Consider the following 234,025-nt stretch of genomic DNA (forward strand, 5'->3'; position numbering starts at 1 on the left):
ATACTAAATCATGTGTGTTTGAAAAATTATTTCCTAACTTAATTCTACATAGTTGATATGCGGAACAAATAATTTGTAATGAAATTGCAAAGTCAAATTTTCTAAAGTGTACATGGAATAAAGTTTGGAATAAAGTTTTGCACATTTTCTAAAGTGTAGCTTTGGATGGAACGAAGAGTATCAATGCATCGTTGTAGAGCGAGAGTTGTTTGATAGTTGGGTAAAGGTATTAATTTCACAGTACAATTTTATGTACTTTTATAATCCCAATCATAATCTAATATGTCTAAATTATGTTTGTATAGAGTCATCCTGGAGCCAAAAGTCTTCTACACAAATCATTTCCACATTATGATGATCTGTCCTATGTCTTCGGCAAAGATCGGGCAACATGAGCATGTTCAGAGACCTTTGCTGATGTGGGATGTAATGTGCATTACAATTTTAATGATGGTGTTCCCTTGGGTGATTCACATGATCAAGACATCCCGACAATGTATAGCCAATGACTTGATATGTCACCAGATGAGATGTTAGAAATACGTGCAGGTTGATCAGATGAAAGAAGAAATTATTGAAGTGAAAGTAAGAGAAAAAAGAGTGGCCAACAATATGAAGGGATAGATGTGATAAGTAATGCAATGGAAGTTAGAAATGACAATTAAAAGCAATTGCAAATTGACTTAAAGAAAAGTGTGTAACAGAGGTTGAATTGCGTGCTAAAGTCGTGAAAGAACTGCAAGATATCCCTGAACTATGGAATCGAGACAAGGTAAAGCTTATGCAAATCATATTCCATAGGGTGGATGCCATAGAGGTAAAACTTAAATTGGAGTATTGCAAGGTTCTCTTAAAAGATAATGTTGGACCAGTTGTCGATTTGATGACTTTCTACTTTTATTTTGTGAACTTGTTATCTTGGTTTGGTTTGTATTGTCCTAAGTTTAATTACAAGTGTTATATGAAACTTTATATATTTATATTTCACTAAGCACATATTTGAGCTTTCGACTTCATAAATTAAAACAAAATAAATTGAGAGCCACTCTTTTCAGTGGTCTTTTGTACTTGGGAGCTTTCCTCTAAAATCACTCTCTTTATATAACCAACTTCTTGCATGTTTTGGTTGGGTAGAATTTTTTTTATAAAAAATTTAGCTTTTTTCTTTCTTTCTCTATTATTATTATTACTAATTTGTAATGTTGTGGTGAAGGTGTGGGGATCTGCCAAAAGTCTAAAATGGAGTTTATTGTAAAAAAAATGGATAAATGTGATTAAAGTGGAATTTTTGTTTTCTTCATAAACCTTGTTTCTGTGTTTCTTTGTGGGATAGTTATAGTTAAAGACAATATGTTCTTTTTTCTCTATTTCTACAAATTTCTATTTACTATCAATTTTCTACATCAAATTATTGACTAAATTATACCATCAAGAGACTAAAGTATAATAATAACACATCCATTCATATATCTTTTACCATGATATTGAAAGGTAAGCTCTCTTAATTATGTTTTTGAAAGGTAAGATTTCATCTGCTTAGTAATTATTTTAATTTCTTTTTTTAAAAAAATTAAACTTACTTTCTTCCATTTTTTTACTATGTTTTGTTGATCTTTTAAGCATAAGAATATTGTGTTTGTAGGAATTAGTCAAAATTCCAAAATTTTAGTTGTCAAATTTTGAGTTGGTTTTTCTATAAAAAAAAAAACATGGATATCGAAGTACTTGATTTAGAAGTGAAAGATGTATTTTCACCTTCACTCTCAACTCTGTTCACTCACTGTGAGGGGTTGCTTAGCATTTAAGAAATTTTTGGCATGTCAACCCTGCAAATCATGGTACAAGTAGAATTGAACGCTCATTGGCATAGACATCAAAAGATACAGTAAAAGAAAAAAACTCAATCATACAACAAAAAACAAACTTACATATGAGCTTAAGCAACCAGAAAGGTATAGGTCAAGAATTGAAGAAAAAAAAATCAATTATGTTTAATAAGGGAGAAACAAAATCCAACTTGTACCAATATTTGAAAAATCAAATGAAACAAATGGAGTAAAAAGAGTTAAAGAGAACAACATTATCCCAAATTAGGGAGGAAAAAGAAAACAAAAGTCCTTACAGCGATCCTCCCTAATCAACAAAAATACATTTTATAAAGACCATTAAAGGTTTCAATAGCCACATGATAGAGGTATGAGAGATTGAGGGTCTCTAAAAGGTTCAATCCTTGGTGGTCTCCAATCCAAGGTCAAACGTGACATAGAGACAATAGACTTTTTAGAGAGGTTTTGAGAGGTCATTAATATAACACCTTTGTGAGGGACTCGACCACTAACACGTTCTGTACTAGTCTATTTGGCCTAATTATCTCTTGTAGTAGTTTGGACTCCTTTGGTTGGCTTTTCATTTTCTATGTCCCAGTGCATTCATTTTCCTCCGTGAAACTCTTGTTTCTCATTTCTGGAATTTAAATACACGACGGGTACTATACATAGAAAGGTAATAAAAAGAATTTGGCCATCCTGTACAAATAATTTAGCTCGCATCATAACATAAGCGGTCAAATTCTGGTTGCAACATGTTTATTGCTCTAATGATTTCAAGATACCTACTATTGATGAATGCATAAAGTATTCATAAAATGCACGAGACGAAGTGTATCAATGGAATGCACGCCAAGCCAAACATAATGTCGAACCTAGTTGTGCATCAATGATCCACGACTTCAATAAAATGTTCTTGTTTGCTGGCTAAAAGTAAGATTAAGGTAATAATCACATAAACATAACTTGTAATACAGGACCTTGTGATTTAATATGACTTTCCACAATGTATCAAACTCCCAGCCCCTAAGAAAAGGCCAAATATGGCAGTACTTCCAAGTGTTGTTGTTTTATCCAATATATCTAATTTTCAATAGTCCTAACACCTGCAACAACAGATACAAGTTTAGTCAATAAATTCATTCTCATCTATCATCATCAAAAACTGTTTCAAGTCTTTTTTTTTTCTTTTTTGTAAACCTTTGGGCTTTTAAAACTAAAAACTTAACATAATAAGAATGGAATAATTGAACCAAACGTAGAAATATTCAGGAATACGAATAATTTCCTATAATCTATGAGTTTTCCTCTCCTCAAAGTCATTTAGAATGACATGAAGAAGAATATAAAAATATGAGAAAAGATTATGAAATTTGTTTCGACAAGGACAAAATCTGTAGTATTTTATTTTTCACTTCAAAGTTGGTTTGAGTGCGAATTTCGATCCCATGCTAATAAAACATAACTTTGGTAATCTCCCATGATAATAGAATTCCTAGCAAGGCAAGTGCCGAAATCTCATATTAGTTTCAAGATGCTTAGATAAAACACTAGTTAACTGGAAAAAGATTAACTATTCATTGATAATTTGATGAGAAACTTTAGATTGTCATAACAGAGTTAGAGAGCCATGGTTGAATTTATGGGAGATAGTATTACCTTAAATCTAATGGCCTCATACCATAAACAGCACCTAGAAAAAGAAAAAGAAATCTGTTAGTTCTAGAATCCTCAGCCAACACATACTACATACTTCAAAATTCAGATCAAAACATAGAAAGAAAAATATATAGAGAGAGAACTTTGATCTAATATTGATGTCATCAAGATTGTTGCACTAGCTAGTTCATAATGCTCGACACTCATGGGGAGTTTGATACTTAAAACTGGAATTTATCACATCCAAACAACCAAAAAGGTTTATTAGCATGGGAAGTTGTACTAAATAACAAGGAAAGCAACTGATATAAATTCCAACATCCATGATTCATGACTTTGAGGTGGTTTCGTTCGTTACAGTTTAGGTTGGTTTCTACACAACCAACACCATCAATATTATTACTATCAACTCCACCTCACGGTAAACGAAGAAACTTCCAAGAATGTCAAGTTTTCTAGAGTGGCATAATTAGAAGCAAGGACTTTGCGTTAGGGAGTTAACATTATAGATTATATCAGATATGCTTCCTATAAAAAATGATTATATATAGGGACAATCTTCCTTTGTGTTTGGACTGCACCCATGCATTTATAGCACGGGAGCATTTAAGGAATTAGATCACATCGCATCCTTTAGAGATGGCAGTTTGCTACCTTGATTTCCAACTTTTGTCGAGCCCTTTAGAGTTAGTTTGGTTTGAAATAGCGATTGTAGTCTTATGTGATCAAGGTTGTGAAATATCTCACTAGATTTTTTTTTAATGGAACATGTGACCAGAAGAGAGTAAGGGTTTTGAGAGGTCTTGGGAGGAGTTGAGACCATTGATGGTTTAAGGCATTTTTAGTTAAAAACATTACTTTATCTCTCGTATATCTAAGACAAGCCAAGCTTATTTTCATAAAGCCCGTTAGAGAAGAAGTGGGGGAAGAAATTTGAAATGAGAGAGAGAGAAGGGGGAGGAGGGAAAAAGTAGAAAGGAGTTAGAGAAGAAAAGGCCATTTAAGAAACATTTGAATTATTTTGTCATAAAGCCCATTTAAAACGCAAAAAAAAAAAAAAAAAATTAGAACTAAAACAAATATTTTTTTAAAAAAAAATTAGACTAAAAAAAATCAAATTTCAAAGAGAAAAACTTAGGTAAAAAAATTGTCTAATAAGAACCGTTAACTAAAAGGGTAACCCGTAAAGCAACAAAATTTTCAGTAAAGTTAGCAAAAAAAAATTTGTTTTTCAAATAATTATAATCCAAAATTTTCAAAAAATGTGAAATTTCATTTAACAAGACAAGAAATTGTGAAACATTATTTTCTAATTTGGCCATGGATGAAAGTATTGAAACTTTTGTATAAAGAAGGTTTCGATACAAAAAAAAAGTAAAATAACAACTTACTTTGTCTACTCTAATTTGAGAGAGGAGTCCACGTTAGAAAAAAAGGGTCCTACGGCTACGAAACTTTTGCTTATTGTTTTTCTCTCTCCGCAAAAGGGAGCTCATGTTCAGCATATCATTTCAATGGCAGCTGGTAGAATATGGAATTTCCTTGGAAGAAACCCCAAGTGTTCCCCATCAGATTGAACATATATGCTGCCGCTGCAAGAAACTTCTTCCACTTCGATCAAACGAACGCTGCTTGAACAACAAAACAATAAACTGATGATAGTTGCATTGCAGACGAACAAGCTCAGAAGCAGAAATAGGAAGTTTTGATTGAGAAAAGGGCATCATTGCCAAAACAATGAATTTTAATGAGGTGGAGCTGAAATGTGAAATCATGCTCAATCATATGTTCAACCATGGATGAGTTACATTGATATCGATTAATTGAGTTCATCAACGTTGACAAAGATTTAACAAGGAAAAAAGGATAATCATATAACTTTCTAATTTTGGTTGAGGATACATCAGAATGCCAGAAGTAAGAAGGTTTAACAATATTAATTTTCTTAGGGCTTCTCTGCGAGGTAAATAAAGCATCTCCATATAAGTTTGAGTGTAAGTTTTTCTCAAGCAAAAACTTGACAGAAATGAAAATCACAATGCTCCATGCAAATCCAGTTCAATTATAGTTTCTTCACCTCTGCTTCCACAAGTCTCGAACATAAAACAGACCGTTGGAGAGAGAAAATTGAAATACAAAATGGAAAATCTAGGCACATTATAATTTTTAAAGAGATGACTAACCTTCTTGATGTTACGTTTTTCACCGTCAAATATGTCCCATTGTATATTTTGTGTAAATTCAGAATAAAGTCATACCACTTGAAATCCTGAAGAATTACTACCTGCAAAGAAAAGCATCACATAGTTAAGAAGACAAGGAAGGAAAAAGTGATCAAATAAAATCCCACAGAAACGAATTATACCTCTAGACTCCTGTTGGAAGGATCGGCATTTGCACAATTTTCATACCACGCCAAAGTATTTAGCATTTCCAATGCATAGAGCAGTTACTTGTGGATACAGCTCCCATTCACCGTCATCAACCTGTGAGTTGGGTATAGTTGCATTCCCCCTTCTGGATTGCATAGCACACACCTGAAGACTCTGTTTGTGTTTCACTAAAGCCATCACATATGCCCACAGTCCCATCTTCAGTAGTAGAATTGCCCACATCTTCTTTTCTTTCAGCTCTGAGAAAATACAAGACACAAAGGTCTCAAAAACCAAGTTACAAAGGCAAAATTGAATTGTGTTCGAACATAATAGTCTTTCTCGAAAAAACACTAAAGCTTGCATTATGCTAAGATCCACTTAGAATACAGGGATATTTAATGGCTAGTTTTTAAAGAAATAACCTACTGCCTTTATTTCCAAACCTGGTTTTTCTAAAATGAAAAAGGAAAACTATATTGGGTGGCAAATTAGTTTAGGTATTTTGCAAAAATGTCTTTAAGGTTTGTGATTTTGAAAATATAGCAAAAATAATCAAATCCAGGCTTTTATATGGGTGGGCTGGACTTTATTTGATCATTTTCACAAATAATAAAGTTATAACTTGTTTTACCATTTTTGCAAATGTCCCATGAAAGAAGTTAATGCTCAAGGATAGCATTTATTTGTGAATACTGGTTTTCAAGCATTGCAAACGGTGTGATTTGAGTTTTATAATTAACACTATTACTCAAACGAACCTATTTTGAAAGAAATTATAAATTATATTGTTCTAGGAAGCAATTCATCAGTAGAGACTAAAAGAATATAAAAAAAATATTTCTCTTATAGTGAAAATAAACTCTTTCATAACGACTTCGTTGAATGGTCTCACTATATTTCCAGGCAGCGACCGTTCTTGTTAAACACTTCAATTCAGCATGGTCTTTCCATAAGAAGATCAAGGAGACAACGGCAAAAATTACCTTTTTGACCACTGGTTAGATAAAGCACCAATTGGAGAAGTTTCTGAATGGTCTTGACCAACAAGCGAACAGTCTGGCGGGAAAATCTGGTACCATTAAGGATTAAACCAAATGCAAAGGAAACCAAAAGTTTAAACATAAAAAACATCAATCCTAATAGAAGGATACACCAATGGGTCTAGAATTCTATCAGGATATGCATGTACGTGAACATATATAATTGAAAAGCAACAAAATCGCAAAGGTACCTGGCTGACACACTCATATATCCATTCAGCTGTAATGCATTGTTTCCCCCATTTACAAGCAGCCTCATACTTTGTCCCATCGGTGAACTTGCATATTAGATGGGTTACCTTCTTTGTCAGCTTCTCCACAAACTTGGCCCCAAGTACAAAACACAGATTTCTTAACAATACTCTGTCTTTGTCATCATATTGTGAAACACAAAACCGTATGTTTTCAAATCCAGGCAAAGGGACACAGCAAGGAAGAGGAGAATAGAAAATGTGCCCATTGGTATCCCACAAACATCCATCCTTCATAACGAGTTTATTTGAAATAGTCAGTAAACAAATAAAAACAAGATAAATATTCAATTCTCATTTCAAATATCAGTTTAAGATATTGAACATAATTAGGCTACGAAATTAATAATAATATAAAATTAAAATTAAAAATCATCAGTAGTATCAAATTTCATCAATAATGGCAGTTTCTACGCCAGCTATCCATTCAAAATTGGCTTCAAAGCCGTAATTTAACGCATTTAACAGAAGTGTGCATCAATACTTTCTCAATTCCAGAGAAAAATATATAAGAAGCATCTATTTGTTTGGCACAGGGATGGAGTGCAAACCTTTGGAGTTCAAGGGACAGTCATAGAAAGACTTCTTCAAATGTTGAACTCCAATTAATTTTGTCAATAAAGAAACCTCTCACACAATGATAGCACTCATATTTCCAAAATGTAGACAGAGTGAAGAAAAAAGAGAACAACCAAATATGTTTTCCAAGATAGACCACCCTTTTCTTTTCAGACCAACCTTAATGGATAGTCTGAGAAGGTAAATTTATGTTACCACCTTCCCCTAAACATCAAAAGGTCAAAATGATAGAACTGATTGAATCTCCATTTTCCAATTTAATAGTATCCACCATTTATGCCAATTGTTCTATACAGATGCAGAGTTAGGGAAACAAGTAGCAGAGCAGAAGCAGAATGAGTCATCGACCAGCCGCATCTGGTGGCCCAAAGGGAAAAAATAAGGATGTGACCATTTGATTGTGTGATGCCAGTTGAGGACAAGATCACGGCCATCACCTCATCAGACCAACAAAGCTGGGGTGGCAGAGACACTTGATGACTCAGTCACTATCACTCAGGACAAGAACAAGATCAACATCAACTCCAATAGCTACTTCTCCAAGAGGAATCTTAAATACTTGGCTAAGAAGAATTTCAAGAAACACAACATTAGAGATTGGCTTTGAGTTATTGCTTCAAACAAGGAGATGAATGTGTACGAATTGAGATACTTTAACATTGCCAAGAACAACGGGCGAGGGAGAAGACTGAGGTTCAAGTCCTATATTTTGGTACCGCCATTTGAGGTAGGATCAGTTGTAGCAGCCCTTTTCATCTAAAGGCTGTTTTAATTTATATTCCCATACCTTGTCTGCTTTTCCTATACATCAGCAAGAGTTCTCGAGTCCAACTCTAATTTACTTTTGATGATTTATTAACTATAAATCTTGCTCACATATTCCCCTTCTTTTGGTTGGTTTGAGGATACCTTTTTTTACACTGGGAGGACAGTTGTTGTAATCTTAGAAAACTGATGTGCGTTTGGTTTTGGAAAAAACAGTATCCATCCTTCATATTATAAGAGCGTGGCTCAACACAAAACTAAAGTCCCTCAAAATTCAAAGCTCCAACCCAAACACAATCCAAACTTGCAGTGGCTAAATGAAACAAAATATGCTATTCAACCTTGTGTGGACTTTTATGTCCAAAAAGGGAAACACAAACAAAACCCAATAGTAGAGCTCTAAAACGGAAATCACAAATAAGACAATTAATTATCGCTTACCTCTAAACATGATCGAACCCGATGACTTGACACATAAGTACTATGAACGTCTGTACTCCTTGGTATCCCACCATGACATTCAACAGTGAAGTGCACTTTCTGCTTCATGTGATCTTCAACAACCTCGCCTCCCCCTTGATTTATCCATTCAACAATTTCAGCTCTCTAGTAGGAGAATTTCAAATATGATCTCAAAATATACATAAAAAATATTTGGGATTATGGAAGTCAAAAGTTGATGCATGTTTGTTAGTGTTCAAAAATAAAATGTAAAAAAAATTTGAAGGCATATTCCTCAAATGAAAAATGAAAATCGTAATTATTTCACATGCTAAATGACATTTGGCACTATCTTAAATTTTTTAGGAAAATTACTCCCCAAGTTTTGGTTTTGAAGAACACGTGTGTTTGGTTCTTGAGTTTTAAAAATGTACATTTTTAGTCTCCAGGTTTAGAAAAATAGACCCATTTGGTCATGCACCTTTTTAGTCTCTAAGTTTATAAAAATTGGTTTAGAAAGTCCCCAATATAACTTTATACATTTTTAAGGTAGAATAACTTCTTCTAAAAATTGGTTTTGAGAGTCTCCAGTATAACATTAAGCACTCAAGGATTAAAAGAGTACATTTTGAAAACTCAAGGACCAATAAACCTATTTCTATAAAATTGGGGACTAAAAAGGTAATTTTTCCATTTTTTTTATATCATTCTCTTAACAGGATCGGAGTGTTAAAGAAACAGTAGATCTAGAATCCTATCTGCACCATTGACTTGCTTTTAAAATCATGGAGTTGGAGCAGTAATGAACTACTCTTTACTCAAGTCAATTGATATTGAATACAGGGCTTCTACTTTGTTATTTTTTTAAAAAATGGATGCTATTTACCACAATAATACATCTAAAACCTAAAGTGCATAGTGTACATTAATCATGCTGTTTGAAATAAGAGGAAAGAATCTTTACAACATACCCGATCTTCTGGAAAGGAACTAGAAAAACAAAATATTTTCCCCTTAAATACACATGATGACTTCCCATTTGAAACCATGAAATCACGCCCCATCTTTTCTCAACTCTTGTTTGTACCATTTGCTACACATTGTTGGCTTTTCTGGGATAATTTCATTTTCCTGTCTCCATTCACTTTTGTTTCACTTTTTTCTTCAATTCTTTCCACTGCTATTGACGTCTTTCCAATGCTAACATGAATATTTCCTTCTGACACATTTGATGGCACGATTGGATGAACATTTGGAACTTTATTTTGATCCATAACAATGGTGCTCATTTTACTAGATGCTGCAAAGTAAACAGCCAGAAAATTTAGAACAAGACAAACAGGCTAGGGATCTCCAAACAAATATTAGTCATGCATCCAAATGAAATGTGCAGTTATTCTGCATGATGGTAGTTTAAGGTTGCTATTCAAAAGACAGATAGCTTAGAATACGAGTCCTGCATATCAAACCTTTAGGAATAAGTTCATCATATGCCATGTGTCTACCAAGAATAGGGATCTCCTTCTTCTGACGGTCACACTCTTCAAGCCAGTTGGATCTAACCACATGAACAACTCCTGAAGTAGCAATATCTCTAACCTCCTTTTTCTCCCTGCCATTTGAAATATGATAAAACTAATTTTCAATTGGGTGGATAGACCATTCAAATGAAATCAAAAAGCTCACAGCACAGGCGAGCTCACAAATTCAAGCAATAAAGTTCACAAAACCTATGTTGCGATTAAAGTAAAAGGATAATTACATTTCTGACGAATCTCCAACTATTATGTGTGTTAATTTGTCATTGAAAACCATGTATCGGGAGCCTCCACCTCTGAGAATCATATTTACAATCTTCCGCATCTCAGAAGCTTCAAACCCAACAACTTTTATTCTACATGCTGACAAATATAGGTCGTTTTCTTCAGACTAAAAGTCATTTGCAAGACAATTAACAGTGTTTTCTTCATTCCTTCCCATCGTGACTGGCACTTCAACATCAACCTCATTTATAAAATTAGAAGCATCTGAAAACATAGACGTGCTCTGTGAAAGAGTAACTTTAACATCCATGTCTGAAAACCCAGGACCAGCAACTGCTGTGAATTTTGAATCGGTAAGAAATGAGGACGGTACAGCTTCCAAGTTCCCAATATCCTTTTCTTGGCTATTGTGAGCAGTCAAGCAACCCCTTGTCAATTTATTTGAAGTTCCAGAAACGCTACCAACAGGGTACAGCTCCTCATTAAAACATCCTATCAATTAAAAATGAGAATAAAAGGATTTGAAACAAGTTAGAAACTAATAAAATTATTAGACAAATAACTGCCAACAATTCAAATATCATATCGGTTTTCAAATATACAACCCGAACTACTACCTTTTCTGGCCATGGACTGATCAAACCATTTCCGAGTAACAATATTGATACGGCCCCACGTTCGTGCAACCTTGTACTTGTCACCTTCAGGAGCTTACTTAACCATTAAAGAAAACCTCTTATTCAAACAAGAATATTTAATACCAATAAGTAAACATTCTATGCAACTATTTAGAAATGGATTGTCTATGCAAGTAGCATGCTTGCAATAGCCATACAGATAAACGTTTGTGAGTGTGGTTAGTCATTCCCATCACTTAACCTAACCTAGAAACTAGAGAGATTGTCAAGGGAAAAAAAGTGATCAATTTTGTTCTTAGATGAAAAGATATAACATCTCTAGAGGCGGAAGACAAACCTTATGCAACTCAGTTCTGGTTAGCCTTCCTACATACTTTTGATGTTTGAATGTTTTATTTTGGAAGGAAAGATGGGGGTTGGTTAATCAGTTTCTGGAAGTGGAAGGGCTGTATTTTCTGGAGAGCAGAATTTCAGAAGTTGTTCAGTTACTTTAATCTTAGAAAGTGTTTTCCATTATCGTAAACTACTTTTGATGTTTGAATGTTTTATTTTGTACATGGTTATTGTCTGTAATAGTACTTGTTTGTTCTGTGTTTTCAAGACTAGTTTGAGTATTGTATTCTGTAATAGTTTGGTTGCTTAATGAACAAATAAGAACCATTACCTGGTGTTCTATCAGCTTCTCAATCAAGCATTCACATCTCAATAAGGTATTATACATGCAATCAAACAATCACAACATACATACCATTTACTCAAAACGACCTAAAACATGCTCAAAACGTGTCTAGGTTTCACTTGAACTTTCAAAACGACCTAAAACAGCTTACGTGTAGGTTCGTAACTCATAACCTACGAAAAAAGTTCAAATATTGTGAAAAAAGCACTACAAGACCCAAAATGGCAACCAAGTGTGTAAGTGCAACAAAATTAATTCAAACCAACCTAAAACATGCTCAAAACGTGTCTAGGTATTACTTGAGTTTTCAAAACGACCTAGGAAATCCTAAGTGTAAGTTCGTAACTCATAATCTACCAAGAAGGTTGAAAAAAGCATTTCAAGACCAAAAATGACAACCATGTGTGTAAGTGCAACAAACTCAATCTAACCTAAAATGAATTCAAAACGTGCGTGTACATCACTTGAATTTTCAAAACGACCAAGCAATGCTTAAGTGTAAGTTTGTAACTCACAACCTACCAAAATTTCCAAATGTGTGAAAAAAGTACTTCAAGACCCAACATGTCAATCAAATGTGTTTTAAACTTAGTTTCAAACCAACCTAAAACGAGTTCAAAACGTGTCTAAGTTTCACTTGAACTTTCAAAACGACCTAAAACAGCTTACATGTAGATTCATAACTCATAATTTATGAAAAAAGTTCAAATAGTGTGAAAAAAGCACTACAAGACCCAAAATGGCAACCAAGTGTCTAAGTGCAACAAACTTAGTTCAAACCAACCTAAAACGTGCTCAAAACGTGTCTAGGTATTACTTGAGTTTTCAAAACGACCTAGCAAATCCTAAGTGTAAGTTCGTAACTCATAATCTACCAAAAAGGTTGAAAAAAGCATTTCAAGACCAAAAATGACAACCAAGTGCAACAAACTCAATCTAACCTAAAATGTATTCAAAACGTGTGTAAGTATCACTTGAATTTTCAAAACGACCCAGAAATGGTTAAGTGTAAGTTTGTAACTCACAACCTACCAAAATTTCAAAAAGTATGAAAAAAGTACTTCAAGACCCAACATGTCAATCAAATGTGTGTAAAACTTAGTTTCAAAACCAACCTAAAACGAGTTCAAAACGTGTCTAAGTTTCACTTGAACTTTCAAAACGACCTAACAAATATTCAATACAAGTTCATAAGTCATAACCTAGCAAAAAGTTCCAAATTTTTTAAAAAGACACTCCAAAACCCAAAATGTCAAGTGTGTAAGTGCAACGAACTTAGTTCTATACAAACCTAACAAGTATTGAAAACACGTATAAGTTTTCAAACACCTTAACAACGCTTAAGTGTAAGTTTATAACTCATAACTTACCAAAAATTTCAAAAAGTGTGAAAAAAAATCTTTCAAGACTCAAAATGGCAACCATGGCTGTATGTAAAACTAACTTAGTTTGTAACAACCTAAAAGGTGTTAAAAAATGTTTAAGTATCACTCGAACTTTAAAAACGACCTAATAATGCTTTAGTGTTACTTCATAACTCATAACCTACCAAAAAGTTCAAAAAATGTAGAAAAAGCACTCCAAAATCCAAAATGGAAACCAAGTGTGTAAGTGCAACAAACTTAGTCTCAACTTTAAAATTAGTGCGAGTTGGGAAATGTATTAACTCAAGCATGATGTAAAAACTTGAAACGACTTAAATATTTATTCACCATCACATAAAAACAGTAATTAAATATAGATAACATGTGTAAATAAAGGGAGAATCACCTTTCTAGCAGTAGCTTTACAGTAAGACCAAACACCATCCTCCTACTTGTAAATCTGCTCGATTGTCTACTTTGTTCTACACTCGTCATTTCACCGTCTCAGGCCATCCATTGAATTGGCCACCCAGCCTTGGCATACAAGAGTGTGTCTCAGCCTGTTAACAAATACCACTAAAACTAAGCAAGACGAAGAAAAAAGTTTTCAAAAAATTACCTAACTTTTAGGTCTTCATGTGACCTTTAAGTACTTCTGTCTTCTCCTTCACTCTTTGACAGATTGCTGAAATTATGTGTTTCTGCAATGTTTACCAGAACATGAAAGATTCATTACGAAAATAAATACCATGAATACAAACCATGAAGAAATAGTAAAACAGTCAATACAAGAAGAAAAAAGTTCACTTGAAAACGACCTAAAACAGTATCACTTGAAAAAAATGTGTCTAAGTATCACTTGAACTTTCAAAACGACCTAAAACAGCTTACGTGTAGGTTCGTAACTCATAACCTACGAAAAAAGTTCCAACAGTGTGAAAAAATGACTACAAGACCCAAAATGGCTACCAAGTGTGTAAGTGTAACAAACTTAGTTCAAACCAACCTAAAACGTGCTCAAAACGTGTCTAGGTATTACTTGAGTTTTCAAAACGACCTTAGCAAATCCTAAATGTAGGTTCGTAACTCATAATCTACCAAAAAGGTTGAAAAAAGAATTTCAAGAGCAAAAATGACAACCAAGTGCAACAAACTCAATCTAACCTAAAATGTATTCAAAACGTGTGTGTATCACTTCAACTTTCAAAACGACCAAACAATGCTTAAGTGTAAGTTTGTAACTCACAACCTACCAAAATTTCAAAAAGTGTAAAAAAAGCACTTCAAGACCCAAAACGGCAACGAAGTATGTAAGTGCAACGGACTTAGTTTCAAGCCATCCTAAAAAGAGTGCAAAACGTGTCTAAGATTTCAAACCGACCAAACAATACTCAAGCGTAAGTTCGTAACTCACAACCTAAAAAAATTTCAAAAAGTGTGAAAAAAAGTACTTCAAGACCCAACATTTCAATCAAATGTGTAAGTGCAACAAACTTAGTTTCAAACCAACGCAAAATGTGTTTAAAACGACCTAACAATCCTTAAGTGTAAATTCGTAACTCACAAACTAACAAAAAGTTCAAAATGCGTAAAAAATGCACTTTGAGACCTAAAATGGCAACCAAGTATGCGAGTGAAACAAACTTAGTTTTAAACAAATCTAAAAAAATTTCAAACCGTGTTTAAGTATCACTTGAACTTTCAGAACGACCTAATAATGTTTATTTGTAAGTTTGTCACTCATAACCTACCAAAAAGTTCAAGAAGTATGGAAAAAAAGGAAACACTACAGGACCCAAAATGGCAACCAAGTGCGCAAGTGCAACAAACTTAGTTCCAAACCAACCTAAAAAGTGGTCAAGGCGTGTCTAAGTATCACTTGGACTTTCAAAACAACTAAACAAAGTTTAAGTGTAAATTGGTAACCCATAGCCTACCAAAAAGTTCAAAAAGTGTGAAAAGGGCACTTCAAGACCGAAAATGGCAACCAATTGGATAAGGTCAACAAACTTAGTTTCAAACCAACCTAAACCGAGTTAAAAACGTGTCTAAGTATCACTTGAACTTTCAAAATGTCCTAAAACAGCTTACGTGTAGGTTCGTAACTCATGCCCTACGAAAAAAGTTCAAATATTGTGAAAAAAGCACTACAAGCCCCTAAATGGCAACCAGGTGTGTAATTGCAGCAAACTTAGTTCAAACCAACCTAAAACGTGCTCAAAACGTGTCTAGGTATTACTTGAGTTTTCAAAACGACCTAGCAAATCCTAAGTCGGTTTTTTCACATATACCTACACACTATATGTCTATATTCTTAATGCCAGAAAAGATGATTCATAAAGTGATTAATTGGAAGGTGGTGTCTTGTTCGCAAGAGGATGGTGGACTCAGCGTCGATGGTGCAACGTTAAAAAAATGCAACCTTCTTGCTAAATGGGGATGGAGATTTATAAATGAAAAGAATTCCCTTTGGGCTAAAGTGGTGAAGAGTATCCATGGAGAAAGTTAATTTGGATGGCATACTAAAGGAATTGTCACTTGCAGTCTCCATAGTCCCTGGATTAGCATTTCGAGATGCTAGCTTCAAGTGGATTCCTAGGCATTGTTCAAGTTCGGTGATGGTTGAAGAATAGCATTTTGGAATGATTTTTGGGCAGATGTTGTTTCTTTTCAAGATCATTTAGATTGTCTTTGAACTCTAATAATAGAGATGTAAAGGAGTTTTGGGACTCTTCCACTACTTCATGGGCTCTAAATTTCAGGAGACTTCTAAAAGTTGAAGAAATATATGAATTTCAAGTCTCCCAAAATAAAAGAACCTAGAAATCAGAATCAAATGGGAAGTTTTTGGTTCATTCATTAGTCAACCATCTCTCCATTGCCTCCCCAATTGAAAAACATTTATACTCGACAATTTGGAAGACAAAAATCCCTAGAAGAGTGAATATCACGCTTTGGAGAAAGCGAAATGGACTATGAACTGTGCAGAAGTTTTGCAAATGAAACCTTCCTCTCACAGTTTATCTCATCATATTTGTATGAGAAAGGGAGGTTTCATTTGCAAAACTTCTGCACAGTTCATAGTCCATTTCGCATTCTCCAAAGCGTGATATTCACTCTTCTAGGGCTTTCTGTCTTCCAAATTGTCGAGTACTTTGTTTTCAAGACTGTGTTAGAACCTGTTTTCTGTAAATGTTTGGCTGATTAATAAATTAGTAGAACACACTATTTGGTGTTCTATCATTTTGGTATCGGAGAAATCGAATCTATGAAGTTCTATATCATGGCTCAAAAGCGAATTGAGGAAAAGTTGGAAATGGTAGATCAAGAAATATCCGGCATTCGAGCAGAATTACATGATCTGCCAACAATCAAGGAAAACATGTCATCTTTGGCGAAGAGTATTGAGAGGTTAGGAGTACAGGCTGAGAAGCAACAACAGCAACCAGAAACACTGTTGAAATATATTGAAGGAATGATCAAAGGGAAGACAACGATGGAAGAAGTACTAGAAGGACCATCAAGTGAGTTGACAGCATGGTTGATGTCAGTGATTGGACGATGATGGGAGGAAAATCTGAGGAAAAACATACCAAGTTGGAGGGTGAAGATTCTGCAGGCGACCAAAGCAAATTTAAAAAAATTGAAATGCCAGTTTTTGTGGGAAATGATCCTGATTCTTGGTTTTTTAGGGCTGAGAGATACTTTCAGATACACAAACTGAGTGAGTCAGAGAAAATGACTGTGTCCATTATTAGTTTTGATGGAGCAGCTTTGAATTGGTATAGATCTCATGAAGATCGTGAACCGTTTGTTAATTGGGACGATTTAAAGAAGAGACTTATTGTTTGATTTCGATCGAGTCGTGAGGGATTAATTCTGGGAAGATTTTTAAAGATCAAGAAAGAAATTACAGTGGAAGAATATTGGAATTTATTTGATAAATCAGTAGCACCATTGCCTTTTCTACAAAAGGCTGTCTTAGAAGAAACATTTATGAATGGTTTGAAACCATGGATTAAGGTAGACATGGAATGTTGGGAACCTATGGGGCTTGCTCAAATGATGAAGTTGGCCCAAAAGATTGAGAACCGAGAAGTGATAATGGGAGAATCAAGTTTCAAACGTGCAGCGGATGGAAAATTCCAGGTTTCTGCTTGGTCAGTAGTAGTATCGATAGATTGCGACGCGACCAATAATTTTATATCTGAAAAGTTAGTAACTCAATTGTTGTTGCAGTCGCAGGAAACTTCTGATTATGGGGTTATTTTGGGGTCTGAATCTGCTGTAAAAGGGAAGGGAATTTGTAAACAAGTGGAACTGCTATTGGGTGAATGGAAGGTTGTGGATAATTTTCTGCCATTGGAATTGGGGGGGGGGGGGGGGGATGTCATTCTTGATATGCAATGGCTACATACATTAGGAGTAACTGAAGTAGATTGGCGAAAACTTACCTTGACATTCATACAAAATGGGAAGAAGGTTGTATTAAGGGGAGATCCGAGTCTTACGAAGGCTAGGGTGAGTTTGAAGCACATGATGAAGACATGGACAGAACTTGATTAGGGATTTGTGATTGAGTGTAGATCTTTGGAAGGTGGAATGGCATTTGCAGCGTTGTATGGGGTTGATGAAGTGTCTACCATTCATGAGTCTATTCCAGCCGTGTTAGCTAAGTATGAAGATGTTTTTGATTGGCCTGGAGAGTTGCCACCACAACGTACCATTGAAGATCATATACATCTTAAGAAGGGGACTAATCCAGTCAATGTTCGACCTTATAGATATGCATACCAGCAAAAGGATGAGATGGAAAGATTAGTTGATGAAATGATGGCATCTGGCATAAAAACCTAGTACTAGTCCATATTCGAGCCTGGTCTTGTTGGTGAAAAAAAATGGTAGTTGGCGGTTTTGTGTAGATTATCGTGCGTTGAATAGTGTGACCGTTCCAGACAAGTTTTCTATTCCAGTAGTAGAGGAATTTTTTGATGACTTAATGGGGCTAATATATTTTCGAAGATTGATCTCAAGGTGGGATATCATCAAATTAGAATGTGTAAAAAGGATGTGGAGAAAACAGCTTTTAGAACTCACGAGGGGCATTATGAGTTTCTTGTCATGCCTTTTAGGCTCACCAATGCACCATCAACATTTCAAGCTTTGATGAATAGTATCTTTAAACCTTACCTACGCAGGTTTGTCTTAGTCTTTTTTGATGATATTTTAATTTACAGCAGAAGTTTGGATGAAAATCTTCAACATTTAGAATGGGTGTTAGAGGTGCTGCGAGAGAATAAATTATATGCTAATATGCACAAGTGTGGGTTTGCCAAAATGAAAGTGGAGTATCTTGGCCATATAATTTCGGGCAAGGGTGTAGAGGTCGATCCCGAGAAAATTAGATCTATCAAAGAATGGCCCGTGCCCACAAATGTCCGTGAAGTTCGTGGATTTCTTGGGTTGACAGGATATTATCGAAGATTTGTAATGAATTAGGCTGCTCCTTTGACTCAATTATTGAAGAAAGGAGCTTATGAATGGACTGTTGTAGCTGCTGAAACTTTTGAGAATTTAAAGATGGCTATGATGACTCTCCCAATCTTAGCACTGCCAGATTTTTCCTTACCATTTGAAATAGAGACCGATGCTTCTGGATACGGGGTAGATGCTGTCTTAATTCAAAATCATCGGCCAATTGCTTATTTTAGCCTGACATTAGCTATGAGGGGTCGTGCTAAACCAGTTTATGAACGGGAATTTATGGCTGTAGTTTTGGCTGTGCAATGTTGTAGACCTTATCTTTTGGGCAGGAGGTTTGTAGTGAAAATTGATCAACGATCATTGAAACTTTTATTGGAACAAAGGGTTATCCAACCTCGACATCAGAGGTGGATTGCTAGGCTTCTTGGCTACAATTTTGATGTCGTGTATAAACCGGGACTAGAAAACAAAGCAGCAGATGCCTTGTCTCGTGTTCCCCAACTTAATCAACTTACTGTGGAGATCAGTTAAATTGGCAGTCCCCAACACTGAAGTTGACCCTAAATTAGTCCAAGAAATTAATGGGATGGATCTGAATGTCTTGTTCAATGATGAAGATATTCTCCCTATTAAAATTCCCCTGGATTTGCCTAATGATTTAGTGTCTATAGTCGGTGATTGTGGAATCATTATGGCTTAAATTAGATGTGCAACTGCCTTTTCCTCCTCCCAGTCATTATGAAGGTTGTCTCCTGGAGCACTAGGAGTTTGAACGACCCCTCTAAACGTGCACTTAAAAAATTCATCAACTATTGTAGTCCTAATGTAGTCATGATTCAAGAATCTAAGAAGGATACCTTGAACTCAATGCTAAGTTTGACTGCTCCCTTCGGAGTGACAAGTCTCGTTTTTCCCCTAGTGTGGAACGGGGAGGATTCCTCCTATTTTCAAAGCCCTCATCAAACTCAATGCTATGTCTAGAACGCTAAGAGTAGGTGGTCTGCTTTTGGTTAGGCCAAAAGTGAAGTTTCCCTTCATTTTTTTATGGGATTTTTCTGATGTATAATGCATATGTTCTTTGTTTTTTTTAGCTCTTAATTGTCTCGCTGTCTTAAGTTTTACATTTGCAAGTCTCTCTTTTCTTTCTTTGGTACGCACACAATAACCGATGGGGTAACCTTTCTATGGTTCTACACTTAGTTTCTAAGTTTGACTGCTCCCTTCGAAGTGACAACAAGATTTGTTAATGCCCACCCTTTCTAAAGGGATTTAGTTCATTGTGGCTAGACAAGAGGCTCCAAACTCATGTTTGACAAGACAAATTTGTTAAAACCATCTCAATTTCTAAAGAGTACCTCCTATCCTTTTTTAACTCTATCTAGGCTAGGTTTGGACTAAGCGCATCATAGGTAAGTCATGGCAAAGAAACAAAGGAAGACAAAGCTAGAAAAGTATCCATGCACTTATTTATTATATGCATGCAATCAAGCATTCACAACACACGTACCATTTTCTCAATCATGCATTCACATCTCCATAAGATATCGCTAAAAATGGGCTTAAACCAAAAAACACTGGCAGCTTATTCTCAAATTTCAGCACATATACTCATCAACATTCAGAATTTTACATCACAAACCCAAGCTCAGTGATCAAGGGTTGCTAGTCATGCTTTTTATGCAAGATCTAAGTAATCTAAGAAGGTATAGTGCTCATTATTGTAAGGAAATTTTTTTTAGAAATTTTGAAATTTGGGCAAAATTTGAACCTCCAAGTTTAGACTAAACATGCAAGCAATTGCCCACCCCCACTTAAAAAATTGCAAACTTTTGAAAATCAAAATAAAGGGAGAAAAATAAGGGAGAACTTTGGACTCCCCTGGAAGGATCGACATCCTTGGCTTTGGTTTGAAGCTTGCATGGATAAACCTCTTCATTCCTTTTTCATTGATTATTCATCCTTGTTCCTGAAAATCAAAGAAAGTTCTCTCAATTTCATTTATTACTAAAATTAGGATAATTATATTAACTGTATTTTTAACACTTTTGGTAGTTTATGTTTTGGGTGTATTTTCAATGGTATTTTTATATAAAGTACAAAGTTTATGGGTATTCTGTATAATTTAGCCTTGAAATTTCTCAGACATGCATCAAATCAAAATTTCAAAACCATCGGTATACTTATGGAACCTCTTTAACAAAAAAAAAAAAAAAAATCAAACCCATGAAGTCTAACTAACCGAACACAATTAGATTTCTAGTAGCAGTAATTTACCACAGAAACATAAATTAATAGTTAGAAAATAATTGCATGGCATTTCTATAAATTTATCACATGATCTTTCTTCTTCCTTTTTTTCTTTCCTTTTTTTGATAGAACTCTAACTAAGTTAGTTAGGCTTCTACATGTAGCAGTTAATTAAAATAGAGACAGAAACTATAGATTAACAAACAATTGGAAGGCCTCTCGATCAATTTAATACACAATAAGTTCATACTTGTGTCGTTTTGGAAGTATGAAAAACGAAAAATCGCTATTTTCCCTAAACGAGAAACCTCTTCATTCCTTTTTCGTTGATTATTCATCCTTGTTCTTCAAACCTCAAGCCTTAAAATTGAGGCAGTAGAGGAAATTCTCTCAATTTACTTCAAAGGAAGGATCATGTTCTCTCCTACAAAGGGTGTGTTTCTAATTTTCATAACTTTATGACTTAATATGGCAATGTTGTATAATGCAAATCCATAATAGAAGAAACACCATTTGCAGCACAACCAAGAAAAATGAAGATTGAATATAATGTAATGCAATAAAATTAAAATACTAAAGAATCTTGTGGTCCCTTCCTTTTCTTCTTTGTTTTTGATAAAGTAACTGCATTTATCACACAAACAATTAGATAGAAGACTTAAAACCCTAATCTGCATCGGACTAAGTTGATATTTTTCCTCTTTCTTTGTAAGTTAAAAACCACATGAGTTTGACACTGATTACTACCACCACAAGTCATTTAACTTCTTCAACTGCCTCATACTTTTCACACGAAACTGCGTCATACAAATTAACCCATAATAAAGCTACCCAAATTCCAAACCCCATCCGATTGGTTTCTGAAATCAGTAACTCTCATGGAAGGAAAAACTTGGACAGACTGATGCATAAATTGAGAAATGAAAGTTTGAAAAAGATTCTTACATCTTTGTCTATTAGAAAAAAAATCGATTTCTTGCAGTAGAATCGTTGTTCCCTACCATTCTCAAAACAGCCTGAATAGCCATGTTAAGAACACCGAGCCCAACACTGAAGTTGAAAGAGGAGAAAAAACAGCATGTTGAAACAAATGAAGGTTAAACCAAAAGGATTGAACTATAGTTTCCAAAGTTTTCATTTCTCTTATATTCACGTAATAGTAATAGTAATAGTAATTCCTCATTCAAACAACCACTTTTGTTTCAACAAAGAGGACAAGGCTTACGATCCCTAAATAGTTAGCAGTATTGCTATTTGGAGAAAATGTTAAAGTTAAACAGCTGACAATACCTTCCAGCCCCTACCACTACTATCTTTTGGTTAACAAAATCACTCAATGGCTGCCCTTGAGCTCTCACATTTCCCAATAGTCCAGCGAGAGCAACACCAGCAGTTCCCTTTATGAAATGAAATAAACGAAAATGAATGTCCTTTTAAGTAATTATCAACTGCATGAATACAACATGAACTACTCACTTGTATGTCATCGTTGAACATGCAGAACCTCTTACGATAACGTTGTAATGTTTCAAAAGCCCATTTCATTTGAAAGTCCTCAAACTGGCATCATTCAAAATCAAATTGCGAGATTACGATACTGATTACTGGCAGTGAACACAGTTAAAAATTTGATATCTTAACCAATAAACCTGAACAATAGCTTTAGGCCAACATGTATCCACGACTTCCATAAATTCATCAACAATAGATAGATACTCTTCTCCCTCCAATCTAGGTATTCCTATTCCCTGAACTCCAAGGTCACCGAGGCCAAGAATACGACTTCCATCTGTCAAGACAATCACGTCAACCTGTAGTTGGAAGAAGAAAATACAATGAACTTCAAATATGGTGTTGCCGGAAATTAAAAGGGATTTTCATTTTTATTTTGCTCAAAATCAATGCTCTTGAGCTTTTAATGTCCCGAGAAATGTGAAAGTTTCCCAATATATCGTGTATGGAATTTTAAACTTTTCAAAGAAAACAAGGGTGATCAACATACAAAAGCCTCCTGTGGATAGAAAATTAATCAAACGAAAATTCGATTGTTCTGTAGCAGTTTGACTTTGTTGTCAAGAAAATTAAGAGTGATAAGAAGGCGAAGGAGTGACTTTGAGTGGTGGCAATTAGACAGCCAAGCAACTACACTCAAAGTTGCAGGTCAAATAGGCAGCAGGAAGAAACAAAGAAGAAGAAGAAGAAGAAAAGTTTTCGATCTATCAAACGTGATCAACATACAATAGAAAGTCATTTAAATTATCCAAATATCTTTTGAAGTAATTTTAACAATTTCAAAATAACTCTTAATCATGCTCTAAATATGGAATGAATTATCTATTCAACTACAAATACAAAAGTTTTCCTAAATCACTCTAACTAATTATACAAATTCCACAACACATAGATCACACGCTTCCCAAGAACCCACAAAATTATTCAATGCGGCATTTCACCAAACAGCTGGTGGATGGGGACAACAAAAACAAGTGTTTAACAAAATTATCTTAGAAACAAACACATTAATATTACCTGAAGATGGAACTCCAATTGAACAGCCTTGAAAAAGTGATGGAAAAACAAACAGAACATAAAGATTGTGGGACTCCTCAACTCCAATAAATCCTGCAATGGAAAAATGGGTTAGAAGAAGGTGGAAAAGCATAGTAGAGGATGATGATAATGAAAATGGGTAGTAATGTTTTTCGGTAGCTATCTTTTTCTTCTCTTTTTTTTTTCATGTAGTTGATGGTTGTTCTTGATTGTCTTTATCTTTTTTTTTTTTTTCCTTTTTTGCTTTTGGGAAAAAACAGTTTGTTGAATAAGAGGTGATGATGCTGGTGAGGGAATTTATTAAAGTAATGAATACTTTTTGGAGGACTTAAACAAGTAAAAGGACGAAATGTATAATTAGTTAGAGGAGGACTTAAACAAGTAAAAGAACCAAATGAAGCAAGCTCAAGCAACAAATTTTCTGTTAAGTAAGCATAAATATTAACTAGAGACTTAAATAAAATATTTCACCACCACCACCACAACAACAACAAAAAACCCAAATATATCGCCATTGACAACAGAAACAGATCAATATAAGCACAATACATTACATGGAAAATATGGAGATAAACGACATGAAGGTTTCCCTTTCACTTACAAAGAGAATCATTAAGTAACTTCTCGTTGTTAGTACCAATATCTAGCATTACTGGAAGAATCTGTCAATTAAACAAGAGTAAACTTAATGAAATTCAAAAAGTGGGGTTAAGAAAAGTTGCTAAAAAAATGTCAACATTAAATGATATTAGTATTCTTAGATAATCTACAAATTTCATGAAGAAAAGACTGCAGACTTGAGAGTTACCCCCACAATCAGGAATACTTGCTGGAACGGGAAAAAGATATCGGCAAATTCTAAACACGGCACACTAAAACTCTCACTCTCCTGGTTCATGCCTAAAATCACATGTACATGTCAATGCTGATAGTGCCTCTTTCACTGAAACAAACCAAATTTCAGTACCAACTAAGATTCAGAAAATAAGGTATTTAAGATGCAGAAAATAAGGTATTTAAGATGCAGGAAATAAGATAGTTAAAATGCAGGAAATAAGGTAGTTAAGATGCAGAAAATAAGGAAACACCCCACATCACTACAGTGCATAACAAATCTATCACATAAGCACAAAGATAAATACCGAGTGTATTAGTTGAAACTTAGCAAAAACAAAAAGGACATAAGCTTATTCTCAAAATTCAGAATCTCACGTCACAAACCCGAGCTTAGTGCTCAAGGGTTGACAGTCATGCCTTTTATGCAAGATCTAAGAAGTTATGATGCTCGTTATTGTAATGAAAAACTTTTGAAAAATTTTGAAATTTGGGCAAAATTTGAAATCCCCCAAGTTTAGACTAAACAAGCGAGCTATTATCCACCCTTCGCTTAAAAAATTTCTTGGAAGTAGCCCAACATGAGAAGATAAAACAATCTGAATGCAGGCAATCCTATAAACAATTAAAACAATAGCCACAACTGATTGAAATCAAGTTGGATAAACAACCATTGGATGAAGGGAGGGCGTTGAGCTTGTCTAAGAAAAACATACTCTTTGAGGGTTTATGCCAGCAGCAGCAACATACATATCCAGCTTTCCTGTAGGTATTCCTATACCCTGTAGGTTCTCACCTGCAATTTGATGTACTCCTTTTCTTTCTTCTTCATCTCATGTATTTGTTGAGTTCTTACTTGCTTTGCACACAAACAGAAAACAACATTAGTACTAAAATTATTACATAGAAACTAGTATCTATCTCACAGCATCCAACTACCATAACCTGATTGCCAATAACCCTTCTCTGGAGTTCAACATTTTCCTACTGTAGCTTGTCAATTTGAGCTTTAAAAGCAGCCTTACCTTTGGCTTCCTGTGGAAAAGAACTTCCTTGTTCAATGTTAAATAGAGAGAAATCATGGAATTTAGACAAGTCTCGAGATTGTACTATTCGTGTAACTGTTGCAATCTCCCTATCTTTAACTTGTACTACCGACTTTAGCCTCTCAACTTTGGTCTCCAACCTTGATATATCTTAATGTAGCCTGCCACAAGAAAATAAAGGTGACTGAATACAGGGAACCATGGTTGTGTGAAGGAATATTAAAAAGCTTTGCAACATCATTACCCTGAAATGAACTACATTTATTCCATATCTTAAACCAATCTCCCATAACAAGAAATGAACCAAAATTAGAAACAGTAGCTCTTTCAACACTACCGAAAGACATAATCTCACGAAGACACTTGGCAATAAAATCGAATCTTTAACGCATCACCATTCTCATCAAATGTTAAACAAATCTCCTCTTGATTCCAATTATTTGATAAGCGAGAAACAAAATAGATCATATTAAGTAACACAAATTCACGAAAAATCAAACATAATAGATCATTAAATTGAAATGTGACGGTAGACTTGACTAAGCCTGATCCTCTTAGCTCAGAAGACAAGGACGGGTCGTGTTATGAGAAATGTCAAGGTAGACTAAATCTCATGTAAGTCACTAGTCAAATAAACCAACAGCTAAAACAAAGCAAAACAATAACAAAAACCCACAAAGATGTTGTAACGACAGTAAGACGTATTGGTTATGATAAACATATACTACTATGAGTTAGGAAGATCATGGATCCAGCCAAAATTATAGATGAATCAGTGATAATCAAAAGTTGAAATCAGTGATATCGAATATTTCTTTAACCCAATATGTTTAAGGTTGCATTTTGTTGTTTCCACACACATCTTGTGACTATGATCAAAGCATTGAAAGTGCAAGAATATAAGTTATAGAATAGATAGATTCAAATATATTAGCAATATTTTTTGCGGTACATCAGAGATTTAGAAGTAAGAAATTATATGAATGATAAATCAAAATAGTTCAGAGACATGGCACCTTTTCCTCACGTAGCTCCACTAAAACAAAGTGGTAAAGGGGAGAAAGCTAAAATGTGGCAAATGCCTTCTTCGCTAAAATGTGGCAAATGCCTTCTTCTTTCAAACATGAAGAGATTGATCACAAAGTCAAGTTGAAAGCTAAAAAAACTTAAGCCTCTATTTGGCAACAATTTTGTTTCACAAAATTATGCTTATGAAAATTACTTATGACTAAACTTCTTTGAACAATTGATAAAAATGTTCTTGAAAACTACTTTTTCTTTCCTAGTCTTTGAACAGAAGAAAACAAACAAAACTAAAAGCAAAATTATTAGAAAATGTGCCTAAATGGACAAATAGTCAGTAGGAAGAAGAGGATTACAATATATTAGGTTAAAATGTTGAACTATGATGCTAACTAGAAGAGAGCAGACCACCTAACACTGATCCAAACCACAAGGTATGAACCTTAAAATTGGTGAACGTGTATCCACTTTAAAGGTTTAAGTAATGACTTCACTCTCATTATCGATTGATGTCATTGGATTGATTTTTCTCCCAAGTCCCTTGGGTTTTCTGGAGTTCCCCACCCTTGCTTTTCATCTAATCTTAGTGAAGAGTTCTCTTTTGGCTCATCTGAAACAAATGCCACCATCGTACTTTCAAAGATAAGGAATCCGACTTCACTCACTTTTCGATCATCTTTTGTATACAACCTTCACTTGGTGTAAATTCACCCCACACTTTCATTATTACAATCTTACTTCTCTTATATCACAATGGAATAATCTTTGTAATCTCTCGCAGCATATGTGCTCTTTTGTAATTTCATCCCATCAATGAAATTATTTATATGTTTCTGATAAAAGAAATGTCTCCTCAAAAAGAATAATAATAACAATAATGTTTGATCAAAGAATCCTTTGGACAAGTCTTGGCACATTGGGAAATCAAGCCCTTGGCATTAAACGCCGAGATCATGATATGGGAATTCCAAAATGTACAAAAATACAAATATTGCTCATGCTCATGAGATTGAATAAGCAACTTATACTCTCTGACTGCAGAAATCCTTAACTCTTAAAAGAAAACAGGAGGCATTGGAAGATGAGTATTTATTACCACTTCCAAATTCCAGTGTAGTGCTCATATACTGTTAACAGCGGTGCCTAAATCCTTGGGGTATTCGGTAGACCGTCATCGGATGAGATTGTAATGTAATGTAATCAATAACCAATGGTTGGATTCAGCGTTTTAGAGCCGATTTGTAATTAAACTCATACATTTCAGCTCTCCAAAGAGAGTCTTTGAATTCAACATAACATTTCTAGTTTCAATTACTAACCTATTGGTGGAGAGCAAGTGCCATAGGTTAAGAGTTAGTATTCCAATCCTGACTACTCCTGACATTACCACGAAGTGTAGACTACATACCTGTAACTCATTATTACTTATCGCACCCGGCAGCCCAAAATCTAAACTCTGTAAGCTTTATCTCATCTAACAATGCCACCCAAAAATCATGCACCAAAATCAACCAGAAATAGAGGTTCAAAATATAATGGAACGGCAGATAAAAACAATACAATAGTAAAAACCACGCACCTTTTACAAACTCTTCCCAAAGAGACAGGCTCAGTTAATCATCTTCGTCGCTCTCGTCACTGAAATAACTTGCTTTCTTCTCTTTTTTCTTCTCTACAATGTTCTCACCGCCAGTCAGGAGTCTCTGGTCTGCATCTCCGTCCACCACCGAGGCCCAATTGTCATCCTCAAACCCTTCTCCAACATCCGATCCCCAATCCTCCTCGTGCCTAGCACCAACTCCACCCCTTCTTACCCGCTTCGGTTCTGGTCGCTCCCTTGGCCCCAATTGATTTTTAGGGCATTCATAAGACAAATGCCCATCAATTGCGCCGCACTCGTAGCACCTACTCTTATCCTTATAAACCCTCTTCCTTATAAACTCAGCGGCACGACCATTATCAGTCGCTATAGCAGCCTTAAGAACACGGCCATTCAAAATCTTCCCGTGCATCTGTTTCGCGGCCTTCACCGCGTCATCCTGAGAAATAAACTGGACGAAGGCAACGCCGCGAGACTTGCGAGTCTGTCGATCTTTCAACACCGTAACACGAGCGATCTTACCAAAGTTGGAGAAGAGAGTGTGGAGGTCGGAATTAGTGAGTGAATAGTCGAAATTGGAAACATAGAGAGTAGACTTCGAAGGAACCAAACCTCCAGAACCACCGCCAGACTTAGTGGAAGAGTGTGAGTGTGAGTGCGATTGCGATGAGAAGTGCGACTGTGAAGACGACGGCAGCGACGGGTCAGAAGAGGGGGCGGAGGGATACCGGTAATAGAAGGTTTCGTCCTCGTCGCTGTCGCTAGTAGGGCTATTGGTTTTCTTTCCCTTGGGCGCCATTTTTTCACCCGAGTGCCGTAAACAAAACCTATAGAATGAAAATATAGACTTAAGGTTTAGGAAATCGACCAAATCTAGGAACGAGACAATTACTACGAGCGGTTTGTTTTATTTAATATTAAATAATAAATAGATTTGGTTAATTTCGATTGTTTGAATTGATTTTTTTTAAAGTCAATGCTCACTCCTAAGTTTCACTAACTTTTTGCAATATCACTCTCTATAAATAAATTGTTTCTTCATCTTTAGAGAGACATCATATTCATATAAACAAATTCTTTTAGGAGAAGTTTGGTGCATAGTATTATAGTTTAAGTTGTTATAGTCGTGTTTAGGGTACATAATATTATAATATTAGTTATTATAATTTGTGTTTATGTGTAAATTATTATAGTACGAGTTATTATATTATGTGTTTGAGTATAAATTATTATAATCCGACAAAATTGAGAATCAAAGTGACCATTCTTATTTTGAAAAAGAAAAAAAATCCAAAAGAAGTCAAAAGGAATAGAGAAAATTGTTCAGTCAAATGTTAGTTTACTTTTATTACAAAAAAATTATTTATCTTTTGGGTTTAGGCTAATCTTCAATGATCATGGTCGGCCAATCTCCCACCATCATCTCTAGTGACTCCATCGACGAACTTCCGATAATCAACTTCGACGACCGTTGTCATCGATTAGTCTTGAAGATTTTTTATAAAAATATTTTTTAGTATATATAACAAACAAAAGAAATTTGTACGTATAAATATTTTTTAAAATATATATTTTAAAACACGATTGTGTTTTTATTTTAAGAAGTTTTTAGAAAAAATGTTAAACAAAAATGAGATTTTTTAGGTTATTCAAGAAAATACTTTTAGTTTAGTTATAATAATATTTTATAAAATGCACTTTTTCATACTTTTTTTTCTTTGTAATATTCTCCTAAAGATAATGTTTGACCAATCCATGACTTGATTTGGACTATTATTCGATAGTAAACAATGTTGGTATGTTGCTTTTTATTTTATGTTCATGTGTTGTTTGAGTTCGGTTTAAATTTTGTGATTATGGTCACTACGTTTGTATTGTTGCATTATATATTTAAACTTGGTTAACCATATTCTCACTGTTCACACGAGATTTCGAATAAATGTATTTCGTGGAATTGAACTTTATATATTGATGAATATTGTGCATACAACCTCTAGTATTTACTCATTTGATGCTTTCTCTCGAATACAAGTTAAAACTTATAACTTTTTGATCTTCGATCTTTAGGATATTGTAGTTGCAAGTTGATTTGAACTTCGATCTTATGGAACCCAAGGAAAGTTTAATCTTCCAACTTTCAGAAGTTGTTGATCTCCAGGTTGATATGAACTTTGACGTCTTGAGAGCTTGTAGAAGTTTGAATCTTCAATTCTTCAGTACTTCAGAGGTTCAATTCTTTATTCAACCAAAGACCCCTTTTAAAATGAATGGCAATGGTCTCTATTTATAGAGAAATTTCATGGGCTTTAGGTGAACTTGGGCTCATTTGCTTGCTAGACTTGGACTTGGGCCCATTTGATTGTTGGGCTTGGACTTGAGCCCATTTGTGAGTTGAGTTTGAACTTGGGCCCATCTGCTTATTCGACTTGGGCTTGAGCCCATTTTTTCTGTTGGATATGAATTGAGTTGGGTTGAGTAAACTTAATTATCCAAACTCAAACAAAAGTATAATCATCATCATATTTATTGTGATGATGTGGCGTAATTTAATTGGTCAAAATTTCTTGCTCAACAAATGTCTCCTTTTAGAGATTTGTGCACGTTTATATGATGGGTGAATCTTGAAAACGATAAGCTGAAATAAGTGAATTTGTTCTTGGATTTGGTTCTAGTTAATATGTCAATTTAATCATACTATGCATTTGGACATAAGTGTGATTAAAATGTTATACGAAGTTTGGTCAATTTATATGGTGGAGCACACCAAGCTTGATCGAAGACAAAAATGGAGATGGAGATCCGATCGGCTGTAACACATCGAAGACGAAAATAGAGATGGAGATCCGATCGGCTGCGACACATCGAAGACGAAAATGGAGATGGAGATCTGATCGACTGCAACACACCGAAGACAAAAATGTAAATATAGATCCAATCGACTGCGGCACATCAAAGACAGAAATGGAGATGGAGATTCGACCGACGGCAGCACATGAAAGACCGAGATGGAGATGAAGATCCACATATCGAAGATGGAGATGGAGATCCGATCGGCTGCAACACATCGAAGATGGAGATCCAATTGACTGCGACACATCGAAGACGAAAATGGAGATGGAGATTCGACCAACTGGAGCACATGGAAGACGAAGATGGAGATGAAAATTCGTACATCGAAGATGGAGATGGAGATTTTGATGACTGCGACACGTCGAAGATGCAGATGGTGACGACTGCGGCACATCAAAGATGATGACGACCGCATCGAAGATGCAGATGATGATGGCTGCGACACATCAGAGATGCAGATGATGATGACTGTAACACATGGAGATGGAGATTCTGATGGCTGCGACACATCGAAAATGTAGATGGTGACGGCTGCGACACATCGAAGATAATGACGGCCACATCGAAGATGCAGATGATGACAACTGCAACACATCAAAGATGCAGATGGTGATGACTGCAATACATGGAGATGAAGATTCTAACGGCTGCGACACGTCGAAGATTCTGATGGTGACAGCCACATCGAAGATACAGATGATGACGCCTGCAACACATTGAAGATGCAGATGATGACGGTTGCAACACATCAGAGATGCAGATGATGATGACTGCAACACATGCAGATGGAGATTCTGACGACTGCGACACGTCGAAGATGCAGATGGTAATGGTTGCGACACGTCGAAGATGCAGATGGTGACAACAGCGACATATCGAAGATGCAGATGATGTCGGCAGTGACACATCAGAGATGTAGATGATGACGGTTGCAACACATCGAGGATGCAGATGATAACGACTGCAACACCTAGGAGATGAAAATGATGATCTTCTCGTCTGCAACACGTGGAAGAAGATGATGATGAATCCTTTTGGCTACAGCACGTGGGAGAAGATGAAGATGAAGATGAATCCTTTTGACTATAACACGTGGGAGAAGATGAAAATGAATCCTCTCGGCTGTAATACGTGGGAGAAGAGGAATCCTCTCGGCTGCAACACATGGAAAAGATGAAGATGAATCCTCTCGGCTGCAACACATGGAGAAGATGAAGATAAATCCTTCCGACTGCAACACATGGAGAAGGTGAAGATGAATCCTCTCGGCTGCAACACATGGAGAAGGTGAAGATAAAGATCCTTTCAGCTGCAACACTTGAGAGAAGATGAAGATGAATATCTTTTCAGCTGCAACACTTGCGAGAAAAGGTAGAGCTCGCTACTTTGACTTTGCCCCATTTGTCCCATTTCTTTTCTGTTGTAACTGTTCATGAATTTCATTTTCTATTGAGATTACATCATCACGATGAAGCATAATTTTTTTTTTTCGTGCGACTGAACTTAAAGTAATCTTTAAGCTGCCTACGTATCCTTTTTATAACACAGAGATCAAGTCATAACGTAGTTCAATTGAGTTGTTGTTTTTTTTTTTTTTTTTTTGTTATTCACCTTTTAAGCTCTTGTGGACTAAGAGCATCATGCAATTTAGGCTTTTGCGATAAGGAGCTTTACACATTTAACAAATATTTTCGTAAAAAATTTGTTCACCTTCTTCATTTGTAGAATTGGTGAATATAATAATTTTTGGCTTCACGATCAAGGGACCTTCTGTGTTTATGTCAACAAATAACTTCCTCTTCATGCGTGATGAGACACAACTGCGTATCTTCGCCATTATTTTCTTCATGAAGTGATTTTACCTTCAAAGTTTTCATCTCTTTTTCATGTTGATCACTTGTCATTTTAGTCTATCAAAAACAGATGTTGAAGGTTGATATTTCTTTGATGTGGAGATACTTAGCCTTTTGAAAGCTAAAGTTTGAGTGGAAGTAGATGTTAAACATTGGTTTTCTTCTTCTTTCATGGTCATACTCAATCTTTGAAAAATTGAAGATTGAGTAATTGAAGGCTTGATACGATCAAAGACAAAAGTCCTTTGCTTAATTTCATTTGAATTGTCGATTTCTTCAGAAGATGCAATAATTGTTGTCGACTTCTGTTATACTGACAACATGACATGCAAGGACTTCTAATACTTTCTTTGGATGATCATCAAGGAAGCTTCTTGGGAGAAATTCTTTCAAAGTTATCGACCGTCGATGTCGGATGAAGTCCTCGTCTTTTCCTTTGATAGGCTTAGACTTCCACATCTTATTTCTTTTCTCATTTTTACGAGAGTTGCTTCCTTTTCCATGCTTCTGATGGAAGTGCGACTTCGTTTGTACGAAAATTGATTGTCTCCCCTTTTTACGAGTCATGACTATCCATCCTTCGCAATCATCTTCAATAGGCTTTTCTTTGTTTTGAGATTTCTTTGTCACGATCCTTTGTTGGAATCGAACATGTACAGGTTCAAAAGTCCCAAACTGGACCAAGTTTTTCCATTAATCATAAAGGTGTGTTGATGGCGGAACACTTGAAGTCATCTCAATTGCAACATGATTTGTCTGAGCTACTTCATCCATATCTAACTCGATCTTCTTTTCACGAGCCAACTTTATAATCAGCTCCTTCAACACGAAACACTTTCCAACAGGATGACTAATGACCCGATGGTACTTGCAGTAGTTAGGATCATCTACTTTCTCTGCTTGTTTCGGTCGTTTGCATTCTGGCAGTTGAATAAGTTGCTTCTCTAACAGCTGCTCTAACATGTCTGCAACATCAGAGTCAGGAAATGGATAAAAATTTTCTTGTCTTTCTTTAAGGGCGTCGCTTTTCCTCTCTATCATGCTTTCCTTCAAATTTTGTTTCTTTTCTTTTAGAGAAAGATTTCAAAGGGGTTGCATGAACAACCATAGACTCATTTATGACACTATCTGTAATCTTTTTAGTGTCATCAATTTAATTCTTGTCACTCCTCATTTTTTGAACCAAAAAATCTTTTGCTCCTCTACGAGTGATACTTAGTTCCATATCATGGGCACGAGTCGCCAACTCTTCAAACGTGCGTGGTTTTATCCCCTGCAAAATATAGAGAAGTTCCCAATGCATGCCTTGGGTGCACATCTCGACTACAGACATTTCTATGAGCTTGTCTTTGCAATCCAGGCTTAGAGCTCTCCATCGGTTTATGTAGTTGATGACTGGCTCCCTCTTTCGCTATTTGCTATTTGTCAACTCCATCATGCTGACGATACGCTGGGTGCTGTAAAAGCGATTGAGAAAGTCCCCCTCAAGTTACTCCCAACTATCAATGGATTCATGTTCCAGGTCGATGTACCATTTGAAGGCGTTTCCTTTCAGAGTTCGAACGAACTGCTTTATCAACAAATCTCCTCTCGTACTAGGAGTTTCACATGTTTCAATGAAGTGAGCAACGTGTTGTCTTGGGTTACCCTTTCCATCAAACTGTTGGAACTTGGGTGGTTGGTATCCATTCGGCATTATGAGATTGTCGATCCTCTTCGTATATGGTTTGGAATATAGAGAGAGAGTTTGAGCAAGTCCATCATATTGAGTTTTGATGGAGTTTGCAATCATCTCCTGCAATTGCTGAATAGATATTGATGCAATTGAGGTTGAATTTTGTGGTTGACTTTCTTGCATAATTGTCTTCCTTTTGTCAGTATTTTTGATAGTATGTGTATGACTTGATTCAGCATCATGACGTTCGATGTGATTCTTGAGAGATGCAATCTCATTATCCTTTTCTTCAACGACCTTCATGAGCCTGTTGATCTTCTTTTTAAGCTCAGTCATTATGTCTTCACTTGTATCCACGTCAGTCACCATAATCGACATGATATTTGGATGAGGCATCTTCTCATTCGAGCGTTCACAGGAGGAAATTTGTTCGTCAATCACAGGATTTTCTTCGACTATAATTCCACCTTTTGGTGGCTTGGACAGTTGCTCCCAAATGTTCTTTGCGGCCTCAAAGGATGGCATTTCCTCAGATGATTGAGTCTCCCTTGAGCGGCTGTGAGTATTTGGCTGCTTGCCGATGTCATTTGTTCGTCAATCGACATGATTTCTTTAGATGTTCTTCAAAAGAGAAAGAGATGAAAGGTAGAGATTGTCTCACTGGACGTGTCAAACTGTTCACACGAGATTTTGAAGAAATGTATTTCGTGGAGTTGAACTTTATATATTAAAGAATATTGTGAATACAACCTCTAGTATTTACTCTTTTGATGTTTTTTCTCGAATACAAGTTAAAACTTAGAACTTTTTTATTTTCGATCTTCAGGATGTTGTAGTTGCACGTTGATTTGAACTTCGATCTTCTGGAATCCAAGAAAAGTTTAATTTTCCAAGTCTTCAATCTTTCAGAAGTTGTTGATCTCGAAGTTGATACAAACTTGCACGTCTTGAGAGCTTGTAGAAGTTTGAATCTTCAATTCTTCAGAGCTTCAATTCTTCTTTCAACCAAAGACCCCTTTTAAAATGAATGACAGTGGTCTCTATTTATAGACATTTCATGGGCTTTAGGTGAAATTGGGGTCATTTGCTTATTGGGCTTGGATTTGAGCCCATTTGCGAGATGAGTTTGGACTTGGGCCCATTTGATTCTTGGACTTGGGCTTGAGCCCATTTGTTTTGTTGGATCTGAATTGGGTTGGGTTGAGTAACTTAATTATCCAAACTCAAACAAAAGTATAATCATCATTATTTACTGTGATGATGTGACGTAATTTAATTGGTCAAAATTTCTTGCTCAACACTCACATTTTTGTATTGTTTTCCATTCTAAATTAATTCATCTATGATTTATAGAGATTTATCTCTTACATAATTTAAAGCATAGTATTAGAATAATGTTGAAAATCATTTTATCTATTTGTTAAACTTGTTAATAATCCTATATGAAATTTTCAAAAAATTGATATTTTATATATTGAATATATGTAAAAAAGAATAGAAAAAAACTGTCACAAATAATAAATTCGACAAAATATTTACTAGATTATATTAATAATAGATATTGATAAGCCCTTATATGTTTAGTGACATTGATCGATCTATCGAATATCAAATTTTAAAATACTTTATAAATATTTTAATTAATTTGGCTATTTTTAATAGTAATAATAATAAAAAAAAAACAATATAACACAAACAATTATACTTATATTGTACTCCAAAATTACAAGTTCCTAAACATAAATTAGAGTTAGTTGGAGTTTGGTTTAGAGATAAAATTTAAAACGGGAAAAAGAAAGAAGAAGAAAAAAGAAAGAAATGAAAAGAAGTAAGCCTGATGTCACATGTGAAGCTTTGACCCCAAAAATCACCCGCAAAATTGCGCCAATACGTGCCACGACTCCTTTAGCATGGCCCAGGAGTAGCCCAACGTGGTCCCGAGACAGCCCAAGGGTGACCAGGACATATGCCCACAACATTGGCAGGCACCTCTCGAGGACAGCTCACAGGCCCCGCACGCGTGCCACGAAAAGGGTTGCTTGCAAAGAGTACAACTAATGCTCGAGCGGGGATTCAACTGGTATGCCTCCCCTATAATACATTTTGAACATTTTCAGCTCTGGCAGGCTTGCATATGAAAATGCCGAAACGTCACACCCAAGCTTTATGACCTAGAATGAAAAGCAAACACCTATGGTGGGATTTTAATTTCCATATTAATCAATTAACATGCATACAATACAATATAACCTTTATATCATACATTTTAATGCATGAACATGTTAACCTATGGTGGGATTTTAAATCTATATGACATTCAAAATGCACATACAAATTTAAAGTAATTTAATCATACATCACATGCATAAATAAAAAAAAACACCCTAAAATGGACTGATTTTTGGCTCCTAAATTAAGCTAAGTACTAAATTATTACATAATTACTTTGGTGTAGTACAGAACCACTCCCAAAAACTTTGAACCGGCTGAAAAACCAACCGAAACCGCTTGAACCGGCCCAGGCGCACACGGGTCGGGCGAAGGCAGGCACGCGGGCGCGAGGCAGACGCATGCGGACACAGGCGGGCGCGCGGGCGCAGGAGGGCGTGCGGGCATGCGGGCGCGCGGGCGCGTGCGGGTCGCGAAGCGGGTCAAGGCGGGTTTTCGGGTCTGTGACCTTCTTTTCTTCATTTTTTTTCAATTCTCTCACCCGGTTGAACCAGTTACAGCCTAACTTCAACTCTAATGACTTTTTTTCTTTTTTTAAAAAATTACAAACACTTTGCAACAATAAAAATAAGCCATTAACAAGGCTAATTACAATAATTAGAACAAAAACACTTAATCTAGAGCCAAAATCATAATATATCCATTTTAGTTCAAACCAAAATTTATCTAATAAATATGAACCCACCACATGCAATTGGGTAAAAATGAAGCATGCTCTGATACCACATGATAGAACTAAGTCATGCACAGCGGAAAAAGAATCGAATTTCTACCCTAATTGCCACAATTAACATGTAACCATAAACTAATCAAATTAGGGTTTTAAGAAATATTACCTTTGAAGCTTTCAAAAGGTTTGATATCTTCTTACCAATTCTAACCGAGACCACCACTAGTACTCAACTGCTATCCTCTAGACAAAGAACCGGGTTGTGGGACCCAATTTTGGTGTAGAAAGTAATGGAGATAAAATGAGATTGGAAGCTTTCTTTTTTCTTTTGTTGAGATGATGAAAATGATAAAAGAGGCAAAAGTTTTTTCAACATTTGAAAACACCTCTATTTATAACCTAATTACATGAAAAAATGCATGCAATTCATTTGCCAAATCTCAACACCTAATGTTCCACTAACAATTAGTGGAACTTAGTGGGCTAGGTGTCTATATCTCATATAGCCACATATCCCACTAAGAGTTAGTGGGATTATCCAACAAAATGTTGGATTTTCCCACTAACTTAGTCCAAGGGTAAAATGGTCATTAGATATTTCTAGTCAAAAGTCAAACTTTGACTTTTCTTAGTCAAAAGTCAATATTTTGACTTTTTACCATTTTGTCCGTCTTGACTAATTCCAACCTCCCGAGCATGAATCCGCATTCATTTTTCCAAAATTTAAATCACATTTGAATATAAGGCCGGTCAAAGTTTGACTTTTCAAAGTCAAAAGTCAACATTTTGACTTTTTACTATTTTTGACCAATTCTATCAATTTCGAGCTTCTTAGTATGAATCCGCATTCATACTTATAGTATGTAAAACATAAAGCTCTATTTCTAATTAGAAGACCGACGACTATATCACTATATTTGTCGGTTTCCCTTTCTTCTCCCAATTCGAACAATTCGACTTATTTCATCACACTGTTCTAAGTTTAATCCATATGAGCTAGCAGAGGAACCTAATGGACCTATAGATCATGGGCTCCAACGATTCAAGATTAACTAGCTAAACTCTTTTAAACCGAGTTAATCAACATTCGTTAACTAACGGGTCATTCCACTAAAGTCCCGTAGTTGCACTCCCCTCACTATAGATATATTTGTGTCCATTTGATAAAACCATAATCAGTAAGTTAATCCTTCACAGGTTGCTCGTAACCTTGGCTAGGTCAAAATACCGTTTTACCCCCAAGATTACATCTTGCTCCTTAAGTCCCACTAATCCACTATTGAACAATTGGTTTAAGGTTCAATCCTATAAACTTAATCCCTCTCGGTCCAATGAGAGGGTGGGGCCCCTTGTTCAAGACTTGGATTCAGTGCTTAAGAGAACAACCTATCTACTAACCCTAAAGCGGGTAGGAGTGAATTCCATCTTGTACCCTATGTTCCCAGCTATCCACCCGATCTTACCCCTGAAATGGGAGGCTTATTGGGCCAACGCTGATGAGCTGCCCTCACCTATGCAGATCTAAGGATAATCTCGTGTGAACAGGAGTTCATAGTTAACTCAGGATTAAGTCTAAGTTACCTAGGTCATCAATAATTGAGATAGTCAGTTTTAAACAGTAAACGGTGTTATAACGTAAAAAAGACTAATTCATGGTTCAGTCTTATGTAAACATTTTACATAGGATGCCCCCACTTTCATGTCTCTACATGAACGATTAGGATCACCTCGTTTGTACTACAAAGTGGGCCGCATCCATAGTTTCTCTAAATAAGGCGCCCAACCTTTATTTCATATACTATAGACTATTTAGGCTATATACTCGAACTTGATCCACGTTTATGTTTACACATAAAGTTCAAGTTTATTCAAAAATAGCCTTGGAACTTGATTTATTGGATTTAAGATTATGCCAATACACCCGAACACAAGAACGTAGAAATTTCTTGATTGTCGAATGGACGTGGAGAAGTTTCTTGATTGGATCAAGAACGTAGAAATTTTTTTCGACTATGCCAATACACCCGAACATAAGAAGGTCCGATTAGTTGCTCTCAAACTTCAAGGTGGCGCAAGCGCTTGGTGGGATCAATTACAAAACAATAGACGATTATTCGGTAAACAATCTAAAGATTAACTGAATATCTTATAAAAAGATGTTGTCGTAGGCTTAGTGGTGACAGGTGAGAAAGTAAGTTGTGTCTTTTATGACTCTTAAACGTTGAAGTCAACCAATGAGTTCCAAATCCAACCATAGTTTATGAAGTTCAATCCAAATTTTATAAATTTTCTTTAAATTTGAAAATGCAGAAAGTGATTAGTTGTCAAATAAGTCTAAAAAGATTGGAAGCAAGGACTGAATTCACGAGCTCAAGCCAAAAAATAATTAAATGCAACAAGTGAAGAGATCACAAGTGGAGAATGACTCTCGTTCTATGAAGCTATAATAATATATTTATAGATATAATTGATCTAATTTTTACCCCATAAGTTTTTATCTAATAAATACAATTGGTTATTTTTCTAGGCTCCACCTTTTAAGTGGTACATTGGTTTGAATCTTGACAGTAAAGCTCTTTCCTATGAGGCTATTTTCTTGATCTAATTGTGTTTGCCCCTATTTGATGTTGTTGGTGTCATTTGTTTCAAAATCATCCCCTAAAGAAACAAAATCCTAACTAAATATTTTGAATAGATAGCAAAACCAGCCAACATAGTCGGATACCCCCAATCCGACACCAAAGAACTATTGGTAAGTTGCAAGGGCTCTTGGAGCATGAAACCATATGAACGAACATAGATGATTTTTGCCCCCAATTTTCATGGTACAACCTTGAGGAAAGGACAAGGTTCATGTGAACCCAAGATATTGCACATGTAATAATTAAGTTAGGAATGTTTTGAGGAGATTGTTAGTAAACGTGGAAAAAAAATATTACATGCTTCTTCAGTTGGGCTTTTCTCTTTTGGACATTTCTTCCTTGATATCACAATATTTAATTGCATATATTCTCAAATTTGATACATCAACTACTAATGATGCCGCTTGTAAAAAAAAAAAAAAACGATGCCCAACTTCGGTGAACATTCTAGGGAGGAGGTTAGATATATTCGATATTATATTAGTAAGTGTTTCAGCTATATATACATATATCTAAGTATAGATAGAATTGACAATCAGACACACTAATTAGATTTGCACCAATTATTCAAATTGGAAATTATTTTAAAGGGTGTGGAATTCCTACTTCCACATCGCATTTAAACCTCTAATTGTCCTTCTATTTGTAGCAATTTGGCTTCAACCATTTTCCATTTGTTGTTGTTTGGATGTACTTTCAAAGATGCTCACACCAATCCCTACTTCAAACTCATCCCTTATGTGATACTCCTTCACCTGTACAAGTTTGGAATATGATGTTCTTTTTTCTATTCTTCTCAAACTCATCTCAATTTTTTGTTTTGGTTACCTTTATACTAAGGCAGTAACGAATATTCGACAAACTTGATGTACGAATAGGGGACGGAAGCAATAATGCCATCAGAAAATTCAAAAGAAATAGTCTCACCAGACCGTACAAATTCCCTTTGTATTATTAGATTTTTCAAGTCATTAGCTAATATATGCAAGAACATGACAATCATCTCTTCTACATCTGTAACTTATGTTCCAACTAATCTAGCAGTCGTCCTAAGTAAATGGCATAAAATGGCAAAACATATTCTATTCATTATTGTACTTTGACAACAGGAAAGATCATACTCATGAATTAGTCGAAAATTATGATAATTGTCTACTATCAAATGATGTATGTTCTATCATCTTATGATCATCCAATAATAATTAAAGTGTCATAAGTAACTCATGTTTGGAAGTTGTAAATACGGTAAGTATCATAACTAGTTATTGTGGATCCATTATGTGGTGACAACTGATGACCTTACACATCAAAGACAGATCGCAAGACGACAAACAAGAAAAAATATGTTTATTTTACTTGGCCATTTGCTTATAATAATATTGCTATGGGAATTTATTAGTAAATTTATAAATTTAGCAGTAATATAATCTAATTTAGCCAAACTTCTTAAACACTCTATAGTTTGTGTGTTATTCATGGTTTTTATACCAAATTATAATAGCCCAAGAATAGAATAGTTTGTGTAATCAAAGTAAGTTTATGTGTGGTTGATCTAAAGAATTACATTGCCTAAACCTATGAATTACCCTTTTAAAAAAGGTAGACTCTATAATGTGTGATAAAAAATGTGTAGTAAAGTTTTCTAATTAATTTTTTTTTTTTGTAATTAATCATCGTTGAAAAAAATAGTTTGTGTGTTATACTTTCAAATGACAATTTTAGTTCAAATACTTAAATTAATTTTAAATTTATCACATAGTCTAATTGTTCAAATTTGAAAGTAAATTATTGAATTGAAAGTGTTATTCTCATTTTCAAATATTTGAAAAACACCCCCTAAAATGCATTACAAATTATTTTTAATATTTGTTTTTCTAACGACCATATTTGTAATTCATTACTTTCCTAGAATGATTTCGCATTTATTATTTGTAACTTATTATTATCCACGGAAATTGTGCAATACTAAATCATGTGTGTTTGAAAATTATTTCCTAACTTAATTCTACATAGTTGATATGCGGAACAAATAATTTGTAATGAAATTGCAAAGTCAAATTTTCTAAAGTGTACATGGAATAAAGTTTGGAATAAAGTTTTGCACATTTTCTAAAGTGTAGCTTTGGATGGAACGAAGATTATCAATGCATCGTTGTAGAGCGAGAGTTGTTTGATAGTTGGGTCAAGGTATTAATTTCACAGTACAATTTTATGTACTTTTATAATCCCAATCATCATCTAATATGTCTTAATTATGTTTGTATAGAGTCATCCTGGAGCCAAAAGCCTTCTACACAAATCATTTCCACATTATGATGATCTGTCCTATGTCTTCGGCAAAGATCGGGAAACATGAGCATGTTCAGAGACCTTTGCTGATGTGGGATGTAATGTGCATTACAATTTTAATGATGGTGTTCCCTTGGGTGATTCACATGATCAAGACATCCCGACAATGTATAGCCAATGACTTGATATGTCACCAGATGAGATGTTAGAAATACGTGCAGGTTGATCAGATGAAAGAAGAAATTATTGAAGTGAAAGTAAGAGAAAAAAGAGTGGCCAACAATATGAAGGGATAGATGTGATAAGTAATGCAATGGAAGTTAGAAATGACAATTAAAAGCAATTGCAAATTGACTTAAAGAAAAGTGTGTAACAGAGGTTGAATTGCGTGCTAAAGTCGTGAAAGAACTGCAAGATATCCCTGAACTATGGAATCGAGACAAGGTAAAGCTTATGCAAATCATATTCCATAGGGTGGATGCCATAGAGGTAAAACTTAAATTGGAGTATTGCAAGGTTCTCTTAAAAGATAATGTTGGACCAGTTGTCGATTTGATGACTTTCTACTTTTATTTTGTGAACTTGTTATCTTGGTTTGGTTTGTATTGTCCTAAGTTTAATTACAAGTGTTATATGAAACTTTATATATTTATATTTCACTAAGCACATATTTGAGCTTTCGACTTCATAAATTAAAACAAAATAAATTGAGAGCCACTCTTTTCAGTGGTCTTTTGTACTTGGGAGCTTTCCTCTAAAATCACTCTCTTTATATAACCAACTTCTTGCATGTTTTGGTTGGGTAGAATTTTTTTTATAAAAAATTTAGCTTTTTTCTTTCTTTCTCTATTATTATTATTACTAATTTGTAATGTTGTGGTGAAGGTGTGGGGATCTGCCAAAAGTCTAAAATGGAGTTTATTGTAAAAAAAATGGATAAATGTGATTAAAGTGGAATTTTTGTTTTCTTCATAAACCTTGTTTCTGTGTTTCTTTGTGGGATAGTTATAGTTAAAGACAATATGTTCTTTTTTCTCTATTTCTACAAATTTCTATTTACTATCAATTTTCTACATCAAATTATTGACTAAATTATACCATCAAGAGACTAAAGTATAATAATAACACATCCATTCATATATCTTTTACCATGATATTGAAAGGTAAGCTCTCTTAATTATGTTTTTGAAAGGTAAGATTTCATCTGCTTAGTAATTATTTTAATTTCTTTTTTTTTTTAAATTAAACTTACTTTCTTCCATTTTTTTACTATGTTTTGTTGATCTTTTAAGCATAAGAATATTGTGTTTGTAGGAATTAGTCAAAATTCCAAAATTTTAGTTGTCAAATTTTGAGTTGGTTTTTCTATAAAAAAAAAAAAACATGGATATCGAAGTACTTGATTTAGAAGTGAAAGATGTATTTTCACCTTCACTCTCAACTCTTTCACTCACTGTGAGGGGTTGCTTAGCATTTAAGAAATTTTTGCATGTCAACCCTGCAAATCATGGTACAAGTAGAATTGAACGCTCATTGGCATAGACATCAAAAGTACAGTAAAAGAAAAACTCAATCATACAACAAAAAACAAACTTACATATGAGCTTAAGCAACCAGAAAGGTATAGGTCAAGAATTGAAGAAAAAAAAATCAATTATGTTTAATAAGGGAGAAACAAAATCCAACTTGTACCAATATTTGAAAAATCAAATGAAACAAATGGAGTAAAAAGAGTTAAAGAGAACAACATTATCCCAAATTAGGGAGGAAAAAGAAAACAAAAGTCCTTACAGCGATCCTCCCTAATCAACAAAAATACATTTTATAAAGACCATTAAAGGTTTCAATAGCCACATGATAGAGGTATGAGAGATTGAGGGTCTCTAAAAGGTTCAATCCTTGGTGGTCTCCAATCCAAGGTCAAACGTGACGTAGAGACAATAGACTTTTTAGAGAGGTTTTGAGAGGTCATTAATATAACACCTTTGTGAGGGACTCGACCACTAACACGTTCTGTACTAGTCTATTTGGCCTAATTATCTCTTGTAGTAGTTTGGACTCCTTTGGTTGGCTTTTCATTTTCTATGTCCCAGTGCATTCATTTTCTCCGTGAAACTCTTGTTTCTCATTTCTGGAATTTAAATACACGACGGGTACTATACATAGAAAGGTAATAAAAAGAATTTGGCCATCCTGTACAAATAATTTAGCTCGCATCATAACATAAGCGGTCAAATTCTGGTTGCAACATGTTTATTGCTCTAATGATTTCAAGATACCTACTATTGATGAATGCATAAAGTATTCATAAAATGCACGAGACGAAGTGTATCAATGGAATGCACGCCAAGCCAAACATAATGTCGAACCTAGTTGTGCATCAATGATCCACGACTTCAATAAATGTTCTTGTTTGCTGGCTAAAAGTAAGATTAAGGTAATAATCACATAAACATAACTTGTAATACAGGACCTTGTGATTTAATATGACTTTCCACAATGTATCAAACTCCCAGCCCCTAAGAAAAGGCCAAATATGGCAGTACTTCCAAGTGTTGTTTTTTATCCAATATATCTAATTTTCAATAGTCCTAACACCTGCAACAACAGATACAAGTTTAGTCAATAATTCATTCTCATCTATCATCATCAAAAACTGTTTCAAGTCTTTTTTTTTTCTTTTCTTGTAAACCTTTGGGCTTTTAAAACTAAAACTTAACATAATAAGAATGGAATAATTGAACCAAACGTAGAAATATTCAGGAATACGAATAATTTCCTATAATCTATGAGTTTTCCTCTCCTCAAAGTCATTTAGAATGACATGAAGAAGAATATAAAAATATGAGAAAAGATTATGAAATTTGTTTCGACAAGGACAAAATCTGTAGTATTTTATTTTTCACTTCAAAGTTGGTTGAGTGCGAATTTTGATCCCATGCTAATAAAACATAACTTTGGTAATCTCCCATGATAATAGAATTCCTAGCAAGGCAGTGCCGAAATCTCATATTAGTTTCAAGATGCTTAGATAAAACACTAGTTAACTGGAAAAAGATTAACTATTCATGATAATTTGATGAGAAACTTTAGATTGTCATAACAGAGTTAGAGAGCCATGGTTGAATTTATGGGAGATAGTATTACCTTAAATCTAATGGCCTCATACCATAAACAGCACCTAGAAAAAGAAAAAGAAATCTGTTAGTTCTAGAATCCTCAGCCAACACATACTACATACTTCAAAATTCAGATCAAAACATAGAAAGAAAAATATATAGAGAGAGAACTTTGATCTAATATTGATGTCATCAAGATTGTTGCACTAGCTAGTTCATAATGCTCGACACTCATGGGGAGTTTGATACTTAAAACTGGAATTTATCACATCCAAACAACCAAAAAGGTTTATTAGCATGGGAAGTTGTACTAATAACAAGGAAAGCAACTGATTAAATTCCAACATCCATGATTCATGACTTTGAGGTGGTCTCGTTCGTTACAGTTTAGGTTGGTTTCTACACAACCAACACCATCAATATTATTACTATCAACTCCACCTCACGGTAAACGAAGAAACTTCCAAGAATGTCAAGTTTCTAGAGTGGCATAATTAGAAGCAAGGACTTTGCATTAGGGAGTTAACATTATAGATTATATCAGATATGCTTCCTATAAAAAATGATTATATATAGGGACAATCTTCCTTTGTGTTTGGACTGCACCCATGCATTTATAGCACGAGAGCATTTAAGGAATTAGATCACATCGCATCCTTTAGAGATGGCAGTTTGCTACCTTGATTTCCAACTTTTGTCGAGCCCTTTAGAGTTAGTTTGGTTTGAAATAGAGATTGTAGTCTTATGTGATCAAGGTTGTGAAATATCTCACTAGATTTTTTTTTAATGGAACATGTGACTAGAAGAGAGTAAGGGTTTTGAGAGGTCTTGGGAGGAGTTGAGACCATTGATGGTTTAAGGCATTTTTAGTTAAAAACATTACTTTATCTCTCGTATATCTAAGACAAGCCAAGCTTATTTTCTTCTTAAAACATACTATAATTAGTCAAACAAAAAATTGTTAATACTCAAATACAGTTTTTATTTGACAATTAATTGTGTTAATTACAACAATAACTATAAAAATTGGTTATCCTCCTGGTTTGTTTAAAAATCAAATCAAGAGTTTAACTAAATGAAATGCACTACAATGATAATTATGCTATTATCAACAATACACAAACCTTGGATATTGAGTGATGAGGATCTCGAAGATTGACCAGTAGATTATCACTTTTCAAATCAAAGTGCACAATATTCTTTTTGTGTAGGTGTTCCATTCCAAAAGCCGCATTCATAGCAATCAAGAGGTGCTTCCGCTTTTCACGACTCCTGCATCAATTGTATTTTATGCTTAATATAAGGGTGAAGATACATTATACTGCAACTAACTTCTAACAAATTAAATTAAACATATGAAAAGTGAGAACAATTGTTACTTTTCATTCTTCAACAAAGCATTTATGAGCGAACCATTAGCCATAAATTCTGTTACTTCTAAAAATCTTCTCACTGGTACAATATAAAACAATAAAAAGGACTTGAGTCAAGGAACAAAAAGAAAAATACACAAATAACAAAAGAAAAGAATAGCCAATTAAACAGCAAACAAATGAGAACAATTGTTACTTTTCATTCTTCAACAAAGCACTTATGAGCGAACCATTGGCCATATGTTCTGTTATTGTGGCCATAGATCTCCCAAGCCCATCATGCACGACACCATAAAAAGTACCACATTTGGGTGGTGCAAATCAGCAAACTTAATTGCTTCATTCTAAAAATCTGCTCATTGGTACAGTATAAAACAATAAAAAGGATCTGAGTCAATGAACAAAAAGAAAATACATGAATAACAAAAGAAAAGAAAAGCCAATTACTTAAAATGAACAACCTTGCGATCTTGTTTAGAAGGCTTCCCAACAAAACACCTATCATCGACTCATTTTCAAGCAACATTAGTTCCCCTCCATTTTCCATGATAAAAAGTGCCAAAGGTGCCAAACCCCAATTCTCTTAATTCTTCAAGGTCACTATTGTTTATTACCCGAAGGAAAGAAGAAAAAGAAAAAGAAAAGGATGTTCGGATGGACAATTTAAACATAAAGTGCAACCTTAAGGTTGAAAATGGAAAACTAAGTATTACCTGCAAGCAGCCAAGGCCTTTTGACAGTGGAAAACCAAGATTTGCTTTACCTGAAAGTCTTGTCCTGCCATCGTGGGCAAACATGAAACAAGAATAATTATGGCAAAAAACGTGACATATTCCCGTTGAATAGCCAAATGAATGATGTGTATGTTGCATCTTGTTTTGGAGAATGTTCAACATTGTATTGGTGTCTTATTTACACTTTGTATAAATTAGTCAGATGTCTTGAATGGTGCTTTTGCATTGTTTTGTTTGCATTCCACTCTCAGATAATGGAAGACAATAAAAATAATCCTCTTGTTTTACTTGTGTTTTAGTATGCTTCCTTTTATCCATTGTTTGGAACTTTCCTTCAAATGGTTGAGCTTCCGGTGTCAAAGTACCATCACATTTGTTGTAATTTATTGAGGCTCTTTAGTTATTTTATTACTCTAGTTGAATGGCATAACTTTCGGTTAAATTTACATTCAAATCTAATCTTACTTTAACCACCAGTATATGTATGTATATGTGTAAACAAAATCTTGTAATATTGTGTTATCTTATTAACTATGTTGCGAAGTTTATGTAACATTTCACTAGATTGTACTTTTTTTAAAAATAGGATTTTTTTTCATAATTTTTCAAACACAACTAATATCTACTTGGACTCCTTGTAAATGGAGTGTATTCTTGATTAACTTAAATACTTAAATTTGTTTACAACACATATCAATTACTAAAATTTCATAATATCAAAATTCAACATATCCATAAGTTAAAAAACATATTTTGTAATAATACTCGAAATTTGGGATGGGTAGTCTGGGTTGTTAGTGTTGTCAGTGTTAGAATACCCCTAGTGGTTTGTGTAAAAAAAGTCTCCTTTTAAAAGTTGAAAGATGCCCTTAAACTTTCGAAAACGGTTCAAAAATACCATTGTCTTTGGTTTTAAATGAAAGTTGCTAAAGTTTTGTTTAAAAAATAATCATCAACTATTGAAAAGTTTTGTTTAAAAAATATTGATGAATTATTGAAAGTTCCATAAGTATCCATTTAAGCTTAAAAAAAATTCAAAAAAATGTTCATCAATCCAATTCATACACCTATTTTTTTACACTTATAATAAAAAGCCCATAAAAAGTAGAGAACTTGTGTAGAGAACTCTTCACTCTTGCCTGAAGCTACAATAGCCCGTAGAAAGTAGGAGAGTTAAGCTTGTTAGGTTAGAATGCGTTGGGTTCGCTTGGGATCAAAACTTGCATCAAAACTTTTCACTCACGGTCGAAGCCACAATAGCTGGTAGAAAGTAGGAGAGTTAAGCCTATTAAGTCATAATGCATCGGGTTCCTTCAGAATCAAACTTTCGTAGGAAACTCTTCACTCTCGACCGAAGCCACAATAACACGTAGAAAGTAGGAAAGATAAGGTGGTTAGGTCGGAATGCATCGGGTTCCTTCCATATTAGTATTTGCGTAGGGAACTCTTCACTCTTGGCGAAAGCAACAATTTTCTGAAGAAAGTAGGTGAGTTGAAGCGATTAGATCAGAATGGGATGGGTTCCTTCGGGATCAATACTTGCGTAGGGAACTTTTAAGTCTTGGGGGAAGCAAAAATAGTTCGTAGAAAGTCGAAGAGTTAAGCCAATTAGGTTAGAATGCGTCGAGTTCCTTCAGGATTAAAATTTTCGTAGGGAACTCTTCACTCTTGGCCGAAGCAACAATAGCCCGTTGGAAGTAGAAAAGTTAAGCAAGTTGGGTCAAAATGCGCTTGGTTCTTTTATATATTACATGTTTATACCTTTTCAATTCAATACCTCTTTACTTTTCACTTGTCAATGTGTTATTAGTAGTTTAATTTAGCGATAAGTTATTGATAAGAAGTTCAGTTTATAATTCTCGTCGCATTAGTTAGGCTATGCTCATCGCTTAGCCAACGTCAATCGCCAACTACTCGAGAGGGCAAGTAGCAAGGATAAGGCTAATACGTGCAAGGGGGAGTTTCGCGACGAACTCCACCTTAGTGAGATAACTTCCATCATTTGTATACCGAGAGATGAAAAAGTGTGAACATTAGGCACCGAGAGGTTGTTGTCCTTAATTGCGATGCTCTATACGTTTTATAAGTGAAATCTTCTAGATATATCTCTCCTAAGCACACTTAATCATATGGATTCTGAGAGGTGACCATATGTGACGTTTAATGACTCTGAGAGGAGCACTTCTTAATTATAAGTTAGTTGAGCGAGATATATCCTATTAAAGTTGTCGTGTTACTTAATCGCATTATAACACAAAGACATTCCTTTGCTCTTTCTTGCATACAAGTTAGTTCCCATTTCTATTTTGTCATCCATATTCCCTTTTATAGAATCTCTAAGCGTAGATATCTAGTGGTAGTTTGTTCTTGTATTTCTTTTATACCATTCGTTATTCTTTAATTCTTTTATACTGCCTAGATGATAAGTAATACCTAAAATTAATATCTTGAATCAATTCCTTATGTTCGACCCGGGATCACCCCGGTAAACCTACCATTTCACTTGCACTTGGACAAGTAGTAAGAAAACTTGTACTCAAGAGGACTTAGTTGCCACACGATATGAAGGTCTAGTGAGCAATTCACATGCAGTTAACATGCTTAGTGATATATCGCCTAGATTGAGTATAATTTTCATTCACCATTTACTAACACTAAGTCCTGATTGTTGAAGAGAAACAACACCTCAATAACCGGAGCGATCGACTTCTATCTTTAGTTATTCGATCTTGAACCTTAATTGCACCGAGAGATGGCCTGGGATGAAACAAATTTACCTTTATTTTATTCAGTCTCGAGCATACATTGTCCTAAGATGCTACATTATGAAAGACTTCTGCCTTTAGTTATTCGATCTCAGGCCTTAATTGCACTGAAATGGCTCGGGATGAAAGAATTCTGTCTTTATTTTATTTAATCTTGGGCATACATTACATTGAGATGCTCCGAAATGAAATTTTTTTGCCTTTAGTTATTCGATCTCGACCTTAATTGCATCGAGATGACCCGTTATTAATAAATCACAACGAAGATATAAATCGCAAGGACGTCTATGGAATTTGTGAAAAAATAATCTCGCATCATGGACTTTTCTTATTTTGTTATACGAACCATAAATATTTTGGATTTTTCTACATTTATGTAAATTACTCTTAAATTAATCTAATTAATATTTAATTGGAAATCACCGCCACTTGGATATAGGAATACGGGAGCATCCCACATTCTCTAAATAACACCCACATATGGAAGTTATTATCTTAATTTAAATTAATGATCACAAATAGCAAAAAAGTTAAAACTATTTACAAAATATAGCAAAAAATTGAAACTATTTACAAAAAGACTCAAATGTGCTATAGAGAATTTAATTATTATGCTAATTAGTTTCAATTTAATTAGTATATTTGAAAATTCCACTTAAATTTGATTAACACTAAAATAATTAGTTAATATATATAATAATTATTTAAATCACATTTAATTAATATTTCATTTAAATCACATTTAAATGAATATCTCTCACATAACCAATAGTTTGAATTTAATTAAATAGAATTAAACTAAATTATTAATTAATTCTTCAATTATTTAATTTCTAAATTAAATATTTTATATTTGATTTAATATAGATTTGAATCATACTCATATATGAATTTCTCTCATAACCTATTGTTTGAATTTGTATCATATACGTATTAAATTTTAATCTATAGTTTTATTACAAATTTAATTCATATTAAATTAATATTTGAACTCATTCAAATATTTATTATTTCATAAATTAATTTTAAATCATATACAAAATTAAATTTATATAATAAAGTTCAATTAAAAGATAAATTTTATATTATAATATATCACCATACATTATACTAATTTTCAAAGTAAATATGAACATTTCAAATTACAGTCAATATGTAATAACCTTAATACCCTTTACATACTAGGAAGGGACCTAATAAATTTACATTTCAAAGTGAAATCAATTTATTTACTTTAGTTGTCGTATTATCCTTAAGAGCACCTCATGCCTCCATATCAATAATCATTTTATCTCATTGCAACAATCACCCATATAAATATTGAATCAACATATGGTTCTGTACCTAATGATGAAAAACTTGGCACTGAGCCAAGTATCTCCCCCAATAATCGTAAAGCTGATTCATCCTTTCCTTGTGTGATGCCATAAATTTTCTTCCTCACACTAGTAGCATAAAAGGTTGAAAAGAACTTTTCCAAATATTGTCTCTACATCTTTCACTTCTTCGTGTTACGAGAAGGGAAAAGCTCTCATGTTCGTCTCCTCAAGGGTTATAATGTGAGGACTCATTCCATTGCAAACAATATGGGGCTCGACTATCGAGAATAATATGGGGCTCGACTATCGAGAATATAACGACTGAACCCTAAGTGGAAGTCCATAAGTTCACTTTAGCAGTTAGCTAAATGAAAATCTACTTATAATATGGAGCAAGCACTAGAAGAAATTTGCTCTTTATTGTCAGTTTAGAACCGACATTAATGGCCTTTGGTGTCAGTTCGGAATTGACATCTATGCTAGCGTTATTAAAGGCCTTTAATGTCATTTTTGCTTTGATGTCAGTTTAAAAATGACATCAAATGCATCATTGATGGCCACTGATGTCGGTTTTAAATCAACATTTTTTATGGCGTAATTGTTGACCTTTACTGTTGGTTTTCCTTTAATGTCGTTTTTAAACCGACATCAAAGCCTTGTTTGTTTTTTTAATTTATTTATTTTAATTATTTTTCATGGTGTCGAAATCGACATTATTTGTTACGAATTACGACATGAAATGTTCGTCATCGAATATTAAAAAAGTATAAAAAATAATTGTTGCATGATTGCTAGCTGTCTACCACTCCATGGCAAACCTTATATATTACTTCCATATTTCACCTGCAAGGCAGAAGATCAACACCTACAAAACAAGCATACACTTCCACACATCCAATGGCAAACTAATACTATTTCTAGCTATATAGAATTCAAACCTACAAAACCAGCACATACACTTCCACACTTCGATGCAAACTAATAATATTTCTAGCTGCAGAATTCAACACCTAAAAACCCAACATATATACATTTTTCCACACTTCCATAGCAAACCAATATTTCCATTTCACCTACAAGGAAGAAGATCAACACCTACAAAACAAGCATACATTTCTACACATCCAATGGCAAACTAATACTATTTCTAGCTATAGAATTCAACATGTAAGAAACCTACAAAACCAACACATACATTTCCACACTTCCATGGCAAACCAATATTTCCATTTCACCTACAAGGAAGATCAACCCCTACAGAACCAGCATACACTTCCACACATCCAATGGCAAACTAATACTATTTCTAGCTATAGAATTCAACATGGTAAGAGGCCACAAAACCAGCACATACACTTCCACACTTCCATGGAAAACTACAAAAATACACTTTCCACACTTTCATAATACTACAAAAATACACATATCAATCAAGTAAATAATATGTAAAGTATTAAAGTATGTGTACAACAAATTCCTCCACTAATACACACTTTCCACATAGTACTACAACAAATACACTCTAAAGTCAACACCTAAAACACTACAATACAACACTTATTCATAAACTACTACAAGCAGAAAACCTCAAAATTAAAGTATGTACAACAAGTAGTACTAGAATCTCGTAGCTTATATATTAAAACAATTAGTATTAGTACTAGTAACTTATATACTACAAAAAAAGTGTAAAAGCTTACACAAATCGGCTAACAAAGCTTGCATATTTTGTTCGAATCTCGTCAATCTCCTCTTGCGTATATGCACTTTTTTGTATTAAACTACGTAAAAAGAAAGGTATGAAAAGAATAAGTTTAGATAATTTATGTAATTTGTAACATATAAAAAGTGAAAGTAGAAACTTACAAGGCTAGTGATGGGAGTACTAGAAATATGCACGATTTCATGTATATACTTTTGGACATAATACCCACACCCAACCGAATCCAATTGACGAGGACACTGCATGTATATAAATTACATACAAATTATTCTTATGTTTCATTGAAAATAATTATGTGTCAATGCAAATTACCTTTATAGGTTTCCATTTCGGATTTGACCGATAATGTTGTAAATCATGCTTAGCTTGCCATGTTTTTAATCCTCTATACATTTGGAAACATTAGAATTAGAAGACAATGAAGTCAAATAAGAAGTAAATCATAAGTCACATTTATGACTCCATGGATGTCTTCGTTAACTTTACTTTGAAGAGAGTCCAAAACATAAACACAGTTCTCTCGAAGATCGATGACATGCAACATCCAATGAAAACTACAATAAACATCTTCAATGTGAGTATACATTTAACCTCAATGAAAAACATAATAATGTGTTAATCTTATTTATTTACCCAGTATTATACGGAATTAGAACTATTTGTTCCAAGGTAGCCGCTTCTAACTGGTTGGCAAAATTTCTGGATCGGAGATCACGATCCTTGATATGTGATGTTATTTTTGCTTGGTCATAACAAAAAACTTGCTTCCACAATCACATTCATCCCAAAGATATCTAAGTAAAAGCAACCTTAGTTAAAAAGGAACAAAATAACTATAGCTATAGTATTGGACATAAAGATGAGTAAAAGATGTTTACTTACGTAATGTATGCTAGGATGCACATATAGCCTATTTCTACCATGCCGCAATAATGGAGCAAGTCCTAACGAGCTAAATAAATGAATTTGTTTTTACCGAATATTAGCTCGTTCATTAGGATGCGAACCATATCTACATCCTTCATATTGTTCACGACATGTCCATATAAGAGCTTAATGGTTCCATTAACATTTATGTAATTTGAAGAATACAGAACATCATTTGGGGTTGAATGCTCCAAGCACAAACAAAATAATATCAAAACCTAAAATACAATCACAAATAAATATCAAAGCTTCAATAGCACATAAACAAGTCAACGAGGTCATTCAACAATATTACCTAATGCTTGATTTAAAGTCTCTATCTTGCCCTTCACTGGAATAGGTAAACTACAATCTCCTCCTATGAGCAAGTCCACCAAGATTTTAACATTGGGACCACCATTGCTATCATCAAGTACGGTTGCTATTGCAACAATATTATTAATTGTTCCTATAGCCAATTTGCACGGTGTTTACTTTACAAGTATTAAAAGCATCATTAAGAACAATTTATCCTATAAACATTAAAATTTTAAAAGTGACAACAAAGTTAATTACCTTCACTTCTTCGTTCATAGGTGTGTTGCCCAAATCCTCATCGGCATAGAGATCTATGTTAACACTTCTGATGGACGATCTCAAGTGATTATGACCCTTTTTGTAACTTTTGCTTTTTGAGTCATCTTCTACAACTTGAGAACTTGCAATTTTCTCTTTCCCTTTCACTGTCTTGAAATATAGTGATTGAGAGACAAAACCATCCATGCCACGTACACGTCCACCATGCTCCTTAGAGCCCAATGACTCAGTCAATATGTCCTCATCTCTATGTGTTTCAGCTAATGCATCTCATAGAACAATACAAGTATTCATCATTAACTAAGTTAACAAAAGATTAAATATTGTATATAAGTAAATCGCAAGCAAACTTACGATTCGAGAGACACAATCTCGAGTAGCATCATCAAAATAATCATTGTTTTTTCCTTTTCTTGCACACGCACACGCACACACCCACACACACACGTGCACACACACGAACACACGCATGAACGCATGCACACATCCACAGACACATGCACGCAAACACGCACGTCCATCCATACGGGCACATGCGCACTCACACACACGCACACCCACCTACACGGGCACATGCGCGTACAAGCACACACACGCGCACAAATGCGCATGCACACACGCGCGCTCACATGCACATGCACACACACGCTCACATGCGCACTTGCACACACGCACCGACACACATGCACGCACGCGCACCCACACGGGCACATGTGCACTCATACACACAAGCACACGTACACCCACCCACATTGGCACACGTGCACTCGCACACGCACATGCATACATCCACACACAAGCACGCCCATGCGCATGCACGCACACGAACACACGCATGAACGCACACACACATCCAGACACGCACGCGCACACACACACACATACATGTACGAACATACGCACACCCACCCACACAAACATATGCGCACTTGCACACATGCACACACACACCCACACACATGCACGCACACGCACATGCACACTCATGCACACGGACACATACGCACTAACACACACGAGCACACACACACCCACACTTTCACACGCACACACAAGCACACGCACGCGCACACGCATACGTACACACCCACATACATGCGCACATGCGCATGCACACACATCTACACACACATACACACATGCACACAAGCACACACACATACGCACACGCACATCAACCCACACGGGCAAACGTGCACTCGCACATATGCGCACACACACGCACACACGTACATATGCACAAAGATGTGAAAATGAATTAAATTTAAAAAACAATTACATTAATTGTGTTGAGAATGACTTTTAAACTATATTCATTTAACTTAATAACATTAATTAAATTATAATTTCTATTAATATTGATTTAAGAGTGTCATTAGTGTAATTATATCAATATAATGCGATCTTATCCAATTTTACCAACAAAAAACAAGTCAAATATGGACTAGTAAATCCACACTCTTTGTCATAAGAGATATAATAACGTTTTTATGGGCCATTTTAAAAAATGACAAAACAACTTTTTCTTTTGAATTTTAGCAAATAGGATTTTTTATCTGAAAAAGATACATCAACCCATAATAACACTACAACAAATCTGGGTTGTAGTGTCAGGTGAAAAAAATGAAAAATTGTCTTTATTGTCGTTTTTGAAAAGGTGGATCAAACCGACATTAATGATAAGGGTTTAATGTCGTTTTTAAATCGACATTAATGATTTTATTTTTTTAATTTTTTGTATTTTGTAAACACTGACATTAATGACCCCTCATTTTTAATTTCTTTTTAAAAAATTGTTAGGTTTTAAAAACTAAAATTTTCCTCTCTTTCTTACTTTTCTCTTTCTTACTTTTCTCTTTCTTACTCTACTCTTTCCCTATCAATTTTTCTTTTCTTTCTCTCCAAGTTGGTTTCTAATTTTCTTCTCTTCTCAATCTGTGACCCTAGATCGCGAACGGCAACCAATCTTCATCGTGCTTCCGCTGCAAAAATCCTTGGGTTTCTTCATTTGATTGTTAACTTGTGACTGCTAGGTAGCATTATTGATTATTAATTGTCTTTATTTTTTCAAATGTGCAGCCTTATTCATACTATCTTTTGTTAGAAAAATGAAAGAAGAGAAGACATAGAAATGAGCTTGGTAACTACCATTCTTGTAGGTGGATTTGCCAAAATGGAAAATGTAGAGTAAGTAATTTTGGTATAGCTATTTGGAGTGTTATGTGAAGCACAATATCTTCATAATGTAATGCGTTTTGGTTTTCGATTGAGATCAATCTTGGTAATTAATTGTTTTGAATTGTGTTTTATTTTATCTTTTAGTAGTAAATGTTTTTGTTTTCTTTAGTTTAGTTTGAGTATTAGTCTGTTTTGATATATTTGTAGGTTGCATCTATTTATCCATATATTTATCTTTGATCAATACCTAGCTAGTGGAGTCTCTTCTTTTTATGGGCTTCCTTATATTCCATGTTCTTTTACTATATATTTGAGATTTTCACCTTCCATAAATGAAATAAATTAACTATTTTCATTTGAAAAGAAAAACGATCCAATAGGAGTTTGTAAGATTATTTATCATCTCCATTGTTTAACTTTCTCTATAAAAACAATGTTGCTATTGATGGGTAAATTTATACAATTAAGAGTAAGAAGCCTATAGACTAGCATTGCTAAATTGAACATTCAAAATTTGCTTTGAAGTAAGAGTCGAGGATGGTATAATTATTCTTTAGTTGTATTCCTCTTTTTCTTATAGATCTTTGAAGAACCAAATTAGGTTATTTTCTTCTTCTTAATGAGTTGTTTGATCAAAGCTTATTTTCTTCTTTATTTTTGCAGCACTTTTGGGTTGCCATTTCAATTGTCTTCTTTGTTGCTGCTACATTATTTACTCTACTGAAACTTTGTGGTAATTTTTAATTTTCCACATTTAGATTGCAGTCTGTTTAGTTTGATTTTAAATAATATGTACTAATTTTGCAAATTCTAGATTTAATCTTCCCCAGGTTGTAAAGTATATTTTGGTCTTAGATAGCCAGCCAAGCTAAGCTAAGTAGATGGAAGCAATTGTTGAAGTTGAAGATTGTGAAAGCGTTTAAGGTTTCTTATTTAAGTCTTGTATTAGGATCTAGTTTCATGTATTATTATAGAATGTATATACAAACGCAATATTAAGATTTCATTTTCTATATACAAATGTAAAAGAAAAATATTGTAGTTCCTAAAATAATATTAATTTTATTGATTTGTTGGTGTGAGAAAAAAATATTTATTTACACGTATCTAATGTCAGTTTATAAAAAATGAACAATAATGCAATAATTATATATTTTTTTTGTAAAAATAGATCCAAAAAACAAGACTTTAATGTCGGTTTAAAAACGATATCAAAGGCAAACCGACACTAAAGGTCAACAATAGCACCATAAAAAATGTCGGTTTTAAACCAACATCAATGACCATACCGACATTACTGATGCATTTGATATCGTTTTTAAACCGACATCAAAGCAAAAACGACATTAAAGGCCTTTAATAACGCTAGCATAGATGTCAGTTCCGAACTGACACCAAAGATCATTAATGTCGTTCCGAACTGACACCAAAGATCATTAATGTCGATTTTAAACCGATATTGAATGGCAAATTTCTTCTAGTGTAACCAAATTTATATAATTTGAGAATCAACATTTTAATAATTTTATTCAATCTTACTAACTTCAAAATAACCAAATTGAATTTGAATTTCAAAATAACAAAATTATAATTTAATAGTATTTGAGAATCTCAACGATAGATTTTGTATCAAAATAACCTTAATTGAATTTCAAAATTAAAAAATATCAACTTGTTCGATATATTTATCTCAAAATAATATTAATGACTTGAATATCAAGATAATTAAATTATTATTTTAAAATTGAAAGAAACTCAACATTAAGAAATATCAACTTGTTCGTATACAAGCACACGCGCACACGAGCACACACAGACACACACACACGTGCACATGCGCACACACGGACACGCTAGCGTACACGCACACTCACCCACACGCACACGCGCACGCACACATATGCACAAAGATGTGTAAATGAATTAAGATTAAAAAACAATTACAATAATTATGTTTAGGAGTAAAAATCATGTTCATTTGACTTAAAAACATTAATTAAATTATAATTTCTATCAATATTGGTTTAAGAGTGTCATTATTTCAATATAATGCGGTTTTATGCAATTTTACCAACAAAAAATAAGTCGAATATGGACCTGTAGATCCACACTCTTTGTCCTAAGAGATATAACAACTTTTCTATGGGTTATTTTAAAAAATGGAAAAACTATTTTTTCTTTTGAATTTTAGCAAATAACATTTTTTGCACGTGCATGGTATTTTACAAAATATCCACCTTCTCCAACTGTAATTATTTAGTTTCTACGTTGTAATTAATTTATGTCATTTATCAGCTTTTAATTAATTTTTACTTGAAAAATATACATCAATCCATATTGCAACTTTTTTTTTAATATCTTGGGACTCAACTAATTGATTCAATATTTTAATAACTTTATTCAATCTTACTAATTTCAAAATAACCCAATTGAATTTAAATTTCAAAATAACCAAATTATTATTTTTCAGAATTTGAGAATCTCAACATAGATTTTGTATCAAAATAACCTTAATTGAATTCAAAATTAAAAAATATCAACTTGTTCGCTATTTTTATCTCAAAATAACATTAATGGCTTAAACATCAAGATAACGAAATTATTATTTTAAAATTGGAAGAATCTCATCACTAAAAAAATCAACATGTTCGCACATGCACAGACGATCATCACAACCCATAACTTTAAATTCTTCAAAAACAACAAAATTAAATCAAGACAGAAAAACAGAACAAGAACTCTAACCAACAATCACAAAAAAATCAACCTTAACTCTTGATCCTTGCCATCCATTGGGAGGTTCAACATTGGACATGATAGAGAATAATCGGTTCCCAACCGCAAGTTTCGGCATCGGAAAATATTTTCATAGGGAAATGAAAATTTTGGAAGTGGGTAGTGAAGAAAAATAAGGTTGAAATGATTTTGTTTGTAGAGTGGGCAAAGTTCTGGCCGGTGAGGAGAAAAGGGAACACATGGGGTTCGACTTACGGGGATTTTTCTTAATGATTGTTGGAAGAACAAAAAGATTATGAAGAGATTTAAGGGAAACAAAAAGAATGGAAAAATGTTAAATCCCAAAAGACTAAATGGTCAATTGAATGTTTAGGGAAGTTTGATCCGCCTGTTTTAGCAGTTTTCTTGCTTCTTTATGGAACTGTTGTAGAAAGAGTAGAACGAGGACATAGTTCACTTTTTTTCCTCTTTACAAAGTAACCAATGACTTAAAAGAAAGACATTGCACACTAAATGCCCATTAGAAAACAATATACATCGAAAAGAACAAAAAATATGCAAAAATTCAAAATGAAAGTGCAAGCAGAACAAAACGGACTTGATTCACCATGAACAGATAGAACAAGCTCCAAAACGGATTTTGAGTAGAATTTCGTCTCAGATTTGCAGTCTCCAGGTTTTCCAAAACGTTCCTAAGAAAGAATCAGCACAACCCACAACTTTAAATTCTTCAAAAACAATGAAATTAACTCAAAGCAGAAAAAAAAAGACAAAAACTCTAACCAACGATAACAAAAAAATAAACCTTAACCTTTGATCCTTGCAATCCATTTGGGGGTTCAGCACTGGACTTGATCGAGAACAATCAGCTCCCAGCCGCAGGTTTCTGCATGGACGAAGATTTTTCGAGGAGGGAAATCAAATTTTTGGAAATGGGTAGTAAAGAAAAATAAGGTTGAAAAGATTTTGTTTGGAGAGTGGGCAAAATTCTAGCTGGTGAGGAGAAAAGAAAAGACATGGGGTTCAGATTCGAGGGATTTTTCTTAATGATTGTTGGAAGAACAAAGAGATTGTGAGGAGATTTAAGGGTCATGACACAAATATTAAATCAAAAATGAAGAAATGGCCAATTGAATTTTAAAGAAAGTTTCACCTCCCTGTTTGCAGTTTTTTGCTTACTTACGGAAATGTTGTAGAAAGAGTACACGATGAAATAATTCACTTTGTATTTCTCTTTATAAAGTAACCAATGACTTAAAACAAACACATTGCACAACGAATCACCAACATAAAATAATATGCAATAGAAAAGAAAGACCCAACTAATGTGAAACTAGAAGACACACATGTCCTCTATTAAGGTAGAGTCGAGGTAATGTAGAAAAATTGATTGCCGAACAACCAATTTTTCTTAAATCACCTCAAAATTACCTTATAAACTATACCATTACTTTTTTCTGATATTCCAAACCACTTGCCAACTGAAATTTGCTTTTGACAGTATACAGTGCATTTCCTGAAATTGAATGCTCAATCAAGAAATTGGAAATGAAATTGGAAGTAGAAAAAAAATGGAAGGAAGAAAAATACCCAAAAAGTTCTTTGTATCATTATGAACCGAACGAACAAGCCCCAAAAAAGATGGGCAGTGGGATTCCCACTCAGATAAACTGCCTCCATGCTCACCAAAACATTCCTAACAAAGGATTCAGCTCCCTATCAACGATCATCACAACCCATATCTTTTAAATTCTTCAAAAACAATGCAATGAAATTAGAGCAGAAAAAAACAGAACAACAACTCTAAACAACGACAACTAAAAAATAAACCTTAACCCTTGATCCTTGCAATCCATTAGAACCGGCACTCGACAAGATCGAGAACAATCGATTCCCAGCTGCAGGTTTCAACATCGACAAAGAATTTCCGAGGGAAATGAAAATTTTGGAAATGGGTAGTGAAGTAAAATAAGGTTGAAACGATTTTGTTTGGAGAGTGAGAAAAATTATGGCCGGTTGGGAGAAAAGGGAAGACATGGAGTTCGATTTCTAGGGATTTTTCTTAATGATTGTTGGAAGAACAAAGAGATTGTGAGGAGATTTAAGGGTATCGTCACGAATGGCAGAATGTTAAATCACAAAAGACTATTGTTTTCTTGCTTCTTTATGGAAATGTTGTAGAAAGAGTAGAACGATGACATGGTTCACTTTGTTTTTCTATTTACAAAATAACCATTGACTTAAAAGGAAAGAATTTGCACCACAAATGACCATTAGAAAACAATATACATAAGAAAGAATAAAAAATACGCAGAAATTGAAAATGAAATTGAAAGTTGAAAATAAATGGAAGGAAGAAAAATACTCCAAAAGTTCCAAATGCATTACGATCAAGAGAAATTTGTATCAACATGAACTGATCGAATAAGCTCCAAAATGATTTTGCAGTGGGATTCCGACTCAGATAAGCAGTCTCCAGTCTTGCCAAAACGTTCCTAACAAAGGATCATCACGCCCATAACTTTAAATTCTTAAAAAACAATGGAATTGACTCAAAGCAGAACAAAACGAAAGAAAAACTCTAACCAACGATAAGAAGAAAATAAACCTTCACCCTTGATCCTTCCAATCCATTTGGGGGTTCAGCACTGGACATGATCGAGAACAATCAGTTTCCAGCTGCAGGTTTAGGCATGGACGAATATCTTCCAAGAAGGGAAACGAATTTTAGCGAAGTTTGATCTACCTGTTAGCAGTGTTCTTGTTTTTGTACGGAAATGTTGTAGAAAGAGTAGAACGATGAAATAAATCACTTTGTTTTTCTCTTTACAAAGTAACCAATGACTTAAGAAGAAGACATTGCACAACAAATGACCAATAGAAAATGATACGCAATAGAAAAGAATAAAAAAGAAAACAATATGCATTTTTGTTTTCAAATTCTTGGTCAAATCGCAATTCAGAAATGAAATTTGGTTCATTATCGACGATAATATGGTGAACTAAATAACATAAGTTTCAGAGTCATGGGAGAATAATAGCCTTGCTAATTGCTCAAACTCTGAATGTGAAGGCTTTTCCCATGTGAAGGAACCCAAAGAACCAGCCAAAGCAGCATGCTTCTTCCCAATGCAAGAACATTCAGTGTATCTTCTGATTATGTCCTGAATGCAGTAGGAAAAATGATATGAAGTTGTAATTCAAGCTAAGGTTTTGTTGCATAAACCAAAAACTTCGATGGATAAAACACAAAATGCATCCTGTTCCTACCTTATGCCTACTACATTGCTAACAATACACTTACTGCACTCTCAGAGAAGGAACCAGAAATGGTTCTTGATGATCTGTTAAAATCTTTTGATGAAAATGTAACTAGTGCAAAGAGCGTTGATGATTCTAAAACAGAGGCACCTCATGCTAACTCGGATGTGCAATGCTTCTCTGAAGATGAAAAAGTAAATGAAGTTTCGAAAGATGATGATTCTGTGGAGATTTCTGCTGAGAAAATCAATGAATCTGACAAATCTTCTCTGCCTACTGAAGACTTGGATGTTACTGAAGTTCACAAATCGAGCATTGCAGAAGAATTTGGTATGGAATTTGAATCTCAACAAAATGAGTCTACCTGTGAATTGAAACATAAAATTGAAGAAGATGTTGAAGAAGAAAACACACGTGAATAACTCTGCTGAAGAACTGTCTCTTCCCCACGAAAATGTGGAAGAAGAAACTGAAGTTGATGGAGATGATGCCTTGAGCAGTGATGAAGAATCTTTGGAAGTGAAAGACGATCAAGATGAAAATGATCAGATCCCACAACCGGAAATGTAGCATCAGATGCTGACATTGAAGGAGACAAGAAGGAAACAAAAATGGAGAAAAGTTCCGTTCAAGCTGAAGAAGATGATACAATTATCAATAAGTCCACGGAGGAGTTCCCCAAGAATGTTTCTGATGATTTGGTTGATGTCAAGATCCAATGGAAAATGGAAGAAGAAACTCTTCCTAAAGACATAAGTGTCGAAGCTATCGACTCACAACCAGAAATCCCAAATGCCATTGTTCAATGTGAGGAAGCTTTGGTGGAAATCACTATCACATCCTCCAACAACAATGCAGTTCAATCATTGGCAAACCAATTCCCTAGGCCAACAATAGAAGCCAAATCTCCCGTTGAAGAACAAACCATTAGTTTGCTAATGGACAACCCAGATGCTGAGGAAGAAGAAGCTGAAAAAGAACAGAACAAAGCAAAGTTCATTCAGTTAGTGGTGAAGAATGATAATACTAGCCTAAGGCAGCTGAGGAAGTTGTTCAAGGAAAAACTCCAACTTAACCATAAGAAGATGGAAAATAATAACATCAACACAAAAGTTGTTGGAGGTGGCGTGAAAGTGAGAACTGCTTTACAACCAGTGCCGGAAAACAGAATGACCGTGCATTAAAAGTCTAGAAAGAGAGAGCATTGTGCATGGTTCAAACTGTGGTTTGCCTCATGTTATTGATTTTGTGTTTGTTTTATTCTTTCCATGATGTATTTTGAGAGGATGGAAAAATGAGGTATATATATGTATACGTGTAAACAAAATCTTGTAATATTGTGTTATCTTATTAACTATGTTGTGAAGTTTATGTAACATTTCACTTGATTGTACTTTTTTTTAAAATAGGTCTTTTTTTTCATAATTTTTCAAACACAACTAATATCTACTTGGACTCCTTGTACTCCTTGTAAACGGAGTGTATTCTTGATTAACTTAAACACTTAAATTTTTTTACCACACATATCAATTACTAAAATTTCATAATATCAAAATTCAACATATCCATAAGTTAAAAAACATATTTGGTAATAATACTCGAAATTTGGGATGGGTAGTCTGGGTTGTTAGTGTTGTTAGTGTTGTCAGTGTTAGAATACCCCTAGTGGTTTGTGTCAAAAATGTCTCCTTTTAAAAGTTGAAAGATGCCCTTAAACTTTCGAAAACGGTTCAAAAATACCATTGTCTTTGGTTTTAGATGAAAGTCGCTAAAGTTTTGTTTAAAAAATAATCATCAACTATTGAAAAGTTCTGTTTAAAAAATATTGATGAATTATTGAAAGTTCCATAAATATCCTTTTAAGCTTAAAAAAAATTCAAAAAAGTGTTCATCAATCCAATTCATACACCTATTTCTTTACACTTATAATAAAAAGCCCATAGAAAGTAGAGAACTTGTGTAGAGAACTTTTCACTCTTGCCTGAAGCTACAATAGCCCGTAGAAAGTAGGAGAGTTAAGCTTGTTAGGTTAGAATGCGTCGGGTTCGTTTGGGATCAAAACTTGCATCAGAACTCTTCACTCACGGTCGAAGCTACAATAGCTGGTAGAAAGTAGGAGAGGTAAGCCTATTAAGTCATAATGCATTGGGTTCTTTCAGGATCAAACTTTTGTAGGAAACTCTTCACTCTCGACCGAAGCCACAATAACTTGTAGAAAGTAGGAAAGATAAGTTGGTCAGGTCGAAATGCGTCGGGTTCCTTCTGTATTAGTATTTGCGTAGGGAACTCTTCACTCTTGGTGAAAGCAACAATTTCCTGTAGAAAGAAGGTGAGTTGAAGCGATTAAATCATAATGCGATGGGTTCCTTCGGGATCAATACTTGCGTAGGGAACTCTTAACTCTTGGTGGAAGCAAAAATAGCCCGTAGAAAGTCGAAGAGTTAAGCCAATTAGTTTAGAATGTGTCGAGTTCCTTCGGGTTCAAAATTTTCGTAGGGAACTCTTCACTCTTGGTCGAAGCAACAATGGCCGGTTGAAAGTAGAAGAGTTAAGCCAGTTAGGTCAGAATGCATGTTTGGTTCTTTAGATATCCGAACTTGCACAAGGAAATCTTTGGGATCAGAACTTGTGTCGGGAACTCTTGACTCTCGATTGAAGCCACAATAGCTCGTAGAAAGTAGGAGAATTAAGCCGGTTAGGTTAAAATGCATCGGGTTCTTTGGGATCATAACTTCTTCGACAACTCTTCACTCTCGGCCGAAGCCACAATAGCCCGTAGAAAGTACGGGAGTTAAGCCATTTATGTTAGAATGCATCGGGTTCCTCGAGAATCAGAACTTGCGTAGGAAACTCTTAACTCTTAGTCAAAGCAACAATAACGCATAGAAAGTCGGGGAGTTAAGCCGGTTAGGTCGGTATGCATCGGTTTCTTCGGAATCAAAATTTGCTTAGGGAACTCTTCACTTTTGGCTGAAGCAACAATAGCCCGTAGAAAGTAGGAGAGTTAAGCTGGTTAGGTCGGAATGCGTCGGGTTCACTTCGTATCAAAATTTTCGTAGGGAACTCTTCCCTCCTGGCCAAAGAAATAATTTCATATAGAAAGTAGGAGAGTTAAAGCGGTTAGATCAGAATGTGTCGGGTTCCTTCGGGATCCATACTTGCGTAAGGAACCCTTAACTCTTGGCTGAAGCAAAAAGAGCCTGTACAAAGTCGGATAGTTAAGCCAATTAGGTCAGAAATGCGTCGATTTCCTTCAGGATCAAAATTTTCGTAGGGAACTCTTCACTCTTGGCTGAAGCTTCAATAACCCGTTGGAAGTAAAAGAGTTAAGCCAGTTAGGTGAGAATGCGTTTAGATCTTTCGATATAAGAACTTGCGTAGGGAAATCTTCACTTATGGTCGAAGCAACAATAGCCCGTAGGAGGTAGGAGAATTAACTCGGATAGGTCAGACTGCATCAAGTTCCTTTAGGATCAGAACTTGTGTCGGGAACTCTTCACTCTCAGTTGAAGCCACAATAGCCCATAGTAAGTAGGAGAGTTAAGCCGAATATGTTAAAATGCATCGGGTTCCTTCCTGACCAGAAATTTCATGGAACTCTTCACTCTCGGCTAAAGCCACAATAGCCTGTAGAAAGTAGGAGAGTTAAGCCAGTTAGGTCAAAATGCATTTGGTTCCTTCGATATTAGAACTTGCATAAGGAACTCTTAACTCTTGGTCGAAGCAACAATAGCCCATAAAAAGGTTGAGAGTTAAGCCGGTTAGGTCGGAATGCGTCGGGTTCCTTCAGAATCAAAATTTGCGTAGGGAATGCTTTCTTGGCCGAAGCAACAATAACTTGTAGAAAGTAGGAGAGTTAAGCTGGTTAGGTCAAAATGTGTCAGGTTCCTTCAATATCAGAATTTGCATAGGGAACTCTTCCCTCTTGGCCGAAGCAATACTATAGAAAGTATGAGAGTTAAAGTGGTTAAATCATAATTCATTGGGTTCCATCGAGACCAATACTTTCGTAGGGAACCCTTAACTCTTGGTGGAAGCAAAAATAGCCTGTAGAAAGTAAGAGAATTAAGACGGTTAGGTCAGAATGCATCGAGTTCCTTTGAAATCAGAATTTTCGTAGGGAACTCTTTACTATTGGCCGAAGCAACAATAGCCCGTTGGAAGTAGAAAAGTTAAGCCAGTTGGGTCAGAATGCATTTGGTTCTTTCGATATCAGAACTTGCATAGGAAAATCTTCACTCATGGTCAAAGCAATAATAGCTCGTAGAAAGTAATAGAGTTAAGCTGGTTAGGTTAGAATGCATCGAGTTCCTTTGGTATCATAACTTGTGTCAGGAACTTTTCCCTCTTAGCTGAAGCCACAATAGCGCATAGAAAGTATGAGAGCTAAGCAAAATAGGTTAAAATGCGTCGGGTTCCTTCCAGATCAGAACTTGTGTTGGGAACTTTTCACCCTCGGTTGAAGCCACAATAGACCATAGAAAGTAGGAGAGTTAAGCCGAATAGGTTAAAATGCATCTAGTTCCCTCGAGATCAGTACTTTCATCAACAACTCTTCACTCTCGACTAAACCCACAATAGCCCGTAGAAAGTAGGAGAGTTAAATCGGTTAGGTCAGAATGCGTCGGGTTCCTTTAGGATCAGAACTTGCTTAGAGAACTCTTCACTCTTTGTCGAAGCCACAATAGCCCGTAGAAAGTAGGGGAGTTAAGACGGTTGGGTCAGAATGCATCGGGTTCCTTCAGAATAAGAACTTGCATATAGAACTCTTAACTCTTGGTCGAGGCAACAATAGGTCGTTGGAAGTAGAAGAGTTAAGCTAGTTCGGTCAAAATGCATTCGGTTCTTTCGATATTAGAACTTGCGTAGGAAAATCTTCACTCATGGTCGAAGCAACAATAGCCCATAAAAAGTAGAAGAGTTAAGCATATTAGGTCAGAATGTATAGAGTTCCTTTGAGATCAGAACTTGTGTCCGGAACTCTTCACTCACGGCCGAAGCCACAATAGCCCATAAAAAGTAAGAGAGTTAAGCCGATCAGGTTAGAATGCGTCTGGTTCCTTCGTGATCAGAACTTGTTGGTGAACTCTTCACTCTCGACCAAGCAACAATAGCCTGTAGAATGTAGGAGAATTAAGTCGGATAGCTCAGAGTGCGTAGGGTTCCGTCCGGATCAAAACTTTCATAATGAAATCTTCACTTATGGTTGAAGCAACAATAACATGTAGAAAGTAGGAGAGTTAACCCGATTAGGTTAGAATGCGTCGAGTTGCTTTGGGATTAGAACTTGTGTGAGGAACTCTTCACTCTCGGCCGAAGCCACAGTAGCCCGTAGAAAGTAAAAGAGTTAAGCTGGTTTGATTAAAATGAATCGGGTTCTTTTAGAATCAGAACTTGTTCGTGAACTCTTCACTCTCGGCTGAACCTACAGTAGCCCGTAAAATGTAGGAGAGTTAAGCCGAAAAGCTCAAAGTGTGTCAGGTTCCTTCCGAATCAGAACTTTTATCGGGAACTCTTCACTCTCGGCTAAAGCCACAATACCCCATAGAAAGTACGAGAGTTAAGTCGGTTAGGCAAAAATGCATCGGGTTCCTTCGTGATCAAAACTAGCGTAGAGAACTTTTCACTCTTTGGTCGAAGCCATAATAACCCGTAGCATGTAGGAGAGTTAAGCTGGTTAGTTCAGAATGTGTTGGGTTCCTTCGAGATCAGAACTTGTGTGGAGAACTCTTCAATCTTTGTCGAAGCCATAATAACCCATAGAAAGTAGGAGAGTTAAATCGATTAGGTCAGAGTGCATCGGGTTCCTTCGAGACATGAACGTGCATTAGGTACTCTTCACTCTTGGATGAAGCAATAACAGCCCATAGAAAGTTAGAGAGATAAGTCGATTAGGTCGCAATGCATCGGGTTCCTACGGGATCAAAACTTGCGTAGGGAACTTTTCACTTTTGGTTGTAGTAACTATAGCCGGTAGAAAGTAGGAGAGTTAAGCGGGTTAGGTCAAAATCCATCGGGTTCCTTTGAGTTCAGAACTTGCGTAAAGAACTTTTCACTTCGCCGAAGCCACAATAGGCCGTAGAAAGTAGGAAAGTCAAGCCGGTTAGGTCAGAATGCATCGGGTTCCTAAATTGCATAAGGAACTCTTCACTCTTGGTTGAAGCAACAATAGCCTGTAGAAAGTTGGATAGTTAAGCTAGTTAGGTCAGAATACGTCAGGTTCCTTCAGAATCAAAGCTTGCGTAGAGAACTCTTCACTCTTGGCTGAAGCAACAATAACCGGTAGAAAGTAGGAGAGTTAAGCTGGTTAGGTTGGAATGTATCAAGTTCTTTACGTATCAGAATTCACATAGGGAACTTTTTACTCTTGGCCAAAGCATCAATTTCTGTAGAAAGTAGGAGAGTTAAAGTGGTTAGGTCAGAATGCGTCGGGTTCCTTCGGGATCGATAGTTGTATAGGTAACTCTTCACTCTTGGCCGAAGCAACAATAGCTAGTTGAAAGTAGAAGAGTTAAGCCAATTAGGTCAGAATGCGTTGGGTTCCTTCGATATCAGAACTTGCGTAGGAAAATATTCACTCACGGCCGAAGCAACAATAGCCTGTAGAATGTAGGAGAGTTAAGCCGATTAGGTCAAAATTCGTTGGGTTCTACGATATTCAACTTTTCCTTCCTTACACTTCTTTTTTTCTTGTTCATTTTATTGATATAATTTTTACCACAACTCATCAGATAGGAATTGATAACCATTTTCTTTTTTAGAACTGTTTTCTTTTTATTTTAAAAATTAAACATATATACAATGCTTGCACTTTTAAGATTAGTGGCGATTTAAGAAGAATGATGATGGTTCATTCGTGACTTTCATTTGTGGTTCTAGGCCTCTAAATTTTTTTTCAATTACAATACTATGACGTCAAATAACTGTCGCGAAAAGTATTATCCGAAAAGTTTCGCCTTTTCCCGCGCGTTTTTTTTCCTTTTGTGATAATTTTTTTTCCTCCCTCCATTTTGTGATATAAACAACTGTCGTAGTAGATAATTTTTGTTGTAGTGTTACTACATTTGGAACTTGACAAAAACCTGTGTGCTAGATGATCCCTTATATGACTAAATTTCTTTTTCCTAGTGTTTTTATTCACTTATAAAGTCATTTCAAACACAATACTATACATTTGATTTGTGAACTTTAGTCACTATGGTTTCTTTACCTATGCATTGCCAAATCAAGCACTATACCATAAAACTTCTAGGACTAACTTATGAATTGATCAATTAAAATGACATGATTTGCACTATAGACGCCTTTTGCACACCACTTAGGTTGGTTTAGCACTATAGTTCTTGTCTTATTTACCATTTTTGGTCGTTAATTCCTTCTTTGTTTTTCAATTTTTGGTAGTTTATGAGTTAAGAAAGCTCATACTTAAGCATTGTTTGATAGTCTTTACAGCCTAAGCACCTCTTGGACACTACATAGGTTGGTTGGCACTATAGTTGATGCACTTGCACACTTGGTTTCCATTTAAGGTCCTTAAGTCCTTTTTGGTCACTTTTTGGTAGGTTATGTGTTGGAAATTGATAAGAAACCCCTAGGCATTGGATCTAAGAATCATGTTAAACAACAAGACTCAAAGAACACAACCCCACTAGCCGCAAAACCAATTTGATTTCAACCCCTAAGATAGGCTACATACAAATTGCTTAGATGATCTAAGAAACCAAGGATCGAACAAAATTAGAAACTCCCATCAATCCTTAATCTTCAAAACACTCCACAAGTAAGGTAGATCAACTCTCACTTGAATGCTTCAAATGTTTGTGCATTCTATCACAACAGACAAGAACAAAATTCTACATTCTAGAATTTTCAGATTTCTTTCATCCCAAATTCTTCTTTTTAAATGTGGAAAAATTACAACCCTATTTATACTAATTAAAATATGAAATGAAAGGTCAAAACATTTAATTTGATAACCTTTCAACTAACATAATAACTAAAAACACATAAACATTATTTCTTAAACATTTAAATTTATGACTTTTGAGTTGCCCAAAATAACTCTTCAACTTCCAAGCATTGCATCTCCTTAACTTCTTCATTTGATTCAATCATGATTTCTTGATCCATATCAGGAATGCTCACAGTTAAACATTCTTGGTTTGTCTTTAAACCTTAGGCACCTTTTGGACACTACTTGGGTTGGTCTGGCACTATAGTTGTTGCTTTTGTGCACTTATTTTCATTTTGGGTCGTTAAGTCCTTTTTCTGACATTTTGGTAGATTTTGAGTTGAGAAAGCTCACACTTAAGCATTCTTTGGTTGTGTTTATATAATAGGCACGTTTTTTAAACTACTTAGGTTTGTTTGGCACTATAATTATTGCACATGCGCACTTGGTTGCCATTTCGGGTCGTTAAGTTATTTTTCAGGTATTTTGGTAGGATATGAGTCGACAAAGCTCACACTTACAAGTTCTTGGGTTGCATTTACAGCTTAGGCACTTTTTGGACACTACTTAGGTATGTTTCGCACTATAGTTGTTTCACTTAGGCACTTGGTTGCCAATTGGGGTCGTTAAGTCTTTTTTTTTTACATTTTTGTTTGTTATGAGTCGAGAAAGCTCACACTTAAATATTATTTGGTTGCGTTTATAGCTTACGCAACTTTTGGATACTACTTAGGTATGTTTGACATTTTATTTGTTGCTCTTGGGCACATGCTTGCCATTTCGAGTCGTTAAATCATTTTTTCTGACTTATCGGTAGGTTATGAGTCGGGAAAGCTCACACTTAAGCATTCTTTGGTTGTCTTTAAACCTTAGTCACCTTTTAGACACTAATTAGGTTGTTTTAACAGTATATTTGTTTAACTTACGCACTTGGTTGAAATTTTTGTTCATCAAGCCCTTTTTTGTGATTTTTTGGTAGCTTATGAGTTAAGAAAGCTCACACTTAAGCATTCAATGGTTGCCTTTACAACTTAACACCGTTTGGATAGTAGTTAGGTTGGTTTGACACTATAGTTATTGAATTTGGGCACTTGGTTGCCATTTCGGGTTGTTAAGTCATTTTTTTCTCATTTATTCGTAGCTTATGAGTTGGAAAAGCTCACAGTTAAGCATTGTTTGGTTGATTTTAAGCCTTATGCACCTTTTGGACACTAGTTAGGTTAGTTTGGCACTATATTTGTTGCACTTGGGCACTTGGTTGCAATTCGAGTCGTTAAGTCCTTTTTTCTAACATTTTGGTAGGTTATAAGTAGAGAAAGTTCACACTGAAGCATTCTTTGATTGCATTTACAACGTAGGCACCTTTTGGACACTACCTAGGTTGGTTTGGCATTATAGCTGTTGCACTTGGACACTTGATTTCCACTTCAGGTCGTTAAGTCCTTTTTCTCACATTTTTTAAAGTTATGATTTGGAAAATCTCACACTTAAGCATTTTTTTTGCTGTCTTTAAACCTTAGGAACCTTTTGGACATTAATAAGGTTTCTTTGGCACCATAGTTGTTGCACTTTGGCACTTGGTTGCAATTTCGGGTTGTTAAGTCCTTTTTTCTAACTTTTGTTAGGTTATGAGTCGGGAAAGCTAACACTTAAGCATTCTTTTGTTTCCTTTACAGCTTACGCACCTTGGTTTGGCACTATAGTTGTTGTACCTTGGCATTTGATTGTCATTCCGGGTTGTTAAATTCTTTTTTCTAACTTTTTAGTTGGTTATGAGTCTAGAAAGCTCACATTTAAGCATTCTTTGGTTTTCTTTAAAGCTTAGGCACCTTTTGGACACTACTTAGGTTTATTTGGCACTATAGTAGTTGCATTTGGGCACTTGGTTGCGATTTTAGGTTGTTCAGACCTTTTTTTCTCACTTTTTGGTAGCTTATGCATTGGAAAAGCTCACAGTTAAGCATCGTTTGGTTGTCTTTAAATCTTAGGCACATTTTGGACACTAGTTAGGTTTGTTTGGCACTATAGTGTTGCATCTGGACACTTGGATGCAATTTGTGTCGTTAAGTCCTTTTTTCTAATATTTGAGTAGGTTATGAGTAGAGAAAGCTAACACTTAAACATTCTTTGTGTTGGAATTTATGTCCTAAAACAGAACAAGAATTCTAACCAACGATAACAAAAAAATCCACCTTAACCCTTGATCCATGCCGTCCATTGGGAGGTACAGCACTGGACATGATTGAGAACTATCGGTTCCCAGCCGCAAGTTTCGACATCGACAAAGATTTTCCAAGGGAAATGAAAATTTTGGAAATGGGTAGTGAAGAAAAATAAGGTTGAAAGGATATTGTTTGGAGAGTGGACAAAATTATGACCGATGTGGAGAAAAGGGAACATATGGGGTTCGGTTTACAGGGACTTTTCTTAAGGATTGTTGGAATAACAAAGAGATTGTGAGGAGATTTAAGGGCAACGACAAGAATGGCAGAATGTTAAATCCCAAAAGACTAAATGGCCAATTGAATGTTTAAGTAGATTGATTTGCCTGATAGCTGTTTTCTTGCTTCTTTACGGAAATGGGGTAGAAAGAGTAGAACGATGACATAGTTCACTTTGTTTTTCTCTTTACAAAGTAGCCAATGACTTAAAAGAAAGACATTGCACAACAAGACCATTAGAAAATAATATACATAAGAAAGAATACAACGTAAGCAAAAATTGGAAGTAGAAAAGAAATGGAAGAAAAATACCCCAAAACTTCAAAATGCAATATGATCATAACAAATTTGTATCATCATGAACAGATCGAACAAACTCCAAAACAGATTTTGCAGTGGGCTTCCGACTCAAATAAACAGCCTCCATGCCCTTGGAAAATGAGACTGATGCCAAGCCTTCCTCAGCCAAGGCTATGGAGATTGAATCTGCAAATGTTGCTTCACCTTCACTTAGAGAAAGTGTTCCTGATCGGTGTAACAATAAGTCTGGACAGGGAAATAAGATTGGACAGGCAAAAAGGAAAGGCAACACAGTTAAAGAGGGGGCGGCATCATCTGCAGAAGTTTCAAAAAAATCATTGGATGGAATGGATGACTCAGGAGCAAAGCTCGATTCAGATGCTGAAGAGAAGGTTCCTGCTGGAGTTTCTGATGATGCTAAGGCTGCAGCTGAAGATGCAGGAGAAAGGGAAAGTGACACTACAAGTGATTTTGAAACTAAGACATTGAAGCAGTCTGTTAGGAAGGGTGATGGAACCAGCAAGAGTGGGGGGAGTTCTTTAAAACAATCAGAGGTCAAGAGAAAGAAGGGATCAGCTAAATCTATTTCTGGAAAAAACGTGAAAAGATTGTCAGGTGATGATGATAAAAAGGAAACCACACCTATGCTGAAACCAGCCTCCAAAAATTGGAAGTAAATCAAAGGATCAAGGCACTCTTGAAATTGGAAGTAAACTTGGTAGCACAGGTCCAAAAATCGCTGGCAAGTCGAAGAATGATGATGCCGAATCCAACAAGACTAGCAAATCTAAGGACGATGAGACATCCACACCTGTCGCTGTTGCAAAGTCCAACAAGCAAGATGTATCGAAGACGGGGAAGTCCAAACAAGAAACCCCAAAAACTCCTGTTTCAAAAGGCAAGTCTACCAAAACAGGCGATAAGTCTAATAATACCAATCTTTCCACCAAGGTTAAGTTCACATCTTCAAAAGCAAAAGAAAAAGAAAGTGGAGATGTGAAGCTGTGAGACCCCCAATCATACATACGTATGTTAGGAAGGGTAAGAAGGGAAACTCACCAACATGTAAGGAGAGAGAATGAGTGGGAAATAAAAGAATGTGCAGGTGGGTCCCACTGGGTAGGAATTTGAGGGTGAGTATAAATAGAATGATTGAGAAATAGGGATAGGTATCTTTTTGGTTATCTTTTAGAAAAGGGAGGCGGCAGCAGCCGATAGGAGAGGGGTATCCTTCTTGTGAAGGGTGCAGGTTTGTTCTTATTGTTCATTGTTCTTGTTTTCATTCCTTATTGTAGCTGTAACTTTGGGCTATATATATAAATAAAGGATCACAGGGTGCTGTCTCTGTTTAGCCATAGTTGGGTATTTTATTAAAAAGGGTGTAGAATCCTAACATTTGGTATCAGAGCCCGACAAAAAGAGAAAAAAAAACTGGGGGTGGTGACGCGTCGCATGGCACAAAGACAAATGGTGGAACGAATGGAAGGAACCGAGAAGGAGCTGCTGAGCATGAAAGAAATGCTACTGGAAATGAAGAAATCTATGGAAAGACTGACAGAGGAACTAAGAGAGAATCATAGCTATAAGAAAAGAGATGAATCCGGAACATCTGATGGATCCAGCATGAAGTTGAAAGGAAAAGTAGAAGAATCGGAAGTCTGTAATGAGGTAAATGGAAGCAATGTGGATCGAAGTAAGTACGCAAAGTTAGAAATGCCTATGTTCTTAGGTGAAAATCCAGAATCCTGGGTATATAGAGCAGAACATTTCTTTGAGATGAACAACCTGCCAGAAAACGAGAAGATCAGAGTGGCGGTGGTCAGTTTTGGGCAAGAGGAAGTGGACTGGTACAGGTGGACGCATAATAGGAAGAAAGTAGAGTCATGGGAAGATTTGAAAGGGAGGATGTTTGATTTCTTCAAGGACTCGGGACAAACAAGTCTAGTGGCACGCTTGATTAGGATTCAACAAGATGGATCCTACAGTGAGTATGTGAAGAAATTTGTCACATATTCAGCTCCCCTCCCTCACATGGAGGAAAGTGTGTTACGAGATGCTTTTCTGACCGGTCTGGAACCCAATCTTCAGGCAGAAGTCGTTAGTCGTTTCCCTCGAACATTGGAAGATTGTATGAGGGAGGCTCAACTAGTCAATGATCGGAATGTAGCAATGAAATTGACTAAGACCGAGGGCAGGACAGTGGACCAAAGAAAAAAGAAGAGTATGCAGGAAAAATCCAAGATGGAACAGACAAAGGCTACATGAGGAGGACAGATTTCCCCATAAAACAAGTAACTATACCTATTAAGGGTAGTTATCAAAAAAGTGAACCTCCTATCAAACGACTTTCAGACGCAGAATTCAGGTCCAGATTGGATAAGGGCCTATGTTTTAAATGCAATGAGAAATATACACCAGGGCACAGATGTAGAGTGAAGGAAAAAAGGGAGCTGATGTTATTTATCATGAATGAAGAGGAGAGCAAGGAAGAGGAAGGCAAGATGGAAGAGGAACCAGGGGAAACAGTGGAATTAAACCATCTGGATTTTGCTGAAGGGGAGGAAATAGAATTGAAGACAATCCATGGGATGGCATCGAAGGGAACGATGAAGCTGAAGGGAAATATAAAGGGCAAATGAGTGATAGTGCTGATTGATAGTGGAGCAACCCATAATTTTATACATAACCGGACAGTAAAGGAAAAGAACTTATATCTGGAAAAAGGTAACCCGTTTGCAGTTACAATTGGAGATGGCACCAAGTGTACAGGCAAGGGTGTTTGCAAGAGAGTGGAATTGGAACTACAAGGGGTGGTGGTGGTGGCTGATTTTTTTGCTATTGAGTTGGGAAATGTGGATGTAATATTGGGTATGCAGTGGCTGGATACAACAGGCACCATGAAGATTAGGCAAACAGAAAATTATCTTGAAAGGAGACCCATCCCTCATCCAAGCAGAATGTTCCCTGAAAACCATTGAGAAAACGTGGGAAAATGAAGATCAGGGTTTTCTGTTGGAATTCCAAAAGTATGAAGTAGACACGGAGGTGGAAGCGGAGCAGGAAATGAAAGGGGACGAGGAAGAGATTCCAATGATTAAAAATCTGTTACAACAGTATGCAGACATCTTTGAGGATCCAAAGAAACTACCCCCTAAGAGAGAAATAGATCACCGTATATTGGTTTTACCGAACCAAAGGCCCATCAATGTCAGACCATATAAATATGGTTATGTACAGAAGGAGGAAATTGAGAAATTGGTGGTGGAAATGCTGCAAGCAGGTGTGATACGTCCCAGTCATAGCCCTTACTCCATCCCTGTTTTATTGGTCAAAAAGAAAGATGGAGGGTGGCGCTTTTGTGTAGATTACCGGAAACTCAACCAAGTAACCATATCGGACAAATTTCCTATCCCAGTGATAGAAGAACTGCTGGATGAATTACATGGAGCCACGGTTTTCTCAAAACTAGATCTGAAGTCCGGTTACCATCAAATAAGGATGCAGAAGGAAGATGTTGAGAAGACCGCGTTCAGAACACATGAGGGTCACTATGAATTTCTGGTAATGCCCTTCGGTCTTACAAACGCACCAGCCACCTTCCAGTCCTTGATGAATCAGGTATTCAAACCTTTTTTAAGAAGGTGTGTATTGGTATTCTTCGATGATATACTTGTATATAGCAAGGATATATCAGAACATGAGAAACATCTAGGGATGGTATTTGCAGTGTTGAGGGATAACCATCTATTTGCAAATAAGAAGAAGTGTGTCATAGCTCACTCCAAAATCCAATATTTGGGGCATATAACTTCGAGTAAAGGAGTACAGGCTGATGAGGAGAAGATCAAAGACATGGTGAAATGGCCTCAGCCGAAAGATGTCACGGGTCTGAGAGGATTTCTGGGATTATCGGGCTATTATCGTAGGTTTGTGAAAGGATACGGAGAAATTGCAGCCCCCTTGACCAGATTGTTGCAAAAGAATTCTTTTGCGTGGGATGAACAAGCAACCGAGGCTTTTGAAAAATTAAAGATGGCCATGACTACTATCCCGATGCTAGCACTGCCGAATTGGGATCTACCTTTTTTAATCGAAACAGATGCTTCAGGGACAGGATTGGGAGCTGTACTTTCACAGAATGGTCACCCCATAGCCTTCTTCAGCCAGAAATTGTCGACACGAGCCCAGGCCAAGTCCATTTACGAAAGAGAACTGATGCCTGTAGTATTATCAGTGCAGAAATGGCGTCATTATCTATTAGGAAGGAAGTTTACAATTATCTCAGATCAAAAGGCATTGAAATTTCTCCTTGAGCAGAGGGAAGTACAACCCCAATTTCAGAAATGGCTGACCAAACTGCTGGGATACGATTTTGAAATATTATACCAACCTGGATTACAAAACAAAGCAGCAGATGCCCTTCCTAGGATGGAATATCCGCTGGAAGTAAACTCCTTGACGACAACTGGCATTGTAGACATGGAAGTGATAGACAAGGAAGTCAACCAAGATGAGGAATTACAGAAAACCATTAAAGAATTGAAACAGAATCCAGAGGGAATTAGCAAATTTAGCTGGGAGAATGGGAAACTGTTCTACAAGAAGAGAGTAGTATTATCAAAGAAGTCGTCAGTGATTCCCACATTGCTGCATACATTCCATGACTCCATCTTAGGAGGACACTCGGGATTCTTGAGGACATATAAAAGGATGAGCGGAGAGCTGTACTGGGAGGGAATGAAGGCTGATATTAAGAAATATGTGGAACAGTGTGAGATTTGTCAAAGAAACAAATATGAGGCGACGAAACCAGCAGGGGTATTACATCCACTTCCTGCTCCGGAAGCCATACTAGAAGAATGGTCAATGGATTTCATAGAAGGGTTACCGAAGGCAGGGGGAATGAATGTGATAATGGTGGTGGTAGACAGATTGAGCAAGTATGCTTATTTCATCACTATGAAGCACCCTTTCACAACTAAACAAGTGGCGACGACATTCATTGAAAAGATCATCAGCAAGCATGGGGTTCCAAAATCCATAGTATCCGACAGGGATAAAGTTTTCATTAGTCATTTTTGGAAGGAGTTATTTACAACTATGGGAACTAAACTGAAAAGAAGCACGGCATTCCACCCACAAACAGATGGGCAAACGGAAAGGGTAAACCAATGTCTGGAGACATACTTGAGATGCTTTTGCAATGAGCAACCTCAAAGGTGGCATAAGTTCATTCCATGGGCTGAACTGTGGTATAACACTACTTTCCATTCATCCATACGTTCCAACCCTTTCAAGATCGTATATGGAAGGCAACCACCCCCGATTCTATCCTACGGAACCCGAAAAACTCAGAATGATGAGGTAGAAATAATGCTCAAGGAGAGAGATCTGGCATTGAACGCCTTGAAGGAGAACCTTCAGTTAGCCCAAAACCGCATGAAGAAATGGGCAGACACCAAAAGAAGGGAATTGAAGTTCAAGGTGGGTGATGAAGTATACCTAAAGCTCAGACCTTATAGGCAGAGATCCTTAGCTCGGAAAAGGTGTGAAAAGCTGGCGCCAAAATTCTACGGGCCTTACACAATCATTGAAGAGATAGGAGAGGTGGCCTATAGATTGAAACTTCCACCAGAGGCGAGTATTCATGATGTGTTCCACATCTCACAGTTGAAGCTCAAGTTAGGTAAGCAGAAGGTTGTGCAGCAACAGCAACCTATGTTGACAACAGATTTCGAATTACAACTATGGCCAGAACAGGTATTGGGAATTCGCTGGAACAAAGAATTGGGAGCTAACGAATGGCTAGTCAAGTGGAAGAATTTACCAGAAACTGAAGCCACATGGGAAGCTGTCTATCAAATGAATCAACAGTTTCCCACATTCCACCTTGAGGACAAGGTGAATTTGGAACCGAGGGGTGTTGTGAGACCCCCAATCATACATACGTATGTTAGGAAGGGTAAGAAGGGAAACTCACCAACATGTAAGGAGAGAGAATGAGTGGGAAATAAAAGAATGTGCAGGTGGGTCCCACTGGGTAGGAATTTGAGGGTGAGTATAAATAGAATGATTGAGAAATAGGGATAGGTATCTTTTTGGTTATCTTTTAGAAAAGGGAGGCGGCAGCAGCCGATAGGAGAGGGGTATCCTTCTTGTGAAGGGTGCAGGTTTGTTCTTATTGTTCATTGTTCTTGTTTTCATTCCTTATTGTAGCTGTAACTTTGGGCTATATATATAAATAAAGGATCACAGGGTGCTGTCTCTGTTTAGCCATAGTTGGGTATTTTATTAAAAAGGGTGTAGAATCCTAACAGAAGCATTCATCAACTTCTGGGAAAACAATGGAGAACTCAAAGGGAAAGTCACTAAATTCATCCAATGATCAGGGCAGTGAATCCAAGTCAGGAAAGAAAAGAAGAAGAGAGTCAAAAGGTTGATAACCACGTCTATTCCAAAAAGGTTGGAGTTGTCTATTCTTGGCTCAGTTTGCACCACATATTTGCAAATTCTACTATGAGTAGTTCTTGGCAAACTTGATCTCTGGATCTGATGATGTCTCTCATTGGCACATTTTCGAGATTGTCGTATATTCTTAGTTAGGTAGGTTAGCAGCAATTATAGGAGTGTGGCAGTTCTCTTTGTAGTTGTTTGGCGCTATTCATGTCATCTGTGGGAGGTAAATGACCAATAAAAAATAATACGCAATAAAAGAGAATCAGAAAGAAAACAATATGCATTTTTGTTTTCAAATTCTTGGTGAAATCACAATTCAGAAATGAAATTTGGTTCATTCTCCACGATAATATGGTGACCTAAATAACATAAGTTTCAGAGTCATGGGAGATTAAAAGCCTTGCTAATTGCTCAAACTCTGAATGCAAAGGCTTTTCCCATGTGAAGGAACCCAGAGAACCAACCAAAGCAGCATGCTTAATCCCAATGCAAGAACATTCAGTGTATCTTCTGATTATGTCCTGAATGCAGTAGGAAAAATGATATGAAGTTGTAATTCAAGCTAAGGTTTTGTTGCATAAACCAAAAACTTAAATGGATAAAACACAAAATGCATCCTATTCCCACCTTATGCCTACTACATCGCTAACAATACACTTACTGCAGCACCCAGATACAGCTTGTAGCCAAATTTCAGAAGGAAAAAATATATTCAGATTTCTTCATATCGAGAATTCGGTAAAACGCACCTGAGTTTATTTACTCAACTAATCCACAACAATTTGTGATATGAACACTCTTGGCAGAGGTCCATTGACCCCATCACCATCGGCAGCAGCATTAGAAATGAGCTGTTTCCACCAACATATTACTACATTGAACCAAGCAAGGAAGGACCAAAAACAGTGTAAATGGGACGTATGGTTACTCCATTTTCCCTGTTGTTGGGTCCAAAACTACCCATCGCTCATTCCATTTCCTCAACTGCAAACATTGTAATAGAGAAAATCAGATTTGCTACAATGAAGGCTCATTGCCATAAAAAAATGCTGTCTAAGAACAGAAACGCAGAAAATAGAAGGCTGATCAAATGTGACCACAATTCTGCATATGCGCACTACAAAACAGTCTGAGAATACTATCACATCGACGGCCATATTCATAAACACAAATATGCCGACAGTTAGATCACGAACATGGGCATTTCTCACATTTCTAATCTCCTTGAAATCACAAATCCCGACGTCCTAATCTTAATAAGTACTTCTAGGTGATTTAATTAAGTCTTCAAATATCACTAAAACAGTCAGAACGATTTAAATGGAAGACCTAAAGACAGCGCAATTAAGCAGTAACCATCAATTCAAAACAAAAGGAAAGACAGAAAGAGTTGCAATGCGTTAGTTTACTGTTTCAGATCGCTTTAGAAGGGGACCCTGCAACAAATTCCGACCAGACCCAGAGGCCAGCTGCCGCTTGATCTTCTCCAAGCTGTCCCCGGCATCTTCCGCTCTCTCCACCAACAACAATCATAAATTAAAAACATGTCGAGCCAACAAAGATACACACCAGCAAACTTTTGAACATAGGACCCTCCTAAACCATCTACTCACTTTTGAACATTGGACCTCCTCAACTATCTACTCACTTTTGAACATACAACCTTGATAGAACACTGATGTACTGTTCCCTATTATATTGACATTTGAAACTCAAAGTTACAATAAAAAGAAAATTACAGAGAAATTACAAACAACAAGCAAAGAAACCCTCCTAATCCAAAACACAAATAAACACAATTCAAAATACTACAATTAAAACCAGAACAAGATCGTGAGCCCTCTGCTTCCCCTATCTCTCATGGAGTATTGCAGGCCCTTCCTTTTACTAAAAACTGCCTGCCCTTTCCCACCTCCCTCTCATCCATTTAACTTCCAGTTTTAGATAACTGTCATCTTTTTTAAGTAACTGTTGTTGGTTCCTAACGTGCCTTATTTTTCTTTCTTCTATTATAGGTAAACAACAATGGTGGCCTAACAGCCTCCTAAACTATCCACTCTAGACCATGTTAAATCACCAATTCATCCAAAAACTTACGAGGTAAATGTAATACTATATCTTCAACTTAAATATGCTTTTGACCATAACCAGTGGGTTTGCTGAAATTGAATGATCAATCCATAAAATAAAAATGAAGTTGGAAGTAGAAGAAATGGGAGGAAGAAAAATACCCCAAAAGTTCTAAAAGCGATATGATCTCAACAAATTGTATCATGATGAACAGATCGAACAAGCCCCAAAACAGATTTTGCAGTGGGATTCCGACTCGGTAAACTGACTCCATGCTCACCAAAACATTCCTAATAAAGGATTCAGCTTGCTATCAACATGCATCACAACCCATAACGTTAAATTCTTCAAAACCAATGCAATTAAATCAAAGCAGAAAAAAACAGAACAAGAACTCAAACCAACGATAACAAAAGAATAAACCTTAACCGTTGATCCTTGCAGTCCATTGGGAGGTTCAGCACCGGGGACATGATCGACAACAATCGATTCCCAGCTGCAGGTTTCGGTATCGACAAAGAATTTCCAAGGAAATGAAAATTTTGGAAATGGGTAGTCAAGAAAAATAAGGTTGAGAGGATTTTGTGTGGAGAGTGGGAAAAACTCCGGCTAGTGGGGAGAAAAGGGAAGACATGGGGTTCGGTTTACAGGGATTTTTCTTAATGATTGTTGGAAGAACAAAGAGGTTGTGAGGATATTTAAGGGAACCAAAAGAATGGCAGAATGTTTGATCTGGCTTGCTTCTTTATGGAAATGTCGTAGAAACAGTAGAACGATGACATAGTTCCCTTTGTTTTTCTATTCACCAAAAAACCAATGACTTAAAAGAAAGACATTGCACCACATATGAGCATTAGAAAACAATATACATAAGAAAGAATAAAAAATATGCAGAAATTGAAAACGAAATTGGAAGTAGAAAAAAAAAATGGAACGAAGAACAATACCCCAAAATTTCCAAATGCATTATGATTATAAAAAATTTGTATCAACATGAATTGATCGAATAAGCTCCAAAATGGATATTGCAGTGGGATTCCGACTCAGATAGGCAGTGTACAGTCTTGCCAAAACGTTCCTAAGAAAGGATCATCAAAACCCATAACTTTAAATTCTTCAAAAATAATGGAATTAAGTCAAGGCAGTACAATACAAAACAAAAACTCTAACCAACGATAAGAAAGAAATAAACCTTCACCCGTGATCCTTGCAGTCCATTCGGGGGTTCAGCACTGGACTTGATCGAGAACAATCAGTTCCAAGATGCAGGTTTCGACATAGACGATGATTTTCCAAAAAGCGAAATGAATTTTTTGGAAATAGGTTGTAAAGAAAAATAGGGTTGGAAAGATTTTGTTTCGAGAGTGGGCAAAATTCTGGCCGGCGTGGAGAAAAGGAAAGTCATGGGGCTCCGATTCTAGGGATCTTTTTCAATGATTGTTGGAAGAACAAAGAGTTTGTGAGGAGATTTAAGGGCAACGACAAGAATGGCACAATGTTAAATCCCAAAAGACTAAATGGCCAATTGAATGTTTAAGCAGATTGATATGCCTGTTAGGTGTTTTCTTGCTTCTTTATAGAAATGGGGTAGAAAGAGTAGAACGATAACATAGTTCACTTTGTTCTTCTCTGTACAAAGTAGCCAATGACTTAAAAGAAAGACATTGCTCAACGTGTGACCATTAAAAAATAATATACATACGAAAGAATAAAAAATAAGCAGAAATTGGAAGTAGAAAAGAACCAAAGAAAAATACCCAAAACTTCAAAATGCAATATGATCATAACAGATTGGTATCATCACGAACAGATCGGACAAACTCCAAAACAGATTTTGCAGTGGGCGTCCAACTAAAATAAACAGCATCCATGCTCGCCAAAACGTTCCCAAGAAAGGATTCAGCTCCCTACAAAAAACAATGTAACTAACTCAAGGTAAAAAAAAAAAAACAGAACAAGAACACTAACCAACTTTTAAGGAATCAGTTCCCTGCCAACATGCATCACATCCCATAACTTTAATTTCTTCAAATACAAAGGATTTAACTCAAAGTAAAAAAAAAACAGAACACGAACTCTAACCAACAAAAATAGAAAAACCAACCTTAACCCTTGATCCTTGCAGTCCATCGGGAGGTTCAGCACTGGACATGATCGAGAACGGTTCCCAGCCACAGGTTTGGCCATCAACAAAGATTTTCAGAGGGAAATGAAATTTTTGGAAATGGGTAGTGAACAAAAGTAAGGCTGAAATGATTTTGTTTGGAGAGTGGGCAAAATTCTGGCGAGTGAGGAGAAAAGGGAATACATGGGGTTCGGTTTACAGGGATTTTTCTTAACGATTGTTGGAAGAACAAAGAGATGTGAGGAGATTTAAGGGTAACGACACAAATGCAGAATGTTAAATCCAGAAAGGCGAAATGGCCAATTGAATATTTAAGAAAGTTTGATCTGCCTGCTAGCTGTTTTCTTGCTTCTTTATGGAAATGTTGCAGAAAGAGTAGAACGATGACATAGTGCATAATGTGTTTCTCTTTACAAAGTAACCAATGACTTACAAGAAAGACACCACACAACAAATGACCATTGGAAAACAATATACATATGAAAAACTAAAAAATTTGCAGAAATTGAAAATGAAATTGGAAGTAGAAAAGAAATGGAAGAAAAATACCCTAAAAGTTGCAAGTGCAATAGGATCATAACAGATTGGTATCATCACGAACAGATCGAACAAACTCCAAAACAGATTCTTGGAGGCTGGTTCTTTTCTTTGGGGTCCCTCTCCTTTTCGGTTTTGTAACAGCTGGTTGGTGTCTAGTGATTCTAATCAGATTATTGTTGAAACAGTGAGCAACTCTAACTTCCAGAGATGGGCTGGTTTCATTCTTCATGAGCAGTTGAGATCAGTTAAATTGGCAGTAAAAGCTTGGAATATTGCTGCGCAAGCTAAGGTAAAAAAAAAACAGAGAAATCCTTGATGTCAAAATTAGAAAAATATGATTCTGTGGCTGAGTTGATTGGATTAAATCAAGAAGAGTTGAATTCTAGAGCTGCTTTGCAAGCGGAATTACTTAGTATTTATCAAAACGAAGAGCGTAATTTTATTCAGAAGAGTAAACTCAATTGGCTTTCTTCGGGTGATGAGAATACGGGCTTCTTCCACCGGTTTCTAAATGCGAAAAAAAGAAGGAACCTCATAACTGAATTAAAAAATGATGATGGGGTTGTCTCGACTTCATTCCGCGACATTGAAAGGCTTATGCTGAAATTTTTTGAGTCACTTTATACCAGAATTCCGGGGGACAGATTCATCCCTATTAACAGTAATTGGTCTTGTGTTTCCTCAATTCAGAATGAGGCTCTTGTTACCCAATTTTCAGTGGAGGAGATCTTTAAGGCAGTAAAGGCACTTGGCAACAATAAAGCTCCGAGCCCGGATGGCTTCACAGTGAAGTTCCTAATCACCCAATGGTCTATTTTCAAGGATATCTTCAAATCACTAATGTCTGATTTCCACAGAAATGGAAGATTAAATGCTTGCATCCAAGAAAACTTCATTTGTTTAGTGCAGAAAAAAGACAATGTGACTCTAGTCAAGGATTTCCGTCCAATCAGCCTTACTACGTTAGCATACAAGGTTGTTGCAAAGGTTTTATCTGAACGTCTAAAACAAGTTATGGATGCAATTATAAGCTCCACTCAAAGCGCCTTTATTGAAGGTAGGCAAATTCTTGACCCAATATTAATTGCTAACGAGGCCGTGGAAGATTATAGGGAAAAACGGAAAAAAGGATGAATTTTAAAACTTGACTTGGAAAAAGCCTTCGATAGGGTGAATTGGAACTTTTTAGACAAAAATTTATCTTTGAAAAAGTTTAGTTCAAAATGGATATCATTGATAATGGGCTGCCTAAAAAATCCAAAGTATTCAGTCTTCATCAATGGTAAGCCTAGAGGCCGGATAATAGCATCTAGAGGTATCCGCCAAGGGGACCCCCTCTCCCCCTTTTTATTCCTCCTAGTAAGTGAGGTTTTAGGAGAAATCATAAACAAGCTTCATATTAACAGCCAGTTTGAAGGTTTCCTTGTTGGCAAAGACTTGATCCACCTCCCTTTGCTTCAATTTGTCGATGATACTCTTCTCTTTTTATTCCAGCTTCCGATTATATATTTAGGTCTCCCTTTGGGAGGCTACCCTCGACAAAAGTCTTTTTGGCAACCAGTCATTGATCGAATTCACAAGAAACTTGAAAGGTGGAAAAGATATAACATCTCTAGAGGCGGAGGACAAACCTTATGCAACTCAGTTCTGGTTAGCCTTCCTATATACTACCTACTTTATTTTCTGTACCTGAAAATGTGGCTGCCTCTTTGTTAAAGTGAGTTTTCGGAGTGAAGGAAAAGGTCTGCAATACTCCTTGAAAGACAGGGGAAGCAGAAGATTGGTGTTCTATATTCTGGTTTGCTTATTAGTATTTTGTTGTTCGGAATTTTGGATTAGGAGGTTTTCTTTGTTTGATGTTTGTGAATTATATGTAACGTGACTCATTTTCTGAGGTTCACGGTTTGCTTATGTTGTAAGTTGTGTTTGAATTGTCAATATAATAGAAACACTACATCAGTGTTCTATCGTGATGTCATCCTTGGAATGCAATGGCTGCACACGTTGGGGTAACTGAAGTGGATTGGCGGAAACTCACTTTAACTTTCATACAAAATGAAAAGAATGTTGTTATAAGGGGTGACCCGAGTTTGACAAAGACTAGAGTGAGTCTGTAACACATGATGGAGACATGGACACCATCTGATTACGGTTTCTTGACAAAATGTCGAGCTATGGAGGGAGGAATGACATTTACCGAACTATATGGAATTGATGATGTTCCTACATTTCAAGAGTTACTACCAGCAGACAATTTTGGCTATCCTAAAAATCCAGCAACAAAGAAGTGGGAAGTGCTTGTTAGTTGGAAAGGAATACCACCTCATGAGGCTACATGGGAGAATTGTTATGATTTTACACAAAAGCTTCCTCATTTCCCACCTTGAGAACAAGGTGTCTTTGGAGAGGGAGAGTAATGATAGACCACCAATTGCAATACAATATAGCAGAAGAAAGACAAGTCGAATTGCACGTGCACAGGTGATGGAATTGGAGGAAGTTTTTAAGAATTGGGCTGCCCTGAAAGAACGAATGCTTGTACAGTTTCGATCAATTCGAGAAGGAACTTTGGTTGGAAGATTTTTCTCAATCAAACAGAAAACGAATGTAGAAGAATATCGTAACCGATTTGATCGCTATTTAGCTCTAGTAGAATTTCTTCAAACGGTATAGTGATACCTGGAATTTTTCTAAAAGCTCTGATAGTTAGGGAACTCAACACATTCTACCTGACCGAACCAAGTTGGCTCTTTGTTTTTTTATGGGATTTTTCTAATGTATATTGCATGTGTTGTTTGTTTTTTTATAGCTCTTGATTGTCTCACCTTTTTACGTTTTACATTTGCAAGTCTCTCTTTTGTTTCTTTGGTATGCAATGTGGTAACAAGGTCTTGCTAGAACCGGTGGGCTAACCTTTCTATGGTTCTAAACTTAGTTTCTAAGTTTGACTGCTCCCTTCGGAGTGACAACAAGCCTCGTTTTCCCCCTACTATGGAACGGGGAGGATTCCTCCTCTTTTCAAAGCCCTCGTCAAACTCAATGCTAAGTTTGACTGCTCCCTTCGGAGTGACAACAAGCCTTGTTTTCCCCCTAATGTGGATCGGGGAGGATTCCTCCTCTTTTCAAAGCCCTCATCAAGCTCGATGCTAAGTTTAGACGCTAAGAGTAGGTGGTTTGGTTTTGGTTAGGCCAAAAGTAAAGTTTTCTGCTAAAAGCTCTGATAGTTAGGGAACTCAACACATTCTACTTGACCGAACCAAGTTGGCTCTTTGTTTTTTTATGGGATTTTTCTAATGTATATTACATGTGTTGTTTGTTTTTTTATAGCTCTTGATTGTCTCACCTTTTTACGTTTTGCATTTGCAAGTCTCTCTTTTGTTTCTTTGGTATGCAATGTGGTAACAAGGTCTTGCTAGAACCGGTGGGCTAACCTTTCTATGGTTCTAAACTTAGTTTCTAAGTTTGACTGCTCCCTTCGGAGTGACAACAAGCCTCGTTTTCCCCCTACTATGGAACGGGGAGGATTCCTCCTCTTTTCAAAGCCCTCGTCAAACTCAATGCTAAGTTTGACTGCTCCCTTCGGAGTGACAACAAGCCTTGTTTTCCCCCTAATGTGGATCGGGGAGGATTCCTCCTCTTTTCAAAGCCCTCATCAAGCTCGATGCTAAGTTTAGAGTGCTAAGAGTAGGTGGTTTGGTTTTGGTTAGGCCAAAAGTAAAGTTTTCTGCTAAAAGCTCTGATAGTTAGGGAACTCAACACATTCTACTTGACCGAACCAAGTTGGCTCTTTGTTTTTTTATGGGATTTTTCTAATGTATATTACATGTGTTGTTTGTTTTTTTATAGCTCTTGATTGTCTCACCTTTTTACGTTTTGCATTTGCAAGTCTCTCTTTTGTTTCTTTGGTATGCAATGTGGTAACAAGGTCTTGCTAGAACCGGTGGGCTAACCTTTCTATGGTTCTAAACTTAGTTTCTAAGTTTGATTGCTCCCTTCGGAGTGACAACAAGCCTCGTTTTCCCCCTACTATGGAACGGGAGGATTCCTCCTCTTTTCAAAGCCCTCGTCAAACTCAATGCTAGGTTTGACTGCTCGCTTCGGAGTGACAACAAGCCTTGTTTTCCCCCTAATGTGGATCGGGGAGGATTCCTCCTCTTTTCAAAGCCCTCATCAAGCTCGATGCTAAGTTTAGAACGCTAAGAGTAGGTGGTTTGGTTTTGGTTAGGCCAAAAGTAAAGTTTTCTGCTAAAAGCTCTGATAGTTAGGGAACTCAACACATTCTACTTGACCGAACCAAGTTGGCTCTTTGTTTTTTTATGGGATTTTTCTAATGTATATTACATGTGTTGTTTGTTTTTTTATAGCTCTTGATTGTCTCACCTTTTTACGTTTTGCATTTGCAAGTCTCTCTTTTGTTTCTTTGGTATGCAATGTGGTAACAAGGTCTTGCTAGAACCGGTGGGCTAACCTTTCTATGGTTCTAAACTTAGTTTCTAAGTTTGACTGCTCCCTTCGGAGTGACAACAAGCCTCGTTTTCCCCCTACTATGGAACGGGGAGGATTCCTCCTCTTTTCAAAGCCCTCGTCAAACTCAATGCTAGGTTTGACTGCTCCCTTCGGAGTGACAACAAGCCTTGTTTTCCCCCTAATGTGGATCGGGGAGGATTCCTCCTCTTTTCAAAGCCCTCATCAAGCTCGATGCTAAGTTTAGAACGCTAAGAGTAGGTGGTTTGGTTTTGGTTAGGCCAAAAGTAAAGTTTTCTGCTAAAAGCTCTGATAGTTAGGGAACTCAACACATTCTACTTGACCGAACCAAGTTGGCTCTTTGTTTTTTTATGGGATTTTTCTAATGTATATTACATGTGTTGTTTGTTTTTTATAGCTCTTGATTGTCTCACCTTTTTACGTTTTGCATTTGCAAGTCTCTCTTTTCTTTCTTTGGTATGCAATGTGGTAACTAGGCCTTGCTAGAATCGGTGGGCTAACCTTTCTATGGTTCTACATTTAGTTACTAATTAAGTTTGATTGCTCCCTTCGAAGTGACAATAAGTTTTGTTAATGTCGACCCTTTTCTAAAGGGATTTAGTTCACTGTGGCTAGACAAGAGGCTTCTAACTCATGTTTGACAAGACAAACTTGTTAAAACCATCCCAGTTTCTAAAGAGTGCCTCCTATCCTTTGTTACTCTATCTAGGCTAGGTTTGGACTAAGTGCGTCATAGGTAAGTCACGACAAAGCAACAAAGGAAGACAAAGCTAGAAAAGTATCCATGCACTTATTTATTATACATGCAATCAAGCATTCACAACACACACACCATTTTCTCAATCATGCATTCACATCTCAATAAGAAATAGCTAAAAGGAGCTTAAAACAAAAAAGACAGCAGCTTATGCTCAAATTTCAGCACATATACTCATCAAAATTCAGAATTTCACATCATAAACCCGAGCTCAGTGCTCAAGGGTTGCCAATCATGCTTTTTATGCAAGATCTAATTAAGCTAAGAAGGTATAATGCTCATTATTGTATGGAAAGAATTCTGAAAAATTTTGAAATTTGGGCAAAATTTGAACCCCCAAGTTTACACTAAACATGCAAGCTAAGCAAGCTATTACCCACACCCACTCAAAAAATTGCTTTTTCTGTCCTAAAAGCTTTTGAAAATCAAAGTAAATGGAGAAAAATAAGGGGGGAACTTTGGACTCCCTGGAAGGATCGACATCCTTGACTTTTGTTTGAAGCTTGCATGGATAAACCTTTTCATTCCTTTTTCATGGATAAACATAAAAATTGATTTTTTTCTTTTATAACAGGCTGACTGACCTACAGGCTGGGGTGAACTGGCTGGCAAGGAGGAAGTGACATGCTACCACTAGGTTGTGTTAGGTGTGAACAATGGACAATGGTGGCTAGAAGTGAGGGAAGGGCTTTGTCAAAGGGTCGTGCAGGGCTGAACTCCAACTGTCCAATATTAGTTTGTTCGCTTACTTTCTTTGTTTCACCCATATCAATGTCTGCAAAAATTCCCACAATATATAGAAATGGTAATAAAGATCCTTAAGTTCTTTGAGAAAAATCATAAATATAGCCACAAAATTTCTCCAATTATTTGTTACTTAAAAAAGTATAGAAATTGTCAACCAAGCTCAACTAACGCCTGTATGTATGTACTTAGAACCAAGAGGTCTCGGGTTTAAATCCCTCTACCCCGAATTTGTACTCATAAAAAGAAAAATACATAAATTGTATGAATGAGGTGCACATTCACGTAATTTATACGATGATGTGAGAAATGCTATGATTGTAATGGATGCTCATAGTTTGGCTCGTAGCAATAGAAAAGCCGAATCTTATTCTCAAGTTGAGTCCTTTCTTCAGTGCAAAAAATGTGGTTTCCTGTCGGCTTGGGGAAAGATCAATTGCTGTCTCCACCTTGTTGACATTTCGCCCTGCATAATTATTGACAACGAGAAATAAATAGAAAGGTTATTCTACCATTTTTTTGGTTTTATGAGAACAAATTCAGAGAGCTAATTGCAAGCAATATTTGAAGTAAAGTTACACCTCCTGCGCCCCCAGATCTTGCAGTAGTCAGTTCAATGTCCTTCGGATCAATCACTACTTCAACTTCATCTGCCTAGATGCAATAATAACATAAGCTCAACAAATCAAGATAAACATAGCTGATCAAGATGCAAATGCAACGGAGAACAAAGTCAAATAAGAGAAATTATCATATCTAAATTGTTAACACTCCTACAGAGAAACAGTACGAACACTATGAATATCAACTATATATAAGGATAACTGTATAGTAATGCACTTGGATTTTCATGTTAAGGCACTGGTGTGATATGACAGAACATTTTAATCGGCCACTCCACATTAATCCATCATCTAGGTATTTTTAACAAAGAGATAGCTTTTCACATTATAATTGTTAATGGCAAAAATGGAGCACAATAGCATATCAGGGACCTATAAAGGAAATGGGGAAAGAATTAACATTAGACAACTGTCCAGGACAAACTTAGCAAATTCAGGTAATATTCTACCACACATTAGTCTGATTAACGCATGCAATTCTTATTTGACAAGTATCAGACAGTTCTTATTTCACAATTTATAGTGAACTTATGGAATAGTTTACCTCTAGCATGATGACTACTGTAGTCGTAGAAGTATGCATACGGCCCTGTGTTTCTGTTTGAGGAATACGTTGAACTCAATGAAAACCAGACTCTTATTTCGATTTACTGTAGACACGTTATCCTTTGATTTCTGTCACATAAGTTTCGTGTCCCCCCTTTTCAGCCAGAAAAGTAAACAACGAAAATTCTTCAATATATATACAGAAAGCACTAGGATATTGACTTCTGGGATGTCTGGAGGCACATACCTTAGAACTTGAAACAGGGAAAAACTTCCATGAATTCCGCTCACTGTATTTCTGGTACATACGGACATGTTATATAATTGGAAAAAATGAGTTAGAGAAGAAGAAACGACAATGTAGAAAAATGTATTTGAGAAAAGAAGGGGGTAAAATCAAAGCAGGACAGGAACGGAAGAGACATCAGAGTTTGGACTATGTAACTTGTAAGTTTTACAAAGCCTAACTATCCTATTCACTGTTCAATTTTCTATACACTTATAAGGCCTAAATTGTTGGTAAGAAAAGATTGGAGCATAGGTCACCTCTAATGGATTGATGAGAAAATTCAAAATTTAACATCTTAGTCGTATCTTTTGAATAAAAATAAAAATAAACCCATCTTAGTTGTAATTATGTAAAAAAAAAAAAAGACAATTAATGTGATTATTCATGAATTGATTTGGGTGGGCTATTTCAAGATAAAAGTACCAAACAAAAGACTAGAATGGGTTATTTAGTTATGTAATCACAACTGCCATTTCTCCTCCATAAGAAAAACAAACAATTTCTCTAAATTTCATCTATATATATATGTATTTATCAAATGAATCATATCAATAAGGACGGGAAACAACAAAGAAAAATTAAAATGGCCAATAACTCTTGTCTCATTATTATCTCTCTCGTTGGAGTTCTTTCGTTCACCATCATTTCAAATGTGGCATCATCTAATGACGTCGTTTCCACCATCTGTCCAAAAACCTCAAATCCACAATTTTGTTCAAGTGTGTTGAAATCTGCGGGCACTACAAATCTAAAAGGCTTGGCTGTATACACCTTAAACCTTGCTCATACAAATGCTGAAAAATCTTTGACTTTAGCCAACTCACTGGCAAAAACCGCCACCAATCCTCAACTTAAGCAACGATATTCGTCTTGTGCTGAGAGCTATGATGAAGCTATTGGTGACATTGAAAATGCCCAAAAGGACTTGGCACTTGGGGACTTTAATGGTGTCAATATTGTAACTTCTGGTGCCATGACTAATATTGGTGACTGTCAGGATAAGTTCGCACAGCCGCCTAAGGATACATCGTTGCTTTTGAAGAATGGCAAGACTCTAAATGATATATGCAGCATTATTTTGGTTATATCCAATCTTCTTTGAAGGCTATGTACTTGAAGATTTTAATCAATAAATAAAATGAAGTTTAATTTTTAAAATAATAACATTACAGTGGGATGGTGATCGGAATTGATTACTTTGGTTAAAATTTAAAATTAGATAAAAAAAATCAATTAATAGATAATTCCAACTAATCAAAATAACTAAATAAAAGACGAGATTTGAAAATATAATATCCTAATAGACACTAATAGACTTATATTAATAGATAATTTCCTGCCGATGAAAAATTACTAAAGTTGTACTATATTTTATAAATATTTTAAAACATTACATAAACACTAATTAAAGTTGGGTTTAGTAGCAAAAAGTTACAAATTTATGGACACCTTCTTTTAGGGAAAAAAATACAGAGTAATATTACCTTGACATGATGTAAACTAAATTTGTAATCAGCGTTGAAATCTCTACTATATTAAATGCGCTCGTGGAGAAAAAAAATTATATACATCTATTTTATTCTTAAATTGTCGAAAAAAATTTATATTACTTTTTGTGATCTAACGTAGTTGTGACTTTTCTATTGTAAGTGTCCATTTTAATGTTTGGAAAGAAGATTTTTCCAATTTTTTAGTTTACAAAATAAAGTTCTATATTTTAAAAAATAAAACCTTATGTTGAATATGTGTAACTAATATTGATAGGATGTGACTAGTTGATCTTCGAGATACGATGCATTCTGTTTAGAGTGGAGATGGTTGCACACACATCAAATTGGTGCATTGATTCCTCCAAACTTACATGTAAAATGTACGTGTAAAAGAAAAACAAAATAAACTCTTGCAGTTACACATTAGAAAAAAAAAACGTCACGAAATCCCAAAGTTCAAAAGAAAACAAACACACACAAAAGGGGATTTAATTGATTCAAAGTAGTAACGAATGGTGAAAAATTGCATCATTTCTTGTGATTTCACATTGACATATTAGAATAAAAAATTATCGTATTCTATATATTACAATATTGGATCAAATATTAATACATTAATTCAATTATTTAATTACTACAACAATGAATTTCTTTTTCTTTTTTAAATAATAATTTTACCATTAATATTGTATAATATTTGTTTATTATATGCTAAAGCATATTTAAAAATTAAATAGAATTAAGATATTTCACGTGAATATGTGCACGTGTTTCAATTGAAAAGATTGAAACAATAGTCACAAATGATTTTTTCATAAAACAAAACATTCGTAACCAAATCTAAATATGCACTTTCATAATAAAGGACCAAAACTCATATTGCGTAGAATTGAGCATGGTTTAAATGAAATTATTAAGAAAATACTTACACTTTACACCAGGTTTTTTGGCAACATATATAGTGAGAAAACTCAAAATTTACCCTCTTACTTGTATCTTTTCAATAAAAAAGTGCATCTTAGTTGTAATTATGTCAAAATAAAAAAAAAAAAGAACCAGTCAATTAACATGGTTATTCATTCATTGATTTGGGTGAACTTTTTGAAGATAAAAATTCCCTATTCTGGTGGTTGAGGAGCTTTTCGATGAATTAAATGGAGCAAACTGGTTTTCAAAGATTGATTTAAAGGCGGGGTTCCATCAGATCAAAATGTGTGGAGAAGACATCGAAAAAACAGCATTTCGAACACATGATGGAAACTATGAATTTATGGTTATGGCATTCGGCTTAACTAATGCCACATCCACTTTCCAAGCTCTAATGAACTCAATATTTAAACCATTTTTGCAGAAGTTCATATTAGTATTTTTCGACGACATACTAATCTACAGTGAGAACTTGGAAAATCATCTGAAGCACATTGGGTTAGCATTGGAAATCCTGAGAAAGAATGAGTTATATGCAAACCAGAAGAAGTGCAGCTTCGCGCAAGAACGTATTGATTATTTGGGTCATATCATTTCAGGACAAGAAGTTGAAGTGAACCCCGAGAAAATCAGAGCAATCAGGGAATGGCCTATACCCAGTAATATAAGAGAGGTACGAGGATTACTAGGCCTCACCTGTTACTAAAGAAAGTTCGTTCAGCACTATGGCTTCATTGTCGCACCATTGACTCAACTACTTAGGAAAGGGGGATTCCAGTGGACTGAGGAGTCTAAGGAGGCACTCCAACAACTACAGAAAGCCATGATGACCCTGCCCGTTTTGGTGTTGCCTGATTTCAATGCCACCTTTGAAATGGAAACAGATGCATCGAGATATAGGGTAGGAGTCGTACTCGTCCAAGCCAAGCGCCCCATAGCATACTTTAGCCATACGTTAGCCTTAAGAGATAGGGCCAAGCCTGTATATGAAAGGGAATTAATGGCAGTAATCTTGCCTGTGCAACGATGGCGACCATATCTGTTGGAAAGAAAATTTATTGTGAAGACCGATCAGAAATCCTTGAAGTTCTTATTACAACAAAGAGTGATACAGCTTCAGTATCAGAAATGGGTAGCGAAGCTAACGGGATACTCATTTGAGGTGGTCTACAAACCCGGCTTGGAGAATAAAGCAGCAGACGCCTTGTCTTGGATGCCTCCTACAGTTAACCTCGGTAGCATAACAGCTCCTACATTGGTTGACATTCTGGTGATTAAAAAGGAAGTCGAAGCGGATGAAAAGTTGAGCAAAATAATGGAAGAACTACAAGCAATGGAAGAAGGAACAGAGGGTAAATTCTCCATCCGACAAGGTATGTTAAGATATAAGGATAAGTTTGTGCTGTCCAAAACATCTACATTGATACCCACAATCCTACATACTTACCATGATTCGGTACTTGGAGACCATTCTGGATTTTTATGCACATACAAACGACCAACTGGTGAGCTATATTGGGAAGGAATGAAGGCGGATGTTAAGAAGTATTGTGAGGAATGTGTAATATGTCAGAAGAACAACTCCCTAGCACTATCCCCCACCGGACTGCTGCTGTCCCTGGACAGTCCAAACAATATTTGGAGCGATATATCTATGGACTTTATCGAGGGCTTACCAAGATCGAATGGTTTCGAAGTCATCTTTGTAGTGGTGGACAGATTCAGCAAATATATTTGTTAAGGAGATTGTCCGACTTCATGGCTTTCCCAAATCGATAGTGTCCGACCGAGATAAGGTATTCTTGAGCAACTTTTGGCAAGAAATGTTCAAAATGGCAGGCACCCGATTAAATCGAAGCACCGCTTATCACCCTCAGTCGGATGGGAAAACTGAGGTGGTTAATAGGGGAGTGGAGACGTATCTGCGATGTTTTTGTGGAGAACGGCCTAAGGAATGGTCAAAATGGATACATTGGGCTGAATATTGGTACAACACTACTTTTTAGAGATCCGTAGGGGTCACTCCATTTCAGGCTATCTATGGACGTATGCCACCACCATTGATGTTTTATGGTGACCGGGACACTCCAAACACTACCTTAAACGAATAGCTCAAGGCATGAGTTGAAATTCTGGGAGTCCTAAAAGAACACTAATTCGTTGCACAGACAAGATGAAAAATAACGTAGACTTGAAGCGTCATGATGTGGAGTATGCAGTTGGCGATATGGTCTTCCTGAAGATTAGGCCCTATAGACAGATCTCATTACGACAAAAGAAAAATGAGAAACTATCCCCCAAGTTCTTTGGGCCTTATACGATTGTGGAACGCATCATACTGGTTGCGTATAAGCTAGAGTTGCCAGCATCCGCTTCCATCCATCCAGTGTTTCATGTGTCCCAACTCAAAAAAATGGTTGGTGATCATCAACTTGTACAGACAGACATGCTGCCTTACGTTACTGAAACTCACGAGTAAATCTATACCGGAGGAAATATTTGGGTACTCGAAGAATAAAAGAGGAAGCTGTGAGGTTTTGATTAAATGGCAAGGTCTCCCTCCTCATGAGGCAACATGGGAAGATTATGACAAGCTCCAGTACAGCCTAGAAGCAAAAAGAAAGGCGTTAAACATAACACAGGCCGGCAAAATCATACTCAGAACAGAATATATTCTATACTGACATTATTTTAGATATGCTCAGAATCATGCTTCTGCCTCAAAAAGTCAAAATAAGCTAGAGAGAGAGAAAAAAAAAGAGAGATGAACAAAAGGATTTTGGAACTTCCTCTTTGTGAGTGTGTGTGTGTGGCAGCTGTAAATTAATTTCCTATGAGTTTCCTTAACACCCAAATGTTGTAGGGTCAAGCGGATTATCCCGTGAGATTAGTCGAGGGTGTGTGAGCTGGCCTAGAATCTCACAAATATCAAGAAAAAGAAAACCTTGCCACCCATCCACTTTGCAACAAAGATTCATGAAATTAAGGGGTAAAAGGAAAAAGGTATAGAAGCGGATAGCATCTTGGCTTCTTATTAAAATGGAATAGTGTAACCAGACCTGGAATTTGTAAAGCATCCATCCCAGGTAATTCTTCCAATTTCAATCCTCCAACCCTCTTCCTAACACAAGTAAATTAGAGACAACTTATCAAATAGAAGACCAACAGTCAACATAGGAATAAAAGTGCACATTATCATGAGGTATGAACAAATAAATTAAAGATGTACATAAGTCGCTAAAATCATACTCAGAACAGAATATATTCTATACTGACATTATTTTAGATATGCTCAAAATCATGCTTTTGCCTCAAAAAGTCAAAATAAGTTAGAGAGAGAGAGAGAGAGAAAGAGAGATGTACCAAAGGATTTTGGAACTTCCTCTTTGTGAGTGTGTGTGTGTGTGTGTGGCAGCTGTTGTGGGGCACCTCTTCAACTTATACTGAGACAGTCTTGAAGCAAATAACTCCAATTCTTGGGGATCAGCAATTCTTTCCTGTTCTGCCGTCCAGACACGTACTACTCCATCTAAACAAGCTGTGACAATATCTCCATTTTCCAAAAACTTGGCATCCCAAACGCAACCAGGATGCTCAATGCTCTAGACACAAATTCCATCTGCAACAAAATAATCCAACTTCGTGATACTAAAATGCTATTAGGGTTTAGGGTTTATAAATAATTATAGTATAATAAACATAATTCAAATTTAAAAATCAAGCTACAAAAAAAAAAAAAAAAAACCCACTCTCTTAAAGAAATTCAATTCAACACATAAACTTTAGCCAACTTCAACACCCCTTCAGGGCTTCACCAGTCCTTCGCCTTTCCACTAAAAGTTAGTCATCTCTTCCCAACCAAATGCTCCATCAAACAGACTTCAAATAGATAGAGAAACATTTCTCATAAATACATGAAAGGTTCAACTCACAAACTCGGTTTGGCCACAGTGAAGGATCTTAAACGAAGCTCAGTATCTCAGAATTATGATAGAACACCACAGCAGTGTTCGTATATGTTGATATAATATGAAAACTTACACGAATTATTGAGACTCTTCGTGGATCAATAGAGTATTGATCGCGATTACAGATTCAAAGCAAAAATTACTCAAACTAATAGCAACCAAATAAAAGACTCAAGAACAATTCAAAGATGAACTTGGACCCTCTGCTTTCCCTCTCTCAAGGAGTAATGTAGATTTCCTTCCTCAAAGTTCCATACCCCCTCCCTCTGTAGCTTCCTTTCTTTTATCTCTTTCCTCTAACTCCCGGCCCTACCAAAGTGGTCCCCCCTGGTAGGTTCTTGTTTCACCTGCAAAAGATTCAACCCACACCCACACAAATACAAAGAATATTTCCAGCACACTCACAAACACACAGTACAATGGAGAGAAGCTGATATATGTGTGTATATATATTCAATATGGAATCATAAGCTTCAACCAAGTAAGAGGGCTGCTCTCTCCCCAATGAACAACGTTCATTCAAAATACATAATAACCAAGATAATCAGCCCTAGCAAAAAACGCCTATATATATATTCCCTTTCTGCTGCTGCCACGTGTTGTTAGGACCACTGGTCATCCTAACAACCATGTTGTCTAGGTGGAATTTTTATTTTTACCCCTCCTTTGGTAAACTTGGGTGATTGGAGGCCTAGTGTAACGGACATACTTGTCCAAGGTGTGTTTACCTATGGCCGTATGCTCCGATTAGCCCCAATTTATCTTGTCTTTATGTCTTGTATGTAGTTTAGGTAGTTGCTTTAAATTTCAAGTCGATATGCTTGGGTGTGACGTTTCGGCATTTTCATATGCAAGCCTACCAGAGATGAAAATGTTAAAAATGTACTATAGGGGAGGCATACCTGTTGAATCCCCGCCCAAGCCTTGTCGTACTCTTTGCAATCTATGCTTTCTTATTGCAATTGACAGTCTTCAATGCTTGTTTTAACAATGTTTTCAATCAATTTAATCATCTTTCACGTTTTCTAAAAATATTTTCCAAGAACGTGAGGGGAGGTTGAAGCATGTGTTAAAGTTGTCCGCGATTTGTGGATTTTGATCGGCTGACTTGTTCGTCGAGCTAGAACAAGTGCCGCACAATCGTTCACATCGTGTTTGAAGAATTACGATTGTGACAAGTGGTATCAGAGCCAGGTTGGCTAGTTGACAGTGCGTGACAGAAAGATGTCGGTGGCGAAACAGTCTAGCAAGACCCATGATGAGCGACTTGTGGGAATCGAAGAGCAGATGCTCTACCTGGTGGAAGTTCCTGATTCCATCCGGTTCTTGGAACAGCGGCTTGAGGATATTGCCAAGAAAGCTGATGGCATTGAAGCCGTGTCCGATCGCCTTGACGGACTACCCATCCAAGAGTTACTGACTAGAGTCGACACTCTAGAGTCCCGAGTAATGAAACGGGAAATGTCGCCTACGAGCTTGGGGCCAGTTCATCGGGCTCTATTGCCCAGATGGAAGAACGAGTTATGGAGCTTGATAACTCGCAAAAGAACATGTTGGAGATGATCAACGGCATGACAGAGGATTTTCGAGCAACCCTCGATGTCGTGAGGAATGAGCTCGCATAGGTAAACACGAGGGTGAACCTTACTATACGAGAACTAGCAAACCAGGCTCCAGCTGGAGGAGCCATTCCTGTGGGCAGAATCAAGGTTCCTGAGCCCAAGCCCTTCTGTGGGGCGAGAGATGCCAAGGCATTGGAAAACTTCATCTTTGATGTCGAGCAGTATTACAAAGCCACGAACACAATTACTGAAGAGGCCAAGGTGACGTTGGCAACCATGCATCTGTCAGAAGATGCGAAGTTATGGTGGAGGTCGATACATGGACATTCAAGAAGGGCGTTGCACAATCGACACGTGGGATGCCCTAAAAGGAGAACTTCGTTCGCAATTTTTCCCTGAGAATGTCGAAATTCTAGCCCGACGGAAGCTGCGTGAATTGAAGCACACGGGAAACATTCAGGACTACGTGAAACAGTTTGCGGGGGTGATGTTGGACATACGCGACATGACCGAGAAAGACAGTTTTATGTTTTGTCGAGGGCTTGAAGCCGTGGGCTAGGACCAAGTTGTATGAGAAACGAATTCAAGACCTCACGTCAGCATACGCAGTGGCTGAACGGTTGTTTGACTTATCTAGCGAATCTCAAGATGCAAGACGACATCAAGCTTCCTCCTCTGGAGGAAACAGAAACAACCGCCCAAATTCCCCGAAGACTGCAGAGGGAGACAAGCGACAAGGTGGAGATCGCAAGCCCTTCCAAGCGAATACAGGAAACAACTGGCGAGGACCAAACAATCAGAACAACTCCGGTCGTTCCATCAGTTGTTTCATATGTAAAGGGCCCCATCTTGCCAGAGAGTGCCCCAACCGTACCGCCTTCAACGCTTTTCAAGCTACCCTAGCCTCGGACTCAGATGATAGATTGAGTCAGACTGAAGGAGACGTTGGACTGATAGAAGAGGGTGAGAATCCTCGGATGGAGGCCTTAAAGTTTCTGTCATCGCTCCAGAAGAAGATGGGGGAGACCAGTGGACAGGCAAAGAATGGTCTCATGTACGTAGACTGTTGGGTCAACCAGAAGCCACCCAAGAGCACTATGGTGGATTCTGGTGCTACTCATAACTTCATTGCAGAAGCGGAAGCCAGACGACTGAATCTCCGTTGGAAGAAAGACGCAGAAAAAATGAAGGCCGTGAACTCAGTTGCCCTACCTATCGTCGGGTTGGTAAAACGAACGACCATGAGGATGGGAGAGTGGAGCGGTCCCATAGATTTGGTGGTTGCAAAGATGGATGACTTCGACGTGGTACTAGGTATGGAGTTTCTACTTGAGCATCAAGTCATACCAATGCCACTAGCCAAATGTCTAGTGATTACTGGAACAACGCCTACTGTTGTTCAAACGGAGATTCGTCAGCCATATGGGATATAGATGATCTCGGCTATGCAGTTGAAGAAAGGCCTTGCTCGTGACGATTTAACCTTTATGGCTATCCCACTGGAGTCGTTGGAAAGCTCAAGGGAAACAGTCCCCAAAGACATCCTGAGTGTCTTAGAGAAGTACAAGGATCTGATGCCAGACAGCCTGCCGAAATCATTGCCTCCGTGGAGAATGATCGACCATGAGATCGAATTGCTGCCAGGGGCAAAGCCGCCTGCGAAGAATGCTTATCGTATGGCGCCGCTGAGTTGGCCGAACTTCGGAAACAACTGGACGAACTGCTGAACGCAGGATTTGTGAGGCCTGCAAAAGCTCCATATGGAGCTCCAGTCCTTTTCCAGAAGAAGAACGATGGAAGTATGCGGTTGTGCATCGACTACCACGCCCTAAACAAGATCACGGTCCGCAACAGATATCCGCTACCAATAATCAATGACCTGTTTGATCGCCTTCATGGAGCAAAGTATTTCTCGAAGCTAGATCTGCGATCGGGCTATTATCAAGTAAGAATTGCCAAAGAGGATGAGCCCAAAACCACATGCGTTACGAGGTATGGGGCGTTCGAGTTCCTTGTCATGCCATTTGGTCTTACCAATGCGCCTGCAACGTTCTGTACGCTAATGAACCAGGTCTTCCATGAATACCTTAACAAGTTTGTGGTGGTCTATCTGGACGATATAGTGGTCTATAACTCCACGCTAGAAGAAGAAGAAAGGAATAACAAAAACTGACGAACTCCTATAGATTGAAGTATTAACCTTTCCATATCTTTGCCGAACAATCTTCACTCCCACTAACAATGACTTCGGAAGCATGTGAATCCACTGAATACACAATGGAAGTGTCACCAACCATCTCCATCAATGTTTCACCACTTAGTGCCCATAACCTAATGGAACTGTCTGAATGGAAAAGAAAATCAAAGTCAACTTTCTAATTAATTCAATATTCTAATATAAAGAATATAACAAATAGTCCTCCCATGTGAAATGAAAAGTGGTTCTACAGATTCAGAGAAGGCAATAGAAATCACTCATTTTAATATCATTTAATATTTCATCAACAACCTATAGAGTTTATTAATCTTTTTCTTTCCTACTAAAGAAGCTCTAATTTATTACTCTAGGAATGGTCCTTTCTAACTTATATACAGGTAACAAAAAATAAATTGAAGAAATACTCTGAGCTTTTCCATTTAGAAATCCCAATGAGCAAAGACTAAAGTCTTCTCGGGATTCTTAGGATGCCAAACTCCTCTCATTGGATAGACATCAATATATCTTAGATGAGAAGCTACCTTGAATAGCCTTGCTTCCTCAGCATATAAACATAAATATATTTGTTGTATTCAATCAAAAATAAAAGATAAGCTTGTTCTGAAACCAATTCCAAAAATCTCTTCGAAAATATGCTGGGAGAGTTGTTGTTGTTTAAATACTTGGTCCTTCGAAGGTTGGAATTACAATGTAACTTTTCACATATTCATGAAAAGTTATGATTCTTATTATGAAAGAATGAAACTTCGAACTAGTTCCTAAAGGTAGTACTTTTAGCTGATGTGGCAATTTGGATCAGCCATGTACGGTTGCATTCCTCAATGTGAGTGATAATCAAACCCAAACTACCTCAAAGGAATTATTTTGTACAGTAACTCCATCTTTACCAACTTGCGACATAAAACTATCTAGGGTTCATGGGTTGGGGTAAGAAAACTTTTGGACCCAACCCACCAAGTCTTTTTATCATTAAGTTTTCTTCATTTTTATGTCAATTGGCATGTATTTTATAAGCTTTGAGAGAAGAAACTTAATATAAATGTATACTTGGTCAGAACCCCGTCATTTAGCCTCAATTTTCACAATGTAGAGGTATAGAATTCAGAGAGGTTATTTTATTTTCTTAAAATTACTCCCCAACTGTTAATCTATGATTAACTTTTGCTATAAAAAATTAGTCCTTATATCCCTCTTCTCGAAATTTGACAAACATATTAATCAGGCGCCTTTTTCTGAAAATAATTGTTCATATTTTTTTTTGAAACAGAGACAACCCTTTTTATTAAAGATGTAAGTAAAAAAGAGACTAATGCTCAAACTATAGGAGAATTATACTAAGAGCGAAAAGAATGACCAAAACAAAAGTACAGACAAATTGAACAAAACAATCAAAATCCTGAGAAAACAATAGAAAACTGAGAACAAAGCGAACTTAAAACCTTTCAACAAGAAGCCCAAAATCAGCTGAAAATTGCAGACTAAAAACTTCAAACTAGATGGAAGGAAACACCAAGGGAGAGCTAACAACAATGCAGCTTTGTTGAAAAAAATATCCCTCCCAAGTCATCCTTCGATCTTGAGTGAGTGACTAGAACCAGAATATTTCATAAGAACTTTAGAGGGCCAAAATAATAAAAGCATTCGTCGAACCTCATGTGATCCACTAAAACAAACCTAAAAGATAATTGGCTGAAAAACCAAGATCAAGTTATTCTATACTCAAACCAAAGTAGTTCCACATTGCTCAACAATTGACTTCAAGCGATCTGGAACTTCACATTGTCGAGCTTGTGAGGGAAATAAAGAGACTTGTTTCTCAGTAATTAAATCCTCCCTTGTCTGAAAGCGGTATTAAGATCAGATTCTAGAGGATCCTTAATCGACTGATCAATGTTTACAATGAGTAGTGGAGGCACTTTTGATTCAGATTTTACCGAAGGAGCTCAAGGTATCGTGCAATGTGATCGATTTTCTTGGGACACATAAATAAATCTAACGCCAATTGAAACATAAGGACTAGTATTTGGAGCATGATATTTCTTCCTATCTCTACATGTAAAGATCACAAGAAAAATAAGAATTTCACAAAATAACAGAAAACAAAATTAGACAAAATCAGGGCATGGCCGAGGATGAGATTAGAGATGAAGCGGTGATTAGTATTTATTGAGAATGGGAGAAAAGTAGAATGTCAAACCAATCCAAGAACATACCTCACAAATCTTCGGAGAGACGATCGTGGTCAAAGCAGTGGTTGTGGTCGAGGATGAGATTAGGGATGAAAGGATGTTACGAAAGGTATATCAACAAGAAGAAGGGTAAAACAACAACATCCTGTCAAAAATCACTTAATGTGATTGAGATCTTTTAACATGACTGCTTGAGAACTAAAGAAAAATTTAGAATGTGACTGAGAACTTTTAGCACAACCGGGCAGCATCTTCAATAACAGAAAAACATGCATAATGTAGGAAGACAGCAGATTTAAAATTATGACAGTGTATTTATGAATGTCAGGCGATACATTAATGTTCCAAAATTCAACCAAAGTATGGGATGAAAGATATACAAGAATCTTCCATGATAAGGGCAAGACCAGGATATCCTTATCCAAAAGAAAGAAAAAAATAATCAACCAAAGTAAATTCCATGTATGATTGGAAATTATGGCCAAGGCGAAGGATGAAGTGGAGAATAGAAGGAATATTGAGCAGGGTACGACTTACCATTAGCTTAGATCAAAACCAGCATCCGCATTTATGGCATAAAGAAATTTGTTTGCCAGCTGCTCCTTGCTGCATTGATCACAAATCATAGAGTTGTGAAAATGAAAACTTATGCAAGTTTTTTTTATCCTTTTTAGAAAAGATGTATATGTTTTAGTTCATCCACAAATCAACAGACTTAATAAACTGATGTAATTCAAGTTGGACTTAGTTTTTCACAATGAATTCTCCACCAATAGTGGCTAAGAGATGGAGTATATATTGAGGATTGTAAGTAGTTACAAGTAGTTGAAATAACTGTTTTTATGAAACAGTTTTAATTGCAGTCTTAACAGCTAAACAGTTTAATTATTTAAACTGTTTTACTAACTAACTACAGCTGTTTAGCCATGGCATTCTATATTACATCATTCCACCCCCTAGCATGGAACTCGACCCGAGTGACTTAGTTGACAAGGCAGAAATCATCTGGGGCATAGTACTGTTTCAGGTCTGCCACGTTAAAAATAGGATGAATGTGCAAGTCTGGTGGTAGTTCAATTCTGTAAGCGTTATCTCAAATCTTTTCTAGGACACGAAATGGTCCTAATTGTCTGTCTTTCAGTTTGTGTTCCAGTTGGAAATCGAATTTTTCTGAGGTGAATCATTACTAAGTCTCCCTCAGTAAAGGTAGCTTGTCTTCTCTTTTTGTCTGCTGCCTTTTTGTAGGACTGAGTTGATTCTTTTAGGTGGTTATGGACTTCTTCGTGTAAATTCTGAATCTTTTCTACCATCTTTTCTGCTTCTGAGCTAGTGTCAATAGTTGTGGGGAGTGATGCTAGGTCAAAGGTTGTTAGTCTTGGCTGTTTTGTGTATACGACCTCAAATGGACATTTGCCGGTTGATCTATTCTTCATATTGTTGAAGGCGAATTCTGACTGTGCAAGAGCTAAGTCCCACTGTTTTGGTTTGGATCCACTAAGACAGCATATTAAGTTGTCGACAGTTCTATTTGTAACTTCTGTTTGGCCATCTGTTTGAGGGTGTGATGTTGTGCTATATTTCATTCAAGGTTGTGTCAAATTTGCTCCATAATGTCTTCCAGAAATGGCTTAGGAACTTGACATCCCGATTAGAAACAATGGTCTTTGGTACTCCGTGCAGCCGAACTATCTCTCGACAGAATAAATTAGCTATGTAGGTGGCATCATTTGACTTCTTACAAGCCACAAAGTGTGCCATTTTACTGAATCTGTCGACTACAACCATGACTCAGTCATACTGCCTTTGAGTTTTTGGTAATCAGAGCCCGAAATCAATTGATAGATCTTCTCAAATGGAAATTGGGGTAGGTAATGGTGAGTACAGGCCTGCGTTTATACTTGAACCTTTAGCTCTTTGGCAAATAGGGCACCTTTTAATAAAGTTGTTACAGTATCTTCTTAATTAAGGCCAGTAGTATCTCTTAAAGATTATTTCAAAAGTTTTATCCTGCCCGAAGTGTCCAGCCAATCCTCCTGAATGAGCCTCTTTTAGTAGTGCTTCTAGAAGTGATGTGTGTGGGATACACAACTGATCTCCTTTGAATAGATATCCTTCCATTATATGGAAGTCTTCCGCCTTGGTGTAGTGGCTGCATTTGGTCCATGTCATGGCGAAGTCAACGTCTTCCCCATATAGGTTAGGTAAGTGTTTGAATGCCTCGATCTCCATGGATAGAATAGTGAGTAAGGAGCTCTTCCTGGATAGTGCATCTGCCACCTTGTTCTCCTTACCATTTTGGTGCCTAATGACAAAGTCGAACCTTTGTAGGAAGGAGATCCATCGTGCGTGCATCCGAGTAATATTCTTTTGTGACTAGAGATCTTTCAAAGAGAAGCGGTTCGTTAGGAGTACAAATTCCCTGCATAGGAGGTAATGTTCCTACTGTTTGAGTGCTCGGACAAGGGCATAAAGCTCTTGTTCGTAAGTGCTCCAGGACTGTCTTGTTGTGCTCAACTTCTTACTGAAGTATTCAATAGGGTGGCCTTGCTGTGATAACTCGGCTCCAATTCCGGTTCCGCAAGCATCAACAGCTACTTCAAAGGGTGATGCGAAGTTCGACAACTGTAGAATAGGGCTGGAAGTTAGTCTTCTTTTTATCTCTTCAAAGCTCTGCTGTTGCTCTTCGTTCCACTTATAGTTCCCTTTCTTTAGGCAGTCGGTTAAGGGGGCCACTATTGAGCTGAAGTTTCTGATGAATCTTCTGTAAAAGGATGCCAAGCCAAGGAAGGCTTGTACCTCCTTGATGGAGGTTGGTATTGGCCAAGACTTTATGGCTTCTGTCTTCTTTGGTTCCATACCTACTTTTCCTTCTTTGATTACGAAGCCGAGAAAGACAATTTCCTTGGTGAGGAATGTACGTTTCTTTGGATTAATGTACAGTTCAGTTTCGGCCAGGACTTGGAACAATTTTCTTAAGTGCTGAATGTGGTCTTCAGTACTATTGTTGTACAAGAGGATGTCATCAAAGTAAACCACTATGAACTGGTTTAGAAACGAGCACCTGGTTCATCAACCTCATGAAGGTGCTCGGTGCATTGGATAAGCCAAAGGCCATCACCAACCATTCAAATAACACATGGACCATCAAGACGACTTTTTGTGATGCTGAGTTTCAAGCCAGACGTGAGAAAGGGCTCTGCTTTTGTTGTGAGGAAAAATTTTGTGCAGGCCATAGATGTAAGGTGAAGGATCAGAAGGAACTCAGAGTGTTAGTTGTTCAAGCAAATGGGGAGGAATTGGAAGTAGTGGAAGAGGATGATCGTACAGAGGAACTTGAGGTAAAAGCTATTGAACTTGATATAGAACAAAAAGAACCAGTGATAGAATTGTCATTAACTTCATGGAACACCGGATTAAATGCGATATCAAGTGCTGCTTGATTATCACACCACAATTTTGCTGGTGTGGTGATTTCAAATCCCAACTCAACAATAGTAAAAAAGTTGATATATCCAAATCAATTTGATATATCCAATTCACACAAAAACTGTGCAATTGCTCTATATTTTTTATTATGCACTTGAATGTGACACCACATTTTGTTTCTTACTTTTCCAAGACATCAAATTGCCACCAACAAAAACAAAATATCCTGAAGTTGATCTTTTGTCTTCTTTAGATTTTACCAATTAACATCTGAGAAACATTCAATATTAGTATGACTATAATCCTTATATAATAAAATCATGCCCGAGAGCAGCCTTCAGATAACACTGAATCATTCCAAAGCAGCTGAATGATCAACTTTAGGGCATGACATACACTGGCTCATAATACTCACTAAATAGGCTATGTCGAGTCGATTCGCTGGAAGGTAATTAAGTTTTCCCTCTAACCTCCTATATCTTTGAAGATCTTTCAACAATTCTCCATCTTTTGTGAGCTATAAGTTAGGCATCGTTGGGGTACTACATGGCTTGGCACCTACCTTCCATGTTTCAGTCAACAAGTCCATATTTTCTCTGTGATAATAGTATTGCTTTCTTGCCTGTTTTTACCTCAAATTCCTAGGAGGTATTTCAACATGCTCAAATCTTTTATTTGGAATTGGCAATAGAGAAAAGTCTTCAGGGACTGGACATCTAAAGCATCATCACCAACAACCACAATTGCATCAACATATACTACGATTAGGATCACCCCACTCTCGGATCTTTTAAAAAAGATTGAATGATCTAACGTGCTCTTTTGCATTCCAAAACTTTCGATCACCTTAATAAATTTTCCAAACCAAGCCTGTGGACTATGTTTTAGTCCATCCAAAGATTTACAAAGGCGACACGCCTTTCCATTCTTCCCCTGAGCAACAAACCCTAGTGGTTGCTCCATATACACCCCTTCTTGAGGATCACCATGAAGAAATGTGTAAGGACCCTAGATAGAAAAATAGTGGATTATTAGGAGAAAATGAAAATGGTTGTTAGTAAGGTCATATAGTAAATAGATGGTAAGTTGGTTAGTTCTTTTTGTTATAAATAGTGGGAGAGGGGTTGGAGAGAGGTGTGAAGAATTTTGAGAAAGTTTTCCTTGTAAGGGAACCTTAGGAGAGTCTAACCCTCTCAAAAGGCTAGGGTTACTTGTTACTTGTTATTAAGATCTTCTAATATATATTTCATGTTTGGATGTATTTTAAGTATTCTTGAGTTCATCTTTTCTCCTTGAGGTAATCCTTGTTAGGTGGGATCCTAACAAATTGGTATCAGAGCCGTAACATCTTGGGGATGACACGGGCTTGGATGCAAAAACAAATGGAGGAGAGGTTGGAGAAGAATGAGAAGGACATTAGGGAACTTAAAGATGTAACTTTGGAGTTGTCCAAAAGCATCGAAAGGCTGGCAGAGGAATTACGAGAAAACAATGTTAGTTGCCGACGGGAAGAATCTGCTACGTCGGAGGGATCGGTGTTGAAAATGAAAGGAAAGATGGAAGAAGACTCGACCGCAGTTGAGAGAGGGACTTGGGAGCAAGCACTTAAATGGGCTGCTAATTGCAAACTTGAGGTGGATGAGAGGGGAGAAACTCCATGGACATGGGAGCATATGCAGAAATGGATTGTGGATTGCAAGGCAAAAAGAATAGAGAGGAGTGCTAAAACAATACATCAAACGCTTTCTGAAGGGCTGCAAAGAGATAAAGAAAGAGCGGAGAAGAAACTAGAAAAAATTAAAGTTGAAGAAAAACAAAAATGGAACAATGACTTGAAGATGAAGGAATCGAAGAACGACCATGAAAAAGATGAAGGGAAGAGGAAGCCAAATCTAACTGTGTATTCCCATGGCCGACGACTAAGGGTGGGGTGGTCAGAGACAAACACTTGGTGGAAATGGAAACACCGAGCAGAGAAGGCGGAAGCATGGGAAAGGAGGCAAACACTATGGATGAGAAGGAAGGCAAAGAAACGATTGAGGAAGCGATCATTGATACTTGGTGGTAGTGAAGAAAACAAAAAGAAGAATCAAACAGTACCTATGTGGAACAAGTCGACCTGGATACGATCTGTGAAAATAGAAGAAACGGCTCATTGGAGTGGCAACATTGAGAGGCTGATCATATATATAGGCCAAGATTTTGTTGAGGTACGTTACTTTCCTTGCCTTTCTTTTGTGGCATGCGAGTTATATCAAAGTAGGGAAGGGATGAGGAAGCTAGGCAATGAAGAAGATGAATAAAGGAATTTCGAAGGTCATCGGAGTAAGATAGAATGGGTAACGACAAGGAAGAAAATGGCAATGGAATTAGTACAGGGATCATAGAGAGGCTGGCGAATGGAAACATATTGGGTTGTGACAGAAAATCGAGGCGGGGATGAACAGAAACCGCGGCGGAGGAAAGATTCTGAGTCGGTCACCGGTGGCCAAAAAAAGAAGAAGATGGATTGTCGAAAAGTCCAGTTACAGGAAGAGGAGATGGAGACAGGGTGCGTTGGAGGTAGTCGACCTAAGGCACAAAGGGAGTTTGTCGGAACGCGGATAGCAACGAGGCTGCAAGTGAGATCGGAAATTGTCGGGAAGAATGCTTTGATATTTGCAGAGGGAGTGAGCAGCTACGGACAAAAAAAATTCAGAAAGGAGGGGGAAGATTTCTTGAAGAAAAACGATTCTTCAACCCACGTGAAGCGTCAGACGTTAAGGCGAAAAATTAGAGACAATAGTAGTTATGATTTGTTTAGTGGGCTGAAATTAAATGAAAAGGGCCAGATTTTCTCAAATGGGCTTGGCTTAGGTGGAGAAATTGGGGATCAAATTCCTAATAAATGGCCAGGAAAACAAAGTGGAGGCTAGGAGAAGGATTGGCACATGCAAACCTCAATGGTTAAAGTATATCACGTGGGATGGAAATTAGGGAAAGAATTTAATCAAAAGTGGGCCAAAATGTTGCTTTTTGGGCTGATTGCAAAAGTAAGGGATGAGGCCCATTATACCTCAAAGAAAAATAAATTGACGGCTTTATCTAAGGAAGTGGAAATCCTATTGGAATATGGATGGTGGGCCAAACATGAGATGATAACAAAGAAATACAGCCTTCATAAAGAAAGAAAGGAAATTAATGTGCTTGAATTTGCTAAATTCATTGAGACCCATTTGTTAGTGTGGCTGAAATGTAACTTGAAAATGGATAGGAATTGCCTGAAGCTCATTGGTAATTCTAAGAAAGATGGTGTATGGGCCGTGAAATTGATTTGGGGATGGGGTCATAAAGTTAATTGTGGGCTTAGCCCATTAGAGAGGAAGAGCTTCAAATTAAAATGCAAGTGGCATGGAATTAGGCTCAGGGAATGGCAGTTGGTTAATTGGGATCACTTTCCGTGTGAGAAGAATGAAGATTGGGGAAGTTCTTGGAGTCTAAAGGGTTGGATGCATGCAAGTGTAATTATTACAACCCAATAGAATTTCAAGGCAAAGCTGAATAAAATTTCTTCCGAGATGGCAGGGGTATGGTAGAGAGTTCAAGGTTTGTAGTTTGTAAGCACACCTTGAGGACAAGGTGTCTTCGAAGGGCGGAGTAATGTAAGGACCCTAGATAGAAAAATAGTGGATTATTAGGAGAAAATGAAAATGGTTGTTAGTAAGGTCATATAGTAAATAGATGGTAAGTTGGTTAGTTCTTTTTGTTATAAATAGTGGGAGAGGGGTTGGAGAGAGGTGAAGAATTTTGAGAAAGTTTTCCTTGTAAGGGAACCTTAGGAGAGTCTAACCCTCTCAAAAGGCTAGGGTTACTTGTTACTTGTTACTAAGATCTTCTAATATATATTTCATGTTTGGATGTTTTTTAAGTATTCTTGAGTTCATCTTTTCTTCTTGAGGTAATCCTTATTAGGTGGGATCCTAACAAAATGCACTTTTAATATCAAGCTGATGTAAAAAAGTTGGAAACAAATATTGAACCTCTCCTCTCCTCTCACCCACCCTCTTCTCTCTTCATTCCGGCCACACCTTCTCACGGTGACGTCGACGGCAACGCCAAACCCGGGGAGTTACAACTCCATCTTTTTCAGAAATGGAAGTCAAAAGTTGAAAAATGGTAGACACTTTCTACTGTATCTAGTTCGAAAAGGGGAGGTTCAATATTGAAGATGTAGACTTCCAAAAAATCCTCACTTTATCCAAGATCCAATTAGAGTGGTTCATTGATTCAATAGATGTTCTTGTAAAAGAACCAAACTGGAAGTTTTTCAACAAATATGCGAGTGATGAAACCGAAACAACAAAGCTATCCAAATTCTGAACCCCATCTGATTGGTTTCTGAGGTGTGTTGCTCGAAACTTCTCTGGAATACAATCCTTCATCCATCTACTCATGAGAAACCAGACAAGGTTGGGTCTCCTTCCTCAACATGATCAGGTCCTTTTTATTGACTCATAATTACACCTCCTTTTCAAAAATATCAAGCTGATGTAAAGGCCAGTGACTGATTGAAGTTAGTGAAATAAACAACCTCACAAATGTCATTTTTACTACTCGAGAAAAAGTATCAGCATAGTTAACGCCATGTTTGTGCGTAGCCTTTCACTACAAGGTGTACTTTTAATTGAGCGACAAAACCATCAGGATTAACTTTAATTGTAACCACCCATTTGCAACTGATATACTTTTTTCGTGCAGGGAGAGAAACTAAATCCCAAGTACAATTATCATCTAAAGTAATCATCTCCTCCACCATTGCAACACACCAACCAAGATGAGAATAGGCTTAATGATACAAACTCTAATGATGCAATGAAAGAACATGCAGAAGACAACTAATGGTTATATGAAACAGAAGAGGAAATAAGATGAGCACACTTAAGTTTACCTTTACGAAGAGCAATAGGAAGATCATCACTCATTTCTGGATCCAATGACGAAGAAGCCTTAGGGGTAGGGCATGGAATTGAAGAAGGTTGTCGTCGATCATAGACTTCAGTGATGGGTTGACAAATAGAAGTAAACACACGTGAAGATGAACCACAAAGAGGATTAGAAGGAGAGATAACATTGTAGATAAAGAAATCATCCTTTGACTCTTGATACTCCCTCGACTCATATTCGAAGAGAAAGAAGGTGAGGAATAAAAGGAGGAATGTTCAAAGAACACGAGAATAACCAAAAAGATATATTTTAAGGTCTTTGGATCCAACTTTGTATGTTGAGGCCGAACGTCTTGGACAAATCAAGTATAACCAATTATTTTGGGTGGAATGAGAAACAAATGTTGTTTGGGGCATAAGATACAAAAAGGTATCTCACCCTTAAAAATGGAAGAGGGCATGCAATTTGTTAAGAAACGGGCTATGGAAACATCAGCCCAAAAAGAAATTGGAAAATTCATTTGAAACATTAGGACTAGTGGTTTAAAAAGGATGACGATTCTTTCATTTTGCAAACCCACTGACTTCATGAAATTAATAAATAGAAGTGTGAAAGTAACATAGACATGAATATATAAGCTAGAGCAAAGGCATGACTACTATACCTGACTACCATTACATAGCGCTAAAAGAAATTGTAATTTTCTTTTTCATTCAATATGTAATTTGACGTAATAGTAATAGTAATTCCTCTTTCAAACAACCACTTTTTTTTTTCAACAAAGAGGACAAGGCTTATGATCCCTAAATCGTTAGCAATTAAGATGCAGCAAATAAGGTAGCTAAGATGCAGAAAATAAGAAAACACCCCAAATCACTACAGTGCATAAGAAATCTATCACATAAGCACAAAGATAAATACTGAGAGTATTAGTTGAAACTTAGCAAACACAAACAGGGCAAACTATTATTTAACGTGCTAGTTTAAATATATATCTAAACTAAACTACACAAGTATTTCAAACTGGCAAAACTAAAATTAGGTTTATAGAAACAACGTGTCCTCATCCTTTCTCCTAAGGAATGCTATTCATTATGATTTTATCTTTTGAGTTTTAAAAATATGCTATTTATTATTCATATCTTTTCTCGTGCTATCTAGAAGCTAACCAAACAACATAGAGAAAGTACATTTGTATCACTAATCAATATTTGAAATGATGACGCAGATTAAATAATACAGAATTCAGAAAGTAGAACTTGCCTGCTAGCTGACTTCAGCTGCTCCCTGAGTTCCTTGAACTTGAGGTTTCTCATGTTCTCAACAGTGAAAACAAAAACTGAGTTGTAATTTTCCACACCCTGCCTGATCGATTCCACCATTGATTTCTTGTGGTCCCTTCCTTTTCTTCTTTGTTTTTGATAAAGTAACTGCATTTATCCCACGAACAATTAGATAGAAGACTTAAAACACTAATCTGCATAGGACTAAGTTCATATTTTTCCTCTTTAAAACACTAATCTGCATAGGACTAAGTTCACATTTTCCCTCTTTCTTTTTAAGTTAAAAACCACATGAGTTTGACAATGATTACTACCACCACAAGTCATTTAACTTCTTCAACTGCCTCATACTTTTCACAAGAAACTGCGTCATACAAATTAACCCATAATAAAGCTATCCAAATTCCGAACCCCATCTGATTGGTTTCTGAAATCAGTAACTCTCATGGAAGGAAAAACTTGGACAGACTGATGCAGAAATTGAGAATGAAAGTTAGAAAAAGATTCTTGCACTAGAATCGTTGTTCCCTGCCATTCTCGAAACAGCCTGAATAGTCATGTTAAGAACACCGAGCCCTGCACTAAAGTTGAAAGAGGGGAAAAAACAGCATGTTGAAACAAATGAAGGTTAAACCAAAAGGATTGAACTATAGTTTCCAAAGTTTTCATCTCTTATATTCACGTAATAGTAATAGTAATAGTAATAGTAATTCCTCTTTCAAACAACCACTTTTGTTTCAACAAAGAGGACAAGGCTTATGATCCCTAAATCGTTAGCAGTATTGCTATTTGGAGAAAATGTTAAAGTTAAACAGCTGACAATACCTTCCAGCCCCTACCACTACTATCTTTTGGTTAACAAAATCACTCAATGGCCGCCCTTGAGCTCTCACAGTTCCCAATAGTCCAACGAGAGCAACACCAGCAGTTCCCTTTATGAAATGAAATAAACGAAAACGAATGTCCTTTTAAGTAATTATCAACTGCATTAATACATCATCAACTACTCACTTGTATGTCATCGTTGAACATGCAGAACCTCTTACGATAACGTTGTAATGTTTCAAAAGGCCATTTCATTTGAAAATCCTCAAACTGGCATCATTCAAAATCAAATTACGAGATTACGATACTGATTACTGGCAGTGAACACAGTTAAAAATTTGATATCTTAACCAATAAACCTGAACAATAGCTTTAGGCCAACATGTATGCACGGCTTCCATAAAATCATCAACAATTGATAGATACTCTTCTCCCTCCAATCTAGGTATTCCTATTCCCTGAACTCCAAGGTCACCGAGGCCAAGAATACGACTTCCATCTGTCAAGACAATCATGTCAACCTGTAGTTGGAAGAAGAAAATACAATGAACTTCAAATATGGTGTTGCTGGAAATTAAAAGAGATTTTCATTTTTATTTTGCTCAAAATCAATGCTCTTGAGCTTTTAATGTCCCGAGGAATGTGAAAGTTTCCCAATATATCGTGTATGGAAGTTTAAACTTTTCAAAGAAAACAAGGGTGATCAACATACAAAAGCCTCCTGTGGATAGAAAATTAATCAAACAAAAATTCGATTGTTCTGTAGCAGTTTGACTTTGTTGTTAAGGAAATTAAGAGTGATAAGAAGGCGAGGGAGTGACTTTGAGTGGTGGCCATTCGACAGCCAAGCAACTACACTCAAAGTTGAAGGTCGAATAGGCAGCAGGAAGAAACGAAGAAGAAGAAGAAGAAAAGTTTTCGATCTATCAAACATGATCATCATACAATAGACGAAAGTCATTTAAATTATCCAAATATCTTTTGAAGTAATTTTAACATTTTCAAAATAACTCTTAATCATGCTCTAAATATGGAATGAATTGTCTATCCAACTACAAATACAAAAGTTTTTCTAAATCACTCTAACTAATTATACAAATTCCACAACACATAGATCACATGCTTCCCAAGAACCCATAAAATTGTTCAATGCGGCATTTCATCAAACAGTTGGTGGATGGAGACAACAAAAACAAGTGTTTAACAAAATTATCTTAGAAACAAACACATTAATATTACCTGAAGATGGAACTCCAATTGAACAGCCTTGAAAAAGTGATGGAGAAACAAACAGAACATAAAGATTGTGGGACTCCTCAACTCCAATAAATCCTGCAATGGAAAAATGGGTTAGAAGGTGGAAAAGCATAGTAGAGGATTATGATAATGAAAATGGGTAGTAATGTTTTTCAGTAGCTATCTTTTTCTTCTCTTTTTTTTTTTCATGTTGTTGATGGTTGTTCTTGATTGTCTTTATTTATTTTTTTTTTTTTTTTGCATTTGGGAAAAAACAGTTTGTTGACTAAGAGGTGATGATGCTGGTGAGGGAATTTATTAAAGTAATGAATACTTTTTGGAGGACTTAAACAAGTAAAAGGACGAAATGAAGCAAGCTCAAGCAACAAATTTTCTGTTAAGTAAGCATAAATATTAACTAGAGGCTTAAATAAAATATTTCACCACCACCACCACAACAACAAAAAGCCCAGATATATCGTCATTGACAACAGAAACAGAGCAATATAAGCAAAATACATTACAAGGAAAATATGGAGATAAAAGACATGAAGGTTTCCCTTTCACTTACAAAGAGGATCATTAAGTAACTTCTCGTTGTTAGAACCAATATCTAGCATTACTCGAAGAATCTGTCAATTAAACAAGAGTAAACTTAATGAAAAAGTGTGGTTAAGAAAAGTTGCTAAAAAATGTCACCATTAAATGATATTAGTATTCTTAGATAATCTACAAATTTCATGAAGAAAAGACTGCAGACTTGAGAGTTACCCCCACTATCAGGAATACTTGCTGAAACGGGAAAAAGATATCGGCAAATTCTAAATACGGCACACTAAAACTCTCACTCTCCTGGTTCTTGCTTAAAATCACATGTACATGTCAATGCTGATAGTGCCTCTTCCACTGAAACAAACAAAATTTCAGTACCAATTAAGATGCAAAAAAATAAGGTATTTAAGATGCAGAAAATAAGGAAACACCCCACATCACTACAGTGCATAACAAATCTATCACATAAGCACAAAGATAAATACTGAGAGTATTAGTTGAAACTTAGCAAACACAAAAAGGACATAAGCTTATTCTCAAATTTCAGTACATATACTCATCAAAATTCAGAATCTCACGTCACAAACCCGAGCTTAGTGCTCAAGGGTTGACAGTCATGCCTTTTATGCAAGATCTAAGAAGCTATGATGCTCATTATTGTAATGAAAAACTTTTGAAAAATTTTGAAATTTGGACAAAATTTGAAATCCCCCAAGGTTAGACTAAACAAGTGAGCTATTATCCACCCTTCACTTAAAACATTGCTTGGAAGTAGCCCAACATGAGAAGATAAAACAATCTGAATGGGATTTTTCTGATGTATAATGCATATGTTGTTTGTTTTTTTTAGCTCTTAATTGTCTCGTTTTTTTACGTTTTACATTTGCAACTATCTCTTTTGTTTCTTTGGTACGCACACAAGAACCGGTGGGGTAACCTTTCTATGGTTCTAGACTTAGTTTCTAAGTTTGACTGCTCCCTTCGGAGTGACAACAAGCCTCGTTTTCCCCCTACTATGGAACGGGGAGGATTCCTCCTCTTTTCAAAGCCCTCGTCAAACTCAATGCTAAGTTTGACTGCTCCCTTCGGAGTGACAACAAGCCTCGTTTTCCCCCTAGTGTGGAACGGGGAGGATTCCTCCTCTTTTCAAAGCCCTCATCAAACTCGATGCTATGTCTAGAACGCTAAGAGTAGGTGGTCTGGTTTTGGTTAGGCCATAAGTGAAGTTTCCCCTCATTTTTTATGGGATTTTTCTGATGTATATTGCATATGTTGTTTGTTTTTTTTAGCTCTTAATTGTCTCGCTGTTTTACGTTTTACATTTGCAACTATCTCTTTTGTTTCTTTGGTACGCACACAAGAACCGGTGGGGTAACCTTTCTATGGTTCTAGACTTAGTTTCTAAGTTTGACTGCTCCCTTCGGAGTGACAACAAGCCTCGTTTTCCCCCTACTATGGAACGGGGAGGATTCCTCCTCTTTTCAAAGCCCTCGTCAAACTCAATGCTAAGTTTGACTGCTCCCTTCGGAGTGACAACAAGCCTCGTTTTCCCCCTAGTGTGGAACGGGGAGGATTCCTCCTCTTTTCAAAGCCCTCATCAAACTCGATGCTATGTCTAGAACGCTAAGAGTAGGTGGTCTGGTTTTGGTTAGGCCATAAGTGAAGTTTCCCCTCATTTTTTATGGGATTTTTCTGATGTATATTGCATATGTTGTTTGTTTTTTTTAGCTCTTAATTGTGTCACTGTTTACGTTTGCAAGTCTCTCTATTCTTTCTTTGATATGCAATGTGGTAACTAGGTCTTGCTAGAACCGGTGGGCTAACCTTTCTATGGTTCTACACTTAGTTTCTAAGTTTGACTACTCCCTTCGAAGTGGCAACAAGTTTTGTTAATGTCCACCCTTTTCTAAAGGGATTCAGTTCATTGTGGCTAGACAAACGGCTCCTAACTCATGTTATTTATTAAAACCATCTCAATTTCTAAAGAGTACCTCCTATCCTTTTTTAACTCTATCTAGGCTAGGTTTGGACTAAGCGCATCATAGGTAAGTCACGGCAAAGCAACAAAGGAAGACAAAGCTAGAAAAGTATCCATGCACTTATTTATTATATACATGCAATCAAGCATTCACAACACACATACCATTTTCTCAATCAAGCATTCACATCTCAACAAGATATCGCTAACATCTCAATAAGATATCGCTAAAAAGGGACGTAAACCAAAAAAGACGGCAGCTTATTCTCAAATTTCAGCACATATAATCATCAACATTCAGAATTTTACATCACAAACCCAAGCTCAGTGGTCAAGGGTTGCCGGTCATGCTTTTTATGCAAGATCTAAGTAAGCTAATAAGGTATAATGCTCCTTATTGTAAGGAAATTTTTTTTAGAAATTTTGAAATTTGGGCAAAACATTTGAACCCCCAAGTTTAGACTAAACATGTAAGCTATTGCCCACCCCCACTTAAAAAATTGCAAGCTTTTGAAAATCAATATAAAGGGAGAAGAATAAGGGGGAACTTTGGACTCCCCTGGAAGGATCGACATCCTTGACTTTGGTTTGAAGCTTGCATGGATAAACCTCTTCATTTCTTTTTCATTGATTAATTATCCTTGTTCCTGAAAATCAAAGGAAATTCTCTCAATTTCATTTATTACTAAAATTAGGATAATTATAGTAACTGTATTTTTAACTCTTTTGGTAGTTTATGTCTTGAGTGTGTTTTCAATGGTATTTCTATATAAAGTACAAAGTTTAGGGGTATTCTGTATAATGGAACCTCTTTAACAAAAAAATAAATAAATTCAAACCCATGAAGTCTAACTAACCGAACACAATTAGATTTCTAGTAGCAGTAATTTACCACAGAAACAGAAATCAAAGGTTAGAAAATAATTTAATGGCATTTCTATAAATTTATCACATGATCTTTCTTCTTTTTTTTCTTTCCTTTTTTGATAAAACTCTAACCATGTAGTTAAGCTTCTACTTGTAGCAGTTAATTAAAATAGAGACAGAAACTATAGATTAACAAACAATTGGAAGGCCTCTCGATCAATTTAATGCACAATAAGTTCATAATTGTGTGTTTTTGGAAGTATGAAAAACGAAAAATCGCTATTTTCGCTAAAGGAGAAACCTCTTCATTCCTCTTTCGTTGATTATTCATCCTTGTTCTTCAAACCTCAAGCCTTAAAATTGAGGAAGTAGAGGAAATTCTCTCAATTTACTTTAAAGGAAGGATCATGTTCTCTCCTACAAAGGGTGTCTTTCTAATTTTCTTAACTTTATGACTTAATACGGTACTGTTGTATAATGCAAATCCATATAGAAGAAACACCATTTATAGCACAGCCAAGGAAAATGAAGATTCAATATAATGTACTGCAATAAAATTAAAATACTAAAGAATGTGCTAGGATGTTAGCGTAAGCAAAAAGTAAAATCAATGGCAAAAGAAGGGAAAAATTGAAGGGCATCAACAAAAAATGTAACCTTTAAGTTGCTATTTCCTTATCTTGTTCCCGCAGAAGATCATCCTTGGCCCAAGCCTGTGAAGAAATTATAGAATAAAAGGGTTAGTGAAGAAAAAAGCAGATCATTACAAAACATTCTTATGTAAGCACATCAAGCATGAGGGGGGAAAAAAAAACACACTGCGTCGTTGTCTAATTTAATTGATTGCAATTCCCTATCTTTATCTTCTATTTCCCTTTCCAGTTTGCGAATAGCCTGGTCTCTTTCACATAGCCTGTTCCTGTACAGCCACAAAATATCTCATTGAAGTATTAAAGTAGTCCGCATCTAAATAGTGATTTGCCTAACTCTTCAAAAAAAATATTAAGATTTGAGTTTTGGCAATATGAACTAGGATCTCCTTTACAACTGTGCTCTAAAGATATTGAAGACAATTTATAGAATAAATCAATCTTATTAATGATAATAATAGAACCAGTAATGAGATTTTAAAGCATATTTCTTTGCACCTCCTTCTTTATCTTCATTTAACTCAGTTATTGTTACTTTGGACGTACTCATTGTTTCTTTCCCATGAAATGTAATGTCTTGTTTTCAAATGTGTAGGATTCTTTTTCGTATTTCATTAAACTGTATATTCTGTTCTCAGGGCCACATCGTCTTGAACAGACCGTGGGCATTTGTGCAGTGGCTGGAAAAGGCTACAATAGAGGGAGAGTGAGAATTTTATGTAAAATCATTGAAGTGTAGAACTCTTAATAAATATTGCTATTTGAATTCTTAAGTATCTAATTCTTTTTGTTTTCTTTTGTTGTAGATATATACTGATGGCATAACCATATCATATATTTTTTAATCCGCTTCCTAATTTATCTGATGGAGGTTATCCACAGCTGCCTTTCCATATTTCTACATCAAACCAGATCAAAATCATAAAATTCTGAGAAAGTTTTTCCCTAAGGAATATGGCCCCATAAATAATATCGATCCAATTGGCAACTCCCCTCATCAAAATCGATGCTATGTCTAGAACGCTAAGAGTAGGTGGTCTGGTTTTGGTTAGGCCAAAAGTGAAGTTCCCCCTTTTTTTTTTTTATGACAAATCTTTAATTATCGAAATTCAAATAAAGAATAGGTTTGCTTTCAAGTAATCCTCTGATCAGGTTTACCTCATTAAAGAATTCATCTGCATCTGCCCACTGTCCGCTAACTTCATCGACACATAACCTTTTGTATTATATTATCCCCTTCATCTCCGTCCTTGGATGGCGGCAGCAAGCGCACTACCACCTGAAAATCACAGAGACAGTTCACACTAGGCAAAACTTCCAAACTTGAATCTTAAACTAAAACTGTCACTACACCACCGAAATTAAGACAAATAATCCAAAACCCCCATAATCATACCACAACACGTAAAATACCTTCATACCCGAATCAGACAATCCAGAGATGGAATTCTCAGGAACGGTCTTCATACCTTCCGCTTAAGTGGGTTAGAAGAGGGAGACCTAGGTGGAAGCGGGCTCTTCAACTTAGCCGGCGAGGGTTTGGAATCAAGAACCATGGAGTCGGGATCTGACGGTGACGGTGGAACAAAAGGACTTTGGAAGACGAATTGGGTTTCCGAGGGGTCTGCCGCTCTTGATTCTGGCGCCGTTAGGGCTAGGAGAAGATGATGGTGTGGATCGGCAAGATGGGTTACTCACAGAGAGCGAAAGAGAAGGGGAGAGGGGAGAGGAAGTAGAGAGAGTTACCGTTGGAAGAAGGATGGGGAAGAAATTTGACGGGAGAGAGGGTTTTGTATAAAAGGCAATAATAATAATCCATATTCTTTTTAATATTACTTATGAATGAAAATAATTAAAAGTTTAAATAATCCATAAACATATACTTCTTATCGGTTATTAGAATTAAAAAAAAAAAGTCAACAAATAAAATTTATAAAATTATCATACATCAAGAACAAAAAAAATACATTTGTGAAATAAAAAAAATGTATAAAAGATAAAAAAATGAATCACCTTAATTTTAATAATATTTTATATCTTATCTCGAAAGATATAAAAAATATTAAAATGTATCTATCTCGAAATAGGTTTTCAACTACGTCCCAAGTGGAATAAAAAATTGTTACCAAACTCTTAAATATAGAATTTCATAATCTCTCCATAATTTGTATGTTAGTATGAGTTTGTAGGGTGTGTTTGTCCCATGAAGTTAGAAGTAGTGTATAAAAGTTGAAGTTGTAAAATCCAGTTCTTGTTTGACTTAAATAGTTGGCGGATCATTATTAGAAATTTAATTCTAAGCACTCTACTTGTCCAACATTACAATTTATTCAATTAGATAGTTAAAAAAAATGACGTCACAAGGTTCTTTATTAATGTCCCTACAATTCCTTCTTCCATCTAATGCTACAAATATGAACAATCAGCATTCACGAAAGGACAAAAATTGAACTACATACAGTACAACAAGAAAACAGATAAAGTCAAAGCCAAAGTACATTGTATTGATGCCAAACTTGTTTACGAAGCTCATGAAATAGAAGTTGATGCAGACCATTGGTTGTTTCACACCAACTACTTTTCTATAGAAAAATAGCTTACCCATAAATTAAGAGACAATAACCGAGGAGAGCATAGAAGTTGGAAGGTATTTACATTGTTGTTGATGCAAAGAGATAGTAAGCAGAGGTTGTTAGAGGATGTGGAACTTAAGATCTACAGTATGGTGGATAAATTATTTGGGTCAACAGTAATATTTCAGAGTTTGGAATGGTGAAAAGAGTTTATATACTGTGATATTCCATTCAATGCACTTACCATAAAAACGAGGTAGAAGAAAGGAAGAAGAAAGACTAACCTTGAATCATTAGCTTCAAGTGTCTAACAGTAGCAGAGGATGGGCTGGTAGACGACGAACCCTAAGCAAAACCAATGTGGACGACGGTGAGAGATCAGCATGTTGTTGTGAAACAATCGTGAGAGGCAGGGTATCGCAGTCGTTGTGTTGGGTTTCAACGTGGCTTTCGTAGTCGTGCTAGAGCGCACTAGAGAGCAAAATGAATTAGATTGAAAGAGGCCGAAAATGGGGGAAAATATTTAGAGGGAACTTAAATATTTATTTCCCGCTTTTTCTTTGTTGTTCTTTTCCACATCCCATTTAAAATAATGGGCTATTAAAAGTTCATTTTGGTGTAGTGCTATTTGTGTCTCAGATCGTCCATTTTCGTTCAAACTACTTTAAAGATACAAGTATGATAACCAACAACACGATCGAAAGAATTGGTCTATGCAACTTCAACCTACATGGCTTTATCAGGTTCACACACACAATGAGTGACTATCCTTCGTTTGGATCCATTTCGAAAATTATACTCTATGGCCCAAAATGAAAGGCCCATCGTCTATTTACTCAAATCCTAGCAATAATTTATTCTCACTTAAAATTTTAAACGTATATGGAAAGTCCACAATGCTCGACCCAAAATTAACTTATAAAAATACCAAACCATAGTCTTGCCTATTTGGTAGTTAATTTGAGTCTCAAAGCCCGACCCCAATTACAAGAACACTCTCTCATGAGAGACCCCATTATAAGAACACATTCTCAAAGTTTTTAACCACTCACATTTTTTATCCACTCTCCAACTAGATAATACAGAAGGAATTTAATTAGAGTAATCACACTAAAACTTAAAATGTTTATAAGTGAGAATTTCTAAATAAATGAAATAGGTTTCTTTTATAGTCTTTGAGTCAAACTTTTCTATAAAAAAAATGGATGTGAGATAACCACATCTTGCCAAACCCAATACTTAAAAACAAACAAATCAAATCATTATTTTTACAAAAAAAAAAAAAAAACTAAAAAAATGCAAGTCGATTCCTATTTATTAAAATAATAAAGAAAACCAGTTACCAAAATATGAAATTTGTTTTTAAAAAATCTACATCTAAAGATCTACCATATTCATAAATTAATAATTCTTGTGTGATTTCACATTGAGATCATAAATAACTTAAAATTACCATGTCGAAGGAAATTTTTTTCGACAAGAGCCTAACTTATAAAGGAATGATGGAAAATAATATGGTGCAACCTTCAAAACAACATAAATAAGAAAATATTGCAACATAGTTAGCAAATAAGAGAGAAAGAGAATGTAACCTGAAAAGGAAGTTTATGATTAATTTCATAATTGTTGTGGTTTTGTCCATGATCTCTTTAATATTTTCTATTATCTTCATTGCACTCCTAGTAATTGATACCCTTAGGCAACCACGGCTCAACATCCTTCTTACAAAAAAAATAGGCAAAAGACGAGGGGGCTTGTAGAGGTTAATAAAAAAAAGGGGCAGAATAGTAAAGGATAATGAAAACACAAAGAAATGTAATTACAGGGCGAACTTTTTGTGGGAGAAATGGTAGAATAATTTGTAGAAATTTGATCGTCTTTTTTATGTGAAGAAGACAAGAAGAACAAAGGATAACATAAAAGCAAATTAGAAATTCGTGGAGTTATTACGGGAAAAACTAGCTCTGAGAGAAAGCTTGAAGAGAGAAAATAAATGAAAGGTACTCTGATTTTGTGGACAATGGCAATCCACAACTCTCTTGTACATTATTTAAAATAGAAAATAGAAACTAGAACATGAACCCCATTGATAAATAAACCGTAGCCTAACAAAAACCGTAAACCCCGAATCCCTAACCCCTAAACCCCTTTGCTATAGTAAATGGTATTTAAAAATCTCAAATTAACTATCTTAAACACTATTTCAAATCCTCAATTTCCTATAATATTTATTATTTACTACGATATTTGTTAAATTATTTTTTTGTGAAGTTACAAAACTATACTTGTTGAAATACTTTGAAAATTATTCAAAAGAGATGGAAAAAAAAAAGATGCAGTGGAAAATACATCCACGTATATTTTCACAATTTCAAAATTAATTTGACTAAATACAATTTAATTTAGTCAAACCCTAAACCCTAGACCCGTAAACCCCTAAACAAACTCTTTTGTGAATGATATCTTTGCGCCTATAGCTCCTTTGACCGGAGTTATCCCCTTTCCTCTCATACTCTACTAGACTCTATAAACTCCTAATACTAGGATTTTCATAATTCGAGATCCGAACAAGGAGTTAGCTATTTTAGTCAACTCCCTTCCTTGCAAATCTGGACCCAAACACCCCAACATGGTAACAAACGACTATAAAAAAAAAAAAAAAAGTAATATCCACAAAAATAGACATGGTCCAAATTCGAAAAATACCTGTTTCTTGGTGATGGAATGGAGGGTTTGAGAGTGATTGTGGTGTCCCCATAGTTAGCAACCATATTGGTGGAGATCAAGTATTTGGTGTAAGTTAACAGAAGGTATGAAGTAGATGTTACATATTGCATATTACTGTCGCTCATTCTGAACAGCAACCCTCCTTCACAAAACGGTAGGGGGGAAGGGGTTAAACTTCATTTTCTTTTTACCATTTTACCGATAATAAAAATAAAAAAGTAGTCGTTGATCATCAAAATAAAAAAAGACATGGAGTGTATTTGGGGCAGGAGAATGATTCTCCGAGAATGATAAAGCAAATGGCGCTGTTGTTGGGGGTTCTTGGCACGGTGTAGGAACTTTAGTTGAACCTTGCTGAAATTTTTGTTAGTTAAACAATTGAAAGCATATTTTTATTTTTACAATAATAGCAGCCATACACACATATATAATAAAAGTTTTACATATTCTTATCTCTTGAATTTATCTTTTCTTAAATAGTACCATATAGAAGAGAAAATATAAAAAGATCGCATGCTCCCTTTTCCTCTTCTTGCTTATAGTTTTGCACGATCTTTACTCTCTCCTTGGTTTTTGATGCATGTCTTCTGCTCTAAATAACATAGAAAATTTTGAAGACATGATATGATTAAATAAAGAAGATTAAGAAGAAAGAAAGAAACTTAAAAGATAAATTAGTTTAGGGCAAAACAATCTTCAAGAAGATCCACCCTTAGAAACACATACCTGAAACCGAAACTTGAAACAGAACCTTGAAACCTTGAACCCCAACAAACGAACCACAAAACCCCCAAACCTTCAAACCCCAAAACTCCTAAACCCAAAACTTGAAACTCCAAACGCTCCATCCCGATGCTCGAAATCACGAACCTCGAACCGATCCATGCACCCTAAACCCCGAAACCTGAAACCCTAAAATCCAAACCCCCAAACCCCAAAACTTCTAAACCCAAAACCTCGAAACCTCAAACTTCAAACCTCAAACGCTCCACCCCGGAGCCTGAAATCACAAACCCCAAATCGATCCATACATCTTAAACCCCGAAACCTAAAACACGAAACCCTAAATCCCTAAAAACCGTAAACCGTAAACAATAAACCCTAAACTTTAGCCCCTAAACCATAAACCCTAAAGTACCCCAAAACCACAAACCTCGAAAGCTCGAAAGCTCGAAAAGTCTAAACCTTGAAACCTAAAACCCCTAACCTCCAAACCCCCAACCCCCAAACCCAAAAACCTCGAAACCTGAAACTTGAAAACCGAAACGCTCTACCCTGAGACCTGAAATCAAGAACTCCAAACTGATCCATACACCCTAAACCCTGAAAACCCCTAAAAACCTAAAACCGTAAACCATAAATCCTAAATTTTAACCCTTAAACCATAAACCCTAAAGTAACCAAAGTACCGTAAACCACGAACCCCGAACCCCAAACCACGAACCCTGAACCCCAAACCCCAATCCCCAATCTCGAAACTCGAACCCTAAAATCCTAAACACTAAACCCTAAAGTACCTTTAACCTCAAACCCCAAACCCCGAACCTTGAACGTCGAACCTCCAACCTTGAACCCTGAAACGAAACCTAAAACCCAAAAACTACAAACCTCGAAACCCAACCCACAAACCTTCCAACCCCCAAACCTCCAAACCCCAAACCCCTAAACCCTGAAAATCGATATCTAAAACCTGTAATCCTAACTTCAAACTTTGTTGGTGGAGATAACAATTTCTATTATTTAGGGAGTATCTATGCATTTTGCATTATGGATTGGTTAGAAATTTTTAGTTTCTTATTATGATTCGAATTACATGCATTTTGGGTATCAAACTTTGATTAATATTGGTCATCGTCTCAGAATCTAATAACACACAACCCTATAACTCTAACCTAAACCCTAAACCCTGAAACCCCAAACGCTCCACCCTGAATCCCAAAATCACGAACACTGAACCAATCCATGCACCTTAAACCTCGAAACCTAAAACCCTAAACCCTAAACCCCTAAAAACCTAAAACCGTAAACCATAAATCCTAAACTTTTAACCCCTAAACCGTAAAACCTAAAGTACCCCGAACCCGAAACCCGAACCCAAAATCCTAAATAATAAACCCTAAAGTACCCCAAACCCCGAACCTTGAACCCAGAACGTGAAACCTATAATCCCAAAACCACAAACTTCGAAACCTCGAAAAGTCTAAACCTTGAAACCCAAAACCTCTATACCCAAACCCAAAACCTTCCAACCCTCAACACCCAAACCTCCAAACCCCAAAACCTCAAAACCTCGAAAAGTCTAAACCTCGAAACCCAACCCCCAACCTCTCAAACCTTCCAACCCTTAACCCCTAAACCTTCCAACACCCAAACCTCCAAACTCCCAACCACAAAACCCCTAAACGCCAAAACTCAAAATCTGAAACCTGAAATCCTAACTTCAAACTTTGTTGGTGGAGATAACAATTTCTATTATTTAGGGAATATCTATGTATTTTGTATTATGGATTGGTTTGAAATTTTAAGTTTCTTATTATGATTCGAATTACATGCATTTTGGGTATCAAACTTTAATTAATATTGGTCATCGTCTCGAAATCTAATAACACACAGCCTTAAAACTCTACCCTCAACCCTAAACCCTGAAACCCCAAACGCACCACCCCAAAGCCCAAAATCACGAACCTCGAACCAGTTCATGCACCCTAAACCCAAAAATTGAAACCGTAAATCCCAAATCCTCTAAACCCCTAAACTCCTAAACCTCAAAACTCGAAATCCGAAATCCGAAACCTGTAATCCTAACTTCAAACTTTGTTGGTGGAGATAAAAATTTCTATTATTTAGGGAATATTCATGGATTAGTTTGAAATATTGAGTTTTTTATTATGATTCGAATTACATGCATTTTGGGTATCAAACTTTGTTTAATATTGGTCATCGTCTCAGAATCTAATAACACCCAGCCCTATAACTCTAACCTAAACCCCAAACACTCCACCCCGAATCTCGAAATCACGAACCCCGAACCGATCCATGCACCCTAAACCAGAAATCTGAAATCGCAAACCATAAATCCTAAACTTTAACCCCTAAATCATACACCCCAAAGTACCCCAAACCTCAAACCACGAACCCCAAACCTCAATCCCGAAACTGGAACCCAAAGTCCTAAACACTAAACCCTAAATACCCCTAACCCTGAACCCTAAACCTCGAACCTCGAACCTCGAACCTTGAACCTGAAACCCTGAAGCCAAAACCACCAACCTCGAAACCTCGAAAAGTCCAAACCTGGAAACCCAAACCGCAAACCTTCCAACCCTCAAACCCCAACCCCCAACCCCCAACCTCAAAAGCTCGAAAACTCTAAACCTCGAAACCCAACCCCTACCTCTCAAACCATCAAACCCTAAACCCAAAACCCTAAACCCAAAACCCTAAACCCTAAACCCCAAAACCACAAAACCCCAAAACCCCAAAACCCCAAAATGACCAAATAATCCTTAAGTGTAAGTTCGTAACTCACAAACTAACAAAAAGTTCAAAATGTGTGAAAATGCACTTTGAGACCTAAAATGGCAACCAAGTATGCAAGTGAAACAAACCTAGTCTTAAACAAATCTAAAATTTGTTCAAACTATGTTTAAGTATCACTTGAACTTTCAGAACGACCTAAGAACGTTTACTTGTAAGTTTGTCACTCATAACCTACCAAAAAATTCAAAAAGTACGGAAAAGAAAAAAACACTACAGGACCCAAAATGGCAACCAAGTGTGCAAGTGCAACAAACTTAGTTCCAAACGAACCTAAAAAGTGGTCAAGGCGTGTCTAAGTATTACTTGGACTTTCAAAACGACCTAACAAAGCTTAAGTGTAAGTTGGTAACCCATAGCCTACCAAAAAGTTCAAAAAGTGTGAAAAGGGCACTTCAAGACCCAAAATGGCAACCAGGTGGGTAAGGTCAACAAACTTAGTTTCAAACCAACCTACAACGAGTTCAAAACGTGTCTCAGTATCACTTGAACTTTTAAAACGACCTAAAAATCTTACGTGTAGGTTCGTAACTCATAACCTACCAAAAAAGTTCAACTAGTGTGAAAAAAGCACTACAAGACCCAAAATGGCAACCAAGTGTGCAAGTGCAATAAACTTAGTGCAAACCAAGCTAAAACGTGCTCAAAACGTGTCTAGGTATTACTTGAGTTTTCAAAATGACCTAGCAAATCCTAAGTGTAAGTTTGTAACTCATAATCTACCAAAAAGGTTGAAAAAAGAATTTCAAGAACAAAAATGACAACCAAGTGTGTAAGTGCAACAAACGCAATCTAGCCTAAAATGTAATCAAAATGTGTGTAAGCATCACTTGAATTTTCAAAACGACCAAACAATGCTTAAAATGTAAGTTTGTAACTCACAACCTACCAAAATTTCAAAAAGTGTGAAAAAAGTACTTCAAGACCCAAAACGGAAACGAAGTATCTAAGTGCAACGAACTTAGTTTCAAGCCATCCTAAAAAGAGGTCAAAACGTGTCTAAGCTTTCAAACCGACCAAACAATACTCAAGCGTAAGTTCGTAACTCACAACCTACAAAAATTTCAAAAAGTGTGAAAAAAAGCACTTCAAGACCCAACATGTCAACCAAATGTGTAACAAACATAGTTCCAAACAAACACAAAATGTGTTTAAAAGGACCTAACAATGCTTAAGTGTAAGTTCGTAACTCATAAACTAACAAAAAGTTCAAAATGCTTGTGAAACAAGTATGCAAGTGAAACAAACTTAGTCTTAAACAAATCTAAAAAATGTGAAAAACAAAACAATGTTTAAGTGTAAGTTTGTAACTCACAACCTACCAAAATTTCAAAAAGTGTGAAAAAAGCACTTCAGGACCCAAAATGGCAACAAAGTGCGCAAATGCAATAAACTTAGTTCCAAACCAATCTAAAAAGTGGTGAAGGTGTGTCTAAGTATCACTTGGACTTTCAAAACGATCTAGCAAAGCTTAAGTGTAAGTTGGTAACTCATAGCCTACCAAAAAGTTCAAAAAGTGTGAAAAGAGCACTTTAAGACCAAAATGACAACCAAGTGAGTATGGTCAACAAACTTAGTTTCAAACCAACCTAAAACGACTTCAAAACGTGTCTAAGTATCACTTGAACTTTCAAAATGACCTAAGAAAGCTTACGTGTAGGTTCGTAACTCATAAGCTACGAGAAAGTTCAAAAAGTGTGAAAATAGCACTTCAAGATGACAACCAAGTGTGTAAGTGCAACAAACTTAGTGTCAAACCAACCTAAAACGTGCTCAAAACGTGTCTAGGTATTACTTGAGTTTTTAAAATGACCTAGAAACTCTTAAGTTCTTCTGCCTTCTCCTTCAACGCTTAGACAGATTGTTGAAATTCTATGTTTCTGCAATGTTTCCCAGAACATGAAACATTCATTATGGAAATAAGTACCATGAATACAAACCGTGAAGAAACAGTAAAAAACAGTCAATACAAGAAGCAAGTGGAAGCTCAGAAGTTTCATATTTCATCAGGAAGATTTTCATTTTGATTGTCTAATATTCAACTCTAATTACATAAGGTGCATTAGTGTAAGCAAAGACGGAAACAAAAGAAACATAACTCACCTTACCGCCTTCTCTAATTGATCCATTTGCATCACGTACACAGTAAACCTGTTGCGTTTGGAACTGTTGAAATTCAATAAAAAGGAGTTAACATCATCTCATCCTACAAAACAAAATCCACAACTATAGAACAAAGACTGTCAGAGCATACAGCTACAATGATAATGGGAGTGCTTCCCATCATCTTGGTCTCTCGTACCTCAACATCTGAAATGTGCAGAATCTGTTTATCATAACAGAAATAATTACTTTTAAGTCATAGAAAAAAGCCTTACATTAATTAGAATACCATCCACCTGTCAAGATGTGTACATACCTCAAACAATAGCCAAAGCACAAGGGGTGTGTTTACGAGTGCTTGTAGCACAAGTAATGCAATTATGAACCCTTCAATATAAAAAAAATGATTAATAATCAAATACTCAGATGTTTTCTTTCACTCTCGTACTATTGTTTAAGTGCTTCTTGGTCAAGCACCTAGACCAAAAGGCTATCTATGAGCGTTTTCTAGTTTCTGAAAAAAGAAATACTCTAATGTGTGGTCGTACTAGCATAAACAGTCATAGATAATTATGAGATGATATCCTTCGTAATGGGATAAGATAATACTTACTATTATTTAGTATTTTCTTTTATTTAATTGAAGAAATAATTGGAAAATAAAACAGAAAGTACAAAAATGAGTAATAACCCCCAGTAAAGACCGGTATGATTCAATTCAACATTTTGTTTGGTCTCTCGACATGATGATAATTTTTACCTAGAGTGCTTCTAGGCCATAATGCAAATATTAACACGTGACAGAGTTCCCACATATGACTTTATTCTCTCATTGTTGCCCATTATGTAAAGTTGTCGATGAAACACCAGCCAGTTTATCATTTGCCATTTTGCTGAAAAATTTAGGAAGCAGATCATCTCTCCTTTGGTTAATCTGCCGCCCTACCAAACAAGATTATGAACCTTCTTTTATGCACCCTCACTGGCACCCTTTACTGACTTTAAAAGAATTACGTGGATGCATCTTATTCGGAAATTTTTACAGATTCGCATGGAAGGAACAGGAACAATCGCCTCCTTAGTGAAAAGGCAGGCCTTAAGATAGGTTTCTTATTCCTTTTAAAATATAATCTATCCTGCTATGACTTAGTGCAATTTTTCATGTTTCTATAGCTCTTCCAATCTCTATTCTTGCATCTCTTCTGACTGATTGGAGAAATCTCTTGTAAACTCTATTCGCGTGGGTGTTTCACCAAACCTTTTGTAAATTTCATACATCAATAAAATTACTTCTTATAAAAAAAAATAAGGGGAAGAAACTACGTTTTAGAGACAAATGGCTCTAAAGCACACACAAACATTCTCCATCTCACTATCTATCTGCCCTATTTCCAATTTAATCCAGCATTCATTTGGGGTTATTGTAGGTTCATATTTAGAAATAGTCATTCATGTTGTGATGCAAAATCCCTTTTATGTATCTAAAACTAAAATCACGAAAATCATCGTGGACATGTAGCACAACAAACTAAATTTCCACGGGAAGCCTTTGCTAACAAAATGGTAGACAATAATTACTCAAGCAAGAGAGAAGGACTATAATTAATTAACAGAAGTACAAATCAATCTAGGTGCACAACCACCAAGCAAGAGAGAAGGAACAATAAACTTCAATAACAAAAGAAAGGTAGTATCCAGACTATCCTTACTTGTTATCGAAGAAGATACCTTGGCTTCGGTAAGCCCGATGCTCTGTCATACAACGTTCATTTACCTCAGTACTGCAATGTTTCTTCAAAGTTTGGGAATCTACCTAAAACATAAATATATATTACAACTTGAAAACCTCCATGTCAGAAACTTTACTTTAATTATCAAACTAGATGCTATGCAAGAATTAGTTAGCAGAAATACAACATAAATAGTAATGATATTCTTTGGGGAGTGGATAAAAGTATCTTTCATCTTCGAAATAAGCTTAGCAGTTAGCATTAACCTTTATATTTTGATTACTTCTTAAACTTCATCCACGAAATATGGTAAAGAGAAAGACCTAATCCATAATGCTAAAGAGGAAAAGACCAAGTCAGATTCCTTTATTCAAACAGGTTAGTATCACAGCTCCAAAGGAAAAAACTTACGGATCTCTACGATGAATTTTCTTGAATGTGAAAAATAAGATCGATAAATAAAACTTTTGGCTACAATTAGCCACAGAAACATAAAGTTGTGACATGAAAACAAAATCTAACAGATAATTAACTATACAGTTTGTAGGCAAAATACCAAATAGCCCATAATCAAGATCACAACTCAAGCAGACAATAATGTGTAGTTTATCATTTCCAACTAAATAATTCAATAATACATAAGGTCAAATGGCCAAATAATATGGCCTTTCACATAAATACTTGCTCCTGATTTTTTTGAACGATAATGTTATCACTTGTCTCCCACGTTTCACGAAGGCGCCCTCAACCATCTATCAATTCCAATATAAGAAAATTATTTTACATATTATATTAAACATTGAAAATTCTTTTACATATGATTTTTTTTTTTTACGTATTCCTATTGAAGAATCTCATTTGAGCATTTTATGCTCAATTTGACTTGAAAGAAACAACAGACTTTCAATTAGAAGTAAGCAAGATGCCAAGTTTTTTTGAACAACTGTTTTTTTTTTTTTTTTTGCTTTAACTTGTTGTAAATTGGAGATGTTTTCCATAACTACTTCGGCTTGGAGCTCTCCTTATGTAATTTCAAGAAATAGATAAAATCCAAGTTAAACTAGATAAGTAGAAAAGATATAATCTCTCTAGTGGAGGTCGGGGCACACTTTGTAAGTCAGTTTTTTCCTATATACCTACATATTATATGTCTATATTCTTAATGCCAAAAAAGATGATTCATAAAGTGATTAATTGGAAGGTGGTGTCTTGCTCGCAAGAGGATGACGGACTCGACGTCGATGGTGTAAAGTTGAAAAAATGCAACCTTCTTGCTAAATGGGTATGGAGATTTATAAATGAAAAGAATTCCCTTTGGGCTAAAAAAGTGGTGAAGAGTATCCATGGAGAAAGTTAATTTGGATGGCATACTAAAGGAATTGTCACTTGCAGTCTCCATAGTCCCTGGATTAGTATTTCGAGATGCTAGCTTCAAGTGGATTCCTAGGCATTCATCAAGTTCGGTGATGGTTGAAGAATAGCATTTTGGAATGATTCTTGGGCAGATGTTTCTTTTCCAAGATTGTTTCGATTGTCTTTGAACTCTAATAATGGAGATGTAAAGAAGTTTTGGGACTCTTCCACTACTTCATGGGCTCAAAATTTCAGTAGACTTCTAAAAACTTCAGACTAGATGGAAGGAAACACCAAGGGAGAGCTAACAACAATGCAGCTTTGTTGAAAAAAATATCCCTCCCAAGTCATCCTTCGATCTTGAGTGAGTGACTAGAACCAGAATATTTCATAAGAACTTTAGAGGGCCAAAATAATAAAAGCATTCGTCGAACCTCATGTGATCCACTAAAACAAACCTAAAAGATAATTGGCTGAAAAACCAAGATCAAGTTATTCTATACTCAAACCAAAGTAGTTCCACATTGCTCAACAATTGACTTCAAGCGATCTGGAACTTCACATTGTCGAGCTTGTGAGGGAAATAAAGAGACTTGTTTCTCAGTAATTAAATCCTCCCTTGTCTGAAAGCGGTATTAAGATCAGATTCTAGAGGATCCTTAATTGACTGATCAATGTTTACAATGAGTAGTGGAGGCACTTTTGATTCAGATTTTACCGAAGGAGCTCAAGGTATCGTGCAATGTGATCGATTTTCTTGGGACACATAAATAAATCTAACGCCAATTGAAACATAAGGACTAGTATTTGGAGCATGATATTTCTTCCTATCTCTACATGTAAAGATCACAAGAAAAATAAGAATTTCACAAAATAACAGAAAACAAAATTAGACAAAATCAGGGCATGGCCGAGGATGAGATTAGAGATGAAGCGGTGATTAGTATTTATTGAGAATGGGAGAAAAGTAGAATGTCAAACCAATCCAAGAACATACCTCACAAATCTTCGGAGAGACGATCGTGGTCAAAGCAGTGGTTGTGGTCGAGGATGAGATTAGGGATGAAAGGATGTTACGAAAGGTATATCAACAAGAAGAAGGATAAAACAACAACATCCTGTCAAAAATCACTTAATGTGATTGAGATCTTTTAACATGACTGCTTGCGAACTAAAGAAAAATTTAGAATGTGACTGAGAACTTTTAGCACAACCGGGCAGCATCTTCAATAACAGAAAAACATGCATAATGTAGGAAGACAGCAGATTTAAAATTATGACAGTGTATTTATGAATGTCAGGCGATACATTAATGTTCCAAAATTCAACCAAAGTATGGGATGAAAGATATACAAGAATCTTCCATGATAAGGGCAAGACCAGGATATCCTTATCCAAAAGAAAGAAAAAAATAATCAACCAAAGTAAATTCCATGTATGATTGGAAATTATGGCCAAGGCGAAGGATGAAGTGGAGAATAGAAGGAATATTGAGCAGGGTACGACTTACCATTAGCTTAGATCAAAACCAGCATCCGCATTTATGGCATAAAGAAATTTGTTTGCCAGCTGCTCCTTGCTGCATTGATCACAAATCATAGAGTTGTGAAAATGAAAACTTATGCAAGTTTTTTTTATCCTTTTTAGAAAAGATGTATATGTTTTAGTTCATCCACAAATCAACAGACTTAATAAACTGATGTAATTCAAGTTGGACTTAGTTTTTCACAATGAATTCTCCACCAATAGTGGCTAAGAGATGGAGTATATATTGAGGATTGTAAGTAGTTACAAGTAGTTGAAATAACTGTTTTTATGAAACAGTTTTAATTGCAGTCTTAACAGCTAAACAGTTTAATTATTTAAACTGTTTTACTAACTAACTACAGCTGTTTAGCCATGGCATTCTATATTACATCATTCCACCCCCTAGCATGGAACTCGACCCGAGTGACTTAGTTGACAAGGCAGAAATCATCTGGGGCATAGTACTGTTTCAGGTCTGCCACGTTAAAAATAGGATGAATGTGCAAGTCTGGTGGTAGTTCAATTCTGTAAGCGTTATCTCAAATCTTTTCTAGGACACGAAATGGTCCTAATTGTCTGTCTTTCAGTTTGTGTTCCAGTTGGAAATCGAATTTTTCTGAGGTGAATCATTACTAAGTCTCCCTCAGTAAAGGTAGCTTGTCTTCTCTTTTTGTCTGCTGCCTTTTTGTAGGACTGAGTTGATTCTTTTAGGTGGTTATGGACTTCTTCGTGTAAATTCTGAATCTTTTCTACCATCTTTTCTGCTTCTGAGCTAGTGTCAATAGTTGTGGGGAGTGATGCTAGGTCAAAGGTTGTTAGTCTTGGCTGTTTTGTGTATACGACCTCAAATGGACATTTGCCGGTTGATCTATTCTTCATATTGTTGAAGGCGAATTCTGACTGTGCAAGAGCTAAGTCCCACTGTTTTGGTTTGGATCCACTAAGACAGCATATTAAGTTGTCGACAGTTCTATTTGTAACTTCTGTTTGGCCATCTGTTTGAGGGTGTGATGTTGTGCTATATTTCATTCAAGGTTGTGTCAAATTTGCTCCATAATGTCTTCCAGAAATGGCTTAGGAACTTGACATCCCGATTAGAAACAGTGGTCTTTGGTACTCCGTGCAGCCGAACTATCTCTCGACAGAATAAATTAGCTATGTAGGTGGCATCATTTGACTTCTTACAAGCCACAAAGTGTGCCATTTTACTGAATCTGTCGACTACAACCATGACTCAGTCATACTGCCTTTGAGTTTTTGGTAATCAGAGCCCGAAATCAATTGATAGATCTTCTCAAATGGAAATTGGGGTAGGTAATGGTGAGTACAGGCCTGCGTTTATACTTGAACCTTTAGCTCTTTGGCAAATAGGGCACCTTTTAATAAAGTTGTTACAGTATCTTCTTAATTAAGGCCAGTAGTAGTCTCTCTAAAGATTATTTCAAAAGTTTTATCCTGCCCGAAGTGTCCAGCCAATCCTCCTGAATGAGCCTCTTTTAGTAGTGCTTCTTAGAAGTGATGTGTGTGGGATACACAACTGATCTCCTTTGAATAGATATCCTTCCATTATATGGAAGTCTTCCGCCTTGGTGTAGTGGCTGCATTTGGTCCATGTCATGGCGAAGTCAACGTCTTCCCCATATAGGTTAGGTAAGTGTTTGAATGCCTCGATCTCCATGGATAGAATAGTGAGTAAGGAGCTCTTCCTGGATAGTGCATCTGCCACCTTGTTCTCCTTACCATTTTGGTGCCTAATGACAAAGTCGAACCTTTGTAGGAAGGAGATCCATCGTGCGTGCATCCGAGTAATATTCTTTTGTGACTAGAGATCTTTCAAAGAGAAGCGGTTCGTTAGGAGTACAAATTCCCTGCATAGGAGGTAATGTTCCTACTGTTTGAGTGCTCGGACAAGGGCATAAAGCTCTTGTTCGTAAGTGCTCCAGGACTGTCTTGTTGTGCTCAACTTCTTACTGAAGTATTCAATAGGGTGGCCTTGCTCTGTGATAACTCGGCTCCAATTTCGGTTCCGCAAGCATCAACAGCTACTTCAAAGGGTGATGCGAAGTTCGACAACTGTAGAATAGGGCTGGAAGTTAGTCTTCTTTTTATCTCTTCAAAGCTCTGCTGTTGCTCTTCGTTCCACTTATAGTTCCCTTTCTTTAGGCAGTCGGTTAAGGGGGCCACTATTGAGCTGAAGTTTCTGATGAATCTTCTGTAAAAGGATGCCAAGCCAAGGAAGGCTTGTACCTCCTTGATGGAGGTTGGTATTGGCCAAGACTTTATGGCTTCTGTCTTCTTTGGTTCCATACCTACTTTTCCTTCTTTGATTACGAAGCCGAGAAAGACAATTTCCTTGGTGAGGAATGTACGTTTCTTTGGATTAATGTACAGTTCAGTTTCGGCCAGGACTTGGAACAATTTTCTTAAGTGCTGAATGTGGTCTTCAGTACTATTGTTGTACAAGAGGATGTCATCAAAGTAAACCACTATGAACTGGTTTAGAAACGAGCACCTGGTTCATCAACCTCATGAAGGTGCTCGGTGCATTGGATAAGCCAAAGGCCATCACCAACCATTCAAATAACACATGGACCATCAAGACGACTTTTTGTGATGCTGAGTTTCAAGCCAGACGTGAGAAAGGGCTCTGCTTTTGTTGTGAGGAAAAATTTTGTGCAGGCCATAGATGTAAGGTGAAGGATCAGAAGGAACTCAGAGTGTTAGTTGTTCAAGCAAATGGGGAGGAATTGGAAGTAGTGGAAGAGGATGATCGTACAGAGGAACTTGAGGTAAAAGCTATTGAACTTGATATAGAACAAAAAGAACCAGTGATAGAATTGTCATTAACTTCATGGAACACCGGATTAAATGCGATATCAAGTGCTGCTTGATTATCACACCACAATTTTGCTGGTGTGGTGATTTCAAATCCCAACTCAACAATAGTAAAAAAGTTGATATATCCAAATCAATTTGATATATCCAATTCACACAAAAACTGTGCAATTGCTCTATATTTTTTATTATGCACTTGAATGTGACACCACATTTTGTTTCTTACTTTTCCAAGACATCAAATTGCCACCAACAAAAACAAAATATCCTGAAGTTGATCTTTTGTCTTCTTTAGATTTTACCAATTAACATCTGAGAAACATTCAATATTAGTATGACTATAATCCTTATATAATAAAATCATGCCCGAGAGCAGCCTTCAGATAACACTGAATCATTCCAAAGCAGCTGAATGATCAACTTTAGGGCATGACATACACTGGCTCATAATACTCACTAAATAGGCTATGTCGAGTCGATTCGCTGGAAGGTAATTAAGTTTTCCCTCTAACCTCCTATATCTTTGAAGATCTTTCAACAATTCTCCATCTTTTGTGAGCTATAAGTTAGGCATCGTTGGGGTACTACATGGCTTGGCACCTACCTTCCATGTTTCAGTCAACAAGTCCATATTTTCTCTGTGATAATAGTATTGCTTTCTTGCCTGTTTTTACCTCAAATTCCTAGGAGGTATTTCAACATGCTCAAATCTTTTATTTGGAATTGGCAATAGAGAAAAGTCTTCAGGGACTGGACATCTAAAGCATCATCACCAACAACCACAATTGCATCAACATATACTACGATTAGGATCACCCCACTCTCGGATCTTTTAAAAAAGATTGAATGATCTAACGTGCTCTTTTGCATTCCAAAACTTTCGATCACCTTAATAAATTTTCCAAACCAAGCCTGTGGACTATGTTTTAGTCCATCCAAAGATTTACAAAGGCGACACGCCTTTCCATTCTTCCCCTGAGCAACAAACCCTAGTGGTTGCTCCATATACACCCCTTCTTGAGGATCACCATGAAGAAATGTGTAAGGACCCTAGATAGAAAAATAGTGGATTATTAGGAGAAAATGAAAATGGTTGTTAGTAAGGTCATATAGTAAATAGATGGTAAGTTGGTTAGTTCTTTTTGTTATAAATAGTGGGAGAGGGGTTGGAGAGAGGTGTGAAGAATTTTGAGAAAGTTTTCCTTGTAAGGGAACCTTAGGAGAGTCTAACCCTCTCAAAAGGCTAGGGTTACTTGTTACTTGTTATTAAGATCTTCTAATATATATTTCATGTTTGGATGTATTTTAAGTATTCTTGAGTTCATCTTTTCTCCTTGAGGTAATCCTTGTTAGGTGGGATCCTAACAAATTGGTATCAGAGCCGTAACATCTTGGGGATGACACGGGCTTGGATGCAAAAACAAATGGAGGAGAGGTTGGAGAAGAATGAGAAGGACATTAGGGAACTTAAAGATGTAACTTTGGAGTTGTCCAAAAGCATCGAAAGGCTGGCAGAGGAATTACGAGAAAACAATGTTAGTTGCCGACGGGAAGAATCTGCTACGTCGGAGGGATCGGTGTTGAAAATGAAAGGAAAGATGGAAGAAGACTCGACCGCAGTTGAGAGAGGGACTTGGGAGCAAGCACTTAAATGGGCTGCTAATTGCAAACTTGAGGTGGATGAGAGGGGAGAAACTCCATGGACATGGGAGCATATGCAGAAATGGATTGTGGATTGCAAGGCAAAAAGAATAGAGAGGAGTGCTAAAACAATACATCAAACGCTTTCTGAAGGGCTGCAAAGAGATAAAGAAAGAGCGGAGAAGAAACTAGAAAAAATTAAAGTTGAAGAAAAACAAAAATGGAACAATGACTTGAAGATGAAGGAATCGAAGAACGACCATGAAAAAGATGAAGGGAAGAGGAAGCCAAATCTAACTATGTATTCCCATGGCCGACGACTAAGGGTGGGGTGGTCAGAGACAAACACTTGGTGGAAATGGAAACACCGAGCAGAGAAGGCGGAAGCATGGGAAAGGAGGCAAACACTATGGATGAGAAGGAAGGCAAAGAAACGATTGAGGAAGCGATCATTGATACTTGGTGGTAGTGAAGAAAACAAAAAGAAGAATCAAACAGTACCTATGTGGAACAAGTCGACCTGGATACGATCTGTGAAAATAGAAGAAACGGCTCATTGGAGTGGCAACATTGAGAGGTTGATCATATATATAGGCCAAGATTTTGTTGAGGTACGTTACTTTCCTTGCCTTTCTTTTGTGGCATGCGAGTTATATCAAAGTAGGGAAGGGATGAGGAAGCTAGGCAATGAAGAAGATGAATAAAGGAATTTCGAAGGTCATCGGAGTAAGATAGAATGGGTAACGACAAGGAAGAAAATGGCAATGGAATTAGTACAGGGATCATAGAGAGGCTGGCGAATGGAAACATATTGGGTTGTGACAGAAAATCGAGGCGGGGATGAACAGAAACCGCGGCGGAGGAAAGATTCTGAGTCGGTCACCGGTGGCCAAAAAAAGAAGAAGATGGATTGTCGAAAAGTCCAGTTACAGGAAGAGGAGATGGAGACAGGGTGCGTTGGAGGTAGTCGACCTAAGGCACAAAGGGAGTTTGTCGGAACGCGGATAGCAACGAGGCTGCAAGTGAGATCGGAAATTGTCGGGAAGAATGCTTTGATATTTGCAGAGGGAGTGAGCAGCTACGGACAAAAAGATTTCGAGTGAGGCGGGGGAAGATTTCTTGAAGAAAAACGATTCTTCAACCCACGTGAAGCGTCAGACGTTAAGGCGAAAAATTAGAGACAATAGTAGTTATGATTTGTTTAGTGGGCTGAAATTAAATGAAAAGGGCCAGATTTTCTCAAATGGGCTTGGCTTAGGTGGAGAAATTGGGGATCAAATTCCTAATAAATGGCCAGGAAAACAAAGTGGAGGCTAGGAGAAGGATTGGCACATGCAAACCTCAATGGTTAAAGTATATCACGTGGGATGGAAATTAGGGAAAGAATTTAATCAAAAGTGGGCCAAAATGTTGCTTTTTGGGCTGATTGCAAAAGTAAGGGATGAGGCCCATTATACCTCAAAGAAAAATAAATTGACGGCTTTATCTAAGGAAGTGGAAATCCTATTGGAATATGGATGGTGGGCCAAACATGAGATGATAACAAAGAAATACAGCCTTCATAAAGAAAGAAAGGAAATTAATGTGCTTGAATTTGCTAAATTCATTGAGACCCATTTGTTAGTGTGGCTGAAATGTAACTTGAAAATGGATAGGAATTGCCTGAAGCTCATTGGTAATTCTAAGAAAGATGGTGTATGGGCCGTGAAATTGATTTGGGGATGGGGTCATAAAGTTAATTGTGGGCTTAGCCCATTAGAGAGGAAGAGCTTCAAATTAAAATGCAAGTGGCATGGAATTAGGCTCAGGGAATGGCAGTTGGTTAATTGGGATCACTTTCCGTGTGAGAAGAATGAAGATTGGGGAAGTTCTTGGAGTCTAAAGGGTTGGATGCATGCAAGTGTAATTATTACAACCCAATAGAATTTCAAGGCAAAGCTGAATAAAATTTCTTCCGAGATGGCAGGGGTATGGTAGAGAGTTCAAGGTTTGTAGTTTGTAAGCACACCTTGAGGACAAGGTGTCTTCGAAGGGCGGAGTAATGTAAGGACCCTAGATAGAAAAATAGTGGATTATTAGGAGAAAATGAAAATGGTTGTTAGTAAGGTCATATAGTAAATAGATGGTAAGTTGGTTAGTTCTTTTTGTTATAAATAGTGGGAGAGGGGTTGGAGAGAGGTGAAGAATTTTGAGAAAGTTTTCCTTGTAAGGGAACCTTAGGAGAGTCTAACCCTCTCAAAAGGCTAGGGTTACTTGTTACTTGTTACTAAGATCTTCTAATATATATTTCATGTTTGGATGTTTTTTAAGTATTCTTGAGTTCATCTTTTCTTCTTGAGGTAATCCTTATTAGGTGGGATCCTAACAAAATGCACTTTTAATATCAAGCTGATGTAAAAAAGTTGGAAACAAATATTGAACCTCTCCTCTCCTCTCACCCACCCTCTTCTCTCTTCATTCCGGCCACACCTTCTCACGGTGACGTCGACGGCAACGCCAAACCCGGGGAGTTACAACTCCATCTTTTTCAGAAATGGAAGTCAAAAGTTGAAAAATGGTAGACACTTTCTACTGTATCTAGTTCGAAAAGGGGAGGTTCAATATTGAAGATGTAGACTTCCAAAAAATCCTCACTTTATCCAAGATCCAATTAGAGTGGTTCATTGATTCAATAGATGTTCTTGTAAAAGAACCAAACTGGAAGTTTTTCAACAAATATGCGAGTGATGAAACCGAAACAACAAAGCTATCCAAATTCTGAACCCCATCTGATTGGTTTCTGAGGTGTGTTGCTCGAAACTTCTCTGGAATACAATCCTTCATCCATCTACTCATGAGAAACCAGACAAGGTTGGGTCTCCTTCCTCAACATGATCAGGTCCTTTTTATTGACTCATAATTACACCTCCTTTTCAAAAATATCAAGCTGATGTAAAGGCCAGTGACTGATTGAAGTTAGTGAAATAAACAACCTCACAAATGTCATTTTTACTACTCGAGAAAAAGTATCAGCATAGTTAACGCCATGTTTGTGCGTAGCCTTTCACTACAAGGTGTACTTTTAATTGAGCGACAAAACCATCAGGATTAACTTTAATTGTAACCACCCATTTGCAACTGATATACTTTTTTCGTGCAGGGAGAGAAACTAAATCCCAAGTACAATTATCATCTAAAGTAATCATCTCCTCCACCATTGCAACACACCAACCAAGATGAGAATAGGCTTAATGATACAAACTCTAATGATGCAATGAAAGAACATGCAGAAGACAACTAATGGTTATATGAAACAGAAGAGGAAATAAGATGAGCACACTTAAGTTTACCTTTACGAAGAGCAATAGGAAGATCATCACTCATTTCTGGATCCAATGACGAAGAAGCCTTAGGGGTAGGGCATGGAATTGAAGAAGGTTGTCGTCGATCATAGACTTCAGTGATGGGTTGACAAATAGAAGTAAACACACGTGAAGATGAACCACAAAGAGGATTAGAAGGAGAGATAACATTGTAGATAAAGAAATCATCCTTTGACTCTTGATACTCCCTCGACTCATATTCGAAGAGAAAGAAGGTGAGGAATAAAAGGAGGAATGTTCAAAGAACACGAGAATAACCAAAAAGATATATTTTAAGGTCTTTGGATCCAACTTTGTATGTTGAGGCCGAACGTCTTGGACAAATCAAGTATAACCAATTATTTTGGGTGGAATGAGAAACAAATGTTGTTTGGGGCATAAGATACAAAAAGGTATCTCACCCTTAAAAATGGAAGAGGGCATGCAATTTGTTAAGAAACGGGCTATGGAAACATCAGCCCAAAAAGAAATTGGAAAATTCATTTGAAACATTAGGACTAGTGGTTTAAAAAGGATGACGATTCTTTCATTTTGCAAACCCACTGACTTCATGAAATTAATAAATAGAAGTGTGAAAGTAACATAGACATGAATATATAAGCTAGAGCAAAGGCATGACTACTATACCTGACTACCATTAACATAGCGCTAAAAGAAATTGTAATTTTCTTTTTCATTCAATATGTAATTTGACGTAATAGTAATAGTAATTCCTCTTTCAAACAACCACTTTTTTTTTTCAACAAAGAGGACAAGGCTTATGATCCCTAAATCGTTAGCAATTAAGATGCAGCAAATAAGGTAGCTAAGATGCAGAAAATAAGAAAACACCCCAAATCACTACAGTGCATAAGAAATCTATCACATAAGCACAAAGATAAATACTGAGAGTATTAGTTGAAACTTAGCAAACACAAACAGGGCAAACTATTATTTAACGTGCTAGTTTAAATATATATCTAAACTAAACTACACAAGTATTTCAAACTGGCAAAACTAAAATTAGGTTTATAGAAACAACGTGTCCTCATCCTTTCTCCTAAGGAATGCTATTCATTATGATTTTATCTTTTGAGTTTTAAAAATATGCTATTTATTATTCATATCTTTTCTCGTGCTATCTAGAAGCTAACCAAACAACATAGAGAAAGTACATTTGTATCACTAATCAATATTTGAAATGATGACGCAGATTAAATAATACAGAATTCAGAAAGTAGAACTTGCCTGCTAGTTGACTTCAGCTGCTCCCTGAGTTCCTTGAACTTGAGGTTTCTCATGTTCTCAACAGTGAAAACAAAAACTGAGTTGTAATTTTCCACACCCTGCCTGATCGATTCCACCATTGATTTCTTGTGGTCCCTTCCTTTTCTTCTTTGTTTTTGATAAAGTAACTGCATTTATCCCACGAACAATTAGATAGAAGACTTAAAACACTAATCTGCATAGGACTAAGTTCATATTTTTCCTCTTTAAAACACTAATCTGCATAGGACTAAGTTCACATTTTCCCTCTTTCTTTTTAAGTTAAAAACCACATGAGTTTGACAATGATTACTACCACCACAAGTCATTTAACTTCTTCAACTGCCTCATACTTTTCACAAGAAACTGCGTCATACAAATTAACCCATAATAAAGCTATCCAAATTCCGAACCCCATCTGATTGGTTTCTGAAATCAGTAACTCTCATGGAAGGAAAAACTTGGACAGACTGATGCAGAAATTGAGAATGAAAGTTAGAAAAAGATTCTTGCACTAGAATCGTTGTTCCCTGCCATTCTCGAAACAGCCTGAATAGTCATGTTAAGAACACCGAGCCCTGCACTAAAGTTGAAAGAGGGGAAAAAACAGCATGTTGAAACAAATGAAGGTTAAACCAAAAGGATTGAACTATAGTTTCCAAAGTTTTCATCTCTTATATTCACGTAATAGTAATAGTAATAGTAATAGTAATTCCTCTTTCAAACAACCACTTTTGTTTCAACAAAGAGGACAAGGCTTATGATCCCTAAATCGTTAGCAGTATTGCTATTTGGAGAAAATGTTAAAGTTAAACAGCTGACAATACCTTCCAGCCCCTACCACTACTATCTTTTGGTTAACAAAATCACTCAATGGCCGCCCTTGAGCTCTCACAGTTCCCAATAGTCCAACGAGAGCAACACCAGCAGTTCCCTTTATGAAATGAAATAAACGAAAACGAATGTCCTTTTAAGTAATTATCAACTGCATTAATACATCATCAACTACTCACTTGTATGTCATCGTTGAACATGCAGAACCTCTTACGATAACGTTGTAATGTTTCAAAAGGCCATTTCATTTGAAAATCCTCAAACTGGCATCATTCAAAATCAAATTACGAGATTACGATACTGATTACTGGCAGTGAACACAGTTAAAAATTTGATATCTTAACCAATAAACCTGAACAATAGCTTTAGGCCAACATGTATGCACGGCTTCCATAAAATCATCAACAATTGATAGATACTCTTCTCCCTCCAATCTAGGTATTCCTATTCCCTGAACTCCAAGGTCACCGAGGCCAAGAATACGACTTCCATCTGTCAAGACAATCATGTCAACCTGTAGTTGGAAGAAGAAAATACAATGAACTTCAAATATGGTGTTGCTGGAAATTAAAAGAGATTTTCATTTTTATTTTGCTCAAAATCAATGCTCTTGAGCTTTTAATGTCCCGAGGAATGTGAAAGTTTCCCAATATATCGTGTATGGAAGTTTAAACTTTTCAAAGAAAACAAGGGTGATCAACATACAAAAGCCTCCTGTGGATAGAAAATTAATCAAACAAAAATTCGATTGTTCTGTAGCAGTTTGACTTTGTTGTTAAGGAAATTAAGAGTGATAAGAAGGCGAGGGAGTGACTTTGAGTGGTGGCCATTCGACAGCCAAGCAACTACACTCAAAGTTGAAGGTCGAATAGGCAGCAGGAAGAAACGAAGAAGAAGAAGAAGAAAAGTTTTCGATCTATCAAACATGATCATCATACAATAGACGAAAGTCATTTAAATTATCCAAATATCTTTTGAAGTAATTTTAACATTTTCAAAATAACTCTTAATCATGCTCTAAATATGGAATGAATTGTCTATCCAACTACAAATACAAAAGTTTTTCTAAATCACTCTAACTAATTATACAAATTCCACAACACATAGATCACATGCTTCCCAAGAACCCATAAAATTGTTCAATGCGGCATTTCATCAAACAGTTGGTGGATGGAGACAACAAAAACAAGTGTTTAACAAAATTATCTTAGAAACAAACACATTAATATTACCTGAAGATGGAACTCCAATTGAACAGCCTTGAAAAAGTGATGGAGAAACAAACAGAACATAAAGATTGTGGGACTCCTCAACTCCAATAAATCCTGCAATGGAAAAATGGGTTAGAAGGTGGAAAAGCATAGTAGAGGATTATGATAATGAAAATGGGTAGTAATGTTTTTCAGTAGCTATCTTTTTCTTCTCTTTTTTTTTTCATGTTGTTGATGGTTGTTCTTGATTGTCTTTATTTATTTATTTTTTTCCTTTTTTGCATTTGGGAAAAAACAGTTTGTTGACTAAGAGGTGATGATGCTGGTGAGGGAATTTATTAAAGTAATGAATACTTTTTGGAGGACTTAAACAAGTAAAAGGACGAAATGAAGCAAGCTCAAGCAACAAATTTTCTGTTAAGTAAGCATAAATATTAACTAGAGGCTTAAATAAAATATTTCACCACCACCACCACAACAACAAAAAGCCCAGATATATCGTCATTGACAACAGAAACAGAGCAATATAAGCAAAATACATTACAAGGAAAATATGGAGATAAAAGACATGAAGGTTTCCCTTTCACTTACAAAGAGGATCATTAAGTAACTTCTCGTTGTTAGAACCAATATCTAGCATTACTCGAAGAATCTGTCAATTAAACAAGAGTAAACTTAATGAAAAAGTGTGGTTAAGAAAAGTTGCTAAAAAATGTCACCATTAAATGATATTAGTATTCTTAGATAATCTACAAATTTCATGAAGAAAAGACTGCAGACTTGAGAGTTACCCCCACTATCAGGAATACTTGCTGAAACGGGAAAAAGATATCGGCAAATTCTAAATACGGCACACTAAAACTCTCACTCTCCTGGTTCTTGCTTAAAATCACATGTACATGTCAATGCTGATAGTGCCTCTTCCACTGAAACAAACAAAATTTCAGTACCAATTAAGATGCAAAAAAATAAGGTATTTAAGATGCAGAAAATAAGGTAGTTAAGATGCAGAAAATAAGGAAACACCCCACATCACTATAGTGCATAACAAATCTATCACATAAGCACAAAGATAAATACTGAGAGTATTAGTTAAAACTTAGCAAACACAAAAAGGACATAAGCTTATTCTCAAATTTCAGTACATATACTCATCAAAATTCAGAATCTCACGTCACAAACCCGAGCTTAGTGCTCAAGGGTTGACAGTCATGCCTTTTATGCAAGATCTAAGAAGCTATGATGCTCATTATTGTAATGAAAAACTTTTGAAAAATTTTGAAATTTGGACAAAATTTGAAATCCCCCAAGGTTAGACTAAACAAGTGAGCTATTATCCACCCTTCACTTAAAACATTGCTTGGAAGTAGCCCAACATGAGAAGATAAAACAATCTGAATGGGATTTTTCTGATGTATAATGCATATGTTGTTTGTTTTTTTTAGCTCTTAATTGTCTCGTTTTTTTACGTTTTACATTTGCAACTATCTCTTTTGTTTCTTTGGTACGCACACAAGAACCGGTGGGGTAACCTTTCTATGGTTCTAGACTTAGTTTCTAAGTTTGACTGCTCCCTTCGGAGTGACAACAAGCCTTGTTTTCCCCCTAGTGTGGAACGGGGAGGATTCCTCCTCTTTTCAAAGCCCTCGTCAAACTCAATGCTAAGTTTGACTGCTCCCTTCGGAGTGACAACAAGCCTCGTTTTCCCCCTAGTGTGGAACGGGGAGGATTCCTCCTCTTTTCAAAGCCCTCATCAAACTCGATTATGTCTAGAACGCTAAGAGTAGGTGGTCTGGTTTTGGTTAGGCCATAAGTGAAGTTTCCCCTCATTTTTTATGGGATTTTTCTGATGTATATTGCATATGTTGTTTGTTTTTTTTAGCTCTTAATTGTGTCGCTGTTTTACGTTTTACATTTGCAACTATCTCTTTTGTTTCTTTGGTACGCACACAAGAACCGGTGGGGTAACCTTTCTATGGTTCTAGACTTAGTTTCTAAGTTTGACTGCTCCCTTCGGAGTGACAACAAGCCTCGTTTTCCCCCTACTATGGAACGGGGAGGATTCCTCCTCTTTTCAAAGCCCTCGTCAAACTCAATGCTAAGTTTGACTGCTCCCTTCGGAGTGACAACAAGCCTCGTTTTCCCCCTAGTGTGGAACGGGGAGGATTCCTCCTCTTTTCAAAGCCCTCATCAAACTCGATGCTATGTCTAGAACGCTAAGAGTAGGTGGTCTGGTTTTGGTTAGGCCATAAGTGAAGTTTCCCCTCATTTTTTATGGGATTTTTCTGATGTATATTGCATATGTTGTTTGTTTTTTTTAGCTCTTAATTGTGTCACTGTTTACGTTTGCAAGTCTCTCTATTCTTTCTTTGATATGCAATGTGGTAACTAGGTCTTGCTAGAACTGGTGGGCTAACCTTTCTATGGTTCTACACTTAGTTTCTAAGTTTGACTACTCCCTTCGAAGTGGCAACAAGTTTTGTTAATGTCCACCCTTTTCTAAAGGGATTTAGTTCATTGTGGCTAGACAAACGGCTCCTAACTCATGTTATTTATTAAAACCATCTCAATTTCTAAAGAGTACCTCCTATCCTTTTTTAACTCTATCTAGGCTAGGTTTGGACTAAGCGCATCATAGGTAAGTCACGGCAAAGCAACAAAGGAAGACAAAGCTAGAAAAGTATCCATGCACTTATTTATTATATACATGCAATCAAGCATTCACAACACACATACCATTTTCTCAATCAAGCATTCACATCTCAACAAGATATCGCTAACATCTCAATAAGATATCGCTAAAAAGGGACGTAAACCAAAAAAGACGGCAGCTTATTCTCAAATTTCAGCACATATAATCATCAACATTCAGAATTTTACATCACAAACCCAAGCTCAGTGGTCAAGGTTGCCGGTCATGCTTTTTATGCAAGATCTAAGTAAGCTAATAAGGTATAATGCTCCTTATTGTAAGGAAATTTTTTTTAGAAATTTTGAAATTTGGGCAAAACATTTGAACCCCCAAGTTTAGACTAAACATGTAAGCTATTGCCCACCCCCACTTAAAAAATTGCAAGCTTTTGAAAATCAATATAAAGGGAGAAGAATAAGGGGGAACTTTGGACTCCCCTGGAAGGATCGACATCCTTGACTTTGGTTTGAAGCTTGCATGGATAAACCTCTTCATTTCTTTTTCATTGATTAATTATCCTTGTTCCTGAAAATCAAAGGAAATTCTCTCAATTTCATTTATTACTAAAATTAGGATAATTATAGTAACTGTATTTTTAACTCTTTTGGTAGTTTATGTCTTGAGTGTGTTTTCAATGGTATTTCTATATAAAGTACAAAGTTTAGGGGTATTCTGTATAATGGAACCTCTTTAACAAAAAAATAAATAAATTCAAACCCATGAAGTCTAACTAACCGAACACAATTAGATTTCTAGTAGCAGTAATTTACCACAGAAACAGAAATCAAAGGTTAGAAAATAATTTAATGGCATTTCTATAAATTTATCACATGATCTTTCTTCTTTTTTTTCTTTCCTTTTTTGATAAAACTCTAACCATGTAGTTAAGCTTCTACTTGTAGCAGTTAATTAAAATAGAGACAGAAACTATAGATTAACAAACAATTGGAAGGCCTCTCGATCAATTTAATGCACAATAAGTTCATAATTGTGTGTTTTTGGAAGTATGAAAAACGAAAAATCGTTATTTTCGCTAAAGGAGAAACCTCTTCATTCCTCTTTCGTTGATTATTCATCCTTGTTCTTCAAACCTCAAGCCTTAAAATTGAGGAAGTAGAGGAAATTCTCTCAATTTACTTTAAAGGAAGGATCATGTTCTCTCCTACAAAGGGTGTCTTTCTAATTTTCTTAACTTTATGACTTAATACGGTACTGTTGTATAATGCAAATCCATATAGAAGAAACACCATTTATAGCACAGCCAAGGAAAATGAAGATTCAATATAATGTACTGCAATAAAATTAAAATACTAAAGAATGTGCTAGGATGTTAGCGTAAGCAAAAAGTAAAATCAATGGCAAAAGAAGGGAAAAATTGAAGGGCATCAACAAAAAATGTAACCTTTAAGTTGCTATTTCCTTATCTTGTTCTCGCAGAAGATCATCCTTGGCCCAAGCCTGTGAAGAAATTATAGAATAAAAGGGTTAGTGAAAAAAAAGCAGATCATTACAAAACATTCTTATGTAAGCACATCAAGCATGAGGGGGAAAAAAAAAACACACTGCGTCGTTGTCTAATTTAATTGATTGCAATTCCCTATCTTTATCTTCTATTTCCCTTTCCAGTTTGCGAATAGCCTGGTCTCTTTCACCAATGTGGACGACGGTGAGAGATCAGCATGTTGTTGTGAAACAATCGTGAGAGGCAGGGTATCGCAGTCGTCGTGTTGGGTTTCAACGTGGCTTTCGTAGTCGTGCTAGAGCGCACTAGAGAGCAAAATGAATTAGATTGAAAGAGGCCGAAAATGGGGGAAAATATTTAGAGGGAACTTAAATATTTATTTCCCGCTTTTTCTTTGTTGTTCTTTTCCACATCCCATTTAAAATAATGGGCTATTAAAAGTTCATTTTGGTGTAGTGCTATTTGTGTCTCGGATCATCCATTTTCGTTCAAACTACTTTAAAGATACAAGTATGATAACCAACAACACGATCGAAAGAATTGGTCTATGCAACTTCAACCTACGTGGCTTTATCAGGTTCACACACACAATGAGTGACTTTCCTTCGTTTGGATCCATTTCGAAAATTGTACTCTATGGCCCAAAATGAAAGGCCCATCGTCTATTTACTCAAATCCTAGCAATAATTTATTCTCACTTAAAATTTTAAACGTATATGGAAAGTCCACAATGCTCGACCCAAAATTAACTTATAAAAATACCAAACCATAGTCTTGCCTATTTGGTAGTTAATTTGAGTCTCAAAGCCCGACCCCAATTACAAGAACACTCTCTCATGAGAGACCCCATTATAAGAACACATTCTCAAAGTTTTTAACCACTCACATTTTTTATCCACTCTCCAACTAGATAATACAGAAGGAATTTAATTAGAGTAATCACACTAAAACTTAAAATGTTTATAAGTGAGAATTTCTAAATAAATGAAATAGGTTTCTTTTATAGTCTTTGAGTCAAACTTTTCTATAAAAAAAATCGATGTGAGATAACCACATCTTGCCAAACCCAATACTTAAAAACAAACAAATCAAATCATTATTTTTACAAAAAAAAAAAAACTAAAAAAATGCAAGTCGATTCCTATTTATTAAAATAATAAAGAAAACCAGTTACCAAAATCGATGTTTTCCCCCAAAAGCTCTAATAGCTAAGGAACTCAACAAGTTCTACTTGACCTAACTAACTTGACTCTATATTTTTTATGAGCTTTTTTTAATGCATATTGCATATGTTTTTTTTTATAATTGTTGATTGTCTCACTTTTTTATGGTCTGCATTTACGAGCCTCTTTTCTTTCTTTGTTATGAACTGCGGTAACTAGGCGTTGCTAGAACCGATGGGGTAACATTTCTATGGTTCTACACTTAGTTTCTAAGTGTGATTGCTCACCTCTAATTTTCAAAACACTTAATTTCTAAGCACATACAATGTTCACCTAGAAAAAAATGAAAATTGTTGTAGTTAAGATCAAAACTAAATAGTTATGAAATAAGACAAAGAGATTTGATTTTAACAACCTTCCCGTTGTACTTGGATCCACTCTGGCTTTGTGCTGGAAAATTGGTTTGGAGCTGATCGTAAGCTTTCAGTTGCTCTTCTGTAACCTTTAGATACTCATCAAAGCTATAAGCTTTGCTTCCCAACGAAGAATCTTCTACTATTACAATACATAAGAAAATTCTATTTCATAAACCCTGTATCATAATTGAGGCTGGTAGAATGATTATTCTATAACCTTACCGATAGTTTCATTCTTAACATTCATAGACACGATGCATGGCAGCTATCCAATTCTATTTCATGTTCTCGAGAATGGCTCAGTTTAACAATAATGTTCATTTTTTTTTTCTATTTTAAAATAATAACGCTGCTTACTGATCTTTTTTTTTCCATTTGGCATTCTACTTTTTCTACTCAGCTTTCTTTCCCTAGTGATAACAAATAATACGGGTGATAAAAAACTTAATCACTCACTTGGTTCAGCCACCGAAAGCCCTTCTGCTTTAGAAATAGAAGATGGGTTTGAGTAGGTAGATTTACTTGCATTGTATGTGTTGTTCATTGAACTCTCAATTTCATCGAGACCAATTTCTCACTCAAACATGGTCTTGCATTCTCTAGAAACGTCCTACAAACAAAAATAAAGAACAAAAAACTACAATAAGGTCTATGAAAAAGTTATAAAGGAAAATCTCAAAAACTGATATGTAAGTCATAACAACCTTAAGTTCTCTTATCGTGGGTTAAAATGCACGTAAGGTTTTTCCAAGAGTCCGAGCAACCAGCATGTAAATAAGTTAAGTCAACTAAATTTGCTATAAATTTACTCGTATTAACATTATCATTGTTATAGACTTGACAACTTCAAATTTATCAATATAAAATATGCTTTAACAAAACGTACCTTGAGGTTCCTCCAACCTTATTAAAAAAGCAAATAATCCAACAATTTAACAAATTTATAGTGCATATTATGTATATCAATTGATCACAACAAAATAAGATCAAACAAATACCCATGAGTAATATTTAGCCACCAAATGAATAATGATGAAAACCTGAAAACAAAACCGAGAAAAAAAAAAGGAAACAATTCATCAACAAAACAAATTTAGGGGACTAAAAAATTGCTTACCTTATTACACACTTCAAAATATTAAGAGAAGTGGAGGGAAAAAACCAACCAATAATCAAAAAATAAACTTCAACACAAATAGCCATAAATTTTCTTCTTTAAAGGTATCACAAATAAGTCCATCAGTAATAACAAAATAAAAAAGGGCAATGTGCAAGAATTCTGCAATCGTAAAGCTATGCTAAAGGCAGTATGAAATCAAACTTGAGCACTAACAAGAAAATTTGCAAAACAAAAATTACTAGACATCATTAACTAAAGTACCAGCACAACAATGAATGTGTAACCTCCGCAAGAGCAAACCCGAATGGAGAAGAACATGAAGAAATATATAAATAGAAGAAACATAAAAGACAAACATGAAACACATGGAAACATACAAAGGGGATAAATAAAAGTACAATTATGAAGTGATGAAGCACAAATACAGGTACCAACAGAACTAGAATACAAGTCTTACCCTATCTCGACTGTCGAGGAGTGTTAACCAACCGTCGGAAGGTTGGTTTTATTTTTTAGAAAAAATTAATGTTGTCTGAATTCTTTTTCAAGCCACTAACCAGCCCCTCCTTATCTATGATCGGCGATCAACTCCTCAACCTCTAATTACATTTAAAAGAGTGATGCGAACATTGTGTGAAATCCCAAACCTTTGATGGATCCCACCATCACTCTCTTTCTATCCCCTTCAAAACCTCATTATTTTCAAGAGAGGCCTCAAAGCTTCTTCCAATTAACATAAAAGAAGAATGAAAGAGAAGGAGAGAAAGGGAAAGTGGTTCAAAAGCTATGGAAAAAAAAGTAAAAGAACATGGTCTACTCATTGGCACATCTTACACAGATGATAATGTTAGGCAAGGCAATGAGAGACAGAATGCTTTTGGAGCCTTCTCCTCTACTTTCGAAGATTTTAATAAACTAAAATATGCAAATGTTACAAGAAAGATCTTTGGAGATTTGAAATAATCCAAAATAAAGAAAAAGGAAAACCCCAATATGTACAAATTTCAGAATCTAAAACTTGAAAAGTGATTGAATGATGAGATATGTTTGTACAATCAATTATAGAGACAGTGAAATATTAAAAAAAAATGAAACGTACCAAGATAAAAAGAATAGCAACTAGTATTATGACCTTTGTATGTCTTCAAAATACAAACATCAAAATGAATCAAGAGATCTACCACACAAATAATGGTATCAACACAAATAAAGCAATTGTTTTATTAACAATATTTGAGTACAATTAAACTAAGCATGCTATTGTCCTTGACAAATTTACATTCTTCTAATCGAACAAAATCTAACCTTTAAATAGTGATAGAAACTGAAGATGAAAGCAAGTTCAGCTACAACTTCAGACCGTGATATATATGACAGAACCTATAAAAAAAGAAGAGTACCTAACTATATATACACAGAGGAGATCTGACGCTTACTAGCACATCGGAGGCTCAATCGATTTATATTTAATTGAAAAACAATACCTATATTTTAATGCATACACATTGAATAGCCCCTGTTTCAATCCAATTTACAAAACTACCTCCATAAAATTACATAATGGGGGAAGTTCGACCGGATGCACTGTGCTTTACCAGAACCACATGAAATTATTAGAACATAGTTCATTCAAGTAACTTTCTATTCAATAATTGAAACAAATGGAAAGAGGACAATTGAATATTAAATAAAGATGGAATTAATTGGGAACTCACGGAGTAATGCGATTCGTTCGGGGGCTCACCGCTGAGTTGAAAGAGAGACAAGGATTAGAAAGGAAAGGAAGAGGAGCGTCTGATAATCCAGCGGATTCTTTGATGAGTGGAGTAGTAGTAGTAGTAGTGGAGGTTCCAAGGACATTGAAGTCAATCCGGTGAGAGTGAGGGAATCCAGAAGGTTGAGGTTGAAGAGAGTAGAAATTGCAACCAAAATCGGTGAGGATGGTGGAATCGAAATTGCGAGGGAAGAAGAAAAGAGCATCACAGGTCGAAGTAGAGGAGGAATCAACACTGGTTAAACTGGTTTTGGTTGTACGAACAAAGAAGAATTAGGGTTTGAGAAGAGAAAGGGAAAATGGAGTGTACGAACAAAGAAGAAGAAGAAGAAATGGAAAGGACGCGCTAAGAGAAGAAGATGGAGATGGATGGGTGAAATGGGTATGATAGGGTTTCGAAAATGGAGTGTACGAAGAAATGGAAAGGACGCACTGAGAGAAGAAGATGGAGATTGGATCCGCGACTGAGAGAAGAAGATGGAGATTGGATCCGCGACTAAGAGAAGAAGATGGAGATTGGATGCGCGACTAAGAGAAGAAGATGGAGATTGGATCCGCGACTAAGAGAAGAAGATGGAGATGGATCCGCAAAATGGGTATGATAGGGTTTCTGTTGAGAGATAGGCCAAAGAAGACAAGAGAGCAAGAGAGAAGGGGGGAGGAGAGGGAGACTTGGCCGTTAGAGAAGAGGAGAAAGAAATTTGAAATGAGAGAGACTGTACATGTAGGGTTTTTATTAGATTTTTTTTTTTTAATTTTGCTTAAATGGATTCAGAGAATTAATTATCTCGTTCACCGACTCATATTAGCGGTCCATTGGTCCATTGTTTTGTCCTTTTTTTTTCAACAAACAATCATATTTTTTTACAATATAGGACTAAAAAAGATAACTAATTTATATATATATATATATATATATATACATACAACATTCTCACCTACAAAGGGTATGTTTCTAATTTTCGTAACTTTATGCCTTAATATGGCAGTGTTGTATAATGCAAATCCATAATAGAAGAAATATCATTTACAGAAGAACCAAGAAAAATGAAGATTGAATATAATGTACTTTAATAAAATTAAAACAGTTGGAGAGTCTTTGCATTCTTATATTGTACTAAGGATTTACATCGTTATTCATCAATAAAGTTTACTATTGAAATACTACATACTGGAGTTCCAACACAAACAGATGAAGAAAACAAAAGCACCGAAGGAAATGACAACAAAGCACCAAAGAACCAAAACCAAAAACAACATATCCAAAACAGCCCCACAAAACAGGGAGAAAAAACAACACAGAGAGAACAACTTTTCCACCTCAAAGCTCATAGCTCTTTAAAATATTTAAATAAGAAAGTTTCAACACTTCAAAATCATTGATTCTGTGGATATGAAAAGAAATTGACCAAACATTAATTCCAAAATCACAATTACAAATACGTCGAATGTTCGATTTGACAAGAAGATATCCTAAACACGGCAGAAAAGTGTGAGAGAAGGGGAGAGGAGAGAAAGTAGAGAGAGAGAGGCAGAAGTTAGAGAATAAGTTGGGGGAAGAAATTTGAAATGAGAGAGAGAGAGAAGGGGAGAAGAGAGAGAAAGTAGAGAGAGAGGCAGCCGTTAGAGAAGAAGTGGGGGAAGAAATTTGAAATGAGAGAGAGAGAAGGGGGGAGGAGGGAAAAAGTAGAAAGGAGTTAGAGAAGAAAAGCCCATTTAAGAAACATTTGAATTATTTGTCATAAAGCCCATTTAAAACGCAAAAAAAAAAAAAATAGAACTAAAACAAATATTTTGTTTTTAAAAATTAGACTAAAAAATCAAATTTCAAAGAGAAAAACTTAAAGGTAAAAAAATTGTCTAATAAGAACCATTAACTAAAAGGGTAACCCGTAAAGCAACAAAATTTTCAGTAAAGTTAGCAAAAAAAAAATTTGTTTTTCAAATAATTATAATCCAAAATTTTCAAAAAATGTGAAATTTCATTTAACAAGACAAGAAATTGTGAACATTATTTTCTAATTTGGCCATGGATGAAAGTATGAAGCTTTTGTATAAAGAAGGTTTCGATACAAAAAAAAGTAAAATAACAACTTACTTTGTCTACTCTAATTTGAGAGAGGAGTCCACGTTAGAAAAAAAGGATCCTACGGCTACGAAGCTTTTGCTTATTGTTTTTCTCTCTCTGCAAAAGGGAGCTCATGTTCAGCATATCATTTCAATGGCAGCTGGTAGAATATGGAATTTCCTTGGAAGAAACCCCAAGTGTTCCCCATCAGATTGAACATATATGCTGCCGCTGCAAGAAACTTCTTCCACTTCGATCGAACGAACGCTGCTTGAACAACAAAACAATAAACTGATGATAGTTGCATTGGCAGACGAACAAGCTCAGAAGCAGAAATAGGAAGTTTTGATTGAGAAAAGGGCATCATTGCCAAACAATGAATTTTAATGAGGTGGAGCTGAAATGTGAAATCATGCTCAATCATATGTTCAACCATGGATGAGTTACATTGATATCGATTAATTGAGTTCATCAACGTTGACAAAGATTTAACAAGGAAAAAAGGATAATCATATAACTTTCTAATTTTGGTTGAGGATACATCAGAATGCCAGAAGTAAGAAGGTTTAACAATATTACTTTTCTTAGGGCTTCTCTGCTAGGTAAATAAAGCATCTCCATATAAGTTTGAGTGTAAGTTTTTCTCAAGCAAAAACTTGACAGAAATGAAAATCACAATGCTCCATGCAAATCCAGTTCAATTATAGTTTCTTCACCTCTGCTTCCACAAGTCTCCAACATAAAACAGACCGTTGGAGAGAGAAAATTGAAATACAAAATGGAAAATCTAGGCACATTATAATTTTTAAAGAGATGACTAACCTTCTTGATGTTACGTTTTTCACCGTCAAATATGTCCCATTGTATATTTTGTGTAAATTCAGAATAAAGTCATACCACTTGAAATCCTGAAGAATTACTACCTGCAAAGAAAAGCATCACATATTTAAGAAGACAAGGAAGGAAAAAGTGATCAAATAAAATCCCACAGAAACGAATTATACCTCTAGACTCCTGTTGGAAGGATCGGCATTTGGCACAATTTTCATACCACCGCCAAAGTATTTAGCATTTCCAATGCATAGAGCAGTTACTTGTGGATACAGCTCCCATTCACCGTCATCAACCTGTGAGTTATGGCATTCTACATAGATGAAATTAAATAAAGATGGTAAAAATGCAGTCACTGCCCCTCCAAAATGGTCTACATTTTGAAACCACCTTGAGACGAATAGGATCGGTATTAGGGGTTATTTGGGTATTGAGGGCATAAATAGTTAGGGAGTGGGTTACATTTGGTTATAAATAGAGGGATAGGGGAATGGAGAAGAGAAGCAATATTTGGGTTTTAGGGCTTGAGATTGTGATCTCAAGAAGGGAGGATCCAAGTACCTCGAATAACTTGATTTATTGTTTAAATCTATTATCTTTTAGTTTAGGGATTGGAAAGAGAAGGATTGTGGAGTTTGTGATAATATTTTGGTACACTGGAGCTGGAAACAAAGAATATTAAAAAACACATACTGTTATACACAGTCTGATAATAATACGAATCACTAGCTTTTCTTCTTCTTTTTCTTTTTCTTCTCCTTTAATTTTTGTTATGGGTTTTGTATTGAGTTTTGTGTTTTAGATTGTGAAGTATGGGGTAGCTAAACTCTTAATCCTAGGGATAGATGAAGACAAAGTTTATGAATTACTCTTTGTAATGCATCTGATTATTTGCTCTTAATCTTTTCATGTTTTTATGTGAATAACGTTTATAATATCTTGATCACAGATTAATTGTTGATTGGCCATGAACCCTAATCTTTGCATGACTAGAGTAGTTATGAACATGGAAAGAGATAATTAAGGATCCCTGAGGAGGTTGTTGAAAGAAGTGGACCTAAAAACTTTTGTTTATTAATAAAAAGAAAAATGAACAGAGATTCATCTTCATCAGGGGTCTTGATGTTTAATTTAATTTAAATTGTGTATGAATTTTTAATTACGAGAATTTTAATATGTTGCAAGAGCACTATAGCCAAGGTATAGAGTGAGAGGGATAAGGTTTATATGTCTTAGAGAATGGAAAGATGGAATTTGTGCTAAAATTATTAGTGTTCCAAATACAATTATGAATTGGGTATAGTTGCATTCCCCCTTCTGGATTGCATAGCACACACCTGAGACTCTGTTTGTGTTTCACTAAAGCCATCACATATGCCCACAGTCCCATCTTCAGTAGTAGAATTGCCCACATCTTCTTTTCTTTCAGCTCTGAGAAAATACAAGACACAAAGGTCACAAAAACCAAGTTACAAAGGCAAAATTGAATTGTGTTCGAACATAATAGTCTTTCTCGAAAAAACACTAAAGCTTGCATTATGCTAAGATCCACTTAGAATACAGGGATATTTAATGGCTAGTTTTTAAAGAAATAACCTACTGCCTTTATTTCCAAACCTGGTTTTTCTAAAATGAAAAAGGAAAACTATATTGGGTGGCAAATTAGTTTAGGTATTTTGCAAAAATGTCTTTAAGGTTTGTGATTTTGAAAATATAGCAAAAATAATCAAATCCAGGCTTTTATATGGGTGGGCTGGACTTTATTTGATCATTTTCACAAATAATAAAGTTATAACTTGTTTTACCATTTTTGCAAATGTCCCATGAAAAAAGTTAATGCTCAAGGATAGCATTTATTTGTGAATACTGGTTTTCAAGCATTGCAAACGGTGTGATTTGAGTTTTATGATTAACACTATTACTCAAACGAACCTATTTTGAAAGAAATTATAAATTATATTGTTCTAGGAAGCAATTCATCAGTAGAGACTAAAAGAATATAAAAAAAATATTTCTCTTATAGTGAAAATAAACTCTTTCATAACGACTTCGTTGAATGGTCTCACTATATTTCCAGGCAGCGACCGTTCTTGTTAAACACTTCAATTCAGCATGGTCTTTCCATAAGAAGATCAAGGAGACAACGGCAAAAATTACCTTTTTGACCACTGGTTAGATAAAGCACCAATTGGAGAAGTTTCTGAATGGTCTTGACCAACAAGCGAACAGTCTGGTAGGAAAATCTGGTACCATTAAGGATTAAACCAAATGCAAACGAAACCAAAAGTTTAAACATAAAAAACATCAATCCTAATAGAAGGATATACTTTTATCGCAGCCAGTCTTTCCAGGTGACTTCTGATCTTGAATCTTAAAAAGAAAGGAAAACAAAAGGATTTGAAGGAAAAAATAAAATAAAAATGGAATGAAGTAATGGAATTGTAGCTCAAACCAGATTTTACCTTAGTTGTCTGCTCCAACAAGTCCTCAATTGCGGAAGCGACATCAGGAACGTGTGAAGTTACTACAGAGAATTTGATGTAGTTTGTTTTGTGGAATTCAAAATGCAGTCAGATTGAGTGGATCTGTTTCCAACAAAAGTGAATGCTTTTCTATGGCTTCGTCAAAGAACTTGCGCTTTTCTTCGTAGAACTTATTCGTTCAGCTGCTCCTATAAAGCTACTGTTAGTTCCAGCTGATTGGTCTCTCGGAATGGCAGAATGGATAGGAAACTGGGATATGCTTTCATTGGCTATCATTGGGGCAGCTTGAGTAGGAAATTGGCTGACAGTGCATAAGCCTGTCGCTCTGTCTTGAGCTTTAACTTCTTTTGGGCGATACAAATCAAGAGAGACAATCTTTCTCTGAAAGTTTTGTATTCAAACAAAATCATTCCATATCTAAGAGAAGAAATATCAACACAATGGGTCTAGAATTCTATCAGGATATGCATGTACGTGAACATATATAATTGAAAAGCAACAAAATCGCAAAGGTACCTGGCTGACACACTCATATATCCATTCAGCTGTAATGCATTGTTTGCCCCATTTACAAGCAGCCTCAAACTTTGTCCCATCGGTGAACTTGCATATTAGATGGGTTACCTTCTTTGTCAGCTTCTCCACAAACTTGGCCCCAAGTACAAAACACAGATTTCTTAACAATACTCTGTCTTTATCATCATATTGTGAAACACAAAATCGTATGTTTTCAAATCCAGGCAAAGGGACACAGCAAGGAAGAGGAGAATAGAGAATGTGCCCATTGGTATCCCACAAACATCCATCCTTCATAACGAGTTTATTTGAAATAGTCAGTAAACAAATAAAAACAAGATAAATATTCAATTCTCATTTCAAATATCAGTTTAAGATATTGAACATAATTAGGTTACGAAATAAATAATAAATATAAAATTAAAATTAAAAATCATCAGTAGTATCAAATTTCATAAAAAATGTTCTCACTTTTCCTCTTCTCATTAAGAAAGGTTCATCAAGACAAGTTCCATCTGTCTTGATATTTTTACCACCGTCCATCCTTGTTATTTTGTTCCAAACTGCATTAGAATCTTTGTTGAAATCGCTAGAATCACTGTAACCAAATTTCAAATGTGGATAATGATAGGTTCTTTGAGAAAATCAAGCACGAGCAAAATTATTGTGTTAGAATTCTTCTTTTGAATCACTTGAATCAGAACTCCAATTCTTCATTTGGGAGGAAATTTGAGTTTCTTGCCTATACCAACTAGCCAACTAGTATATTTTTTCTTCACCTGTCTTCCTTGATGTGTACAAATGCATCCATGCAAAATTAGGATGAATTTCTTCTTCTTTTCTTTTTTAATTTTAAGGGTATCCCACAAACATCCATCCTTCATAACGAGTTTATTTGAAATAGTCAGTAAACAAATAAAAACAAGATAAATATTCAATTCTCATTTCAAATATCAGTTTAAGATATTGAACATAATTAGGCTACGAAATTAATAATAATATAAAATTAAAATTAAAAATCATAGTATCAAATTTCATCAATAATGGCAGTTTCTACGCCAGCTATCCATTCAAAATTGGCTTCAAAGCCGTAATTTAACGCATTTAACAGAAGTGTGCATCAATACTTCTCAATTCCAGAGAAAAATATATAAGAAGCATCTATTTGTTTGGCACAGGGATGGAGTGCAAACCTTTGGAGTTCAAGGGACAGTCATAGAAAAACTTCTTCAAATGTTGAACTCCAATTAATTTTGTCAATAAAGAAACCTCTCACACAATGATAGCACTCATATTTCCAAAATGTAGACAGAGTGAAGAAAAAAGAGAACAACCAAATATGTTTTCCAAGATAGACCACCCTTTTCTTTTCAGACCAACCTTAATGGATAGTCTGAGAAGGTAAATTTATGTTACCACCTTCCCTAAACATCAAAAGGTCAAAATGATAGAACTGATTGAATCTCCATTTTCCAATTTAATAGTATCCACCATTTATGCCAATTGTTCTATACAGATGCAGAGTTAGGGAAACAAGTAGCAGAGCAGAAGCAGAATGAGTCATCGACCAGCCGCATCTGGTGGCCCAAAGGGAAAAAATAAGGATGTGACCATTTGATTGTGTGATGCTAGTTGAGGACAAGATCACGACCATCACCTCATCAGACCAACAAAGCTGGGGTGGCAGAGACACTTGATGACTCAGTCACTATCACTCAGGACAAGAACAAGATCAACATCAACTCCAATAGCTACTTCTCCAAGAGGAATCTTAAATACTTGGCTAAGAAGAATTTCAAGAAACACAACATTAGAGATTGGCTTTGAGTTATTGCTTCAAACAAGGAGATGAATGTGTACGAATTGAGATACTTTAACATTGCCAAGAACAACGGGCGAGGGAGAAGACTGAGGTTCAAGTCCTATATTTTGGTACCGCCATTTGAGGTAGGATCAGTTGTAGCAGCCCTTTTCATCTAAAGGCTGTTTTAATTTATATTCCCATACCTTGTCTGCTTTTCCTATACATCAGCAAGAGTTCTCGAGTCCAACTCTAATTTACTTTTGATGATTTATTAACTATAAATCTTGCTCACATATTCCCCTTCTTTTGGTTGGTTTGAGGATACCTTTTTTTACACTGGGAGGACAGTTGTTGTAATCTTAGAAAACTGATGTGCGTTTGGTTTTGGAAAAAACAGTATCCATCCTTCATATTATAAGAGCGTGGCTCAACACAAAACTAAAGTCCCTCAAAATTCAAAGCTCCAACCCAAACACAATCCAAACTTGCAGTGGCTAAATGAAACAAAATATGCTATTCAACCTTGTGTGGACTTTTATGTCCAAAAAGGGAAACACAAACAAAACCCAATAGTAGAGCTCTAAAACGGAAATCACAAATAAGACAATTAATTATCGCTTACCTCTAAACATGATCGAACCCGATGACTTGACACATAAGTACTATGAACGTCTGTACTCCTTGGTATCCCACCATGACATTCAACAGTGAAGTGCACTTTCTGCTTCATGTGATCTTCAACAACCTCGCCTCCCCCTTGATTTATCCATTCAACAATTTCAGCTCTCTAGTAGGAGAATTTCAAATATGATCTCAAAATATACATAAAAAATATTTGGGATTATGGAAGTCAAAAGTTGATGCATGTTTGTTAGTGTTCAAAAATAAAATGTAAAAAAAATTTGAAGGCATATTCCTCAAATGAAAAATGAAAATCGTAATTATTTCACATGCTAAATGACATTTGGCACTATCTTAAATTTTTTAGGAAAATTACTCCCCAAGTTTTGGTTTTGAAGAACACGTGTGTTTGGTTCTTGAGTTTTAAAAATGTACATTTTTAGTCTCCAGGTTTAGAAAAATAGACCCATTTGGTCATGCACCTTTTTAGTCTCTAAGTTTATAAAAATTGGTTTAGAAAGTCCCCAATATAACTTTATACATTTTTAAGGTAGAATAACTTCTTCTAAAAATTGGTTTTGAGAGTCTCCAGTATAACATTAAGCACTCAAGGATTAAAAGAGTACATTTTGAAAACTCAAGGACCAATAAACCTATTTCTATAAAATTGGGACTAAAAAGGTAATTTTTCCATTTTTTTTATATCATTCTCTTAACAGGATCGGAGTGTTAAAGAAACAGTAGATCTAGAATCCTATCTGCACCATTGACTTGCTTTTAAAATCATGGAGTTGGAGCAGTAATGAACTACTCTTTACTCAAGTCAACTGATATTGAATACAGGGCTTCTACTTTGTTATTTTTTTAAAAAATGGATGCTATTTACCACAATAATACATCTAAAACCTAAAGTGCATAGTGTACATTAATCATGCTGTTTGAAATAAGAGGAAAGAATCTTTACAACATACCCGATCTTCTGGAAAGGAACTAGAAAAACAAAATATTTTCCCCTTAAATACACATGATGACTTCCCATTTGAAACCATGAAATCACGCCCCATCTTTTCTCAACTCTTGTTTGTACCATTTGCTACACATTGTTGGCTTTTCTGGGATAATTTCATTTTCCTGTCTCCATTCACTTTTGTTTCACTTTTTTCTTCAATTCTTTCCACTGCTATTGACGTCTTTCCAATGCTAACATGAATATTTCCTTCTGACACATTTGATGGCACGATTGGATGAACATTTGGAACTTTATTTTGATCCATAACAATGGTGCTCATTTTACTAGATGCTGCAAAGTAAACAGCCAGAAAATTTAGAACAAGACAAACAGGCTAGGGATCTCCAAACAAATATTAGTCATGCATCCAAATGAAATGTGCAGTTATTCTGCATGATGGTAGTTTAAGGTTGCTATTCAAAAGACAGATAGCTTAGAATACGAGTCCTGCATATCAAACCTTTAGGAATAAGTTCATCATATGCCATGTGTCTACCAAGAATAGGGATCTCCTTCTTCTGACGGTCACACTCTTCAAGCCAGTTGGATCTAACCACATGAACAACTCCTGAAGTAGCAATATCTCTAACCTCCTTTTTCTCCCTGCCATTTGAAATATGATAAAACTAATTTTCAATTGGGTGGATAGACCATTCAAATGAAATCAAAAAGCTCACAGCACAGGCGAGCTCACAAATTCAAGCAATAAAGTTCACAAAACCTATGTTGCGATTAAAGTAAAAGGATAATTACATTTCTGACGAATCTCCAACTATTATGTGTGTTAATTTGTCATTGAAAACCATGTATCGGGAGCCTCCACCTCTGAGAATCATATTTACAATCTTCCGCATCTCAGAAGCTTCAAACCCAACAACTTTTATTCTACATGCTGACAAATATAGGTCGTTTTCTTCAGACTAAAAGTCATTTGCAAGACAATTAACAGTGTTTTCTTCATTCCTTCCCATCGTGACTGGCACTTCAACATCAACCTCATTTATAAAATTAGAAGCATCTGAAAACATAGACGTGCTCTGTGAAAGAGTAACTTCAACATCCATGTCTGAAAACCCAGGACCAGCAACTGCTGTGAATTTTGAATCGGTAAGAAATGAGGACGGTACAGCTTCCAAGTTCCCAATATCCTTTTCTTGGCTATTGTGAGCAGTCAAGCAACCCCTTGTCAATTTATTTGAAGTTCCAGAAACGCTACCAAGGGTACAGCTCCTCATTAAAACATCCTATCAATTAAAAATGAGAATAAAAGGATTTGAAACAAGTTAGAAACTAATAAAATTATTAGACAAATAACTGCCAACAATTCAAATTATATCGGTTTTCAAATATACAACCCGAACTACTACCTTTTCTGGCCATGGACTGATCAAACCATTTCCGAGTAACAATATTGATACGCACGTTCGTGCAACCTTGTACTTGTCACCTTCAGGAGCTTACTTAACCATTAAAGAAAACCTCTTATTCAAACAAGAATATTTAATACCAATAAGTAAACATTCTATGCAACTATTTAGAAATGGATTGTCTATGCAAGTAGCATGCTTGCAATAGCCATACAGATAAACGTTTGTGAGTGTGGTTAGTCATTCCCATCACTTAACCTAACCTAGAAACTAGAGAGATTGTCAAGGGAAAAAAAGTGATCAATTTTGTTCTTAGATGAAAAGATATAACATCTCTAGAGGCGGAAGACAAACCTTATGCAACTCAGTTCTGGTTAGCCTTCCTACATACTTTTGATGTTTGAATGTTTTATTTTGGAAGGAAAGATGGGGGTTGGTTAATCAGTTTCTGGAAGTGGAAGGGCTGTATTTTCTGGAGAGCAGAATTTCAGAAGTTGTTCAGTTACTTTAATCTTAGAAAGTGTTTTCCATTATCGTAAACTACTTTTGATGTTTGAATGTTTTATTTTGTACATGGTTATTGTCTGTAATAGTACTTGTTTGTTCTGTGTTTTCAAGACTAGTTTGAGTATTGTATTCTGTAATAGTTTGGTTGCTTAATGAACAAATAAGAACCATTACCTGGTGTTCTATCAGCTTCTCAATCAAGCATTCACATCTCAATAAGGTATTATACATGCAATCAAACAATCACAACATACATACCATTTACTCAAAACGACCTAAAACATGCTCAAAACGTGTCTAGGTTTCACTTGAACTTTCAAAACGACCTAAAACAGCTTACGTGTAGGTTCGTAACTCATAACCTACGAAAAAAGTTCAAATATTGTGAAAAAAGCACTACAAGACCCAAAATGGCAACCAAGTGTGTAAGTGCAACAAATTAATTCAAACCAACCTAAAACATGCTCAAAACGTGTCTAGGTATTACTTGAGTTTTCAAAACGACCTAGGAAATCCTAAGTGTAAGTTCGTAACTCATAATCTACCAAGAAGGTTGAAAAAAGCATTTCAAGACCAAAAATGACAACCATGTGTGTAAGTGCAACAAACTCAATCTAACCTAAAATGAATTCAAAAGCGTGTACATCACTTGAATTTTCAAAACGACCAAGCAATGCTTAAGTGTAAGTTTGTAACTCACAACCTACCAAAATTTCCAAATGTGTGAAAAAAGTACTTCAAGACCCAACATGTCAATCAAATGTGTTTTAAACTTAGTTTCAAACCAACCTAAAACGAGTTCAAAACGTGTCTAAGTTTCACTTGAACTTTCAAAACGACCTAAAACAGCTTACATGTAGATTCATAACTCATAATTTATGAAAAAAGTTCAAATAGTGTGAAAAAAGCACTACAAGACCCAAAATGGCAACCAAGTGTCTAAGTGCAACAAACTTAGTTCAAACCAACCTAAAACGTGCTCAAAACGTGTCTAGGTATTACTTGAGTTTTCAAAACGACCTAGCAAATCCTAAGTGTAAGTTCGTAACTCATAATCTACCAAAAAGGTTGAAAAAAGCATTTCAAGACCAAAAATGACAACCAAAGTGCAACAAACTCAATCTAACCTAAAATGTATTCAAAACGTGTGTAAGTATCACTTGAATTTTCAAAACGACCCAGAAATGGTTAAGTGTAAGTTTGTAACTCACAACCTACCAAAATTTCAAAAAGTATGAAAAAAGTACTTCAAGACCCAACATGTCAATCAAATGTGTGTAAAACTTAGTTTCAAACCAACCTAAAACGAGTTCAAAACGTGTCTAAGTTTCACTTGAACTTTCAAAACGACCTAACAAATATTCAATACAAGTTCATAAGTCATAACCTAGAAAAAAGTTCCAAATTTTTAAAAAGACACTCCAAAACCCAAAATGTCAAGTGTGTAAGTGCAACGAACTTAGTTCTATACAAACCTAACAAGTATTGAAAACACGTATAAGTTTTCAAACACCTTAACAACGCTTAAGTGTAAGTTTATAACTCATAACTTACCAAAAATTTCAAAAAGTGTGAAAAAAAATCTTTCAAGACTCAAAATGGCAACCATGGCTGTATGTAAAACTAACTTAGTTTGTAACAACCTAAAAGGTGTTAAAAAATGTTTTAAGTATCACTCGAACTTTAAAAACGACCTAATAATGCTTTAGTGTTACTTCATAACTCATAACCTACCAAAAAGTTCAAAAAATGTAGAAAAAGCACTCCAAAATCCAAAATGGAAACCAAGTGTGTAAGTGCAACAAACTTAGTCTCAACTTTAAAATTAGTGCGAGTTGGGAAATGTATTAACTCAAGCATGATGTAAAACTTGAAACGACTTAAATATTTATTCACCATCACATAAAAACAGTAATTAAATATAGATAACATGTGTAAATAAAGGGAGAATCACCTTTCTAGCAGTAGCTTTAGAGTAAGACCAAACACCATCCTCCTACTTGTAAATCTGCTCGATTGTCTACTTTGTTCTACACTCGTCATTTCACCGTCTCAGGCCATCCATTGAATTGGCACCCAGCCTTGGCATACAAGAGTGTGTCTCAGCCTGTTAACAAATACCACTAAAACTAAGCAAGACAAAGAAAAAAGTTTTCAAAAAATTACCTAACTTTTAGGTCTTCATGTGACCTTTAAGTACTTCTGTCTTCTCCTTCAACTCTTTGACAGATTGCTGAAATTATGTGTTTCTGCAATGTTTACCAGAACATGAAAGATTCATTACGAAATAAATACCATGAATACAAACCATGAAGAAATAGTAAAACAGTCAATACAAGAAGAAAAAAGTTCACTTGAAAACGACCTAAAACAGTATCACTTGAAAAAAATGTGTCTAAGTATCACTTGAACTTTCAAAACGACCTAAAATAGCTTACATGTAGGTTTGTAACTCATAACCTACGAAAAAAGTTCCAACAGTGTGAAAAAAGGACTACAAGACCCAAAATGGCTACCAAGTGTGTAAGTGTAACAAACTTAGTTCAAACCAACCTAAAACGTGCTCAAAACGTGTCTAGGTATTACTTGAGTTTTCAAAACGACCTTAGCAAATCCTAAATGTAGGTTCGTAACTCATAATCTACCAAAAAGGTTGAAAAAAGAATTTCAAGAGCAAAAATGACAACCAAGTGCAACAAACTCAATCTAACCTAAAATGTATTCAAAACGTGTGTGTATCACTTCAACTTTCAAAACGACCAAACAATGCTTAAGTGTAAGTTTGTAACTCACAACCTACCAAAATTTCAAAAAGTGTAAAAAAAGCACTTCAAGACCCAAAACGGCAACGAAGTATGTAAGTGCAACGGACTTAGTTTCAAGCCATCCTAAAAAGAGTGCAAAACGTGTCTAAGATTTCAAACCGACCAAACAATACTCAAGCGTAAGTTCGTAACTCACAACCTAAAAAAATTTCAAAAAGTGTGAAAAAAAGTACTTCAAGACCCAACATTTCAATCAAATGTGTAAGTGCAACAAACTTAGTTTCAAACCAATGCAAAATGTGTTTAAAACGACCTAACAATCCTTAAGTGTAAATTCGTAACTCACAAACTAACAAAAAGTTCAAAATGCGTAAAAAATGCACTTTGAGACCTAAATGGCAACCAAGTATGCGAGTGAAACAAACTTAGTTTAAACAAATCTAAAAAAATTTCAAACCGTGTTTAAGTATCACTTGAACTTTCAGAACGACCTAATGTTTATTTGTAAGTTGTCACTCATAACCTACCAAAAAGTTCAAGAAGTATGGAAAAAAAGGAAACACTACAGGACCCAAAATGGCAACCAAGTGCGCAAGCAACAAATTAGTTCCAAACCAACCTAAAAAGTGGTCAAGGCGTGTCTAAGTATCACTTGGACTTTCAAAACAACCTAACAAATTTAATGTAAATTGGTAACCCATAGCCTACCAAAAAGTTCAAAAAGTGTGAAAAGGGCACTTCAAGACCGAAAATGGCAACCAATTGGATAAGGTCAACAAAACTTAGTTTCAAACCAACCTAAACCGAGTTAAAAACGTGTCTAAGTATCACTTGAACTTTAAAATGTCCTAAAACAGCTTACGTGTAGGTTCGTAACTCATAACCTACGAAAAAAGTTCAAATATTGTGAAAAAAGCACTACAAGACCCAAAATGGCAACCAGTGTGTAAGTGCAACAAACTTAGTTCAAACCAACCTAAAATGTGCTCAAAACGTGTCTAGGTATTACTTGAGTTTTCAAAACGACCTAGCAAATCCTAAGTGTAAGTTTGAAACTCATAATCTACCAAAAAGGTTGAAAAAAGCATTTCAAGACCAAAAATGACAACCAAGTGCAACAAACTCAATCTAACCTAAAATGTATTCAAAACGTGTGTAAGTATCACTTGAATTTTCAAAACGACCCAGCAATGCTTAAGTGTAAGTTTGTAACTCACAACCTACCAAAATTTCAAAAGTGTGAAAAAAGTACTTCAAGACCCAACATGTCATCAGATGTGTTTAAAACTTAGTGTCAAACAAACCTAAAACGAGTTCAAAACGTGTCTAAGTATCACTTGAACTTTCAAAACGACCTAAAAAAGCTTACGTGTAGGTTTTGTAACTCATAACCTACGAAAAAAGTTCAAATAGTGTGAAAAAAGCACTACAAGACCCAAAATGGTAACCAAGTGTGTAAGTGCAACAAACTTAGTTCAAATCAACCTAAAACGTGCTCAAAAACGTGTCTAGGTATTACTTAAGTTTTCAAAACGACCTAGCAAATCCTAAGTGTAAGTTCGTAACTCATAATCTACCAAAAAGGTTGAAAAAAGCATTTCAAGACCAAAAATGACAACCAAGTGCAACAAACTCAATCTAACCTAAAATGTATTCAAACGTGTGTAAGTATCACTTGAATTTTCAAAACGACCCAGCAATGCTTAAGTGTAAGTTTGTAACTCACAACCTACCAAAATTTCAAAAAGTATGAAAAAAGTACTTCAAGACCAACATGTCAATCAAACGTGTGTAAAACTTAGTTTCAAACCAACCTAAAACGAGTTCAAAATGTGTCTAAGTATCACTTGAACTTTCAAAAGGACCTAACAAATATTCAATACAAGTTCATAAGTCATAACCTAGCAAAAGTTCAAAATTTTTTAAAACGACACTCCAAAACCCAAAATGTCAATTGTGTAAGTGCAACGAACTTAGTTCTATACAAACCTAACAAGTATTCAAAACATGTATAAGTTTTCAAACAACCTAACAACGCTTAAGTGTAAGTTTATAACTCATAACTTACCAAAAATTTCAAAAAGTGTGAAAAAAAATCTTTTAAGACTCAAAATGGAAACCATGGCTGTACTTGTAAATCTGCTCGATTGTCTACTTTGTTCTACACTCGTCATTTCACCGTCTCAGGCCATCCATTGAATTGGCCACCCAGCCTTGGCATACAAGAGTATGTCTCAGCCTGTTAACAAATACCACTAAAACTAAGCAAGACTAAGAAAAAAGTTTTCAAAAAATTACCTAACTTTTAGGTCTTCATGTGACCTTTAAGTTCTTCTGTCTTCTCCTTCAACTCTTTGACAGATTGCTGAAATTATGTGTTTCTGCAATGTTTACCAGAACATGAAAGATTCATTACGAAACTAATTACCATGAATACAAGCCATGAAGAAATACAAAGAAGCCTCTTCATTAAGCTGAAAATGAGTAGACAAGACAAAAGATAATACAAAGAAGCCCTAGGATCAGCTAGTGCACTTGGACATCTCATCTAGGTTGACACCCACTTAGCATTCTCACCATATCGAGACTTAAACCAAAAGACTAAACCAACGACAAGGTTTAGAATAGATCATACAAACTGCCCAATAACTATACAACATAGATTTAAGACCACTAGAAATCCAAAAGAAATAAAATAAGAGTACAGTAGTGGACTAAAAATTAAAAATGAAAGTCGGCCAATTATGACTTATATCTTGTATGGAGAAATCTTTGAAGTCTTTTGAAAGAGAGCATCAAGTAGAAGCATTGATTCTAGCCATTTCGACTCGAGTTGTCCAAGAGGAAGCTTTATTTTGAAATGTTAGTTGATTTTGTTCAAACCAAATTTCTGGTAAAATGGCCTTTACTGCATTTAACCAAATCAATCTTGGTTTCTTCTTGAGAATGGGACATGAAATAAGCTGGACCACGTTCTCCTAAATCTATAGTCGAAAACCCAATTCAAATGAAGATAGCCAAGTAAGCCAAACCAACACTTCTTTGCATGTAAGCAGGAGAAGAAAATATGATGTAAATCTTCTAAAGCATGCGAACACAAGGGACAAACATGAGGAGATAAACTGAGAAAGGGAGGTTTCATTTGCAAAACTTCTGCACAGTTCATAGTCCATTTTGCATTCTCCAAAGTGTGATATTCACTCTTCTAGGCTTTTTGTCTTCCAAATTGTCGAGTACTTTGTTCTCAAGACTGTGTTAGAACCTGTTTTCTGTAAATGTTTGGCTGATTAATAAATAAAAAATATCTTACATATTTCTATAACTAACAGTCGTCCAAGAAATTCAATATTGTGGATAAGGAAACCAAAAAAAATAACTTGCTTACAGTGAAAATCTTAACCCTGCTAGTAAACGGTACTAAAAAGGAACTTGTGTATATCATTTGCTCTGGTATTTTCTATCACTGCCTACAAAGAAACAAGGCCAAGTAAATAATTAGAATTACGATCAGATAGCAGGTCGTTAGAACCAAAACATTCATTGAGAACAATTACCTGAGAATGAAATAATCATTCATCACGTCAGCATGGAAGTCACTGGGTGGTGTAAACTGCCGTCTATTGTTCCAGTCTTGCAACTACAACGAGACAATTTAATCTTAGTAGATCGACAAATGATGCATGGATAAACAATCTTGGAACTTTGGACTCCCCTGGAAGGATCGACATCCTTGACTTTGGTTTGAAGCTTGCATGGATAAACCTTTTCGTTCATTTTTCATTGATTATTCATCCTTGTTCCTGAAAATCAAAGGAAATTCTCTCAATTTTATATATTACTAAAATTAGGATACATATAAGTCTTAACTAGTCTCATAGCACCCTCCATTCATCTTCCCTACACTGGCTATGGTATCAAAATGCTCAATTAAGTAATACGTCTACTAACGAACTTGAAAACAAAACACATCACACTAAAAAACACAAACATCCCTTTAACCCAACAGAAGCAGCTCTTTTTACCCTTGCACTCACTATCACATTACTATCATGTTTGTCAACTGTCAAACTAACTCTTTTAAGTTATTTAGTGTGACACTACAAAGTTATGAACACCATAATCTTAATTAAAACCTTTTAATAAACAAATGCCAAGTTACTACTCAACAATGGCAAGGAATTCAAAAAAACATGACAGCTATCCTAATTGGTTGAAAATGAGAAAAAGAAAGTTAGCCAGACAACCTGTTTGGACTACAAAGCCAGCAGATACGATTCCTCAAATTTGACCATTCACTCTCCATACTCTACAAGTCTTCAAGCACATGATGCTGCCTTCTTTCAGATGAGCAACATCATTCCGATCTTAACAGTCAGAAGAGCAAATCAAATCAATCCTAGCATATTCACAAATCACAACTAAAAAGTACAAACATTACAAAATAAAACATGCAGCGATATCAACAAGCATTCTGATAAATAATTAGCCAATTAATTGACATTACAAAATAAATAAAGAAAAAAATCATTGGAAAGATCACTGCTTAAATGAAATTTGAAATATCTCCCAATAGTTTTGATCGGTTACCCGAGTTGTGAGAGTGATCGGTTGATATTGCGTGCTTCCTTCAAGCGCTCCCCAGCTGCACCTGTTAGCTTCTGCCTCCGGAACCAGGTAAATCAATAAGATTTATTCTACTTGTTTTAAAGCTACTTAAACCATCTGCCAGTCTCTGCACAATAAAGTACTAGTCAGAAATGTACCTTGTCTCATACTGAGTTACTTTTTCACATGATTTTTGCTAGCAGGATAAATTAGTTTAAGCTCTAGAAGGAACCAACTTATCCCCTTAAGGGAAACCAAAACAAATAATTAAGAATAATGAGGATACGAAGTGGTCCTCGAGAGTAACCAGTTACAAACCTAATGAAAAAGCAAGATACAATTGTTATATTTTTGAAGTTCAGTTTTTCTTTAAGCCAACTTGAGACAAGAAGTAACCAACTGATGTGTAATGAAAATACTCACTTCAGAAATTTCTTTTGGTTTTCCACTGAGAAACTTTTGATAACTTCCCAAAACATCTCAATGACATAATGCTCCTGAAAGCATGAAATAAAAATTCAAATTCCGAAGTTCCCACAGTTTTCAATCCAGCAGAAGCATTAAAAAAGTGAAGATATTTCTCCGTTTCCTATCACAAATTTCTTGATCATGGTTGTGCCTGACCAAACAGAGCATTACAAACAATACAAGTCCAAAGTTTGTTTTCATAGTCATAGAAACATAAGAGAGGACTAGAAGTCTGAATAATGGTAATCAATTTATCACCCAGTTTCAAACACTAATACAGGCATATACATTGTATGAATTCGAAATTAATTGAAAAATATTAAAAAGAATCTAAACGATGACCAACTCCCTAAACTCCAAAGACTTCAAAACCATCTCCCAATTACCCGGGTGAGATCTTCCAACATCATCTACAATTTTGAAGTTTAATTGACTTGACATCACAATTCCGATTGCACTACAATAAATCTAGTATTCGATATCCTAAACCAAGAATTGTTCAACCTCCAAAGGAAGATTAATTGTAACTAATCTTCTTGCAAGATTTCAAATTTTCAAAATTTTATCGAACACAATATGCAAAACAATTACGCAGAAAAGAAAAGAAACAAAAATACATATATAGAAAAAGGGTTTAATAGAACTTACCCTATGATAACCACTTGAATAAGTAGTATGTGTCCGTAGGTCATCAACATCCAAGCTGTCCAGTGAACCTGATATTGAAAGCTGAAATGAAATAGACCAGTCAAAGACAGCAACTCGATTTATCCTGGAACCACAAAAGACCAGCAACAAAACTTCATAGTATTTAGCCATTGGTCCATGATTTGACCTAAATTAGGGTTCTCTTTATGTTTTTTTATCATTTCCCATCGCAAGGGAATTTTTTTTCCCACATCTTTTCCCCTTACAAGGACTTCAGTTGTCACCACTTAGAGTCCATGTAGGCTAAAAATAATCTAGTTCACTTTGTTTATTTCTCAGATTTTAATGATTAGTAAAATTCTGCCTCTACACTTTTACGAGCATTGTGCCTCTTCGAAAATGAACAACTTGAATCTTAAGGAAGACTAGTTTCCTTATCCAGAACCTGAATCTTCACTTCATCAAGGAAACCCACATCTATTCCTTCAGGTGAACTCAATAAGGAAGACCCTGATGCCTCTAGGGTTTAGGCTTTGGTTGGTTGCTGCCCAGATCACAAGATCAAGTGTACTCCTAATCATTCTAGGTTCTTGCTTTAATTAGTTTAGTGTTTCACGTCACATGAAAATTAAAGGTCGACAATGGCACATTATCAAAACTACTAACCCCCCCCCTCCCCCCCCCCCACCCACACACCACACAATAAGAAGAATAAAAATGCAAATCTAAGTGCTTAACCCTACTGACTTTGTATGGTCTAGGAGAAAAAATGTTCCTCCTTTAACATACTTCTTTCCCAAATAGTATAATTAATACTAGCATGAAACAGGATTCAAGGCACATGAGGCAGTTGATGTGCAATGATAAACGAGTCATCAAGAGATTATATAACAGCAAAACAGCCTTTTCATGCAAACCACGTTACTATCTCAGTGAGTTAGTGATACCTGGAATTCATGCTCATTGAACATGTTGATCCATTCTTTCTGTATAAGCTGCTGAATCCCTCTCAAAAAATGAGAACTTTGCTGTCGTATCTGAGGAGGACATGTTTTCAATCAACATTGGAGTAGGGAGACACATTGGATAAACAAGGGACAAACTATGCTGAAAGTTCAAACGATGATTGGCAACAAGATGAATGAATGTGATGACATTTTCACAGGTGACACGACGGTTTTTTCCTCCAGGAAGTAGCTCTTCTTCAATTTGCTTTCCATATTCATTGTTTATAATAACAAAATATAGCTCTAGTTCAGGAATGTCACCTTCATAATTTAAGATAAGAAGTGAGAAAAAGATTCTACCAGGATACTAGATTGATCTAGATCATTGATCAACAGGCTAAGTGTGGTATCAGCTAAAGTGATACCAGGATACTAGATTGATCTAGACCATTTTTCCATCGCATTAATCTATTTGTTTCATTTTTACACCTAAATGTTTAAAAGAATTTCAACAATTTTTGTAAATGCTTTTTTTTTTTAATTTAATTTATCAATGCCTTTTACAATATGTCAAAAAGGTTATGATCAGAATACATCCAACTTTTAGAAACATAAAATAAAATCTGAAAAAACTATAATTTTATTTATTATTTTTGTTTTCTTTGGTAGAAACAACTTTAATTAATTTATTCCACACAATCTGTAAAAATTGAGTGAGGATATGAAATTGTTAATACACAGGATGGGAGTGATGGGAAGTGCTTCAAAAGGATCCACGTCTAGTGAAAGAATGATTACGGACAAGGGAAAGGGAATAATGAATGAGGAACAAGTTCAAGAAGAAAAAAGTGAACAAAAAACTAACCCGGTGGTGGATGAGGGAGTTGGAGTACCATGTGCACCAAATATCCGTGAGATACCCCTTTTTGACATGAGGCTACGAAAAAAACTGGAGGTGTCGATATTTAAAGGAGAGGAAGAAGAGAATGTGGATGGATAGCTACAACGTGTGGAGCGCTATTTTGTGTGAATATCTGACGGAGAGAGATAAGTTGGATGCGGCGGTCCTGTGCTTGGAGGGGGAAGCTTTGGACTGGTATCAATGGAAGGAGGATAGAAAGAAAATCGGCAGCTGGACAGAATTCCGATAGCTTCTGTGGGCCAGATTCAAAGCGTCCGACCAAGGTCGTGGGTTCAAACAGGCCATTATTCCCAATTCCAAAAGATTTGGCTGCTGATTTGTCTATGCAAGTGTCTCCAGTAGAAGTATTGGGAGTTCGCAAAACAATAGAAAAGGAGGACAACTTAGAAGTTTTGATCCGTTGGAGTGAGGGGACACTTGAAAGTGCAACATGGGAACAAGCTGCTCTTATTCAAGAACAGTTTCCTGAATTCCACCTTGAGGACAAGGTGGCTCTTTGGGGGGCGGATAATGATAGACCTCCCATAGTAAACGTGTATTCCCGTAGAGACAAGAATAGGAAGAAGAAAGAATGATTGAGAGTTAGTTGGTATTTTTCTATTTGTGTGGGCCCTTAGGAATGTGTTTGTTAGAGTGGGGCCAAGTATTTTGTTATTTCTGTGAGCAATTACTTAAGTGTCTTGAGTGGGAGGGTATGGGTATCTTTTTGGACATATGATGGAATTAAAGAGCTCACCTGTCTTAAAATAACGATCAGGCATCTGATGTCCTTTAACGATAGTGGCTTCTCCTGCTCATAAAACTCCTCATTGTCAATTATTATGAGCATGTGCCTGATTGATAAGGAAAGAAGTGATCAGGACATGCCGAATCTTATAACATACCATATAATTATATAACATCAGATGAGGAATTAAAGCGAAATTCAAAAGTAGAGGAACAGGAATAAAGAAGATAATCTTACTTGTACACAGGACAAAAAACAGCCAAAGGTAATAGCCAACCAGGTGCATCTCCTGATAAATAAGCCAATTTCTCTGAAAAGGATGACCATTTTTTATTCTCGTGGCACTTTTTAATAAAACTCCAGAGTACTGGAACTAACTCCATTCTGTATGCTAGAATAGTCATAATTTTTTATGTCCCACACCAAGTTGTACTTAAAAAGATCTTTTCAAAAAAAATCTATAGAGTTTTTTTTTCTTTTTTAAATGAAGTACATGCATGTTATGTTTCTCGTTATTGAGAAAACATGACCTTTAAACCATTACTAACGCCATTATATCCAAACAGCAAGGTACACAAACCTAGTAGAGGATGACACATGCAACTTTGTCCATTGGGTAGAGAGAGGTGTGAAATGTGAATGTCCGCCACAGTAAAGGAAGAGTAAGAATTTGAGAGGAGAAACTCCAATTGGGATCAACACGTGGGCAACAACATGGCTTCTTACCAACATGAGAACTCAAAAGAGACAGCAGATGTTCTAGAGAAGCCAATGAACTCTTGGAATGTGAATCTGCACTTTCCTGCAATAGTTTGAGTGTGAATTAGTTCTCTGAAAACACCTGCAGAGGATAATCCACGGCAAAACAGAATGTCTATAAAAAAAACCACTTGCAAGTAGAAAAAAAAGGAAGTACATTTATACCTTCCCTGTCAAAGTGATATCCCTAATCAACGCATATGCATTTCTTTCCAGGAAGTAACCAACAATTTTACAAACCCATGGGAGTTCAGGTTGTAATAAGAAAATAATTGTGTCTAACAATAGAGTTGCAGGTGTGTTAGAGTTCACAGGTGCAGCCAAAAGTTGATTCCTCAATTGGTTTCTATCAAGAACAACATCAAGTAAGAATAATTCAGAGGAAAAATAAAGACAACTTATCATATATATAAATAAGATTAGTCTGAATTCGTTAGCTGAAGGTAAAAAAACCTTTATGTCAATTATATATATCTGAACAAAATCTAAGAAATATATCACTTTTCAACAAAAGAAATATATCATATACAATTAAAGGATCATAGCATAGAAAGCCAACAAAATCAACAATGATAGATCAAACATCTGTTTTTCCATTCAAAACGTTAAAAAGGATAAGTTTTTAATAAGGAATGTTGAAATGGAAAAAACTAATTACCTATTATGGTGTACAGTCTGGATGCAAGCATATGCAAATTTCTTAACTCTCTAATCCACTAAGGCCTTGTTAAGTACATAATCCTTGCTAGCGAAAATGCTCAACATATCCCCTATATATGTAAGAGAGAGAAAGGTAAGAAAGTACTAACACTAAGAGATATGTGCTATCAATTAGAACACTTTAAGATGATATTATCAATTAGAAAACCAAGCATAAAACAACAGGGAAAAAATAACAAACAAGGGCACCACAGTGGTTCAGAAACCAATCAATATTTTCATTTGTCACTTTTATAATAATTTCCCAAGGGAAAATCCTCATAACAAGCCTCGTTTTCCCCCTACTATGGAACGAGGAGGATTCCTCCTCTTTCAAAGCCCTCGTCAAACTCAATGCTAAGTTTGACTGCTCCCTTCGGAGTGACAACAAGCCTTGTTTTCCCCCTAATGTGGATCGGGGAGGATTCCTCCTCTTTTCAAAGCCCTCATCAAACTCGATGCTAAGTTTAGAACGCTAAGAGTAGGTGGTTTGGTTTTGGTTAGGCCAAAAGTAAAGTTTTCTGCTAAAAGCTCTGATAGTTAGGGAACTCAACACATTCTACTTGACCGAACCAAGTTGGATCTTTGTTTTTTATGGGATTTTTCTAATGTATATTGCATGTGTTGTTTGTTTTTTTATAGCTCTTGATTGTCTAACCTTTTTACGTTTTGCATTTGCAGTCTCTCTTTTGTTTCTTTGGTATGCAATGTGGTAACAAGGTCTTGCTAGAACCGGTGGGCTAACCTTTCTATGGTTCTAAACTTAGTTTCTAAGTTTGACTGCTCCCTTCGGAGTGACAACAAGCCTCGTTTTCCCCCTACTATGGAACGGGGAGGATTCCTCCTCTTTTCAAAGCCCTCGTCAAACTCAATGCTAAGTTTGACTGCTCCCTTCGGAGTGACAACAAGCCTTGTTTTCCCCCTAATGTGGATCGGGGAGGATTCCTCCTCTTTTCAAAGCCCTCATCAAACTCGATGCTAAGTTTAGAACGCTAAGAGTAGGTGGTTTGGTTTTGGTTAGGCCAAAAGTAAAGTTTTCTGCTAAAAGCTCTGATAGTTAGGGAACTCAACACATTCTACTTGACCGAACCAAGTTGGATCTTTGTTTTTTTATGGGATTTTTCTAATGTATATTGCATGTGTTGTTTGTTTTTTTATAGCTCTTGATTGTCTAACCTTTTTACGTTTTGCATTTGCAAGTCTCTTTTTGTTTCTTTGGTATGCAATGTGGTAACAAGGTCTTGCTAGAACCGGTGGGCTAACCTTTCTATGGTTCTAAACTTAGTTTCTAAGTTTGACTGCTCCCTTCGGAGTGACAACAAGCCTCGTTTTCCCCCTACTATGGAACGGGGAGGATTCCTCCTCTTTTCAAAGCCCTCGTCAAACTCAATGCTAAGTTTGACTGCTCCCTTCGAAGTGACAACAAGCCTTGTTTTCCCCCTAATGTGGATCGGGGAGGATTCCTCCTCTTTTCAAAGCCCTCATCAAACTCGATGCTATGTTTAGAACGCTAAGAGTAGGTAGTCTGGTTTTGGTTAGGCCAAAAGTGAAGTTTTCCCCCATTTTTTATGGGCTTTTTCTAATGTATATTGGATATGTTGTTTGATTTTTTTATAGCTCTTGATTGTCTTACTGTTTTATGTTTTGCATTGTCAAGTCTCTCTTTTCTTTCTTTGGTATGCAATGTGGTAACTAGGCCTTGCTAGAATCGGTGGGCTAACCTTTCTATGGTTCTACATTTAGTTACTAATTAAGTTTGATTGCTCCCTTTGAAGTGACAATAAGTTTTGTTAATGTCGACCCTTTTCTAAAGGGATTTAGTTCATTGTGGCTAGACAAGAGGCTTCTAACTCATGTTTGACAAGACAAATTTGTTAAAACCATCCCAGTTTCTAAAGAGCCTCCTATCCTTTTTTACTCTATCTAGGCTAGGTTTGGACTAAGTGCATCATAGGTAAGTCACGACAAAGCAACAAAGGAAGACAAAGCTAGAAAAGTATCCATGCACTTATTTATTATACATTCAATCAAGCATTCACAACACACATACCATTTTCTCAATCATGCATTCACATCTCAATAAGAAATAGCTAAAAGGAGCTTAAAACAAAAAGACAGCAGAATTATGCTCAAATTTCAGCACATATACTCATCAAAATTCAGAATTTCACATCATAAACCCGAGCTCAGTGCTCAAGGGTTGCCAATCATGCTTTTTATGCAAGATCTAATTAAGCTAAGAAGGTATAATGCTCATTATTGTATGGAAAGAATTCTGAAAAATTTTGAAATTTGGGCAAAATTTGAACCCCCAAGTTTACACTAAACATGCAAGCTAAGCAAGCTATTACCCACACCCACTCAAAAAATTGCTTTTTCTGTCCTAAAAGCTTTTGAAAATCAAAGTAAATGGAGAAAAATAAGGGGGGAACTTTGGACTCCCCTGGAAGGATCGACATCCATGACTTTGGTTTGAAGCTTGCATGGATAAACCTTTTCATTCCTTTTTCATTGATTATTCATCCTTGTTCCTGAAAATCAAAGGAAATTCTCTCAATTTTATATATTACTAAAATTAGGATACATATAAGTCTTAACTAGTCTCATAGCACCCTCCATTCATCTTCCCCTACACTGGCTATGGTATCAAAATTTTCAATTAAGTAATACGTCTACTAACGAACTTGAAAACAAAACACATCACACTAAAAAACACAAACATCACTTTAACCCAACAGAAGCACTCTTTTTACCCTTGCACTCACTATCACATTACTATCATGTTTGTCAACTGTCAAACTAACTCTTTTAAGTTATTTAGTGTGACTACAAAGTTATGAACACCATAATCTTAATTAAAACCTTTTAATAAATAAATGCGAAGTTACTACTCAAGAATGGCAAGGAATTCAAAAAACATGACAGCTATCCTAATTGGTTGAAAATGAGAAAAAGAAAGTTAGCCAGACAACCTGTTTGGACTACAAAGCCAGCAGATATGATTCCTCAAATTTGACCATTCACTCTCCATACTCTACAAGTCTTCAAGCACATGATGCTGCCTACTTTCAGATGAGCAACATCATTCCGATCTTAACAGTCAGAAGAGCAAATCAAATCAATCCTAGCATATTCACAAATCACAACTAAAAAGTACAAACATTACAAAATAAAACATGCAGCGATATCAACAAGCATTCTGATAAATAATTAGCCAATTAATTGACATTACAAAATAAATAAAGAAAAACAAGCATTCTGATATTTTTCTATTTGTGCGGGCAGCCGATGTTCACAAAACAGCGTTTCGAACCCACGAGGGGCCCTATGAATTCCTTGTGATGCTGTTTGGGTTGAAACGCTTCGGCAACATTCCAATCAATCATGAGTGATGTTCTTCGCCCATATTTACGCAAGTTTGTTTTGGTTTTCTTTGATGACATCTTAATTTACAGCAAGTCCTTGGACGAGCATTTGCACCAATTGGCAATGGTTTTGGAAACTCTAGTAGCTCATCAACTGGTAGCCAACTTTAAAAAATGCCAATTTGCGGTTGACAAAATTGAATACTTGGGCCATGTTATTTCTTCAGAGGGGGTGGCAGCGGATCCAACAAAAATAGAAGCGATGGTTAAATGGCCAGCACCCAAGAACGTGAAGGAGCTAGGTGGGTTTTTTGGGGCTAACGGGGTATTATCGGAAATTCGTTGCAAACTACGGTTCTATTGTGCTGCCCCCCTTGACACAACTGTTAAAAAAAGGTAACTTTAAGTGGAATGAGACGACCGAGAACGCATTTCAGCAGTTAAAAGTCAGCAATGATGTCTGTCCCGATGCTAGGTATTCCTGATTTTTCACAAAGTTTTGTGCTGGAAACTGATGCTTCGGGTGTTGGGGCTGTCCTAATGCAAAATCAACGACCAGTGGCCTTTTTCAGTCAAGCTTTACCTATTACCCATAGGTTTAAGGCTGTTTATGAACGGGAGCTTATGGCAATAGTGCTGGCTGTTCAAAAATGGCGACCATATCTATTGGGTAAGCCTTTTGTGGTGCGTACAGATCAGAAAAGTTTGAAGTTTCTTCTTGAACAACGGGCTATCGGGGAGAATATCAGAGATGGATCGCTAAACTATTGGGGTATGATTTTGTGATTGAGTACAAGAAAGGATTGGAAAACAAAGCGGCCGATGCCTTATAGAGATTACCACCGGTATTTGAATTGGGCCTCGTAAGTATTGTGGGCGGGCTAAACCCTTCGGTTTTCATCGATCAAGTGGCTGGAAATGAATCTCTTAACAATATTCGATTATCCTTGATAAATGGACAGCCAGCTCCAGATGGATATTTGCTACAAGGAGGAGGATTCACCTAATATTACTTTATTATTAGCTGAGTTCCATAACAGCCGATAGGGGGACATCATGGTGCATTGAAAACATATCAAAGGCTAGCAAGGGAGGTATATTGGCGAGGTATGAAAGCCCATATCCGCACCTATGTTGCTGAATGTTCCGTGTGTCAGCAAGCCAAATACTTGTCTTTAACTCCGGCTGGTTTCCTTCAAGCATTACCCATTCCGGACCGTGTGTGGGAAGATATTAGTATGGATTTTATTGAGGGCCTCCCCAAATCCGAGGGTTATGATGTTATATTGGTAGTTGCGGATCTTCTTTCCAAGTATGCACATTTCATCCCCTTGAAACATCCATTTGGTGCAAAAGTGGTTGCTGCTGTTTTTATGCGAGAGATTATTCGTTTGCATGGATGCCCCTGAAGTATAGTGTCGGATCGTGATCGTATTTTCACAAGTCTATTATGGGAAGAGTTGTGGAGGTTGTTGGAAACTCAGTTGAGATGAAGCACCACTTACCACCCCCAAACAGATGGTCAAACGGAAGTTGTCAATCGAGGGGTGGAGACGTATCTAGGGTGTTTTTCTATGAACACACCTAAACAATGGGTTAAATGGCTAGCTTGGGCTGAATTAAGCTATAATACAACAGTCCGTACAGCCACATTGATGACCCCCTTCGAGGCCCTCTATGGGCAACCACCCCCCTCTATATTACCATATGTGAAGGGCTCGAGCCGGGTGAATGATGAAGTAGACCATTTGATGAAAGAAAGAGATGAAATTTTGGGCGTTTTGAAGGCCAATTTACTGAAAGCACAGCAGCGAATGGTCAAATATGCTAATGCTAAAAGACGGGAGGTGCAGTTTGAGGTTCATGATTGGGTTTATGTGAAGTTACGCCCTTACCGACAGTCCTCTCTCAGCCGTTTTAAGCACACCAAATTAGCCCCAAGATTCATTGGTTCATTTATGATCGTGGCACGAATTCGTTTCGTTGCATACCGTTTGGCCCTTCCCAAGGAATCGCTTATACACCCGGTCTTTCATGTTTCTGTTCTTCGCAAGGTCGTGGGTTCAAACAGGCCATTATTCCCAATTTCAAAAGATTTGGCTGCTGATTTGTCTATGCAAGTGTCTCCGGTAGAAGTATTGGGAGTTCGCAAAACAATAGAAAAGGAGGACAACTTAGAAGTTTTGATCCGTTGGAGTGAGGACACTTGAAAGTGCAACGTGGGAACAAGCTGCTCTTATTCAAGAAACAGTTTCCTGAATTCCACCTTGAGGACAAGGTGGCTATTTGGGGGCGGGTAATGATAGACCTCCCATAGTAAAGGTGTATTCCCGTAGAGACAAGAATAGGAAGAAGAAAGAATGATTGAGAGTTAGTTGGTATTTTTCTATTTGTGTGGGCCCTTAGGAATGTGTTTGTTAGAGTGGGGCCAAGTATTTTGTTATTTCTCTAAGCAATTACTTAAGTTTCTTGAGTGGAAGGGTATGGGTATCTTGATTTTGGTATAGACTCTCATTAGAGAAGTGTGTAGAGATTGGGGAGCTCTCAAATCCTCCCCCACAGTTGATAAATAAAATTTTGGCTAAAGCCTTGACAAAAGCTAATGTAGAACATCCCCCTTCTTTATGTTTCTTGAGTTTTATCCTAGAGGAGGTGTTTGAATTACCATTTTTATAGTTTAGGATTAGTTATTTGAATTAACAATTTTGTATCTTGAGTTAGTTATAAGTAAACTAACTCAACCCCAAGTTAGTTTAACAACTCTTGTAATCTCCAGCCTATAAAAAGGCTTCTCATTTTCATTAATAAATGATAAAAAAAAAGGCATTATACATAAAGATTTCCTAGCTTTGCAATTACAGCATCAAAAGCAATGTACAGTTCAGATGAGACTTTATTCCAGTATAGAGTAGCTCTGTAATTGCAGATCAAGAAAGTGAATGTAGCATGGAAATCCCAAATTCAACATTTGGAAGTTAGCAATTGACAATCTCATTAGTAGGCAGTGCACCCATAATAAAATGTAAGATTTTTAGAACCCTAAAAATTCAAGTAACTTGCAACTAGTCATTGTCATGACCATCAATACTACGATTAGTGGATCAGCACAAAATACAAAACAGTAAGACAGTAAATCTTTAAAAACCTTACTTCTGTTTTAACTTGCTCAAGAAGAATGTTGCAAAAAGTATATCAACAAGAGTTCCTTCAAACATGACCTACAGGAAGAAGGGTAAAACAACAACATCCTGTCAAAAATCATTTAATGTGATTGAGATCTTTTAGCATGACTGCTTGAGAACTTTTAGCACAACCGGGCAGCAACTTCAATAACAGAAAAACATGCATAATGTAGGAAGACAGCAGATTTCAAATTATGACATTGTATTTATGAATGTCAGGCGATACATTAATGTTCCAAAATTCAACCAAAGTATGGGGTGAAAGATATATAAGAATCTTCCATGATAAGGCCAAGACCAGGATATCCTTATCCAAAAAAAGAAAAAACTAATCAACCAAAGTAAATTCCATGTATGTATGATTGGGAATTATGGCCATACCTTTGCCAAAAGAACTTCGAGGAAATGGAAAAACTGGAGATGTTGCTCATGTATCATTCCCGAACCAGGATTGGGGTAGAGCAAATTCAAATGGTCAATTTGCTGGATTACCAAGCAGAAAATAACTTATATTAGAAAAAATGAACAATACATACCCACATATTACTGAAATTTTATGAAATAGATTTCAAGCAACCAATTTTTATATTGAAATGTGATCTCACAACTATTTTTATTTTGAAAAGCGATTTCAAACAACTATGGCTGTCTCATCACGCTTCATGTTATCCAATAATACTACAGGATTAACAAAGCCATGCCATGCTAATAATAAGGAATGTCGTGATAACCTTAAATAAACCATACTGCACGTCAAAGGCTGCCTGTGTAATGTTCTCCATGACATCTTTAAAAATACCACCACCATCAATTCCTGCCTCCTCAACTCCAAATTCATTAACAAAAGACACACGTATCTGCATGCAGAAAAGTGAAGCAATTGACCCAACACAAACAAGAAAAAACTAATAAACAATTACAAGTAACTCTGCAACTATAGGATGCAGAAGAGGGAAGGGGTCGTTTTCACGAGGGCAAAGAAAAAGATAGAAAAAAGTAAGATAACAATTTCATTTTTCATAAATCATGGAAGTCTGAAATTACCGATCCTCGAAGATCAACTTCAGACAATGCACTCATCTGACTGAAAGCATCTTCCAATATATGATTTCGTCGAATTCTAAACCAGTTTCTGGCAAAAACAGCAAGAGATCCATTCTTTGCCTAGCTGCTGCTAGTTGTGTCTGTGAAATGAGTTATAGAGAAAGTAACCATAAATAAAAAATATCTTACATATTTCTATAACTAACAGTCATCCAAGAAATTCAATATTGTGGATAAGGAAACCAAAAAAATAACTTGCTTACAGTGAAAATCTTAACCCTGCTAGTAAGCGGTACTAAAAGGGAACTCGCTTGTGTATATCATTTGCTCTGGTATTTTCTATCACTGCCTACAAAGAAACAAGGCCAAGTAAATAATTAGAATTACGATCAGATAGCAGGTCGTTAGAACCAAAACATTCATTGAGAACAATTACCTGAGAAATGAAATAATCATTCATCGCGTCAGAATAGAAGTCACTGGGTGGTGTAAACTGCCGTCTATTGCATGGATAAACAATCTTGGAACTTTAGACTCCCCTGGAAGGATCGACATCCTTGACTTTGGTTTGAAGCTTGCATGGATAAACCTTTTCGTTCATTTTTCATTGATTATTCATCCTTGTTCCTGAAAATCAAAGGAAATTCTCTCAATTTTATATATTACTAAAATTAGGATACATATAAGTCTTAACTAGTCTCATAGCACCCTCCATTCATCTTCCCCTACACTGGCTATGGTATCAAAATGCTCAATTAAGTAATACGTCTACTAACGAACTTGAAAACAAAACACATCACACTAAAAAATACAAACATCCCTTTAACCCAACAGAAGCAGCTCTTTTTACCCTTACACTCACTATCACATTACTATCATGTTTGTCAACTGTCAAACTAACTCTTTTAAGTTATTTAGTGTGACACTACAAAGTTATGAACACCATAATCTTAATTAAAACCTTTTAATAAAAAAATGCGAAGTTACTACTCAAGAATGGCAAGGAATTCAAAAAACATGACAGCTATCCTAATTGGTTGAAAATGAGAAAAAGAAAGTTAGCCAGACAACCTGTTTGGACTACAAAGCCAGCAGATACGATTCCTCAAATTTGACTATTCACTCTCCATACTCCACAAGTCTTCAAGCACATGATGCTGCCTTCTTTCAGATGAGCAACATCATTCCGATCTTAACAGTCAGAAGAGCAAATCAAATCAATCCTAGCATATTCACAAATCACAACTAAAAAGTACAAACATTACAAAATAAAACATGCAGCGATATCAACAAGCATTCTGATAAATAATTAGCCAATTAATTGACATTACAAAATAAATAAAGAAAAACAAGCATTCTGATATTTTTCTATTTGTGCGGGCAGCCGATGTTCACAAAACAGCGTTTCGAACCCACGAGGGGCCCTATGAATTCCTTGTGATGCTGTTTGGGTTGAAACGCTCCGGCAACATTCCAATCAATCATGAGTGATGTTCTTCGCCCATATTTACGCAAGTTTGTTTTGGTTTTCTTTGATGACATCTTAATTTACAGCAAGTCCTTGGACGAGCATTTGCACCAATTGGCAATGGTTTTGGAAACTCTAGTAGCTCATCAACTGGTAGCCAACTTTAAAAAATGCCAATTTGCGGTTGACAAAATTGAATACTTGGGCCATGTTATTTCTTCAGAGGGGGTGGCAGCGGATCCAACAAAAATAGAAGCGATGGTTAAATGGCCAGCACCCAAGAACGTGAAGGAGCTAGGTGGGTTTTTTGGGGCTAACGGGGTATTATCGGAAATTCGTTGCAAACTACGGTTCTATTGTGCTGCCCCCCTTGACACAACTGTTAAAAAAAGGTAACTTTAAGTGGAATGAGACGACCGAGAACGCATTTCAGCAGTTAAAAGTCAGCAATGATGTCTGTCCCGATGCTAGGTATTCCTGATTTTTCACAAAGTTTTGTGCTGGAAACTGATGCTTCGGGTGTGGGTATTGGGGCTGTCCTAATGCAAAATCAACGACCAGTGGCCTTTTTCAGTCAAGCTTTACCTATTACCCATAGGTTTAAGGCTGTTTATGAACGGGAGCTTATGGCAATAGTGCTGGCTGTTCAAAAATGGCGACCATATCTATTGGGTAAGCCTTTTGTGGTGCGTACAGATCAGAAAAGTTTGAAGTTTCTTCTTGAACAACGGGCTATCGGGGGAGAATATCAGAGATGGATCGCTAAACTATTGGGGTATGATTTTGTGATTGAGTACAAGAAAGGATTGGAAAACAAAGCGGCCGATGCCTTATAGAGATTACCACCGGTATTTGAATTGGGCCTCGTAAGTATTGTGGGCGGGCTAAACCCTTCGGTTTTCATCGATCAAGTGGCTGGAAATGAATCTCTTAACAATATTCGATTATCCTTGATAAATGGACAGCCAGCTCCAGATGGATATTTGCTACAAGGAGGAGGATTCACCTAATATTACTTTATTATTAGCTGAGTTCCATAACAGCCCGATAGGGGGACATCATGGTGCATTGAAAACATATCAAAGGCTAGCAAGGGAGGTCTATTGGCGAGGTATGAAAGCCCATATCCGCACCTATGTTGCTGAATGTTCCGTGTGTCAGCAAGCCAAATACTTGTCTTTAACTCCGGCTGGTTTCCTTCAAGCATTACCCATTCCGGACCGTGTGTGGGAAGATATTAGTATGGATTTTATTGAGGGCCTCCACAGTTAGTTACAGGGGGAGGTTAAAAGGGAGAGATGGAAGGAAAGATGGGGGTTGGTTAATCAGTTTCTGGAAGTGGAGGGGCTGTATTTTCTGGAGAGCAGAATTACAGAAGTTGTTCAGTTACTTTAATCTTAGAAAGTGTTTTCCATTATCCTAAACTACTTTTGATGTTTGAATGTTTTATTTTATACTTGGTTATTGTCTGTAATAGTACTTGTTTGTTCGGTGTTTTCAAGACTGGTTTGAGTATTGTATTCTGTAATAGTTTGGTTGCTTAATGAACAAATAAGAACCATTACTTGGTGTTCTATCAGCTTCTCAATCAAGCATACACATCTCAATAAGGTATTATACATGCAATCAAACAATCACAACATACATACCATTTACTCAAAACGACCTAAAACATGCTCAAAACGACCTAAAACGTGCTCAAAACGTGTCTAACTTTCACTGCAACTTTCAAAACGACCTAAAACAGCTTACGTGCAGGTTCGTAACTCATAACCTACGAAAAAAGTTCAAATATTGTGAAAAAAGCACTACAAGACCCAAAATGGCAACCAAGTGTGTAAGTGCAACAAACTTAGTTCAAACCAACCTAAAACGTGCTCAAAACGTGTCTAGGTATTACTTGAGTTTTCAAAACGACCTAGCAAATCCTAAATGTAGGTTTGTAACTCATAATCTACCAAAAAGGTTGAAAAAAGCATTTCAAGACCAAAAATGACAACCAAGTGCAACAAACTCAATCTAACCTAAAATGTATTCAAAACGTGTGTACGTATCACTTAAACTTTCAAAACGACCAAACAATGCTTAAGTGTAAGTTTGTAACTCACAACCTACCAAAATTTCAAAAAGTGTAAAAAAAGCACTTCAAGACCCAAAACGGCAACGAAGTATGTAAGTGCAACGGACTTAGTTTCAAGCCATCCTAAAAAGAGTGCAAAACGTGTCTAAGATTTCAAACCGACCAAACAATACTCAAGCGTAAGTTCGTAACTCACAACCTAAAAAAATTTCAAAAAGTGTGAAAAAAAGTACTTCAAGACCCAACATTTCAATCAAATGTGTAAGTGCAACAAACTTAGTTTCAAACCAATGCAAAATGTGTTTAAAACGACCTAACAATCCTTAAGTGTAAGCTCGTAACTCACAAACTAACAAAAAAATCAAAATGCGTGAAAAATGCACTTTGAGACCTAACATGGCAACCAAGTATGCAAGTGAAACAAACTTAGTCTTAAACAAATCTAAAAAAATTTCAAACCGTGTTTAAGTATCACTTGAACTTTCAGAACGACCTAAGAATGTTTATTTGTAAGTTCGTCACTCATAACCTACCAAAAAGTTCAAGAAGTAGGGTAAGTTCGTAACTCATAATCTACCGAAAAGGTTGAAAAAACCATTTCAAGACCAAAAATGACAACCATGTGTGTAAGTGCAACAAACTCAATCTAACCTAAAATGTATTCAAAACGTGTGTAAGTATCACTTGAATTTTCAAAACGACCCAGCAATGCTTAAGTGTAAGTTTGTAACTCACAACCTACCAAAATTTCAAAAAGTGTGAAAAAAGTACTTCAAGACTGTCAGACCCCCAATCATACATACGTATGTTAGGAAGGGTAAGAAGGGAAACTCACCAACATGTAAGGAGAGAGAATGAGTGGGAAATAAAAGAATGTGCAGGTGGGTCCACTGGGTAGGAATTTGAGGTGAGTATAAATAGATATGAATGAGAAATAGGGATAGGTATCTTTTTGGTTATCTTTTAGGAAAGGGAGGCGGCAGCAGCTGATAGGAGAGGGGTATCCTTCTTGTGAAGGGTGCAGGTTTTTCTTATTGTTCATTGTTCTTGTTTTCATTCCTTATTGTAGCTGTAACTTTGGGCTATATATTCTGTCTCTGTTTAGCCTAGTTGGGTATTTTATTAAAAAGGGTGTAGAATCCTAACATTTGGTATCAGAGCCCGACAAAAAGAAAAAAAAAACTGGGGGTGGTGACGCGTCGCATGGCACAAAGACAAATGGAGGAACGAATGGAAGGAACCGAGAAGGAGCTGCTGAGCATGAAAGAAATGCTACTGGAAATGAAGAAATCTATGGAAAGACTGACAGAGGAACTAAGAGAGAATCATAGCTATAAGAAAAGAGATGAATCCGGAACATCTGATGGATCCAGCATGAAGTTGAAAGGAAAAGTAGAAGAATCGGAAGTCTGTAATGAGGTAAATGGAAGCAATGTGGATCGAAGTAAGTACGCAAAGTTAGAAATGCCTATGTTCTTAGGTGAAAATCCAGAATCCTGGGTATATAGAGCAGAACATTTCTTTGAGATGAACAACCTGCCAGAAAACGAGAAGATCAGAGTGGCGGTGGTCAGTTTTGGGCAAGAGGAAGTGGACTGGTACAGGTGGACGCATAATAGGAAGAAAGTAGAGTCATGGGAAGATTTGAAAGGGAGGATGTTTGATTTCTTCAAGGACTCGGGACAAACAAGTCTAGTGGCACGCTTGATTAGGATTCAACAAGATGGATCCTACAGTGAGTATGTGAAGAAATTTGTCACATATTCAGCTCCCCTCCCTCACATGGAGGAAAGTGTGTTACGAGATGCTTTTCTGACCGGTCTGGAACCCAATCTTCAGGCAGAAGTCGTTAGTCGTTTCCCTCGAACATTGGAAGATTGTATGAGGGAGGCTCAACTAGTCAATGATCGGAATGTAGCAATGAAATTGACTAAGACCGAGGGCAGGACAGTGGAACCAAAGAAAAAAGAAGAGTATGCAGGAAAAATCCAAGATGGAACAGACAAAGGCTACATGAGGAGGACAGATTTCCCATAAAACAAGTAACTATACCTATTAAGGGTAGTTATCAAAAAAGTGAACCTCCTATCAAACGACTTTCAGACGCAGAATTCAGGTCCAGATTGGATAAGGGCCTATGTTTTAAATGCAATGAGAAATATACACCAGGGCACAGATGTAGAGTGAAGGAAAAAAGGGAGCTGATGTTATTTATCATGAATGAAGAGGAGAGCAAGGAAGAGGAAGGCAAGATGGAAGAGGAACCAGGGGAAACAGTGGAATTAAACCATCTGGATTTTGCTGAAGGGAGGAAATAGAATTGAAGACAATCCATGGGATGGCATCGAAGGGAACGATGAAGCTGAAGGGAAATATAAAGGGCAAAGGAGTGATAGTGCTGATTGATAGTGGAGCAACCCATAATTTTATACATAACCGGACAGTAAAGGAAAAGAACTTATATCTGGAAAAAGGTAACCCGTTTGCAGTTACAATTGGAGATGGCACCAAGTGTACAGGCAAGGGTGTTTGCAAGAGAGTGGAATTGGAACTACAAGGGGTGGTGGTGGTGGCTGATTTTTTTGCTATTGAGTTGGGAAATGTGGATGTAATATTGGGTATGCAGTGGCTGGATACAACAGGCACCATGAAGATACATTGGCCATCTCTAACAATGTCTTTCTGGTTAGGCAAACAGAAAATTATCTTGAAAGGAGACCCATCCCTCATCCAAGCAGAATGTTCCCTGAAAACCATTGAGAAAACGTGGGAAAATGAAGATCAGGGTTTTCTGTTGGAATTCCAAAAGTATGAAGTAGACACGGAGGTGGAAGCGGAGCAGGAAATGAAAGGGGACGAGGAAGAGATTCCAATGATTAAAAATCTGTTACAACAGTATGCAGACATCTTTGAGGATCCAAAAAACTACCCCTAAGAGAGAAATAGATCACCGTATATTGGTTTTACCGAACCAAAGGCCCATCAATGTCAGACCATATAAATATGGTTATGTACAGAAGGAGGAAATTGAGAAATTGGTGGTGGAAATGCTGCAAGCAGGTGTGATACGTCCCAGTCATAGCCCTTACTCCAGCCCTGTTTTATTGGTCAAAAAGAAAGATGGAGGGTGGCGCTTTTGTGTAGATTACCGGAAACTCAACCAAGTAACCATATCGGACAAATTTCCTATCCCAGTGATAGAAGAACTGCTGGATGAATTACATGGAGCCACGGTTTTCTCAAAACTAGATCTGAAGTCCGGTTACCATCAAATAAGGATGCAGAAGGAAGATGTTGAGAAGACCGCGTTCAGAACACATGAGGGTCACTATGAATTTCTGGTAATGCCCTTCGGTCTTACAAACGCACCAGCCACCTTCCAGTCCTTGATGAATCAGGTATTCAAACCTTTTTAAGAAGGTGTGTATTGGTATTCTTCGATGATATACTTGTATATAGCAAGGATATATCAGAACATGAGAAACATCTAGGGATGGTATTTGCAGTGTTGAGGGATAACCATCTATTTGCAAATAAGAAAAGTGTGTCATAGCTCACTCCAAAATCCAATATTTGGGGCATATAATTTCGAGTAAAGGAGTACAGGCTGATGAGGAGAAGATCAAAGACATGGTGAAATGGCCTCAGCCGAAAGATGTCACGGGTCTGGGAGGATTTCTGGATTATCGGGCTATTATCGTAGGTTTGTGAAAGGATTACGGAGAAATTGCAGCCCCCTTTGACCAGATTGTTGCAAAGAATTCTTTTGCGTGGAATGAACAAGCAACCGAGGCCTTTGAAAAATTAAAGATGGCCATGACTACTATCCCGGTGCTAGCACTGCCGAATTGGGATCTACCTTTTTTAATGAAACGATGCTTCAGGGACAGGATTGGGAGCTGTACTTCACAGAATGGTCACCCATAGCCTTCTTCAGCCAGAAATTGTCGACACGAGCTCAGGCCAAGTCATTTACGAAAGAGAACTGATGGCTGTAGTATTATCAGTGCAGAAATGGCGTCATTATCTATTGGGAAGGAAGTTTACAATTATCTCAGATCAAAAGGCATTGAAATTTCTCCTTGAGCAGAGGAAGTACAACCCCAATTTCAGAAATGGGCTGACCAAACTGCTGGGATACGATTTTGAAATATTATACCAACCTGATTACAAAACAAAGCAGCAGATGCCCTTTCTAGGATGGAATATCCGCTGGGAAGTAAACTCCTTGACGACAACTGCATTGTAGACATGGAAGTGATAGACAAGGAAGTCAACCAAGATGAGGAATTACAGAAAAACCATTAAAGAATTGAAACAGAATCCAGAGGGAATTAGCAAATTTAGCTGGGAGAATGGGAAACTGTTCTACAAGAAGAGAGTGTATTATCAAAGAAGTCGTCAGTGATTCCCACATTGCTGCATACATTCCATGACTCCATCTTAGGAGGACACTCGGATTTTTGAGGACATATAAAAGGATGAGCGGAGAGCTGTACTGGGAGGGAATGAAGGCTGATATAAAGAAATATGTGGAACAGTGTGAGATTTGTCAAAGAAACAAATATGAGGCCACGAAACCAGCAGGGTATTACATCCACTTCCTGCCCGGAAGCCATACTAGAAGAATGGTCAATGGATTTCATAGAAGGGTTACCGAAGGCAGGGGGAATGAATGTGATAATGGTGGTGGTAGACAGATTGAGCAAGTATGCTTATTTCATCACTATGAAGCACCCTTTCACAGCTAAACAAGTGGCGACGACATTCATTGAAAATCATCAGCAAGCATGGGGTTCCAAAAATCCATAGTAATCCGACAGGGATAAAGTTTTCATTAGTCATTTTTGGAAGGAGTTATTTACAACTATGGAACTAAACTGAAAAGAAGCACGGCGTTCCACCCACAAACAGATGGACAAACGGAAAGGGTAAACCAATGTCTGGAGACATACTTGAGATGCTTTTGCAATGAACAACCCCAAAAGGGCATAAGTTCATTCCATGGGCTGAACTGTGGTATAACACTACTTTCCATTCATCCATGACGTTCCAACCCTTTCAAGATTGTATATGGAAGGCAACCACCCCCGATTCTATCCTACGGAACCCGAAAAACTCAGAATGATGAGGTAGAAATAATGCTCAAGGAAAGAGATCTGGCATTGAACGCCTTGAAGGAGAACTTCACTTAGCAAAACCGCATGAAGAAATGGGCAGACACCAAAAGAAGGGAATTGAAGTTCAAGGTGGGTGATGAAGTATACCTAAAGCTCAGACCTTATAGGCAGAGATCCTTAGCTCGGAAAAGGTGTGAAAAGCTGGCTCCAAAATTCTACGGGGCCTTACACAATCATTGAAGAGATAGGAGAGTGGCCTATAGATTGAAACTTCCACCAGAGGCGAGTATTCATGATGTATTCCACATCTCACAGTTGAAGCTCAAGTTAGGTAAGCAGAAGGTTGTGCAGCAACAGCAACCTATGTTGACAACCGATTTCGAATTACAACTATGGCCAGAACAGGTATTGGGAATTCGCTGGAACAAAGAATTGGGAGCTAACGAATGGCTAGTCAAGTGGAAGAATTTACCAGAAACTGAAGCCACATGGGAAGCTGTCTATCAAATGAATCAACAGTTTCCCACATTCCACCTTGAGGACAAGGTGAATTTGGAACCGAGGGGTGTTGTGAGACCCCCAATCATACATACGTATGTTAGGAAGGGTAAGAAGGGAAACTCACCAACATGTAAGGAGAGAGAATGAGTGGGAAATAAAAGAATGTGCAGGTGGTCCCACTGGGTAGGAATTTGAGGGTGAGTATAAATAGAATGATGGAGAAATAGGGATAGGTATCTTTTTGGTTATCTTTTAGGAAAGGGAGGCGGCAGCAGCTTATAGGAGAGGGTATCCTTCTTGTGAAGGGTGCAGGTTTGTTCTTATTGTTCATTGTTCTTGTTTTCATTCCTTATTGTAGCTGTAACTTTGGGCTATATATTCTGTCTCTGTTTAGCCCTAGTTGGGTATTTTATTAAAAAGGGTGTAGAATCCTAACAAAGACCCAACATGTCAATCAAATGTGTTTAAAACTTAGTGTCAAACCAACCTAAAACGAGTTCAAAACGTGTCTAAGTATCACTTGAACTTTCAAAACGACCTAAAAAAGCTTACGTGTAGGTTCGTAACTCATAACCTACGAAAAAAGTTCAAATAGAGTGAAAAAAGCACTACAAGACCCAAAATGGCAACCAAGTGTGTAAGTGCAACAAACTTAGTTCAAACCAACCTAAAACATGCTCAAAACGTGTCTAGGTATTACTTGAGTTTTCAAAACGATCTAGCAAATCCTAAGTGTAAGTTAGTAACTCATAATCTACCAAAAAGGTTGAAAAAACATTTCAAGACCAAAAATGACAACCAAGTGCAACAAACTCAATCTAACCTAAAATGTATTCAAAACGTGTGTAAGTATCACTTGAATTTTCAAAACGACCAAGCAATGCTTCAGTGTAAGTTTGTAACTCACAACCTACCAAAATTTCAAAAAGTATGAAAAAAGTTGTCAATCGAGGGGTGGAGACGTATCTAGGGTGTTTTTCTATGAACACACCTAAACAATGGGTTAAATGGCTAGCTTGGGCTGAATTAAGCTATAATACAACAGTCCGTACAGCCACATTGATGACCCCCTTCGAGGCCCTCTATGGGCGACCACCCCCCTCTATATTACCATATGTGAAGGGCTCGAGCCGGGTGAATGATGAAGTAGACCATTTGATGAAAGAAAGAGATGAAATTTTGGGCGTTTTGAAGGCCAATTTACTGAAAGCACAGCAGCGAATGGTCAAATATGCTAATGCTAAAAGACGGGAGGTGCAGTTTGAGGTTCATGATTGGGTTTATGTGAAGTTACGCCCTTACCTACAGTCCTCTCTCAGCCGTTTTAAGCACTCCAAATTGGCCCCAAGATTCATTGGTTCATTTATGATCGTGGCACGAATTCGTTTCGTTGCATACCGTTTGGCCCTTCCCAAGGAATCGCTTATACACCCGGTCTTTCATGTTTCTGTTCTTCGCAAGGTCGTGGGTTCAAACAGGCCATTATTCCCAATTTCAAAAGATTTGGCTGCTGATTTGTCTATGCAAGTGTCTCCGGTAGAAGTATTGGGAGTTCGCAAAACAATAGAAAAGGAGGACAACTTAGAAGTTTTGATCCGTTCGAGTGAGGGGACACTTGAAAGTGCAACGTGGGAACAAGCTGCTCTTATTCAAGAATCAGTTTCCTGAATTCCACCTTGAGGACAAGGTGGCTATTTGGGGGGCGGGTAATGATAGACCTCCCATAGTAAAGGTGTATTCCCGTAGAGACAAGAATAGGAAGAAGAAAGAATGATTGAGAGTTAGTTGGTATTTTTCTATTTGTGTGGGCCCTTAGGAATGTGTTTGTTAGAGTGGGGCCAAGTATTTTGTTATTTCTCTAAGCAATTACTTAAGTTTCTTGAGTGGAAGGGTATGGGTATCTTGATTTTGGTATAGACTCTCATTAGAGAAGTGTGTAGAGATTGGGGAGCTCTCAAATCCTCCCCCACAGTTGATAAATAAAATTTTGGCTAAAGCCTTGACAAAAGCTAATGTAGAACATCCCCCTTCTTTATGTTTCTTGAGTTTTATCCTAGAGGAGGTGTTTGAATTACCATTTTTATAGTTTAGGATTAGTTATTTGAATTAACAATTTTGTATCTTGAGTTAGTTATAAGTAAACTAACTCAACCCCAAGTTAGTTTAACAACTCTTGTAATCTCCAGCCTATAAAAAGGCTTCTCATTTTCATTAATAAATGATAAAAAAAAGGCATTATACATAAAGATTTCCTAGCTTTGCAATTACAGCATCAAAAGCAATGTACAGTTCAGATGAGACTTTATTCCAGTATAGAGTAGCTCTGTAATTGCAGATCAAGAAAGTGAATGTAGCATGGAAATCCCAAATTCAACATTTGGAAGTTAGCAATTGACAATCTCATTAGTAGGCAGTGCACCCATAATAAAATGTAAGATTTTTAGAACCCTAAAAATTCAAGTAACTTGCAACTAGTCATTGTCATGACCATCAATACTACGATTAGTGGATCAGCACAAAATACAAAACAGTAAGACAGTAAATCTTTAAAAACCTTACTTCTGTTTTAACTTGCTCAAGAAGAATGTTGCAAAAAGTATATCAACAAGAATTCCTTCAAACATGACCTACAGGAAGAAGGGTAAAACAACAACATCCTGTCAAAAATCATTTAATGTGATTGAGATCTTTTAGCATGACTGCTTGAGAACTTTTAGCACAACCGGGCAGCAACTTCAATAACAGAAAAACATGCATAATGTAGGAAGACAGCAGATTTCAAATTATGACATTGTATTTATGAATGTCAGGCGATACATTAATGTTCCAAAATTCAACCAAAGTATGGGGTGAAAGATATATAAGAATCTTCCACGATAAGGCCAAGACCAGGATATCCTTATCCAAAAAAAGAAAAAACACTAATCAACCAAAGTAAATTCCATGTATGATTGGGAATTATGGCCATACCTTTGCCAAAAGAACTTCGAGGAAATGGAAAAACTGGAGATGTTGCTCATGTATCATTCCCGAACCAGGATTGGGGTAGAGCAAATGGTCAGCAATTTGCTGGATTACCAAGCAGAAAATAACTTATATTAGAAAAAATGAACAATACATACCCACATATTACTGAAATTTTATGAAACAGATTTCAAGCAACCAATTTTTATATTGAAATGTGATCTCACAACTATTTTTATTTTGAAAAGCGATTTCAAACAACTATGGCTGTCTCATCACGCTTCATGTTATCCAATAATACTACAGGATTAACAAAGCCATGCCATGCTAATAATAAGGAATGTCGTGATAACCTTAAATAAACCATACTGCACGTCAAAGGCTGCCCGTGTAATGTTCTCCATGACATCTTTAAAAATACCACCACCATCAATTCCTGCCTCCTCAACTCCAAATTCATTAACAAAAGACACACGTATCTGCATGCAGAAAAGTGAAGCAATTGACCCAACACAAACAAGAAAAAACTAATAAACAATTACAAGTAACTCTGCAACTATAGGATGCAGAAGAGGGAAGGGGTCGTTTTCACGAGGGCAAAGAAAAAGATAGAAAAAAGTAAGATAACAATTTCATTTTTCATAAATCATGGAAGTCTGAAATTACCGATCCTTGAAGATCAACTTCAGACAATGCACTCATCTGACTGAAAGCATCTTCCAATATATGATTTCGTCGAATTCTAAACCGGTTTCTGGCAAAAACAGCAAGAGATCCATTCCTTTGCCTAGCTGCTGCTAGTTGTGTCTGTGAAATGAGTTATAGAGAAAGTAACCATAAATAAAAAATATCTTACATATTTCTATAACTAACAGTCGTCCAAGAAATTCAATATTGTGGATAAGGAAACCAAAAAAATAACTTGCTTACAGTGAAAATCTTAACCCTGCTAGTAAACGGTACTAAAAAGGGAACTCGCTTGTGTATATCATTTGCTCTGGTATTTTCTATCACTGCCTACAAAGAAACAAGGCCAAGTAAATAATTAGAATTACGATCAGATAGCAGGTCGTTAGAACCAAAACATTCATTGAGAACAATTACCTGTGAAATGAAATAATCATTCATCGCGTCAGCATGGAAGTCACTGGGTGGTAAACTGCCGTCTATTGTTCCAGTCTTGCAACTACAACGAGACAATTTAATCTTAGTAGATCGACAAAATGATGCATGGATAAACAATCTTGGAACTTTGGACTCCCCTGGAAGGATCGATATCCTTGACTTTGGTTTGAAGCTTGCATGGATAAACCTTTTCATTCATTTTTCATTGATTATTCATCATTGTTCCTGAAAATCAAAGGAAATTCTCTCAATTTTATATATTACTAAAATTAGGATACATATAAGTCTTAACTAGTCTCATAGCACCCTCCATTCATCTTCCCCTACACTGGCTATGGTATCAAAATGCTCAATTAAGTAATACGTCTACTAACGAACTTGAAAACAAAACACATCACACTAAAAAACACAAACATCCCTTTAACCCAACAGAAGCAGCTCTTTTTACCCTTGCACTCACTATCACATTACTATCATGTTTGTCAACTGTCAAACTAACTCTTTTAAGTTATTTAGTGTGACACTACAAAGTTATGAACACCATAATCTTAATTAAAACCTTTTAATAAACAAATGCCAAGTTACTACTCAACAATGGCAAGGAATTCAAAAAACATGACAGCTATCCTAATTGGTTGAAAATGAGAAAAAGAAAGTTAGCCAGACAACCTGTTTGGACTACAAAGCCAGCAGATACGATTCCTCAAATTTGACCATTCACTCTCCATACTCTACAAGTCTTCAAGCACATGATGCTGCCTTCTTTCAGATGAGCAACATCATTCCGATCTTAACAGTCAGAAGAGCAAATCAAATCAATCCTAGCATATTCACAAATCACAACTAAAAAGTACAAACATTACAAAATAAAACATGCAGCGATATCAACAAGCATTCTGATAAATAATTAGCCAATTAATTGACATTACAAAATAAATAAAGAAAAAAATCATTGGAAAGATCACTGCTTAAATGAAATTTGAAATATCTCCCAATAGTTTTGATCGGTTACCCGAGTTGTGAGAGTGATCGGTTGATATTGCGTGCTTCCTTCAAGCGCTCCCCAGCTGCACCTGTTAGCTTCTGCCTCCGGAACCAGGTAAATCAATAAGATTTATTCTACTTGTTTTAAAGCTACTTAAACCATCTGCCAGTCTCTGCACAATAAAGTACTAGTCAGAAATGTACCTTGTCTCATACTGAGTTACTTTTTCACATGATTTTTGCTAGCAGGATAAATTAGTTTAAGCTCTAGAAGGAACCAACTTATCCCCTTAAGGGAAACCAAAACAAATAATTAAGAATAATGAGGATACGAAGTGGTCCTCGAGAGTAACCAGTTACAAACCTAATGAAAAAGCAAGATACAATTGTTATATTTTTGAAGTTCAGTTTTTCTTTAAGCCAACTTGAGACAAGAAGTAACCAACTGATGTGTAATGAAAATACTCACTTCAGAAATTTCTTTTGGTTTTCCACTGAGAAACTTTTGATAACTTCCCAAAACATCTCAATGACATAATGCTCCTGAAAGCATGAAATAAAAATTCAAATTCCGAAGTTCCCACATTTGGTTTTTCAATCCAGCAGAAGCATTAAAAAAGTGAAGATATTTCTCCGTTTCCTATCACAAATTTCTTGATCATGGTTGTGCCTGACCAAACAGAGCATTACAAACAATACAAGTCCAAAGTTTGTTTTCATAGTCATAGAAACATAAGAGAGGACTAGAAGTCTGAATAATGGTAATCAATTTATCACCCAGTTTCAAACACTAATACAGGCATATACATTGTATGAATTCGAAATTAATTGAAAAATATTAAAAAGAATCTAAACGATGACCAACTCCCTAAACTCCAAAGACTTCAAAACCATCTCCCAATTACCCGGGTGAGATCTTCCAACATCATCTACAATTTTGAAGTTTAATTGACTTGACATCACAATTCCGATTGCACTACAATAAATCTAGTATTCGATATCCTAAACCAAGAATTGTTCAACCTCCAAAGGAAGATTAATTGTAACTAATCTTCTTGCAAGATTTCAAATTTTCAAAATTTTATCGAACACAATATGCAAAACAATTACGCAGAAAAGAAAAGAAACAAAAATACATATATAGAAAAAAGGTTTAATAGAACTTACCCTATGATAACCACTTGAATAAGTAGTATGTGTCCGTAGGTCATCAACATCCAAGCTGTCCAGTGAACCTGATATTGAAAGCTGAAATGAAATAGACCAGTCAAAGACAGCAACTCGATTTATCCTGGAACCACAAAAGACCAGCAACAAAACTTCATAGTATTTAGCCATTGGTCCATGATTTGACCTAAATTAGGGTTCTCTTTATGTTTTTCTTATCATTTCCCATCGCAAGGGAATTTTTTTTCCCACATCTTTTCCCCTTACAAGGACTTCAGTTGTCACCACTTAGAGTCCATGTAGGCTAAAAATAATCTAGTTCACTTTGTTTATTTCTCAGATTTTAATGATTAGTAAAATTCTGCCTCTACACTTTTACGAGCATTGTGCCTCTTCGAAAATGAACAACTTGAATCTTAAGGAAGACTAGTTTCCTTATCCAGAACCTGAATCTTCACTTCATCAAGGAAACCCACATCTATTCCTTCAGGTGAACTCAATAAGGAAGACCCTGATGCCTCTAGGGTTTAGGCTTTGGTTGGTTGCTGCCCAGATCACAAGATCAAGTGTACTCCTAATCATTCTAGGTTCTTGCTTTAATTAGTTTAGTGTTTCACGTCACATGAAAATTAAAGGTCGACAATGGCACATTATCAAAACTACTAACCCCCTCCCCCTCCCCCACCCACACACCCACACAATAAGAAGAATAAAAATGCAAATCTAAGTGCTTAACCCTACTGACTTTGTATGGTCTAGGAGAAAAAATGTTCCTCCTTTAACATACTTCTTTCCCAAATAGTATAATTAATACTAGCATGAAACAGGATTCAAGGCACATGAGGCAGTTGATGTGCAATGATAAACGAGTCATCAAGAGATTATATAACAGCAAAACAGCCTTTTCATGCAAACCACGTTACTATCTCAGTGAGTTAGTGATACCTGGAATTCATGCTCATTGAACATGTTGATCCATTCTTTCTGTATAAGCTGCTGAATCCCTCTCAAAAAATGAGAACTTTGCTGTCGTATCTGAGGAGGACATGTTTTCAATCAACATTGGAGTAGGGAGACACATTGGATAAACAAGGGACAAACTATGCTGAAAGTTCAAACGATGATTGGCAACAAGATGAATGAATGTGATGACATTTTCACAGGTGACACGACGGTTTTTTCCTCCAGGAAGTAGCTCTTCTTCAATTTGCTTTCCATATTCATTGTTTATAATAACAAAATATAGCTCTAGTTCAGGAATGTCACCTTCATAATTTAAGATAAGAAGTGAGAAAAAGATTCTACCAGGATACTAGATTGATCTAGATCATTGATCAACAGGCTAAGTGTGGTATCAGCTAAAAGTGATACCAGGATACTAGATTGATCTAGACGCATTTTTCCATCGCATTAATCTATTTGTTTCATTTTTACACCTAAATGTTTAAAAGAATTTCAACAATTTTTGTAAATGCTTTTTTTTTTTAATTTAATTTATCAATGCCTTTTACAATATGTCAAAAAGGTTATGATCAGAATACATCCAACTTTTAGAAACATAAAATAAAATCTGAAAACATATAATTTTATTTATTATTTTTTTGTTTTCTTTGGTAGAAACAACTTTAATTAATTTATTCCACACAATCTGTAAAAATTGAGTGAGGATATGAAATTGTTAATACACAGGATGGGAGTGATGGGAAGTGCTTCAAAAGGATCCACGTCTAGTGAAAGAATGATTACGGACAAGGGAAAGGGAATAATGAATGAGGAACAAGTTCAAGAAGAAAAAAGTGAACAAAAAACTAACCCGGTGGTGGATGAGGGAGTTGGAGTACCATGTGCACCAAAATATCCGTGAGATACCCCTTTTTGACATGAGGCTACGAAAACTGGAGGTGTCGATATTTAAAGGAGAGGAAGAAGAGAATGTGGATGGATAGCTACAACGTGTGGAGCCGCTATATTGGTGTGAATATCTGGCGGAGAGAGATAAGTTGGATGCGGCGGTCCTGGCTGCTTGGAGGGGAAGCTTTGGACTGGTATCAATGGAAGGAGGATAGAAAGAAAATCGGCAGCTGGACAGAATTCCGATAGCTTCTGTGGGCCAGATTCAAAGCGTCCGACCAAGGTCGTGGGTTCAAACAGGCCATTATTCCCAATTCCAAAAGATTTGGCTGCTGATTTGTCTATGCAAGTGTCTCCAGTAGAAGTATTGGGAGTTCGCAAAACAATAGAAAAGGAGGACAACTTAGAAGTTTTGATCCGTTGGAGTGAGGGACACTTGAAAGTGCAACATGGGAACAAGCTGCTCTTATTCAAGAACAGTTTCCTGAATTCCACCTTGAGGACAAGGTGGCTCTTTGGGGGGCGGATAATGATAGACCTCCCATAGTAAACGTGTATTCCCGTAGAGACAAGAATAGGAAGAAGAAAGAATGATTGAGAGTTAGTTGGTATTTTTCTATTTGTGTGGGCCCTTAGGAATGTGTTTGTTAGAGTGGGGCCAAGTATTTTGTTATTTCTCTGAGCAATTACTTAAGTGTCTTGAGTGGGAGGGTATGGGTATCTTTTTGGACATATGATGGAATTAAAGAGCTCACCTGTCTTAAAATAACGATAAGGCATCTGATGTCCTTTAACGATAGTGGCTTCTCCTGCTCATAAAACTCCTCATTGTCAATTATTATGAGCATGTGCCTGATTGATAAGGAAAGAAGTGATCAGGACATGCCGAATCTTATAACATACCATATAATTATATAACATCAGATGAGGAATTAAAGCGAAATTCAAAAGTAGAGGAACAGGAATAAAGAAGATAATCTTACTTGTACACAGGACAAAAAAACAGCCAAAGGTAATAGCCAACCAGGTGCATCTCCTGATAAATATGCCAATTTCTCTGAAAAGGATGACCATTTTTATTCTCGTGGCAGTTTTTAATAAAACTCCAGAGTACTGGAACTAACTCCATTCTGTATGCTAGAATAGTCATAATTTTTTATGTCCCACACCAAGTTGTACTTAAAAAGATCTTTTCAAAAAAAATCTATAGAGTTTTTTTTTCTTTTTTAAACGAAGTACATGCATGTTATGTTTCTCGTTATTGAGAAAACATGACCTTTAAACCATTACTAACGCCATTATATCCAAACAGCAAGGTACACAAACCTAGTAGAGGATGACACATGCAACTTTGTCCATTGGGTAGAGAGAGGTGTGAAATGTGAATGTCCGCCACAGTAAAGGAAGAGTAAGAATTTGAGAGGAGAAACTCCAATTGGGATCAACACGTGGGCAACAACATGGCTTCTTACCAACATGAGAACTCAAAAGAGACAGCAGATGTTCTAGAGAAGCCAATGAACTCTTGGAATGTGAATCTGCACTTTCCTGCAATAGTTTGAGTGTGAATTAGTTCTCTGAAAACACCTGCAGAGGATAATCCACGGCAAAACAGAATGTCTATAAAAAAAACCACTTGCAAGTAGAAAAAAAAGGAAGTACATTTATACCTTCCCTGTCAAAGTGATATCCCTAATCAACGCATATGCATTTCTTTCCAGGAAGTAACCAACAATTTTACAAACCCATGGGAGTTCAGGTTGTAATAAGAAAATAATTGTGTCTAACAATAGAGTTGCAGGTGTGTTAGAGTTCACAGGTGCAGCCAAAAGTTGATTCCTCAATTGGTTTCTATCAAGAACAACATCAAGTAAGAATAATTCAGAGGAAAAATAAAGACAACTTATCATATATATAAATAAGATTAGTCTGAATTCGTTAGCTGAAGGTAAAAAAACCTTTATGTCAATTTATATATCTAAACAAAATCTAAGAAATATATCACTTTTCAACAAAAGAAATATATCATATACAATTAAAGGATCATAGCATAGAAAGCCAACAAAATCAACAATGATAGATCAAACATCTGTTTTTCCATTCAAAACGTTAAAAAGGATAAGTTTTTAATAAGGAATGTTGAAATGGAAAAAACTAATTACCTATTATGGTGTACAGTCTGGATGCAAGCATATGCAAATTTCTTAACTCTCTAATCCACTAAGGCCTTGTTAAGTACATAATCCTTGCTAGCGAAAATGCTCAACATATCCCCTATATATGTAAGAGAGAGAAAGGTAAGAAAGTACTAACACTAAGAGATATGTGCTATCAATTAGAACACTTTAAGATGATATTATCAATTAGAAAACCAAGCATAAAGCAACATAAGGGAAAATAACAAACAAGGGCACCACAGTGGTTCAGAAACCAATCAATATTTTCATTTGTCACTTTTATAATAATTTCCCAAGGGAAAATCCTCATAACAAGCCTCGTTTTCCCCCTACTATGGAACGAGGAGGATTCCTCCTCATTTCAAAGCCCTCGTCAAACTCAATGCTAAGTTTGACTGCTCCCTTCGGAGTGACAACAAGCCTTGTTTTCCCCCTAATGTGGATCGGGGAGGATTCCTCCTCTTTTCAAAGCCCTCATCAAACTCGATGCTAAGTTTAGAACGCTAAGAGTAGGTGGTTTGGTTTTGGTTAGGCCAAAAGTAAAGTTTTCTGCTAAAAGCTCTGATAGTTAGGGAACTCAACACATTCTACTTGACCGAACAAGTTGGATCTTTGCTTTTTTATGGGATTTTTCTAATGTATATTGCATGTGTTGTTTGTTTTTTTATAGCTCTTGATTGTCTAACCTTTTTACATTTTGCATTTGCATGTCTCTCTTTTGTTTCTTTGGTATGCAATGTGGTAACAAGGTCTTGCTAGAACCGGTGGGCTAACCTTTCTATGGTTCTAAACTTAGTTTCTAAGTTTGACTGCTCCCTTCGGAGTGACAACAAGCCTCGTTTTCCCCCTACTATGGAACGGGGAGGATTCCTCCTCTTTCAAAGCCCTCGTCAAACTCAATGCTAAGTTTGACTGCTCCCTTCGGAGTGACAACAAGCCTTGTTTTCCCCCTAATGTGGATCGGGGAGGATTCCTCCTCTTTTCAAAGCCCTCATCAAACTCGATGCTAAGTTTAGAACGCTAAGAGTAGGTGGTTTGGTTTTGGTTAGGCCAAAAGTAAAGTTTTCTGCTAAAAGCTCTGATAGTTAGGGAACTCAACACATTCTACTTGACCGAACCAAGTTGGATCTTTGCTTTTTTATGGGATTTTTCTAATGTATATTGCATGTGTTGTTTGTTTTTTTATAGCTCTTGATTGTCTAACCTTTTTACGTTTTGCATTTGCATGTCTCTCTTTTGTTTCTTTGGTATGCAATGTGGTAACAAGGTCTTGCTAGAACCGGTGGGCTAACCTTTCTATGGTTCTAAACTTAGTTTCTAAGTTTGACTGCTCCCTTCGGAGTGACAACAAGCCTCGTTTTCCCCCTACTATGGAACGGGGAGGATTCCTCCTCTTTTCAAAGCCCTCGTCAAACTCAATGCTAAGTTTGACTGCTCCCTTCGGAGTGACAACAAGCCTTGTTTTCCCCCTAATGTGGATCGGGGAGGATTCCTCCTCTTTTCAAAGCCCTCATCAAACTCGATGCTAAGTTTAGAACGCTAAGAGTAGGTGGTTTGGTTTTGGTTAGGCCAAAAGTAAAGTTTTCTGCTAAAAGCTCTGATAGTTAGGGAACTCAACACATTCTACTTGACCGAACCAAGTTGGATCTTTGCTTTTTTATGGGATTTTTCTAATGTATATTGCATGTGTTGTTTGTTTTTTTATAGCTCTTGATTGTCTAACCTTTTTACGTTTTGCATTTGCATGTCTCTCTTTTTGTTTCTTTGGTATGCAATGTGGTAACAAGGTCTTGCTAGAACCGGTGGGCTAACCTTTCTATGGTTCTAACTTAGTTTCTAAGTTTGACTGCTCCCTTCGGAGTGACAACAAGCCTCGTTTTCCCCCTACTATGGAACGGGGAGGATTCCTCCTCTTTTCAAAGCCCTCGTCAAACTCAATGCTAAGTTTGACTGCTCCCTTCGGAGTGACAACAAGCCTTGTTTTCCCCCTAATGTGGATCGGGGAGGATTCCTCCTCTTTTCAAAGCCCTCATCAAACTCGATGCTAAGTTTAGAACGCTAAGAGTAGGTGGTTTGGTTTTGGTTAGGCCAAAAGTAAAGTTTTCTGCTAAAAGCTCTGATAGTTAGGGAACTCAACACATTCTACTTGACCGAACCAAGTTGGATCTTTGCTTTTTTATGGGATTTTTCTAATGTATATTGCATGTGTTGTTTGTTTTTTTATAGCTCTTGATTGTCTAACCTTTTTACGTTTTGCATTTGCATGTCTCTCTTTTGTTTCTTTGGTATGCAATGTGGTAACAAGGTCTTGCTAGAACCGGTGGGCTAACCTTTCTATGGTTCTAAACTTAGTTTCTAAGTTTGACTGCTCCCTTCGGAGTGACAAAAGCCTCGTTTTCCCCCTACTATGGAACGGGGAGGATTCCTCCTCTTTTCAAAGCCCTCGTCAAACTCAATGCTAAGTTTGACTGCTCCCTTCGGAGTGACAACAAGCCTTGTTTTCCCCCTAATGTGGATCGGGGAGGATTCCTCCTCTTTTCAAAGCCCTCATCAAACTCGATGCTAAGTTTAGAACGCTAAGAGTAGGTGGTTTGGTTTTGGTTAGGCCAAAAGTAAAGTTTTCTGCTAAAAGCTCTGATAGTTAGGGAACTCAACACATTCTACTTGACCGAACCAAGTTGGATCTTTGCTTTTTTATGGGATTTTTCTAATGTATATTGCATGTGTTGTTTGTTTTTTATAGCTCTTGATTGTCTAACCTTTTTACGTTTTGCATTTGCATGTCTCTCTTTTGTTTCTTTGGTATGCAATGTGGTAACAAGGTCTTGCTAGAACCGGTGGGCTAACCTTTCTATGGTTCTAAACTTAGTTTCTAAGTTTGACTGCTCCCTTCGGAGTGACAACAAGCCTCGTTTTCCCCCTACTATGGAACGGGGAGGATTCCTCCTCTTTTCAAAGCCCTCGTCAAACTCAATGCTAAGTTTGACTGCTCCCTTCGGAGTGACAACAAGCTTGTCTTCCCCCTAATGTGGATCGGGGAGGATTCCTCCTCTTTTCAAAGCCCTCATCAAACTCGATGCTAAGTTTAGAACGCTAAGAGTAGGTGGTTTGGTTTTGGTTAGGCCAAAAGTAAAGTTTTCTGCAAAAGCTCTGATAGTTAGGGAACTCAACACATTCTACTTGACCGAACCAAGTTGGATCTTTGCTTTTTATGGGATTTTCTAATGTATATTGCATGTGTTGTTTGTTTTTTTATAGCTCTTGATTGTCTAACCTTTTTATGTTTTGCATTTGCATGTCTCTCTTTTGTTTCTTTGGTATGCAATGTGGTAACAAGGTCTTGCTAGAACCGGTGGGCTAACCTTTCTATGGTTCTAAACTTAGTTTCTAAGTTTGACTGCTCCCTTCGGAGTGACAACAAGCCTCGTTTTCCCCCTACTATGGAACGGGGAGGATTCCTCCTCTTTTCAAAGCCCTCGTCAAACTCAATGCTAAGTTTGACTGCTCCCTTCGGAGTGACAACAAGCCTTGTTTTCCCCCTAATGTGGATCGGGGAGGATTCCTCCTCTTTTCAAAGCCCTCATCAAACTCGATGCTAATTTTAGAACGCTAAGAGTAGGTGGTTGGTTTTGGTTAGGCCAAAAGTAAAGTTTTCTGCTAAAAGCTCTGATAGTTAGGGAACTCAACACATTCTACTTGACCGAACCAAGTTGGATCTTTGCTTTTTTATGGGATTTTTCTAATGTATATTGCATGTGTTGTTTGTTTTTTTATAGCTCTTGATTGTCTAACCTTTTTACGTTTTGCATTTGCATGTCTCTCTTTTGTTTCTTTGGTATGCAATGTGGTAACAAGGTCTTGCTAGAACCGGTGGGCTAACCTTTCTATGGTTCTAAACTTAGTTTCTAAGTTTGACTGCTCCCTTCGGAGTGACAACAAGCCTCGTTTTCCCCTACTATGGAACGGGGAGGATTCCTCCTCTTTTCAAAGCCCTCGCCAAACTCAATGCTAAGTTTGACTGCTCCCTTCGGAGTGACAACAAGCCTTGTCTTCCCCCTAATGTGGATCGGGGAGGATTCCTCCTCTTTTCAAAGCCCTCATCAAACTCGATGCTAAGTTTAGAACGCTAAGAGTAGGTGGTTTGGTTTTGGTTAGGCCAAAAGTAAAGTTTTCTGCTAAAAGCTCTGATAGTTAGGGAACTCAACACATTCTACTTGACGAACCAAGTTGGATCTTTGCTTTTTATGGATTTTTCTAATGTATATTGCATGTGTTGTTTGTTTTTTATAGCTCTTGATTGTCTAACCTTTTTACGTTTTGCATTTGCATGTCTCTCTTTTTGTTTCTTTGGTATGCAATGTGGTAACAAGGTCTTGCTAGAACCGGTGGGCTAACCTTTCTATGGTTCTAAACTTAGTTTCTAAGTTTGACTGCTCCCTTCGGAGTGACAACAAGCCTCGTTTTCCCCCTACTATGGAACGGGGAGGATTCTCCTCTTTTCAAAGCCCTCGTCAAACTCAATGCTAAGTTTGACTGCTCCCTTCGGAGTGACAACAAGCCTTGTTTTCCCCCTAATGTGGATCGGGGAGGATTCCTCCTCTTTTCAAAGCCCTCATCAAACTCGATGCTAAGTTTAGAACGCTAAGAGTAGGTGGTTTGGTTTTGGTTAGGCCAAAAGTAAAGTTTTCTGCTAAAAGCTCTGATAGTTAGGGAACTCAACACATTCTACTTGACCGAACCAAGTTGGATCTTTGCTTTTTTATGGGATTTTTCTAATGTATATTGCATGTGTTGTTTGTTTTTTTATAGCTCTTGATTGTCTAACCTTTTTACGTTTTGCATTTGCATGTCTCTCTTTTTTTTCTTTGGTATGCAATGTGGTAACAAGGTCTTGCTAGAACCGGTGGGCTAACCTTTCTATGGTTCTAAACTTAGTTTCTAAGTTTGACTGCTCCCTTCGGAGTGACAACAAGCCTCGTTTTCCCCCTACTATGGAACGAATTCGTTTTTAAATGATCGTGGCACGAATTCGTTTCGTTGCATACCGTTTGGCCCTTCCCAAGGAATCGCTTATACACCCGGTCTTTCATGTTTCTGTTCTTCGCAAGGTCGTGGGTTCAAACAGGCCATTATTCCCAATTTCAAAAGATTTGGCTGCTGATTTGTCTATGCAAGTGTCTCCGGTAGAAGTATTGGGAGTTCGCAAAACAATAGAAAAGGAGGACAACTTAGAAGTTTTGATCCGTTCGAGTGAGGGGACACTTGAAAGTGCAACGTGGGAACAAGCTGCTCTTATTCAAGAAACAGTTTCCTGAATTCCACCTTGAGGACAAGGTGGCTATTTGGGGGGCGGGTAATGATAGACCTCCCATAGTAAAGGTGTATTCCCGTAGAGACAAGAATAGGAAGAAGAAAGAATGATTGAGAGTTAGTTGGTATTTTTCTATTTGTGTGGGCCCTTAGGAATGTGTTTGTTAGAGTGGGGCCAAGTATTTTGTTATTTCTCTAAGCAATTACTTAAGTTTCTTGAGTGGAAGGGTATGGGTATCTTGATTTTGGTATAGACTCTCATTAGAGAAGTGTGTAGAGATTGGGGAGCTCTCAAATCCTCCCCCACAGTTGATAAATAAAATTTTGGCTAAAGCCTTGACAAAAGCTAATGTAGAACATCCCCCTTCTTTATGTTTCTTGAGTTTTATCCTAGAGGAGGTGTTTGAATTACCATTTTTATAGTTTAGGATTAGTTATTTGAATTAACAATTTTGTATCTTGAGTTAGTTATAAGTAAACTAACTCAACCCCAAGTTAGTTTAACAACTCTTGTAATCTCCAGCCTATAAAAAGGCTTCTCATTTTCATTAATAAATGATAAAAAAAAAGGCATTATACATAAAGATTTCCTAGCTTTGCAATTACAGCATCAAAAGCAATGTACAGTTCAGATGAGACTTTATTCCAGTATAGAGTAGCTCTGTAATTGCAGATCAAGAAAGTGAATGTAGCATGGAAATCCCAAATTCAACATTTGGAAGTTAGCAATTGACAATCTCATTAGTAGGCAGTGCACCCATAATAAAATGTAAGATTTTTAGAACCCTAAAAATTCAAGTAACTTGCAACTAGTCATTGTCATGACCATCAATACTACGATTAGTGGATCAGCACAAAATACAAAACAGTAAGACAGTAAATCTTTAAAAACCTTACTTCTGTTTTAACTTGCTCAAGAAGAATGTTGCAAAAAGTATATCAACAAGAGTTCCTTCAAACATGACCTACAGGAAGAAGGGTAAAACAACAACATCCTGTCAAAAATCATTTAATGTGATTGAGATCTTTTAGCATGACTGCTTGAGAACTTTTAGCACAACCGGGCAGCAACTTCAATAACAGAAAAACATGCATAATGTAGGAAGACAGCAGATTTCAAATTATGACATTGTATTTATGAATGTCAGGCGATACATTAATGTTCCAAAATTCAACCAAAGTATGGGTGAAAGATATATAAGAATCTTCCACGATAAGGCCAAGACCAGGATATCCTTATCCAAAAAAAGAAAAAACTAATCAACCAAAGTAAATTCCATGTATGATTGGGAATTATGGCCATACCTTTGCCAAAAGAACTTCGAGGAAATGGAAAAACTGGAGATGTTGCTCATGTATCATTCCCGAACCAGGATTGGGGTAGAGCAAATGGTCAGCAATTTGCTGGATTACCAAGCAGAAAATAACTTATATTAGAAAAAATGAACAATACATACCCACATATTACTGAAATTTTATGAAATAGATTTCAAGCAACCAATTTTTATATTGAAATGTGATCTCACAACTATTTTTATTTTGAAAAGCGATTTCAAACAACTATGGCTGTCTCATCACGCTTCATGTTATCCAATAATACTACAGGATTAACAAAGCCATGCCATGCTAATAATAAGGAATGTCGTGATAACCTTAAATAAACCATACTGCACGTCAAAGGCTGCCTGTGTAATGTTCTCCATGACATCTTTAAAAATACCACCACCATCAATTCCTGCCTCCTCAACTCCAAATTCATTAACAAAAGACACACGTATCTGCATGCAGAAAAGTGAAGCAATTGACCCAACACAAACAAGAAAAAACTAATAAACAATTACAAGTAACTCTGCAACTATAGGATGCAGAAGAGGGAAGGGGTCGTTTTCACGAGGGCAAAGAAAAAGATAGAAAAAAGTAAGATAACAATTTCATTTTTCATAAATCATGGAAGTCTGAAATTACCGATCCTGAAGATCAACTTCAGACAATGCACTCATCTGACTGAAAGCATCTTCCAATATATGATTTCGTCGAATTCTAAACCGGTTTCTGGCAAAAACAGCAAGAGATCCATTCTTTGCCTAGCTGCTGCTAGTTGTGTCTGTGAAATGAGTTATAGAGAAAGTAACCATAAATAAAAAATATCTTACATATTTCTATAACTAACAGTCGTCCAAGAAATTCAATATTGTGGATAAGGAAACCAAAAAAATAACTTGCTTACAGTGAAAATCTTAACCCTGCTAGTAACGGTACTAAAAAGGGAACTCGCTTGTGTATATCATTTGCTCTGGTATTTTCTATCACTGCCTACAAAGAAACAAGGCCAAGTAAATAATTAGAATTACGATCAGATAGCAGGTCGTTAGAACCAAAACATTCATTGAGAACAATTACCTGTGAAATGAAATAATCATTCATCGCGTCAGCATGGAAGTCACTGGGTGGTGTAAACTGCCGTCTATTGTTCCAGTCTTGCAACTACAACGAGACAATTTAATCTTAGTAGATCGACAAAATGATGCATGGATAAACAATCTTGGAACTTTGGACTCCCCTGGAAGGATCGATATCCTTGACTTTGGTTTGAAGCTTGCATGGATAAACCTTTTCATTCATTTTTCATTGATTATTCATCTTGTTCCTGAAAATCAAAGGAAATTCTCTCAATTTTATATATTACTAAAATTAGGATACATATAAGTCTTAACTAGTCTCATAGCACCCTCCATTCATCTTCCCCTACACTGGCTATGGTATCAAAATGCTCAATTAAGTAATACGTCTACTAACGAACTTGAAAACAAAACACATCACACTAAAAAACACAAACATCCCTTTAACCCAACAGAAGCAGCTCTTTTTACCCTTGCACTCACTATCACATTACTATCATGTTTGTCAACTGTCAAACTAACTCTTTTAAGTTATTTAGTGTGACACTACAAAGTTATGAACACCATAATCTTAATTAAAACCTTTTAATAAACAAATGCCAAGTTACTACTCAAGAATGGCAAGGAATTCAAAAAACATGACAGCTATCCTAATTGGTTGAAAATGAGAAAAAGAAAGTTAGCCAGACAACCTGTTTGGACTACAAAGCCAGCAGATACGATTCCTCAAATTTGACCATTCACTCTCCATACTCCACAAGTCTTCAAGCACATGATGCTGCCTTCTTTCAGATGAGCAACATCATTCCGATCTTAACAGTCAGAAGAGCAAATCAAATCAATCCTAGCATATTCACAAATCACAACTAAAAAGTACAAACATTACAAAATAAAACATGCAGCGATATCAACAAGCATTCTGATAAATAATTAGCCAACTAATTGACATTACAAAATAAATAAAGAAAAAAATCATTGGAAAGATCACTGCTTAAATGAAATTTGAAATATCTCCCAATAGTTTTGATCGGTTACCCGAGTTGTGAGAGTGATCGGTTGATATTGCGTGCTTCCTTCAAGCGCTCCCCAGCTGCACCTGTTAGCTTCTGCCTCCGGAACCAGCTACTTAAACCATCTGCCAGTCTCTGCACAATAAAATGATTATGAGCCTAAATTTTACAAGTACCAGTCCGTTGAATATAGAAACGTGATACTCATGCTTTTCCATCCTAAACAACAGAACTATCTGCACTTCGATTTACAAATTCATTGCCTTTTTCCGACAGTGCTCACAACTGTTAGTTGTTACAGGTATACTTCTTTTATTTATTTATTTATTTATTTTTACTAAATTCAGTAATACCATATTCCAGATATTAGCAACATTATTTTAGCATTACCTTGGATCGGGATTGCAGGTAAAAGCAGTATGTGATAGCGAACTCTCAGGAACGGTCGGGTTAGAAGAGGGAGGCCTAGGTGGAAGCGGGCTCTTCAGGATTTGGAATCGAAAACCGATCTGGTGGAGAATTTTCTTTGGAAGACTTGGGTTTCCGAGGGGGTCTGCGCCCTTGATTTCGGCACCGTTAAGGCTAGAAGAAGAAGAAAGTGGTGGATCGACGAGATGGGTATGTCGCAAGATAGAGTTTCTTGGCTGCTTCACGTTAGAGAGGAAGAGCGAAATTTTGGAGGTATAGGAAGAGCGAAACGGAATTTGAGAGATAGGAAATCGCAGGGTTTGAGGAAGACGAAGAAGAGAAGGGGAGATGAGAGGCAGAGTAAACCGATGGAGAAGAAAAAGGGGAAAGAAATTTGAAATAAAAGAGACCGTTGAGGTTGAAGAAGAGGGAAAAGAAAATTGACCGTGGAGGAGAGTTATTTAATTTTTGGATTAAATATTTTCTATGAAAATTAAAAAAGAAAAAGTTAAAAGGCAAATATTTTCTACTTTTTTTATTATTTATTCTATGAAAATTCAATAATAAAAAAGCATCTATATTTGCTTTTGGTATGGTTCACATTTTTATTTATTTGACAAAAATCTAACTAAATTATCATTCATTTTGACCTAATATTGCAAATATAAATTTATATTTTGCATCTTAACTACTCTTTGGCATTTATAATATCATTGTTCCACACCTCAATTTTTTTATTGTTGTCAAAAATAAACCTAATCCAAAATGAATTAGCAAATTAGGGAATAAATGTAATCATTGTTTTTGGGAGTTTGAGTTCGACCGTGATTATTGTTGAATAATTTTCACTTAGACATGCACATTTTGCTATTTTAGCAATTTAAATTTAAAATTTTCTTTTATCAAAAGTAAACCTCTTGTTTTAATGTTTTTCTGGTCATCCCTTTTAAATACAACTAATGACAAATGAATATAACAATTAAGAAATTCGTAGATATATAACAACATTTTAAACTAATTGCTGCAGTTATTTTAAATCACATATGTCATTCGCTTATAAGCCATAAGAGTCTATTAACGATATAAATCTATCACAAATATATTTTGCTACATTTACAATTTTTAAAAGATATTGTTATATACTTAATTATTATTCATAAAATTGCTAATCCATTATACTTACCCTAAGTTAAATGAATAATGTCAAAAGTAAGTTTACTACGAAGGTAATTTGTGTGACCCTTTTATCCTAACGTAGGAAGTTTGTTCCACTCCATACCATTATTGAACTAAGAAGATTAAGTGTGTATTAGTATGTTTAAACAAGTATAATTATAGCAAAATCTATGAGTGATATATTTATATTAGCAATACAATATGTGTTACATATGCAAATATTTTGTATCTAATCGTTGTATTTGCAATTAACTCCATTCAAATATACAAATATAAACATAACTCTTTAACCTGAGTTTAGCTAGGATCACAAACTACAAAAAGAAAGTATGGAACATATTTAATTTTTTTTTTTCTTTGAAGAAAATTTGGTGTGTAGCACATTATATATTTTTCTTTCCTTTAAAAAACAGTATTGATCTTATAATATACGGCCTTGCACAATGTATTCACCATAAAGATCATATAATTGTAGAGATGTATAGAAGGTCTGATAAACAACATAAACGAAAAGTTCTAATCCTTGAAATTGTAAACATTACCCATATCCTACAATAAAAGTCACATCAACTTGATATTTGTTGAAATTTAACAAAAATGAAAAGAAAGCAACGATAAACCAATGACGATGGAAGAAGATACAGTTTTCAAACACAACCAGCTATCCAAATTATTCATAATATGGTATTAGAAAATATATTGCAATTTGTAACCTCATAAGTTTATAAACAGAGTAAAAATTAAAGGAAATTTTTTTATCAAGCTTATATTAGGACTTTATACTACTTATATGTAATTCTTAAGTTTTCTTCTTTTAGCTATAAAAGACACAAATTAAGAAAAAAAATGACTTGATTGTCCATGTAAAGTTATGCCCCAACTTTTTTCTTCTAACTTAAGAAAAGGAACACCAACAAATATCTATCCCCATAAACTAAAAAGCATAGGAAAATGATAGTAAAAGTAAAATCAACTTTTTCTGTTATCTTTTTCCTTCATTCATTTACTTCTAATTGAAAATAAATCAAAAGTCTAAAACCGATCAAATTATTGAAAACGAAAAAACAAGAAACATAACAGTGTGGAGAGGTAGTTATTATCAAGTATTTGATTTTGTTTAATAGATTCCAGTTGTGACAACCACAACAATTGTATGCATGAAGTTCATCATTCAAACAGATTCTGACAACAAATTTCAACACATCTGCAAGGCGAAAGAAGATAGGAATTAGGATAACAAGGTAATTAGAACACTGAAATAAATTTTAAAAATAATTTTATTGCCGATTGCTACTATAAGCATAATTATCTGCTTGTATAGTTGTCTTGCATGATCTGACAAATACATTATGGTATTTGATATTCCATTCAGGTTGTATCTTGCATGTTACCAACAAAATCATGTGCTTAGTGATAAATTACTCTTAGACTGAGAAATACTCGAAAAAAAATCAAGAGTAACAACTCTTAGTTTCCCAGAAAAATTGAAACAAAATCATGACAAACCAACAACAAGAACTTCATAAACTTGTCTGATGAAAGCAACTCAAGAACAGTCTCAATGCAGATCATACATGAGTTCTTTGCTAAATATTTCCAAAGGCTAAAAAGAGTTAAGGAAAAAAAGAAAAACAATAATTACCTGTAATTTTCGTTGGTTCATGATCTTCTCTTGTCATTCCCTCACTTTAATCTCATAACTGAAAAGGAAAAGAGGAGGGAGGGGTGATTAAACTCATGCATGTACATAATGTCGAAACCAGCAAAATTACCACCCTATTAACTATGAAAGTCTGGTTGTGGTCGAAGTAGGGTGAAAGTCAGTGTAGATTAGAATAGATGTCACCGTGAAGCTCACTGTCGGTTGGGGGAGAACATAAAAATTGATTTTTTTCTTTTATAACAGGCTGACTGACCTACAGGCTGGGGTGAACTGGCTGGCAAGGAGGAAGTGACATGCTACCACTAGGTTGTGTTAGGTGTGAACAATGGACAATGGTGGCTAGAAGTGAGGGAAGGGCTTTGTCAAAGGGTCGTGCAGGGCTGAACTCCAACTGTCCAATATTAGTTTGTTCGGTTACTTTCTTTGTTTCACCCATATCAATGTCTGCAAAAATTCCCACAATATATAGAAATGGAAATAAAGATCCTTAAGTTCTTTGAGAAAAATCATAAATATAGCCACAAAATTTCTCCAATTATTTGTTACTTAAAAAAGTATAGAAATTGTCAACCAAGCTCAACTAACGCCTGTATGTATGTACTTAGAACCAAGAGGTCTCGGGTTTAAATCCCTCTACCCAAAATTTGTCCTAAATCTCAACTTTTTTACAATCAATCCTAAAACTCTTTTTCTACCCCATTTTTGGCCTATTTTTGGCAATTCCCCAATACTATTATAGTTGTAGAATAAAAAATTTTAGATCAATCACGCATTATCGTTGAATTCAAGACTAATTAAAAATTGACATGTGTCCCAAATTAAAATTGAAAAAAAATATAAATTTGTTAATTTGGATGATACACATGTTTGGATCAAATTAATTATTTTAGTTTAATTAATATTATTTACTCGGTTAAGACTAAAATTCAATCGAGCCAAAAAAATAAATTTAATTTAGCTCTGGTCCATAAATCAACCAGACTCAAGTTCATAAAAGCCACTAAAGAACTCTATAGATACTGGAGTTCCCTTCATTTGAAGATACAAACTTTGTTTCAAGACTCCAACTTCAAGAACGTCACGTGCTCTCCTCAAATCAAGCATAAGCATCTAAGTGAGAGAGAATCAGGAGATCAAATGACTCATTGCATCAAATCAACATAAATACATTATTAATACAAGTTGGAGTTCACAAATTAAATTTCTCTATAAAGATCTCGTGTAAACCACAGTGAACCAAAAAGTGATTATAAACGAAATATTTCATTAATAAATTCAATCAAATAAAAAACACAGGAAAATTACAACTCTACTGAACTTGAGATGAATCCTCAAAATTCTAAGTCTTTTCCTTGGACGAATTCTCTAATCGTCCGTCAACACACACTTTTGTGGGATGAGAAATTTTAGAGCTACTATGCCTCCCTCATAGGAACTTTTGTACTTAAGATTAGCTACTGACTTGGAATGTTGCGGAAGACCTATGGAGTTGTTGTAAAATGGCAGAAATTGTGAGAAGATGGTGATGAATTTGACTATAGTTAGTTGTTCCCCGAAATGGAAGACTTGCTATATAATGTATTAATTGACTGTCTCGTTGTTGCTGTCCATTGTTATTTTGATAAAAGGTTTGCAGATGTAAATAATTTGTAAATTTATAGATCTAAGAATGTTATCATACACTTCATATTAGATAATAAAAATCACTTGACAATTTCTCAAACACCACACCGTCTACCGCCTCAAAGTTGAGTTATTGATCATGGTCAAGACAAAGAAAATAAGGATTGAGACCACACTTGCGAAGAAGAAAAATGTTGAGAGGAGAAAAAGATCATGCATGCAAATGGAAAAAAAAAAAAAAAGAGAAAGTAGGAACTTTGTTTAGGTTCATCAAGAAGATAAATGGATATAAAGAAATAACCAAAATCATAACTTGAATTCTTTCTCATATTTGCAATAGTAGAAATCTGGAAGACACATTTGCAAAATATCTCAACTTATTTTGCTACCTATTACAATATTCCTAAACTTATTGTAAATGTACACAATTTTGTATCTGTGATCAGTTTCAAGAATCTCTCCCTAGAGAGAATAAGTTGCATCTTCTAAAAGTACTTGCTATGGCTCAACATCAACATACTTTAGGAAACTTTTCAATAGTTATTTACATAAAAGAAAACTAGAAGGTAAAATAGTAATGAATTTCTCCAACTGAATTTTGTTCGAGTTACAATAGTTGTATGTTTATGCGCATCTATATATATAATGCAATAATGTAAGACAACATGAGCATAATGTAATATGGAGAGCTGGAGGATCAAATAAAAATATAAGAAAATCAGATTATTATCTTTATGATAAAATAATTAGTACAACAAAAAACAAAATTAGACTTTACTAATTGCAGATCAAAAATTGCATCCGCGACGCTGGCAAATCAGAGTTGCATGGGAGTTGAATCCTTAACAATCTCATATAATGATATAATGTTTTCAATGCTCAATAGGCCAATGATGCACCATTCCAAGAGATCTGATTTCCTATTCTGGAGGACTTCTTGAAGAAAATGAATGTTATGCTGCAAGGAAGGTGCAAATTTATTAGAGAAGAATTAAACACTGTTCTATCTCAAGAAATATCATTTCCATAAAAGTAAAAGAACCTCCTTCCAGTGAGTATGATATAAGTGGAAGAATCTAGGTTAAAGATTTAAATAAGGAAATCACAATGAGAATGTTGATTATTTTTTCCTTAGCTCGGCTTTTGGAAAAGGAACACACACCACTCCCTGATTTCATTTGCATTATTTTGGGTCAGCTTCAGAATACACAAACTTCAGATGGACAGCACAAACACTTGGAAACAATTTAGCAGAACCAATTTCTTAAAGAAACATTCTAAACTAATTAAATAAAGAGAGTCCTCAAAACTTCACTCCTTGAAGAACTATGAATTGATTCTCCTACAATAGTAGCTAGCTTTTGATAGGACCACGTCCCTTCACCACGGATTAGAATATTGATGTCAATATTTTAATTTTTTTTATTCTTCTTCTTTAAAAAAAATAAACATTTAATTCTTGAACATTGGGATCTAAATGTCCAGGGATAATAATGCTCATACCCACGAAATAATATCCACCATCCAAACTGTTAAATAAAAAAATTCTTTTCCTAAAATTCTACCGAAGCAGTAGGAAAAGTTGTTATGTAACTTTTTCTAAATAAGTGAAGAAAGAGTGGACAAGAATATGATAAAACCAATAAAATTAATCAGAAGCTCCTAGTATCCATTTGATTTAATACGTTCCAATCCTTGAATTTAAAGCCTTGTACATGTGTGAATATTATGCATTAACGATTTAACGATTTTAAAATGAAATAAGAATGAAGGATTTAAATTCATTCACTTGTGAAAGTTGAGAGATTTAGTTAATACAACATTTAGTATAAATTGGTTTTCTTTCCCTTAAAAAGAATACTAAAGAAAATACGAAAGTTTTCACGAGGTTACACGTCCTCTCAACACATTTTCCATTGCATATAACCAAAAATAGATAATATTGCTTTCAAGTTGGCTATTGCCACGATATTTAAGAAGAACGTTCAAGAGAAGAGGCTCAACTATACGGAAAAAACCACTTTGAAGGAATGAATGGAATAGAATGAAATTACCTCCACAGACTTCAATTTGAAATCTAGATTCCCAACGCGCTGGGTGACCTCGTACTCTTCCCGAAGGTACTCATATATTTGAGCATATTTTGCATCCCTCCACGCAATTTCTGATCTGAGTGGCAAAGGAAAAAGACATAAAAGAGCACTAAGATAACAAAATTCTACCAATTAAAGCAATATTATGATCGAATTTTCTATGCACGAATATTAATAATAATAAGAAGGTAAGAATGTATATATTTTTGTTTACTTATATCAAGCTTGAAAGGCAAACTTTTCTATGTTATGATCTTGGTTCTGTTAGGATGTCAAATACATTTCTGAACAATAGTACTATCCTGGCGCCAAGTACTGCGAAAACCACATAAGACGTAATCCAAGCTTTAAAGAGGCTCTAGATAAAATAAAAAGCAAAATGTATTTGATAGGCCACTGATTATACATCAGTATGCTCGCAGGGGCAAAAAGGGCAAAGAAGTAGTTATTATTGAGTTGGGAGAATCATCCAACAGTAAGAATGATTATCTTGGGTAGTTTTGGGCATTTATCTTGACTAGTTTCAGTCTTCAGGTGGTTAGTAGTTGGTTATGAAGGAAGTTATGTTACCGTTGCTATGTTATGTGTTTAAATAAGAAGTTAAGTTAGCAGATGGGTAGACAGTCTTTTAGTTTGAAGTGTTTGGGTTTCTCTCGTGTGGGAGGAATGGTCTATGTAATAGTAAATTATCTATAATAGAAGAACTTTACTTTAGTAACTATCATACTGGTATAAGAGCCCTCAACCTGGGGATGATAGGAAAGGTGGCACAGAAGAAAATTGAAGAACGGTTAGGCGTAACTGATTTTGAAATTGCCAGGATTTAAGTAGATGTTCAGAAGTTACCACAAATTGAAGAAACGCTGCTTGCACTTGCTTAAGATTGTTCAACGCTTTATCCTTATAGCACAGTTGGAACAACAACGAAGGAATGCAGATGACACTCAAACATTATTGGCTTCTCTAGTTTCTGGTGTTGGATTGTCAGATCGCCCTTCCAATTCGGAATCGAATGAGGAAATTAAGAATACGACAGTGGCAAACACAGTGGAACCTATTTATGGCTATAGGAGCAATGCATTCAGACAATAATGAGGGTGAACAGGATCATAGCAAATTAAACAAGTTTGAGATGTCAGTATTCAATGAATCCGATCGTTACTTACAAATCCATAAACTTACTGATTCCAAAAAATTAACAGTGACAGTCATTAGCTTCAAAGCAGCGGAGCATTAGCTTCGAAGCAGCGGCTCTCAATTGGTACCAAGCCACAGACAAACGAGAACCAATTTTGAATTGGAATGATATGAAACGAAGATTGTTGATCCGATTTGGCTCATCATGCCAAGGTTCAGTTTGTGGGCAATTTCTCATAATCAAGCAAGAAACAGTGGTGGAGGAATATTGCAGTCCGTTTTGATAGGTTAGTGGCTCCTTTACTCCAACTACCTACCAAAAAAATTAAAAAAAGAACGTGTCCTCTGCATGTCGTGTCCTATGCATGTTGTATCCTATATGTTAAAAAACTGGTGTGTCGTATCTCGTGTCGGTGTTCGTGCTTCTTAGGTTTTGAATTTAAAAACTCTTCTAAATAATTTTAAAAAAAGATTTCCTATTGTTCGGTTTTTCTCTGACTTACCAATTAAATTATTTGGTTGCACTACTTATGTTCATAATCCCAACTCTACTCGTACTTCACTTGATCCTAAAGCTGTTAAATGCATTTTTGTAGGCTGTCTCCTATAGGAAGGCTTACAAATGTTTTGACACTTCGACTAAAAGGTATTTTGAGAGTATGGATATGTCTGTTTTTGGAAAATCAACCTTTTTTTAGCCAAAATTCTCTTTAGAGGGAGTCCCCAACCTTAAGATAATTTTTGGGACACTTAACCTATCCCAAACACCATTGATTCCAAAGTTATGAGCTAACTCTTGACGTCAAGTGTGGAGAGTTCTTCAGGGGGAGAACCACTATAGACTGACTTGACAAGTAAAAACCTGAACTACAGCTTTATAATAAAAGAAACTTGACTCGAAGGAATTGAGAATGATCTATCACAAAACCAAACTAATACCCCGATAAATGATTATGAAGATCCAGGTAACATACATTCTCCTTTTACTTCGTCTAATTCTCCCCGTTCTTCTCATAATTCCTTGTCTAATGTCTCTGATCTTGATATTACAATTGCCAACAGGAAAGGTACCAGTAAATTTGTCAAATATCTCATTGCAAACTATCTTTCTTATCGTAAACTTTCACAATCATAAAGCCTTTACATCCAAAATAATCAACCTGTTTGTTCCGAGGAATATACAAGAGGTCCCAAATGAATTGAATTGGAAATTAGCAGTGATGGAAGAGATGAATTCTACATGGGATATACTTGAACTACGAAAAGAAAAGAAAACAGTTGGATGCAAGTGGATGTTTACGCTAAAATGTAAAGCTGATGGTAGTGTCGAGAGGTACAAGGTTGGATTGGTTGCTGAGGGGTTTACTCAAACCTATGGAGTTGATTATCAAGAAACATTTGCTACAGTTGTCAAAATCAATTCTATTAGAAATTTGTTGTCTGTTGTAGCTAACTTTGATTGGCCTCTTTATCAATTGGATGTTAAGAATGTCTTTCTCAATGGGGAACTGAAAGAAGAGGTAATTATGGACTTGCCACCTAGTTTTAAGGTAGATCTCGGGATTAACAAAGTTTGCAAGTTAAAGAGATCATTATACGGTCTCAAACAGTCTCCTAGAGCTTGATTTGAACGCTTGTATATTCCTTGGAACAAACAGTCTCCTAGAGCTTGATTTGAACGCTTGTATATTCCTTGGAACAAACAGTCTCCTAGAGCTTGATTTGATTCGAGAAAGTAGTCACGGGCTATGGATTCAGTCAAAGCCAAGTCGATCATATGATATTCTACAAACATACAGGAAATGACAAGGTTATGATTTTGATAGTTTAATTTGATGATATCGTTCTTACAAGCAATGATGAGACAGAACAAACTTTCGTGAAGAAAAAGTTGGCAGATGATTTCCAGATCAAGGACCTAGGAACTTTAAAGTACTTCCTAGGCATGAAGTTTGCCAGGTCCAAAAGTGGCATTCTTTTCAAACAAAGGAAGAATATTATTGATCTGTTAAAAGAGACAGGTTTACTTGGTTGCAAGGTAGCAGAAACTCCCATTGAGCAGAATTTGAAATTGAAAGTTGCAACCAAGAATGAGATAAAGGAAAGAGAAAAGTACTAGAGACTTGTAGGAAGACTCATATATCTTTCCCACACGTCCTAACATTGCTTTTGCAATTAGTATCAAAAGTCAGTTCATGCATGCTCTTGGACCAACTCACTTTTATGCCGTTTATAGAATAGAATCCTAAGTATTTGAAAGGTACTTGAGGAAAAGACACATTGTTTCAAAGACATGATCATCTAATGTTAACGTTTACACTAATACTAATTGGGCAGGTTGCATGACTGAGATCTGGTTACTGCCCCTTCCTTGGAGGAAATCTTGCTACTTGGCAAAGTAAAAAACAGAGTGCTGTTGCAAGAAGTAGTGCAGAAGCAGAATTTAGAGCTTTAACCCAACGCATTTGTGAGTGTAAATGAATAAGATTGTTGGAAGAATTGGGATTCACTCAAACAATGCTCATGCAGTATCACGGCAGCAATTTCCATTGCCCACAATTCAGTCCTTTATAACAAGACGTAACATACTGAAGTCAATAAACACTTTATAAAGCAAAAGACCAATGTGGGAGTAATATGCATACCCTACCTTCCGACAACAGAACAAATTGCAGATGTGTTAACTAAAGGCCTTCCAAAGTGGCAATTCAACAAACTGATTGACAAGCTAGCAATGACTGATATCTTCAAACCAGCTTGAGGGGAAATGTTGATTATTTCCTTTATTGTATTATATTTTATTGTGTTGGTTGTATAATATTTGCCAAATTTATTTTTTCCTTTTTTGTAATGAGTTGTTTTATTTAAGTAAAATCTTTCTATTTGTGAAATAAACAAGAAATATATTATTTTAGCATAAATCAATGAAGTCTTAATTCCAAGCGATGTTTACTGGATTTTGTTTGCCTCTTTATTTGTTTTGAGGATCTTTTTTCTTCTACTTTGTTTGCTTATTGGTTTGTATTTTGAGTATATCTCTTTTCATTTCCCTACGTGATGGGAAACTTGTTTTCATTTCCTTATGTGATGGGAAACTTCCGCAAGGAAGTCTCTTACTGTGAGGAACCAGACTATTCCTATATCTGCACAATTCCGAGTAAACGATGTATAAGAATGCTTAACGACAGATGGTCTTCCTTTTTAAGAATGTCCTGCGTTGTGGGTGGTCTCTTATTCCGCCGCTTTCTAGAGCTATGCCGCTGCCATTACCCCTTGGATTGGCCATGAGACAAACATTTTAGTTTCTTCATTGCAAGTCTCTTTGCATTTCCTTAATGAACAGTTTTTTATATTGTATCCTTTTCAAAACAATAATAAATAAAATCCCATGATAGCCGGCGGATAGGTGTGGAAATCCATCTATATTGCACCTTGTATGACACATAAAAGAAGGCAAGGGCCTGGGGGTCGGGTGGGGCTCGTTCGTGGTGCACAACGGTTGCGCCAAAAACGGGCCAAAAATGGCCAAGGCTTTAGCCTACGAAAAATCGGCCGATTTTTAACCATGTGAAAAAGGTCCCGAAAATTCACAGATAACTACTAGGTGGCCTCACTTTGAGTAATATCAAAGTTTTTTCCCACAAAAACCGCTCGGAGATGCCCCAGACTCAGTTTTTATTTTCGTCCCAATACTTTTCCTCCAATGGTTTAGTTGTGTTTCTTTGATCTTGTGGAACCTATTTATACCCATGATAGCCGGCGGATAGGTGTGGAAACCCATCTATATTGCACCCTGTATGACACATAAAAGAAGCCAAGGGCCTAGGGGTCGGGTGGGGCTCGTTCGTGGTGCACAACGGTTGCGCCAAAAACGGGCCAAAAATGGCCAAGGCTTTAGCCTACGAAAAATCGGCCGATTTTTAACCATGTGAAAAAGGTCCCGAAAATTTACAGATAACTACTAGGTGGCCTCACTTTGAGCAATATCAAAGTTTTTTCCCACAAAAAATCGCTCGGAGATGCCCCAGACTCAGTTTTTTTATTTCGTCCCAATACTTTTCCTCCAATGGTTTAGTTGTGTTTCTTTGATCTTGTGGAACCTATTTATACCCATGATAGCCGGCGGATAGGTGTGGAAACCCATCTATATTGCATCCTATATGACACATAAAAGAAGCCAAGGGCCTGGGGGTCGGGTGGGGCTCGTTCGTGGTGCACAACGGTTGCGCCAAAAACGGTCCAAAAACGGCCAAGGCTTTAGCCTACGAAAAAACGGCCGATTTTTAACCATGTGAAAAAGGTCCCGAAAATTCACAGATAACTACTAGGTGGCCTCAATTTGAGTAATATCAAAGTTTTTTCCCACAAAAACCGCTCGGAGATGCCCCAGACTCAGTTTTTATTTTTGTCCCAATGCTTTTCCTCGAATGGTTTAGTTGTGTTTCTTTGATCTTGTGGAACCTATTTAGACCCATGATTGCCGGCGGATAGGTGTGGAAACCCATCTATATTGCACCCTGTATGACACATAAAAGAAGCCCAGGGCCTCGGGGTCGGGTGGGGATCGTTCGTGGTGCACAACGGTTGCGCCAAAAACGGTCCAAAAATGGCCAAGACTTTAGCCTACGAAAAAACGGCCAATTTTTAACCATGTGAAAAAGGTCCCGAAAATTCACAGATAACTACTAGGTGGCCTCACTTTGAGTAATATCAAAGTTTTTTCCCACAAAAACCGCTCGGAGATGCCCCAGACTCCGTTTTTATTTTCGTCCCAATACTTTTCCTCCAATAGTTTAGTTGTGTTTTTTTGATCTCGTGGAACCTATTTAGACCCATGATAGCCGGCGGATAGGTGTGGCAACCCATCTATATTGCACCCTGTATGACACATAAAAGAAGCCCAGGGCCTCGGGGTCGGGTGGGGCTCGTTCGGGGTGCACAACGGTTGCGCCAAAAACGGTCCAAAAATGGCCAATGCTAGCCTACGAAAAAACGGGCCATTTTTTAACCATGTGAAAAAGGTCCCGAAAATTCACAGATAACTACTAGGTGACCTCACTTTGAGTAATATCAAAGTTTTTCCCACAAAAACCGCTCGGCGAGATGCCCCAGACTCAGTTTTTATTTTCGTCCCAATGCTTTTCCTCCAATGGTTTAGTTGTGTTTCTTTGATCTTGTGGAACCTATTTATACCCATGATAGCCGGCGGATAGGTGTGGAAACCCATCTATATTGCATCCTATATGACACATAAAAGAAGCCAAGGGCCTGAGGGTCGGGTGGGGCTCGTTCTGTGTGCACAACGGTTGCGCCAAAAACGGGCCCAAAAATGGCCAAGGCTTTAGCCTACGAAAAATCGGCCGATTTTTAACCATGTTGAAAAAGGTCGCAAAAATTCACAGATAACTACTAGGTGGCCTCACTTTTGAGTAATATCAAAGTTTTTTCCCACAAAAACCGCTCGAGATGCCCCAGACTCAGTTTTTTTTTCGTCCCAATACTTTCCTCAATGGTTTAGTTGTGTTTCTTTGATCTTGTGGAACATATTTAGACCCATGATAGTCGGCGGATAGGTGTGGCAACCTATCTGTATTGCACCCTGTATGACACATAAAAGAAGCCCAGCCGCGGGGTCGGGTGGGCTCGTTCGTGGTGCACAACGTTGCGCCAAAAACGGGCCAAAAATGGCCAAGCTTTTAGCCTACGAAAAATCGGCCGATTTTTAACCATGTGAAAAAATGTCCCAAAATTCACAGATAACTACTAGGTGCCTCACTCTGAGTAATATCAAAGTTTTTTCCCACAAGAACCGCTCAGAGATGCCCGGACTCAGTTTTTATTTTCGTCCCAATATTTTCTTCCAATGGATTAGTTGTGTTTCTTTGATCTTGTGCAACCTATTTAGGCCGATGATAGCCCGCGGATAGGTGTGGAAACCCATCTATATTGCACCCAGTACGACACAGAAAAAAAGCCCAGGGCCTAGGGTCGGGTGGGCTCGTTCGGGTGCACAACGGTTGCGCCAAAAACGTCCAAAAATGCCCAAGGCTTTACCATACGAAAAATCGGTCCGATTTTTAACCATGTGAGAAACGTCCCGAAAATCACAGATAACTACTAGGAGGCCTCACTCTGAGTAATATCAAAGTTTTTTCCCACAAGAACCGCTCGGAGATGCCCGGACTCAGTTTTTATTTTCGTCCCAATACTTTTCTTCCAATGGACTAGTTGTGTTTCTTTGATCTTGTGCAACCTCTTTAGGCCGATGATAGCCAGCGGATAGGTGTGGAAACCCATCTATATTGCACCCAGTACGACACAGAAAAAAAGCCCAGGGGCCTAGGGGTCGGGTGGGGCTCGTTCGGGTGCACAACGGTTGCGCCAAAAACGGTCCAAAAATGGCCAAGGCTTTACCATACGAAAAATCGGTCCGATTTTTAACCATGTGAGAAACGTCCCGAAAATTCACAGATAACTACTAGGAGGCCTCACTCTGAGTAATATCAAAGTTTTTTCCCACAAGAACCGCTCGGAATGCCCGGACTCAGTTTTATTTTCGTCCCAATACTTTTCTTCCAATGACTAGTTTGTTTCTTTGATCTTGTGCAACCTCTTTAGCCGATGATAGCCCGGATAGGTGTGGAAACCCATCTATATTGCACCCAGTACGACACAGAAAAAAAGCCCAGGGCCTAGGGTCGTGGGGCTCGTTCGGGTGCACAACGGTTGCGCCAAAAACGGTCCAAAAATGGCCAAGGCTTTACCATACGAAAAATCGGCCGATTTTTAACCATGTGACAAACGTCCCGAAATTCACAGATAACTACTAGGAGGCCTCACTCTGAGTAATATCAAAGTTTTTTCCCACAAGAACCGCTCGGAGATGCCCGGACTCAGTTTTTATTTTCGTCCCAATACTTTTCTTCCAATGACTAGTTGTGTTTCTTTGATCTTGTGCAACCTCTTTAGGCCGATGATAGCCCCGGATAGTGTGGAAACCCATCTATATTGCACCCAGTACGACACAGAAAAAAAGCCCAGGGCCTAGGGTCGGGTGGGGCTCGTTCGGGGTGCACAACGGTTGCGCCAAAAAACGTCCAAAAATGGCCAAGCTTTACCATACGAAAAATCGGTCCGATTTTTAACCATGTGAGAAACGTCCCGAAAATTCACAGATAACTACTAGGAGGCCTCACTCTGAGTAATATCAAAGTTTTTCCCACAAGAACCGCTCGGAGATGCCCGACTCAGTTTTTTATTTTCGTCCCAATACTTTCTTCCAATGGACTAGTTGTGTTTCTTTGATCTTGTGCAACCTCTTTAGGCCGATGATAGCCCGCGGATAGTGTGAAACCCATCTATATTGCACCCAGTACGACACAGAAAAAAAGCCCAGGCCTAGGGGTCGGGTGGGCTCGTTCGGGGTGCACAACGGTTGCGCCAAAAACGGTCCAAAAATGGCCAAGGCTTTACCATACGAAAAATCGGCCGATTTTTAACCATGTGAGAAACGTCCCGAAAATTCACAGATAACTACTAGGAGGCCTCACTCTGAGTAATATCAAAGTTTTTTCCCACAAGAACCGCTCGGAGATGCCCGACTCAGTTTTATTTTCGTCCCAATACTTTTCTTCCAATGGACTAGTTGTGTTCTTTGATCTTGTGCAACCTCTTTAGCCGATGATAGCCCGCGGATAGGTGTGGAAACCCATCTATATTGCACCCAGTACGACACAGAAAAAAAGCCCAGGGCCTAGGGTCGGGTGGGGCTCGTTCGGGTGCACAACGTTGCGCCAAAAACGGTCCAAAAATGGCCAAGGCTTTACCATACGAAAAATCGGCCGATTTTTAACCATGTGAGAAACGTCCCGAAAATTCACAGATAACTACTAGGAGGCCTCACTCTGAGTAATATCAAAGTTTTTTCCCACAAGAACCGCTCGGAGATGCCCGGACTCAGTTTTTATTTTCGTCCCAATACTTTTCTTCCAATGGACTAGTTGTGTTCTTTGATCTTGTGCAACCTCTTTAGGCCGATGATAGCCCGCGATAGTGTGGAAACCCATCTATATTGCACCCAGTACGACACAGAAAAAAAGCCCAGGGCCTAGGGGTCGGGTGGGCTCGTTCGGGGTGCACAACGGTTGCGCCAAAAACGGTCCAAAAATGGCCAAGCTTTACCATACGAAAAATCGGCCGATTTTTTAACCATGTGAGAAACGTCCCGAAAATTCACAGATAACTACTAGAGGCCTCACTCTGAGTAATATCAAAGTTTTTTCCCACAAAACCGCTCGAGATGCCCGACTCAGTTTTTATTTTCGTCCCAATACTTTTCTTCCAATGGACTAGTTGTGTTTCTTTGATCTTGTGCAACCTCTTTAGGCCGATGATAGCCCGCGGATAGGTGTGGAAACCCATCTATATTGCACCCAGTACGACACAAAAAAAAAGCCCAGGCCTAGGGGTCGGGTGGGGCTCGTTCGGGTGCACAACGGTTGCGCCACAACGGTCCAAAAATGGCCAAGGCTTTACCATACGAAAAATCGGCCGATTTTTAACCATGTGAGAAACGTCCCGAAAATTCACAGATAACTACTAGGAGCCTCACTCTGAGTAATATCAAAGTTTTTTCCCACAAGAACCGCTCGGAGATGCCCGACTCATTTTTATTTCTCGTCCCAATACTTTCTTCCAATGGACTAGTTGTGTTTCTTTGATCTTGTGCAACCTCTTTAGGCCGATGATAGCCGCGATAGGTGTGGAAACCCATCTATATTGCACCCAGTACGACACAGAAAAAAAGCCAGGGCCTAGGGTCGGGTGGGCTCGTTCGGGTGCACAACGTTGCGCCAAAAACGTCCAAAAATGCCAAGGCTTTACCATACGAAAAAATCGGCCGATTTTTAACCATGTGAGAAACGTCCCGAAAATTCACAGATAACTACTAGGAGGCCTCACTCTGAGTAATATCAAAGTTTTTTCCCACAAGAACCGCTCGAGATGCCCGACTCAGTTTTTATTTCGTCCCAATACTTTTCTTCCAATGACTAGTTGTGTTTCTTTGATCTTGTGCAACCTCTTTAGCCGATGATAGCCCGCGGATAGTGTGGAAACCCATCTATATGCACCCAGTACGACACAGAAAAAAAGCCCAGGGCCTAGGGTCGGGTGGGCTCGTTCGGGGTGCACAACGGTTGCGCCAAAAACGGTCCAAAAATGGCCAAGGCTTTACCATACGAAAAATCGGCCGATTTTAAACCATGTGAAAACGTCCCGAAAATTCACAGATAACTACTAGGAGCCTCACTCTGAGTAATATCAAAGTTTTTCACACAAAACCGCTCGGAGATGCCCGGACTCAGTTTTTATTTTCGTCCCAATACTTTTCTTCCAATGGACTAGTTGTGTTTCTTTGATCTTGTGCAACCTCTTTAGGCCGATGATAGCCCGCGGATAGTGTGGAAAACCCATCTATTGCACCCAGTACGACACAGAAAAAAAGCCCAGGGCCTAGGGTCGTGGTGCTCGTTCGTGCACAACGTTGCGCCAAAAACGGTCCAAAAATGGCCAAGGCTTTACCATACGAAAAATCGGCCGATTTTTAACCATGTGAAAACGTCCCGAAAATTCACAGATAACTACTAGGAGGCCTCACTCTGAGTAATATTCAAAGTTTTTTCCCACAAGAACCGCTCGAGATGCCCGGACTCAGTTTTTATTTTCGTCCCAATACTTTTTTCCAATGACTAGTTGTGTTTCTTGATCTTGTGCAACCTCTTTAGGCCGATGATAGCCGCGGATAGTGTGGAAACCCATCTATATTGCACCCAGTACGACACAGAAAAAAAGCCCAGGCCTAGGTCGGGTGGGCTCGTTCGGGTGCACAACGGTTGCGCCAAAAACGGTCCAAAAAATGGCCAAGGCTTTACCATACGAAAAATCGGCCGATTTTTAACCATGTGAAACGTCCCGAAAATTCACAGATAACTACTAGAGCCTCACTCTGAGTAATATCAAAGTTTTTTCCCACAAGAACCGCTCGAGATGCCCGACTCAGTTTTTATTTTCGTCCCAATACTTTTCTTCCAATGACTAGTTGTGTTTCTTTGATCTTGTGCAACCTCTTTAGGCCGATGATAGCCCGCGGATAGGTGTGGAAACCCATCTATATTGCACCCAGTACGACACAGAAAAAAAAGCCAGGCCTAGGGTCGGTGGGGCTCGTTCGGGTGCACAACGGTTGCGCCAAAAACGTCCAAAAATGCCAAGCTTTACCATACGAAAAATCGCCGATTTTTAACCATGTGAGAAACGTCCGAAAATTCACAGATAACTACTAGGAGGCCTCACTCTGATAATATCAAAGTTTTTTCCCACAAGAACCGCCTCGGAGATGCCCGGACTCAGTTTTTATTTTCGTCCCAATACTTTTCTTCCAATGGACTAGTTGTGTTTCTTTGATCTTGTGCAACCTCTTTAGGCCGATGATAGCCCGCATTAGTGTGGAAACCCATCTATATTGCACCCAGTACGACACAGAAAAAAGCCAGCCGGCCTTCGCCGGTCGGGTGGGGCTCTTCGGGTGCACAACGTTGCCCGAAAAACGTCCAAAAATGGCCA

The 234,025-nt window shown here is 36.5% G+C and overlaps 9 protein-coding genes, 6 long non-coding RNA genes and 1 pseudogene across 33 annotated transcripts; 2 read left to right on the plus strand and 14 right to left on the minus strand.

The window, feature by feature from the left end:
* Window positions 1-2,742: 2,742 nt before the first annotated feature.
* On the minus strand, window positions 2,743-5,213 carry LOC116403473. Its single transcript, XR_004216233.1, has 3 exons — window positions 4,877-5,213; window positions 3,486-3,519; window positions 2,743-2,932 (listed from the first exon to the last, which is right to left on the minus strand). It is a non-coding gene; the product is annotated as an uncharacterized LOC116403473 (long non-coding RNA).
* A 463-nt stretch (window positions 5,214-5,676) lies between these two features.
* Window positions 5,677-5,899, minus strand: LOC116403493. The gene is made up of 2 exons (XR_004216260.1): window positions 5,851-5,899; window positions 5,677-5,769 (listed from the first exon to the last, which is right to left on the minus strand). It is a non-coding gene; the product is annotated as an uncharacterized LOC116403493 (long non-coding RNA).
* A 67-nt stretch (window positions 5,900-5,966) lies between these two features.
* LOC116403445 (DNA topoisomerase 2-binding protein 1-A-like) lies at window positions 5,967-10,047 on the minus strand. Its single transcript, XM_031884594.1, has 5 exons — window positions 9,908-10,047; window positions 8,937-9,101; window positions 7,092-7,382; window positions 6,844-6,929; window positions 5,967-6,117 (listed from the first exon to the last, which is right to left on the minus strand). Exons 1-5 carry the CDS (start codon window positions 9,998-10,000, stop codon window positions 5,967-5,969), a joined length of 786 nt encoding a protein of 261 aa, XP_031740454.1. The 5' UTR covers window positions 10,001-10,047.
* LOC116403446 lies at window positions 9,630-16,259 on the minus strand (annotated as a pseudogene).
* Window positions 16,260-20,446: 4,187 nt separating this feature from the next.
* On the minus strand, window positions 20,447-122,046 carry LOC116403315 (NAD-dependent malic enzyme 2, mitochondrial-like). Of its 8 annotated transcripts, none has more exons than XM_031883984.1 (12): window positions 121,918-122,046; window positions 121,663-121,783; window positions 120,674-120,773; window positions 120,512-120,567; window positions 117,229-117,363; window positions 24,263-24,323; window positions 23,641-23,733; window positions 22,761-22,922; window positions 22,588-22,671; window positions 22,402-22,508; window positions 22,057-22,161; window positions 20,583-20,830 (listed from the first exon to the last, which is right to left on the minus strand). In XM_031883984.1, the coding sequence occupies exons 6-11, from the start codon at window positions 24,272-24,274 to the stop codon at window positions 22,068-22,070; spliced, it is 552 nt and encodes a 183-aa protein (XP_031739844.1). In that variant the 5' UTR covers window positions 24,275-24,323; window positions 117,229-117,363; window positions 120,512-120,567; window positions 120,674-120,773; window positions 121,663-121,783; window positions 121,918-122,046; the 3' UTR covers window positions 20,583-20,830; window positions 22,057-22,067. The 8 variants fall into 8 exon arrangements, with proteins under 8 accessions (XP_031739846.1, XP_031739845.1, XP_031739844.1 ...); XM_031883981.1 differs by lacking the exons at window positions 117,229-117,363; window positions 120,512-120,567; window positions 120,674-120,773; window positions 121,663-121,783; window positions 121,918-122,046 and adding exons at window positions 24,470-24,604; window positions 25,212-25,354; window positions 25,441-25,530; window positions 25,606-25,702; window positions 27,973-28,044; XM_031883983.1 differs by lacking the exons at window positions 117,229-117,363; window positions 120,512-120,567; window positions 120,674-120,773; window positions 121,663-121,783; window positions 121,918-122,046 and adding exons at window positions 25,212-25,354; window positions 25,441-25,530; window positions 25,606-25,702; window positions 27,973-28,044.
* LOC116403314 (U11/U12 small nuclear ribonucleoprotein 31 kDa protein-like) lies at window positions 28,141-28,996 on the minus strand. Its single transcript, XM_031883977.1, has one exon. The coding sequence runs from the start codon at window positions 28,961-28,963 to the stop codon at window positions 28,178-28,180; it is 786 nt and encodes a 261-aa protein (XP_031739837.1). The 5' UTR covers window positions 28,964-28,996; the 3' UTR covers window positions 28,141-28,177.
* On the plus strand, window positions 56,953-58,024 carry LOC116403318. The gene is made up of 3 exons (XR_004216011.1): window positions 56,953-57,095; window positions 57,750-57,819; window positions 57,901-58,024. It is a non-coding gene; the product is annotated as an uncharacterized LOC116403318 (long non-coding RNA).
* Window positions 91,332-161,305, minus strand: LOC116403313 (sphingoid long-chain bases kinase 2, mitochondrial-like). 10 transcript variants are annotated; one of them, XR_004216006.1, is made up of 21 exons: window positions 157,908-157,981; window positions 155,341-155,415; window positions 153,914-153,955; window positions 153,620-153,629; window positions 153,372-153,525; window positions 152,915-153,054; window positions 146,324-146,485; window positions 146,151-146,234; window positions 145,965-146,071; window positions 145,651-145,720; window positions 145,120-145,286; window positions 114,377-114,543; window positions 105,302-105,370; window positions 104,789-104,909; window positions 102,558-102,701; window positions 98,191-98,446; window positions 97,887-97,948; window positions 92,369-92,419; window positions 92,120-92,275; window positions 91,534-91,606; window positions 91,348-91,418 (listed from the first exon to the last, which is right to left on the minus strand). XR_004216006.1 is itself a non-coding variant. In XM_031883969.1 (15 exons), the coding sequence occupies exons 7-14, from the start codon at window positions 153,457-153,459 to the stop codon at window positions 114,426-114,428; spliced, it is 936 nt and encodes a 311-aa protein (XP_031739829.1). In that variant the 5' UTR covers window positions 153,460-153,525; window positions 153,914-153,955; window positions 158,700-158,800; window positions 158,882-159,021; window positions 160,046-160,139; window positions 160,866-160,951; window positions 161,171-161,285; the 3' UTR covers window positions 105,317-105,370; window positions 114,377-114,425. The 10 variants fall into 10 exon arrangements, 7 of the variants coding, with proteins under 7 accessions (XP_031739835.1, XP_031739829.1, XP_031739830.1 ...); XM_031883969.1 differs by lacking the exons at window positions 91,348-91,418; window positions 91,534-91,606; window positions 92,120-92,275; ... (6 more) ...; window positions 155,341-155,415; window positions 157,908-157,981 and adding exons at window positions 158,700-158,800; window positions 158,882-159,021; window positions 160,046-160,139; window positions 160,866-160,951; window positions 161,171-161,285 and having other exon boundaries at window positions 105,317-105,370; XR_004216007.1 differs by lacking the exons at window positions 102,558-102,701; window positions 104,789-104,909; window positions 145,120-145,286; ... (8 more) ...; window positions 155,341-155,415; window positions 157,908-157,981 and adding exons at window positions 114,908-114,977; window positions 115,222-115,328; window positions 115,408-115,491; window positions 115,581-115,720; window positions 116,461-116,992 and having other exon boundaries at window positions 91,332-91,418.
* LOC116403447 (pectinesterase inhibitor-like) lies at window positions 92,994-93,512 on the plus strand. Its single transcript, XM_031884595.1, has one exon. It carries the CDS (start codon window positions 92,994-92,996, stop codon window positions 93,510-93,512), a length of 519 nt encoding a protein of 172 aa, XP_031740455.1.
* LOC116403317 lies at window positions 126,137-144,525 on the minus strand. 2 transcript variants are annotated; one of them, XR_004216010.1, is made up of 6 exons: window positions 143,860-144,525; window positions 133,154-136,106; window positions 131,761-131,831; window positions 131,596-131,667; window positions 131,445-131,507; window positions 126,137-126,391 (listed from the first exon to the last, which is right to left on the minus strand). It is a non-coding gene; the product is annotated as an uncharacterized LOC116403317 (long non-coding RNA). The 2 variants fall into 2 exon arrangements; XR_004216009.1 differs by having other exon boundaries at window positions 126,137-126,396.
* Window positions 161,306-161,320: 15 nt separating the features above from the next.
* LOC116403448 (DNA topoisomerase 2-binding protein 1-A-like) lies at window positions 161,321-162,004 on the minus strand. The gene is made up of 2 exons (XM_031884596.1): window positions 161,708-162,004; window positions 161,321-161,572 (listed from the first exon to the last, which is right to left on the minus strand). Exons 1-2 carry the CDS (start codon window positions 162,002-162,004, stop codon window positions 161,321-161,323), a joined length of 549 nt encoding a protein of 182 aa, XP_031740456.1.
* LOC116403316 lies at window positions 161,713-166,354 on the minus strand. Its single transcript, XM_031883987.1, has 4 exons — window positions 165,895-166,354; window positions 165,602-165,744; window positions 164,134-165,432; window positions 161,713-161,736 (listed from the first exon to the last, which is right to left on the minus strand). The coding sequence occupies exons 1-3, from the start codon at window positions 165,993-165,995 to the stop codon at window positions 165,203-165,205; spliced, it is 474 nt and encodes a 157-aa protein (XP_031739847.1). The 5' UTR covers window positions 165,996-166,354; the 3' UTR covers window positions 161,713-161,736; window positions 164,134-165,202.
* A 7,733-nt stretch (window positions 166,355-174,087) lies between these two features.
* On the minus strand, window positions 174,088-200,354 carry LOC116403355 (E3 ubiquitin-protein ligase UPL6-like). Its single transcript, XM_031884255.1, has 9 exons — window positions 200,210-200,354; window positions 199,946-200,086; window positions 199,633-199,758; window positions 199,286-199,384; window positions 198,875-198,942; window positions 175,502-175,582; window positions 174,809-174,882; window positions 174,368-174,512; window positions 174,088-174,144 (listed from the first exon to the last, which is right to left on the minus strand). Exons 2-7 carry the CDS (start codon window positions 199,979-199,981, stop codon window positions 174,810-174,812), a joined length of 483 nt encoding a protein of 160 aa, XP_031740115.1. The 5' UTR covers window positions 199,982-200,086; window positions 200,210-200,354; the 3' UTR covers window positions 174,088-174,144; window positions 174,368-174,512; window position 174,809.
* Window positions 200,355-201,136: 782 nt separating this feature from the next.
* On the minus strand, window positions 201,137-213,836 carry LOC116403356 (E3 ubiquitin-protein ligase UPL6-like). Of its 2 annotated transcripts, XR_004216090.1 has the most exons (7): window positions 213,546-213,835; window positions 213,199-213,297; window positions 212,791-212,858; window positions 202,556-202,636; window positions 201,858-201,931; window positions 201,417-201,561; window positions 201,137-201,193 (listed from the first exon to the last, which is right to left on the minus strand). XR_004216090.1 is itself a non-coding variant. In XM_031884256.1 (6 exons), exons 1-5 carry the CDS (start codon window positions 213,675-213,677, stop codon window positions 201,859-201,861), a joined length of 453 nt encoding a protein of 150 aa, XP_031740116.1. In that variant the 5' UTR covers window positions 213,678-213,836; the 3' UTR covers window positions 201,612-201,752; window position 201,858. The 2 variants fall into 2 exon arrangements, 1 of the variants encoding a protein (XP_031740116.1); XM_031884256.1 differs by lacking the exons at window positions 201,137-201,193; window positions 201,417-201,561 and adding an exon at window positions 201,612-201,752 and having other exon boundaries at window positions 213,546-213,836.
* Window positions 213,837-215,045: 1,209 nt separating this feature from the next.
* Window positions 215,046-215,808, minus strand: LOC116403460. Its single transcript, XR_004216217.1, has 3 exons — window positions 215,693-215,808; window positions 215,328-215,437; window positions 215,046-215,104 (listed from the first exon to the last, which is right to left on the minus strand). It is a non-coding gene; the product is annotated as an uncharacterized LOC116403460 (long non-coding RNA).
* Window positions 215,809-217,821: 2,013 nt separating this feature from the next.
* Window positions 217,822-218,963, minus strand: LOC116403489. The gene is made up of 2 exons (XR_004216256.1): window positions 218,529-218,963; window positions 217,822-218,090 (listed from the first exon to the last, which is right to left on the minus strand). It is a non-coding gene; the product is annotated as an uncharacterized LOC116403489 (long non-coding RNA).
* Between the last annotated feature and the right edge of the window lie 15,062 nt (window positions 218,964-234,025).

The sequence above is a fragment of the Cucumis sativus genome, chromosome 4, assembly GCF_000004075.3.
Source record: "Cucumis sativus cultivar 9930 chromosome 4, Cucumber_9930_V3, whole genome shotgun sequence".
NCBI lineage: Eukaryota > Viridiplantae > Streptophyta > Magnoliopsida > Cucurbitales > Cucurbitaceae > Cucumis > Cucumis sativus.

Excerpts from the sequence above, each read along its gene's own strand:
- LOC116403445 (XM_031884594.1), bottom strand. The coding sequence starts at position 10,000 with ATGGGGCGTGATTTCATGGTTTCAAATGGGAAGTCATCATGTGTATTT. Across the intron at positions 9,102-9,907 it reads GTTCCTTTCCAGAAGATCGG|AGAGCTGAAATTGTTGAATG; the intron begins GTATGTTGTAAA and ends TTCTCCTACTAG. Across the intron at positions 6,930-7,091 it reads TATATGAGTGTGTCAGCCAG|ATTTTCCCGCCAGACTGTTC; the intron begins GTACCTTTGCGA and ends TAATGGTACCAG.
- LOC116403315 (XM_031883979.1), bottom strand. The coding sequence starts at position 25,247 with ATGTATGTTGCTGCTGCTGGCATAAACCCTCAAAGA. Across the intron at positions 22,923-23,640 it reads AATTGGAGTTCCATCTTCAG|GTTGACGTGATTGTCTTGAC; the intron begins GTAATATTAATG and ends TTCCAACTACAG. Across the intron at positions 22,162-22,401 it reads GTAGTGGTAGGGGCTGGAAG|TGTTGGGCTCGGTGTTCTTA; the intron begins GTATTGTCAGCT and ends TTTCAACTTCAG.
- LOC116403314 (XM_031883977.1), bottom strand. The coding sequence starts at position 28,963 with ATGGCGCCCAAGGGAAAGAAAACCAATAGCCCTACTAGCGACAGCGAC.
- LOC116403447 (XM_031884595.1), top strand. The coding sequence starts at position 92,994 with ATGGCCAATAACTCTTGTCTCATTATTATCTCTCTCGTTGGAGTTCTT.
- LOC116403313 (XM_031883975.1), bottom strand. The coding sequence starts at position 153,459 with ATGAACAACACATACAATGCAAGTAAATCTACCTACTCAAACCCATCT. Across the intron at positions 146,235-146,323 it reads GGCCTAAAGCTATTGTTCAG|TTTGAGGATTTTCAAATGAA; the intron begins GTTTATTGGTTA and ends GAATGATGCCAG. Across the intron at positions 114,544-145,119 it reads CAGCTGAAGTCAACTAGCAG|TTACTTTATCAAAAACAAAG; the intron begins GCAAGTTCTACT and ends GGATAAATGCAG.
- LOC116403448 (XM_031884596.1), bottom strand. The coding sequence starts at position 162,004 with ATGAAGGATGGATGTTTGTGGGATACCAATGGGCACATTCTCTATTCT. Across the intron at positions 161,573-161,707 it reads TATATGAGTGTGTCAGCCAG|AGAAAGATTGTCTCTCTTGA; the intron begins GTACCTTTGCGA and ends CAAAACTTTCAG.
- LOC116403316 (XM_031883987.1), bottom strand. The coding sequence starts at position 165,995 with ATGCGGAAGATTGTAAATATGATTCTCAGAGGTGGAGGCTCCCGATAC. Across the intron at positions 165,745-165,894 it reads GTTGGAGATTCGTCAGAAAT|GGAGAAAAAGGAGGTTAGAG; the intron begins GTAATTATCCTT and ends TTCAAATGGCAG. Across the intron at positions 165,433-165,601 it reads TGATGAACTTATTCCTAAAG|CATCTAGTAAAATGAGCACC; the intron begins GTTTGATATGCA and ends TTTACTTTGCAG.
- LOC116403355 (XM_031884255.1), bottom strand. The coding sequence starts at position 199,981 with ATGAGTGCATTGTCTGAAGTTGATCTTCAAGGATCG. Across the intron at positions 199,385-199,632 it reads TGCAGTATGGTTTATTTAAG|CAAATTGCTGACCATTTGCT; the intron begins GTTATCACGACA and ends TTGGTAATCCAG. Across the intron at positions 198,943-199,285 it reads TCGAAGTTCTTTTGGCAAAG|GTCATGTTTGAAGGAATTCT; the intron begins GTATGGCCATAA and ends TTCTTCCTGTAG.
- LOC116403356 (XM_031884256.1), bottom strand. The coding sequence starts at position 213,677 with ATGCAGATACGTGTGTCTTTTGTTAATGAATTTGGAGTTGAGGAGGCA. Across the intron at positions 212,859-213,198 it reads TCGAAGTTCTTTTGGCAAAG|GTCATGTTTGAAGGAACTCT; the intron begins GTATGGCCATAA and ends TTCTTCCTGTAG. Across the intron at positions 202,637-212,790 it reads TTGAGCAAGTTAAAACAGAA|CTTTCAATATCAGGTTCACT; the intron begins GTAAGGTTTTTA and ends ATTTCATTTCAG.